The 287,159-nt window shown below is 42.9% G+C and overlaps 10 protein-coding genes and 1 pseudogene across 30 annotated transcripts; 5 read left to right on the top strand and 6 right to left on the bottom strand.

The window, feature by feature from the left end:
• Positions 1–3,712: 3,712 nt before the first annotated feature.
• On the top strand, positions 3,713–10,631 carry PRKAG3 (protein kinase AMP-activated non-catalytic subunit gamma 3; the record flags this gene model as incomplete). 2 transcript variants are annotated; one of them, XM_081096099.1, is made up of 12 exons in its annotated part: positions 3,713–3,836; positions 4,665–4,820; positions 5,184–5,536; positions 6,497–6,578; positions 6,999–7,057; positions 7,176–7,221; positions 7,433–7,487; positions 7,677–7,803; positions 7,900–8,065; positions 9,805–9,842; positions 10,025–10,171; positions 10,515–10,631. In XM_081096099.1, 12 exons carry the CDS (start codon positions 3,713–3,715, stop codon positions 10,629–10,631), a joined length of 1,470 nt encoding a protein of 489 aa, XP_080952225.1. The 2 variants fall into 2 exon arrangements, with proteins under 2 accessions (XP_080952225.1, XP_080952226.1); XM_081096100.1 differs by lacking the exon at positions 3,713–3,836 and adding an exon at positions 4,210–4,269 and having other exon boundaries at positions 4,646–4,820.
• Positions 10,632–18,969: 8,338 nt separating this feature from the next.
• Positions 18,970–49,732, bottom strand: CYP27A1 (cytochrome P450 family 27 subfamily A member 1). 2 transcript variants are annotated; one of them, XM_081095959.1, is made up of 10 exons: positions 49,183–49,732; positions 24,341–24,445; positions 22,411–22,601; positions 21,511–21,710; positions 21,186–21,383; positions 20,848–21,020; positions 20,089–20,255; positions 19,800–19,881; positions 19,507–19,719; positions 18,970–19,352 (listed from the first exon to the last, which is right to left on the bottom strand). In XM_081095959.1, exons 3-10 carry the CDS (start codon positions 22,572–22,574, stop codon positions 19,233–19,235), a joined length of 1,317 nt encoding a protein of 438 aa, XP_080952085.1. In that variant the 5' UTR covers positions 22,575–22,601; positions 24,341–24,445; positions 49,183–49,732; the 3' UTR covers positions 18,970–19,232. The 2 variants fall into 2 exon arrangements, with proteins under 2 accessions (XP_080952085.1, XP_080952084.1); XM_081095958.1 differs by lacking the exon at positions 24,341–24,445 and having other exon boundaries at positions 49,183–49,729.
• A 13,664-nt stretch (positions 49,733–63,396) lies between these two features.
• Positions 63,397–83,219, bottom strand: TTLL4 (tubulin tyrosine ligase like 4; the record flags this gene model as incomplete). The annotated part of the gene is given in 19 exon segments (XM_081095154.1): positions 63,397–64,614; positions 65,313–65,398; positions 66,002–66,072; positions 66,220–66,430; positions 67,313–67,415; positions 68,973–69,086; positions 69,758–69,892; positions 70,184–70,282; positions 70,578–70,700; positions 71,952–72,080; positions 72,312–72,394; positions 72,495–72,686; positions 73,426–73,502; positions 73,832–73,942; positions 74,369–74,490; positions 80,324–80,387; positions 80,747–80,856; positions 81,741–83,095; positions 83,097–83,219. Coding segments are annotated over 19 exon segments (3,471 nt in total). The 3' UTR covers positions 63,397–64,451.
• Positions 83,220–83,233: 14 nt separating this feature from the next.
• LOC308522538 (coiled-coil-helix-coiled-coil-helix domain-containing protein 5-like) lies at positions 83,234–98,724 on the top strand (annotated as a pseudogene). The gene is made up of 2 exons: positions 83,234–83,263; positions 98,412–98,724. The product of its transcript is annotated as a coiled-coil-helix-coiled-coil-helix domain-containing protein 5-like (transcript).
• A 2,151-nt stretch (positions 98,725–100,875) lies between these two features.
• On the bottom strand, positions 100,876–125,433 carry STK36 (serine/threonine kinase 36; the record flags this gene model as incomplete). Of its 3 annotated transcripts, none has more annotated exons than XM_081095152.1 (26): positions 100,876–101,622; positions 102,684–103,430; positions 103,965–104,112; positions 104,334–104,481; positions 104,706–104,886; positions 105,301–105,375; positions 107,392–107,502; positions 107,673–107,736; positions 107,996–108,084; positions 108,171–108,269; positions 108,806–108,910; positions 109,399–109,526; positions 109,715–109,865; positions 111,315–111,420; positions 112,096–112,193; positions 113,341–113,520; positions 116,712–116,855; positions 118,892–118,997; positions 119,413–119,588; positions 119,703–119,899; positions 120,175–120,268; positions 122,383–122,632; positions 122,872–123,002; positions 124,307–124,384; positions 124,494–124,634; positions 125,335–125,433. In XM_081095152.1, the coding sequence occupies 26 exons, from the start codon at positions 125,416–125,418 to the stop codon at positions 101,479–101,481; spliced, it is 3,975 nt and encodes a 1,324-aa protein (XP_080951278.1). In that variant the 3' UTR covers positions 100,876–101,478. The 3 variants fall into 3 exon arrangements, with proteins under 3 accessions (XP_080951278.1, XP_080951276.1, XP_080951277.1); XM_081095150.1 differs by having other exon boundaries at positions 119,730–119,899; XM_081095151.1 differs by having other exon boundaries at positions 112,096–112,190; positions 119,730–119,899; positions 125,335–125,418.
• Positions 125,434–126,231: 798 nt separating this feature from the next.
• RNF25 (ring finger protein 25) lies at positions 126,232–132,270 on the top strand. 7 transcript variants are annotated; one of them, XM_081095611.1, is made up of 10 exons: positions 126,232–126,296; positions 128,541–128,615; positions 128,865–128,967; positions 129,056–129,123; positions 129,221–129,290; positions 130,376–130,447; positions 130,544–130,687; positions 130,926–131,018; positions 131,301–131,435; positions 131,630–132,270. In XM_081095611.1, exons 1-10 carry the CDS (start codon positions 126,256–126,258, stop codon positions 132,206–132,208), a joined length of 1,380 nt encoding a protein of 459 aa, XP_080951737.1. In that variant the 5' UTR covers positions 126,232–126,255; the 3' UTR covers positions 132,209–132,270. The 7 variants fall into 7 exon arrangements, with proteins under 7 accessions (XP_080951737.1, XP_080951735.1, XP_080951736.1 ...); XM_081095609.1 differs by having other exon boundaries at positions 126,236–126,682; XM_081095610.1 differs by having other exon boundaries at positions 126,247–126,365.
• Positions 132,271–132,577: 307 nt separating this feature from the next.
• On the bottom strand, positions 132,578–136,894 carry BCS1L (BCS1 homolog, ubiquinol-cytochrome c reductase complex chaperone). Of its 9 annotated transcripts, none has more exons than XM_081095619.1 (9): positions 136,761–136,810; positions 135,558–135,585; positions 135,217–135,237; positions 134,986–135,125; positions 134,600–134,794; positions 134,271–134,334; positions 133,868–134,037; positions 133,295–133,412; positions 132,838–133,144 (listed from the first exon to the last, which is right to left on the bottom strand). In XM_081095619.1, the coding sequence occupies exons 4-9, from the start codon at positions 135,083–135,085 to the stop codon at positions 132,895–132,897; spliced, it is 897 nt and encodes a 298-aa protein (XP_080951745.1). In that variant the 5' UTR covers positions 135,086–135,125; positions 135,217–135,237; positions 135,558–135,585; positions 136,761–136,810; the 3' UTR covers positions 132,838–132,894. The 9 variants fall into 9 exon arrangements, with proteins under 9 accessions (XP_080951738.1, XP_080951745.1, XP_080951746.1 ...); XM_081095620.1 differs by having other exon boundaries at positions 136,704–136,766; XM_081095612.1 differs by having other exon boundaries at positions 132,578–133,144; positions 135,217–135,585; positions 136,761–136,826.
• Positions 136,895–138,517: 1,623 nt separating this feature from the next.
• ZNF142 (zinc finger protein 142) lies at positions 138,518–154,016 on the top strand. The gene is made up of 8 exons (XM_081095425.1): positions 138,518–138,831; positions 141,903–142,502; positions 143,554–143,685; positions 144,586–145,410; positions 147,122–147,299; positions 148,591–151,486; positions 152,107–152,212; positions 153,145–154,016. Exons 1-8 carry the CDS (start codon positions 138,552–138,554, stop codon positions 153,612–153,614), a joined length of 5,487 nt encoding a protein of 1,828 aa, XP_080951551.1. The 5' UTR covers positions 138,518–138,551; the 3' UTR covers positions 153,615–154,016.
• A 514-nt stretch (positions 154,017–154,530) lies between these two features.
• On the bottom strand, positions 154,531–182,685 carry PLCD4 (phospholipase C delta 4). The gene is made up of 17 exons (XM_081095432.1): positions 182,547–182,685; positions 177,215–177,270; positions 176,922–177,080; positions 175,519–175,747; positions 174,278–174,407; positions 173,491–173,722; positions 168,249–168,450; positions 167,073–167,217; positions 164,022–164,174; positions 159,734–159,910; positions 158,169–158,264; positions 157,869–158,025; positions 157,491–157,607; positions 157,087–157,259; positions 156,162–156,297; positions 155,650–155,799; positions 154,531–155,571 (listed from the first exon to the last, which is right to left on the bottom strand). Exons 2-17 carry the CDS (start codon positions 177,234–177,236, stop codon positions 155,465–155,467), a joined length of 2,385 nt encoding a protein of 794 aa, XP_080951558.1. The 5' UTR covers positions 177,237–177,270; positions 182,547–182,685; the 3' UTR covers positions 154,531–155,464.
• A 7,160-nt stretch (positions 182,686–189,845) lies between these two features.
• CNOT9 (CCR4-NOT transcription complex subunit 9) lies at positions 189,846–214,393 on the bottom strand. Of its 2 annotated transcripts, none has more exons than XM_081095423.1 (8): positions 214,102–214,393; positions 202,594–202,773; positions 201,356–201,471; positions 199,866–199,975; positions 196,148–196,257; positions 193,979–194,077; positions 193,687–193,778; positions 189,846–192,133 (listed from the first exon to the last, which is right to left on the bottom strand). In XM_081095423.1, the coding sequence occupies exons 1-8, from the start codon at positions 214,123–214,125 to the stop codon at positions 191,965–191,967; spliced, it is 900 nt and encodes a 299-aa protein (XP_080951549.1). In that variant the 5' UTR covers positions 214,126–214,393; the 3' UTR covers positions 189,846–191,964. The 2 variants fall into 2 exon arrangements, with proteins under 2 accessions (XP_080951549.1, XP_080951550.1); XM_081095424.1 differs by lacking the exon at positions 189,846–192,133 and adding an exon at positions 192,386–192,795 and having other exon boundaries at positions 214,102–214,255.
• A 267-nt stretch (positions 214,394–214,660) lies between these two features.
• Positions 214,661–286,708, top strand: USP37 (ubiquitin specific peptidase 37). Its single transcript, XM_081095370.1, has 25 exons — positions 214,661–214,849; positions 218,523–218,663; positions 224,936–225,159; positions 230,108–230,279; positions 231,982–232,082; positions 235,300–235,478; positions 235,832–235,906; positions 241,649–241,746; positions 243,312–243,396; positions 249,473–249,631; positions 251,915–252,046; positions 252,209–252,332; positions 252,835–253,025; positions 258,641–258,758; positions 260,031–260,110; positions 263,196–263,360; positions 265,757–265,822; positions 268,544–268,685; positions 273,466–273,721; positions 274,591–274,757; positions 279,318–279,378; positions 282,450–282,565; positions 284,260–284,329; positions 284,641–284,779; positions 285,308–286,708. Exons 3-25 carry the CDS (start codon positions 225,004–225,006, stop codon positions 285,393–285,395), a joined length of 2,940 nt encoding a protein of 979 aa, XP_080951496.1. The 5' UTR covers positions 214,661–214,849; positions 218,523–218,663; positions 224,936–225,003; the 3' UTR covers positions 285,396–286,708.
• The last annotated feature ends 451 nt before the right edge of the window (positions 286,709–287,159 follow it).

The raw sequence follows: 287,159 nt of genomic DNA, 5'->3' as shown, positions 1-287,159 counted from the left end.
GTGGTAATTAATTTCCTTTCAAGGTGCACGAATCCGTGCACTGGGCCACTAGTAATGCAATAACTACGTATGGTGCCAGTTGGGTACTTGAAATATCAGGGGGGATACTTTGTAAATTATATGATTGTCTAACTACTTTGCTATACACATGAAACTAATACAAAGTAATACTGAATGTAAACTGTAATTGGAAAAAATTCTAATTATAATAACAAACAATTACATCCACTCAACAAGAAAGAACAGCAAACACCCAGCAGCCACTGGATCTTAACGTTACTAAATCCAGTCGGGTAGGAACCACAAAGCTGCCTCCTAGCCATGGAGTAAGTTGGGCAGTGCCTCTGGCCGCTCCTCTTCTGCTGTCTGGGAGGAGTTCCCCTGTCTACTCTCCCCTGTGGCCTCTGGCATTACCTCCTGGGAAGTTTTCTTTACCCAAGATCCTCTGCAGCTGCATCAAAGAACATATCTGCCTTCTTACAGACCTTACAACTTTCACAGCCCTCCTCCTGCTGGTACAGATTTGGTGGGAGTGGGCATTACTGGGGGTGGGGGTGTCAAACCAGGGTTTGCTGACCAGATTGTGGTTTCTTTGTGAAAACAATATCTTTAAAATCTTAGAAGTCTTCTGACTGGTTCCATATTTGAGTAACCACAGCCAATGAGCTCATATAGAGATAACTTTTATGCTTGAATACGCTGGACTTGGTGTACTTCCTAATCTTTCTCTCACTGCTGGTGGCTATCTGGAGGCCAGCTGAAACAAATATGCTTGGCTCTGAAGGGGACTTCCTTATTCTGCCCACTGAGCCGGCTTGCACTGTTTGCTGAACAGGGTGAGCTTGAGAAAGATTTGGGACCACAGATGCAGCCCTTGCCAGGCCTGCCTGCTCCAAACTACCTCTTAGAGCTAGCCTGAGTGCGTCTGTCTTGTAGGACTTTGCCTGTAGCAGCAAGCAGCAGCCAACAACCACCTCAGTGTTTCTGCTCAGTTTCCATGAGTGTTTACATATGCTTTGCCTTCCAAGGGATCATAGATGACAGACATGTCCTATGTTTGGCTGTAACATAACAGTGGTCACCAGCTTACGTGCATACAATATTTTTCTTTGCTTTCTTCTGTCCATTCTCTAAATCAATGACACTTGTCTTAGGCTTTTAAAGCAGTGCTGCTTCCAGAAACCAAATTTTGCATTAGTTAATGTACATGTTTGGTTGTTGTAACAAAGATCCTTTTTATTTATTTATTTTTTTAAGTGTGGGGAACCCCTAGGACTGGGCCCCCAGGAGTTCTTTTTCATTTTAAAAAGATATATTTTATTGATTTTTTACTGAAAGGGAGAGGGATAGAGAGTTAGAAACATCGATGAGAGAGAAACATCCATCAACTACCTCCTGCACATCTCCTTCTGGGGATGTGCCTGCAACCAAGGTACATGCCCTTGACCGGAATCGAACCTGGGACCTTTCAGTCCACAGGCTGACACTCTATCCACTGAGCCAAACCGGTTAGGGCTTCATTTTTATTTTAATTGATTTCAAAGAGGAAAGGAGAGGGAAAGAGAGATAGAAACATCAATGATGAGAGAGAATCATTGATTGGTTGCCTCCTTCATGCCTCCTACTGGGGACTGAGCCTACAACCGGGGATGTGCCCTTGACCGAAATTAAACCTGGGACCCTTCAGTCCGCAGGTCGACACTCTATCCACTGAGCCAAACTGGCTAGGGCTCAAAGACCCCAATTCAAATGACTTAAGAAAGTTTATATTTCTCTTTTATAAGAGTCTATAGACAATCCAAACCTGGTAGGGTGACTATGAAACCCTTAATAAACATCTTTCATCATTGGTGTAAGATAGCTGTTTTAGCTCCTGCCATCACATTAGCATTCCAGTCGGCAGAGGGTGAAAAGGAGAACTCATGTTCCTTTCTTTTAAGGCCTGACCTGGAAGTTGCTCACATCACTTCCACTCATATATGTCATTGGCAAAATTTAGCCACAAGGCCATATTTAGCTGCAAGATAGATGGGAACTTGTGTTTATAACAGGCAGCCATTCCCACTAAAATTCAAGTGATTCTATTACTAAAGGAAGAAGAGGAAAATAGATTTTGGGAGGCAACTGGTAGTCTCTGCCACCTAATGCTTTTATCTTCATTTTACATTCGTGGAAACAGGCGGGAGAAAGTGAGAAATGCTTGCCAAGGTCATATGGCCAGGCCAAGGGCAGAGCATAAATTTTCATCAGGTCTGCCTGATCCCCAAACAGGCTTTGCATCACATCCAGCCAACAAATTTGATCATCAAGGTGCCCACTGTTTACTTAGAGATAAAAGATATTTGCGTGTGATTCATTATGTAAATGCCAGTCCAGTGCATGCTGAAATGCGTCCAAAGAACACTCACTGTCAGACCATTGCAGTGAGGGTGATGCAATCAGGGAAGACTGAAAGGGAGCCTACTGGCCCTGTAGGTAAACCATATCTGAGGTGGAGGGACCACAGAGTATTGCAAGAGAAGGTGATGGTGTGAGCTGATGTGTATCTGGTTTGTCTGTGAGGGTGGCCTGGGGAGCAAGAGGGGTGGGGGTTGTCCAAGTCTGATGCATCGGATACCTCCAGGGATGGTCCACTTGATCTTTCTACCATTTGAGGTGTCCCATTAGCTGTGCCTTAGAAGTCCCATCATCTGACAGGGATCCTGTGGAAGGAGAGTTGCACTCACCCCTGCACTATCCAAGGCACATGGATGGGCACAGTCTCTTCCCTGCTGTGTTCTTCCCCACCCCCATCCTTAGGCAGGACAGGGGCTTTGAGGGAGGATGGAAAATATATTCAATGAATTCAGCAAGAAATCCAGTAATCCATTACCAAGTGTCCACTCCAGGGCCAGAGACTAAGATGGAAGAGGCTGGAAGAAAAAGAGGAAGGGGAGGGGCAGAGAGAGAGGAGCTAGAGCAGCTGGGTCAGCATTCCTGATTTGGACATTGACTCAGGCCCCAGGAATGCCAAGGAAGGGGGGTGGGCAGCCACCAGAGCCAGGTTGGGATCCTGTTGGCACCAGAAGACATAGAGACAGGAGACACAGCAGGATGAGGGGGTTGGGCTGCTGCACACCTGGACTTACCTTCAAACCACAGGCAGAAACAGGTGTCTCTCACCCTGTGGACAAGTGTAGGTCCCAAGCCCTCAAGCTCATGGCACACCTTCAAGAGGATCATCACAGGTTCCCACCTGCCTGAGGCTCCTGGGTCTCAAATGGGGACGTCCGGACACATATTGGTCACTCTCCCGGAACCACCCACAAACCCCGTATCCCCAGCCTCCCAGCTAGCTGGCTGCAACTGCCCTTTCTAACTCTAACACCACCCCGACTGAAGCTGGTACAAGCAAGAAAGGTAAGCTCAACCCGCCTCTATTTTCCTTCATTTGCCATCTGACAAAGATGAGAGAGGCCCTCAGAGGAGGAACCCACTTTCTAGCCCCAATGCCCCACATTGCTCCAAGCCCCCCCCCACCCCCCCACCCCCCAACACACACAGCAGGGTCCTTCCTGTTTGTCCTCAGAGATCTAGAAGGCGGCCCAGGACCAGATATCAAGATTCCAGGTTGCCCCAGCCCTCCCCACCCTGCCCCCAGGCTGCTGGGCTGGAGCAGCTGAGCCGGTGGACCCCTCCCTCCCAGCTGCCTGACACCCAGAGAGAAACTGATATGGGAGGGCAGGGTGCCAGGAGCCAGGCCCAGAATAGTGCTGCCCAGCCACAGTGGCCAGCACTTGCTCTCCATAGGCCCGGCTGGCCCCATGGAGCCCGAGCTGGAGCACTCACTGCGCACGGTACAGGGGTCCCAGGGAGGCCGTGAGGGGGAATACACCACACTGTGTGAATGTGTGCGTGCGTGTGTGTGTGTGTGTGCGTGTGTGTGTGTGTGTGTGTGTGACCTGACCTGGATTTTCTCAGTATAGAGCATGTGGGTGTCTGTGTGTATGTATTCTTTGTGTAAGTCAGTGTACCTGGGAGTGGTTGCATTTGTTTGTTTCTAGTGTGTATTAGTATTTGGGTATGGGTGTGTGGGTTTATGTATGTTTGTGTGGTGAGTGTTTATATGTTTATATGTGTTTGTGAGGTGCATGTGTATGTGTGTTTACGTGTGCACCGTGGGAAGGGAAGGACCTGTGCTCCAGAACATGGGGCATTTTCCCACCCTTCAGACATTCTTCTCCCCACAGACCCCATCCTGGAGCAGCCTGGTGGGTTCGCAGCGTCAAGGTAGGTGGGCAGTCCCCTCCTGGTGGCCCAGTCTCCTTTCTCTGGGCCCCCAACCTCACCCACTCCTCTAGCCTGGCTTTGGTCTTCCTCCCCTTTTCTTTCTTTGTTCTTCTTTGTTTCTTCTTCTTTTTCCTCACCTGCTCCTTCCTCTTTCAAATGAAGAGAAGGTGGACCTATAGTCTGAAGACCCTGGTTCTGACTTTATCACTTACTGGCTGTGTGATTTGTGGCAAATTGTTTAACCTCTCTAATCTTGCTATGAGGTTTGGATGAGAAAATGTTGAAGAAAGGCCCTTTGAAAGCTTGCAAATATTAAACATTACTACTAATAACATTTTAATTGATTCTGTTATGTTATTTCCTATTAACCAAACAGGCCCCCTTCCCCCTTCCAGAGATGAGCCTCCTGGAGCAAGGAGAGAGCACTCCGTGGCCATCACCCGCCATGACCACCAGCTCAGAAAGAAGCCATCGGAAGCGGGGGGCCAAGGCCTCAGGATGGACAAGGCAGGAGGCTGTGGAGGAAGAGGACCTGCCAGGCCTGGGGGAAGGTGAGGCCAAGACTAGTTCTAGGGAGAATGGGAGGCGGGGTGCACGCAGTGTGAAGCCCCAGAGCCTGGGGCCTGGGTTTTGTCCTTGATTCTTCCAAAACACAGAGTTGGGCCCAACCCTCGTCTTGCAGCCTCAGTGTCCCCACATGATAGAGGAGTACCACATTGCAGAGCCAGGGACTCAACATGGGTTATTCGGGACAGCACCACTGTCTCATGTGACTCCCTGAGACTCAGCTTTCTCATCTGCAAAATGGAGCCCCCAACATCCAGGCTTCCCCAAGCTGCTCTGAGGATAAACTGAGACAGCACATAATAAGGTACTTTGGGTGATGGAATTACTGTCCTCTCCCCCTCAAACAGGTCCCCAATCCAGGCCAGCTGCTCAGTTCATCGGGCTGGAGTCCACATTCCCCAAGGCCACACCCTTGGCCCAGGCTGCTCCCTTGGACATCCTCCCCTCTGAGTGCGCAGTCTCAGCCACCGGCTCCAGCAAAGAGTTCCCAGCCACAGTAGCTTGCAGGTCTGAGCTCAGCCTGGTGGAAGAGAGGCCTGCCCCGTGCCCATCCCCACAGGCCCCATTACCCAAGCAGGGCTTGGACGATGAACTGCAGAAGCCGGGAGCCCAGGTCTACATGCACTTCATGCAGAAGCACACCTGCTATGATGCCATGGCAACCAGCTCCAAGCTGGTCATCTTCGACACCACGCTGCAGGTGAAGCCGCAACTCTGCTCACCTCCATCCTCACGGGGCTGCACCACCACTCACACACTCCAGGATACCTAGCCAGGCCAGGCCTCCCAGCAGGTCCCCTTCCAAGCTCCTTCTTAGCACCCTGGAGACCAGTGTGGGGAGGGCTGCTCCTCTCTGTGAGCAACCCCTAACTGTCATCACAGCTCTGCCACTTAGTATCTTGGGGTCTTGGGTCAGCCACGTTACCTCTCTCGTCTCTACAATGGGGTAGGAATGCAAAGGACTCCTACAACATCCCAGGATAGGTAGGAACACTTTGCAAACCCTGAACGGTGTGGAAGATATTCCAGAATGGCTTAGGGCACAGAGCAGGGGACTCTCATACCATATAAATAGGATGAGCTCTGGCCCCTGTTCTTCCTCTGGCTGAGCTACAACATGCCTATAATTCCATTCGTATCATCACGTGTAGTAAAACAGTGTTTCCCAAAGCATGGCATATGTGTCGTCCACAGTACATGATTTGATTCTAGTGACTTGTGAATAGATATATTTATATTAGTAGCTTTGTATTTATTTTAATATGTATTAGAAATACAAGCAGCATGTTTAGATAGCATTGCTTAGGTAAGGCCAAAATGAGTCAATGTAAAATTTATTTAGATAAAAGTATTTTGTAAATCAACAAAATAATTATACCTCTAGTACTTATATTAGCAAAATTATACCGTGTGTGCCTACACACATATGACTTCTGAGTGGAAACACAGTTGTTTTCACACCCTGGTGCCTGGTGAGGGGATCACCCCAGCGCCTCTGGCCACCAGCAGCCTTATCTCTGTAGCAAACATCCCCGACAGGGATTATGAGAAAGACAGGCTAGCTGGTGTGGAGGAGGACCTGTGAGAAGGGAACGCTGGTCGGGACAGGGGGCCACCGGGGGCAGTGAGAGACTCACCTCGGCTTCTCCCTGGCCCTCAGATCAAGAAGGCCTTCTTCGCCCTGGTGGCCAACGGTGTCCGGGCTGCACCTCTATGGGACAGCAAGAAGCAGAGCTTTGTGGGTGAGGAGGGCTGGGAGGCAGAGGGGTGGGGAAGGGTCCCTCAGAGGAGGGACCTTGTGTGGTGGTTCTGCATGTAATTTTCCCATCTGGGGAGGAGTGACCCCTCCAGCTCTACGATCCCACGGTCCCAGGTCACAGGTGCTCGGTAGAAAAAGGGAAAAGGGAAGGGAAGAACTTAGGAGAATAGGAGAAAGGGTGTGGGGGGAGGAGAGAAATTGGGGGAGAAAGGGAGAACCCCATTCCTCAGGCATGGGGGCGTGGCGGGGCTGCTCTACTCCCCTCCTCCCACAATTCCCATTGCTGTCTCAGTACTAGGACATTGGAGGGCCCAGAGGGGGGCGGGGGAGTCTGGCCCCTCACCCTGCCTTCCACCACAAGGCCCCAGGCTGATGCCCCAATACCCCACTCCCCACCCCACAGGGATGCTGACCATCACAGACTTCATCTTGGTGCTGCATCGCTATTACAGGTCCCCCCTGGTGAGGAATGGGCTGGGAGTCCAGCGAGCACCCATCTGGGTTGGGTGGTGGGGAGTTCAGGGAACCTGGTGCCCCAGGGCCTTGTGTCTGACTTCTGGAGGCCTGTCTATGTCTCTAGGTCCAGATCTATGAGATTGAAGAGCATAAGATTGAGACCTGGAGGGGTGAGCGGTCTGAGGGGACCCGGAAAGGGGCTGAGGGTGTGTGGGTGTGGGACCAAGGAGCGTGGGAGAGGACGGGCTGTGGGGATTTCCTGGACGAAGCAGAGGAAGGGTGACAGGGAGCCCAGGGGGCCTGAGGGAGGGGATGCACTGGTGGGCTATGGGGTAAGGCAGGTTAGCCAGTTCCCTTGGCCTGACTCGGCTTTTTCTTCAGAGATCTACCTTCAAGGCTGCATCAAGCCTCTGGTCTCCATCTCTCCCAATGACAGGTAAGCATCCCAGTCACCCACCTGAGCCTTCTTGCTCTACACGGTCCCCTTTCCCACCCCTCAGTTCTGAACACACCTCTCATCCTGGGAGGCCCACAAGGCAGCTTCAGCACCTGTCCTCCCGCCTAGGGACTGGGATGCACGGTGTCTCTCCCAGGCTGCCTTAGGCTCACTGTTCCCACCCCTCAGCCTATTTGAAGCTGTCTACACCCTCATCAAGAACCGGATACACCGCCTGCCTGTCCTGGACCCGGTATCAGGCGACGTGCTCCACATCATCACACATAAGCGGCTACTCAAGTTCCTGCACATCTTTGTGAGCCTAGGGGTGACCTGATCATTGGGAAGGGGGCAGCTGGGAGCCCTGGAGGCTGCTCACCCTGATGGCACCACCTGTCCCCAACCCAACCAGGGCGATCTGCTGCCCCGGCCCCCATTCCTCTACCGAACCATCCAAGATTTGGGCATCGGCACATTCCGAGACTTGGCTGTGGTGCTTGAGACGGCACCCATCCTGACCGCACTGGACATCTTTGTGGACCGGCATGTGTCTGCACTGCCTGTGATCAACGAAGATGGTACCCACTCCAGGATAGGACTTAGGGGTGCAGGGGGGGCTATGAGGGGCAGAGGTCTATGTGGCATCAGCTCAGGGCCCAGGGTGGAGTCTGGGTTAGAAGTCTCTGCCTGCTTTGAGCCTTGGACCAGTTACTTAGCCTCTCTGTGCCTCAGTTTCCTCATGTATAAAGTGGGCATCTTAACAACACCCACCTTCTGACTTTAAATGATGATTTTATTATTTTTTAACATATTTTTATTGATTTCAGAGAGGAAGGGAGAGGGAAGAGAAAGAAACATCAATGATGAATCATTGATCGGCTGCCTTCTGCACGCCCCTACTGGGGATCAAGCCCACAACCTGGGAATGTGCCCTTGACCGGAATAGAACCTGGGACCCTTCAGTCCACAGGCCAATGCTCTATCCACTGAGCTAAACCGACTAGGGCCAAAGGATGATTTTATTTATTTTATTTTATTTTTTATTAAATATATTTTATTGATTTTTTACAGAGAGGAAGGGAGAGGGATAGAGAGTTAGAAACATCAATGAGAGAGAAACATCAATCAGCTGCCTGCTGCACACTCCCTACTGGGGATGTGCCTGCAACCAAGGTACATGCCCTTGACCGGAATCGAACCCGGGACCCTTGAGTCCGCAGGCTGACGCTATATCCACTGAGCTAGTTAGGGCAATAACCAAAGGATGATTTTAAAGGTTTATGTGCTATCAAATGAACATAATGAGAGGAAATAGTAGATGAGGTTTTTCATTTTAATTCATCCTAAAATGGGCCATGGGACCTTGTCAGACCTCGATTTCTTACTCTGAAAAAGGGTCAGAGGAATTACAAGACCACTTCTTTGGTAAACCATGGTTATAAATGATTTAAAAGTTAAAATTGCCACAATGAAGCTACATATCAAGAAGTATTCTAATTTATTTTTTATCATGAAAAATTTCAAATGCATGAAAATGGTAGAAAACACTATATAATGAATCCCCCATATCCATTGCCTGGATTGAAAGTTAACATATTGCCATAATCAGTTATTTTTCTTTTCTTTTGCTGAAGTAATTTAAAATAAAATTATAGACATCATGTCATTTCATGCCTAAACATTTCAGTTTGCATCTCTTAAAATATTTCCTCTATCACCTAATAAACTATAATTTATTAATGTTATCTAATATCCAATTCTAAATCCCATTTCCCTATTTTCCCCAAGAACAAATACATACAGTTGGTTTGTTCAAACCAGGATCAATTAAGGCCTATATTTTGCTCCTTTTGTCCTTTAAATCTTTTAACTCAAAACTGTTCCCTCCCCCACTTAATTTTTATGATATCGGTGATGAAAAGCCTGGGTCAGTTGTCCTATAGAATGTCCCATCCACCCCCAGCTCTGCCTGTTTGCTTCCTACAGGTGGCCTTTCCCTGGTCCTCTATTCCTGTTTCCTGTAAACCAGAAATTAGATTTAAGACTCTATCAGACCCAGGCTAGAATATTTCATAGGTGACTCAGTGTGCTCATATTGTGTCAGGAGGCATGATGGCAGGTTGTCTGTCTCTGTGGTGCTGTGTGATTTGGGTTCAGATAGTGGCCACCTGATGCTTCATTATAAAGCTAGTAGTCTAAGGCTGGGAAGGGGTGGGTATCGAGGAGTTTATTCCAAAAGCCCAGCCCAAGCCCTTGCACAGCATCCTGGTTCTGATCCTCTTCCGTCTCTCTCTCTCCCCACCCACCACTCCTGCAGGTCAGGTCGTGGGCCTCTACTCCCGCTTCGATGTGATCGTAAGTGTCTGTGGGGAATGGAGGGGAGCTGGAGCTGAGGGTGCTGCAGGGAGGCTGTGGGTGTGAGAATCAGAGTCATCTGTGGGACAGGGGGACCTTTTTGAGTGTGTGGCCGATGATATCCACTGGGCTAGAGCCTGGTTGAAGGGGCGACTAAGAGCGATACTTCCCTCCCTGCCCAGCACCTGGCTGCCCAGCATACCTACAACCACCTAGACATGAGTGTGGGGGAAGCACTGAGGCAGAGGACGCTGTGTCTGGAGGGAGTCCTTTCCTGCCAGCCCAAAGAGAACTTGGGGGAAGTCATCGACCGGATTGTCCGGGAGCAGGTACCCCGTGCCCTTCATACACATTCCTAACACATATGGTCCAATCCTTCTCATGAACTGCTCCAGCTCTTCCTACACATTGGGCACCTGCCCTGTCCTCCTATTTCATGGCCAAGCTCTTGGTGTCCACACTGGTCTGCAGCTGGTCCTGTCCATTGGCCCATGTGCCATGGGCCACAATCGTCTGATCACACAGAGAGGTCAGAACCTTAACGGATTTCTAAGAGGCACCCTCTTCCTCTCCCAGTTATGGCCAACTGTTGTCCCTGATTCTTGATGCCAACCTCACTGGTGCCAGAGCTGCATGGCCCTGCCCCCTTATCCAACCTCTGTGGACCCACAGGTACACCGGTTGGTGCTAGTGGATGAGAGCCAGCATCTCCTGGGCGTGGTGTCCCTATCCGACATCCTTCAGGCACTGGTGCTCAGCCCTGCTGGCATTGAGGCTCTCAGTGCCTGAGAATATGAGTCCTCATTCCCAGACTGCCTTCCACAGCGGAGCCAATGAAGAGAGCCGGGCGTCGGCCTTCATCTTCCCCCACCCCCATTAGCTGGTTCGACTCTGGTTCAGGTAGGCTCTGCCCTGGGCTTTTGGCCTCAGCACCAGCCCCTCGGTCTTTCTGGTCTCCCAGATCTCAGATTGAGGTACCCTGAGGATGGGAGTGGCCCAGCTCATAGCTGAGCAGCCCTGTGAAAACTATGAGTGTCAGGACTCACCATGGGGCCACCACTTTGTTCCATTCTTCTTTTTAAAAAAATATATTTGTATTGATTTCAGAGAGGAAGAAAGAGGGAGAAATAGAAACATCAATGATAAGAGAATCATTGATTGGCTGCCTCCTGCATGCCCCCTACTGGGGATTGAGCACGCAATCGGACATATGCCTTGACTGGAAATTTAACTGTGATCTCCTGGTTCATAGGTCGATGCTCAACCACTGAGTCACATCAGCTGGGCCTTTTGTCCCATTCTTTAGTTGAGGTCCTAGAGCCCCTCATAAGAGGGATGCACAGGGGCCAAGGTAAAGACAAGGGCCGTGTGATGTGACTTCAGGCACTCTGGGGAGATTAACCTGCCCTCTCACAAATTAATTCCCACCTGTTTGGAATCCCACTCCTGGAAGGAAGCAAGTTAAACATTTGTTGAATGAATGGAATTTCCCCACTCAGTAAAAACTAAGGCTAAAAGGAGGGAGTTTCTAATACTCATCTCAGTAAATTCGACGTGACCTCCGACTTTTTCCTGGGAGTGTGTTTGCTAAGGGTTGGCATAAGGGTGGGGCGAAAATTCCACCTACTTGGCAGTGAGTGGCAAGACTGAGGTTCCCATATTGGAAAGGCAACCCCCTCTCAGAGGCCGTTTAGTCACCATCTTCTTCTCTTTTCCTCACAGGCTTCTCCAGCCCTCCCTAAATGCCCTTGCCCTGACTATTCTCCCAGAAGCCCTCGGGAATGCCCAGTGCTCTATGGGATGATGACATTAAGGAGAACAGCTGAGTCAAGCCTAGAGATCCCTGAATCAGAGGCACTGGGATTGCCCTAAGGCCCACTGCTCCCTGTCCATCCACATCACCTTCCCCCACCTGGGTTGTGACTGGCCCCAGTGGGGCCACGAGCCCTCAGCACATGGGTATAGTCAGGGGCTCAGGATTTTTCGAAGCTCCTAAGAGTCCCTCCCAGCTGTTCTTTCCCCTGGAGAACCTCTGACCGCCTACTCCCCCTGCATTGTCGTTTCAGGGCTGCTGGGGGCACCATGGAGCAGCAGTTATTTGTAGAACTGCCTGTTAGAGTGGCCCTCCCTCCATTCTTTTCCTCAGCTCTCACTTGCAAACAGTGTTCTCGGTTCCCAGTGATGGCCCTGTATTCAGATGACTGACGATGGACATAGAGAAAACAAAAACAAAAAGAACAACACACAAATTTAGGTTTGATACGTTTCGCTCAGAAAATGCTACAGTCATTTAATCTTGTGGCAAGACCCCTCCACTTTCTGAATTCGAAGATACAGACGGAAAATCTGTAATTAGCAAACATTGCAAGTGGCGTTACTTTTGTGCAGAGTGTTATTCCACCAAAATGTCTTTTTCATCTTTTATTTATAACAAAACCATAAAGAAAATATTACTTACATAGTAGCTGCAACTCACACCATAAACTCTATTCTGCAAGAAACATAACTTTATTTTTCTAACACTGAATGTAATTTCTATTATGAAGCCTCATTTACCAGGTGGTAGAAATGAATCTCAGTCAGTTTGGGGTTCCCCTTCCAACTTTTCCTGGGGTTAAGTTCGGTGATGGGGGGAAGGCTTTCAATAGTATGAGAATTTGTTCCTCAGTCTTCATCAACCATCCATGTCAGCTCCTGCTAAAATATCCCCATTCCATCTGGTTGTCACTTGGTTGGTCATTGGTGGGCATGGCCCCTGCTTAATGCGCCCTCACTCCCTACCATGAAGCCTCATTGGGCCTGCCTGCTCTTGGGCATAAGAACATCCTAGCTCCTGGCCCTGCACCCTCTGGGCTTCAGGAAGCTCTGTGGGGCTGTCCCAAGCCCATCTGCTGAGATGGACAGCAAGTGGCCTGTTCCACTCTGAGCCGTACAGTTTCCCCAGCCTTTACCCAGGAAATATGGGGCCCAGGGCTCTTCTACTCTTTCCCCTCCAAACTTCTCTGGGGTATTAGACATTCTTCCCCCACCTTCAGAACAGCTCCTTCCAGGGAAAACGCAGAAGGGTCAGTCTTTGGTGCCCTGGGTTGCTCAGCACGAGCAGACCTTCAGATGCCACAGCACAGGCCTTAGGGGATAAAGGGCAGCCGGAGGAAGGCAGTCTTCCCCCTTCAGAGCAGATAGGTCTGCCATCCTGGGCCCACCATCCTGAGGGCCAGAAGTTCACCCGCCTGGGGAGAACATCCTTTCAGTCAAAGGTACATTTGCTGTGCTGAGTTCATGTTTACCCTTCCTCAGTTACCCTCAATCCTATTGTTCTTTTCTTACAGTCAGGTCGGGTGGGTTATCAGGGAGCCTCACTGTGATATCCTTCCCGGTGACTTTTGGGGGCAGCCCAGAGTCTCTGAGACCTCAGATGCTGGAAGTGGGCCTCATCACTGGCCACTGATGGACTCTGTGCCAAACTTCACACCAGAGCTGGTGTTTCTCACCCTCCAGAGAGAATAGTGCAAAGTAAAGAGTTCATGCTATTACATCACATCCATCCTGTCAAAGAAACATTAGACAAGTCTTGTCTGGGCATTGTGCTGGAATTTTAACTGGCAGAGGCCATTTTCAAGCCCCCAAGATAAGCAAAAGAACTTCATGTGCACATCTGGTGTAGGTGCATTGTTCTGCAGGTATATTTCAATAAAAATCTTATAAAAATAGCCTGGCCAGTGTGCTCAGTGGTTGAGCGTCGGCCCATGAATCAGGAGGTCATGGTTCGATTCTCAGTCAGGATACATGCCTGGGTTGCGGGCTCCATCCCCAGTTAGGGGCTTGCAGGAGGCAGCCAATTCTCATCATTGTTGTTTCTATCCCTCTCTCTCTCTCTCTCTCTTCCTCTCCCTGAAATCAATAAAAACATATTAAAAAAATTTTTTTAATCTTATACAAATTAAATTTAAAAAAAGAACCTCTAGTACAAAGGGAAAACTTCTTTGGCCATGTTGTATTTTGTTTTACTCGGTTCTGGGTATAAGTTTTTGATTCTTTTCTTCCCAGAGCTATGTCTGAGGACAAGGTTTTGTAGTTGTGCTAATAGCTCTTTGGTTCTTATGTCTTGTGGGACACGATGTTCACGTGTCACTGATGGCAAGGCTTTTTGTGGGGAGCCTCTGAAGCTGTGCCTACTTCAGTAGCCTGCTTAGCTCTTGTTTCAGCTCTGCATTTCGATTTCCAATTGGAGGTTGGATTTTAGGTCCTGTAGATCCTGCACAGCAGAACAGTGCCGCCTCAGAATTTCCTGTGGTGCCTCCAGAGGTACTGCTTCCATCGGCAGCTATTTCTACCAACTCATTTCCACAGATTTCTTTCAATTGAGATACAATTCACATACCATTTAAATTCATTCTTTCAAAGTGTACAATTTAGTGGTATTTAATATATTCACAAAGTTGTGCAACCATCACCATTATCTAATTTCAGACCATATTCATCATCCAAAAGAAACTCTGTATTCATTAACAATCACCTCTCACTCTCCCTTCCCCTTGGCTTCTGGTAACTACTACACTAATCTACTTTTTGTCCCTATGGATTTGCCTATTCTGGACATTTCATGTAAATAGAATCATACAAGATGTGGTCTTTTCCAAATATATGGTGACAGAAGATGATCTGACTTTGGGTGGTGGGCACACAAGGCAATATATAGATCATGTATTATAGGTATCTACACTTGAAACCTGTATGATCTTATTAACCAATGTCACCCCAATAAATTTAATAAAAATATGTGGTCTTTTGTGTCTGGTTTCCTTCATTGACATAATGTTTTCAAGGTCTGTCCATGATGTGGCATGAATCAGTATATCATTCCTTTTTTATGGCTGAATAATATTCTATTTATGGATATACAAGATCTTCATAGATTTTAATGGGAAATTAGCCTTTATGTTCATTAGCTGAGCTGTAGATCATGAATGTTGACCCACTTGGGTAAATGCTACAAAACCCCACTTCCAAGCCACATCACACCAATATTCCCCCACCCATGTGCCAGCACTGAGGGGTTCATGTGGCTTGGACAGCTCACCTTTGGTGGTCTGAAGGAACAACACACTGGGAAAGGCAGAAGTTTGCTTTGATTGGCATTGTGACAGGGATCCTGGCACCCTCTGAGCCCAGCCCCAATCCTCTGCATTTATAAGGAGCTCTCACAGGTGAACCGCTACACAGGTAGGGTTGAGATCCACATCTTTATAATCTGGAATTCCTTCCAATTATCTCCAGGTTTCTCTTCTCAATATGGAAAATTCATATCCATCCCTGTCCTTACGTTTCCTTCCTCCAATTCCAGTCTCTGCTCATTAAATAAACATTTATTGAGACAACCAAGATGGCAGCATAGGTAAACACCTAAACTAGCTGCCGCGCACAGCCACATTAAAACTACAACTAAAAGACAAAACGAATATCATCCAGAACCACAGGAAGGCTGGCTGAGTGGAAATTCTACAACTAGAAGGAAAGAGAAAAGCGCATTGAAGTGGGTAGGAGGTACAGAGGTGCAGAAGTGCAGAGGTACAGAGGCGTGTGTGAAAGGGGCTGGCAACTGGGTACTCTGTTGTCTTTTTCAATCGGGAGGGAGATACAAGCTCCTGACTGCTCTGAACTTTAGTTACGGGTGAGAATCTGGGGACCCAGACTCATACGGAGAGAAACTGGACTGTCTGGCATTGGGCCAGAACGTGAGGGCAGCTTTCTCTCAGAGGTGCTTGCAGTGGTTATTGTTCCTGCATGGGCCACGGGACACAGAGACCCAGGGACCTATCAGGGCAGGGCTGATGGGCAACCATTGCTGTTTGCTCCACCCTGGTGATTCCCTGAGACCCCACCCCACCCAATTTACAACCCCATCCAAGCTGTGCGCATAGGTGTTTGCATATGAATGGCCTGGTCTTTTTCTGCCTAAAAACCTGTCAAACTGCATCTGGGTCAGAGAACCCCAGAGCTTCCAAAAGAAGGCCTAAGGCTTGTCAGCAGCCCGCATTGCTTCACATCTGTGCCTCATCTGGGCACCTCCAAATCCCAAACAAAGAGAAGGAATCTGAAGATCTCTCTGTAGATCCTGCTGGGTGGCCTCAGGCAGTGGCTGATTTTGCATCTCCTTGGAGATCCAAGAGCCAGTGCACCCAGTGGTCAGAGGGAGACCATCCAGATTACAACTCTTCACATTCATAAGAGACACACTCAGAGGGCAGACTCAGTGAGCACCAAAGCCCCACTGAAGCAAGTCCTGCCCCATAAGGGTGTCTCCAGCACAGAAGTTCTCCCATTGTAGACACAACGTGTCCTCATAGCCAATTGGCCTGGAGGTCAATTCCTTCCAGTGATACCAACAGCAATCAAGGCTTAACTACAACAAGATTGTGCACACAGCACACAAAGGGGTGCACCAAGAGGGTACACCTCAGGTAATTAGGAAGGCTCAGCCACTGGGCCCTATAGGACACCTACCACACAAAGTCACTCTATCAACTCAAGGAGACTTAGCAGCTACCCAATATATAGAAACAAACACAGGGAAGCAGCCAAAATGCAGAGACAAAGAAACAGGTCACAAATGAAAGAAATGGAGGAAAGCAAACTACTGGATATAGAGTTCAAAACTATGGTTATAGGCTACTCCAGAATCTTCTAGAAACCTCCGAGAAATATAGTGAGACCCTCAAGGATATGAAAAAGGACCAATTAGAAATTATGCATACACTGACTGAAATAAAGAATAATATACAGAGATCCAACAGCAGAATAGAGGATCCCAAGAATCAAGTCAAAGATTTGAAATATGAAGAAGCAAAAAACACCCAACCAGAAAAGCAAAAGGAAAAAAGAATACAAAAATATGAAGATAGCGCAAGGAGCCTCTGGGACAACTTCAAGCATACCAACATCTGAATTATAGGGGCGCCAGAAGAAGAGAGCAAGATATTGAAAACCTATTTGAAGAAATGACAGAAAACGTCCCCTACCTGGTGAAAGAAATAGACTTACAAGTCCAGGAATCGCAGAGAACCCCAAACAAAAGGAATCCAAAGAGGACCACACCAAGACACATCATCATTAAAATGCCAAGAGCAAAAGACAATGAGAGAATCTTAAAAGCAGCAAGAGAAAAAAAGTCAGCTACCTACAAGGGAGTACCCATACGACTGTCAGCTGATTTCTCAACAGAAACTATGCAGGCCAGAAGGGAGTGGCAAGAAATATTCAAAGTGATGAATAGCAAGAACCTACAACCTAGATTACTTTACCCAGCAAAGCTATCATTTAGAATTGAAGGTCAGATAAAGAGCTTCACAGATAAGAAAAAGCTAAAGGAGTTCATCACCGCCAAACCTATATTATATGAAATGCTGAAGGGTATTCTTTAAGAAGAGGAAGAAGAAGAAAAAGGTAAAGATTAAAAAAAAATTATGAACAACAAAGTGACAACAAATACATATCTATCAACAAGTGAATATAAAAATCAAGTGAATAAAAAATATGATGAACAGAATAAACTGGTGAATAGAATAGAATCAGGGGCATAGAAAGGGAGTGGACTGACAATTTCGGGGGGAATGGGTTGTGGGGGGTGTGGGAAGAGAGACTGGAAAAAAATCGTACACCTATGGACAAGGACAGTAGGGGAGGTTAAGGGCAGGGGGTGCGGTGGAAACCAGGTGGAGGGGAGCTACAGGGGGGGGGGGAAGAGGAGCAACTGTAATAATCTGAACAATAAAGATTTATTTTTAAAAAATAAAAATAAATAAAAAATAAACATTTATTTATCACCCAAGTGCTAGGCACAGAGTTAGACACTGGGATCCAAACTGAAAGGAGTTTGATCTGTGCCCTTCACGGAGTTCACAGCTGGATGGGGAGACAGTCATGTCTACAACAAGGTGAATAAACTGAGGGCTCAGTTCTGTGCTCACACTCACCAGAGAGGTCAGGGAAAGCTTTGCAGAGGCCGTGACATTTGAGGTGAGTCCTAAGGAAAAGCAAGTTGTCTGGGATTACATGATAGTTGGTGAAGACATGGTTCCAAGGAGAGGGGATATTAAGTACAAAGTATTGAGACCTGAAAGAGCATAAGGTGCTCAGGAAAATACAAAGAATTTGGGCTCAGCTGTGGCAAGAGTATCTGGGTTGGGAGGGAGAAGGGAGAGTATGGAAGGTAGGGTGCCAGGACATGAGTCTTTTAAACCCGCTAAGGAGCTTGAAATTTGCTTGAATGCTAAGGGTGTGTGTGTTGGTGGGGGGACACTAAAGGATTTTAGCCAGGACAATTATGTGTTTTTTAATGTTAAAACTCAAATCCCCACAGACATAAGAAATTTGACTCTTGTTCTCTATGACTCAGCAGACATTTACAACTGGGACTGGGACTCTATGAAGTTGGGACTCACTGACTCCTAGGGCTTGCGATATGGTACATTGGATGTCAATGCAAAACTGCTTTCCTTCTAGTTGACTTTCTATACTAAAGAGGCTTGGAAGCTAAAAACAATAATCCTCAGACTCCCTTGCAGCTAGAGTTCCAAGTGAGACTTAGGTTCCACCTCTCAGATGTATATGAGAGAGATTTGTAAGGTGGTTGTGAGGCAGAGGCCATGCTTCTGCTGCTTCTGATCTTTCTGGAGGCATTAGCAGAGGTCCAAGTCCTAGTACCAACAATTGTAGTAAGAGCTTCCCATCTCTCATCCTCCTGAGTGTGGTCAATGTGGTGCTTCCCAGGCTGGTCAGTGCTCTGGTGATGTCCTAGAAGTCCCTCCTATAGACCTAGCCTAAAGCTCTTCCCAAAATTTGTGTAGCACCTGTAGTGTCTATATCTAAGAACTTTCTGCTCAAAAGAAGGTGCTGTTCTCAGTGTGTAGGAGGATCTCTGTATCTCCTGCTCAGGTGGGGCCTCAACAAATTCCAGGTGAAACCAAGGCCTGCCTGGGAGGTCTGGGAAAGCATATGGTGTTCTCAGTTTCCATGGGAGGAGGTGGTTTTGCCTCCACCAAGATTCCTAAGTGGAGAGAGAGCATTTCCTAAACACAGAAAGGGGTTCAGATGCTGAATCATCAAAAAGAATGACCAAGGTCTCCAATTATCAATAAAAGTCCCTTTATTCTGTATTTCCCCAAGGAAAGCAATGTAACAAGGGGATGGCCTTTTATCTAAGAGGGAGCTGAGCACAATGATAAAAGTAGCAAAATCTCAGGGTTCTATAGGAAGTGCACTGAGTTTCTCCAACCTTTGGTATCTGGCAGCCCCCTTTGCTCCTCCTCATCTGAGCCACAGCAATGGCCAGGAATCACTGTGACAGGGCCGGGGTCTCTAGGGCAAGCCCCAGGATGGCAGAGGCCCAGCTCAGCAAGGTCTCTGCAGGAAGCGCAGACCCACGTTCTTATTAGGAACCAGGACAATGCGGGCCACACTCTTCACCTCCCCTGTCTCAGGGGCCAGGACCACCTGGTACTGCTGCATCAGCTGGGAGGTAAAATGCATATGGGGTGGTTAAAATCTGTGACCTTCATCCGCTGCCCTCCTCTGCATGCTCCCACTCTGTGCCTCCCTTTCTCTCTTTCCCAAGGCCTTCTTTACCCCTCCCTGGCCCACACACCTCCTGCCTCTCCCCACTCACCCTTGCCAGCAGCAGCTGCATCTCCAGCTCTGCAATCCTGCGGCCCAGGCAAGCCCGGACCCCATAGCCGAAGGGCACAGAGCCAAATGGGTGTTGGACCCTGAGGGTATCAGGCTGACTCTTCTTCAGCCAGCGATGGGGCTGGAAGCTTTCTGGCTCAGGGAAGATGCTAGGGTCCCGGGACACCACATAGTGGCACAGCACAAACTGGGTCTTTAGAGGAAGAATGGGCAGCACATCAGCTTAGGGTTGTGGGGCACCCCTGGGAACCCCAGATCTCTAGCCCCACTCACATTCTTGGGGAAGAGGAAACCACCAACTTCAATTTCTTTTTCCACGATTACCCGGGAATTTATGGGAACCACAGGGTAGAGACTGTAGGGAAAAGAAAATGCAGTAGTCCTGCTCTGGATCCAAGAAGGGGCAGGATGCTCACCCCTTCAATCCTACCTCTCTGGTCCCCCAGGCCCTTCCTCCCATCCCACCCCTGGCCCTACCCTCAGCCCACCAGGCCCCACTTCCCATTCCTGTCTCTGAGTCATCCCACTCACAGACTCTGTGCTCCCGAAAACAGCAGCTTACCGCAGGGTCTCCTTCAGCACAGCTTTGAGCAAGGGCATGTGAGCAAAGTCCTTGTGCCGGGGCGCCTGCCCAGCTGGCACCACACCTACCACTTCTTCATGCAAGGCCTGCTGGATCTCTGGGCTCTTTGAAAGATGGTACAGGGCCCACGTCAGCGTGTTGGACGTCTAGGAAATAGAGTGAGAGAGGAATTGAGGAGGGATTTCTAGAAAAGAAGCCAGTTAGGTAGTGGGAGGGTGTGTGAATGGGTGATGCAAAATGCAGGAGAAAAATGAATTTCCCATGAGTATGACAGGATGAGACAGGGTTCATGGGACCCTCTACACTAAACGTGACTCCACAGTGGGATGAGGACCAATGAAGTCGGATCACACTCTAATAACACAGGAGGCTGTAATGTAGAGAAACCCGACATGACAAAAGCACCGAAAGGAGATCCTACAAAGAAGGATCTTTGTGGACACGCTTTCAACTCTCCATTAAATTACAGCACGAGAGAGTTGAGTTAGATGTGAGATGAAACTCCCAGCTGTCAGCAAAGCTCCAAGGGGATGGGATCCCACTACTAAAGGACAATTCCCTGCCCACCTCTCCTGGGCTGAATGACACCCCCCTCCCTATTTTCCTTCTAGTTCTACATCCATGTTACAGAAAGAGAAGCAGATACCTGGAGGGACGAAGGTCAGGTTCAGGTGGGGGATAACGGGGAATTGGATCAGGATGGGAGCCCCATTCTCCTTGCTGGCCCCCCTCACGCACCGTGTCTACTCCAGCCATGAGCAGCTCAGGGAGGCTGCCCATGGCCTCCTGAGGACTGAGCTGTCCACTGGTCAACAGGAAGTGCAGGTAGCCAGATATCTGGACCCCTTCTGGCCCTTCTGCCTGCAGTTGGGCCTCTATCTCTTTGAGTTTCTGATCAATCAATTTCTTCCCTACAGGGACAATGGACAACAGGGGAGGACAAGGTCAAAAGTCATGATCTCCAGGGACCAAGCGCCACCCTGATAGCTGGCAGCATGAGGGAGAAGGTCCTGGGAGAGACTGCTAATTCCTAGACCCTGGGACCCACCCCCAACTTCATTTCCTGGGTTCCTCACCAAAAGAGAAGATGGTGTTCCAGCCATCCAGGTATCGCTTCCAGAAGGGCAGCAGGGGACGGGTCCACTTGGGGAGGAAGGTGGCATAGAGCGAGTTCTGGAACATGAGCCCGACAGATCTGACGAAGGCCGCAGTGTCCTGGGGGATGGAGCGCTCCAGGCAGCCAATACGTTTCTCAAACAGGATGTAGCAAATAGCTGGCAGTGCACAAAGGCCAACACAGGAGGCGGTTCCATGGCACACAGAACCCAGGAGGCTTTGAGGAAGGCAAGCACAACCTCCCCCTGACCCATGCCCACACAGCCCCTCTCCCAACAAAGGTACCTTCCAAGGCAAAGTAGTAGAAAAGGTGAGCCATGTCAGGCACCTGATCCCCAGAGGAACTCTCTGCCCGAATCTCATTCAGTCGAACCATGAAACTGTCAATCACTTCATTCAGAGCATCTGTGTAGAGTGCAGCCTCAGCTGGCTTCAGCATCCGCTGGTTCAGAACCTGGCGCAGCTGGTACCAGTGATGTCCTTGCCTGTGGGGAACAGGGAGCAGCACCAATGTAAGCATCTAATGGGGTTTAGATTAGAAGGCATCTTCCCACCATGAGACCACTATGGAGTCTAGGAAAATCTCATTTTGAGGTTGAAAATGATAGAATCACCAAACTTTCAAATGATGGACTCTTTGAATCACAGAACTTTAGAATCTCACTACTGCCCCCGCCTGCCAGCCTGGTTGCCCTCTACTGTCTCCCTCTGCCGGCCTGGTCACCTCTAACTGCACCTTCCCTACCAGCCTGGTCACCCCTTACTGCCCTGCCCCCCCCACCCACCCCCCGCCGGCCTAGTCACCCCTTACTGGCCCCCCCCCACCCCACCCCTGTCGCTGGCCTGGTCACCGCCAACCGCCCCCTCCCCGCCCAGCCTGGTCGCCCCACGCAGCCTACTGTTCAGTCATTTGGTCGTGATGGCCCCTGGCTTTTTATATATTAGGATAAAACCAAGGAAGGGAAAATTATTCATTTGTCCAAAATCACAATATACTAGTGGAAAAGTCAGTGAATGGTCCCCAGGGTTTAGTCCATCCCAGCCACTGCTTTCTAGACTGAGTATCAGGTTCAGAGGTTGCAGGGAGAGCCTACCCTGCCCATGATCTACTGGTTGCCCAGTGCCACTATTCTTTGGGCCTGGCCCTCTGGGGCCCTGTTCCAGTCCCTTCAGGCCCCAGCTCACGTGGTAAAGGGCCCATATGCCAGGCCCTGCAGGTCCCGGTGCTCCTTCCATAGATCCATGTCATTCCGTACTGGGTACTTGCCCTCTTGCCGCATGACTTGCTCCAGGAGTGGAGCACTGGCCAGGTTCACATGGGTCTGAGGTCCTACACGGGTTACCCACATTGGACCATACTTGGCCTTGCTCAGCACCTGTAGGGTTCAACCAAAGCTGAATAACCATGCCCAACCAGGCAGGCACTTCATGGAGAGAAGGTGAGATGGGAGAGTGTCTGATGGCCACATCACAGCAAGTAGGCTGGGCAAAACCACATTATGTAGTAGGTAGGCACCAGGATGGCCTGCAGTTCCAAAAGGAGAACACTGAAAACAATGAGCACACAGGAGTTAGAATATTGAGAGAATGAGTACCTGGTGAAACTGGGGGAACTGAGGTCCTTGGAGGAATGAGATTTGGGAAAAATGGGATATGTTTTCAAACTGAGGTATAGATATTTGGGTTCCAGGGTTTTAGAGAAACTGAGCCCTTTGGTGAGATATAGTAGAATGCTTATGGCTCCTCTATAGAAGCATTTATATCTACTGCAGCTTGCTGTCAATGAGATAAAGATATATATCTCATGTAATCAACAATTAGAAACTCCAGAAAAAAACAAGAAGCTGATAAGAAGGAATACAAATATGAAGTAAACTATGCAATGTGCATTTTTTAAATAAAAAATTATTAAGCTGTGTTAATTAATGTAATTCTCAAATATTTATCTTAGAATTTCAAAAGCACTTGACAATACCCATAGCATCTATGAAATTGACATTTCTATGATGTCTTTATACCTGCTGAAAAATGAGGAAGAAACTAGATATATTTTGGTTTTGGGGGGTAACATTTTAAAAGAATCCACAAATATTGAGACTAAAATTTACTGATTAATTTACACTTGCAAAGTGAAAGCAAATGAAACAGTAGTTTCCCAGGTACTTCGTCTTTCACAATCTGTTACTAAAGAGATTTCAAGAGAATCAGAATCTGTCCAGTATTAAAATTAGACCAATGGGTTCTGCAAAAGAGGCCTCAAAATTATAGAGGTCTGCCCTGCCGGTGTGGCTCAGTAGTTGAGTGTCAACCTATGAACCACAAGGTCAGGGCACATGCCCATGTTTGGGCTCGATCCCCAGTAGGGAGTGTGCAGGAGGCAGCCAATCGATGATTGTCTCTTATCATTGATGTTTTTATCTCTCTCTCCCTCTCCCTTCCTCTCTGAAAAAGAAAAGAAAATTATTATAGAGATATATCATTCAAACTATAGAAGGAACTTCACCTAACTCATAGTCTAGAGAAACACCAGTCTTACTGGGTCTTACTATTGGCATTACAAACTGGATCCTCTTAGAACCAATGCAACATGATTGCCTCAATATATATTATCCAATTCAGAATCCACCCTGAATAACAGTTCATTCTGCCAATTCCTAGGAAGGCAGCTTTGACAAGCCCCAACATCCACTTAGGCTGTTTCCACTTCTACCTCCCAGTAATGCCTGCCAGTGTGGTATGATTTTGAACAGTTGATTGTCTGTAAACTATATGATTCTTGGAGAGAAACAGGCATGTCCTCTTGAAGAGAAACCAGTGGGAACATAAAATGACACAACCCTACGTGGAGGACAATTTGTTAATATCTATAAAAATTACAAACACATTTATAAACAAAGTAGGGGACATCTACATAATTGACTACTATATCACCTTAAAAGAGAATAAAGCAACTCCCTGTGCACTAACATAGAAAGAGATAACCAAGATAGATTGTTAAATGGAAAAGTATGATATCTTTTGTCTAAGAAAGAGGAGCTAAATAAGAATACATAGCATTTGCATTTGCTTTTATGGAGAAACATTGGATTGAGCAGAAACTAGTTAAACTGATTACCTGTGGGAGGTGGAGGGGACAGCAGTGGGAGTAAGACTGCACTGTAGATCTTGTTTTATTGTTTTGAGTTTTGAACTATGAGAACGCATTCAAATTTTTTTTAATCTAAAGGAGGAAAAAAAGAAAGTGTTTTCTGAAACAATAAGTCACCCATCAGGTAATTCAAGAAAACAGGAAAGGCTTACTGAATCTGAATTCATGTATACACTCCTGAGATTTAGATGTGGGCCCTACATATTCATTTCACTTATTTTTCTTAAAATTTCCATTAAAAATACTTTACTTACATATCTATTTTTGTCCACTAAATTCCATAGGAGAATTATCCTAAAAGTAAGCTTAATTTGTGTTTTCTATTTGGTTTATTTAAGATAAGAATAACAATAGTATTAGTAGTAATGATAATAGCAAATATTTCTACAGAGCTTAGTATAAACTAGATTCTGTTCCAAGCATTTTAATTACATTATGTCATTCAGTCTTCGCTGTATGATGTAGGCTTAACATGACCACAGTTTTGTAGATGAGAGAACGAAGGCCCAAAGAGATTACTAAGGTCACTTTATTGGTGAGTCAGAGTTCAAGCTCAGACCACCTGCTAGAGCAGCGGTTCTCAACCTGTGGGTCGCGACCCCTTTGGCGGTTGAACGACCCTTTCACAGGGGTCGCCTAAGGCCATCCTGCATATCAGATATTTACATTACGATTCATAACAGCAGCAACATTACAGTTATGAAGTAGCAACGAAAATAGTTTTATGGTTGGGCCACAACATGAGGAACTGTATTTAAAGGGCCAGAAGTTTGAGAACCACTGTGCTTAGAGGCTGTGCTCTCAACCATTTACTCCACTGGTCCCTGAGAAAACTGTCTTACTAACCAGAAACAAACTTGGGCCCTTTAAAACTGTGTGCTATTTAAAACAACTATGCAATAACCCATGGTTTCTCACAGCAATTGACACTCTGGGCTGGATAATCCTTTGCTGTGGAGTCTGCCTTGTGCATTGTAGGATGTTCAGCAGCATCCCAGGTCCCTCCCAAGTATGACAACCAAAAATGTCCCCAGAGGGGTAAAATCACCCCAACTTGAGAACCTCTGCAATAACCCCAACTTCCTAATATGTCTCTTAATTATTTAATTTTAGAGGACTCTTTTTGAGAAATAATATCTCATTTTGAAGAAATATTTATTTGAAGTTTGGTTTCTTTTCCTTCTGTTAAGTTCAAGTGAAATTACATGTCACATATTTATAAAAACACAAACACAGGTTATCTCTGAGTCAGCTTATAGTAGTTTCCTTTCTCCTTTAGACCCTGATTTTTAAAATTTTTACCATGAACTTGAAATAAGGGGGGAAATGTCATGTTTTAAAAGACTAGACCAAAAGCTATTTATGTGGGCACCAGCTTCTTCCCTGGAATCCAAAGTCTCTGGCGCCACGTCCCAGTTATCAGTTTGGAGGTTTCTGGGACATTTCCCCCTTGCCCAGGCCCTGCTTTCTTCCCTCCTCCCTCGCCGTCTTCTTCTCAGTAAGTTTACTCAGTGGAACTTAATGAGAATCTATTTATGTAAGGACTTATTTTAGAAAGACACCAGAACACTTGCTGAGAGATGTGTGCTGTGTCTGTGTGCCAACCATTAGACTGTAACCTGAGCCAGTTAGAAAGCCCCAAGTTCTCAGATAGGTTCTAACTACCACTTAGTAGAACAGAACCTCCTAAGGGATTCTCTCCAGGATGAATGGCAGGGCTGGCCTTAGCCAGGTGACAGTCCAAAGAGCGAGGGTATTGAATCCATTCATTAAAACAAAAGTGTTTACTGATATAGAAAGATATTCATATTTCTCTTTTAGTAAGTGGCAAATAATGAAAGAGAATATGAGACTATATGGTATGCTTTCATTTTTAAAAACAGGTATTTGTAGATGACACATGGGGAGAGTGTGGAAGTCTATTCACCAAGGACAAGCAAGGAGGGACAATGCTTACTTACTCTCAGGATCATGTGTGTATTTATGGGTTCATTCACAAATGCTTACTAAGCACCTATGTGTACAAGACACTCTGACATATGCAGGGTGTTAGGGTTAGGAAAGATTTGATTTTCTTCTTTTTGTGTCTGTATATTTTCTGATTTCTCGACTTCTGGAAATAATTTCAACTAAATAAAAATGATACTCTCCTCTTAAATGTGGTATGAAATCACAAATAATTAGCATGTAACTCATATTTATGTGATTTTTTTAAAAAAATAAGGGTAATTTTTATAGGGAAAAATAATGCCTGTCTCATGGCCATGTGATTCGTCTGCGCTCAGTCATCCGTGGCTGGCAGCTGTTGAGGAGTCAGGGACTACTTGGCAGTAGATTTTGTTCTAGCTCCAGCCCCAACACTAACAGCCTTTGTCACTTTGTTGGGTAATAGCTCCGCCATGGCACCCTCCCAACCTTGTGTCCATATACACAAAGGCTTGGACGCAGCCTTCTCTGGTCTTCAGGCTGAATGCCCTGCGATCCTCCAGGAATGCCAGAGCCTGGATGCCTGCTCAGAGCTGCCTTGAGGCCACCTGGCACTGAACTCCCTAAGTCCCCTAGGAGGCTGTCATGAGACAGCTTCTCCTGCTCTGTGGGTTCTGATGGAGTGTGGACTTCCTGCCTTACCCCCTAGAGAAGAGGGGGGCCCCTTAACAACGGGGTACTCCATTACTTGCATTCCACTCATCTGGCCCCTTTTGTTTCAGGGTTGTCCTTTTCTGTGGGGGACAATGATCTTGGCAAATTGGGACCGATTCTTCTTTTCACTCTCTAGGTAAGCAATAAACTGTCTAAATCTAAATATACCCCACTGTATCTTTCCCGGAAGAATCCTTAAGACTTGGCCTTGCCTTGTGTACTGTGTGAACTCGACATGTTTGGTGTCCAACATGTGGCTGATAAAGTTACAATGCTCTTTTAAGACCTGGCCAAGCAGGAGATAAATGGATTTCCCCGATCCTAGTGTATGTGGGAAGAGAAAGGGGTGGAGGCGTGGTGGAGAGGGAGTGGGAGGAGGGGGAGGCAGGGGAAGGTTATTCCCATTAGGGGATGTGCAGTTCAGGGTGGGACAAATAAGACTAACGTGCAGAGTAGGGGTCTCCCCACAGTCCTAACTATCTGTCAATAAGTGGCCACTGAAAACTGAAAGTGAGCATAAAACTGCTTTCTGGTAAGCACCCCCCAATTCCCTCCCCCACCCAGATTTCCTGAGCTTCCAGCCACTGCATAATTCCGGAAGTGCCTGTGTTAAAACCTTTAGTCCGAGTTTCTGTAAAAAGTAACTAATAGTTTGGGGCAAGAATTGCCGTGAAGAGAGAACAAACGGGAAAGTGATTCTGTGAGTGAGAAGCTTGTGAGCCCATTGCCTCCTACACTTGCAAAAATGTGAGACCAGTAACAAATGTTTAATTGTGAGGGTTCCCAAAGTGTTAGGAAAATTCCTCTGATATCCAAAGTTTTCATTGTATAATGTCTTGTTGATTGGCAAGTTGAAAGTTCCCAACCAAGGTCCATGTTGGGAGTGGTTTTCTGGAAACAATGTTGTGGAATGACAACACTGAATCCCTTGGCAATCAAAGAAAAACTGCTGTCTTTTACCAACTGAAATGCAGATGTTCCTGATATAAAAGTTGTACCTGGTGATCCTGAAGATCATCTCCAGGGTTTTGTTTTTTTTTATTTTGTTTTTAAATATATTTTATTGATTTTTTTTTTACCTAGAGAAAGGGAGAGGAATAGGGAGTTAGAAACGTCGATGAGAGATAAACATCGATCAGCTGCCTCCTGCACACCCCCTACTGGGGATGTGCCCGCAACCAAGGTACATGCCCTTGACCGGAATCGAACCTGGGACCCTTCAGTCCACAGGCCAACGCTCTATCCACTGAGCCAAACCAGTTGGGGCTCCAGGGGGTTTTAACCCCTTCCTCCTCAAAGCTGATAAGGTCACAACATATTTTTGGAAAACAGACAGAGACCCCGCAGGCTGACTAGCAAGGTATAGAACAGGATCCTGTCAGGCATTAGCAGACCTGCTGTATTTAGTGACAAGGTGATGAGGGACTTTGATCATTGTTCCTGAGAGCCCTGGTGAGTTGGTTTTGTTGGTGTTTAGAACAAAAGAGGAGAAGGCCCCATGATATTTAAAAGGCATATCATGGTTGTTCCTTACCCTGAAAGTGAGATTGCTTTGCTTGGAGAGGTAGCTGTGATTACAGATAAAATACTCCCTGGTCTTCAAGGGCAGTTAGTTCCTCAGAAATATACTGAGGTCCCTGCTTACAAAGAGCAGGAATGGAGAACTTAGAGACAAGTTTGGGCAAAAACCTAATGAAACACTAGATGTTTGGTTGCACTGGCTTGCAGAAGAGAAAGCCACAACAGTTCTGCTGAAGGAATGGAAATCAATTCATCACCTAATGACTACGCCCATGCTCCTAGTCACATTGGCCACAAACAGCTTAGCTGACGACATGAACATGGAGGATGAATAAGTAAAGACTGATCACAGCTGGTTGTGATGAGTCTTTACATCTATAATGAAACCATCTGATAAGCACCATACATGATCACAGGGGAAAATATAACCCAGCCTAGATTTATAATGGAAAACAAGAGTGCCCAGATGATGAGATAGTCACTCAGGGTTAGATTCAGTGGTGTGTTTAATGGGCACCAACAGGCCTTTGGAGACAGTTAAATCTTCTCATGCACCCCAAAGACAGACTCTGGAAAATTAGCTCTGGGCAACAAACTTCCCAGAATGCAAGCCTGGACACGGACCAAGATAAATGCCTTTCAGGCTAAGGGGGTGTAATGGGTTGAATTGTGTCTCTCCCCGCACCCGCCAATTCATATGTTTAAGTCCTAACTCCCAGTACCTCAAAATGTGGCCTTATTTTAAGATAGAATCTTTACAGAAGTGATACAGTTAAAGTGAGGTCAGTAGGGTGGGCGGAATTCAGTATGACTAATGCCCTCATAAAAGGAGGAGATTTGGATGCAGACACACATGCATACAGGGAGAATGCCACATGAGTGTGAAGACAGTCATACACGGGCAACAAAAGAGGCTCCACTCACAGCCCTCAGAAGAAACCAACCCTACCAACACCTTGATCTGGGGCTTCTGACCTCCAGAACTGTGGCACAATATATTTCTGTTGCTTAAGCCACTCAGTTTGTGGTGCTTTGTTATGGCAGCCCTGGCAAACTAATACGGGGGCAGAAGGCAGGAATACAGGCATCCAGAATGGTGACATGCCATAGGAACTGAACTCTTGTTTATATCAATTAGCCTAGGTAAAAGTGGTTGTTTTCCTTAAAGTTGCAGAACCTAGTGACATGTTAAGTGGGGACTTACTGAATATGTATATATAAAGAGATTTATTTTAAAGAACTGGCTCATGCAGTGGTGGAGGCTAGCAAGTCGGAAATTTGCAGGGTAGGCCAGAAGTCTGGAAATTCCAGCGGGAGCCGATGTTGCAGTCTTGAATCTGAAGACAGTGTAGGGGCAGAATTCCTTCCTGTTCTGGAGTCTTTTCACTGAAAGCCCTTCACTCACATTATGGAGGGTAAACTGTTTTACTCAAAGTCTACCTTGACAACATCATAGCCAAGCCAAGTTGACATATGAAAGGTTCACAGTGGATGAGACTTTTTAAACCAATACACACTCAAGTGGTGCTGAATGTATTGTGGGAATAGACATGTTCAATGCATGTAATTCTTCTCTTGATTGTAAAGCAAGTCCCCATTGAGGAACTGTCCCATTTAGAACAGTGGTAGTGGGTTGAGGGGACCATCAGGAGTCCACCTAGTTCTCCCAGCTCAGCCATGTGGTATCAAGTAATGTAGGATTTCAGGAAAGGGAAGGGGTAGAAGAGCTAGACTGACATGCTTAAGGTACTCCTAAGCACAACCTCTTAAGTGTACTCTTGGGCATTGACTGTAGTAGACACCTTTTCAAGGTATGGCACTGCCATCTCCATCCACATAGCAGGCGGATGCCCATGGAAAAGGTCTCCTTGGATGGAACATCAATGGAATCAACAAGCTGATGAGATCTGTTAAGAAAACTACCCAACGGACTGTACAGATTGTCCTTCTGCTTGGGCCAGTCAGAGCTCATGAGACTTTTGAACAACATATGCCAGTGACGAACAATTCTATAGGCTGGAGCCTGTGGCAAGATATGTAGCATTTACGTAATGGCTCCCTAGGGTTTTGGATGTGACATTTGCCTTATATCACCACCCAGAATTTCTCATTTGGGAGACAAATGAGTGTTTGTGGACACTGAAAGACTGCCAAACAAAGTGTTGCTATACCCAGATGTTCCTATCATGAAATGGGGCAGAAATGAGAAGAGCAACAAAGTGGGTATTGCCTAACAAGTCATGTGTGGAAGTGATACTTCCAGGAAAAGAAGTACACTGAGCATTAAGTGGTTGGTTGCCCTCCAGATGTGCTGATTAAGATGCAGGGTCTATGCCAACATCTCAGGTTTCTTGGGAGCTTTGCCACACTGAGGCTCTTGACAAAGCTTGGGTACGCTGAGGACTTTAGTACACTGAGGATGACTATTTCATGGATGAATCAGCTAAATTGAAGGCCACTGGGGTATACTGAACTGCTACTGCTGTGCAATACCCCCCAAAATGATTAAAACTATGCATGGAAAAGAGAACTCTGTTCAATGGGTACAACTGTAAGCTGGGTACTTGCCCTGGAAAAGACCTCCCAAATTTCACCTTGTTACATTTTCACTGGTTCATGGTGGTATGGGCTGGTGCCTGGCAGTAGAGTGCCTGGATGAGCAAATCTTAGCCTCCTGGGGGATGAGCATTATGGCAGCAGATCACCCAAGATTCACACCTTTTGTTTAAAACCCAGGTGGATGCCTGTGGAAGAGATCTCCTTGGATGAAACATCAATGGAACCAACAAGTTGATGAGATCTGTGGTGCCCATATAAAGACCACGTCCACCTGGATACACCACTTCATAAGTCATGGTAATCCATCTACAGTTCAAGACAGGGACCCAAAACAATGACTCTAGCACATGAAATCAAGGAAGCATGGCAAGTATGCCCAGACTCCCAGCTACATAGTCCAGTGATAAAGGAAACTGAGCCACATAGTGAGAGGTACCAGACTTGACCTGTCCAGGCAAACAGACTGTATAGGTCCCCTCAAGGGTACTCTTGGGCATTGACTGCAGTAGACACCTTTTCAAGGTATGGCACTGCCATCATAACAGATGTGGGGGGGGGCCCACACTATTCAAAGACCCTTCCCTAGATAACTGTACTACATATTCAAATCCCCCAAGAGCATCCAATCAGACAATGGTGCCAACTTTGTAGTAAAAAGTACTCAGCAGTGGGCAGCTCCCTGGGACATTCACTGGACCTTTCATGCCCTGGATAATCCCCAGGCAACAGGAGCCGTTGAAAGATGGAATAGGCTTTTAAAGGGGAAACTGAAAAAGACAACTTGACAACTAAGACTCAGCCCCCAGTGGAGCACACACTTTAGAAAGTTTGGACTATAAACGTGGCAATTCACCAGAAGGGCACCTCCCATTTAAACAGGATTTTTCATTATGATTTGGGGAGGTGAAAAGAGGCCCAAATAGGCTATAAGAGACCCAAGCCACATAATAAACTTTTCTCCCTCTACTACTTTTCTTCCCACACCTACCCCTGGGAAATTAGGCTACTGGAATCTGCAAGTAGCAAGAAGTGTCAGAGAATGAACCAATTGTTGCTTCTTTTGCCACTGGCTATGCTTCATGCTCTTGGAAAATCATAGATATTGATGATAATGATCACGTAAATGACATGACAAAATGCCAGGAGTGGGAGATATTCTAGAATAGTATGAGGTATACAAGGAAGAGAGGCTGAGGCACCTCAGGAGAAACCAGGGCTCACATGAGGGTAAGACACAAGTAGGACTGGGACATGGCATGAAGTAATTACTGAAGGGACTATTCACACTGATGACATGGCTGTCGAAAGGGTAACACCTCTGGCTTAGGGGATATCAGGGGTCAATCCTGATTGGTTAAGGGATAAAGAAGGGAATGTTAACCTCTCTTACTCAGCTCTTGTCTACAGGGCATATGGCCAATTTGACCCAGACTGCCACCATCTACCCTCAACTGACTGCTGGCCAAAGAGAATCTGAGCCTAAAAACTCTTAGAAACTTCCCAAGAGCCACTGGCTTCAGAAGGGATCTGTTTCCACTAAAGATGACAGAACAAGATTAATTTTCTGTTCTTTAGCCTCATTCTGTCATAGGTTGTTCTCAATTCTTCAGCCTGGGTAGTAAAAGGCAATTGTACTGACCAGGACTTCTGGGGTCAGCTGAGGCAGGTATCCATGGTTGCTGACACCTCTAGTGGCCCTCCCCATGGGGACACTGGCTGCAGCCTATACTCCAATAGGCTTTGGGTTATGATAAAAATTCTCTCTTTAACTAAATTGAAGTCAGGATCCCCTCTGCCCTCTTCTCGACTAGGCCTCAACCTTGGCCTAGAACAGCCGTGGGCAAACTACGGCCAGCGGGCCGGATCCCGCCCGTTTGAAATGAATAAAATTAAAAAAAAAAAAAGACCGTACCCTTTTATGTAATGATGTTTACTTTGAATTTATATTAGTTCACACAAACACTCCATCCATGCTTTTGTTCCGATCAAAAAGTTTGCCCACCCCTGGCCCTAGAAAAACATGAACACATTAACATAGTTTCCAACAACTCCAGATCCCATCCCTAGGATGAGCTTCACCCCTAGGATGAACCCTCCCTTAAAATGCCTGCCTGAGGAACTCAAGGCTGCTAAAAGAATTTGCTACTTGTTCCAGGCAACACCTGAAGATAGTGTCCCTGTCTCCCAGTCCCAGTGGGATCATGGGAACCTGACTTCAATAAGATAAGCACTATTTAGCAAACCCAGATGAGTTTCATGTGAACCAAGCCTCCCTTCCTGCTTTTGTAATTTTTCACTTCCTTGACTCTACTCAAGCCCCTGCTGGTCCTCCTCCCCACTCCTTCACGCTCCCTTTAAACACCCTCTGTACGATTGGAATGGAGTTCATCTCTTTCTCCTGTTGTCAGTAGTTGCTGAATAAAAGGAATTTTCACCACTTTAAGTAATACCTTTGACAGTTGCATGTACCTTGAAAACTCAAAAAGTACTACATAAGCCAAAAAGTGGAAACAACCCAAATATCCATCAACAGATCAATGAACAAATTGCGGTAAACTCCTACAATGGACTATTACCCAGCCATATAAAGGAATAAAGTAGTGATACTTGATATTGCTACCAATGGATGAACCTTGAAAACATCATGCTAAGCGAAAGAAGCCTTTCACAACAGACCACATATTAAATGAGTCCATTCATGTGAAATGTTCATAATAAACAGAAAGTAGATTAGTCGCCATGGGATGATGAGGGAGGTCAACAGCATAGGAAATGTAGTCATAAGGAGAAAAGGGGGAGTGACTGCTAAAGAGTACAAGGTTTCTTTCTGGGTGATGAAAATATTCTAAAATTGATGTGATGGTGGAAAACTTTGTCAAATTTTATGGTATGTGACTATATCTCAATAAAGCTGTTACCAAAAGAAAAATAAGAAAATTAAAATCACCTAGCTGGCCAGCTTGGCTCAGTGGTTAAGCATCGACCTATGAACCAGGAGGTCACGGTTCAATTCTCAGTCAGGGCACATGCTTGGGTTACGGGCTTGATCCCCAGTGTGGGGCGTGCAGGAAGCAGCCAATCAATGATTCTCTTTCATCATTGATGTTTCTATCTCTCTCTCCCTTTCCCTTCCTCTCTGAAATCAATTAAAAAATATAGATTTTTAAACTCACCTAAAAATTTCCCCCTGAAAAAATTGATACTGCATTGCGATGTTCTATTCTACTTGGTGGCCTGTGTAGTGTACTGATAGTGGGCTTCTTAGGGAGAGTGTCAGCACAACAAAACACTAACACAGCAAGTAAACAGCCTGAGGACAAAAGTGAGCTCACAAATACCAAGTACTGTTCTGCCAGTATCAACAAACCTGACCCTAAAAGCTGGCAGCCACCAGTTGGATAAACAGGCAGATGTAACTTTAGGCACAGGCCACTCTTTTGATGTCAGAAAAAAGGCCCACTCAGGGTCAAAGGTGAAAAGGACAGTGTTGTCAGGGGTTTTGCCTAACCCCCTCACACAAGTGAAATTCACATTTCAAAGACACAAGAGGTGTTAGATAATTAACAGCATTCTCAGGTTCTCCTTGCTCCAAACTTTGCCTTGAATGATCTCCTCCAAGATCAGACCAAGTCAGTGGCACCATTTGGACTCATGATGAGCAAAATTACTTGTATTTTTTACTATGAATATTTTAATGTGGATAATTAAATAAAATAACATTATAACCACCCATGTACCCACCCTCTAGAATTAAGATTTGTCATATTTACTTCACATCTTTTTAAAAATGAAAACATTTCAGATACAAATTCCTCATCTTATCCTTCCCTCCACAAAGCAGTTACTATCCTGAATTTGAAGTGTAGTCTTTCTGTCAATGTTTATATAATTTTACTACATATATGTATCCAATGATGGCTTATAGTATTTTTGTATTTTATAGTATTTAGTTTGTATTTTAGAAACACTATTCTACTGTACATATCATTCTATACTCAACTTTGTTTGAGTTCTATATTGATACATAAAAATCTTGTGCATTCATTCTAATTGTTGTATAGTATTCCATTGTGTGAATGTTGCAATTTATTTATCCTATTGATGGGCATTTAACTTGTTTCTGAATTTTTTATTTTACAAACAAAGCTGCAAAAAGAATTTTGTGCATGTGTGCAGCTATTACTTCAATAACAGAAAAATGTGTTTTTGTGCAACAAGGCACAACCGTCATAAGTTACCAGGTAGTTGGACAGTAAGAATTTCCTTCTGATTTTGCACTCTAGGGAAACACTAGGTTGAGGGTAGAGGAAGATCCAAGAAAAGGCCATCAGGCAAAGAGAAGCACTGCCCACCCACCATCTGCAGCCCTGACACACCCAGAAGCAAACTTCAGTACACTGAGCACACTTTGCCTAAAGGCTGGGCTGGGCTGGAGTGAAGCAATGAGAATATTTCAGTAACAAGGAGTAGATGATCAGCAACAGATGTAGAACTGAAAAGAGGATGTCAACACAGAAGTGGACATCAAAAGTAAAGACCCAAAACCAGACCTAAGTACAACAGAAAGGGCCATCAGAGGACCTCAAAATATTATGTTGGACCAGGAAGCACTTGGTTAGACATCTGTTTATCTGCTGCTCTCCATTCTTTTGCTGTTTATGCCTGGGCAGGGTAAAGCCAGAAGAAACTCCGGTGGCGGTCCATAGCAATCCTGCAATAAAAATTAAGTCTTTCTCCTAGTTCTCACCTCCAGACTCAAAGACCCCTACACAGAGGCAACCATCATTACCAATTTCTTGTGTGTCTTCCCAGAGATATTTTATGTGTATACAAACATATAAATGCATATATACCTCACACTCTTTTTTATCCACATAAGATGGCATATTATATACTTTTGCACCTTACTTTCTTTCCATCTCTTAGCAAGTGATTCATGTTAATACCCATAGATCTGCCACTATTCTTTTTAATGGTTGCATAAAATTTCATCATACAAATATATTATAACTTATTTAATTAGTCCCCTACTGGAACATGGAAGTCATTCTAATCTTTCCCAATCAGAAATATTGCTACCTTGAATATACTGGAATATTCCTTTATCTGTAAGATGAAAATTCTGGCAGTGCAGTTGATAAGTTGGTATGTTTCATATTTTTGGCCTTAACACCTAGTTTCAAATTACCCATCCCTGAGGCTTAAAGGCAGTACACCTAATTCTGCTATAGCCTCAACAGCACCTGTAAATGTCTGCCAGATGAGACTGAAAAACACTTAAGCCAAGTCAGGGTAACTGGAGGATAATCTCTGGAAGGCTTGATGGTAATGTGAGTTCTGAGGAAGAAAATCCATTAATCAATGGTATTAGCCAAACTGAAGAAAGAATGTGTTAACAAAATAGGAGTGGCCATTATAAAACCCAGAAGATGGGAGCCAAACAGCAAGAATTTGGCAGCATTTATTTCTCAAGAGAGAGATACTTTATGTAATAAACAGACACCAGAGCCCTAGCAGGTTTGGCTCAGTGGATACAGCATTGGCCTGTGGACCAAAGGATCCCGGATTCAATCTGGTTGCAGGATCCTCCCTGGCCCAGGCCTGGTCAGGGCACGTGCAGGAGGCAACCAATGGATGTGTTTCTCTCACATTGATGTTTCTCTCTGTCTTTCCCTCTCTTCTACTCTCCCTAAAAATCAATGGAAAAATATCCTTGGGTGAGGATTAAATAAATAAACAAACAAACAGACACCAGAGAAATATATTCAACCACGTTTCCCCAAGGCCTAGATGAAAGTTCCTTCATGCATTTATATTCCTTTAGTTATGGGGTCCCCTGAACGCCAGCAGTCCACTAGGGTAGTTACTAATTCTTTCCCTAAGTACCTAAATCATAGGAAGATGATGTGGTGGATTAAAGATAGCCACAGGCTGGCTGATGTGGCTCAGTTGATTGAGTGTCATCCCATGAACAAGGAGGTCACTGGTTCAATTCCCAGTCAGGGCACATGCCCAGGTTGTGGGCTTGATCCCCAGAGGGTGGCATGCAGGAGGTAGCTGATGGATGTTTCCATCAATGTTTTTACCTCTCTCTCCCTCTCCCTTCCTCTCTCTCTCAAGTCAATAAAAACATATTTTATAAAAATAAAATATAGTCACAGCTTCTTTGACATCCCTCCCATTAAGAGGTAAGGCCTACATCTTCACCTCCAGAGTTTGGATGGGCTCTGTAATAGATTTGATGGGTAGAATACAATGGAAATACTATTGTGGCAGTTTCCAGGCCCAGGCCTTAAGAAACTGGCAACTTCCACTTTCTATCTTTTGGAACATTCACTTTGGAGACAGCTAGCACTCTGGAAGAAGTTTGACTATCCAAAGACCACCATACTATGAGGAAGCCCAAGCTAGCTACATGGAAAGAAAGAAATACTCAGCTGTTCTAACTAAACCATCCCAGACGCCAAACATGAAATTTAAAAAGCCACCTTGGAAATTCCAATTCTGGCAGATGTGACATGGAAAAAAAGTGAGGAGCCAGCCAAAAGCCAGACCCTAGGTTCAGACATATGATCTCAATTAAGCCAGTCTAGTGATCAGCTATTTGAACTGAAGCCACACTCCATCGTGAAGCAGAGATGAGTCATTTCTAATGTGCACAGCCCAAATTATCGGCCCACAAAATCATACTAGTAAGTATAACAAAATGTTGTTTTAAGCCACTATGTCTTAGGATAGTTTGTGATGCAGCAATAGATAACTAGAATAGGGAGTTCATGGTTCGATTCCTAGTCAGGACACATGCCCGGGTTGTGGGCTCGATCCCCGTAGGGAGTGTGCAGGAGGCAGCCGATCAATGATTCTCTTTCTACCTCTCTCTCCTTCATTCTTCCTCTCTGAAATCAATAAAACATTTAAAAATAAATAAATAAACAAACAAATATAAAAAACACAGTCCTGATGTCAGGGAACTCTTAAAGCTAGGAGCAAAGCAAGTAGCTATCAAAACTCAAACTTATTTTTCCCCAGTGATCATCATGAGGATTATCATCATGGTTTGGGTCCTGGAGGACATAACAGAAGTTACTCTTTATTCTTTATCTCATATTAAGATACAGGCACCCTGAACTGCTGCTACCTACTGATGCTGTGATCTCTGCTTGTAAATGAGTACCTAGAATGCCCCCTCCAAAGCTCAGGGGCCATCACAGAAGAAGTGGGTGCATGAGATTGTAAGAGGAGGGTAACACGGGCACAATGGGCAGACAAATATGACTCTATATTAAAGTAAATCCTCCCTCTTAATTGAACCTGGACCCAGTTGCCCTATTTCCCTCAAGTTTGAGGAATGAGCAACAAAAAGAGGCAATTTGTAACCACAGAATCAGCTCAACATGGTCCTATCCTGTTTAATGAGATACTGAGTTGCTTTTCAGAGACAATAAACCCGAACCACAAGTCATGCAGCCAAAGCATGTGCAAAGGCGAGAACTTTGACCTGCTGGTTCCACACAATACACACATACGTGGAACCAAAGAACCTGGACATAACTAGAATTTAAATACTGGAATCTTTTCAGAAGAACCCTTTCTTGTCCAGAAAAATCCAGTGTTGATGCCCATTTACCATAAATGGCCAAGTTCCTAGGTCCACCAGTTAAAACTTGCTCCATCAGCACTTCTGCATACCCATTCCCCTTAACCCCTTAGAAACCCTTAACCTAGTCTAGCAAGCAAGATGGATTTGAGGCACTATTAGGTCTCCCATCTTCTCAATTGATAATAAATCTTTCCTTAAAAAGAAAAAAAGCAACAGAATACACATTCCTCTCAAGCACACATGGAATATTCTCCAGGACAGATCATAAATAAATTTTAAAAGATTCAAATAATATCAAGCATTTTTTTTCAATAACAAGAAGAAAACTGAAAAATTCACAAATATGTGGAGATTAAACAACATGCTACTGAACAACCACTAGGTCAAAGAAGAAATCAAAAGAGACATAAAAAGAGAACCAAGGCCTAACTGGTTTGGCTCAGTGGGTAGAGTGTCAGCCTGTGGACTGAAGGGTCCCAGGTTCGATTCCAGTCAAGGGCATGTACCTTGGTTGTGGGCACATCCCCAGTAGGGGGTGTGCAGGAGGCAGCTGCTCGATGTTTCTCTCTCATCAATGTTTCTAACTCTCTATCCCTCTCCCTTCCTCTCTGTAAAAAGTCAATAAAAATACATTTTTAAAAAAAAGAGAACCAAGATGGCAGCATAGGTAAACACCTATACTTGCTGCCTCTCACAACCACATCAAAATTACAACTAAAAGGCAGAACACTATCATCCAGAACCGTGGGAAAGCTGGCTGAGTGGAAGTTCCACAACTAGAGAGGTGAAGAAAGCGCATTGAGACTGGTAGGAGGTGCAGAGGCGTGGAAAGTGCTGGCACCCAGGTGTGCTGCTTTTTTAATCAGGAGGGAGATACAAGCTCCAGCTTGCTATGGACTCCAGTTCTGGGTGAGACTCTGGGGGACCCAGACACATACAGGGAGAAACTGGACTGTCTGGCATCAGGACAGGAACGCGAGGGCAGCTTTCTTTCAAAGGTGCTTGCAGTGATCATTGTTCCTGCGTGGGGACACGGGGACACGGGGACACGGGGACCTCTCTCCGGTGCAGGGCTGACTGGCAGCCATTGCTATTTGCTCTGCCCTGGTGATTCCCTGAGACCCTGCCCCACCCAATTTATAATCCCACCCAAGTTGTGCACAGCAGCTTTTGCATATGAATGGCCTGTCCTTTCTCAGCCTAAAATGTGTTAAACAGGCAGCAGCAGCAGCAGTCTGCCTTGCTACACAGCTGGGCCTCATCTGGGCACTTCCAAACCTGATACAAACAGGAGGAATCTGCAGACCTCTCTGTAGCTCCTCCTAGGTGGCCCCAGGCAGTGGCTGACTTTGCACCTCCTTGGAGATCTAAGAGCCAGTGTACCCAGTGGTCAGTGTGAGACCATACTGGATTACAACTCTTCACATCCATAAGGGACACACTCAAAGAGCAGACTCAGTGAGCACTAAAGCCCCACTGAAGCAAGTCCTGCCCCATAAGGGTGTCTCCTACACAACAGGTCTCCCATTATAGACACAGCTGGTCCTCACAGCCAACTGGCCTGGAGGTCAATTTCTCCCAGTGATACCAACAGCAATCAAGGCTGTGCACACAGCCCAACAAGACTGTGAAAACAGCCCACAAAGGGGTACACCAAGAGTGTCCACCTCAGGTGACTGGGGAGGCTGAGCCACTGGGCCCTATAGGACACCTACCACACAAGGCCACTCTATCAACTCAAGGAGACTTAGCAGCTATCCAACACATAGAAATAAACACAGGGAAGCAGCCAAAATATGGAGACAAAGAAACATGTCACAAATGAAAGAAATGGATGAAAGCAAAATACTGGATGTAAAGTTCAAAACCACGGTTATAAGGTTACTCAAGAATCTTCTAGAAACTTCCGAGAAACTTAGTGAGACCTTCAAGGATCTTGGTGAGAATGCCACCCCCCCAAAAAAATGGAAAAGAACCAGTCAGAAATTAAGCATACACTGACTGAAATAAAGAATAATATACAGAGATTCAACAGCAGACTAGAGGATCCCAAGAATCAAGTCAAAGGTTTGAAATACGAGGAAGCAAAAAACACCCAACCCAAAAAGCAAAAAGAAAAAAGAATCCAAAAATATGAAGATAGTGTAAGGAGCCTCTGGAACAACTTCAAGCGTAGCAACATCAGAATTATGAGGGTGCCAGAAGAAGAAAGAGAGCAAGATATTGAAAATCTATTTGAAGAAATAATGACAGAAAACTTCCCCTACCTGGTGAGGAAATAGACTTACAAGTCCAGGAAGCACAGAGAACCCCAAACAAGAGGAATCCAAAGAGGACCACACCAAGACACATCATAATTAAAATGCAAGGGCAAAAAACAAAGAGAGAATCTTAAAAGCAGCAAGAAAAAAACAGTTAGTTACCTACAAGGGAGTACCCATAGAACTGTCAGCTGATTTCTCAACAGAAACTATGCAGGCCAGAAGGGAGTGGCAAGAAATATTCAAAGTGATGAATAGCAAGAACCTACAACCAACATTACTCTACCCAGCAAAACTATCATTTAGAATTGAAGGCCAGATAAAGAGCTTCACAGACAAGAAAAAACTAAAGGAGTTCATCACCACCAAACCAGTATTATATGAAATGCTGAAGGGTATTCTTTAAGAAGAGTAAGAAGAAGAAAAGGTAAAGATTAAAAAAAAATTATGAACAACAAAGTGACAACAAATACATATCTATCAACAAGTGAATCTAAAAATCAAATGAATAAAAAATCTGATGAACAGAACAAACTGGTGAATGTAATAGAATCAGGGGCATGGAAAGGGAGCAGACTGACAATTCTTGGGGGAAGGGGTTGTTGGGGGTGTGGGAAGAGATTGGACAAAGAGCTTACACCTATGGACTAGGACAGTGGGGCTAAGGCCTGGGGTGGGGTGGGAAGCGGGTGGAGGGGAGCTATGGGGGGTAAAAAGAGGAACATTTATAATAATCTGAACAATAAAGATTAAAAAATAAAATAAAATAAAAACAACTTGCAGAAAGATTAAACATTGCTCAGAAAACAATTTCCGATCATTTACAAGCAATGGGAAAGATTTTAAAGGAAGGAAAATGGGTGCCACAGCAAATGAACAAAAGACAAATGGAAAACCAAAAAGTCATCAGTAAAATGTTGCTTCAACGGCATGAAAGAAAGTCTTTTTTGCATCGAATTGTGACTGGTGATGAAAAGTGGATTTATTTTGAGAATCCCAAACACACAAAATCATAGGTTGATCCAGGTCAACCATCAACATCAACTGCAAGGTCAAATCGCTTCGGAAAGAAGACAATGCTCTGTGTTTGGTGGGATCAGGAAGGTGTGGTGTATTATGAGCTTCTAAAACCAGGTAAAATTGTTAATACTGATCACTACAGACAACAAATAATCAATTTGAACCACGCTTTGATTGTGAACCGATCAGAAAGTGCCAGAAGACACAGCAAAGTAATTTTGCTTCATGATAATTTTGCTTCATCACACACTTCAAAACCAGTTAAAGACACGTTCAAAGATCTTGCCTGGGAAGTATTAACCTACCTGCGGTATTCACCAGGCCTTGCTCCTTCAGATTACCACTTGTTCCGATCGATGGCACACACACTTTCTAAGCAGCATTTCAAAATGTATGAAGAAGTGGAAAATTGGGTCTCTGAATGGTTTGTCTTAAAATAAGAAAAGTTCTACTGGGATGGTATCCACAAATTACCTGAAAGATGGGGGAAATGTGTAGCTAGCAATGGACATTACTTTGAATAAAGCACTTTTGATGTTTCTCTTAAAAAAAAAAAAAAAGAGAGAGACATAAAAAAATACCTAAAGACAAATGAAAATGGAAATACAACATACCAAAACATAAAGGGAGGGGTGCTTGGGAAAGGAGGCTGGGGTCTCAAATGTCCATGTGAGGAGTTTAAAGCTGATTCCCCAAGCCTGTGGAGATTCCTGAGCAGGGGAGCAATATAATCAAACATGCTCTTTGGGGCACTGATGTGGTAGTGGTGCATGAGTAGACTGCAGAGGCAGATCAAGCAGCAAGGGAGACGAAGCCCAGACACCATTTCTTCCCAGGGTCAAGATGGTGCTGTTCATGCTGTCAGCTGAGTCACAGATAAGCAAGGAAGGTGACCTAGTGGAGCTGCTGGAGCAGCTGGAGCTGGAAATAAAATCCTCTGTGGGGCAGAACAAAGTTTCCACGGTTCAGGAAGTCACAGATCATTTGGCCTTTGATGCTGATGTCCAATGGAGAGTGGGAAGGGAGGCTTTAGGTCATGGGTGGGGAACATTTTTTCTGCCAAAGGCCATTTGGATATTTATAACATCATTCTAGGGCCACACAAAATTATCAACTTAAAAATTAGCCTGCTATATTTGGTCAAACATTTAATTAACTCACCCCTAATGCCTTGGCAGGGCTAGACCAAATGACTCTGCAGGCCTTTTAAGGCCCACAGGCCGGACATTCCCCACCCCTGCTTAGGTGAAGGATGCAAAAAGTGGTAAAAGCCAAACTTCATGGGATGCAGCAAAGCATCCTAAGAGGAATGTTCATAGCAATAAATGTGTACAATAAGAAATAAGAATGATCTCAAATAAACAACCCAACTCTAGACTTCAAGGAACTAGCAAAAACGAGAACAAACTAATTCAAGAGTTAGTAGAAGGAAAGAAATAACAAAGATCACAGGGTAGACAATTGAAATTGAGACTAAAAAGATAATAGAAAAGATCAGTGAAACTAAGAGCTGTTCTTTCTTTTTTAATGCTAAACAAAATAGACAGGCCTTGGCTAGGTTCACCAAGACAAAAGGATAAAGAGGACTCAGACAATAAAATCAGAAATGAAAGAGGAGCTGTTACAATTGATACCACTAAAATACAAAGGATCATAGGAGACTACTATGAACAACAAACTGGACACCCTAAAAGAAATGGATAAATTCCTAGAAAAATATAAACTACCAGACTGAATCATGAATAAATAGAAAATTTGAACTAACCAATTACTAGTAAGAGTTAAGCAATAATCAGAAACCTCCCAACAAACAAAAGCTGAGGACCAGATGGCTTGACTGGTGAATTCTACCAAACATCTAAAGAAGAATTAATACCAATCCTCTCAAATTCTACCAAAAAGTAGAAGAGGAGGAAACACTTCCAAACTCATTTTGCAAAGCCAACATTTTCCTGATACTAAAACCAGACAAGGACACTACTAGAAAAAAAAAATTATAGGCCAATATCCCTGACAAACATAGATGCAAAAGTCCTCAACAAAATATCAGCAACCAGCCGAAACCGGTTTGGCTCAGTGGATAGAGCGTCAGCCTGTGTACTGAAGGGTCCCGGGTTCGATTCCGGTCAAGGGCATGTACCTGGGTTGTGGGCACATCCCCAGTGGATGTGCAGGAGGCAGCTGATCGATGTTTCTCTCTCATCGATGTTTCTAACTCTCTATCTCTCTCCCTTCCTCTCTGTAAAAAATCAATAAAATATATTTAAAAAAATATTAGCAACCAAATTCAACAATATATTAAAAGGATAATATACCATGATCAAGTGAAAGTGAGATTTATTCCAGGGATGCCAGAAAAGCTGAACATTTGCCAATCAATCAATGTTACACACCAAATTAACAAAATGAAGGATAAAAATCATATGATCATCTAAATAGATGCATAAAAAGCATTTGACAAAGTTTGACATCCATTTATAATATTACTCTCATAAAAGTGGGTACAGAGGGAACCTACCTCAACATAATAAAGGCCATATATGACAACCTCCCCAGCTAACATCATAGTCTACAGCAGTGGTTCTCAACCTTCCTATTGCTGCGAACCTTTAATACAGTTCTGCATGTTGTGGTGACCCCCAGCCATAAAATTATTTTCGTTGCTACTTCATAACTGTAATTTTGCTACTGTAAACAATATGTAATTATATATGTGTTTTCCGATGGTCTTAGGCGACCCCTGTGAAAGGGTCGTTTGACCCCCTAAGGCAGGGGTGGGCAAACTTTTTGACTCGAGGGCCACAATGGGTTCTTAAACTGGACCGGAGGGCCGGAACACAAGCATGGATGGAGTGTTTGCGTGAACTAATATAAATTCAAAGTAAACATCATTACATAAAAGGGTACGGTCTTTTTTTTTTTTTTTTTAGTTTTATTCATTTCAAACGGGTGGGATCCGGCCCGCGGGCCATAGTTTGCCACGACTGCCCTAAGGGGTCGCGACCCACAGATTGAGAACTGCTGGTCTACAGTGAAAAGCTGAAAGCTTTTCCTCCAACATCAGGAATAAGACAAGGGTGCCAATTCTCACCACTGGTATTCAACATAGTATTGAAAGTCCTAGCCAGAGAAATTAGGCAATAAAAAGAATAAAAAGCATACAAATCAGAAAAGAAGTAGTAAAACTGTCACTATTTGCAGATGACATGATATTATATATAGAAAACCCTAAAGACTCCACCAAAAAACTGTTAGTGCTAATAAATGAATTCAGTAAAGTTGCAGTATATAAAATCAATATACCAAAATCAGTTGTGCTTCTATACACTAATAATGAACTATCAGAAAATGAAATTAAGAAAACTATCACATTTACAATTGCATAAAATGATAAAATATCTAGAAAGAAAATTAAGGAAGTGAAAGACCTGTGCACTGAAAACTATGACATTGAAGAAAGAAATCGAAGAGATGCAAAAGAAGAGATATCCAATGTTCATGAACTGGAAGACTTAATATTGTTAAAATGTTCATACTACCCAAAGCAATCTACAGATTCAATGCAATCCCTATTAAAATTCTAATGCCATTTTTCACAGAAATAGAACAAACAATTCTAAAATTTATATGGAACTACAAAGACCCTGAATAGCCAAAGCAATCTTGAAAAAAGAAAAAGAAAAAGAAAAAAGCTGGAGGCATCATGCCTCCTTATTTCAAACTATATTACAAAGTTATAGTAATCAAAACAGTATGGTATTGACCTAAAAACAGACATGTAGATCAATGGGACAGACTAGAGAACCCAGAAATAAACCCATGCATATATGGTCAATTAATTTACAATAAAGGAGCCAAGGATAGACAATGGTGAAAGGACAGTCTCTTCAATGCATGGTGTTGGTAAAACTGGACAATCACATGCAAAAGAATAAAACTGAACCATTAGCATATCCCATATACAAAAATTAACTCAAAATGGATTAATGATCTGAACATCAGATCTGAAACCACAAAATTTGTACAAGAAAACATAAGTGGTAAGCTCTTTGATATCATTCTTGGCAATGGTTTTTTGGAATTTGACATCAAAAGCAAGGGCAACAAAAGCAAAAATAAACAAGTAGGATTACATCAAATGAAAAGACTTCTGCACAGCAAAAGAAACCATCGACAAAATGAAAAAGCAACATATTGAATGGGGAAAATATTCCAAACATATATCTGATAAAGGTTAATATCCAAAAAATATGTAAAAGTACTTATACAACTCAATAGCAAAAAAACAAACAATCTACTTTTAAAATGAGGAGAGGATCTTAATAAATATTTTTCCAAAGAAAATATACAGATGACCAATGGATACATGAAAAGGTGCTCAACATTACTAATCATCAAGGAAATACAAATCAAAACCATGATGATATCACCTCACACCTGTTAGAATGACTATCATCAAAAAGACAAGAAATAATAATTGTTGGTGAGGATGTCGAGAAAAAGGAACCCTGGTGCACTACTGGTGAGGCTATAAATGGGTACAGACACTATGAAAACAAGATGGTGGTTCCTTAAATATATTGAAAATAGAACTACCATAGGATCTAGCAATTCCATTTCTAGGTATTTATCCAAAGTCAATGACAGCACTAACTTGAAAAGATACATGTACCGCTATGTTCAATGCAGCATTTTTATAAAAGCCAAGACATGCAAGCCACCTAAGTGTCCACTGATGCAAAAGAAAATGTGATATATATGTGTGTATATATATATTTATATATATATATATGAATATTATTTAGCCATAAAAAGAAGGAAATCTTGCCATTTACAACATGGATGGACCTTGAGAACATTATGCTAACTGAAATAAGTCCCACAGAGAAAGACAAATACTGAATGATCTCACTTATATGTAGAATCTAAAACAAAACAGAATCAAACTCATAGATACAGAGAACAGATTGGTGGTTGCCAGAGGCAGGGGCTGGGAGGGTGGGCAAAAATGATTGAATGTGCTCAAAAGGTACAAACTCTCAATTATAAAATAAATAAGTCCTACGGATATAGTGTACAGCACGGTGACTATAATTAATAATACTGTATTATATTTGAAAGTTGCTAAGCAAGTAGATCTTAACAGTTCTCATCACAAGAAAAATGTTGTAACCATAAAAAAAAAAGAAGCATGAAATGACAAGTATGAGCACAGAGCATTAGAGGGGTCACCAATCCAGGAAGCCCACCATAACAGCTACAGAACAGATGACTGATCTCATCATTCCTAGGGTTGACATCTCTAAAAGAGATCAATTTACTATAAATATACATATACATTTAACATCTATTCACATTTCATTTTTCCAACACTCTGGATGGACATTATTTTGGTTAGGAAAGAGAAAGAAGCTAGCGTTTATGGACTAGCCTGATTTACACATGTCTCAATTCTCACTCTACCACCTTAAGTCCTACAATGCTTCCTTAAGCTGATTTGATTATTTTTATGCATTCATGCAATTTTTGACAACTGAGGGTACAGGAAGCATTGTGGTCAGGTGGCCCTATATTAATTCCAGTTCTCCCCCTTGTACAGTAGCCACCTGGTTTAGAGGGAAAGACCCAACCCCAGATGTAGGGATGAACCTGTTTGGGTCTAAGCTAATTAGAACATGTATGTGGCCACTATGATGTGTTCAGGGATGGACAAATTAACCCAAGCTAGTCAACTAATTTCTGCAAGACAGCTGGGCCAAGAGAACTGCAGAAAAAACAAAACTGTCGTTTTGATGATTTCATGAATTTCTAGAGCAAACTATACCTGAAGGGCACCCAACTATTAGACTTTTCAGTTATGTGAACCAATAAAGCTGCTTAATAGTTTAAGCCAGTGTGAGTAGAAACCAAATGAATTTGAACTGATACAAAGTGGGTCACTGGAATGCATCCTATTCTTCAGTAGAGTTATTAACTGGGTTTTATAGATGTACAGGACTCTGCCCTTTATTAATTCACACAGGCCACGTGTAGTCAGTGGGAAGGGCTAATATATTTCCCATGGAACATCCCAGGTTCACATGACTCCAGATCTTTGGGATATAAAGGCTAGAATTAGGGGACTCTCCTAAATCCTGGCCGTGGCCTCTCATTTAAAAGGACACACATTCCTGGCTTTCTTGTGCTTCTTCTTCCTCCTCCTAGGGTCATTTAAGATTTCTTTGGTAGTTACTGTTCTAGAGAAACTCCTGAGCAAAACCTCCTAGTAATCTTCCCCTGAGAAATGATGAGAAATTCTCAGGTGCCACCCTGGACCATTCACAGGGCCTCTCATATTTCCAGAGGTCAAATCAAGCAGAAAAAGTATACAGGATTCTGGTTTCTTGGCTTATTTAGTTCCTTGGGGCTGAGCTTAAAAGAATAATTTTTTAAGCATCTCTGAGTACCTTACGACCTGCCCACCAAGTCTCAGAAACAGGGAAGGTCCCAGAGTATATAAACCCCATGAGGGTGTTGGCTTTATCTCATTGAATTCTAACACTTGGAAAAATGCCTGGGACAGAGTGGGTGCATTAATTCAGCTCCTTTCCTAAAAAACTTCTCCAACTAAACCAATATTGAGTTTTTTAGCCTCTGTCCATTGACAGTAGGCTATCCATTCATTCCTGCCTCATATCAGGGTTCCATTAAATAAATCCTTCTTACTGAAAATTGACAAAAAAGGTGCCTTAATGTTTATGATTTCCTTCACGTCTAAAGTCCCTAAGAAATGACATCTTTTTTCCCCTAAGGGTTGATTTACCAGGTTAAGTGCTAAGCCTCTGTAATCCTCCTGAAGCCATTTCCTTTGGAAGACATCTATGGTAGCCAGTATAACCACAGAATTAAATAGTGGCTCTATAACATCTGGCAGCTTATATACTTGCATCTACCATTCTGTTACCAAGACAGTTCCCTCCTCTTTCAAGCTCTGTCCACTTTAAACCTAGCCTCTTTCTGGTGCCCTCCTGGTTCTTAACACTCCTAGACCTGTCCATTTCAGTTCCAAGGGCTGTTTGCCCTTTGCACATAACCCCTACAGGACCCCAGTCGGTGCCCAGCTAAGTTCCCATGTTCTTCACTTTTTGTCCAATGTCTCGCCATCCCCAGCTTCTGTCCCAGGGCTCACTCACCTCCCATTCCCCAGTCCCGAGGCCCTGCTCACTTACCTGGAGCTGGTGCAGGTGCAGAACGTAGCCTTGCACCAACAGCTGGAATAAGAAGCGCAGCTGCCCAGGTCCTGAAAGCTCCTCCAGGCTCCGCAGCCTCCGGTCGCCAGGCCCGCTTTCAGGAGCCTCGGCTGCGTCCGCCGCCGGGAGGGCGCTGGGGAGCGAGGCCTTGGCTCTGGCCCCGAGTGGACCAAGGCCAGGGCGGGCCACCCGCGTCCCCAGCAGCGCCCACCGCAGCCTCGTGCAGCTCACCGCAGCAATGCGATTCATAGCTCACGCAGCCGCGCCTGTGGGTCGCGAGTGCCGAGCGCCTGGAGCCCGCCCAGAGACAGATCAGGATGGGCGGGTTCAAGGGCAATGTTCACTCTACCTAGTTCAGTCCCTCCAACGGGAACACAGAAGCCGCCTTCCACAACTGCAAGCCTCCCGGCCCAGCCCGGGGGCGGGACCAGCTAACACTATGGCAGGAGACGCACAGGACCTAGGCTAGGGAGACCCGGAGAGCGCTGACCATGGCCGCCTCTTCCGTGACTCCCCACATCGCACTTCCGAGAACTCTAAAGGAGAACTTGAAGTTCGCTTGGTCCGAACTCAGAGCAATAGTGCCTGAAGTTCTCGGAAATCCCCGTGGCTTCCAGAGGGCCCGGACGGGTGGGGGTTAGGGGGGCGGGGCGGGGGGGGGGCCTCGCCTGACTTGCGGGTTCATCACCCCCTTGAACCCGCCGCTGGCCGCTGAGATTTAACGAGCTGAGAGGCTTTTCCTAAGGCATCCCCTCCACCCCCACCCCCAATTGATCCCGCAGTCCTAGCGCTGAGAGACAAGAGAACACAAAACAAAACAAAAAGGCCCAGTGTCTGAGGGCATGGGATTCCTGGATGGGGAAGCCAAACAGACCAACAAACAAATGTAAAGAGGTTTTTAAAATACAATTCTACCCGTTCCAACTCTTGCCCCTCACCCCTCACCGGCCCTAAGTTTTTTTGGTTTTTTTAAATATATTTTTTTTATTGATTAAGATATTACATATGTGTCCTTTTCCCCACGTTACCCTCTAGCCCCCCCCCCCCCGCCCCCCGCTCATGCCCTCACCCCCCGTTGTCTGTGTCCATTGGTTAGGCCTATATGCTTGCATATAAGTCCTTTGGTTGATCTTTCCCCCTTACCCCCACCCTCCCCTACCTTCCCTCCAAGGCCCAACAGTCCAATCAATGCCTCTCCGTCTCTGGATCAGTCCTTGTTCATCAGTTTATGTTGTTCATTATATTCCACAAATGAGTGAGATCCTGTGGTATTTATCCGCTCTCCAGTTCCATCCATGCTGTGGCAAATGGTAAGAGTTCCTTTTTCTTCTTCCTCTTCTTAAAGAATACCTTTCAGCATTTCATATAATGCTGGTTTGGTGGTGATGAACTCCTTTAGCTTTTTCTTATCCGTGAAGCTCTTTATCTGACCTTCTATTCTGAATGATAGTTTTGCTGGATAAAGTAATCTTGGTTGCAGGTTCTTGCTATTCATCACTTTGAATATTTCTTGCCACTCTCTTCTGGCCTGCATGGTTTCTGTTGAGAAATCAGCTGACAGTCGGATGGGTACATCCTTGTAGGTAACTGACTGTCTTTCTCTTGCTGCTTTTAAGATTCTCTCTTTATCTTTTGCTCTTGGCATTTTAATTATGATGTGTCTTGGTGTGGTCCTCTTTGGATTCCTTTTGTTTGGGGTTCTCTGCGCTTCCTGGACTTGTAAGTCCATTTCTTTCACCAGGTAGGGGAAGTTTTCTGTCATTATTTCTTCAAAAAGGTTTTCAATATCTTGCCCTCTCTCTCCTTCTGGTACCCCTATAATTCTGATGTTGGTACGCTTGAAGTTGTCCCAGAGGTTCCTTACACTATCTTCATATTTTTGGAATCTCTTTTCTTTTTTCTTTTTCGGTTGGGTATTTTTTGTTTCTTTGTATTTCAAATCTTTGACTTGATTCTTGGGATCCTCTTGTCTGCTGTTGGATCTCTGTAAATTATTCTTTATTTCAGTCAGTGTATGCTTAATTTCTAGTTGGTCCTTTTTCATGTCCTCCATGGTCTCACTATACTTATTGAGGGAATTCATTAAATTTATCGGCGGTTTTCATAAAATTCTTGAAAAACCTTATAAACGTGGCCTTGAACTCTATATCCAGTCGTTTGCTTTCCTCCATTTCTGCCATTTGTGACCTATTTCTTTGTCTCCGCATTTTGGCTGCTTCCCTGTGTTGATACAGTGGCCCTGCGCGCCAGGTGTCCTGTAGGGCCCAGTGGCTCAGCCTCCCCAGTTACCTGAGGTGGACACTCTTGGTGCACTCTTGGTGCCTTGGTTGTTGTAGGATTACTGGGAGGAATTGACCTCCAGGCCAATTGGCTGTGAGAATCAGCTGTATCTGAAGTGGGAGAACTTCTGTGCTGAAGACACCCTTCTGGGGCAAGACTTGCTTCAGTGGGACTTTGGTGCTCACTGAGTCTGCTCCCTGAGTGTGTCCCTTACGGATCTGAGGAGTTGCAATCTGGATGGTCCCCCTCTGACTACTGGGTACAGTGGCTCCTGGGTCTAAGGAGGTGCTAATTCAACCTCTGCCTGAGGCCACACAGCAGGAGCCACGAAGAGGCTCAGCTGTGAAGCAATGCAAGCCGCTGCGGGGCCTTGGGCCTTCTCTTGGAAGTTCCAGGTCTGCCTGGCTCGGCTGCAGTTAGGTACATTCACATGCAAAAGCCTCTGCCACAGCCTGGGTGGGGCAGGGTCTCAGGGAATCAAAGGGCGGAGCAAGCAACTATGGCTGATTCTCCTAAGGAGTCGCGCGTCTCAGTGACCCGGTAATTGCTGCAAGCACCTCTGAGGGAAAGCCGCACTCAAGTTCGCCCGCTGCCCGACAGTCCAGCTTCTCCCCGTATGAGTCCTGGGTCCCCAGAGACTTCCCGCAACCGGAGTTCAGAGCAGTCGGGATCTTGTGATTCAAAAAAACAGCCGCGTCCTCAGGTGCCACCCCCTTTCCGCGCGCGCGCGAGCCACCGTACCTCCGCACTTTACCTCCACAGCTCCTCTGGCTCTCAGCGTGCTTTTCTTTCCTTCTAGTTGTAGAATTTACACTCAGCCAGCCTTCCTGTTGTTCTGGATGATGTCTGCTCTGTCCTTTGCGGTATTTTTCAATTGTTGTGGGAGGCGGCAATTTCCCGGTGTTTATCTATGCCGCCATCTTAGTTTCTCCAGGCCCTAAGTTTGCTAAGGCAGTTTTTCAAACTGCAGGTTGAGATCAGATTAGTGAGTGTAAGCAGAATTACTTTTCAGTAAGGGGGGGGGGGAAATAATACAGAAAATATTGTAAGAAGAAAAAATATTGTTTCATGAATTCTTTGTTTCACATATATTCAAAAGTATACTTGTCAAGCCCTGACCGGTTTGGCTCAGTGGATAGAGCTTTGGTCTGCGGACTCAAGGGTCCCAGGTTCGATTCCTGTCAAGGGCATGTACCTTGGTTGCGGGCACATACCCAGTGGGGAGTGTGCAGGAGGCAGCTGGTTGATGTTTCTCTCTCACTGATGTTTCAAAGTTATTCACCCCATTAGTGACAGAACCAGCAAAACAGTAAAGTTTGTTCTATTAGCATTTGGAGAGTTGGTTATTTACAGGGAGCCAGAGGGGGAAAAGGGGCATATTAAGTTCAAAGGGACAATTAGACTGACAGCTGATATGGCTAGGTATGGATTTCTTTATACTTATCCTGCCTTAGGGGTCATAGAGTTTCTTGAATCTGTGACTTAATGTCTTCATCAGTTTGGGAAGTTTTTCAGGCATTAACTGTTCAAACATTGTTTCTGTTGGAGATGGGGGTGGGGTGGGGGTAGGGGGTTTGGGGGGTAGGGTGAGGTAATGGCACCAGGTCTTAGACCTGTGGGATCAGACCTGGGTTCAGCAACTTTGGTACTTGAGTTCTAGCTAAGAAAGAATTCAGAATCAAGACTCAAACTATAAGAGAACATTTCAACTGGCTGGTCCAAAAGTCATAAAACAGCCCTAGCTGGTTTGGCTCAGTGGATAGAGCATTGGCCTGTCGGCCGCAATTCCAGTCAAGGGCACGTACCTTGGTTGCAGGCTCCTCAGGCCCTGGCTCTGGTCAGGGCTCATGCAGGCGGCTACCAATCGATGTTTCTCTCACATTGATATTTCTCTGTCTTTCCCCCTCTCTTCCACTCTCTCTAAAAATCAATGGGAAAACAAACAAACAAAAACACAAAAAAGTCACACATTTTCTTTTGAAATTTCTGAAAATTGCTTCCCAAAGTGATGTCTGATTGTCCATTATCTTGGTCACCAGACCCAAGAACTTCTGTGAAAATAATAATGTATTAAAATAATTCAATCCTTCCCTGCCCGGTATGGTTCAGTTGGTTGGGTGTCATGCTGTGCAACGAAGGTCTCTGGTTCAATTCTTGGTCGGGATGCATACCAGGGGCAATGGATTGATGTTTCTCTCTTTCTCCCTCCCCCTTCCTCTTACTCTGAAATCAGTAAGATCATATTTTTAAAAGGACAATATATACCTACAGCACCTTAGTTTTCCTTTCTTTTCTTTTTTTGGGGGGAGGGGAGGAATCGCCAAAAAGAAGTATGTTGTAGAAAATGTATAATTGAAGATATCTATGAATTCAGTACAAGGACAAATAGCATGCATAAAAATTGGTGTGCAGACCGATGCTCTACCACTGAGTTAGGGTGGGGGTGTCTTTTATTTTGTTACTTTATATAAATTTTTCAAGTGGTGGAATAATGGGGGACTTTTACTTTGGGGCTGTTTTTCTGTATAGTTAAATTCTTTTTAAAGCAATTGTAAACACAAATTTTCCACTTTCAGGAGGTGTGGAACAGTTTTGTTTATTTTAATTTTCAAAGTCACAAAATGTATGTTAAAATAATCAGATCAGTTTTTATCTACTCTCATATCCCAAACCAATGGAAAAAATATCCTCAGGTGAGGATTTTTTTAAAAACACCCCTGCTCTGCTTCCCCAATTATACTCCCTCAAAATTAAGCACTGTCCATAGTTTGGTATACATTCTTTCAGATCGTTGTTCTATATTTATATAAACCGTTGTTTTTTTTACCTGTAGGTGAAAAATATCATGTTGATACCTTAATGCAGGGGTGGGGAATGTCCAGCCAATGAGCCGTATAAGGCCAGAGAAATCATTTGGTCTGGTCCTGCCAAGGCATTAGGGGTGAGTTAATTAAATGTTTGACCAAATATAGCAAGGTAATTTTTAAGTTGATAAGTTTATATCCCTCAAATGATGTTATAAATATCCAAATGGTCCTTGGCAGAAAAAAAGGTTCCCCACGTCTGCCTTCATGTGAATTCCTTTAAATATTATAAAGACTTAAGTTGTTTTTTAAAATATACTTATTGACCATTTCTTTCTTCCCTGAAGTCCTTAGTTATATCCTTTGATTATTTTTCTATTGGATTATTTTTCTTTCCTTATTATTTTGTTGCTGATATATATATATATATAATTTTAACTTTTTTTAAATTATTGATTTCAGAGAGAAAGGCAGAGGGATAGAAACATCAATGATGAGAGAGAATCATTGATCAGCTGGCTCCTGCATGCCTCCTACTGGCTCCTACTGGGGATCGAGCCTGCAACCTGGGCATGTGCCCTTGATTGGAATCAAACCTGGACACTTCAGTCCACAGGCTGATGCTCTATCTATACACTGAGCCAAACCAGCGAGGGCTACAAGTATTTTTATAAATATATATTACAAGTATCTTCTCCTGGTGGTGTGTGTTCCCTGTATCTTGACTGTATTTAGGATATCTTTTCTTAATTTCTGTGTGATTTAGTCTGACATTTCTTCCTTTTATAACATCTGTTTTTCATATCTTGCTTTGGAATGCCCCAAAATTATTGGGAGCGGGAGGGAGGGGACCTCCTATATTTTACCCTACATTTGATAGTTTCATTTTTACATGCTGTATTTTTTTTAAAGTTAACAATTCAATCCATGTGGACTTAATTTTTGGTTTTGGTGTGTCCTAGAATCTTAACATATTCTAATTATTCCAACATCATTTATTAAATAATAGCTCAGGAGATTTCTGGATGCCCTCATCTCCTATCTGGGAACAGCATTCTTTAAATTACAGAACACAGCAGAAGATTTGATCTTCCATTTCCCTCCAGGACATTCCTTTGGTGCCATGTAACTTTCAGGAGCTGGCTCTGTGTCATCCTCTTATACTGCAATGACCACCTGGAGCTCAGAGTCACAGTCTACACTAGGATGACTTCCATCTTCACTGGCGGCCTGGAGGAGGTGACAAGAACAGACACTTCCACTGCCACTCTGTCTCTTTACTGTTCACAAGACCAACATATCAGAAAGCACATGTTCTTTTAGCAAGAGATTAGGACATTTCCAGGGGGATACATAGGAGAATCAAACATGCTAAATCTAACCTACTCAAGTTCCACAAGGTAGGCAGCTGAACGCTTAGACCTTAATGACCTTGTACTTCAGAGGCTTTTCCATCAGCTTTCTAACTGGGTTCTCCAGCACAATAGTTTGTTCATTGTCCCTCTTGCATTCTCTTCTTCCAAGTCTCAAAGTGGGAAACTCCACTTTCCCTTCCTCAGGAAAGCTCCACTTCTTTCCCCCAAGGGCCCTGGATTCCTTTCTTCAGATAAGATTCTGAGTCCTAGTTTCTGAGTCCAAACCCTGGGTTTCAGCCAATGGTCCCATAGGTGCAGAGGGGGGCGGGGGTGAGAGTTCCTGGGAGACAATGAAGGAAGAACCTTCAGTTCCTGTTTTATTGACAATATTTGCACCCATGAGAATGGTGGCCAGGCAGCTGATTTGGTTCCTCTATTGGTTGACCTAAACATCTACTCCTAGATAAATTATTTTCTTCCCTTTAAGACTGTACAACCCACAATGAATCAGTGACTGCTATTTTACTGCAGAGCAAAGCAGCTACGTTCTCTTCTGTTTTTCTTGGGTGTGCATGAGATCTACTGCATCACAGGTCTGCATTCGCTCTCAATGACTATACCCAGGGAAAGGCACCTGCCTTCATTAAAGTCTTTCAAATCAACAATTATCCTCTGATTGGGATGAGAGGGTGTGGCCAACTCTTCCACACAATGCTTCCTCAGAGATTTGCAATACCATATATATCTTTTCTTCAATTCTAATACGTATTTGGATCTATTTCTGTATTCTTCATCCCAGCAGTAAAAAATTAAAACAGCCTGAAATGAAAAGTGGCAAGGTCAGTTGTAGAACTGCATGTGTGTTGAAAGAAACTGCTGCAGCCACCGTTGGGAATAAACAGTCTCCCACACTAGCTATCAGGGAAATGCAATGTAAAACTACAAGATAACCCTATGCTTCCATCAGAATGAGTAAAATTACACATATAAGTGAATAAAATGAGAAACACTGAAATTACAAATACTCAAGTGTTGCCTCTTCAACTGGAACCTTTATACACTGCTAGTAAACTGTAAGCTGCTAGCTGATCAATGATTCTCTCTCATCATCGATATTTCTATCTCTCTCCCTTCCTCTCTGAAATCAATAAAAATGTCTTTAAAAAATATCTCATCAGATGAAAAATAAATAAATAAATAAAGTGTAAGCTGCTATGAGTACTATGGAAATCTAGCCATATTTATGAAAGCTGTGCCCACCCAATGATGCTATAATTGCACTCCTAGATACAAGTCCGACAGAAATGTGTACATATATATGCTCACCAAAATGTGTCTAAGAATGTTCTTAGTAATACTATTTGTGATAGTCCCTAACTAAAAAGCACTCAAATAACTCGTGACTTTAGAATAGTAAATTGTAATATATTCATACAATGGAAGTGCATACAATGATGAGAATGAACTGCAACTACATACAAGTGAATTTCATTAGAAAAATACTGACTGATAATCGTGCAAAATATAACATATTGCATGATTTCACTTACATAAAGTTTAAAAACAGATGAAAGTAATGCGTGGTGCTGGAAGTGAAGATCATGGTTTCTCTTGAATGGGAAGGCAGTGATGAGCAATTGGAAGGGAGCACAAGGGGGCTTCTGGGTTCTGATTATAGCTGTTTATTGTTCTGAGTGTGGTTTCATGGCTTTGCAGACATCATAAAAGTTCACCAAACAAACTGTACAATTATGATTTGTACACCTTTATATATGCTATATAACAATTAAAACTTTACATTGAAAAGACAGAGAGGCCCTGCTGGTGTGGCTCAGCAGTTGCACTTCCACCCAGGAACCAAGAGATCACTGGTTTGATCCACAGTTAGGGTACATGCCCAAGTTGCGGGCTTGCTCCCCGGGTGCGTGGGGGAGCATGCAGGAGGCGGCTGATCGATGTTTCTCTATCATCAATGTTTCTAACTCTCTATCCCTCTCCCTTCCTCTCTCTCTCTCTAAAAATCAATAAAAACATATACACACACACACACACACACACACACACGCTAATAAAAGAGAAACATACAAATTGACCGTCCCTCCACTACGCCAACCAGCCAATCAGAGAGTATGCAAATTAACCCAACAAATATGGCAGTTAATTTGCATACACAGGCGTGGGGAGTGAAGACTGAAGACAGCGTAGAAAGAAGCAAAGCTGCGGAGAAGCAAGCAGGTGAGCGGAGACAGGAGGGAAGTAAGCAGGGTGGTGGAGATGGGAGGGAAGCAAGCAGGGCAATGGAGTGAAGCTCTCTTCTCTGCTTCGCTCAGGCCACAGGAAGCCCTATTCTTGTAGGAATAGGCCCAAGGAAGCCCTAGTCTTGTAGAAATCTTCCTGCAACAAGCCTCTAGTATATATATATTTAAAAAGATAGGGGATGTCAGTAAAGTGGTGGAGTAGGCAGGTCCAAATGCCCATCCCCACACAGAAACATTGGGACTGTCAGAATCAACTTTGTCAAAAGGCTGAAAGTTTACAGCAAATGCTCAATTTATTGGGACTTGTTTTGTGGTTTTGTGGCCTAATGTGCGCTATCCTAAACAATGTTCTATGTGCACTTGAGAAAGATGTCCAGCTGTTTTGGGGCAGAATGTTCTCTATATATAATTCCATCAGGTCTGTGTCTTCAAGGCTTGATTTCTTAATGTGCCATTTCAATGTTTCCTTATTTTCTGTCTGAATAATCTACCCATTGATCTAAGTGGGATGTTACTGTATTGCTGTCAATTTCTCCTTTTGGTGTCAATATTTACTATATATATATATATATATATATATATATATATATATATATATATCCCAAATTATATACACACTTTGAATAAAGGCAGTGTTTATTAAAATACATTTCATTTTCAAAATTGAGCTGTCAACTGTTAAAGTGTGTATACATTTTTGGGGGACACCCTGTATTTTGGTACTCCTATGTTGGGTGCATATATATTTATAAATGTTTTATCTTCTTGCTAGGTTGATCCCTTTGTCAAATATGGTTGCCAATTCAACACCAAAAGGAATCCCCAATTTGGGATTTGGTGAAGGAAACTTTATTCAGTGCAAACCTGCTCAACTGTGATACAGCACATCTGTGAAAACAGCATGGCTGTAGATCAGCTCTGGGGCCAGAGATATCTTTGGTGTTTCAGCTCAGCCAGGAAGACAGTCTTCCAAGGATCTGTGGGAAGGGAAGTGATGTGCTATCAGTCAAGGGGAGCTGCCTTACATGGACAGGGTCCTCACCCCTAGTCTCTGATTGGCCCATCCTCATGTAAATGAGGACTCCAAATCTTTGAAGTTTGTTTGGTCCACAAGGCACTGGTTGGTCAGAATAGAGCCACTCTGCTTGGTCAGAGCTGCATAGCTCCAACTGGACAGGGAAAGCCTCAGTCCTATTGGTTGAAGTAGGATTCTAGGAACTCCTTTATAAGAGCTGGCTCAGATGGCAGAAACACAGCACAGGCAGAACAGGTCAGTGCAGAGGCAGGCAGTTCAGCACCAGCTTGTTTTCAGTTTGAAGAAGTCCCTTGAATATTCTTGTATGGCCAACATTTTTTGTAAGGCTAGAGTTTCTTTTTATTGCTGAGTAGCATTCCAAACTAGTTTGTTTATCTGTTGAGAGGCATTGAATTGTTTCCAATTTTTTTTATTATGAATAAAGCCACAATAAATGTTTTTGGTGAACATCTGATTTCATTTGCCAGGGAGTGGGGGTAGGATACCTAAATATGGAATTGCTGAGTCATAGGTAAATATGTTAACTCATAATAAACTTCTAGTGTTCCATAGCAATTGCAACATTTTACTCTCAGCCACCAGCCATATGTAAAAGTCTCATTTACTGCACATCCTCTCCAACATTTGGTCTTGGCTGCCTTTTTAACTATTCTAGTGTTATCTCATTGTGGTTTTAATTTTCATGCGTCATGAAATGATACTTTGTCCTTTTTTAAAAGTCAAATCTATTTACCTGCATATAATAAAACTCATCCATCTTAAGTGTACAATTTAATGAGTTTGGACAAATGCACAGTCAAGATATAGAATATTTCCAATGCACCCCTTTATAGCCAATTCCCTCCCTCATATAATCCCTGGCAACCACTGATGTGCTCTTGGTCAGTTTGCCTTTTCCAGAATGTTATATAAATGGAATTACAAAATATACAATCGTGTTTCTGGATTCTTTCACTTAGCACCAGGTTCCCCAAGAAACATGCATTGCATGAGATGTGAGGGGGCAGCCCCCTTTTCTGCACAGCTGCTTTTCCGGAGGCTCTTTGCTCAGGACTCATGCCACTGCCCTATCATTCTGCCTTGGTGGATTCTGATTTAGAGATAATCCCACAGATGGTAGTACACCAAATATCTGAACCTGTGTCATTATAGTTTTAATTGCATTTCCCTGACAACAAATGTTGGGGTTCCAACCTTTCAAAGCTAATTACCTTGATTAAATCTGCAAGTTCGATATCCCATGGACAGAATCAAAATATATTTTATCAAAGTTGTGTAATAGTAACAAGCTGTTATTTCTTTATGAAGAAATGTTTTCGGTGGTACTAATTTTGTCTGTTTTAGAATATATTTTAAATATGCAATATATATCAGGCACCTCTCCTAACTACCCTATAAAGTAGGCTTTGTTCTCCCCACTTTACTAATTGAAACTTAAATATCCTTTCAAAATTGTGTGGGCTTTTGCTATACAGTCTCTAGCATTCCATGTGTCTCAATCTATTATAATAAAGGTACAAATGGGTTTTAAAAACAACTACCCTTTGCTGACACTTCGTGTATTGTTTCACCAATGAGAGATTTGCCAAGATCAACATTAAGACTGCTTGCAGCTTTCATTGCTCCAATGCTGATGAAAGGTCAATTCAAATGACCCTTGGCATCAATAGGGTGCAAACTCTTAGGGGGAGGGAAATCTAAGAGGCCAAGGGTTGTCTAAGGGCTGGATCAGAATCTCAAGTGAGATGAAATGGAGCATCCTTAGCCACACATCTGAAAATCGTCAATGTTTCTCAGCCTCAAAGAAGTTGGGGCATTGGAACAGTAGACAGCTGAGCCTTAGTCTTAAAGGACAAATCCAGAGGAAGCCAGGAGGGGAGGTCTCCTAGCTGCCTAATTCAACTGATGAGGCAGTGGAATGTACCGTGTACCCAAATTGTCAACCTCCTTCACTGGCCCACTGCTGTGTTGCCCCTGGGGCAATCAGGTATGTCCTTTGGCTCTGGTGACTAAATAGCTTGTAACCATAAGAATTAACCTGCAATGACAACTGTCCCTTGGCAGAGCTGTTGGGTAGGTGCGTCTGCTCTTTGGCGCCAGCTCCAGTTCAAGGTCTCTATTTTCTTTACTATGCTCCTCCCCTTCCCAGTCACCAGACATCCTTTGATCCCTTGCTCTCCTTCTTATCAAAGCTTATCTTGGGGTAAGATAATAATGTCATTTAATTCACATATTTCTAATGCTTAATATGCTTCTTTACCCAGAGAATTTGCATTTTGTGTACCTCGGGTGAAGGTGGGGGTGATGTGGCATCTAAACCCCGTCCTGGCCTCCTTCACCTCTAAACTGGCTCTACAGCTGCTTCACTTCCCTTGTGAAAGGGGTTTTACATTTCTTACCTGCCTTCCCTTCCCAAGACAGGGTTTGGATAGCAAATAGAAGGAGTGGCCATGAATCAAGTACCCTCTAAGCCTGTGGTTCTCAACCTTCCGGCCCTTTAAATACAGTTCCTCATGTTGTGACCCAACCATAAAATTATTTTTGTTGTTACTTCATAACTGTAATGTTGCTACTGTTATGAATCGTAATGTAAATATCTGATATGCAGGATGGTCTTAGGCGACCCCTATGAAAGGGTCATTCGACTGCCAAAGGGGTCGCGACCCACAGGTTGAGAACCGCTGCTCTAAGTCCTAAGTGCTTTTACTATATTTTACTTAGCTTTCACAACCCGGCAGTATAGGTATATTTATATTATAAAAAAACTGGGGCTTAGCCGAAACCGGTTTGGCTCAGTGGATAGAGCGTCGGCCTGCGGACTGAAAGGTCCCAGGTTTGATTCCGGTCAAGGGCATGTACCTGGGTTGCAGGCACATCCCCAGTAGGAGGTGTGCAGGAGGCAGCTGATCGATGTTTCTCTCTCATCGATGTTTCTAACTCTCTCCCACCCTTCCTCTCTGTAAAAAATCAATAAAATATATAAAAAAACAAAAACAAAACAAAAACAACAACAAAAAACTGAGACTTAAAAGAAGTGGTAGCTGAGGTCACACAGCAGAACTGAGATTTGAACCCAAGGTCAGTCTCTAATGCCCATGCTCTTTTCCTATCACAATACCACCTCTTCGTTAGTATTTATTCTAAGTCACTTAGTTTTTTATTAATCCTGAGTGAATTTGAAGTAAACAGCAATAAGCAACCCTTGTCTTCTACCCTAAATCTTTACTCCAGTGCTCCAGAAATACTCTGTACTGCACTCCCCTTTCTCCAAACAGGGTCTGGGTAAGTTAGGAAAACAACTAACATGTCCTGACATTTATCCTACTCTATCCCCAACTTTAAACTTTCTAAGAAATATCATTACTTCTCCAAAATTCCTTATTCAGCTGAACACCTTATACTGTGGGTATTCATTGCTAAGTATGTATGCTGAATGCTTAATAAGCAAGATTTAATTTTCTCCCAATGATAAAAGGGAAATACATAAAGCCCATTCCTTCTCCCACCCAGCAAAACACACCTCTCCTATATTCAAATGTGGTGAAAATTAAAAACAATGCATGTATAAACATGTTTTAAACTACTAAGAACACTCTATTTTCATCATTTAATTTCCTAAGTCCTTTACTGCCTCCCCCTGCACCCTTCCATTACCATCATGCTGCAATGCTGGTTTCCTCTCCAGTTGCAGGGATGGAAATGTACTGGTTGTACTCTCAGAAGGTAGGCCAGAGAATTGAAGCTGGATTGCAAGGAGTAAGCCAGCTCAGGCAGGCCTCTACACTGAAGCCCTTGACCAGAGGACCAACCACAACGAAACTACTTACACAGGTGGCTAGTTTTCTTAGGAAGCCTGCTTACTGTCCTTGTCACAAGGCTCACTGTGACATTTTTGCATCCAGGTAGGACAAGAAGGAGCTGGCTTCAAAGACCTCTCCTGCTGGCCTACCCCAGAACTCTGCCAAGCTTTCTTCCCAACTTGTCAACATGGCCTTCACACTGGCCAGCCCAGCCACCTACTTGTGTGGCCTTGAACCTAGTCAGACCTCGTAGTGATTTTTCCATGGCTCCATTCCAGCTTGCCATAGAACTCCAGGAGCCATAAAGCAGAGTAGTCTCCATCTTCCCAAAGCTCAGAATGATGGCAGGGCCCAGGACAGGACTGTGAGCAGAGCTCCCTGCCTGATGTGCAAAGGAGAAAACTTGGGTATCACAGATGGGCCAGTGGCTTCTTGTTGGACCCCACTGCTAAAACAACAAAGTAAAGGGATGACAGGGCAGGGGAGGGGGCAAGCAGTAACCAGGAAGTACCTTTGTATGGGTTAAGAAGGAGCACAGTTCAAGTGAAAACAACCTTTCTGATCCAAACTTCCCACCTTGGATTCCCTGGGTGCCACTTTTCCCCAGGGGAGAGATAAGTAGACCTTCTGGATCAGATACAAGTGTCTTTGGAGATCTCGGTCTGTACAGTTCATTCAAACATTTATTGAACAGTCACTGTTTTACTGAGTCTGAGGGAGGGAGGTAGATTCAGTTAAGAGTACAAGAGTTTAGGCAGCAGTGTGTGGAAGCCCATCCTTCAATGAATGATTGCTTCTGAAATCCACCTGCTATGCCACCAGACTCTGCTTGCCCTAGCGACCTGTGAGCCAGACCCCATTAATCAGAGACAGTGAAGGGAGTAAAGAGATCATGAGCCTTCCTAGGTTATGGGGAAATCACAGCTCCTTCTGCTCTCCCCCAGATTGGGTCCATTGACAGACAACAGCAAGTGGGATTATCCAGGCTCCTTCACTGAGGCCATAGGAAATTCACAATTTGGCTCTCACCCTCAGAAAGCCACAAGTTGAAGAGGAAACATCCATGACTGAGAAGGCTAGAAGGTTGACTGAGTAGTGTTATGAGGTCAGAATAGGAAGACCCAGAGCCACTGGCTGGGTGGACATATGTAAAGACAAATGGTCTACAGGTGGTGAAGCTCCCAAGACTAGCGTGATAGGACACGGTTTCACCATGTCATCGCCTCTCCCTGTCTACTGAGGAAATCTGAAGGTTTCTGAAAGTGGCTTCTCAGGATAAAAGGGAAGGGAGGGAGCGGACAGAAGACCTGAGGAAATGAGAACCTTCAGAGGAACCTCCTCAACTACAAAGGACTTCAGGCCCAAACAGGTTCACTAGGTTTTCTCCTCTTGAACTCGATTCAATCACTGCACCAAGGCCTAAAACAAACCACACACAGCTCTCTGAAGGTAGAAAGCAAACCCTGCTTTATAAGGCCGAGTAGCTGTCATTGGCTTCTCTGCTGAGATATGAGGTACCAGCCAGTGAACCTTCTTCACCTTCTCCCTGTCCCCACCACCCCACCAACCCTCCAGATAACCATCTCTGTAATTTTACTGCTTCAAAAAAATACTCTGAAGAGGGGGAAGGTGAGGGGGCAGGGGCTCAAGCTGGCCAGTTCCCATGAGGTAGCTACGCCAGTGCTCCTGGGCAGGGGCTAGTGGAAAGAGGCCAGTCATGGGCTCACAGCAGCCAGGAGGGAGTCACCGGTTGACTGGGAGGTGGGGGGAGCAGAGAGTCTCAAAGTCCGCCCAGAGTATTTGTTCACAGGTAACATCTGCTTGGAGAGGCTGGGCTCTTTGCTGGTGTCTTCACTGTCTTTTGAGGAAATGGGTTTCCTGGAGAAAGAGGAAAAAACACAAGCATAAGTCTTCTTGGACTTGGGTATAGTCCCATCTTCAAAGAGTGGTACGATTTCCTCAGAGGAGCTGTTTTTTGTTTTTGTTTTTTGTTTTTTGTTTTTTTAGACAATAAATAGGACAAAGAAATAGCTGAGACACTGTGTAGTTTAGACTTCAACTTGTGACCTGCCTTCAGAGTCTGGACCGGGAATTCACAACATTATGGTATAATAAACCATAGTTATAAAGAGGTATAAATAATTGTAAAATATACTTTATTTATTTGAAGGCTTGAGAGCTTAAGTACAAGTATAAATGTGTGTGAGCATAGGAGAGCTAAAAGATTTCTTACAGCTAATGAGTATGGCTGAAAGTGGCCATTTCTGCAGATGGTTCTGTGCTCAGCTCGGCTCAGCATCATGGGCATACCAAGAGCCAATCAATTGAAAAATGCTGATTTCATAATAGCCTGGGCATATCAAAAGCCACTAGGAAAAGGATATTATAGCTGAATATTCTGAATATCAACCAATTAAAAAATGCTGGTCTCATCATAATCTGGGAAGAGAGAAAGGAACAAAACTCTCTGAACTCATACCGTTAAGATATTGTGTATCAAATGTAAAAATAAATTTTAAATAAATTTTAAAAAGTATCTGAAGTCACACCCAACACCCTTTCCTTGCAGCACTCACCCCAGCTTGCCAGTCTCCGATTTGGAGAAAGCACTGACCATCACATCAGCCTTTGGGACAGTCAGAAGTGATGTCGGGAGAGACCACTGAAAGTAAAGGAAACAATGAGGCTAAAATATTCCAGGTCTTGGCACTCTCTCGAACCTCTGCCTCTGAGTGATGACCATGGGCTTCTCCCCTTCCCTATCCTTCATAAATGGGCCCACATGGGAAAAAGTCTTCGTTTTCTCCCTATTGAGACAAAAAGTTGAGGCTACAAAGCACTTTTTGATCCTTGAAAGAAAGGCACCCAGGGATTCCTAGAAGCAATTATTCCTTTGAAAAGGAAGGGCCATGAGACAGAAAGGGAGGGCCTAGGGCAGGGGTGGGCAAACTTTTTGACTCGAGGGCCACAATGGGTTCTTAAACTGGACCGGAGGGCTGGAACAAAAGCATGGATGGAGTGTTTGTGTGAACTAATATAAATTCAAAGTAAACATCATTACATAAAAGGGTACGGTCTTTTTTTTTTTTAGTTTTATTCATTTCAAACTGGCCGGATCCAGCCTGCGGGCAGTAGTTTGCCCATGGCTGGTCTAGGGAGAAGTGGGAGGGTCTGGACCTCCACCCAACCTACACTGCACTCTTCACACAGAGGAAGGTGGACTCTGAGATGGAGGTGACCCCTCCCTCCCAATGGTATCACTTACCACTGGAGCAGACTCAGTGATGGCTCCTGTGTGGAACCCCTTGTAGCACCAACTCCGAAGCAGATCTACTCCTAGGACAAGATGAGTAGGGGTGGGATTTAAGAGGTGGAATCAATTGGCCAATCTTCTTGCCAGGGAGGCCCATTTCTTGGTCTACAGGGATTTAATCTCTCACTACTAGTAAACATGGCCTCCTATGGGCAGGGAGGACACATCACCTTTGAGCTTGTTGCCATGGTACTTCTGTTCCCACTGGGTGGTGAGAATGTTGAAATAACGTGGCTGCTCAAAAAAGCGGAGATAGCGAGAAGAAATTCGGGAAGGAAAAATTCGTTCAAATTGACCCCGGCGGGAAAACTCGTCTTCCATCTCGACCAAAACCCGAACGTCATCTGGTGTCAGGACATCCAGCACAGATGCATAGAAATCCTATGACCCAAGGAACAGGGAGGAGGAGAGTATGACAGAAAATAGAAACAGAGAATCAAGAAGCCAGGGGTCAGGGAGAACAACTCTGGGACCCCAGGACTCTCATGGGGTCACCAAGGCAGCCTGGTGAGCCAGCTCTGGACCTCATCTGTTCCAAAGTCTACTGAGCTTAGCTGGGAGATGAATATATTCTTGGTCAGGGTGAGGGGAACCACTGGGGCACAGAGGTTAAGTGATTTGTTGGGTGGGATCAATATCAGAATCCAGCAACTCAGCAACTCAGATTTGGCAATAGCCTTATGTCTGCCACTCTTCCATCCAGCTCCCTCAACCTGCTCTGAGAAAGCCAAGCCTTCCAAGGGCTCACTGCACCTCAGGGAACGAAACCCAAAGGGTCTATAGCTCTGAGGACAAGGGTGGGCTAGGACAGAATACTGCCAAGGGCAGTGGTTCCTGAACACATGATAAAGGCCATCAACTCCCGAATGATGTAGATGTCAACATATCTCTGCACGCCCTAACCGGTTTGGCTCAGTGGATAGAGCGTCGGCCTGAGGACTGAAGGGTCCCGGGTTTGATTCCGGTCAGGGGCATGTACCTTGGTTGCGGGCACATCCCCAGTGGGGGATGTGCAGGAGGCAGCTGGTCGATGTTTCTCTCTGATCAATGTTTCTAGCTCTCTATCCCTCTCCCTTCCTCTCTGTAAGAAATCAATAAAATATATTTTTAGAAAAAGAAAAAAAAATATCTCTGCACACAAAGGAGGTTGTGGACCTAGACTAGGAAACCCTGCCCTAGACAGAATAAAAACTGGTTCCAAATGTTTGAGTAGGGAAGCATTCTGCTGGCACTGGGGTTGGGGGATGGGAGGTAATCTCCTACCTGATCAGGAATTTTCTGGGTCAGGTAATAGGCTTTCTTCAACTTCTGTGCAGTGATTTGCTCTGGGGCCATTTGACATTTGTTCCTGGGGGAGGTGGGCAGGCTAAGGCAGGGGGCAGAAAAGGAGAAAGGGTAAGGTCAGCAGCTTCACATCCTAAGGACATGTGGAGAGAGGGTCCAGCCCAGGAAGGCACCCTTTTCAAGAAAAGACAAAGAAGTACGGACAGATGTTAATTGAGTAGATTAGTCTGCAATGCACCCCATTCGAGCAGACTGTCTGAGAGTCAAAGAGCAAGTACCATGGAAAAATGTAAGGAGTATGGCCTTGCTGGTGTGGCTCAGTGAGAGCATCGGTCCATGCACCGAAGAGTCTCGGGCTTGATTTCCAGTCAAGGACATGAGCCTGGGTTGCAGCCTGAGCTGCAGATTTGATCCCCAGCTCTGGTGGGGGGCACATGGAGGAAACAACCAATTGATGTGTCTCTTGTGTCAATGTTTCTCTCTCTCTCATCCTCCCTACATTCCCTCCCTCCCACACTCTGTAAAATTTCCTCAGGTGAGGATTAACCAAAAGAAAACAAAAAAAAGTGAGGAGTACAAAGTGTCCTTTCTAGTTGTATTTCAATAGTAAAAAAAGACCCTGGAATAATTACTGTATACTCAGTTTAGTTTAATTTAGTGAACACTTACTAAATACCCAGCTCAGCCCTACTGGCTATGTGATCCTTGACAAATACTTGACCTCCCTGTACCTTGGTCTCATCACCCACATTACTACAATTACCACCGAGAGACACAAAGATGGCCTCCAAGGAGCTCACAGGATGGCAGATGTCAAATGACAACTACAGCACAGAGCCCAAGAAGAGTCTCTTAAGGTATGGTAAAGAAAGCAAGTTTTGTTACTGGCAATTTAGGAATTGAATTCCAGCTCTACCTCTTTGTAGCTGGATAACCTTAGATGGGCTACTTAATTCTGGTGATTTTCAACTTTCTCTTCTGTAAACTGAAGACACCAATACCAGCCTCATGGGGCTGCTGTGGGGATGAATTATAGTTTCTTCCTTACATAAAGCAGGTCCTGGCTAAATACTGGCTCCCTTCCCGCGAGAGTGGTTCCAAGAGCAGGCTTCATGAAGATGTTGCCCTGAGTTAGGCTTTGATGGATGGGTGAAGTTGAAACAGCGAAGTCTAGCTGAGGGGAATTTTAAGAGGAAGAAACCCTATGAGCAAAGGAGGGGACACTATGGGGAAACAGTGAGAAGCAACAAATGTTGCAGAGAGGAGACTGGATTAACTGATCTTTAAGGATCCTTCCAACCTTGAGGTTCTCTGAGTGGTCTGGTTCGACAGAACATGGAAACCAGAAGAGGAGTAAAGGGAGGGGTGCCTTGGAAACGGAGGCTGGGGCCTTGACTGCCCATGTGAGGAGTTGAAAGCTGAGTCCCCAGGCCCTATGGAGATTCCTGAACAGGTGAGCAGTATAACTAAACTTGCTTTTAGGGGCACAGACATGGCAGAGGTGTGTGGATAACTGTAGGGGCAGATCAAGCAGCAAAGGAGACCCGGCAGGTTGAACACACTGACATTATTCCTTCTCAGATTCACAGTGGGGCTGTTCATGCTGCCAGCTGAGCCGCAGACAAGCAAGGAGGCTGACCTGGTGGAGCTGGAAATGTCCTCTGCGTTGGGCAGAACAAAGCCGGCCAGGTTCAGAAGGTCACGGATCATTTGGCCTTTGATGCTGATGTCCAATGGAGAGTTAGAGTGGAGGCTTCAAGGAAAGGTTGGAAAGAGTGGTAAAGCTGTTTCCAATTGTATGTCCAGGTCAGTGCTAGCCCCATTTACTCCCTGGCTTCCCCAGGATAAAAGGACTCTGACATTCAAACTCATAAGCACAATCATAGGGGTCTTCCTGCCCCACAGATAGTGAATAACCTTAGTCAGGGAGGTTCTTGCCCATGACCTTCATTTGTAAGGGAAAAGCAAGTGGTGGGAGCAAGTTCAAAAGAACAAATTTTAACAGCCCCTGTCCTAGCCAGTTAGGCTCAGTGAGAGCGTAGGATTGAAGGGAACTGGGTTCAATTCCAGTCAAGGGCACATGCCTGGATTCTGGGCTCAATCCCCAGTTTGGGGCATACAGGAGGCAGTCAATCAATGATTTTCTCTCTCATTATTGATGTTTCCAACTCTCTCTCCCTCTTCCTTTCTCTCTGAAATCAATAAAAATATATTAAAAAAAAATTTTAACAACCCCTCTCCATCCTCAAAGAACCCTGAAATAATGGCAAAGAATGAGTAATGAGCAAACAAACAGATGCTGAAGGGAAAACACAAATTCTAATGAAGGAAAGGTCTTCCCACAGTCAGCAAGATTGGAGTGGAAATAGGATCATAAGCATAAAGAAAGGGTTCTGCTGTGAGTGCCCTGACAATACCACCTACCTTGGGGAAATGTTGACCTCCAGGACCCAGGGCTTAAGGTTCTCATCCAGCATGATGTCAAAACCAAAGAGCTCGTGGCAACTATAGGGCCGCCGCACATACATCTTCAGCAGGCTGGTCACGTAGGGTTCTGACCTGGTCATAGGGAGAAGGGAGGCCTTACCCAGAGCTGCCCTGCCAATGGAGTGGCCCAAAGACGGGAGAGCAGAAGTAAGCCAGAAAAAGCAGCTCTCAAGAGGCCTCTGATGTGGGGCCAGCTTCTGGGGATGGATTTCATAGAGGAGCAGAATTTAATTCTATCCACTCCTTCCTACTCCCTTAGAAACTAAAACAGCACAGCACAAAGTCTGGGGCACAGCAGTGTAAAACCCATGAGAAAAGAGGGGCTTTGGTGGCAGCCCCACACCAGATGACAGTGTGACTCACGAGATGATGGTTTTGACAACAACATCCTTTATCTTCTCCCATATGGCATCACTATTGACTCCTTTCTGGCTCAGGTAGTTCCACAAAGCTTTCAGTGCCCTGCAACATGGGGAAGGGAGTACAAGTATTAGGGAGTATATTCTATGAATTAAATGATAAAGAGAAAGAAAAAGGAACAAGAAGCACAACGGTATTTTCTTCCTATCTCTTCTTTTGATGTTTTGAATTAAGACAGAGTTGAGCTTGGATGCAAAGAGACCAATTCTGAATTGCCAAGTGTTTTAATATCTTGGGTCTTACATTAATCTTCCATTCATCATCTCCTTGAACCTCCCCAAACCCCAGAACCCTGTGCTCCTCTAGGTTTCCATTGACAGAGACACTGCCTCGGTACCATTTGTGGCCCTGGCAGGCCGTTTCATCTGCATTGGCCTGGTACTCAGCATTCTTTTTATTGACACTGTAGTTGGTCAGGTGCATGAACTTGTTACCAAGGCTCTTCATGGAAGAGGAATACCTGAAAGGAGGAGAAAGGCAGAGGTAAGAAGAGGAGATAGCAATCAGACAACGGCTCAAACATTTACCATATCCTGAGGAGATAAAGGACAAGTGGACAGATCTTTTCAGATGCACAAGAGCCTCAGAAGTATGTCTGGTGGTAAGGTTTCTAGAACAGCACACTAAACTCCTCTCCTTTATCCCACCTCAGTCCTGCAGGAAGACCTTCCCCAGATTCACTGAAGTAGAGAACCTCCTCATATGATATTGTGATTTATAATATTGTGATTTATAATCTTTGCCCCCAATTTTCTGACACACAATTCCTAAAACCCTTGTAAATCCTAAGTGATAAGAGCATTAAGCATCTTTTGTCCTAATATTGATCTTTGGCCCAGTTCCTGACACAGGACTCCTGAAACCTTTGTGAACTCCTAGGTGATAAAAGTGAGTTTTATTCTAATGAAGAGCTTTGGGGTGGGCTCTTGGATAAAGCTGGTGACCAGAAAGAATAAGCCATGATTAGAAGCTTGGAATTTTCAGCTTGGCGCCCCCATTCTTTTAAGATGGGAGATAGGATGAGTATGATCCATCATGCCTATGTGATAAAGCCTCCATAAAACCCCAAAAGTATAGGGTTCAGAGAGCTTTTGGGTAGGTGAACATATGGAGGAGTAGGGAGAATGGTGCCCCCAGAAGAGGAATGAAAGCTCCTAGCCTACACATCTCTTCCACCTGGATGTTCATCTATATTTTTTATCCTATTCTTTCATAAGAAACCAGTGAACATAAGTAAACTGAGTTCTGTGAGCTGCTCGACCAAATTAACAGAACCCTAGGAGAGGTCATGGGAACCTGATTTATAGCCAATGGGTCAGAAGCACATGTGGCAATGTGGAGTTGTGACTGGCATCTGAAGTGAGCAGTGGGAAGCCTTGTGAAGCTGAGCTCTTAACCTGTGGGATCTGATGCTAACATCAGGAAGATGATGTCAGAATTGAGTTACATTGCGGGACACCTAGCTGGTATTGCAGAGATTTGCTTGGTGTGGGGAAAAGCCCCCATATATTTGGTGACCAGAAGTGTCCAAAGCAGATACAGAGGAAGAAAGGAAGACTAGGTTTTCCTAAATATACCTCACATTCTCCTTTGCTAACAAAAACTACCAAAACATTTGTTATTTTTCTGTTGGGTGTCCTCCAGTTTCCCTTCCTCTCAGGAAAGCAAATCCCCAGACCTGTTAAGGTGACACTTCACCACTAGCACATACTTGCAACTGGCAAAGCGGACGAGTCCATCTGAAAAGAGGTAAATCCGTAGAGGATCATAGCAGGTGACGTAAACATAGATTCGCAGATCAAATTTGCTGCCACTGATGAGGTAGGGTTTGTGTAGATACCTACGTATAGAAAGGCCAGCTTCAGGAACATGATAGATGAAGTAGGGCTCAGTGGGTAATTGAGCCATGACAAAAGCCAGCCAACAGTCCCTGAGATAAAGACTACAACAGTTGGCTGAGGACAGTCTTTGGCTGGGAGGACAAAGGACAGAAGAACATGAAAAAAAGGGAACCTCCAAGCTGAGGAAATGAGAAAATGGGAAGGGGGATCTGAGCTGCAGGCAGACTCACCTCTGTACCAGAAGGGGCCTTCTCTTGGGGAGCTGACTCCATTTGTGAATGACCTGGATGCCAATGCCCCGAGCTGATGCTGGCTAGAAGTCAAGTGCATAGGAGATGAGATTTGCTCATGGCCAATACTCTGTTGTTCCTAATCTCAGGCCATGGCCTACTCCCCCACTGTGACCCACTCACTGGTTTAACAATCCACTTTTGGCGGCTGCTGCTCTCCCAGGCTTTGCGCAGGAGCTTGGCATCCTGGGGCAGGATGAAGGACTGGGGGAAGAAACTGAACTCCTTCTTGCCAAAGCAGTTTTGCATGCGGGATAGGTTCCGCCACAGCCGGTCCTTTCGCCCAATTTGGAATGATCCTGGGAAGTGGTTCAGCTACAGGAAGGACAAAGGGTGAGAGCAGGGAGAGGGCCCAGGTAAGATCGCGAGGAAGATGGCAGGACTCACTCTCCCATTCCAACTTCCTTAGCAACTTTTTAAGCTCCTGTTCTATCTTCTTTTCACCATCTCATGGTCCTCAAGAATTCAGCTGCCAAGCACTCACCAAAAAATGATTAAAAGACAAAACAACAAAATTTAGTGCCTTTCAGGAGTTGACAGTTCATGATATATAATAGCAATTAAGGCAGACATAATATCCACCTTAAGTGCAAAGAAAAAGTTATTAAGTCTTTTTCCATGACAGCCTATATACAAAGATAAGAAAGTACCTGGCCTTCAATAAGGGTGGGGCAAGGGACTCATTCATTTCAATATGAGACCAGAGTCCTCTTTATACATATTCAGCTTGGAGGAAGGGAGGCAAAGTGGTTACAGGGGAAACAATAAACTGAAAACAGTGGTTATAGGGGAAACATAATAAACTGAAAACAGATGTTGCATCTCTAGACACTTTAGAGAATAATGTCTTTGAGAGGCTGTGACTGCCCAAGTCACTGCAGCTGAACTGCTAAATGTGTGTGATCTGCTAGGGTCACACTGCACCCTCTCCTGTACTTTCTCCACTCCTCTATAAGCCTTCCTGACTTCTCTGTGCCATCCAACTCTTCCCCCACTACCAATCTCCTCCTGCCCAGTCCAAACGCCTGAAGAGCACCTCAGAAAAGACTCCTACCTTCTGGTGCCCCCGAAGAGATCGGAAACTAGAAGACTTCATGTGGTGACCCCAGCAGCCCAGCCAGTCATCATTTTCTATAGAAGACACATCAGGGAGTCAGTCCCTAGAGCAGAGAGAGCCCCAGAGATGCCACTGGGGCTGGGAATATAGCTCCTAGACACTACTTTCTAAGAGTTACCATGGGGCTATCCTACATGAGGCCCTGGGGTCACAGGTAGAACAATCTCTGTCTTCCAGTTTTGAGGAATAGGTTCCAGCCCAGAAGGAGTTCAAAGCTATGTCCTATGAGACTGGCAACTTCAGGACAGAATCCCCACATAGGAGGAAGTACCCAGGGCTCCCTTCTTCCCAGAGCCCATCTGTTGGGGCCGAGGACAGATTCAGAAGAAGGCAAGTGACTCACTCTTGCTGACTTTGAAGTGGGACCGTCCAATGGTCTGTTTGACAATGTTGGGGGTCACTGTGCTCATCTTCCACCGCAGCAGCTTCCTTTGTTCCCAGGGAAGTTTCTCCACTGGGAGAGAAGTGGGGGTGGGGGGATGGAGAAGAGCAGGAGAGTCATGGTTAGAAGAGGAAAGATGGTATTATTGCTCAACCTTTCCTGGGTAGGTAAGTCACGAAATACAGTTTCTGATCAGAGTTTCAGTGGGGAAGAGGGGGGACTGCACAGGAATGAGAAGCACAGAAAGGAGGAGAGGTTAAAAGGGGAAAGAAACAGGTTAAAGGGCAAGAACAATGCATGAGATCATGGGGCTGAGGATCAGCTCAAGGACAGACAAGAAAAAGGTCTGCATATTGGACCGGTGAACCAGGTGGGGGACCAAGCACCATAAGAACCATTCTGGAAAGCCCCTCCAATTCTTTTGCCACCTCCTCCCAACTTTGTTAGCACCTTTCTCCTGGGGCTCTTCTGGGCTTACACACACTTGGCCAGGTTTACCTTTCTCTTCTCGAGTGCCAAAATAGATGGTAGGAGGCACATTGGGAAAGAGACTGTAGATAAGGGCTGGCCGGACAACTTTCTCATTGGAAAGAGGTTTGGTCAGAGCCTCATTGCAGCCCCTAAGAAGAGAAACAGACATGTGGTACAGAAAGGGAAAGCCACAGCCCTGAAGTATTGTTACTACTACATATAATTTCTTTGGGAGTGCTGTCTTTTAATTGTACTTCTATAAGTGCTCAATAATTATTTTGCAAATATCAATAAGGTGCTAACCTATATATAGCCACACCTTTAAATGTCACCTGAAGACAAGGCTTTTGATACTTCATTCTGTGATACAGCTCTAAAATTTCCTGTGACAAGCTACAGGTTGGGGAAATCCCTGAAAAGTGTGGTTCTGGCCCTAGCTGGTTTGGCTCAGTGGATAGAGTGTTAGTCTGCGGGCTGAAGGACCTCGGGTTTGAGTCCGGCCAAGGGCACATGCCCAGGTTGCCAGCTTGATCCCAAGTAGAGGGCATGCAGGAGGCAGCTGATCAGTGATTCTCTCTCATCATTGATGTTTCTATCTCTTTCTCCCTTTCTCTCTCTTCCTCTCTGAAATCAATAAAAATAAAATAAATAAAAAAGAGTGGTTCTGAGAGCAGGTAATGAGTTTGGGTGGCAGCTAGTAGAGGAATAAGCTACACTAAGACAAAGAGAAATAAATGAGATAAAAAGAATGATATGGATAATTTAAAAAGGGGAAAAGCAACAAAAAGGAAAGAAATAGTGATACTTCTAACTCATTTTATATTTAGGCTTCTCTGAAGATAAACATGGTTGATTAATGCTCTCCTCCACCTGGGAAATGATTTGACACCAAATTATGTAATAAAATAGCAATGCAGGTCTGGGAATCTGGGGCAGTGGACCATGGGATCCCTATGTTTGTTCAACAATGGCTTAGCCAAGGCTATGTCAAGGGGTCTCAGAACAGTGAATATCTCAACTATCTATTAGGTACAAAGTGACAGACTCAGTCCATTTCTTTAAATAGCACTGAAAATAGACAGAATAGATTACTCTCCATACTGAGCTCATAGAATCCACAAATATTACTATTTAAGATTAATTTTTAGTTTATAAACAGCCATTCTGTTATTGTGCAGTATAACAGAAATAGGCACAATATGTAAAACATTAATCTTTTGAACCTTAAAAAATTTTAATGAGAGCCCAGAAATCGGCCCAAACCAATATGCTCAATTAATATTTGACAAAGGAGGCAAGAACATACAATGGAGTCAAGATAGTCTCGTCAATAAATGATGTTGGGAAAATTGGACAGATACATGCAAAAAAATGAAACTAGACCACCAACTTACACCATACACAAAAATAAACTCAAAATGGATAAAGGACTTAAATGTATGAGAGAAAACCATAAAAATACTAGAAGAATCCAAAGGCAACAAAATCTCAGACATATGCCGAAGCAATTTCTTCACCGATACAACTCCTAGGGCTTTGGAAACTAAAGAGAAAATAAACAAATAGGACTACATCAAAATAAAAAACTTCTGCACAGCAAAAGAAACCATCAGCAAAATAACAAGAAAGCTCACTGCATGGGAGAACATATTTGCCAATGTTATCACCGATAAGGGTTTAACCTCCAACATTTATAGGGAACTCATACAACTTAACAAAAGGAAGATAAACAATCCAAAAAATGGGCAAAGGACCTAAATAGACACTTTTCAAAAGAGGACATTCAGCAAGCCAAGAGACATATGAAAACATGCTCAAAGTCACTAATCATCTGAGAGATGCAAATCAAAACAACAATGAGGTACCATCTCACACCTGTCAGACTGGCTATCATCAACAAATCAACAAACAACAAGTGCTGGAGAAGATGTGGAGAAAAAGGAACACTCGTGCACTGCTGGTGGGAATAATGCAGACTGGTGCAGCCACTATGGAAGACAGTATGGAGTTCCCTCAAAAAACTAAAAATGGAACTCCCATTTGACCCTGTGATCCCACTTCTAGGAATATATCCCAAGAAACCAGAAACACCAATCAGAAAGGATATACGCACCCCTATGTTCATAGCAGCACAATTCACCATAGCGAAGATCTGGAAACAACCTAAGTGCCCATCAGCAAATGAATGGATTAGAAAACTATGATACATCTACATGATGGAAAACTATGCTGCCGTAAAAAAGAAGGAATTCTACCATTTGCAACAGCATGGATGGAACTGGAGAGCATTATGCTGAGTGAATGAGCCAGTCAATGAAGGAAAAATACCACATGATCTCACTCATTTATAGACAATAAAGACCATTATAAACTGATGAACAAAAATAGATACAGAGGCAGAGCAGACTCGAACAGACTATCAAACTACAGCGGGAAGTCCAGGGAAGGTTGGGGGACATGGGGTGGGGGGTAAGAGATCAACCGAAGGACTTGTAGGCATGCATATAAGCATAACCAATGGACATAAGACACTGGGGGGTAGGGGAGGCCAGGGGATTGTCAAGGGCAAGGGGAAAAAAAGGAGACATATGTAATACTCTTTGTAATACTTTAAGCAATAAAACAATTTAAAAAAATTTTTTAATGAATTTTAGTGGGTCAAGTTAAATACTAACTTCCAATTAAATAATTCCAATTAATTCAACTCTATTCCTCATTTTTAAAATATTATACTTCAAAGCCTTTTAATTTACTGAGTATCGATATTTAAGATTATTGAAAATCGAGGAAAATGAGTTAATTTAAAAACAATGACAAGTGAAACTCAGATAACATTGCATGTCAACTGCAATTGAAAAATATAATTTTTAAAAAAGCAAAGCAAGATAGGAATGTAAAATGGTATAGCCACTCCAGAAAACAATTTTGGAAGTTTCTTAAAAAAAACTATTTGCACCCTAGCTGGTTTGGCTCAGTGGATAGAGCGTTGGCCTGTGGACTGAAGGATCCCCCCAGGTTCAATTCTGGTTAAGGGCACATGCCCGAGTTGCAGGCTCAATCCCCAGTAGGGGGCATGCAGGAGGCAGCCCATTGGTGATTTTCTCTCATCACTGATGTTTCCATCTCTCTCCCCTTCTCCCTTCCTCTCTAAAATCAATTTTAAAAATACATATATATATCTACAATAATAAAAGCATAATATGCTTATTAGACCAGATGTCCTTCCAGATGACCTTCTGGATGAAGCCGGGGCTGCAAGGGAAGCCCGGGTCCCAGGTGCCTGCTGGCGGCTGGAAGGAAGCCTGAGTCCCAGGTGCCAGCGGGAAGCCGGTGCCAGCAGCTGGGGGAAGGAAGGCCTACTCTTGCACGAATTTCGTGCAACGGGCCTGTAAGCACACACTCACTCACACACACACACACACACACACACACACCACCTTTATGGCAGAACAACTGGTTGCTATGATGCGCACTGACCACCAGGGGGCAGACGCTCAATGAAGGAGCTGCCCCTGGTGCGCTCCCACAGCGGGAGCACTACTCAGCCAGAAGCAGGGCTCACGGCTGGTGAACGCAGCAGCAGCTAAGAGGCAGCGAGCCAATCGGTAAGGAAGAACAGGCAGGCAGTAAGGAGTGAGCAGGCAGAAGGGTGGTTAGGAGTGAGGGGTCCCCCACTGTGAGAGGGATTCCCGCATTGCTAGAGGGCACGGGCCAGGCTGAGGGCCCCCCCCCCCATACACACACACAAATTTTGTACATTGGGCCTCTAATATATCTATATCTATATCTATATCTATACACACACATACATACATACACATATATATACATATATATATGTATGTGTGTGTGTGTGTGTATATATGTGTATATATATATATATATATATATGTGTATATATATATATGTATATATAAATGGTGTTTGGAAAATTGGACAGATACATGCAAAAAAATGAAACTAGACCACCAACTTACACCATACACAAAAATAAACTCAAAATGGATAAAGGACTTAAATGTATGAGAGAAAACCATAAAAATACTAGAAGAATCCAAAGGCAACAAAATCTCAGACATATGCCGAAGCAATTTCTTCACCGATACAACTCCTAGGGCTTTGGAAACTAAAGAGAAAATAAACAAATAGGACTACATCAAAATAAAAAACTTCTGCACAGCAAAAGAAACCATCAGCAAAATAACAAGAAAGCTCACTGCATGGGAGAACATATTTGCCAATGTTATCACCGATAAGGGTTTAACCTCCAACATTTATAGGGAACTCATACAACTTAACAAAAGGAAGATAAACAATCCAATCAAAAAATGGGCAAAGGACCTAAATAGACACTTTTCAAAAGAGGACATTCAGCAAGCCAAGAGACATATGAAAACATGCTCAAAGTCACTAATCATCTGAGAGATGCAAATCAAAACAACAATGAGGTACCATCTCACACCTGTCAGACTGGCTATCATCAACAAATCAACAAACGACAAGTGCTGGAGAGGATGTGGAGAAAAAGGAACACTAGTGCACTGCTGGTGGGAATGCAGACTGGTGCGGCCACTATGGAAGACAGTATGGAGTTTCCTCAAAAAGTTAAAAATGGAACTCCCATTTGACCCTGTGATCCCACTTCTAGGAATATATCCCAAGAAACCAGAAACACCAATCAGAAAGGATATATGCATTCCTATGTTCATAGCAGCACAATTTACCATAGCGAAGATCTGGAAACAGCCTAAGTGCCCATTAGCAAATGAATGGATTAGAAAACTATGATACATCTACACGATGGAATACTATGCTGCTGTAAAAAAGAAGGAATTCTTACCATTTGCAACAGCATGGATGAAACTGGAGAGCATTATGCTAAGTGAAATAAGCCAGTCAATGAAAGAAAAATACCACATGATCTCACTCATTTATGGGTAATAAAGACCATTATAAACTGATGAACAAAAATAGATACAGAGGCAGAGGAGCATCGAACAGACTGTCAAACTACGGCGGGAAGGCTGGCGAGGGTTGGGGGACGGGAGTGGGGGGTAAGAGATCAACCAAAGGACTTGTATGCGTGCATATTAGCATAATCAATGGACATAAGACACTGGGGGGTAAGGGAGGCCGGGGGAATGTCAAGAGGGGCGGGGGCGGGGGGGAAGGAGACATATGTAATACTCTTTGTAATACTTTAAGCAATAAAACAAAAGTAAAAAAAACGATGTTTGAGACTCATTAAAAATATATATATATATATGCATATACACACACACACATACATGCAATTACCAGATGACCCAGAATTGCACTACTGGGTATTTATCTCAGAGAGATAAAGACCTACATTCATGCAAAAACATATATGTGATGGTTTATTCGTAATAGCCCCAAACTGGAAACAACCCACATAGCCTTCAACAGGTAAGTGGTTAAACATACTATGGCACATGCATACCATGGATACTACTCAGTAATAAAAAGGAATGAACTATTGATATGTGTAACATTCAGGGTGAATGTGCAGAGAATATGCTGAGTAAAAAAAGCCAATCCCAAATAGCTACATCATTCCATTTGTATAACATTCTTGAAATGTCAATATTATAGAACAAATCAGTGGTTGCCAAGGGTTAAAGAGGGGTTGGGAGTAGGAGGGAAGGAGGTGTGGCTCTCAGAACAGTAACAGGGGTCCTTGCAGTGATGGGAATGTATCTTGACTAATGTTAGTATCTTGGTTATACAACAATATACCATATCTTTGCAAAATGTTACTATAGGGGGAAACTGAGTAATTTTGGGGATCTCTATATATTATATATTACAACTGCATGAGAATCTATAAAAGTTTTTAAAAGTTTAATAATAAAAAGACAGAAATTTTTTGTTAACTGCCTCTCAAGAGTACTGGACTTAGCCTCTCCTAAAGAGACAGAAAATGATCATCTATCAATGATCTATACAACCAACACTCACCGAGAGATCACTGCTATCGACTCGCTGGAAGAGACAGCACGGAATGAGGAGCACTCTGAGCCTCCTGGCGGGGGGAAGCAGAGAAGTTCTGAATGGGAAAGGCTGCTACACAAACTCACCAAGCCTGGACAGCTCTTCCTTAGACAGCCTGGCTCAGCCTTCTTGCAGAGTCACCAGCACGACTCTGCTGCCTTGTACTGCCTTTCTTGAGCTCAACAGCAGCAGGGAGAGGCAAGACTGGTGGGACAGGAGGACTAGAGAACAAAGTCCCTCAAAAGCCACTACCCACCACCCTTGGACCCCCAAGGCGAATGAGTAATGCAGGTAACAAAGTGGGTCAAAGACCTGGTACACAATTGTTAGCCTCCTTCCCTAGCGGCAATAACCAATCCCTAGTTGGAGGTGAGAGGGTCCCCTACTCACCCTCCTCCTCTTCATTTCCATCATTGCTGCAGCAGTCTTCCAAACCATCTACCAGCTCTTCTTCTAGATCGTCAGCCTCAACCTGGTCTGGCTGGAGGTCAGTAGCTGAACTATAAGAAAGAACCAAAGCCCCAGCCCAGCCAATTCCATAACAGAGGTCACAGTTAAGATGCTCATTCCTTCATCATCTTCCAGTGTTTGTCTCTACCCTGGTCACCAATCTACTATCTCTTGCCCGAATCTCACAGTTTATTTCCCTTGCTCTCAGAGCTTAGTTCTAGCCATAGTTCCTCAACCCTACACCCCCTATTCTGCAGAGAGGCACTGTCTTCCATCTTCTTTGAAGTCCCTCCAAGCATGTAAGTCCAAAATTCTGCATTCAAACCACTGCCAATGAATGTCTGGTCATTGACTTCAAAGTCCCTAGACCGCTCTCTGGAAACTTAGAACAAGGAAAACCTTGGTGAATCAAATTAGTAACAAGGAGCTAAGAGAAGAAACCAAGTACATGTATGCCCTAACTCTGAAATGGCTGTCATTCCAAGAATGATTGAGAACCTGATCTGGTTTGGAATTAAATAGAAAAGTCACAGGCCCCAACTCATGTGTTTGGAATTTTTATTTCTCCCTGGTTATAACCTAAAGCAGGAGTCAGCAAACTCTTCCTCTAAAGGACCAGACAGTAAATATTTTCAGTTTTGTGAGCCAGTCAGTCTGTCACAACTACTCAACCCTACCATAGCAACAGGAAAGCAGCCATATACAGTAGTAAATGAATGATCGAGGCTGCATTTCAATAAAACTTTACAAAAGCAGACAGTGTGCAGGATTTCGCTTGCAAGCTGAAGCTTGCGGACCTTTGCCCTAAAGTGAAAACCGTAACTCTAGGGCAGCTAAAAAATAAAACCAACCTTCAGAGACACAGGGCCAGTGTCAGCGAATTTGCATATATATATTCTACTGCTCTAAATGAACCAAAATCCCTCCAACTTACCCAATATCCTTAGCAGGTGAGTCCAGCTCCCTGGCTTCTATAGGCTCCTCCTTCCCAAGCTGGTCCAAATGGATGGAAGAGAGGTGGGTGGCCACATCTGCTAGGTCACAGGGCTGAGTGGGAGAAGGCAGCACTGGTGTCTTGTCTTCTCCGGGTGGTGGGGAGTCGACCGCAGACCCACAGACAGGGCTATGGCTGAGCCCACTGGTGTGTGAGGCAATGAGGTGAATGCTGATGCGTTTGGTACAAAAGACTGTATTGTCCAACTCCAAGGTGTCTGAGGCTCCAGGGAGGATCCTATTGTCTGCTGGGGCACCCTCCTGGGGGAACTGCTGGCCTACCACAGGAGGTTTCCACTGCCTATTCCTGTTGAGGAGATCCCATTGCAAACTCGGGTTCACAAAACAAGACTGTTCAAACTGGGAGCCTTGCCTCGGCTTCTCAAAGCCTCTTGCAGTCAACTGCCTCACAGCCTCAGTGAACCGAGCCTCCTTGGTCAAAGCCTGGGAAACAGGGTCGCCATTCAGGCCACAGGGATGTGGCTTTATCCTCATGACTAAGTTACTGTGGTTGTACTGGGGGGAGGCAACACTGGTGGTAGAAGTGTCTAAGGAGCTAGGAGTAGACAGGGTGCTATGGGCAAGGGCATCATGTACAATGCCATTGCTCTTGGGTACCTTGTGTTCAATAGGCTGGAATGCACAGTCTCCAGTGCCCCCTGAATGATGCCAGGACACAAGTTGGATCTTGGGTGAGGATAATGGCTTCAGGCCCTCTGTGGCCAGTGATAAAGGCACTTTAGTGCTACTTGGCCGCGTGGAGTTATTTAGCATGGGCTTATAGAAGGGTGAAGGGGAGGAGAGTGGAGATGGGATCTTCCCTGAGATGGCAGAAGCCAGCCTCTTCCCTGAAGGGTTTTCCCCAGCTGCTCCCAGTGTGAGGTATGGATCTATGGATGAGGATGCCACAGGCTGGGCCATGGGGGAGACCGTGGAAGAAGTGGCCTGATTGGCAGTGAGTCTGTCAAGGAGGCTCGTTTGAGGGACAGAAAAAGGTCTTTTGTCTGATGGGCTTGAACGTAAGCAGAAAGACTCCAGCTGCTGATATGTTTTGTGCCTATGGTTGAAGCGGCGGTACAGCAGGGTACTGCTGAACAAGTCCGGGACAGAAGGCAGGTAACAGGTGTTGCGGTGGCCTGCAAGGGCAGCTGTGGTCCCAGAGCTACATGAAGTGCTGGGACAAAAGAAATACGCTGGCTCGTTTGGGAAACCCAAGAGGTGTAGGTCCAATCCTGCTGAAAGGGTGCCTACGTGCTTCTCCAGCTTCCAGACTGACTTCGCCTGCTGATGAACCTGAAGACCAGACTTTGCCCTCAGAGGGTTTCTCAGATGGTGGGGCAGATACTTTGCCAGAGGGACCCCTCTGCGTGAAGCTATTTCCCTGACCAATACTGTAGTATTCAGTTCCTGCTGAGGCCATGAGGGGCCCACATCATGGCAACATGGCCTCATGGCCTGGCTCAGGTAAGGTGCCACACATCTCCAGTAATAGCTGCATCCTTGAAGTCTGTCAGCCTGAAGGGGAGAGAAACAGTTGGGAATGTTATAATCCCAGGAAGACAAGTACAATGCTACAGTGGTCCTTGGGTAAACAAGAGTCCCTCTTCAGTATTTCTTGGGTGGTCAGTCTTGCTTGTCATTTAGGGCCATGAGAGAAGAACACTAGATTCCTAACGTGTTTTCAGTGATCTTCCTGCTGCCCTCATGTGATCAAACCTGGCTACAGGTTTGGAATTGATGAAGTCCCAAGGGCTGGGACTCTAAGTCTCTGCCATTGAGAATCTGCTCACATGCTTACTCAGAGAGTGCTATCCTCTCTCCAAAAAAACATCTTTCTGTCTCAACATTCACAACTTTACCTGAGTGGTTTCCCCGGAGGGGTCTCAGATTGCGAGAGGGTGGTTTTCGGGTGATGCACCCCAGATTTGGGCTCCCTCCTCTCTGGTTCTGGGGTGCGTCACCCAAGAACCGCCGCTGCCAAGTGACCACAGCTTGGCAGCTCCTGCATTGAGCAGCTTCCCCCTGGTGGTCAGTGTGCATCATACCTACCAGACAGTCAGAAGGTCACTTAGCCTTTTATATATATAGACTAGAGGCCCAGTGCACAAATTTCTTGCAGGGGGGGGGGGAGGGGTCCCTCAGCCCGGCCTGTGCCCTCTCGCAGTCCAGTACCCCTAGCTCCTTACCACCCGCCTGCTTGCTGCTCCTTATTGCTTGGCTCACTGTTCCTTAGTGTTGCCACAGAGGCAGGAGAGGCTCCCGCCACCGCCACTGCGCTCCCCAGCCATGAGCCCAGCTTCTGGCTGAGCAGCACTCCCCCTGTGGGAGCGCACTAACCACCAAGGGGCAGCTCCTGGATTGAACATCTGTCCCCTGGTGGTCAGTGTGCATCATAGCGACCAGTTGTTCTGCTGGCCGTTCTGCCATTTGGCCAATTTGCATATTAGGGTTTTCTTATATAGGATTAGTAGCCCGGTACACGAAATTTGCGCACATTAAAAGGGAATTAATTGCCCTAACTGGTTTGGCTCAGTGGATAGAGCATCAGCCTGCGGACTCAAGGGTCCCAGGTTTGATTCCAGTCAAGGGCATGTACCTTGTCTGCGGGCACATCCCCAGTAGGGAGTGTGCAGGAGGCAGCTGATTGATGTTTCTCTCTCATCGATGTTTCTAACTCTCTCTCTCTCTCTTCCTCTCTGTAAAAAATCAATAAAATATATTTCTTTTTAAAAAGGGAATTAATTAGTGGAGATATTTTAATATTTGCCCTTTCTCTATAATAGAAGTGTGAGAGATGAAAGGAAATTAGTAAAATTTATATGAAAATAATATATGTTTATTAATAAACAGTAACAAAAGGACATAACAACAGAGGCATGATATAAAAACGATAAAAACATAATATGAAAAACAACAGTGATGCAAACCAATGACTGATAAAGTGATTAAATTTATTCTAATATCTCCCTGTATACCACATTAAGAGTAAAAACACTTTCAGAGTGCTTGACTAATTTCCCTTGTGATGAAGTATTTAGAACTTTAACTGTAACGTCACATGCTCTTCAAACTTGGGAGAAAGCAAGATATAACTGACCATGTGCGAAAATGGGTTCAGGTAGGAATATGCCTACCTGTCTAGAGTTTGTCTTTGTGATTTATTAATAGTCATCACAAATGCTGGCATCATGGAAACCGTCGTCAAATCAATTTAAATGGGGGGCCAGTGTCAGATGGGGACAAATTAATTCTTGTAATCAGAACAACCTCTCCCTCTGCAGATCCTGTTAATACTTCAGCTTCAATAATGTTAGGTTGTAATCTCTTGATAATAAATCTGGTACCATTACAAAGACCCCATTTACTAATGAGATTTCTCAATAGCATGATGATTGCACCCACTTTCAATTTTAATTTATGACACGGCATTCATGAAGGAGTAATACTATTAAGAAATTTGATGGGAAAATTTTCCTTTTCAGCATCATCTGTGGAATTAATGGAATCATCACTCAAATATGTGTGAAAATCTCCATTGAGTATATCTAAAATTTCTTCATTTAATTTTTGAACATGCTCATTTTTTGGACAAAGAATTGCACGTTTAGATATATTTTAATATTATCTATAGATATAGTATATCCAAAGGTAACTTCAATAATAGATCCATTACAAATCATTTCACAGGGGATTTCAATAATATCCATTCCTAAATGAAAACTGATATCAAGTTTGCCATCTCCAAGTTTTACTAACCATCCACTATAAGCAGAATCCACTGATCTCATATTTGTTGTAAGAGACAACTTTCTGAAACATCCCCAAGCATTGCGGTACTTTAAACTCATTTGTACTATGGCCGATCACATAGCATGCGGTACAATACTGAGACATTGTCGAAAATACAACATTCAGACTCATAATTTCTCTTAGTAATCTGTCTATGGCGTTTATAGCATGACTAGATGCCATGGTGCATTCATCAATAATGAGAAGTTGGGCCTTTTTAATAGTTCTAGCAACTTCACTGTTTATATGGAATCTAGAAATTGAAGTTTCATTTAATGGAATCGGTAATTTATATTGGGAATGAAAGGTCCTTCCACCGAGAAGTAAATTTGCAGCAATTCCTGTAGACGCTGTGGGTAAAACAGTACCACCACGACCTCTAATATAATGTATTAAAACTTTATACAGGTATGCAGGCGAATAGGATTCCTAGTTGGCAGGCCCCTGACAGCAAGCTGGCCACCTGTGGATTCCGTGAGGAATGGGACTCCCTCCTCCCTCCTGTCAGGGTCTGGTTTGAAGGCTGGCCACGCCCCATTGGGCCAGACCCAGAGTTATACCACACTGTGGCCTCCGCCTCAGCAACCCAGGACTGACTGCTGCTGGGCGCTCCTGGCGCTCCGAGGGTGAGTTCTTCCCTCAGGCCTCGCGGGAAACAGCTCAGGGAGGGCGCAGCCCTTGGCAAGGCAACCCAAGACTCAGTACTTCCATGCTCCGCTCAGAGGGTGGGTTCCTGCCTGAAACCTCGCCCTGAGGGCGGGGTTCCTGCCTGAAACCTTGCCCTCCCGCAAACAGCTGGGAGAGGGAGCAGCCATTTCCAAGATGACCCCTGCAGGACTGACTTCCTTCCGGTTGGTCGCACTTCTGGCTGTGATGTTACACCCAGGGTTTTTATATAAGTAGATGGTATTACACCGATGTTAATTTCCTGATTTTGGTCATCATACATACTGTGGCAATGTAAGAGAATATCATTGTTTTAGGAAATATTTAGGAACTGTCTAGGAAATTCTGATGTAAAGGGGCATCATGTCTGGAAATTACTTTCAAACATTAAAAAAAAAGTTCACAGTTCACATAAGAGTGAATAATAAAGTGAGTGTGGAAAATATTAACATTTGATAACTCTGGGTAAAAGTAAAGAGATTTTTTGGTACTATTTACAACTTTTTGCAGGACTGAAATAATTTCAAAATAAAAGAAGTTAATTAAAAGAAAAATCTACTTCAAATTTTCTTTGAAATTAGACTGGCAAGAATGGATTTTATCACTGAATGACTCAAGCCAATATAATAAAACTCACTCCTCGTCCTATTACCTGAAGCAGGCCTGCCTGGGCGATCCACCTGAACTGAGGTCATATGCCTGGTGAAAAGCTTCACCAAAACACAAGTCTTTTCAATGTAGCCACTAGAGGCAGCCACTTTAGGATGAAGTAGCCACCCAGCACACTCCACTCTAATCTGCCAGTGAATTTGTAAACTATGGCTTAAGGGGAGTTTAAGGAAGAAGGCACACACTACACCTGGCAGATGAAGTTTAATAGCACTTTCTCTGGGGCCCATCAACACACAGTGTGGGGGGAGTCTCCGATTTTTAGAAAAGAAATGCTGTTTAAACCTGATTCTATGTGAAAACCTCACTACCCAATAAAACACAAGTCCTATCTTGCCCTCAACTGAGAGAGCAGCTGCTGTCAGCACCAACCTGAAAAACAGGAACCTAGATGCTAAAATAAGGACTTTAGGGCTAGAGTCAAGAAAACAAAGGGACAGTGTGGGAAGCTCAGCGTTCTCTATGACTGCTGTTATTCAAGGAAGGAACACATTATCTTTTAATCTTCTTTAAATTAGATGGGAATGTCAGATTTTAGTAAAAAGTCATGTTAAGGGAAGTGGGTGGAGGACTTAAAAAAACAGGAATGATCAATCGTATTCCACACATAACCTTTTAGAGTCAATTAATCTTTTGGAGTCAGAGACAAGGAAATAAGCTGTAATTGCACAAAGAAGACTTCAATACAAAAAATATATATCCAGGCAGAACGACTTAAGTCCCTAAGACAGGTGTTTATGCAACACAGAAACTCCCAACATGCCCTGTGGTAATGACTTCACCCTAATCTCAGGAGATCTTCACTTCCACTCATTCAATCAAGTCCTTCCAGCTTCAAATATATGTCCTTGAATCCATCTATTCTTCTTCATTTCCAGCTATTACTTTAGTCCAAATTACTATAATCTCTCATCTGCTGGTTTCCCTACTTCTATTCTTACCACTTCTTACAATCTACAAGAGGCCCGGTGCATGAAATTTGTGCACGGGTGCGGTCCCTAGGCCTGGCCAGCGATCGAAGCACAAGCGTCTGGAGTAGAAAAGCAGGTCTCAGCTGACCTCTGGGCCCTGGGCAGCACCCAGGCCCCTGCGCGCCCCCTCTGCCTGAGTCATCGGGCCCCTGCCTGGCTCCCTCAGCGCCTGGGAGCTGGGCAGCAGCCCCACCCCCTGCCACCGCCACTGGTTGCCATCTGCAGGGCGATCAGGGAGGCGATCGGGTCCCATTCACACCCGCCTTGGATTGGCGCTTCCTGTTCACCTGCTCCACCATCCCGCCGCAGTCCCACTCTCGTCGGGGCCCATCAGGGCTGGCAGTGCCTCCACTGCCACCCACTGCCAGCGCCATGTTCTGCGCTGTCCCCTGGTGGTCAGCACACGTCATAGCAAGCGGTCAAACTCCCAGTAGAGGGGACAATTTGCATACTAGGCTTTTATTATATAGGATAGGATTCTCCAGACAGTGGCCATGGTGCTCTTGATAAAAAGTAGCTTAAAGCCATTGGATGGCTCCAAGGCCTATGTAATCTGACCCCTGACTCTCCCTCTGACCTCATCAGCCACTTTCCCCCTCACCAGGCAAGTTCCTAGCGTCTTTGTTGTTTCCTCTACTACACCCCTAATTATTCCCTATCACATGACCTTGTCCTCATGTTTCATTTTTCCATTATCTAAGACCTTATTAATTATATTTTAAAATGAAAACTTTATTTAAACATTCCTTTGCTATTTGTCTTCTTCTCTTTCACAATGAACGCTCTATGAGAACTGGGACCTTGTTCACACAGCATATGCCCAGCCCTGAAAATGTAATCAGGGTTCCTTAAATATTTGCTGAATAAAAAAATGTGTCTACAATAGGTATGACAAAGCCACAAGATGGAACTCTTCAGATTAAACAGGTATGTGGCTCCTCTCTTACCATATCTCCTTGTTGCTACTTTATTCACTGCTTAAAACTCTGCCACAGCCACCCCCAGCACCTTCAATACCTATTCCTCCTGCTGAGGCCTCCTCCAAAATTTTCCAGTGTCTCTCTTTTATCCTTTCACATCAAACCAATCTGCTCCCACAATTTTAACTATTATCTTCAGGAAAATAGTCACTTTTCATACCTGACCTCTCTTAAGCTTCATGTTCTCATCACCAGCTATCTGCTCTACCTTCTCCATGTCCATGTCCAACCATTTCAATCCAGCTTGTCAAATTAGCTCTGTACCCTTGACTTATCTAATTTCTTTCAGTGGAACCTTCTTTATCTCAGTCTCCTTAAAGGACAACTTAAGTCACTTCTGACTTCTTCCTCTGCCAAACCAGACACAAAACTTATGAGATTCTTTCTTCATAATATGCTTCCCCTTTCATTTCCACCACCACCCACGACCTGGACTATTACAAGAGCATACAGACTGAACTGAAATCTGTATCTCTAGGGACTGCCCTTTTAACTCCATCCTCCCTCTGCTGGTCTTAACACTCAACTCCTAGAATAAACCTTTCAAAGCTGTCTGCAAGCCTTTATAAGCCTCTTCCTTTTGAATCTTACCGTTTTTTACAGGCCCAGCTCAAGCCCCTCTCTCTCCATGAATATCTGTGTCTTGATTCCTCTAATTTGACACTTTGCAAAGACTATCTTTCACCACTGTTCTCTTTTCATATATATAGATATGCCTCGTAAACTCCATGAAGGTTTTTAAGGGAAGCCCTTTGTATCTCTAACAGACAAATGCAGAACTAATCTGCTAGAAGGGAAAGATCACTGCCTTAGATTGGCTTCCTCCTCAGTAATGCTGCCCAACTCTCCTCTCCCAACTTCATGGAGGTACTAAGACTCCCTAAAACAAAGTTAAAAAAACAATTCACTTGAGAATGATGGATATGCTCCATGTCAATTATACTTCCACAAAGCTGTTAAAAGTTTGAATAAAGGGACAAGAAAGGAGGGTAAAGAACTACAGAGCATTCTAAAGTGAATAAAATGGCCTCAAACATCTCTTTCTTTGTATTTGCATGGTTGGCTCAGCTCAATCCCTAACCTCTCAGCCCTTCACCAAGTGCAGGACTGTTACAGTAGAATCCTGACAGACTTCCTTGGCTTCAGCCTCTCCCCCTCTAAAGTATCCAGTCTCAGGAATCTCAACATCCTGCTTTGTCATCTTTATACAGCATTCAGAAACTGCCTATCTCTTTCTGCCTTCCACTCTTTGTGGGGTAATTCTGCCTCAAAGTTTCTCCTTAAGTAAGAGAGAATGATGAGCAGCCTAGGCTTGAAAATCTATGGTTGCTGTCTCAAATCACCAAGTCTCCAGGGACCAGGTCCAGACCAACTTGGACAAGGTATCTATTTCTACAGAAAGCAATTATTCATTAGCCACTGATTGAATCACTCTCCTCTATTACAGGAGGGTGTGTGACTCTTGGGATCTGCAGTTTCCTTTTTCTCCTCCATCTAAGTGTTTCCTCGGTCAATAGGGGAACTCAGGACATTAGAAATGGTTCCGAGTCTACAATTCAAAAGATCTCTGATGAGATTACTTTAATTGCTCAGTAGTTGTGCTACAAGATAGAACTGACTTATGCAGAACCAGATAGAATGGGGAGGAGTACAGGAACCAGACTCATTTTATCTTATGAGATAAATCCCAAGCTATGTCTCCCTAAAGAAAGTTGGAGGAACAATGAAATTGTTATTATTATTATTATTATTATTTTTAGCAACGAACTTTTTAAAGGAAGGCGACCATCCCAGCCCTAATGAGAAGGGAAAATCAGTACCATAAGTTGAGATAGGTAGCTCTGCAGAACACAGTTGAGCACTGCAAAAGGAGTTGGCAAAACTGAGGTCAAGGCCCTGGCCAGGCAGCTCAGTTGGTTAGAGTGTTGTCCCGATATGCCAAGGCTGTGGGCTCAATCACCCGTCAGAGCACATACAAGAATCAACCAATGAGTTCATGAACGGGTGGAACAAATCTGTTTCTATCTTTCTCTCTTTCTCAAAAACAAAACAAACAAAAAAACACCTGAGGGGAAAATACAGCTCACAGCAGCTAGAGCTAAAGGAGGTAAATCTACAAATTACTGAAAAGTAAAAAAACAAACAAAACAAAAACAGAAACAGTTGAATGAATAACATAATTAGAAGACATGCTCCCCTGAAGCCTTGACCTTTATCAGCTTCAGAAAGTACCCTCTTTTCCTCCTCCTGAGGTAAGCTCTAGAGCAGTGGTCCTCAAAGTATGGTCCATAGAATCTGAGGGAACCCCTAGATCCTCTCAGGCGTTCTGCTAAGTGGAACTATATTCATAACAAAACTTAAGTGTGGTTTGTCTTTTTTTACTGTGCTGGTCTTTCCACTGATGATGCAAAAGCAATGGTGGGTCAAAACACTGGTGTCTGAGCAGGAATTGAGACAATGGCACCAAGTTGGGTCCTTTACCACCACATACTTCATCACCATACTGTGAGTGAGTAACTGCCAGCTTTACCTACGACTGTCCTTGATGACACAGTAAAAATTAAGTCTCAACCTCACGTATGCCTTTTTAATATTCTGTGTGACAAAATGAGAAGCACATATAAAACACTTATGTGCAGACAGGAGAGGATGGTTGTCTCAGCAAACATCTGACTGCAAAAACCTCCCGTGGAACCCTGTTTATTTGAAAGAATGAATGACACATACGTGATGGGTTAGTCAGACTTTGGTATTTGGCAGACATTTTCTGGGGGAGAGAACAAAACATAGTCTGTCATGTCAAGGAAAACAACTGACAGTATTTGTTGCCAATAATAAAATTTAAGCTTCCAAGAGAAAATTAGAATTTTGGCAAACTTGTACCTGCCACCATGAGCTTGACAGCTTCCCAATATGTAACCATTTTCCTAATGAGTGTGGTGACCATGTGATATGACTTTTTAAAGCTGTATAGTAAAATGTGACAACATTTGGAAGATCTGCATAACTCAATAAGTATTTTCCAAATACCTATGATACAATGTTACAGAATCGTGCCTGGGTAAAGATCTGGTCAAAGTGAAATAGACCAATGGATTTTGCTGTAACAAAGTATGAAAAGTTCACTAGTATCATTTCAGATTCTACATTGCAACTAACCTTCACAAACCACCCTTTCGTTAACTTTTGTGACTGTACCAAAGAAGAATACCCACAATTATCAGAAAAGGCTATAGAAATACTCCTTTTTCCAACTAAACATCTTGTGAGGATGAATTTTCTTCATAATTCAACCAAACAACACATCCCAACCAAATGAATGCAGAAAGATATGAAAATCCAACTGTCTTCTAAAAAGATATATGTAAAAACAATGCCATACTTCTCACTAATCTTTCGAAACAACAGCTTTTTTAATTTAAAAAATGCTATTTATATTAACCTGTAATGGACTTATTTCTAAAGAGTTAATATTTCTACTTCTAATATGGTAAATGTCAAGATATATATCCCACACTAAAATATATATATTTAAGACCTCAAAGAGCTTAAAGTGCATTAAGGAGTCCTGAGACCAAAAATCTGGGCACCTCTGGTCAAGAATACCACTATCTGCCCACGATATATCCAGGAGGGCACCTAAGGTCCTTTGTATTTCAGGGCCTAAAAGAAATTAGTACTCTCAGTATTTGTTTCAAAATGCCAAGTCTGGCTTCCCAGTTCTGCCAAAAGAGAATTTTTTTTCTCTATACTTCACTGACAGATTAAGCATCTGATCCTATGCTAAAATCCAGGGAACCTTCAATCAGAACATTCCAAGGTCATAAAGGAATCTAGTGGGAAAGCTAAACTCAAGATCACGAGTATCAGATAGATCCTGAAGTTAAGGCTGCATCTAGATAGTTTTCAGCAAGTGACTTCATTTACATACTCATTTTTTAATTGGCTATAAATTCTCTGCTTCCTTGGTGTTCCTCTGAGCTCCGTCTTCTCACTTTGCCTGGAACACAGTAAGTGCACTTAATAAATGGCAGTTGCAATTATTATCACAAACATTCCCACAGCAACCAGTTCCATCCCATGACTACAACCACCTCTTCCATTCTTAACTTTCTACCATCACCCAGACCTCTGTCATGAGCTCCAAACCTACAGACTGGTCTCCTGGGCCTTTCTATGTGGATGTGCTGCAGGGACCTCAACTCAGCATGTCCAAAGTGTAACTCCTTTATCTTTCTTCTCAAAACTAAGTTAAATAAACTGGTTAAAACTCAAGTCATGACATGTTTTTGCCAATTACAGTTAACCCTAAATTTAGTTCTTTTTATAAAACATTTATATTTTCTACTTCCTTTTTAAAAAAATAATGTAATGGGGGTTTTTTTGTTTTTTAATATAATTTTAAAAGTTATATTAAAATTATAATTTTAATTTTATTTCAGAGAGGAAGGAAGAGGGAGAAATAGAAACATCAATGATGAGAGAGAATCATTGATCAGCTGCCTCCAGCATGTCCCCTACTGGAGACCGAGCCAGAAACCAGGGCATGGGCCCTGCCCTGACCAGGAATCAAACCATAACCTTCTCCTGCTTCATAGGTCAACACTCAACCACTGAGCCACACCAGCCGGGCTTTACTTCCTCTTAACAAAGAAGAAACTTGTTTAAACTTGTGATGAAAAATTTTTGAATTCCATTTTAAGATGTGCAAGAAATTACATGGTTTTTAAAATTCTTTTGGGAATATATGAATAAAACCATTTGAAGAGTGTGTTGCAGGAAAATCACAGGTAATTAACAGGAAAATAGCATCAGATTTGTGTTTGGGAATACCATAGTGTCAGTGCATGGGTTGAATATGAAGAATTTTAGCAGGGAAGCAGGGAGCCAATGAGAAAACGTCTTTAACTTCTCTCTAAACCTTTTCCATTCCCACTGCAACCACGGTAAGTCCCTCATCTCTAGTCTGGTCTCCAGAGTGACAAAACCTGGTGGCCGAGTAGACATAGGGAGAATGAGACAAGGAGCAGCCTGGAATGATCCTAATTTTCTGATTTTAGTGACCAGGCGGGTGTCGATGAAGAAAAGTATTAGAAGGAGGGGCAGCTTGTCCATTAGCTAAATCAACAGGTGCTGTAAGAAAGATGGACCTCCGGCAGCGGTCGCCAACCGGTGGTCGGTGAGGTCCGAAAGGTTGGCGACCGCTGATTATCTGAGGGATGACTCCATAAAGGAAGGATGAAAACATTTCTTGAATCCAGAATAGGACTGTGAAGACCAGGGAATGGGAATAATGCTGTTCCAAATGAGTCTAATGCTCTACCGGAGCACACTCCACACAGTATGGCAAATGCTTGTTTAATTGATTAAAACCTCCCTAGACTACAAACTCCGTGAACACACCTGTCTCGTAGACCACCGTATCCTCCCAGCGCTTTCCATGGTGACCTGGCTCATTAAATAGTTACTGATTTTTCTTTTAAATTGTTGAATGATTAAATGAAGGGTTGGATAAATGAAGAGTTAGCTTCCACAGGACCTCAGAATCTGTTTGAATCTCTACAGTTTAGGAGCGTCTTTTTCTATAGGCACTGAAGGTGGGGAAGTAAAAAGGTGGGATCCGTGTTAAATTCAGCCTTGAGGAGCGTGGGCTCACATCCAAGGGAGAATTCAAACCGCAGAGCGGCGGGAAGAGGCGGCCAGGGGCCTAGGCTGAGGGTCGCTGCGGGGTTCGGTACCCAGAGGCGGGGCCCGCTAAACTCCCGGGCGCGGCGAAGGGGGAGGCGGGTTCCGGCAAGGCGCGAAGTCCTGGCCGGTGAAGGCCGAGGCCCCCGGCCGCCCAGGGGATGGAGAGGTGGCGGGCAGGAGCGGAAGCGGCCGGGGGGCCGGGGACCTGCGTGAAGGGACCGGGGCAGAGGAGGGCCGGCGGAGGGTCGTTCCTCCGGCTCCGCAGCCACACTCACCTAGTGGACCCGCTTCGCCCGACTCGGCGCCGGCTCCGCGCGGCTTCCTCCTTTGGCCTGCGGGACAGGCAGGAGGGCTCAGGCGCCCCTAGCAACCACGCTCCGCCGCACGACCCGCGTTCTCAGCCGCCAGCGCCGCTACCGCCTGCCACGCACTGCGCGCGCCCCCAGTGGACAGACCGAGGGCCTGGGTGGGGCGATCCCGGCCGCAGGGAGGCAAGCGCGCGAATCTCGGGGGTAGTGGGGCCGGCGAGGGCAGGGCTTCACCGGCCTCGCGCACGCGCAGTCGCTTCTGGGCGGTGGGACCCGGAGAGCGGGATTCTGGGAGGTGTAGTTCCGAGATTAAATCCCTGAAAGCCTTCCCCCAGGATTCTCCCTGCCCTGATTTTACCTAACCTGTACGGACCCTTTCATTGGCTGTGCTTTAATTCGCCCTTCTAAAATAAAAGAGCGAAGGCTTTATTAAAGAATATTCTTAGTAGGTCTTTCAAGTAAACGTATTTGACTTTGACCCCAGGAAAGGAGAGACTGCCAGATCCACTGTTTTCCTCGAACCGAACTTCCCTTAACCGCAACCCACCCACAGTTACAACTACAGCCACCTGCTTTATGGGCTTCAAGTGTGAACTGTAGGAAACACTACCTTAATTCACCTCCTCAACAAGACAGATCATGCCCCCTCGGTCTCAAAGGTCCCTAGACCTCCGGGATTTGGAGATCTAAACAGAGCTGGACTGTGAAATCTTTTCTAAACAGTCTGCTCCAGGAAAAACAGGGGAGGACGATAAAAGATTAAACTAACCTAATGAAAACAATCTGGACCAGAGCAAGAATGCTTAATAAATAATTGATTTAAGCAACAGTCATTGATGGATGCTAAAATCATTAGAAAATTAATGGAACTTTACACTGGAAGATGTCTGCCATCACCTGTATATTTTAATCAATCTTAGATGCTGAAAGGTGGGACAGCTATAAATTATGTCATCTGATGTGATGCAATTTGAACTACAGAGTAATATTTAGGTAGTGTATTTCTGTGAAGGAATTAAACAATGAATTTGAATCTAATCGAGCTTTTGGCTCCAATTTCCAGGTTATAGGAAATAAAGAGAAACAAACACAAGAGCCCTGGCCCAGTGGCTTCATTAGACCATCACCCTGTATACCAAAAGGTTGTGGGTTTGATTTCCAGTCAGGGCACATACCTCGGTTTTAGGTTCCCCAGTCCAGGCGTGTATAGGAGGCAGCCAAGTGATGTTTCTCTTACATCAATGTTTCTGCTTCTTTCTCTCACTCTCTCTCACACTCCCTCCCTTTTCCCTTCCACACTCTAAAAATCAATGTAAAAATATCCTTGGGTGTGGTTTAACAACAACAAAAAAAGAGAAACTTCTGAGAAACTGATATAGACAGAGGAACCCAAGGAGACAACTGTAACTGGGACAGAAAAGGAATATTAGATAAAAACTAAAGAAATCTAAATACATATGGGTTTTAGTTAATGATATATAGATTTTGGTTCACTGTAACAAATGTATCATGATAATGTAAGATGTTAATATAGGGGAAATTGTGTATAGGATGAGTTTAATATGCGAACTCTGTCCTACTCCTATCTGCTCAATTTTTCTGTAACCTATTTTCTAAAATATAAAATATATTTTTAAAAAGCTATAGCAACAGAAATTTGCTTAGCCTACCATAGCCAAGTGAACAATGGAAAAAATCAACATCATCAGCTTCCTGATTACATGTACTAAGGACACATCATCACTATGTAGTGTTTTCTGACCAAAATTTAAACCAGAATCAAATAAAAGACAAAGAAAGGATGAGGACTGGTTCTAGATTAGAGGCTAAAGACACACCACAACCAAACACAAATCATGATCTTTTCTGGACCAGGAAAAAAACATATAACGAACATTATTGGAATGATTGGCAATATTCAAACATGAGCTATAGATTAGTGAATAGTAGTATAACAATTTTACATTTCCTGATTTTGTTCATTATACTGTGGTTATATAAGTGAATATACTTGATCTTAAGAAAGGGCATAATATTTACAACTTCTAAGTGGTTCAGAAAAATATAAAATTGTGGTAAAATGTTAATGAATCTGGGTGAAGGAGGTATGGGAGTTATTTGTACTATTCTTACAACTTTTCTTTAAATTTAAAATTATTTCAAATAGTTTTTTTAAACTATAGCAATGACAAACTTGAAAAAGGAATTGATAGAACCAGTGTGGCAAAACGCTGATAACAGCTGAATCTATGGGATCAAGGTATGGGGGTGTTTGCTATTCTCTGTACTTGTGTATGTTTGAAAACTTTAAGCTCCCTGTCCCCCCAAGAAAGGTAAAACACATATATATACATTCATAAACACGAAAAGCCAAACACAGGCACAAATCCTCAAACCTCCCAGACATTCTCTGAATTCCAAGCACTACTCAGACCACTCACTCCAAATCCTCTCAGCACTTTGTGAAATGATTGCTAAATGCAAAATTGTTTTCATAATTCTAATCCTTTAGATTTTATGCTAATCCTTTAGGATAGGAACATATTTTCTTATTATGCCTCCTCATAAAGTGACTAGTGTTTTATGCGATAGCCTAAAAAGTTTGGATATGTATATTTAATTTCTCTATATTATATTGTTTATGTACCAAATAAGCATATTTCAAGCTAGTATTTAATGAATACTTTGGGGGAAAAAACACCTACCCAGTTTGGCTCAGTGGATAGAGCATTGGCCTGAGGACCAAAGTGTCCTGGGTTCGATTCTGGTCAAGGGCACGTACCTTGGTTGCTTGGTTCCTGTCCTCATTTTTCTAGGCCCTGGTTGGGGCTCAGGCAGGAGGCAACCAATTGATGTGTTTCTCTCACATTGATGTTTCTCTCTGACTCTCCCTCTCTCTTCCACTCTCTCTAAAAATCAATGGGAAAATATTGGGTGAGGATTTAAAAAAATAATTCTTTCATAAGGTAATTCCTCCTGGGTTATCTTTTAGGGGGAAAATTGAGACTTTAAAATACAATACTGGCCCTGGCTGGTGTGGCTCAGTTGGTCGAGCGTTGTCCTGTGCACCAAAAGGTTGCTGGTTCAATTCCCCATCAGGGCACATACCCAGGATGCGGGTTCGATCTCTGGTTGAGTGTATACAGGAGGCAACTGGTCGATGTTTCTTTCATATTGATGTTTCTCCTTTCCTCTATTTCTAAAAAAAATCAATAAAAATATATTTTTAAAAAATACAATGCTGGGCCGAACCGGTTTGGCTCAGTGGACGGAGCGTCGGCCTGCGGACTGAAGGGTCCCAGGTTTGATTCCGGTCAAGGGCATGTACCTTGGTTGCGGGCACATCCCCACTGGGGGGTGTGCAGGAGGCAGTTGATTGATCTCTCTCATCGATGTTTCTAACTCTCTATCCCTTTCCCTTCTTCTCTGTAAAAAAAAAAATCAATAAAATATATATATAAAAAAAATACAATGCTGGGACACCAGCCAAGGTGGGTGCTTCCCCAAGACTGATTCCCCTGCCACCTGCCTCAACGTGCAGGGGGCGCTAGAGGTACACTGCCTGCCACTATAGCCGGGAGGTGGACCAGTATGGATAATGTGTGGCCACCAAGCCCTGGCAGCGGGACTGTCACCACCTCAAGATGAGCATTGCTCGATGCACCTCCAACCACCCAGTTATCCATCAGATCTGCCAAGCCTGTGCGGAGCCCTTTGAGGCCTTCAAGGAGTGTCTGCCGCGGAATGAGGCAGCTACAGTGGAGCAGGTGCGCCACTTCCGGCAGTGCGCTGAGCAGGTGCAGCCCCAGAACCCACCCACAACTGTGCTGGCACAGCCACTTCCTGCCTCCTGATGACTCTGGGCCATATGAAAACTGGACAGGAGTGACTGGTCACTTAATGGCCCAGCCCTGAAGCTTGAATGACCAGCTGCTGTACTGAGGGTCCTGGATGTAGGCCTAGTTTCTGGATATCAGGACTCACAATAAAGACTGTGTACATTTAAAAAAAAAAAATTTAAACCACAATATTGTATTTGTCTAAATCCAGGCAAGTCTTGTTGAAATACTGTGGTTTTGTTAAAAACAAAAACAGAAGTTCTGATCTGTTAGAGATATATGCCAAAGTACTCATAGGTAACATGTTGCCCAGCATTTGTTTTTAAATACCTGAGTGAAAAAAGAACAGATACAATATGATAGCTGTTGAAGAAGTGAGGGTGTTCACTGGACTAATCTCTCTACTATTGTGTGTGTGTTTGCTAATTTCCAACTAATAGACTTAACATGCTCAAAATTGAACTTGAGTTTTCCCACCTACCACCACTCCACTAATAGCCTCCCCCATTTCAGTTAATGGCAATTCTATCTTTCCAATTGCTCAGACCAAAAACCTTGTAGACATCTTTGCCTGCTTTCCTTTGTTCACACCCCCACATCCAATCAGTCCAGAAATCATACTTGCTCCATGTTCAAAACAGATTCAAAATATGGCTCCTTTTCACCATTCCATTGGTACCACCCCAGTCCAGAATACCATTCTCTCACCTGGATTACTACAATAGCCTCTTAACTGCTTACCCTACTTCCCATCTCCCCGACTCCTCAGAGTCCATTTACAACACCAGAATAAAGAGCAATCCTTTTGAACATAAGGTAGATCACAGCCCTCCTCTGTTTTAAACTCTTCAATAGATCCCTACTCTATTCAAAGTACAAGATCTACAAGGCCTAGAACAGTGATGGCGAACCTATGACACGCGTGTCAGAGGTGAGACACGAACTCATTTTTTTGGTTGACTTTTCTTTCTTAAATGGCATTTAAATATATAAAATAAATATCAAAAATATAAATCTTTGTTTTACCATGGTTGCAAATATCAAAAAATTTCTATATGTGACATGGCACCAGAGTTAAGTTAGGGTTTTTCAAAATGCTGACACGCCGAGCTCAAAAGGTTCGCCACCACTGGGAACATCTGGGCCCCGTTACCTTCCTGTCCTCATTTCTCACTATTTTCACCCTTTTTCACTTCTTCCATCTAAACTGGCTCCACAAGCAGGCCAAGCCTGCTTCTATCTCAGGGCCTTTGCGGTGATCACCCTCTCTGCTTTCCCCTCAGAGAGCTGCACTGCTCATTCCCTCATGTCCTTCAAGTCTTTGCTGAAATGTCACCTTCTCAATGAGGCCTACCCTGACCATTTCTAACTCAGCACTCCTCATCCTTTTTCCTTGCTTTATTTTTCTCCCATTTTTATTACTTTCCTACGGACTATATACAGGATAATTCACTCATTTGGATTAAGTTCTGTCTCCCCCACCGGAATGGTAAGTCTGTTTCAGACAGGCACTGCTTTATCTCCAGTAATTAGAAGCTTCTGGAATACGGGACTCAGGAAATATATGCTGAATAGGAGGAAATTATGGGAAAATGTCAAAACATTTGCTAAAATAGAAACATAGACAATGAGTGGGCAATAAAGATGAGAACTAAATAAAATTCCTTGTAAAAATAAGGGAACATCTTTCATTTCTAAAACAACCGGAATTTAAGGAAGGACAAAAAGTACTCTTCCATTTTATGGATGGAGAAATGAGGGCCCTGGGAAGCTTGCTGTAGGCTATCCAATGAGTCGATGTTTAAGCTTTCCAGAATGTTTCCAGCTGGTTTATGATTCTAACTAGTGAGTCTGCCAAATACCCCTTTCTGGCACACTGCACAGTCTCTATACAGCTACCCTACCAAAGCAGCGAGGCTTCCCTATCCCTAAAACGCCACCCGATAGTAACACTAGCCACTGAGCCTGAGATTTCAAAGCCATCCAATTTACCTCTCTGGTTCATCCTGTCGTTTCCTATTTCAGCTTCACTGGCCGGGGCTTGGAATTAAGTAGGTGTCCACATGTAGGTCATTTGGGATGCTGAAGGCAGGAAAAGATATAAGCTCCCAAACCCAGGATCGTGTCTGAACAGGACACCAGTGCTTCCAGCACCACACAGAAGCTAAAGAGGAGTTGAACCTCCCTACCCCTTACTCTGACAGCTCAAAGTAGGGTGAGGCACACCTTTTATTACAAGAGTTTACAAATAGATTACAAAAAAAAAGGATACACTCCCCATCCCCTCCCACAGATGGGAATGTGGGCTACCCTCCACAACTGGTGACATTTATACCCAGAGCCTGGAGCTGAGACAGGCTGTCTTCATCAATCCTTGGGCCAGTGCGCCTAAATCCAGAACCTGCTGGGGAGATTATAGGAGCTCCAGAAAGGAAGAGATCTCTTAGGCAGGAGGTCCGGGAAGCATGTTCCTGGGGTTCAAGGCACAGTATTGGAGAAAAGACCCCTGGATGTAGAGAAGGAAGGGTCCTTCTCTGGCATCAACAGCAATGAAGTTTACTGGCTAAAATCATCCTGAATTGGGGGAGGAGGGCAGCTTATACATAAATCCCTTCTAGTTTCTCATTCTCAAATCAGGTGAGTTGGCAGCTTCTCTCTTTTTAAATCTCCTTAGCTTTCAGTTGAGTTGGTGGCTTGTATAGTAGAAAAAGGAAGAGTTGGCAATAGTAGGACAGCGAAGCTTGGAGGCTGGACCCCAGGAATCTGGGATCACGTGCTGTGGGCTGGTCTCAGGAGATGAATGAGTTTCATGCAGTGTTTGGCAGAGGCAGGCCTGGGACTGCTGTGCGGCAGTAACTGATTCCCCAGAGAGAGCAAGGCTAATTTCTCACTGGCACCCAGGGACACCAGCACCTGTGGGAGAAAGAGCAGATGACAGAACAGGACATGCAGAGGACTCTCATCTGGACTAGCAATTCCTACTCCAGAAAAGGAAAAAAAAAAAAAAAAAAAGAAAAGAAAAAAAAGAGCTCTTGGGGACTCAAAATAAACTGTGTGATAAAAGACAAACCTTGGAAGCAGAAACTTCATCAGAGGTCTATTTCCACTCTCTTTGGTTATAGACCATGAAATCAAGGCACTAAGGGATCCAAGCACTTGTCCCCAGGAAGAGGAAATGAATGCAGCAGTGATAGTAAACCAGTGATTCCCAGCTGTGGATCTGGACCAGTGGTTTTTAACCTCATTACCACCAAGAATCCTTTTTATTATGTCCCCACTTGGATTGCGAGAAAATCCTATAACATGTATCACCACTATCCTGTCAAATTTCTGTTCTGCATGAACCACCCGATGCTAGTATACTGAGCTATTATAACTTGGAGATTTAGCCTTTCATAGGTAGATGTGTGACTTCATTGGGCTATTTATATACTGAAAATTGAGCAAAAAGACAGAATAAAGCAGTGGTTAAGAGTATAGGTTCTGGACTCAGACTCTTGACTTCAAAAGTTTAACCCTATATACTAGCTTTTAATTTGGACAAGTTATTAAATTCTTTGTGCCTCAGTTTCATAGCCTGCAAAAGGAGGAATATAAAAGCTTAAACCAGGTATTACAGGTAAAATGCTTAGCATGGTGCCTTTAACATGGCAAGTGTTAAAACCACCCTGGACCTCAACATTTCCAATCTTCCCTCACCTCCCTCTCAGGTAGCCTCTAGAAAAGAGAAACAGTGGTCCTGAGATCCCAGGCATTTCTCAGCCCAATGGAGCCCTCTTCCGGGTCCCTTCCCTTCTCTGTGTTGAGAGATGGTAGATGGAAAACTCATTTCCAAGCCACTGCTCCTGAGTGTCCTACTCCCAAAGAGGGACAGAGTTGGATTTCTGGATGTTCCAATTCCTTAAAGACTACCTCAAGAAACTGTTGTGAAATACAACCCCATTGTTGTGGTTCCTAAGTCCCCTGGAGTGTACCTGATGGATACAGGGCTCCTGGCTGAGGCTCCGAAGGGCAATGAGGGCGGCCTCCTTCACATGTGGCTGGGGGTCTCCACACGCCATCTCTAGCAGCCGTTGGGGTACTTGACACTGTAACAGCTCTTCTCCCAACCCCTCAGATCCCAAGTTGCCCAGAGCTGACACAGCATGGCGCCGGATACCAGCCTGAGGATCTCCAAGCAGCTGGGTCATACAGGGTACCGCAGCTGCCAGGGCAGGTCCCAGGGGACCGGCTTGATAGGCTGCATTGCCCACAGCAAAGCTGGCACTGCGCCGCACAGCAGGGTCCTTGTCTCCAAGCCCCAGCAGCAGAAGGCTGAGCAGTCCAGCCTGGCTCTGCAGTGCCCCACGCAGGGCCATGCTGTGTTGGAGCAAATGTCCCAGGAGCCCATAAATGCGGGCCCGCACACAATTCTCTGGGTGACCCAAGAGGCTACGCAGGGGCCTATAGGATTCATCGGAGCCAGCAAGGAGTTCTTGGATAAAGGACAAGTGACTGGGAGGCAGAACCCGGGCTGTGTGGGCCAACAGAGAGAGAAGGTCAGAGGTCAGCAGCGGCTGGTCACCTAGAAGGGCAACTGAGAGGAATGAGATGATGGTTCCAGGGGAGGCAGCCACTGTGTTCACAAACTGGTTGAGAGAGGTGGGATCCCTGAGGGCCAGGTGTGTGAGGAGACTGATGGGCAGCTCCACTTGTGGCAACAGGAGATGATGACAGCAGACCTAGGAGAAGGTGGGGAGGGGAGCAGCAAGAGTAGTTCAGAGAGAGGGAGAGTACACTGTAGCTTGATAGCTAGGAGCCCAAAATATGGGAGAAAAGCCAAGCTATGGTGAGAAACACTACAGAGAGCTGAGAGCGATGACCCACGGTGCTCCATGGGAGACACAATGTGGACTCCAAGAGAATAAGTCCTCTCCTAGTTCAGTCCTTGCTCTGCTTGTCAAGGGCCCACTGTTTAATGCCAAGAACTGCCAGCAATTCCTGGCTCAGGAGCTGAGTCTCCAGCACCTAGACTGGGATGTTCTCCCCACCAAGCTCCAACGGAATTCAGATAAGGGACTGATGCAGTTACCAGCCCCAGCTCCAACCACACACCTCTGTTCAGGCCTGAATGCTTTCTCCACTCCAACTCTTACATCAAACCAGATGCTCCACTCTTACAGGGGCCAAGGAGAGCCCTGGAGCTGTTGGAAGTGAATTAGAGTGTACAAGGTCGCTGGCTATCTTCCTCTCCCACCTTCATGCCTCCAAAGTACCTGCAGCAGGTGGGCCGTGACTGCTGAGTCTGTTAGGTTAGCCAAGATACCCCCAAGGAGGTCAGCATCCACATCCAGGGCAAAGGGGAAGCAGAGGAGCTGGCAGACAGAGAGCACCACGACGGGGAGAAACTCAGACCCGTGAGGCCTAAGGAGGTGAGTGTGGAAGGATTTACTCGGCCTTGCTCAGTCACCCTTTATTATCTCCCCCTTCTCAAATTTCCTAGTCCAGCTCTCCTTGCCCAATCTCAGCATACCATTTCTTGCCTCATAGCTCAAGCTGTCAGCTATTTCTCTCTTGCCTTCCCCTCCTCACCCCCCACTGCAGATTCTGGCTCTTCGGGTCTCCCTCCTCTAGCTCAAACTCACGCCTGGCCCAGCTGCTGTAGGAAGCTGGGGGAAAGCAGATGCTTCAAGGTGGACATGAGGATACTTCCATGCTGAGACAGGTGGCTCAGGCATAACTGGGGCTCCTGGGTAAAGGTGGCCACAGCCAGGCTCAGCATGGCTGCCACACCTGGAAATACCAAGAATGAAGAACCAGTGAAGCAGACAAGAAGCCCAGATACTCCTGCTTCCCCATGTCTCCCAGAGCTACCATCTATTCAGTCCCTTCCCATCCCAGGCAGCAGCAGCAGCAGCAGCAGCAATCTCCATGACTACTCTAGTTCTAGGCTACTCCTCTTGAAGAGGGATCAATACACTGGTCCGATAAAGGAGGCCATGCAGACGAAAAGCTACCTTGGGGTGAGATCAGTGTCCAGTCTGGCTCTGAGCTTGAGCTATGTGGACTGGACAGCGTTAGCTCCTCTTCCTGTGTAGATACCTCCTTGGAGAGCCTCAGAGCCATGGAGAAGCGGTGCCACAGAACGGTCCACATTTCTGAGCTAACCATGTCCCTTATCAGGTTAGCTTTCCCCTCCTGGAGACAAAATTGAAAATAGATGGGTGGGGAGGTCAAAATCAGGAGTCAAATGCCTTTTTTCCACTCCAGTCTTTTACCTACGAGGATAGGAAGTCCCAGAAACAATCCCTTTTGTTTTCCCTGCTAGGATTTCCCTGTTATCTTAGTTCCCTTTCTTACCACATTTTAATCATGTGTACATCTTCTGGAAACCAGGAAATTACTCTTTTCTCCCCACTGACTCCTAAGGGATGCATTTGAGTAGTTCCCTTTAAAGGGTCCATACTGAAGGCAGGTGGGCCCCTTCTAAAGCCATCACAAGCATACAAGCATAGTAGTTTGTGGATTGCTTCATTCCTAATGTCCAGCTGCTCTCTGAAACACCCAGTTTCTCTCTCCTTCCTTTCCAATTGCCCTAAGCTGTAGCTGTACCTGGGTGAGGAGCTGCAACAGAAGGATGAGTAGGCCGTCGTAGAACCCACAGCCATCAGGTGGAGTCAACCGGACCTGTAGGAGAGAGGCAGGAAGAATGCAGATCTGAGAGGCATAAGGTGGCCTCACAGCCTGTGCACCAACTCCTGGTCAGGCAGAAAGAGCTCTTCCTCAGCCTGGTGTTCTGTGGAGAGCTCTTATGAACTTAGAGGAGTCTTGGTTCCTGCCTATTTGGTCAATGACTACCTCTGTCCTAAAGACACACAGTCTGGCAGGGTAAGCAGACGTGGAAACAATTATAGTTTAGGAAGATACTTCCTAAACAAGAGGCTAGGGTGGAGGTGGAAGTTCACAGCTAAGAGTACCTAACTCTGCCCTGGCTAGTTTGGCTCAATGGATGGAGCATCGGCCTGTGGACTGAAGGGTCCCAGGTCTGATTCCGGTCAAGGGCACATGCCTGGGTTGCGGACTCGATCCCCAGTGGGGGGCGTGCAGGAGGCAGCGATCAATGATTCTCTCTCATCATTGATGCTTTTGTCTCTCTCCCTTCCTCTCTGAAATCAGTAAAAATATATATTAAAAAAAAAAAAAAAAAAAGAGTACCTAACTCTGCCTCCAGGAGATAGGAAACTGATGGGATTAAACATTTAAAAGACAGATAAAAGAAAGTGGAGGTAGGGAGAACATTCCAAGTGGAAGTCACAGCACATACAAAGGCAGTCACGGAAGACCAAAGTGAATTTTGGAAATGGTAACTCTTTTGGTCTAGCAGGATTACAGAGCCTAGAGGTAACAGATGGGCTCTCAGTAGCCTGCTAAAGAATTTGGGCTTTATCCCAGAAGCAGTGGGAAGTCACTGAGGAATCACACAACCTCCACATGGGCAAAACAGATTTTTGTCTCTTTTATTCACGGCCATATTCTCAGAACCTAGAATAGTGTCTGGTACTCAATACCTATTTATGTGTTAAGTAATTACTGGTTAAACAAATGACCAAATTTTCCTTTATTGAAAGCTCACTCTAGTGGCAGTGAAGAAAATGAACTGGAAAAGAGCCTAGAAGAGAACCTTTAGAGCAGCAGTTCTCAACCTGTGGGTCGCGACCCCTTTGGGGGTCGAACGACCCTTTCACAGGGGTCGCCTAAGACCATCGGAAAACACATATATAATTACATATTGTTTTTGTGATTAATCACTATGCTTTAATTATGTTCAATTTGTAACAATGAAAATACATCCTGCAATCAGATATTTACATTGCAATTCATAACAGTAGCAAAATTACAGTATGAAGTAGCAATGAAAGTAATTTTATGGTTGGGGGTCACCACAACATGAGGAACTGTATTAAAGGGTCGCGGCATTAGGAAGGTTGAGAACCACTGCTTTAGAGGCAAGTGTCGAAGTCCCTCTTTAGAAGTCTAGAGCAGGGGTCCTCAAACTTTTTAAACAGGGGGCCAGTTCACTGTCCCTCAGACAGTTGGAGGGCCGGACTATAGTTTAAAAAAAAAACAACTATGCCGAAACCGGTTTGGCTCAGTGGATAGAGCGTCAGCTTGCGGACTGAAGGGTCCCAGGTTTGATTCCGGTCAAGGGCATGTACCTGGGTTGCGGGCATATCCCCAGTGGGAGATGTGCAGGAGGCAGCTGATGGATGTTTCTCTCTCATCCATGTTTCTAACTATCTCTCTCTCTCTCCCTTCCTCTCTGTAAAAAATCAATAAAATATATTTTTAAAAAACCAAAAAAAAAAACCAACTATGAACAAATTCCTATGCACACTGCACATACCTTATTTTGAAGTAAAAAAGCAAAATGGGAACAAATACAATATTTGTATTTGCATGTGGCCCGCGGGCCGTAGTTTGAGGACCCCTGGTCTAGAGTGTTAACAGCAGGTCTCTAAAGCCCTGACCAGTCTGGGCGCAGAGGGGTTACTTATCTGGAGGCAGAGGGGAGGAAAGATTCCTTGATTCCTTTATCACTTTTTAGTTTACTCTAGACTGGCTGGCATTTCCGTCTTTTCTCCCTAATTCCAGTCCTTGTTGGACTCAGAGAAAACATGCCTATGCATTTCCAGCAGACCTCACCTCAGCAGGGGCACACAGGGCGTGAGTGGCTGCAGGGATCCACTCCACAGGCTGGAGGTCAAAGGTCACCCCTTGCTGTCCAAGCTGTCCCAGTAAACACGCCGCTGCACTCTGGAGAGTTAAAGGAGGAGAAGAAATGGTATTCAGCACACACAGAGAGGACTTAGGTCTCTGTCCTAGACCAGAAGAACACTGCATAAGCAGCTGCAAAGGGGACAATGACTCCCCTACTCCCCAAAAGGTTGGATGATAGGGGAAAAAGATAAAGGTTGAAAACTCACCACAAGAGAGACGATGTGTGAATGGGTAAAGAGAGTAGCAGTCTCACTGCCTAGCTTCTCCATTCTGGAATAAAGAGATATAGCAAGGGATGCAGCCGTGTGAAAGGAGGCCGGTGATTGGCCTTCCCTCTTTCTTGGAAGGCACTCTCCACCTAGGCTGCATGTTCAACTCCAAGTCACAAAGCTGGTGGGAATCCAGGTCTATTCTTTGTACAGAAACCTTCACTCTCTATCGCAATCTCTCCTAAGGATAGGTTGTTCTATGCCAGCGTGAGTTCTGTAGGTAGAAAATTTCAGTGGACAGATCCTACTTTATGACTCACCCAGAAGGCAGATCTTGGAGCCGAAGGACAAGAAGGGAGAGGAGGTAGAGTGTCACTTCAGTAGACTCTTCCCAATCCACTACCTTTATCTACAAAGGAAACTTAAGGTATCAGAGCAACCTCTGGTTGAGATGGTGGGGCCACCATGAAATGCCCACCTGTGTTGCTGGCCTACCTTGCCCTGGACCAACATCAACAATGACTTCAAGGCCAGGGGCTCTTGCCCTAAACGACGGCACAGGCGTTCACTAACGTGGCAGCAGGAGTAGAGAACCTAAGGGCGTGTGGAGGAGTCTCTCAGTGAGCAGAGCAGCACCTGGGCTCCTAGGCTAGAAGGCTCAGCTAAAAGCAGGCTAGCCTCTCAACAGATCTGGCACCCACACCTGAGGAAATGAGAGAAACTTGGGCCACTCTGCCTCTTGATGTAAGACAGCGGTTCTCAACCTGTGGGTCGCGACCCCTTTGGCAGTCGAACGACCCTTTCACAGGGGTCACCTAAGACCATCCTGCATATCAGATATGTACATTACGATTCATAACAGTAGCAACATTACAGTTATGAAGTAGCAACGAAAATAATTTTATGGTTGGGTCACAACAGGAGGAACGGTGTTTAAAGGGCCAGAAGGTTGAGAACCACTGCTGTAAGATAGTAGATAGGGATACTTCTCAGTTCTGGTGAGGACTAACAGTGGGACCGTCTCAGTTGAAAAGACTTAAAAGCAAAAAGGGGTCCTGCAAGGGGTCTCTCCCTCAGTCCTGGGGGTTAAAAAGAGACCTGAAGTGCCCAGAGTTACAGGCAGGCAGTACCTTAAGAAGGTGTAGGCACAGGTTGGGATGCTGCAGACCACAGATGAGAGATGGCCTCAGTTGGTTGTTGTCTTCAGTTAGCTGATTTGCCAAATGCCGAGAGATCTATAGGGACATTCCTGAAGACTCAATCCTATTCTCATTATTCCAATCCTATATCCAACTAATCAGGACTCTCAAACCCTTGCTAGTCACTCTTCCCTAGGTTCACCAGGAACCTCAGACCCCATTCCATTCCAAGCCTTCATGGCCAATGGAGAACGAAAGGCAGGGTCTTGGTTAGCCCCAGGTACAGAGTAGTGTTGCCAGCCAAAAGGGAGCAGAAAATCTGAATCCTGAGCCCTGCGGAAGTATCACTGGCAGCTTCAGGTCAGCTACCCTACCACATGGGCAGTTTGTCACTGAGTTCTCTAATCAAGGCCTCTGGGATTTTAGCTACATCATGTCCTACAAGTGGTAGGATCATGTGTTTCTGGAACTACAGATTAAGAGGGGGCATAAAGGCTTATTTTTTCTGCCTTTCTAAGAAGCTGGAACCAGCCTTCCCCACTCTGGCAATAGGAGGGAGAGGAACAAAAAACTGCAGCTCAAACCTGTTCCTTGGCCTCCCAGCAGCCAGGCAGCCCGAGAGGAACAACGCATATGGCCGCCAGCGCAGAGGAAATGGCTCCAGGCAGATCCTCACTCTGTTCCCTCAGAGGCTGGCTCACTTGAGGGGCTCCTATGGAGAAAGGCAAATAATGCAAGGTGGGTCTAGTTGTTTTTCTCAGTTGCCGCTTCATTCTTTCAGTTATTTCTTGGGCACTCACTAAATGCCAGGCACTGTGTCCAGTGATGGCAGTAGAAAGAGCAGAGTTGGACCTATTCAATGAGTATGTCCAGAGAACCTCCCCTTCCCACACTGGTTACCTGGGGGTGTGTGGAAAGGGAGCTGTGGGACTGTCAAGCCATGAAGGAGCCCGTCCACCACGGCCCGCTGTGTAGTCAGCAGACTGGAGTAAAAGGCTTTGGAGATGGTACAGCTATTCCCATCCATGGCTTCACACAGAACAGTGAAGCACTAAGGGAGATAAGGGCAGGGTTACTATTAGGACATCAGAAAATTGACTAGGCTTAGAGTAGGGAGCAAGACTCCCCAGAGAACCTGAGAGAGGAGGAGGAAAACCTAGGGGGACTAGCTATCTAATTTTAAGTATTCTTCATACAGAAGATGCATTATAACTGTCTTCACATTTCTTTTTTAAATATATTTTATTGATTTTTTTTACAGAGAGGAAGGGAGAGAGATAGAGAGCTAGAAACATCGATGAGAGAGAAACATCGATCAGCTGCCTCCTGCACATCCCCCACTGGGGAAGTGCCTGCAACCCAGGTACATGCCCCTGACTGGAATCGAACCTGGGACCCTTCAGTCCGCAGGCCGACGCTCTATCCGCTGAGCCAAACTGGCCTTGGCAATGTCTTCACATTTCAAGGACAGGAATATTAGGTGTCAGTTGTTCTTTTCTCGGATCAGCTGCTCCCTAGATGATGTTTCTCAAAGTATCAATGTGACCATGAGTATAAAAATTGCTGGGGATTCCTGGGTCCCTCCCAAACCAGCCCTCTCAGAATTTCAGGAGGTGGGGTATCTATTCCAAACTCTCCATGCTACTCACTGCACAATGACATATGAGAAGTGCTAAGAGTGAGTCACAGCTGGCCAAAATTTACATTAGATATTAAAAGCTTCCTGACTTGAAAGGGTGAGGAATGTTAAAATAGACTCTCAGACTACTAGAAATTGAATGGACTGCTAGCTAGAGGCAGGAAAGTAGCCCAAATATGTGTTCCCAATTACCAGTTTGCACGACCAGGCAATTGTTTATTTCCTTGAAAATGTTCCTAATTATCTTCTCTGAGATTTTCTCAATCTTCCATTCCCCTGTCCCTCACTCCTGAGTCCAGGGGAGAGAACCCATATCCATATAGTTTACTAGTCCATAAGACAAATAAGGTTGGGAATACTAACTCATGTGCAAGTCTCCTCAAGAACAAATATTTCAATCTGTGGTTCCCTGAAATAGGCACACTGCTTAGTGCCTCTGGGCCTTTATATACGTTGCTCTTTCTGCCTGGAATATCCTCTCTACTTTCCTGCCTCATCTACCTGGCAAACTTCTGTGTACTCTCCAAATCCCTGCAGAGGCTTTTTCCTCCTCCAGGATTTCTTCTATGACCCGCCAAGTAGCGTTAATCTTCTTCAGTGGTGCTTCTGTGTCTTACACAAAGTTCTAGTGTACTTTTCACACTATTGTCCTTTACAACTTGGTATCTCCCCCACTAGACTACCCATGGTCCCTTGAGGACAGGAACTTTCTCTTACTCAAACTGTATATTGCACATAATCAGCATTTAACAAATATTTGATGTATTGCTTGATCTAACCCTATCTAGTCATAAGAAAGGGGATGGAAGAAACACCGAGAAAGACAGAAGAGACAGAAATCTGGAAGTGGGAACAGATTACCATAAGGCTATCCCTCTGTAAAGTCTGCTTGGAGTCATCTGGTTGGGCCAGAAGTTTCCCCAACAGGTCCAGAAAGAGGTTGGCAGCTTCTTGAAATACCTGTAGGCTGGGGGGAAATGAGCCCATGGTTTCTTCTCATCTTTCTACTAAAAGCCTAGACATGGTGAATGGGTCAGTTCTGGGCAAGTAGGAGTAGCTCAGTAAAGGAATACATCATAATGCTCCCTTCTCTCCCCTGCTCAGCACACACACAGTTTCACATATACAACCTCCAAGCCTTTCTCTTTGCCATTGCTCTATCCGTGGTCGGCAAACTGTGGCTCGCGAGCCACATGCAGCTCTTTGGCCCCTTGAGTGTGGCTCTTCCTAAGCCTTAGGAGTACCCTAATTAAGTTAATAACAATGTACCTACCTATATAGTTTAAGTTTAAAAAATTTGGCTCTCAAAAGAAATTTCAACCGTTGTACTGTTGATATTTGGCTCTGTTGACTAATGAGTTTGCCGACCACTGCTCTAGGTTATTCACATCTTGATCCTTTCATTCAGTGTATAGTGACTGCTGACCCTTAAAACCCAAAAGTCTTGGGGCAAAGTTGGAGGTATCTCAGGGTCTGTAAGAGAATTAATTAGCTGGACTTTGAGGGGGCAGTCAGCTGATCCCTAAACCTGTCACAAATCACGGCTTCTTCCTTACTTAGCCTTTTCCTAAAGGAGAAATAAGAATAGGGAGAGAAATTGAAACCAAACTGGCCAACAGAACAAAACTGTGTCTTATCCCACCTGTCACCTGTCTGGCTCCTCTCCAGGTTAAAGGTGCAGGCAAAGTAGGCCTGAATCACGGCCATCAGGTCCCGTAAGAAGGTCCCATACCAACACTGCTGCCAAGGACGAAAACAGAGTGAGGGCAATGTAGGGGATGGGGACAAATAGAAAAAGCAGTAAAGAAAGGTATCAGATATCCAGGCAGGTTAACCAGACAAAAAGGGGCAGGAAGAAGAGAGTGTTTGGACAGAGACAGGATCTAGAAGAAACCAGTGGCAGTTAATGGGCTGTAAATAGTCTGAAAATGTGCCTTGTTTGGCCTGAACAGCATTTTGGAGTTTAGAATGTTAAGTTTTTCAAAATAGCTCAAATTCTTTTTTCAACTTCTTTAAAACACTCAAGATCAATACTCATCAGCAGAGTGCAGCTTTCCAGCTGCCTGAGCCCAGATCCCATTAAACATCTCTTTTTTCTGTTCTCTCAGCTTAGCTGTGGCAGGACACAGCACGAGAAGTAGAGGTTTGCCCCAAAAACATTGAGTCTCAAGCCTAGCTCTTCCACTATCATCTCCAGGACCATTTACAAGTTAGAGCCTGTATATGAGTCAGTTACTTTCCGAATTTCAGTACCCTGCTCTGTAAAATGGGGTTAAGAAAGCCAAGAATTTAACATCTTAAAGCACAGTGCTCTAAATATTGGGAAATTATGCATAAAAATCTGGATTTCTAGCTTCTCTTGGAAAACTAAAAGGTCTGGAAACACTGGGCTGGAGCTGAGGATAGGCTATATCATTAGACTGGACATGAGATCTCCAGTTTATCTATTACCCACTATTCGCATAGTCTGACACAGTCGACTTTACTGACTGATAATATTTGCCTGGTCTCTGAAGGCATTAGAGTTTGCAATTCATGCTCTACTAACTTGAAAGAGAAGGAAGGAAAATAAAAACCAATTGGGCCAAATAGAGATGGCCGTTTGAAGAAGAGAAATCTAACAAGAAACTCCTGGAAGTCTTTAGAGCAGCGGTTCTCAACCTGTGGGTCGCAACCCCCTTGGTCGTCGAACGACCCTTTCACAGGGGTCGCCTAAGACCATCCTGCATATCAGATATTTACATTACGATTCATAACAGTAGCAACATTACAGTTATGAAGTAGCAATGAAAATAATTTTATGGTTGGGTCACAACATGAGGAACTGTATTTAAAGGGCTAGAAAGTTGAGAACCACTGCTTTAGAGGCTCCCTGCATAGAGCTTACCTGCTGAATACTGTGGCTCTCCTGGCTGTGTCTGAGTAGCCTGAGCAGCAGCCCAGGGAGCCCTGCCTCGCGGCAGAAGACATACAAGGGAACAGAGTCACTGCAGCTGGTCAGAAGATAGCTCAGGACCCGGAGTGCAGGGAGGATACAGGACGCACCCTCCAGCATGTCTTTCAGGATCTGGGTGATGTGAGAGAAGAAGTAATCAATATTACCAGAGGTAAAAGAAGAATTGTATATAGCAAGTGTCCCTAAGGAGTTGGCAAATCATACCAGATGTTCTCATTCCTTTCTCTGTGAGTCTAAAGCCCAGAAAAGAGAGAAATAGGGAAACTGTACCAGGGAAGAGGAGTATAGATACTCGGTCATCTAACTTATAATAGCAGTGACCAAGGGGGAGGGGACTGTCCCTCAGAATCTGTGTGTCAGACCCAATGCAATTCCTATTTGTTCCCTCCCTTCTCCAGCCCTTCATTTTAAAGACAAAACAAAACACACACACACACACACACACACACACACACTCACTCAAATACACTTCTGAAAATTAAAAACAATGGTCACAAAACATATTCAACTCTAGACCAGGGGTTGACAAACTACAACCCACAGACTAAATAAACTTATTTTTATAAAGCCTGCAAGCTAAGGACAATAATATATATATTATCATCACCCAAAGATATGTGTTTTTTTAATGTTTCCATTGATTTCAGAAAGAGGAAAGGAGAGAGAACATCAATGATGAGAATCATTGCTCAGCTGCTTCCTGCATGCCCCCTATTGGGGATCAAGCCAGCAATCCAGGCATGTGCCCCACCAGTAATCAAACCCTGACCTCCTGGTTCATAGGTTGATGCTCAACCACTGAGCCACACCCACCAGGGCAAGGATATGTTTTTATTGATTTAGAGAGAGGAACATCAATCAGTTGCCTCCCATACACTCCCTGACCAGAAATCAAACTTGCAATCCAGGTAGGTGCCCAGACCAGGAATTGAACCTACAACCCTTCAGTGCACAGGACAATGCTCCAACCTACTGAGCAACATTGGTCAGGGCATTATTCTACTTTTAAATGGTTATTCTTTAAAGATTCTTCTTGAAAGAAGAATAACACATCAAGTGCTTTACAGTCTGCTATTCACTGCTCTAAGTCTTTTCACTTATTTGCTTACTTAATCTTTATAATAACCCTATGAAGTAAATACAAATGCAGTTATAGATAAGGAGACTGAAGCTTCTAGGTAGGTTAAGGAAGTAGTCAATAATCACACAGCTCAAGAGTTCAGGTGGAATTCCAACTTAGGAAGTCTTACTCTGGAGGCAGAGCTTTCAACCTGCTTCCCTACCAAAAAGTTATCCAGCACAACATGTAAGGGCCAAAAGAGAGATGCAAGGTGCCAAGGCAATTCACTGGAGAAAGACGAGTCTTTTCAACAAATGGTGCTGGGACAATTGTATACCCACATTCAAAAAATAAACTTAGATCCCTCGCAATGTACACCTCACATCTCATACAAAATTTAACTCAAAATGGGTCAGAGATAAAACTAGAAAACTTTTGGAAAAAACAGAGAAGAAAAGTCTTCAAGATTTTGAGTTTGGAAAGTATTTCTTAATTCAACACCAAAAGCATAATCTACAAAGGAAAAATATGGTAATTGGTCTTCCTCAAATTTAAAACTCCTGTGCTTTAAGTCACTCATAAGAATAAAAAGATAAAGCATAGACTGGGAGAAAATATTTGCAAATCACATATCTGAAAAAGGTCTTGTATTCAGAATATACAAAGAACTCTTACAACTCAATAAGAAGACAAACAACCAAATTTAAAAATGAGCAAAAAAAATTGAAATTTCACAAATGGCTTATAAGCACATGAAAATATGCTTAAAATCAAAAATTAGAAATGCTATACTATTTCATACAAGAATGGCTATAATCAAAAGACAGACAGACAATAATACATGTTAGCAAGGATGTGAGAAAATGGGGACCCTCATTCATTGCTGTGAGAATGCAAAATGGTGTAGTCACTTTGGAAAATAATTCAGCGGTTTCTTAAAATGTTAAACATAAATTTACCATGTGATCCAGCAATTCCATTCATTCGTATCCACCCAAGAGAAATGATATGGCCACAAAGATTTCCATGTGACTGTTCATATCAGCATTATTTATAAAAGCCAAAAAGTGAAAACAACTTCAATGTCCATCAACCGGTGAGTGGATAAAATATAATATATGTCCATGTAATGGAATACTAATCAGCAATGAAAAGGAATGAAGTATAGATACATGCTACAGCATGAATGAACCTCAAAAACATTATGCTAAAGAGCCAAACATAAACATTGTATATACCATATTATTCCATTTATATAAATTGTCCAGAAAAGGCAAATCTATGAGACAGAAAGTAAATTAATGGTTGCCTGAGACTGAGGGTAGGAATGATGATTACCTGTAAATGAGTATGAGGATCTTATTGGGGAGAGGAAAATGTTCTAATACTAGATTATAGTAGGAAAAAAAAAAAGCTCTGGCCAGGTAGTTCAGTTGGTTAGAGCATCATCCCATACACCAAAAAGTTGTGGGTTCAATTCCCTGTTAAGGTACATACCTAAGTTGAGGGTTCAATCCTATGTCGGGGTATATAAGGGAGGCAACAGATCGATGTTTTGCTCTCACATTAATGTTTCTCTCCCTCTCGCTCTAAAATTAATAAACATATCATCTCAGGGGAGGAAAAATAAGTAAAATAAACCTGGATTATAGCGATGGTTTCACATCTTAATACATTTACTGAAAATCATTTAAAGGCTTTAAAGAGAAAGCAGAAAAGATGAGTTCCCAGGAAGGAAGATCACTGTGTTTCAGAGACACAAGGAAAGGCTTTGTATGAAGGAACGCTAACTATGAAAACCAATTAAGCAAAATGTTACTCCCTAAAAAAGAATCTCATTCTTCTTGTTAGCATACCTGTATTAGAAAATATTGTACACGTAATTGTTATAGCTATATTTTTCATTTTGTCAATAAAAATTTTGTAAATGTGGTTTTGCTCATTGTAGAAGTCCTTACACAATGTCCTCCATTTTGCCTCAAGGCCTACAATGCCTAAAATCTTTACCATCAGAAAGTTTGCTGATTCCTGCTCTAGATGGATGCTTTTCTCTTCAGAAAGAGAAACCTGAGGCTTGCTCTTTTTGTGTTACTAAAGCAGGTTAGCAAATCTCCTTGAATTAAGCAGGTGGACTGAAAAAGAATTGGAAAGGGACAAACTTCCTTATGCCAGCCAATGTTTTTTAATGTCTCATCTGTGAAAACAGTCCCAATCCCCTCCACAATACCCTTCTGCCCATCACCTGCCCTCCAGCCTCATGTAGCTGACTCTGGATGCGCTGGCAAAAGTCTGGATTGCACAGCAGGGTGAGAGGGGTCTTCAGCTGGATGGGCACAGGCTCGGTGGTCTCTAGCAGGTGTTGCCACTCATCATCACTGTCTGGCTCCTGAGGCATAGGGGAGAGACAGAGGACAGGAGGAGTTGTAAGGCTGAGGGTAGTGGCTCCCAATCTGGGGGATCACAAGTAACTGCAAGAAGTCAGTAACTCCTTTAGCACAGACGATTTTTCCAGCTACCAGTTTAAAAGGGTATAGCTGACCGTTTGTGAGGGGTCTTGAAAGTCTCAAGAACACTGACATGTGTGCATAAAGAGATACCTAGGAAGATGTCCATGGTCGCATGACTTATAATACAAAAAAAAAATTGGAAATGTCACACAGCCAGTCAGTAAGGGAATACTAAAGAATGGCACATCCATATTAGGAAACATTAAGAAGTTATTAAGAAAACTGTTGCTTGGCAACGTGGCTCAGTAGTTGAGCAGTGACCTATGAACCAGAAGGTCACGGTTTGATTTCTAATCAAGGCACATGCCCGGGTTGCTGGCTCGATCCCCAGTGTGGGGCATGCAAAAGGCAGCTGATCAATGATTCCCTCTCATCACTGATGTTTCTATCTCTCCCTTCCTTTCTGAAATCTATAAAAATATATTTTAAAAAAAGAAAACTGTTGTACTGAGGATGCATCACTTATGTAGTCTTCCTACCAACAACGCATAATTTGAATCTAATCAATTTGAGCAATATTCTGTAAAATAACTGGCCTGTGTACCTCAAAATTGCCAGTCATGAAAGGCAAAAAAACGACTAGGAACTGTTCCAGATTAAAGGAGACTAAAGAGACAAAACACCTAAATATAGTTCGTAACAATGGATTGGATCACGCATCAGGAAAAAAATTTTTGCTATAAAGAACATTACTGGAGTCCTGGTCAAGGGACTCAGGTAGATGGAGCATCATCCTGTACACCAAAAAGGTTGCGGGTTCAATTCCCAGTCAGGGCAACTTATCCTAAAATGATTCAGAAAGTTGATACGTTCATATATATGGAAAGAGAGAATCATAAAGCAAATTGGCAAAAGTTTAACAATTAGTGAATCTGGGTAAAGAGCATATAGGAATTTGCCCTGGCCAGTGGCTCAGGTGTTTGGAGCATCATCTCATACACCAAAAAGGTTATGCATTTGATCCCCAGTCAGGGCACATATGGGAGGCAACCAGTTGATATTTCTCTCTCACATTGATGTTCCTCTCTCCTTTTCTCTTCCCCTCTCTCTAAAATCAATAAAAACATATCCTCAGGTGAGGATTAAAAAAATAAGAACATATAGTAATTCTTTGTGGTATTCTCAGAATTTTAAGTTTGAAATTATTTCAAAATAAAAAGCGAAAACCCTAAAAAAAACACAAAAGATTGAGTAGAACTACATGTTCAGATGTAGAATGATCTCTAAAACAAATAATATGGCATGATGCAAAGCAATATATATTACTAATTACTCACTAATTACTCAGTAATGTAAAAACAGCCAAACTATATATTTCTATACTAGAAGCTCGGTGCATGAATTCATGCACAGGTGGGGTCCCTTGGCCTGGCCCACAATTGGACTGATAGGGGCTGTCTCGCACAGTCTGGGTCAGCAGGCCAGGGGCCGGGGGAGGGGGGGGGCGGGGGCGGGCAGAGGGACCACAGGAAGTTGGCTGTGAGAGCACACTGACCACTAGGGGGCAGCTCCTGCATTAAGCATCTTCCCCCTGGTGGTCAGTGTGCGTCATAGTGACTGGGCGGTTGTCTGGTCATAAGGGGTCACTTAGGCTTTTATATATATATAGATGTGCATATATATAAATGTACAGAAAGTTTGGAAGGAGACAGATGAAACTGATAGCAGAAGATACCTCTGGGACCTAGATGAGGCTTAAGAGGGACTTGCATTTTTACCTATGTATTCCAATTTTTTATAATTACACATTCAGATAACTGTGCAACTAAAACCTATTAAGTTAATAATAACAAAGCAGTTTTTAACACATGAGAGCTCATACTTGGAGCATTGGGAATCACTGTTCTAGAAAAACAAACACCCAGACCCAACATCCCATGGCAGTGACAAGGCCAAGAAGAGCCCCCAGGCTCACCTCATTTTCTAGGTCTACTGCACCAGTGCTCTGCTGGCCGGCCTGTGAATGCTCTGGCCTCAGCTCTGGGAATGCTCGTTCACTATCCTCAGTGATCCAGTTTTCCCTGCCAGAGGAAGCAGAAGTAGAATGAACTACAGACCTTTGAGGCTTGGAGTTTCTTAACTTGCCCCTCCCTCTAAGCCCAGGATAGGAATGAAGGCCATGTAGGATTGAATAGAGGAGACCTTCTACAATATGGCCAGGACAGGATAAGTTGACCACTAATTACACACACATCCTTGACTGCCCTCCCACTTCCTTATACCTTGGCAGTTTTCACCTGCTGCTCCCAACTCAATCTTCCCTTTTGTACTAAGATAATTCTTGCCCTTACAGTTAATGTACAACTGAGCCATAGAGAAAGGAAAGTTCCTATGTTTCCTGACAAATTAGGAATGTATCTGGAATTAGAATTCAAGAACCCAGGACTCACACTCCTAGGGCCCTGTCCCCATAAATCCTGGCTCAACCCTCCTCACCGAGGTGCAGGGGTGGCTTCTCCAGCCCCCCGCTCAGCCCAGCTGCTCTTCATTTCTGAGGCCATGATCCCAGCCAAGAGGCCTGGTTCCTGAGGAGGGGACACAGGGGTCGTGCCAGTAACCACCTTGATGGTCCTGTCTTCCTGTTCCAGGGTAGGTCCTGTATTCTGGTGTTTCTGTGGGAAGTGGGCAGGAGACACTGGGTGCCATAGGCCAGTACAAATCCTATTTGTGGTCCTTTCCCAACCCTAGAAAGCCATTCTCCTTCTCCAGCAACCCGAGTCACTAACCTGCATATGTCCCACACTCCCACACACCTTCTGCTTGGCCTCCTCAGCCATGAGCTTACGGGCTTGACGCAAGATGCGAGATCGATTGCCCTTGGGGGCCAGTTGATGTGCCTGTTGGTCCTTGAGGACCTGAAGTTCTGGGGGTAGACGACTGGTTAATGGGGTGCCCAAATCTGGACCTTCTGGTTCAGTTATTACTGCAGGGAGGGAAGAGGAGGAAGACATGATCATACTAGAGCTCCACCATGTCCACTTGGCCAGAGACAATTTCAGTGTCTCCAGACCACTTGATAAAGTGACAAAAATGGAAGAGGGTTGTAAGGGAGGTGGCAAAGGTTAGGCAAAAGGCTAGGAAGAAGGTTCAAGGTGGTGGGGTAAGGAATATATTTTGGATCCAGATGCTGGGGGAAGGTGGGTAAATTGGGGAGAACACTAGGGAAGTACAATAGCCCTGGGAACCCTAATGACTCACTGGTGACAAGGCCAGCAATAAAGGGGTGATGTAGAAGGTCTGGCCAGGACAGGCGCTGCCGGGGGTCTTTGGTGAGCAGTCCCTGCAGGAAGTTCTGTGGAGAGAAAGTCCCCCATCAGCCTTTCCTTCCATATAGGCTGCCCCTAACTAATCAGAGCCTGCAAACCAAGACTCCAGAGTCTAATCTTAGACCAGACCAGCTGCTCTTGATCACACCCTCTGTAGCCCTATCCTTAGGCCTCATTTCCCTGGAAGAAATCATAGAACCCACTGCCTCGTCTCCTGGGGTACCCCAATCCCTGTCCATGGGCATTCTAGAACCCCAGAAAAACAGAAATCTCAATGTCACCAGCTTTGTGACGAAGTGAGAAAAAAACTAGAAGACAGAGATGTCACCTGCATGATTATCTTCAGAAAGCAAACATACAACAGAGTCCCAAACTGCTCACTTTGCCTTCCCTTTGACTGCAATTTGTCAGAAACAGATGCATTTATGGTTGAAAGCACACACACACACACACACACACACACACACGAGTCATTGTGTAAAGATGTGTTTGGGAGCACTCAGAACCAGAAATCTCTCAGCAAGACTTCAGATGATGAGGGGTAGGAAGACTGTCTCTAAAAAGGGTACATCATTATGAGGTATCCTTGGGGAAATCCTCAATTGGGCCTGAAACAGGAATATAAAGTACTAGATTATGACCACTGTTCTAAAACAAGGTAATTAGGCCAAAACCAGTTTGGCTTAGTGGATAGAGCGTCGGCCTGCGGACTGAAAGGTCCCAGGTTCGATTCCGGTCAAGGGCATGTACCTGGGTTGCGGGCACATCCCCAGTAGGAGATGTGCAGGAGGCAGCTGATCGATGTTTCTCTCTCATCGATGTTTCTAACTCTCTATCTCTCTCCCTTCCTCTCTGTAAAAAAATCAATAAAATATATTTAAAAAAATAAAAAATAAATAAATAAATAAATAAAACAAGGTAATTAGTATGCCATGGCTCTGGCTGGAGATAACTGCATATCTGCCCCAAGGGAGAATAAATATATCCCATGTATCTCACCCACTTAAGTTTCCTTTGTTTAGATTCTCTTTATATATATATTTTTTTATTTTAGAGAGAGGAAGAGAGAGGGATAGAGAGAAAGAAACATCAATGAGAGAGAAACATGGACTGGCTGCCTCCTAATGCCCCCCACCGGGGATTGAGCCTGCTACCTGTGCATGTGCCCTGACTGGGAATTGAACTGTGACCTCCTGGTTCATGGGCCGCTGCTCAAGCATTGAGCCACACTTGCCAGGCTAGATTCTTTTTGATAATTACTTGGGCCTCCCCAAACTGAGTAGTTTAGGGGAAAACCTGTCCCCTTTCATCTTAGATAAAATGAAGAAAACTTATATGAGATTTCACTCTGGGAAAAAGCTGCATTTAAATTCCACTGAAAGTCCAAATCTTACCCTAGCTCAGTGGTTAGCAAACTGCGGCTCGAGAGCCACATGCAGCTCTTTGGCCCCTTGGGTGTGGCTCTTCCTAAGCCTTAGGAGTACCCTAATTAAGTTAATAACAATGTACCTACCTATATAGTTTCAGTTTTAAAAATTTGGCTCTCAAAAGAAATTTCAATCACTGTACTGTTGATATTTGGCTCTGTTGACTAATGAGTTTGCCGAACACTGCCCTAGCTAGATAAGAAGTAAAAAGGGTCCACTCTTTTCCTCCCCCTCTCCATACCTCCTTCCTCCAGTCTACTGAGACTTAACTGCAAGGAGCAGGAACCACCTTTCTCGTTTTCCCCTAATCACCAAGATAGCCCCACTAGCTCTGGCCATTTGGACCGCTAAAGATTCCTTCTTTCAGAAGAGGACTGAAAACTGTTTGCAAAGCTAGATATCATCTGATAGAAAATAAGTGGAATAGAGGGTATGTAAAAGGACCAGTATCTATCTCTGGTTTCTTAAAAATCCCCTTTCCATTGTGACAAAAGATAGCCTGGCCCAAGGAGGGCTGCTATTCCCAAGTATGACATACCCTCCCAGAATAAGTCCCTACAGTACAAAAGCAAGACAGGTTGGCCCAGCTCCTGTATTAATTCAGTAACTGCAAAGTCCTTCCCCACTCTGGAAAAGGATTTTGAAAAAGGGAACAGAGGCAGGGGGAGACAGGTTTCTAATGCAAAAGTAATCTCCCTCTCTATATTCATTACCTTGAAGCAAGGACTAATGGTTGGGGGCCAGCGCACAGGGTCCTTGAGAATGAGGTTGACCAGTTGAAAGATGCTTGTGGTATAGAAGGGAGGTGTGCCTACAGCCAGCTCATAAAGTATGCAGCCCACAGACCAGAGGTCTGCAGTGTGGTCGTACGGTCGCTCTTCCACCAGTTCTGGGGACATATAGAGTGGTGTGCCTTTGATGGATGTTAGCACCATTGTGTTGGTGCTCATAGCCCGGGCAAATCTGCAGGTGATGGAATGGAAATGTAAAGAGAGCAGACAGTCAATAAAACTAGACCTGGTCACTACTCCCTCTCATTGTGTGAGATATCCCAAACCCAAACAGAGAGAGCACCTTCCAAAAGACCCAGCAGGAGTCCCAGTCTGCAGCTCAGGTTCTAAAACGAGGCCCATGTACACCAAGCAAATGGCCTAGGACTCCCTGCAGAACTGGAAGTAGAGACGGAAGGTCAGGCTCCTCACCCAAAGTCACAGAGCTTGATGCCACCATCCTTGGCAAGAAGGATGTTCTGAGGCTTCATGTCTCGGTGAAGGATACGGTGGGAATGCAGATAATACAGGGCCGACACCAACTGGGCAGCAATGGCTTGAACCTAGGGATCAGCCAAGTGGGAGGAAGAAAGGATAGATAGGTCAGAGGAAGGAGCCTGATCAGGAGGCCAAACACTCCTCCCTGATACTACAGCTGATGTGACCATCTCTTCCCTTTCTTTGAGCTTCACACAGTACCTTCTATAGTTCTTGCTCCCCTATTCATTCATTGACTTGTTCATTCATTCTTTCAAAGAAAATTTATTGAGTCTCACTAGCTGCACGACCATAGACAAATTATGTTATGCCTCTCAGATTTTTCATCATTAAGATGACAATAATCAAACCCTCTACCTCATAGGATTATTATGAGGATCAATTGAGTTAAAGCATGTAAAGTAATGTAATGCTCAGAATGGTGCCTGGCATTTAATAAGCATTCGATATGCATTAGTTGTTATTAAGGCAAAATCCCTTTTTAAAAAGAAGTAATCAAAGAAATAAGACAGACAAAAGGAATAAGATGATGAATTACCAATGATGATGAGTGCTTGTAAGAAAATATAATGCTGCAACAGAAAGTCCTGAGGAGGGCCTACTTGCTAGAGTATAGGAAAACCCCTAGAATAAGTGTGGCTGGAAAATGTGTTCAACCAAATCCCACTATGAACCACTATGACTTGGTGGTGAATCTTGCCTTAACCATAACCCTCATACCTTCCTGCCCTCTCTGGTACCACCCCACTAGCCCTTCTTCCCTAATGGCACCCAACACTAATAATAGCTAACTACAATGAATATTGTGTTTCAGGAACTCTTTAACCATTTTACATGAATTAACTCATTAATCCCCACAGTAGCTTTATGACATAGACATTATTATTTCCATTTTAAAAAGAAGAAACAGCCCTGGCTGGTGTGGCTCAGCTGGTTGAAACACTGTCCCATACACCGAAAGGTTATAGGCACAAACCTATGTTGGGAGTTATATCCCCAGTTAGGGTGCATGCAGGAGGCAACCGATCAATGTTTCTCTCTCTCTCTCCCCCTCTACCCTCCTCTTTCCTTCTAAAATCAATCCATCAATTAATTAAACAGAAAGAAGAAACTGAGCACAAAGAGGTTCAAATAACTTAGCCAAGAGGATCCAGCTAGGAAGTGGCAGAGCCAACCTTTGTATTCAAAGATTTTTGGCTTCACGGTTGATATACTTCATTGCCATACCACATGTTCTCTACATACACTGATTCTTACATTTTTCTCAGGAATTTTCAAAATGCAGACTCTCAGTGCCCTCAGCTTTCCCTGCCAGTCCTTAACCTGAAGAGAGTCAGGGGTAGGGAGAAGTTTGAGCCTGGAAACATACCTGGTCTTCAGGAAGTTTTCCATCATCTTCCAGGATCTGAAAGAGCTCTCCCTCAGCATAGTCTGTCACTACCACTACCTGAAAGGCAAAGGCAAAAGACACTGATGGCTTCAGAATTATGCATTAAGGTTGGGAAGTTCCTGGGACGCTTCTTCTTGGGGAGAGGCGACCCCGAGCCAAAATACACCTCTTTATCAGTCTCAAAACTGTCGAGCATGTGCACAATGTTGGGATGCCGCAGGCCCCGCATGATTTCAATCTCTCGTTGCAGATTCCTCAGCTCTTTCTCTGAGCGTCCCAACTTTGGAATGAACTTCAGGGCCACCACCTATCAGAGGTAAGATGAAGAGTCAAGGCCTAAGCACACCACTGAAACTTTAGCCTGAGAACTCCAGAAGTGAGACTTTAGATTGAGCAATTGTCATGGCAGCTGCTGGTCTCCCACTCCACTCTCCCCATGGTACTGTGCCCTTACCCAGCCTTTCCTTCCCCTTGCCCTGGGAGGAAAGTGTCTCTGCCAGACAGAACCCTTTGGTGGATTCTGGGACAGGTGTTCTAGTCAAAGTAAAAAAAACTCAAGATTTAAAGAATTTAGAGGGAAAAAATGGAGAAGAAGAATAGAGTTCAGGTGGTTTATTTCTTCCTGCATAGGATGATCAGGATTAATAGTAGCGATAATACTTATTTATTTGTTGTCTATGAGGTGCCAGGCACTGTACTAAGTCATCCAATGTAACATTACATTTAATTCTCAAAACCCATCAATCAGATACTATACTGTGTTCCTCCATAGATGAGGAAACGGAGACAGACAGCGGTTACGGAACTCGTCCAGTTCTAAGGCTAGAAAGTGGCAGGGTGAGGATCTGAACCCAAGTATCCAATTTCAGAGCTCACACTCCCTAGGCACGAAGGAGTCAGTGTCCTAGGAATACAGGTCGGTATGAATGCTTCCCTTCTGGCCCCATTTTCCACTGGAGTTGGGGGTGTGGCATCCCAACCAAGAGATACCCCTCTTTTTTCACCACCTGAGCACTGTATTTCCTCCGACCCTTGTACACCCGCCCAAAAGAGCCTTCTCCAATCATCTCCAACACGTGGTACTTTTCCATGGCAGAGGCTTCGGGGTTCCTCAGAAGAGAGAAAGCAGAGATGGTAGCGAAGAGCTCCCGCTCCACGCAGTTCCACACATCTGGGAAGCCTGGTTGGCACATGGAAGGAAGGTTCATGTTAGCCACCTCGCTTTTTCCTCTTTTTCATAATAATCCAGGCCTCAAACCCATGGTAGAGTGGAGTGATTGGAAAGATGAAATCTTAAAACAAACAGAGCGCCTCTTGTAGTTCTCCCGCCTTTTCAGACTCCTCGGGTCCCCAACCCAACCTCGCGCCCACCCATCCCGTCTCCTTTCCCCCTCCACCAGCCTCCTCCACCAGCCCCACCCCTTTCAGCCTCCCCCAAGTTCTTGCCACCGCCAACCTCCTCAGCGACCCCTGCCGCGCCCGCGCCCACACCCACGGCGCGAGCTCCGCACGCCTGAGCTCCGCTTCACCCCAGGCCAGGAGCTTCCAGCTCCCCAGGCCGAGGGACGCCGGCTCTGGCCTCAGCCCCGCCCCCTCAGGCTGCCTGCATACTGTGCCTGACTTAAAATTCTTCCCGATCCCCGCTGCCCGTCTTCTAGAAGATTCCTATTGTTACCAACCGTGTTTGCTACAACCAGCCAGAGTCCGGAGGACAAAGGCGTTCAGAGGTGTGGGGAAGACCGTGGACCGTCCTTAGGCACTTTTTAGGGCACTTCCGAACCGCCTCTTGGCTATCAGGACCCACTAAAGACCCAGAGTCTGCGGTTGCTTAGCAACCTCCGCTTAGCCACGCAGCCGCCATTCCCTTAACTTTCTGCCTCCGAGTAACTGGAGAGTATTTCCGGTTCCGGCTGTGGGCCGGAGAAGACATGGCGACATCTTCGTCGGCAGCTGCAGGGGAGGAGGACTGGTAACTTTGGGGCATGGGCTTTGGCTGACCGCCTGGATCCGGTCCGGGGGACTAGCGGCGCCGTGGACGGTCCGTATGGCGGGCATGTGGGGCGGAGCGAGGGATGGCAGAGACGCTGACATCTTTCCCTGAGAGCTTCTGGACTGGGAGTGGGTGGGTGGAGGGGCGCTGATCTAAGCGAGAGACGACGGGATCTGCGCTGACCAGGCCAGGGCGAACCGCGCCTTATCTGGTTCGACCCTCTTTCCTCCGGCCTCATCTTATCCCCTTGTCTCTTCTTGAAGTGGATTTGCTCAGGGTCCGGGGGTATTCCTGCTCATCATATGGCCCCACGTCTCTTTAACCTCCCAGAACCTGTCCTCCGGCTCCCGTCCCCGCCCCGCTTGGTGAGCCTATTTCTGCCGAGGCTTTCCTCTCCCTTCTGCCTCCCTGACAGTACTGAGGACTGTTGTCTGAATAAAGCCTTACACTTCACAAAAACCTCTCTTAGTCCTTCTCTCAAGCATTCTAAAAGAGACCAGAACCTGAAAGGATTCTGGGATTTGGGAAGAGGATCAAAGTGGGTCCACTCCACATTTTATTAGCTGTGTGATGCCGACCAGGCCTCCTATGTTCTATGAGTCAGTGTCCTCTGCTGTGGAAAGGTGGGTGTGGCATCTACCTCACAGAGTAGTGGAGAGGATCATGAGGGGTTTGTAACATACATCGGCCTCCTTTTCATGAATAACTCTGAGATGTAGGCATCTGAGGAGACTACATGAAGCCTGACAGGTAAATGATTTGCCAAAAGGGACATAGGGAATCCAGGTTGCCTGATTCCAAATCCTGTATCCTTAGTACTAGGATATTCTACAGTCCCCTCCCCCTTTTTTTGGTCACAACTTTACCGCCATCCCACCCCATACTTCACATCAAGGCTCAAGTCCCAGCTAGACTGAGTGAAATATGGAAGGGCCTCTTGATGGAGGCTTCATTGATTCAGAAAGCTTAGACAGTGCTGGCCTTTATTGAAATCATTAAACTCATGGTTTTCAGCCTGTTCAGGGAAACATTATGATTCTGAGGAGACACTTTGATGCATGGAGAGAGCAGCAGTGATTGCACAGCTAGCCTGTGATGCTGTGAGACAAAAAAAAAAAAGTTTTGAGCCCTGGCTCGTGTGTTCAGTGGTTAGAGCATTGGGCCTTGCATGGAAGGGTCTAGGGTTCAATTCCTGGTTAAGGGCATGAACCTGGGTTGCGTGTTCGCTCCCCACCCCCAGTTGCAGGAGGCAACTATTGATGTGTCTCTCTCACATCAATCTTTCTCTCTCCCTCCCTTCCACTCTCTCTGAAAAAGTAATAGAAATGAGGATTAACAAAAAAAAAAGAAAGAAAGTTTTGAGAACCACTAATAAAAAGTCATGCTAAGAGCAGCATTGCTCTTGGTGAAGAGGGAACAATATACCTGTAAGAAAGCAAGCCAATTATGCATCTTTTAATGTATTATCAGTGTCACCTTCAGGGTCATTACGACTTCTGTTTCTGTGATTAAAAATGTGTGTCCTCTGATTTACATCAGGACCACTGGATCCTGACCTGGACAGGTTGATACAACAGTGTCATAAATACCCTGAATACTAACTATATCCTTCTTCCCTTTTAAGGGAAAAGGTTATATACAAATATAGGCTAGGTACTATGGCCAAGATGTCCCTAGATATCTTACATAAACAAAGCCCTTTCATCCTCACAATAACCCTAGAGAGTAGGGTGAGGATTTGGCATTATTTATATATGTTAGACAGGGTAACTCAGGCTTACAGAGATAAGTAACTACTCAGATCCCATGGGTAATATGTGATTGGTACCTATTGACTCTAAAGCTGATGGCTCTTCCACTACAACACAACGACACAGCTTTTATATCACCTTGGTCTGTTCAGATGGTATCTCCTTTGAGAAGGTTTAGGGTAATTAATATTGGCAGTATATGTAAATACTGCGATTCCCATGAACAGTAGTGTAGGGAAAGCCAAGAGTGGTATTGGTAACCTTGATGTTAATCAATGGACATCATATTTCTGGGTCAGAGAGATGGCCACTAGGGAACAATCAACAAAACTTAAATAGGGAGTCAGGAAACCAAGTTCTCATCTGAGTTTCGCCTGTCGGGCCTTGAGATTTGGGCTAGTAATTTCACCTTCCTGAGAACCTGTTTCCTCGTCTGTTGGCAGAAATGATCTCTAAAACTCTCTCTCTCTAGGGTCCTTCCCTCTGAAATCGAGGTGTTAGAATCTATCTATCTGGATGAACTACAAGTGATTAAAGGAAATGGCAGGTGCGTATTCCAGTAGAGGTAGACATGAGTCCCCTTAGAAATGAGATGTTTCCATGCAGAATCTGTGAGCCCTGATTCAAAAATGTTTCTCTCGTGTAAAGACTATTCCCTTTCATTCCCCCCCCACCACCAAAAACAGGGAGCCTGTTGCTTACTTCCTCTGCCCGCTTTACTACCTCACCCCCAACCTCCCCAGCCCTCCAGCCCTTGCCCAGTCACATCCCAGGTCTCCACTTCATCCACCTACAGATCTTCGCCGTGGGAGGTCTACATCACCCTGCACCCTGCCACTGCCGAAGACCAGGATTCACAGTATGTCTGCTTCACTCTGGTGCTTCAGGTCCCAGCACAGGTGAGGTCCCTACCTTATTGCAGCAAAGGGAGGAAGGGAGCAGGTCTAGGGTGGGGTGCTCTAGCAGTAATTTTTGGTTTTCTACTAGTATCCCAATGAGATGCCACAGATCTCTATCCGTAACCCCCGAGGACTCTCAGATGAACAGATCCACAAGTAAGCAGGCTGGTCAGAGCAGGGGAAACTCAGAATACAGCTCAGTCTGGGGAGGGAAGGAAGCTGGCCTAATGTTTGGTTTGCCTTCTCCCTCCAGGATTTCACAGGCACTGGGCCATGTAGCCAAGGCTGGGCTGGGCACTGCCATGCTCTATGAGCTCATCGAGGTAAGAGGTCTAGCCTGGGGAGATGTCCTTTCTTTCAAGGGAAGCCATGGCCTAGAATCATGAATATGTCTGTGATCATCCATTTAGTCCTTGTTTTGGTAAGGCCTAAATCCAGAAAGACAAGACTTTCTTCTGCTTCAAAAAAATCTCCCAACAGGACAGTTCTATAGCTTTCTCACGTTGCCTATTCCAGCATCTTAATAGAAAATTGCATTTCTTCTTTAACTTGCATTAGTCTTGCTTTAGTTTCAGTGCATTTCTTGTTTTCTTGGCACTGGCGACTGAAAGTAGCAAGAGACCGGGAGGGTCTCTGTACAAATGAACATTTGAAGGCTAGTCTGCCATTAGAGTTGACTCCAGAGTCATGGTTCTGTACAGAGTTTCTCTCCTAGTGAAGGAAACCCACAGGAAGCACCACCTAGAACTACAAGTTAACATACAAAGGTCACTTTTGCTGTTTGAGGTTAAAAAACACACAATTAAGTATAGTCTCGTTTTCTCTACTTTGAGTTTTTTAGAGAAATGTTTAGAAAAGAATAAAGTTGGGTGGTCTGGTGTCAGAGTGAGTGCATAGGTCATTGTAGCACTCCTGAGTCAGGCCTCCACAAAGCAGTGTTGAACTTTGTGGAATTCCAGAGTATTAACTATTGAAATAACAGTGCAAGTGCATATTTGATAGCTCAGCTTGATGCCTTTGAGCTCTCTGTTCCTTGATTTTCTTTCTGAAAGCCTATTCCAGAACAAACTCACTGGGGCAGTGATTTCAAAGGGGGCTAACCAAGAAAGGCCTCCTAGAAGATGTTTTTTCACTGAACACTTTTTCTCTCTAAGATACATTATTTTCATCCTTGAGCTATTAAAGGTGACTAAATGAGTGGGAAAACAAATTGGATTTTGAATCTGGCAGTTGGATGAGGGTCAGGGACTTAAAGCAGGATTGATTCCAAGCAGAGGGAGCATCACCAAGACAGAAATGTGTGCACACGAGGTAACAGACAGGTGTGGTGGGAGACCAGTTACTCCAGGTTTTGCTCACAGTTCTTGCTGCCGCCTCCCTGTTTGAACAGTGTCTTCTCTCCTCTCAGAAAGGGAAGGAAATTCTCACAGATAACAACATCCCACATGGCCAGTGCGTCATCTGCCTCTATGGTTTCCAGGTGGGTCTCTCTTGTGACTTGGGGGTCTGCTTGGGTAGGCAGTGGAGGGCTCATGAGGGAGCTCTGATGTAGCGCCCTGTATCCATATCCCTCCAGGAGAACGAGGCCTTTACCAAAACGCCCTGTTACCACTATTTCCACTGCCACTGCCTCGCTCGGTACATCCAGCACATGGAGCACGAGCTGCAGGCTCAGGGACAGGAGCAGGAACAGGAACGGCGTCATGCCGCAACCAAACAGGTCGGCCCGCCAGCCCCTGCTTACATTTGACACCGATGACTAACAACCTTTTCTCCCCGTCCAGTCCAGGGGCTGTTAACCTTCTATGGTCATGAGTGAACACTCACTTCTGTTTAGAAACAGGCATGCCTGTGCCTTCTGTCCCAGCCCTCGGCAGATTAGGCTGGCTGAGTGGTTGGGCAGCTGGTGATCATCCTGGGCCGTGAAGCAGGGGTGTGGTTTTCTCCTCTCTTTTTAGAAGGCTGTTGGTGTGCAGTGTCCAGTGTGCAGAGAGCCCCTCGTGTATGATCTTGCCTCTCTAAAAGCAGCCCCTGAACCCCAACAGCCCATGGTAAGGAACTCCCTTCCTAATATGAGGCAGGAATAATGGCATTCTCCGAGGGGGGAGGAACGGCATCTTGTTTGCCTTGAATGGGCTCTGAAATTGGCTCAATCTGAGACCTCTCTAAAGCCACAGCCCCCACTGGAGCCCAAGGCTTCATTCAGGAGCCCAAATCTGAGGGATAAAACCAACAACTGCACAGATTTCCTGAGGCAGTCCTGGAAGAGCAGGGGCTCGGGTCTACCTTGTGTCTATTCTTCCCTCCCTGCCAATCTGCGCCCTTCCTACCAGGAGCTGTACAAGCCAAATGCAGAAAGCTTGCGCCAACAAGAAGAGCTCAGGCGGCTCTACCAGAGGCAACAGGAGAGGGGGGGCATCATTGACCTAGAGGCTGAACGTAACCGGTACTTTATCAGCCTCCAGCAGGTGAGGAAGCAGTTTCCCACTCCTTCCCTAGTGACACCAAGTGTCCTGTGAACACCCCTCTGCCATGCTCAGCTTTGTTCACACAGGGTGGCTACGGGCTGATGGCGGTCAATTCATTTAGTGGGCGAGAGGCCTGTAGTTCCCTGCTTTGAGAAGCTGAATCTCCTTATCTGCATCTGCTCACTTTTTTCTAGCCGCCTGCCCATGTGGAACCTGAATCAGCTGTGGATGCCTCCAGAGGATCCCAACCACTCAGTGCCCTTGCCACGGAACTGTCCCCTTCATCAACTGCCCAGCCTACCCAGTCAGCTCCTCTGCCTGCGGCTTCCCAGTATATGTGCGAGAAGATTCCAGGGACTGGGCCAAATCAGCAAAGGTTGAGCGAGACGCAGAAAACTATCCTGGATACACCCCGGGCCAACCGAGGCCCCTGGAGACAGCCTGAACGGAGGCACCTAAAGGGAGGGGAATACAATGCCCACAAAGGTACCAATGACACCCAGGAACTGCCACTTCCTGAGGGGCCCAAGGAGTCCATGGACGTAAAGCCCGAAGAACCCCATAACCAAGGGGTTGGAGGTCCTTCCCAAGAGAATGGGCCTGGCAACTGGCAGGGTCCCCCGCCCCGCAGGACTCGGGACTATGCTCGCTGGGAGCGTTCTAAGAGTCGGACACCAGGTTCTTCCTATCCCCGCCTGCCTCGGGGTCGGGGAACCTACCCACCTGGTACTCAAAGGGAGCCCTTGAGCCTGGAATCGGAGGATGGTTCCTAGCAGTACTGTGGTGGGACAGGGAAATGGGAGTAGAAGGGGGGCAATAAAGAGATTTGGCCTTGTCTGGCTTTCTTTGCTCAGTAGCGCCAAGCCTGTGACGTATGGCTGTCTTCCTAAATTCCTAGCAAGGCTGGAGTGTGCCAGAGTAGCCTCAGCTTTGCCCTGAGGTCTGTTATCCCATGAGATTCAGGTCTAGGTCAGAAGGGGTCCGACATCACAGCTAGTGTGGTGGGTTTCAGGGAAAACTAGTGGATGCCAGCATTTAAGCAATCTGCAGGAAGCACCCTGCCCTGTAACCCACTGTGTGTGTACCCACTATTTATGTGTATGGGTCCCTCAAAAAATACATACACACTTTAACAGGTAACTCAATGTTGATAATGAAATGTATTTTAATAAACAGTGCCTTTATAATTATTCAAAGTGTGTGTATATATTTTGGGGGGACACCATATATAGATGCCTTTAGGTGGAGGACTGCACTTTTTTGTTTACTATAGTGTCTTGTCTTCCCCCTTTGTCCTTGGCTGTGCTGCTAACACTTGTATAGGTGGATGCTTAATGGCTCCTGTGATCGCAGCCCCTGATTTTTACTCAAGTACCAATACAGGGAAATCAGAGACCAGAGTAGTGTGGCAGGTGTTTATTGATCCCCTAGAGGAGAGGAGCTGAGCACAACCCAGTTGTCACCTCAGGGACTCAACATTTTGCATTGCCCCTGTAGGGTCATTTTTATACAGCATGAAGTAGCCCTGCACCTGGGCAGGACTAATCTGAGTTGTAGTTTGAAGGACACATTCTGCGAAGGCCTCCGCCAAAGAAGGTGCTTGGCCTGGATAGAACCTCTGGAACATCTGAGTCAGCTGCCAGTACGAGCAGTAGCCCACGTACTCCTTCATGTCTACTCGCCCCGGGCGTATCAGGGCAGGGTCCAGTCTAAGGAAAAGGCAGCAAAGCAGAGTCACGGGTAGTAGTACCACGGGTATCCCCCAAAATGATGCTTCCCACTGAACTTCCTGATTCTCCCAAGGTACAGAGTTGGTGAAGTCTAGCCTCACAGCCTCGGAGTGTCTCACTCCTTCCTACCTGTCAACATGGTTGGTGGTCATGAACACAATGCGGGCCTCAGTGGAAGCCACACCATCCAAGGCATTGAGCAGTCCACTGAAGGTGAGGCGACCTAGACCTTGGTACTTTATTGGGTCTAGAGGAAGGGAGAGAGAGAGAAGCATAGCTGGTCATAGTCCTACTTAACACATTGTGGGCCAGTAGTTTTATTGCTCGCTTTACCCAGTGGCCAGATAAGTTTCTATTGAACGAGTACAAAAAACATTTCACATAAATGTTAAAGGCACGCTTTAAAATTAAATACCCATTGTATTTTGAAGTTTTTACATGTTCTTACAAGCTAATGTCTTTTTAATATTGTGATTGGCCACAAGCCTTAGAACAGAAAACACGAGAATTCTTATGATCAGTCTGCAATGTGTTAAAATTGGCTCTTTTATTCCCCCACCACATTCCCTACTTACCTGAGCTACTTCTGGGCTCTTGTTGCTAACCCAGCCATCCTCCATTCAGTCGTCTGGGTTTCTTTCTTCTACTGTTCCTCATTTAAACCCTCCCCCCCCCCCTCTTTCCTCAACTCCTTTCACTTACTCTGCACAGCCAGGTCTCGACTGAGAAAAGCAGCATCCACATCCTCTAGGAGCACCAGGCTCTGCTGTGGGGCCGCACTCAGCAAGTGGTTGAGCCGGTCATCAGAGAGGCTGGAGTCTGTGAGACTCAGCAGGCAGATGCTGTGCTCCAGCTCCCCAGCCAGGGCTGTGCTATGGAGGATGGGAGGACAGGTGGTTGGCAATCTGGGAATCCATCGTTGGGCCCAACTGCTCGTTCCTCACTATACTAGGTGTGTCAGGCCTAACCCTTCCACCACCCCACCCTAATGTTCCACATGTCTTACATTTATCCTGGTTTCTGTTCTCCACATTTATTTCTCTTTCCAATTCCATCAACCCAATTTTTCTCCAGATTGAGGGTTAAGAGAAATAACTCTACTCACATAAAACTGCTCTTTCCACAACCAGGGGGCCCATAAAGGAGGTAGCCACGTCTGTAGGGAATGCCTGGGAATACAGCCAGGATAATCATTAAGACTTCAAGTCAGTCATGTACTCTGCCCCAGATACCAGCATTCATTCCCAACCCTGTTTCCAAGGACCTTGGTATTAGAAGAAATCATCCCCGTCGGCAACTTTCTTTTCCCCTTCATTTCTGGGAATTGGGCTAGTGCTGTATGTCCACCCCATCTGGCCACAGAGACTAACCTGTTTCCTCCTGCTCTACCACCACATCAAAAACAGCCTGGTCAAGACCCCAGCTGCTTCTCACCTCTGTCAATGTACCACTTGGGGTTATCGATAAATTCCCGGATGTCCTTGATAATTCGGTCAGCAAGACCCTGTTCTAGAACCACAGAATTCAGTGGCCGCCGCCGGCGTGGATATCCAAAGGGGCGCCATTCAGAGCCCACGGCTGTGTGCATCACTGTTTTCCCTTCTTCCTGTTCCAAGGCTAGTGCTCGAGCTGGGAGGGAGGAGATGAGACAAAGCCAGTATTCCTCTCTGCTGTGCAACTAAGGCAGAGCTATGCCAAAACAGCTTACCCCAGCCCTCTGATCCCATGGGCTCAGATCCTCCAAGCTTCCCTTCCTCTGATGTCAAATGCTCCCAACCCTGCAACTCCCCATAGAGCCTGCCTGTGTCATCATCACACACCTTCCTCCAAGATGTTGAAGAAAACCTTGCGGTCAGTGCCCAGAGCTGTGAAGGTGACAGATTCCCAAGGAGTGCCCGTCTGCAGGTCTATCATCTGCATCTCTCGGCTTCGTTCCACTCGGATCCATTTCCCCTGATACCTGAATAAGAATGGTCACATTGGGGTAAATTAATGGGTCAAATTCATTCTCCTTTGCTATTCTCAGAGCGCTCCCTGGCTCCCAACCTTACCAAATAAAGTGATTTCCAGGGCTGGGGACAAATTCAAACTTAGTAGAGATGCGACCACTCTCATGCTGCAGGTACGAGGTCTCGACACTGAGGTGCTGAGTACGGGCACTGTGGCGGGTGAGCCAGCTAAGCAACCAGGCATAGCTCCTGTCTCGAGCAGGGACTTCCAGTGTGATCATGTAATGGCGCCGGAATGCCACCAGGCCCAGCTGGGCACCCTTCCGGGCCAGGGCCAGGGCTGTGCCCACACCCACCAGCCCAAATCCAGCCCCAAAGTAGGGATTGTCCTTCAGGGTCAGAACAAAGTCTGAAAGGGGCATCTTGAAAGGGAAACACCAAACCTTATAGGCCCTGAGGCAATTTCCAAACCTGGAGATGCGGAGCAGTGGGAATGGGAAAAAAAACACAAGATTAGTTAAGCAACTGGACTCCTCAATCCCTCCCTCCTGCAGAAGCTGGGAACAGGAAAGGCAGGTCAGCCACTGTGCACGTCAACGTCCTCCCCTTGTGAGTTGGTGGTGTTGGAATGCAAGGGCTGAGACTCCAGGCCCCTTTTCCCATTTCATTATCCTGTTCATACTTCAGTTTCCTACCAAAGGACTGTCTGGAGAATCCTAAGAGAACAATGTAACTGCCTTCACAACAGGATAATGGACAGAATTTTTGTGGTCCCTGGGACCAGTTGAGATAGAAAGGGACCCACTGGCCAGAATCAGCAGGGATGAAGCCAATCTCTTCCATTGACTTGTCAGTAACCACCATGCCTTGTTACAATGAGTAATGTCCTTCAAATATCCTCTCCTTTACATGCTCAATTCCCAATGTCCTGCTTAGCCCTTTAATATCTCCCACCTGAGGTATTAAAAAATTTTAGTTCTTGAAATGGTATCTTGATGGGGAGTTCTCCATCTCTGCTTCACCAAACTGGTACACAGGGGTCCAGTTCTTTCTTCCTAAAGATCGGCTTCAATCATATTTCTTTCCCTACTCCCAACATCTCTCAACAGGTCCCTGAATTAGGTAAAAACTCCTCTGCCTGGTACTCAAAGCCCTCCACTTACCCCTCATGGAATAGCTCCTAAAACTACCTGTTGAACAAATAAATAAACCACCTCCCACCTCCTGGCTCAGCGGTTCTGTCGACTCAGGAGCCCATTCTAATGTATTCTCTCCAATTGAAGTCCCGCCCATTTGCTACTTCCTCCATAGAGATTTTTCACAATTCTCCACCATCAAACGTGACCGGGTCTAATTCTAGACTGTAAGATCCCGAGGGGTAAGAAGCCAGTCGGTTTCTAGTACGTTTCCCCCGCCCCTTCCACTTCGCTCTGCGCCTGGCACGCGGGGCGAAGCACTGACAGCAGTGACCTCCGGGGAGGTTCAGAGTTGGATGCAGAATTCCAAAGCACCTACGCATGGAAGCCACAGACAAAGCCCTTCCCGCCCCGGGCCCCGGGCGGACGCCCCCGCCCGCACCCTCTCCGCACCCCAGCTCGCGCCTCCAGCTGCGAGGTTGGGGGTAACCCGTCACTCCATCACCTTACCCGCATGACTCTCTGGCCCGCCCTCTCAATGGTTTCACCCCTTCGGGTTTGAGGGAAGCGCCGCTCGGCCCCACCCCCGAGCCTTCCATCTACTTCCCGCCACGCCCACCGGGAAGGCCCGGCCGCTCTGCTCCACCGCTCTCGATGGTGCCTCGGGCTTCCTGACGGGGGACGGGGGCGGGGACGCTAGAGAAAACCATAGAGTACTCCTCCCGCCGCCAAAAGGGAAGAGAGAGTGGCCTCCATACGCCCCGAAGCCCTAGAGTTCCGCTGGGCGGGAGGCGACTCCAGCTTCTGGTCTACCATAGAGATGCGGCTCCCGCCGGCCCTGCCGGGAGGTGAGTGAGCGGCTGCGGGGCGGGAACGAGTAGTGAGTGCGGATGGAGCGGGCTGGACGCAGAAGTTCCTCGTGCTCCAGGGCGGGGGTGGGCCTGGGAGGTCAGACCCCTCGGGAACAGGTGATGAGCACGGCGATTAGCGGGGCTCAGGAGCATCACATAGCCGCCCGGTGCCTCACTCGCGTCACGGCCCTGAACCTCGCCCGCTTACCCGCTACCTCTCCTCAGGGCCATAATCATGACGATTCCACGTCCCTAGCCTTGCAGGTTACAAGTCGGCCTTGCCATTCTCTGGCTCTTGTGATTCCCGTTCCGGCCCAACGAGGTGGACACTGTCATTGCCTCCACTTCACAGATAAGAAAGCTGAGGCCCAGAGAAGCGAGGTCACTATATCTGCCCAAATCCACGCGGTGAATCCGAGCCCACAGGCAGGTGGAAACTGGGCGCTTTAGTACCTGGGCCAGGTTTCATTCATTCCCGAGGCCTGCTCTCTGCCTTCATCTGTCAGGAAGCCTTCATAATGGAAGTGATATGTGTGTGTATTATTAAAGAATAGTTAGGAGTTGGTTAGCCAGACAAGAAAGATGGGGAAGGTCCATGGAGGAGAAAGACAGAGACAGTCGCCTGCATGTGTGAGAGTCTGGAAGCAGAAGAGAATGTGGTGAGTCCGGGGAATGGCACATCATTGGAGTGATGGGTTCAGACATCTGTGGAGGGGAGAAGTGGAAGACGAGTCTGGAGAGGTCAGCAGGGGCCAGGCCATGAAGGAAGGGCCATATGCCCATGCTAAGGAATAGTAAGGTCATAAAACGTTAAAAGGGAAAGTTATCTCTGAGATCCCTTGACCCCACCCAATTTTGTTGCAGATAGGAAAACAGACCCAAATCACTTAATGATTTGACCGAGCGGCGCTTCCCTCAAACCCGAAGGGGTGAAACAATCTGAAGTCTTTAGCATATTGGCCAAAATGTGCTTGTTGTCTCCTAATATTGGCCCCTATTATAATTTTTATACTTTTTGTTCCAGACATTGTTACAAAAAGAAGACTTCTAGCCCTAACCCGTTTGGCTCAGTGGATAGAGCCTGTGAACTGAAGGGTCCCGGGTTCAAATCCAGTCAAGTGCATGTGCCAGGTTTGGGGCTCAATCCCCAGTAGGGGGCGTGCAGGAGGCAGCCGATCAATGCTTCTCTCTCATCATTGATGTTTGCATCTCCCTCTTCCTTCCTCTCTGAAATCAATAAAAATATACTTTATAAATAAATAAAAAGAAAACTTCTAGGTTAACTAGTTGTGGCATGCTGCCATGCAAGGAAATGACTGAGTGGGCAGGCAATAGGTTGTGCACCCACACTAACTGGGAAGAAAGTGAGAGATCTAACTATATTTTGTTTGGTTTCTTTTCTCGTTGGTTTATCAGCACTTAAGAGACCACAGCACACAAGTTGGTGGTGATGACAGACCCTGTGTTGGACTCACAGCCAGCCAACAGCACTGCGGAGATGGATGGACTGTGCTCTGAGCTAATGCTCATCCCCCCGCCGCTCTCTAACCCTGGAATCCTGGAGCCGGTCCAGAGCCCCTGTACATCTGGGAACCCCACACCTTTGCCTGCTGATCCAGGCTGCCTGCTGGTAGAGGCCACAACAACTGAAGAGGACACAGGGAACATGGAGATCATTGTAGAAGCAGTACCTGGTAACCTGTCCTCAGGTGCTCCTGGAGAGACCCCAGGTATGAACACAGTTGCTTAGCAGGCCAGTGGGACAAACAGCCCTGAGGTTTTGTCTGTGCTATTTTTGATCCTCGTATATAGTAGTATAAGTAGGATGAGAACACAAGACAGCATCCTATTTTTATACTGAGAGATGTAATTTGATTTGGAGCTGGTAAATGTTGATTGTTGGCTGACAAGGTGGTGCACAACCTTGTACCAAGATCTTGGCAGCCTTTCACTGCAAGGGCATCGTGTATGCTGGGCAGTAATCCAGAGGGAAGACCTTTCTGATACCTCTGCCCAATCCTCACTCCAATAGTCCTTGGGGACTATTTCCCAGGAACTGCAGCCAGGGATTAGGCAAAAGTCCCAGTCTCTCCACCACCCAAGCTTGGCAGGGCTTCTCAGAGGTAATATGGTATTTCCCACCCCCTGTTTCTTGTGTATAACATACTTAACTCATCGAAGGCATGTGGTTGAGAGTTGAGCATTTACACTTATGCTGGAAGAAAGATTCTGCCTTTTATTCCTCCCGCAGCTACAACTTTTTTAAGTAACTTCACAGTTTTGTTTTTTAAAAATATATTTTTATTGATTTCAGAGAGGAAAGGAGAGGGAATGAGAGATAGAAACATCAATGATGAAAGAGAATAATTGATTGGCTGCCTCCTGCACACTCCATACTGGGAATTGAGCCTGCAACCTGGGCACGTGTCCTTGGCCAGAATTGAACTCAGGACCCTTCAGTCCACAGGCCAATGCTCTATCTACTGAGCCAGATTGGCCAGGGCAACTTTCCTGTCTTTTAACTGCCATCCTCATCTATAGTTGTCACAACTTCCTTTGATGGGTATAAAAAATTCTGGAAAAGATTAACTAATTTGGTCATGTAATATTTCTAAACTTCTTTGTGGTGAAAAAAAATAATAAAAAACAAACCTGGGAGCCCTAACTGGTTTGGCTCAGGGGATAGAGCATCGGCCTGTGGACTGAAAAGTCCCGGGTTTGATTCCAGTCAAGGGCATTACCTTGGTTGCAGGCGCATCCCCAGTAGGGGGTGTGCAGGAGGCAGCTGATGGATGTTTCTCTCTCATTGATGTTTCTAACCCTCTATTCCTTTCCCTTCCTCTCTGTAAAAAATCAATAAAAAAATTTTTTTTTTTTTAAAAAAACCTGGGAAAAACATTTGCAATGTATGAGAAAGAGTTAATATCTTTAAAATTTAAAGAGCTCCACTATAAGAAAAAGAAACAAAGGGAGAAAGAAATCTACATGAAATTCACTAAAGAAATAAAAATAGTCAATAACCATAAAGATGCTTAATCTCACTAATAGAAAAATAAATTCCAGTTAAAAATAACTATGAGATGCCATTTTTGTTTCTTGATTTTGGCAGAAGTTCAACATTTTTATAATACCTAGTGTTAGTGAGGCTGTGGGGAAGACAGACACTTTTATAGCTTATGGAAAGTATAAATTAGCTAATCTTTTGAAGGTCAGCTTATCTACATAACAAAATTTAAAATATGTGTACTCTGACGCCGTAATTCCACTTGTCAGGATCTGTCCTATAGAAAGACTCACACAGGCATACAAGGATATAGGGATAAGGATGTGTAAGCTAGCTTTATTTGTAATGGTTAGAAACAACCTAAATGTTCATCAGTGAGGGCAAAATCTCATTTTGATTTATCCATGCTCTGAAGCTTTATGAACTGGACAAAAAATATGAGGTAGATCTAAATGTACTCATAGAGAAAAATATATTTGATATATAGCAAAGGAAAAAAATGATCAAATTGCAGAAAAATGACCCAGAAAGACCTGAAAGGATATAGACCAAACTGTGTGAGGTGGGTTTTAAAAAATATATATATCTCTGTATCATTTGAACTGTTGCACTAACTTTTTATTTCAACAAAAATATAATAAAGAAAAAAATGATCACCAGAATAAATGTGAGGCAAACCTGGGCTTGAGTCATGGCTCCAACGTTAACAAACATGGTGGCATTAACCTTGCAGAATCCCAGGTCCCTCTGCTCATTGGGCAGTTGGAGGACCAAGAGAGTATTTCGTAAGCCTTTCTTTATCAAGGCCCTGCCCACTGCTTAAGAAATGGCAGTGATTATTATGAACATGATTTGGCTTTTTTCAATAGGATGTTCTCCATTTTATGAATTACCATGCTTAGGAAAATCTCTTTACAGAATATGGAAGTAATACTTTGTCATTTATATTGCAGACATTACCTCCATATTGTTGTTTTCTTGTTTTTGGAAGTTTCTAATTTTGTTATTGTTAATCCTCACCAGAGGATATTCTTTTCATTGCAGTGGAAAGGAGGGAGGGAGAGGGAGAGAGAGAGAAACATCGATGTGGGAGAAACACAATGACTGGTTGTCTACTGCACACAGCCTGACTGGTGGTGGGGAGTGAACCTGCAAACCCAGGTACGCATCCTCTACCAGGAATCGAACCCGTGACCCTTCAGTGAGCAGGCCAGTGCTCTAACCACTGATCAACACTGGCCAGAGCCTAATATTTTATTTGGGCAAAATATATTGATTTTTCTTAATGCTTTCTGTATTTGATAATGCTTGTTACATTCATTTAACAAATATTTATTAAGTGCCTACTTTGTGCCAAGTGTTGGCTAGATAATAGGAATCCAACCCATGTGCAAGATAGATTGTCCCTGCCCTCATAGAGCTTACAGTCCAGGTGCAAACCAGTCTTAAAGAACACCTCCATTCCATGAATATTAAAAGATTGACCGCCCTAACCTATTTGGCTCAGTGGATAGAGCGTCGGCCTGCGGACTGAAGGATCCCAGGTTCGATTTCGGTCAAGGGCATGTACCTTGGTTGTGTGCACATCCCCAGTAGGGGGTGTGCAGGAGGCAGCTGATCGACGTTTCTCTCTCATCGATGTTTCTAACTATCCCTCTCCCTTCCTCTCTGTAAAAAAAATCAATAAAATATATTTAAAAATAAAAAGATTCACCTATATTTTCTGCTGGTAACTAACTCCTATGAGGCTCATTCTATCTGATTCTGTGCCTTTCTCTGTTGGTCCTCTGCCTGCAGGTGTCCTGGTAAAGGTGGTGGAGTTGTACTTCTGTGAGCGCTGTGAGCAGAGCTTCGCAGAGCCCACTCTGCTGGCCCTGCACCAGTGCACTGAGACCCTTATACAGCCTGTACAGGGCCTCTCTAGCCCCCCATGCTCTGTAGAGCTGTCTCCCAACAACCTCACTCTCCCTGGCCCTGTGCAGGGCCAGAGCCCCCCCAATAGCCCCCTGCCATGCCCTGTGTGTAGACAGGAGTTTGCCCAACCCCAGGCCCTGAAGAGCCACTTCAAGATTCACCGGGGCCCTCCCAACACCTTCTCCTGCCCAGAGTCTGGCTGTGTGTTCTCTGCTGAAGATCGTAAGGGTCTGCAGCACCACCTGAGGCAGACCCACAGAGTGGTTCCTGTGCCCTGTTCTTTCCGGGGCTGCCCCCTGCTCTTTGGGAGCCAGCAGGGCATGGAGCTGCACCGACAGGCCCATTACCCTTTCCACTGCAACCATTGCAGCTTCATGGGCTCCAACGTCAAACTCTTCCGGCAGCATCGACGCAGCCATGGGGCCAGGACACAGGGAGAACTGTCGGCCGTTAAGGATCTTTCATCCAAGGAGCTGCTGCCAGGTATGAGGCCAGGGACCCAGCAGTATGCCACCTGGAGAGGCAGGTGTATCTAGTGCCATGGATATATGTCTGATACAAGAGAATCCAGAGTAAGTGACTCAGAAAGACAGAACTGACTAACATGAGAAGGCATCCAGAAAGCTTGGACCAGTCAGAATATATGGAACATAGAGACAGTCTTTGTCTATGTCAGTGAGTGAATTGGGCTTCAGCTATACTGTGGTCTTGAGGTTACTTAACCAACATTCTCTTCTGATCCATTTCAAAACTTTCAGAGAGCAAAAGCTAAAATGCCCATAGCCTCCGGTAGAATGCCTTTTGATTCCATTTTAGAGCAAGTGGGATTAGGTAGGAGAAATCTTCAAGGAGGGTGGTGCTTCACTGATTCAGACTCATCTTGGTGTCAAAAGAAAAAAAAAAAAAACGTGCATTGGTTGAGTAGAGGAGCATCAGGAAATAGAGAAATCAGGCCAGGAGAGGCCAAGATTCTGAGAGAATTTGGCTTGCTAAGACTTATTTGTGCTCTGCTCCCAAAGAGAAGACCCGTCCCCCCCGTCCCCTCCCCCCCCCCCCCCCCCCCCGGAAAACAGTTGTAAGTCTTTGCCTTACCAAGGAAGCTGCCTCTATTGAGGAATGGAAGGGAGAGATTTGAGGGGACAGGGTGTGACCTGAATTGCTGAGTTGGGTTTATCAGTAGAACAGTTTAGAGAGGTCAGGGTATGTTCACCTGCACTGAGCCAGCAGCCGTTAGCCCTGGGACCTGAGCCAGGCAAGTGCAGTCCACCCGTTCTCTACCTCTCAGTCCCCTACCCCAACTCCAATGACCTCCTAGCTCTTACCTTCGAGGGATCTGAGGATGGTGTTATCTGAGGAGTGATTTACTTTGGGCTAGAGCATTACCGATGGCTTCACTCCTGGTCTTCCCATAGAAACCCAAGATTCCCTTATGCTAAATGGGGTAGAGGTGATTCTGTCAGCCAGTAAGAGGAGAAGTATAAGCAATCAGTGCTGTCATTGCCTGTAGATTTCATCAAATTTTATGTGTCTCCAGCTCCCCAACTGCCCCCAGGAGAGGGAGAGCCTTCAGAGGAAGCTGAAGAGGAAAACATTGAGGAAGAGAATGGCACCCTGAAGGACTCCCAGAAAGCCCTGGAGAAAGGCCAGGGGGCTCAGCAATTGGAAGGTAAGGCTATGATTAGGTTTGAATTTCTTGGGGGTAGGGAGGAATGGATTGTGGGGAGCCTGGCATTGAAAGGTTCTAGGTTTGTTTTTCTGAGCTTTGGTTCAAATGCTTTCATTCTTAACAGTCCACTTTGGCATGTCTAGTGGGAAAGTGATAAATGTTAACTCTCGGGTATATAGGAATAAATTGATTATTACCAGCTCCCCGTAAGCTAGACCTCACGAGCCCATGTTTGGAAGTTGGAATACTTTACCTTCTTCTGCTCATTCCATATGTAGTTATTTTCCTTCCAACCAACTTTGCTGATCCTTCTGTCTGCCCCCATGAACCTGGGCAGGAAGAACAAGAATGTTCCATCTAGATTGTTCTTTTGAGCAACTCTAAACAGAGGCTCAGGAATAGTGAATGGGTGGCCGGGAAAAGCACTTCAAACAGGCCACAGCAAGATCTGAATTCTTGTGATTTTGTTTATCTAAATACTTGCATTTCTTGTCTCTTCTTTGAGACCACAGTATTTGAGATGCTATTGTTAGTTTCCTAAAGAGGAAGGGAAGCTGAAACCGGTTTGGCTCAGTGGATAGAGCGTCAGCCTGTGGACTGAAGGGTCCCAGTTTCGATTCCGGTCAAGGGCATGTACCTGGGTTGTGGGCACATCCCCAGTAGGAGATGTGCAGGAGGCAGCTGATCGATGTTTCTCCCTCATCGATGTTTCTAACTCTCTATCTCTCTCCCTTCCTCTCTGTAAAAAAATCAATACAATATATATTTTTTAAAAAAAGAGGAAGGGAAAAGCCATATACTGTTTGTGTCTGGGCAAATTGTGGGTCTCCCATTATCTGGCCAGCCCCAGGCCTAGCGAAGAATCTAATTCTCAACCCTCTCTTCCTCTCCTTGTCACAGGGGATGTGGCTCCTGGCACCGAGTCCCTCTTCAAGACCCACATGTGTCCAGAATGCAAGCGCTGCTTTAAGAAGCGGACCCATCTGGTAGAGCACCTACATCTCCACTTCCCAGACCCCAGCCTCCAGTGCCCCAACTGCCAGAAGTTCTTCACCAGTAAGAGCAAGCTCAAGACCCATCTGCTGCGGGAGCTGGGCCAGAAGGCCCACTGCTGCCCACTGTGCAACTACAGTGCAGTGGAGAGGAACGCACTCAACCGCCATATGGCCAGCATGCACGAGGATATTTCCAACTTCTACTCAGACACCTACGCCTGTCCTGTCTGCCGGGAAGAATTCCGCCTTAGCCAGGCCCTTAAGGAGCACCTCAAGAGCCACACAGCCGCAGCGGCAACAGAGCCACTGCCCCTTGGCTGCTTTCAGGAGGGCTGCAGCTATGCAGCGCCTGACCGCAAGGCCTTCATGAAGCACCTGAAGGAGACACATGGCATGCGAGCTGTGGAGTGCCGCCACCACTCGTGTCCCATGCTCTTCGCCACAGCTGAAGCCATGGAGGCCCACCACAAGAGCCACTATGCCTTCCACTGCCCCCACTGTGACTTCGCCTGCTCCAACAAGCACCTGTTCCGCAAACACAAGAAGCAGGGCCACCCTGGCAGTGAGGAGCTGCGCTGCTCCTTCTGTCCGTTCGCCACCTTCAACCCGGTGGCCTATCAGGATCATGTGGGCAAGATGCATGCTCATGAGAAGATCCACCAGTGCCCCGAATGCAGCTTTGCCACTGCCCACAAGAGGGTGCTCATCCGCCACATGCTGCTGCATACAGGTGAGGTGACTTCCTTCCTTACAGTTGTATAATGGTGATGATGAGGGCACATCCACACATGAAGGGCTTTGCATTCGCTGTCTCGTTTGACCTAGTATTCCTAGAGATAAATCTGGTATTTGGAATTTATGAGCCTTAAGTTGAGTGTTACTCAGCTAGAAAAGTGGTCAGACTAGGATTTGAGTCCAAGCAGCCTGATTCAGAGCCTGTGCTGTTGTGTTTTACCCATAAGGCCCTGCCCAGTTCTGCCCACCCCTAGTCAGCCTTGGGTGGGTCAACGCCCAGCCTCTTAAAAATGAAGAAACTCAGATCAGGACAGATAACCTTCCTTTGCTGTTCAAGTTTTGAGATGTGCTATGAGATGGGGCAAGGGGTCTGAGCCGTCCATACACATTATAGCTTTGGCAGCTGTCACACTGAAACACAAGCCCATTTGGTGACTTGGAAGTTGCAGATATTTCAAGTCAGATTTTTAATTAGTTACCAGCATTACTGATGCTTTAAGTGACAACCAAACCAGGCTTCCTGCTATAGCGACATCACTTTTGTGATCTCTGTGTAAGTATAGTGGGTTGATAAGACATTTAAAAATCTCATTGAAGATTGTTTAGTTTGAAAGGACAGTTGTTAGGCAGCTCGGGACAAAGCCATTGTTCCCATTGATACATGTTTTAGTCACAAAATCTCATTTTTATGAGGCCTTTTCTGAAACCTTATAAATACATAGTGCTTTATAGTGTACAGCGTTCTTTCATATATATATATAATCTCTTTCAATCCGTAGTAAGAATCCTATAAAGAAGGCAGATAAAGAGGAGAAACTCTGAAAATTGAAATGGCCTGTTTCAGAATCATACAGCTAGTAACAGAGCCAGAGCACTGTGTGGCTTGCCTTTCACAATAGGGAAAGGGGCTGAGCGTAGGCAGGGATAATAATAATGGGTCCTGAAGAAATATGGCCCCCAGCTTTTTAGTGCCATGTCCTGACCAACTCCAGGGACAGTTTGCCCTCTAGTTCCCACTAGATGCCACTGAAGACTTTGGGACATCTCATGTAATCTTCATATCAACCATGTGAGGTCAGTATTTTAGTTGCCCTCTTTTTGGAAACAAGAAAACTGAGACTTAAAGAGGTTAAATGACCTGCCCACGGCCATGTAGTAGTAAGCTGGGATTTGAGCCACCACTTAATAGCTCTGTGATGTCTCTGTGCCTCAGCTCATTCCTGTAAAATGGGATAGTCATAGCACCTGCCTCATAGGGCTGTTATGAGGATGAAGTGAGGGGAGGCATTTTTATAAAGTGCTCAGAAAGGTGTCTGGCACAGAGTGAGCACTATATACATGTTGACTATTAATATCTTTGTTATTCCTTAACCACCATGGACTCCTTAACCACTAAGTTGTTTTGCCTAATTTTTTTCTCATTCTCGTCCACAAAACTGAAAGGAATTGGGCTAAGTGGAGCAGTTGGCTGTTAGTGCTAAGCTGTATAATCAGGAGGAACCTTAAAGCTAGTTTTGCAAAGCCCAGTCTTCATTTTCTTCCCATCGTCATTGGTGTTGGAGCCAAGGAGGAATTGTCTGAGAGGGCTGCGGAGCTTTTGCTCCCGCCTGGCATCAAGACAAACTTGCTGGGGAAAATGATCTGCCTGCTTACTTGATCTGTGTGTGACCTGTGTTCTCTCCCTTCTCACCCCACCCGTACATAAGGCGAGAAACCTCACAAGTGTGAGCTGTGCGACTTCACATGCCGAGATGTGAGCTACCTATCCAAGCACATGCTGACCCACTCTAACACCAAGGATTACATGTGCACTGAGTGTGGCTATGTCACCAAGTGGAAGCACTACCTCAGTGTGCACATGCGAAAACATTTAGGGGACCTCAGGTATGAGCGTACGCATCCCTATCCCAAGAACCGTAGGCTAAGTTAGCCTCCTCTTGAATTCAGCTGTGGCCCCATGCTCTTCTGGCCCCGGGTAGAATCCTCATAGTGCCCCTCTGTGCTCCTATCATCTCAGCTCCGTTGCCTATAGCTCGCCTCTGTGCCTGTGGCCCCGTCTGCATGGTGAGAGGTCTCTGGGCTCAGAAAAGGGAGTATAGCCGAAACCGGTTTGGCTCAGTGGATAGAGCGTCGGCCTGCGGACTGAAAGGTCCCAGGTTCGATTCCGGTCAAGGGCATGTACCTGGGTTGCGGGCATATCCCCAGTGGGAGATGTGCAGGAGGCAGCTGATCGATGTTTCTCTCTCATCGATGTTTCTAACTCTCTATCTCTCTCCCTTCCTCTCTGTAGAAAATCAATAAAATATATTAAAAAAAAAAAAAAAAGGGAGTATAGACTCAGAGTATAGGTCTAGACACTAAGGTGTCGCTTGAGTTCTCAGAGACCAGTCCTGGGAAAGCAGACTACACTGTGGCCCCAAACCTGATCACTTCCCCTTTGATCTCTGGGCACAGCTGGTGGGGAGTTTCTCCTTAGCTTTCTTTTTTTTCTTTTTCTTTTTCATTTTTTATTAGTTTTTTTTCTGGTAGAGAGTACACTTGGGAATTATACTGCACCAGGCATAAGAAGTAAGATTTCTACCACAGGGACATTTTGTATTCAGAATCCAATGTAAATATTTCTAGTCAGACATTTCCATAGCTACAGATATTTGGTTGCTTGATTTATTTGCATAGAAAGAAATAGTTGTCATAACTGTAAAAAGCAGTAATTAACAAGTACTTTTAAGTGACTGGAACAGTTTTCCTTTAATATTACAGTACTGCTTATTGGATCTCCTTAACTTTCATGCCTCCATGGGAGAATGAGAACTAGACACAGAAGCCTGCCCTGTGGATCTGTGGGCATGTCAGCTCCGTAGAAGTCATGTCTTCCCTTTAGGGAGCGATATAGAGTAGGGGCTAGAACAAAAGCCCTGAAGCTAGATTGTCTCTGCCCTTCACTCTGTAACTTCAGGCAAGTTATAACTTCTATGCTTTAGTCTCCTCACTTATAAAATGGATCCCAGTTTCATAGGGTAGTGGGAAAGAACATTGGCTTATATGGTATATGTACAATACTGAGTGTAAAGCCTGCCCCATAGTAAGTAGTGACTTTTAGTTGTTATGATTAATTTATGGTTGTGATTTTGCTTCTCCTCTCCCCCCCAATGCCCTCTTCACCCCTCCTCATCAGATACCAGTGCAATCAGTGCTCCTATCGCTGCCACCGGGCTGATCAGCTGAGCAGCCACAAGCTGAGACACCAGGGCAAGTCCCTGATGTGTGAGGTGTGTGCCTTTGCTTGCAAGCGGAAGTATGAGCTGCAGAAGCACATGGCATCCCAGCACCATCCTGGCAAGCCAGCCCCACTCTACCCCTGTCGCTACTGCAGCTACCAGAGTCGCCACAAGCAGGCCCTGCTGAGCCATGAGAACTGCAAACACACCCGCCTCCGTGAGTTCTGTTGTGCCCTCTGTGACTACCGCACCTTCAGCAACACCACCCTCTTCTTCCACAAGCGCAAGGCCCATGGCTATGTGCCTGGGGACCAGGTCTGGCAGCTCCGCTATGCCAGCCAGGAGCCAGAGGAGGCCAGGCAATGCCTGACACCGCCAGACTCAGAGTCCTCAGGCCAGCTGTCAGCCCAGACTGTGGAGCAGGACCACAACCCTGGGGGCGTGGCAGACCCCAGCTTGGACCATACGCTGCCAGAGGCCAGTGAGGAGGCCAGTGCCGAGAGACAGGATGGCAGTGAGCTTCCCCGAGGGGATGACCTGGTTGGCAGCCCCAGTTCAGCGGAGGTAGATGAAGGCAGCTGCACACTACACCTAGAGGCCCTGGGAGTAGAGCTGGAACCTGTGGTCGAGCCACCTCTAGAAGAGATCACTGAAACAGCCCCTGTGGAATTCGGGCCCCAGAGACTAGAAGGGCCAGATGGGACTTTGACAGAGCTGTCTACCTTTGAAGGTGCTGGCACTTCTGGCTTGAGTGCTGAAGAAGAGCCCATTCTGGAAAAGCCAGTCCCTGAGCCCCCCAAAAATCCTCCTTCCTCAGAGGAATCCCCTAACAGCTGGGTGGGAACCTTCAAGGCAACTCCACCCACAGAGACAGCACTCCTGCCCCAGTTGCCTGAGTCAGAGTCATTACTCAAGGCCCTAAGGAGACAGGACAAAGAACAGGCAGAGGCACTGGTACTGGAGGGGCGGGTTCAGATGGTAGTGATACAGGGAGAAGGGCAGGCCTTCCGCTGCCCACACTGCCCTTTTATTACCCGGCGGGAGAAGGCCCTGAGTCTGCACTCCAGGACTGGGTGCCAGGGCCGCCAAGAGCCCCTGCTGTGCCCTGAGTGTGGGGCTAATTTCAAACAACAGCGTGGCCTTAGCACCCACCTGTTGAAAAAGTGCCCTGTTTTGTTCAAAAAGAACAAGGGATTGGCCAGAACAGATTCACCTATCCCTCTGCATCCTCTGCCCACTGGTACCCACACCTCAGAGGCTGCAGAAGGTGGGAACCCCCCACCTGCACCATTAGAAGTAGAGGTGGTGCTCCCAAAAGATGCTCCTGAGCTTCCTAGGGAACCAGAAGAAATAAAGGAGTCTCTGGCCATACTCTCTGGCTCCGCAGTACTTCCTGCAGGAAACTCCTCATCTCCAGAGGCCCCTGAGAAGTTCCACTTTGAACAAGGCAAGTTTCACTGCAACTCATGTGTGTTCCTTTGTTCTCGGCTCTCCTCCATTACCTCCCACGTGGCTGACGGCTGCCGGGGGGTACGAAGCGGAGCAGGAAAGCGAGGGGCCTCCCAGACCCAACCTATTGTGTCCCCACTGAGCATTGGGGACTCTATTCCCCTAAACAGTGGGAGTACTAAGTGTAGCCCTGGTGATGGGGACCCAGCTCTGGTTCCAAAGCAGAAGGGGGCTCGCTTTTCCTGCCCCACATGTCCCTTTAGCTGCCAGCAGGAGCGGGCTCTGAGGACTCACCAGACCAGGGGCTGCCCCCTCGAGCAATCTGGAGAGTTGCACTGTGGCCTCTGTTCCTTCACCACTCCTGTTGCCGCTGCCCTGAAGCTCCACCAAAAGCGGAGGCACCCCACTGTGGCCCCAGCCCGTGGCCCCCGCCCCCCTCTTCAGTGTGGCGACTGTGGCTTTGTCTGTAAACAGAGCAGGTGCTTACAGCAGCACCAGCGGCTCAAGCACGAAGGAGTGAAGCCACATCAGTGCCCTTTCTGTGACTTTTCCACCACTAGACGGTACCGATTGGAGGCTCACCAGTCCCGACACACAGGTGTTGGCCGCATCCCCTGCAGTTCCTGTCCTCAGACATTTGGTACTAACTCAAAACTGCGCTTGCACCGGCTGAGGGTACACGACAAAACACCCACTCACTTCTGCCAATTCTGTGACTATAGTGGCTACCTTCGCCACGACATCGCTCGCCATGTGAACAGCTGCCACCAGGGCACCCTAGCCTTTGCCTGTCCCCAGTGTGAGGCTCAGTTCAGCTCTGAGACAGCACTCAAGCAACATGCTCTGCGCCGACATCCGGAGCCTACCCCCCCAGCCCTGGGCTCCCCTGTGGAGGCCACTGAGGGCCCTCTGCATTGCTCCCGCTGTGGGTTTCTATCCTCCAGTCCTGCCAGACTGCAAGGGCACACCTGTAAACAGCACCCGCGGCTTGAGTGTGGGGCCTGCCAGCAGGCCTTTCCTAGCCGGCCAGCACTGGATGAGCACCGGAGGCAGCAGCATTTCAGCCACCGCTGCCAGCTCTGTGACTTTGCTGCCCGGGAGCGGGTGGGCCTGGTGAAGCACTACTTGGAACAGCATGAGGAGACTTCAGCAGCAGCCTCAGATGGGGATGCTGGCCAGCCCCCTCTGCGCTGCCCCTTTTGTGACTTCACATGCCGCCATCAGCTGGTGTTAGATCACCATGTGAAAGGGCATGGGGGCACCCGGCTCTACAAGTGTACTGACTGTACTTACAGCACCAAGAACCGGCAGAAGATCACCTGGCACAGCCGCATTCATACTGGGGAAAAGCCCTACCACTGTCATCTCTGTCCCTATGCCTGCGCTGACCCCTCTCGCCTCAAGGTAAGGCCAAGGACAAAGGGGGCTAGGAGTACAGTCTGTGGAGTTAAGTTGCCTGGGTTCTCTAAATCTGACTCTACCAAATATTATTTTTGTGACCTTTGTCAATTCCCTTAATTTCTCCAAGCCTTAGATTCCTCATCTGTAAAAATGGGATAATACTTCATAGAGTTGTTATAAAATTCTATAATACATGCTAGTCGTGTGATAAAGGCATGCAATAGGTTGGGGATAACCTAGATAATTACAGGTAACATTTATTGAGCACTTACTGTATGCTGGTCAATGTAATTTTAATCCTTGAAAAAATATGAGATAATAGTTACTTTTCCTATTTCTTATTTTACAGATTATTAAGATGACAATTAGGGATTAGGTCACCCAAAGATGCAGGAAATAAAGTGGCAGAGCTGAGAGTCTGGGCAGATCTAGGAGTAGGCCCAGTGGGTGAGGTTGGTGTGAAAGTGGCCAGACTGGGGAACCTGGTTGGTAACAGGAGTATAGATAGGATGGGAGCAGGGAACAGGGTTGTCTGCCAACAGTCTTTCTGCCTCCTTCCCCTATTTCCTTATCCTTGAGTACCCACATTTCCTGGGCATATTCTTTGCTCTTTCCTCCTTCAGTACCATATGCGGATTCATAAAGAAGAACGGAAGTATCTGTGCCCTGACTGTGGCTACAAGTGCAAGTGGGTCAACCAGCTCAAGTACCACATGACCAAGCACACAGGTGAGTCTGCATGGTTTTGACAAGCCCAATGGGTTCCCCCATTCCCTGGCACACACAGCCTCCCTGATTGGGTTCTTACTGATTCAGGCTGCACATTAGTTTTCACCTTGGGGGTGGTGGGTGGGTCAGATGGCTAGAATAGCTTCCCAATCCACTGAAGACTTACCAGAATCAGGAGAGAGGTGAGCCTGAGAGCCTGGGTATGTATACTTTTCAAAGGCTCCCTGGGTGATTGTGGTACCAGGTCACACATGTCCTGTTGAGAACCCCCCCAACTCAAACATGAGTGACTAAGGGAGGTCTACCTGGTTCCTATAGACCTGAGGGAACTATCATGAGTAAAGAGGAGAAAGTGGGAAGGTTTTAACTTATCCTTTTTTCTCTTGGTTATGGAGTCCACAAACTACAGGTTCTCTGAAAAGGGTTAATGGTGACATGCCTAGGATTATTGGGTATGATCTCCTCATGTAAAGGAATTGAGCAGATGCATTTCAAGGCCCTCTGCATCTATGAATGCTGCTTTTTTCACTTCTATCCCCTTCCCTCTTAACCATTTTTTTCGACTTCTTGAATTGAACAAGGAGTTGTATTTAAATGCATCCCCAACTTCCATGAGTACCTACTCCATGGCCAAAAGGTTAGAATTTCCTATTTGGAAACCCTATCATATCTGAGTATCCATTGCTATCAGGTGGCTATTTAGAGGTCCAGTTAATTATCAGCACTTATTGAGCATCCATTGTGTACAAGGGGCTGTGTTGGGAGAAGGGCACAGAAATGTCAGACAAGACTGGAATATTCCAATGATATGGTATTAGCTTACTGCTTTGAGTTTTTTATGTCCCAGGATCACAGTGACTCTTATGGTTCACTGAACCCTGTTTCATCCTCTTCAGTGGTGATTTGTTACCTATCTTTGCCATGTCCTATAGGACTGAAGCCATATCAGTGTCCCGAATGTGAGTACTGCACCAACCGAGCCGATGCCCTGCGGGTGCACCAGGAGACCAGGCACCGGGAAGCTCGGGCCTTCATGTGTGAGCAGTGTGGCAAGGCCTTCAAGACACGGTTCCTGCTGCGCACCCACCTCCGCAAGCACAGCGAGGCCAAACCCTATGTGTGTAACGTGTGCCATCGTGCTTTCCGCTGGGCTGCTGGCCTGCGCCATCATGCCCTCACCCACACCGACCGCCACCCCTTCTTCTGCCGTCTCTGCAGCTACAAAGCCAAACAGAAGTTCCAGGTTGTCAAGCATGTGCGCAGACACCACCCTGACCAGGCTGACCCAAACCAAGGTGTGGGCAAAGACCCCACCACCCCCACGGTGCACCTGCATGATGTGCAGTTAGAGGATCCCAGTCCTCCTGCTCTTTCTGCTCCCCCAACTGGACCTGAGGGCTGAGAGCCCATCCCACCTCCCAGACAAGAAGAAAGTGTGGTCCAAGATGTGCAGACTGGAACCAGAGCTAGCCTGAGAAGCTCAGAGAGTAAGGAAGGACTGGCTTCGGGATGTCAGGTTGGCTGGAACCCTCCTGGGACTCCGGCTATAGTACTTCGATGTTGATGGCTACATAAAAGAGAGATATGAACTATAGATTGATTTTTGTGTTGAGAACCACTGTGTTTTTAACCTGTGAGGTCTTAGTTTCTCCACCATTACTCTACCAAAGTCTCTGACTATAAGATACTGATTTCATCCATTCCATCTTCTCTTTGCTTCTTTTAAAACAATTGTACTGAACTGCATGTGCTGTTGTGCCTAACGCTCTGTAAAGCATGTTAAATAGAATGCTTATTAGCTTATAGACTCGTCCATGTCCCTGTTTTAACATTTTCAGTCTGTCATCTCCATCTACCCCAACTCCTCTTAGACCTCTGCCTCCTTTTCTCCTTCCATCTTCACTGAGTGAGTGATTCTCAAACAGGCCCAAATCTGCCTTCTCTCTGTTCTAGAGTCTGTCTTGGCCCTTGCTCTTCTCCCTATTTCTGAACAACTTTGACTACCTGTAGAGCAAGGGTGGGGAACCTTTTTTCTGCCAAGGGCAATTTGGATTATTTATAACATTCACAGGCCATACAAAATTATCAACTTAAAACTAGCCTGCTATATTTGGTCAAACATTTAATTAACTGACCCCTAATGCCTTGGCAGAGCAAGACCAAATGATTTTGTGGGCCTTATACTGACCATGGGCCAGACGTTCCCCACCCATGCTGTAGAGGGAGGACTGCCACTCACTAAGCTTCCTCATGGAAACATCATTCCTCCGACTACACTAGAATTAAAGCATAAAGATAGTATGAAAGGCAAATGATTGCAGGGTTGGAGGTAAATCTCTAATGCAGAATTCTATAAATGTCTTACAGTGACTAATTAATCATCTAAACTAAGGCACACTAGGGAAATTAAAGAAGGTACTATTAATAATTGTGCTGGGACAGCAGTCATAAACCAGGACTGTTGCAGGCGAACTTTGCAGGAGGACTTGGATCACATAACCCTTTTCTGCTCCTTTTGCCCTGACCCCTAGAAGCTGTACTTCTGTACCATTCTTATGTAGCACATGCAGAGGGACTCCTGGAAACTTTTGTTTTTCTGTCTACCCAAATGTCCCCCAACCCTCATTCTTCCCCTTATTGCCCAATAATGACAGATCATACTCAAGCCAAATTAGGGAGAGCAGCTCTATTAACACTGGTGGGACCAGGAAGGAGCAGACCAGTGTGGACTCAGAGCTGTGCAGTGTTTTCTTGAGAGTCACAGTACAGTCTTAGGGTCAGTTCTCTCCCCAGCCTTTGCTTGGGGAGGCTTGAGGCTTGGTTTTTCCTTTCCTTGGCTCTGGCCTTTGAGGAAGTTGTTGGGGAGGGGATAATGCCTCTGGGTTTCTTTGCCCCAAACCCCTCTGGATTTGTAGTTGCAATCTGCCTTGGAGCCAGAGTTGATAAGAGAGATTAGTCCTAGGTCTGGGTAGGGACTAAACCTACAGCAAAGGAAGGAAGGAACTCCAGGATAGAGTACGCAAAAGGGAAGGGCAGGAAAGATACCAAAAGTTTGTGAAAATGAAGAAAGGGAAGAGAAAGCAGGTGAAAAATCAGGCCCTAGATTTGCTTGTTAGGAAGGGTGAGGTAACTTTATGCTTAGGAACGCACAACCATGCTTGGTTGTCACCACCTCTGCTTTCTGGAGCATCCTTCCAGGGTTATCTTACCATCTGAAGCAAGTACACCCACCCTTCCCATGAAGTGTCCACCTTAAGATTCAACCTCCCTCAGCCCTTCCAGCATGCAGATGTGCACGAAGAGGGATGCTGGGTGGAGGCTGGTGCCATCCTTGGAGAGCAGGTGTATATGGCGGTAACCTGGAAAGGCATAGGAGGACAGCATTAGGAAGGCAGCCAGAGTAAGGGGTTTGGCCAGGGGTGGAAGGACACGCTCACCTTGTTGCATGCAGGTCCAAGGCAAGGTGTACTGACCGATAAAGTCATTTCGGGATGTCCAGTTGTAATCCTTTACCAAAAAACGCAGCATGGCCAGCTCAGGTACCAGCAACTGGAAGCATAGTGTCTGCCCCCAGTACGGATTAAAACCTGGGTGGAAGAGGGGTGAATGTGGGAGGGAATGAAGGAACAGACATTGTTGACTTTTGGGGGGGACCTGCATTCTAGGTTACTTTCCCTGTGTGCTTTCACTTAATTTTCATAGCAATCAGGTGAGGAAATTGAGGCTCTGAGTGGTAAGCAATTTGCTCTGGTTACTAGACCTTATAATTGAGAGGCCAGGATTCAGACGGAAGATGTCCAAGCCCTGATTCTTTGTCCTGTTCCACTCTGCCTCCAATGGAGGTGGGAGCAGGATGGTGGTGACATGGACTATACTGAATGAAGGGCAGGAAGTTAGGAAAGTAACAGTCAAGCTCCTCCTACCTCCCCCCAGCACTGCCCAGTCTCACCATTATTCTCCACATAGCTGGTCTCCTGCCGGGTTGTGTCTGGGCGAACACCAAAGATTTCCACTCTCACCAGTGGATCCACAATGGATCCCTCTTTGGTCTTGTCCACTTTGGGGAGTTGTTGACCACTGATCACCTGCAATAGTTTCTGCTCAGCCAGCCCCATTCCAGCTCTCACCCCAGGGGAAGGGGGAAAACTAAGGGAAGAAAGAAATGCAGGACTTTGTGCTCTAGCTTTGGGTTTGCAAAGCCAATCCTCCATGGGTAATAGATTTTCTTCTAGTAATCTATGTGCAATTTAAAATGCATCCAAGTAGAAGCTGAACAAGGTTTGAAAGGTATGTTAGTGACAGCAACCCCTTCTATAGCATTTACTGTGCACCAAGCATAGTTGTAAGCACTTCGTTTTAACTAATCACCACAACCCTGTGAGGTAGCTAGTAGTATTACCCCTATTTTGCAGGTGAGGAAACTAAGGTTAAGAAATTTGCCCAAGCCCTGACCAGTTTGGCTCAGTGGCTAGAGCATCGGCCTGTGGACTGAAGGGTCCCGGGTTCAATTCCAGTCAAGGGCATGTACCTTAGTTGCGGGCACATCCCTAGTAGGGGGTGTGCAGGAGGCAGCTGATGGATGTTTCTCTCTCATGGATGTTTCTAACTCTCTATCCCTCTCCCTTCCTCTCTGTAAAAAATCAATAAAATATATTTTTTTAAAAAAGAAAGAAACTTGCCCAACAGTTTCACAGCTAGTAGGATTTGAACTAGGCAATTGGCTCCAAAGTCCATGCTGTTAACAATCAGGCTAGCCTGCATCTCACAAGGAACTTTCCACCCATTACACTCCTGTCAGGCCTAGCCACCTTTTCCCCCTGCTTCTATCCCAGCTATCCCAAATTTCTTCCCATCATTTTTACTTCCCATTATACCTGGATTTGGAGGGTCTGGGCTTTGAAAGGGCTGATGGGCCTCTCCGGGTGGAAGGAGCTCTGGGTGTCACGAAGGAAGTCTGGCTTCAGCACGTAGCCACAGCCACCATTCTGGCGGAAAAGGCCATCATAGATGTCCATCTCAAGCCCCGCAGTCTGCACATTCATAGCCACTGAGGGCCCCAGAAGAAAAGAAGGGAAGAATTCACCTTGGAGGCCATCTAGCCTCTCAGGGAGTTATAAAAGATATATTCAGTATAAAAGAGCCTGCTGGGAATACCTCCATAGATATCTTTCTCAGCCTAGCACTCTTGGAACATTCCCTGGACCTACAGCCACCCAGGATCTTGTTGCCAACTTATTGCTCTCCCACTCCCCCTTCACTGGGCCTACTGCCCCCTCACCCATCTGGCAGCCTGCATTCCAGAATTCCTGGGGGTTGTAGTTAGATGAATCTGTTCTCAGACCACTAGGATACACACGGCTCAACTGCCAGGCGTTATGCTGCACAAACTGATTGCCTGTAAAAAGGGTGTAGGTAGAGAGTTGGAAGTGGAATGGATTCTCCCCCTCCCCTGGTCCCACCAACTTCAGTCTTCTCCCCAGCTTCTCCCTAGAGCGTTGAGTCCACTATAACTCCTGTCCCCATGCCTACTCTGAGAAGTTTCTTAGCTCCCTGATCCCTCCTCAGCTCCCTTGTCTTCTTGGAACTCATCTGCTTGCCCATCAGGCCCGACCTTACTCATCCCATTTCTTCCCTGTCCCTCCCTTTTGGTCCTGACCAGTCTCCTTGATGAGGTTCTTGGCCTTTGTTTCAGAGAAAGATGATAACTCATAGAAGCGGTAGTGCTCCCTCGAATGAGTGAAGTTATAGAATGAAACAGTCTTTGTATAGATAACCAGGGCAGAGAGGGATGGACACAAGATGGCCTTGGATTTCTGGAAAAGGAGAAAGAAAGGACGATGGAATCAAACCATTAGCAATCTGAGAGGAAAGAAGCCAATAACCAAGATCTGAACTTCCCCACCCAACCTAAACCTCTGCCCACTACCTCCCCACTGCATTATCCCTCCTGCCTCACCTGCTTGAAAAAGAGAGGGAACCCAGGCTTGGGAAGAGGAGCCTGGACCGTAATCTGACAACAGATAGATGAACAAAGCAGCGGACACATCACAACCTGGGGATGGGAATGGGAATAAAAGCAGTCTACATATACTGATGGGATTAGTTTCCTCTGGACTTGAAGAATCTGTTCTATATTACTTTCTGGGTAACAGGTTTTAAATTTTATTATTATTCTTAAACAGGTATCATCCTCCCTGTCTTTTGTCTTTTAAAACAATTATTCTTGGTCAGAATGTACATGAACCCAGATAGATATGTCAAGGTGTGCAAATGGTCATGTAAGTCACATCTGGGAGGATGTGAGGGTACCAGAGTACTACCTTTAGATTTATCTCCTGAATTCCCATTTCCATCCCTGGGCATGGCAGCAGGTTAGACACCAGAGCCCCAGAGGGAATAGTATAAGCTAGGAGTCAGTCGCTGAGCCAAGCAAGTGCACAGAAGAAATGCAGACTTCAAACCAGGATTTTGACGGTCCCACAAATGACACTCCTCCCCCACAGGGAGCTGGGCCACTCAGGTACAGCCTTCTCACAGTCTTCACTGTCTCTACCTCTTCCTGCTCCTTCTCTTTGGCTATTTTTGGCCCTGCCTCAGATTCACCTTTTCCAATAGCTTTCTCTAACTAAGCTCACTTTAGTTGAGGTCACAGCAGTCACTCCAAAAAGCCCTACTTACTCAATATAATAATGCTGCACACACACCCACCAGTCACTTTCAAACTTGCCTCTGAGGAGACTGAGAAGTACAACGATGTCTCAGGAGTTACCTGGGAGACCCAGGATAGAGCCAAATGGGCATATCAATTAAGATGGCTCTGCATTTATCTATTTTATGTACTAAGATTCCAGATAAGATTTCATTAAAAAAGATTTCATGGCCCTAGCTCAGTGGCGGCAAACTGCGGCTTGCGAGCCACATGTGGCTCTTTGGCCCCTTGAGTGTGACTCTTCCACAAAGTACCACCTGCAGACGCGCACGTACAGTGCGATTGAAACTTCGTGGCCCATGTGCAGAAGTCAGTATTTTGTGGAAGAGCCACACTCAAGGGGCCAGAGAGCCACATGTGGCTCGCAAGCCGCAGTTTGCCGACCACTGCCTTAGCTGGTTTGGCTCAATGGATAGAGCATTGACCTGAAGACTGAAGGTCCAGGTTCTATTCCAGTCAAGGGCACATGCCCAGATTGTGAGCTCGATCCCCAGTAGGGGGCGTGCAGGAGGCAGCCAATCAATGATTCTCAGCATTGATGTTTCTATCTCTCTCCCTTTCTCTCTGAAATCAATAAAAATGTTTTTTAAAATAAAAGATTTCATGGCCCACAGAAGTTGGACAGCCATTGCAATATATCTACTAGTATATATGGCAATATATACTGATGCCAAGTATGCCTCTTTCATTGGGGCAAGGGGCATTTTGCTCCTTGGCTCTCTACCCTCCTGGCTCTAGTCTCTTCACACATGGACTCCCAGCTTGTGATAGTCAAACCAAATGCCAGAGCAAAGACCAATCCCCTGGCCTACCTTCTCATTTTTGTCCTTGCTGCGAGGGCTCAGCTCCTGGGTCTCAGACTCAAACTGGGATTCCAGCTCAGGCTCCTGCTCCCCTTCTAGTTCAGTCTCTAGCTCTTCCTCTTCTTCAAGATCCTCCTCAAGCGTACTTAACTTCTTCCCCTTCACCAGGATCTTCTTCTGAAGCTCCTAGGGGACAAAAATGAAGGGGCTTGGCTACTTGTCTGCTTTGGGACCCTTCTGGGGACTATGCAGATCCTATTACTCTCACAGGGCCACGTCAAAGGCAACAGAAGTGAGTGAGTGAGTAGTCAGAAGTTCCCACAGGAAGATTGCTTGATACATACAGTAGGAATTTGTATTGGTTTTTTTTTTTTAATATATTGTATTGATTTTTCACAGAGAGGAAGGGAGAGGAATAGAGAGTCAGAAACATGGATGAGAGAGAAACATCGATCAGCTGCCTCCCACACACCCCCCACTGGGGATGTGCCCGAAACCAAGGTACATGCCCTTAACCAGAATCGAACCCAGGACCCCTCAGTCCACAGGCTGACGCTCTATCCACCGATCCAAACCGGCTAGGGCGGAATTTGTATTGTTAAAAGCAAACTGGTAACATCTCTATCCATGTGGAAAAAATAAATGGGGGCCCTATCTGGTTTGACTCAGTGGAGAGAGTGTTAGCCTGAAGACTGAAGGGTCCCAGGTTCAATTCTGGTCAAGGGCCTTGATTGGGGCTCATGTGGGAGGCAACCAATCTCACATTGATGTTTCTCTCTCTCTGTCTCTTTCCCTCCCTTCCACTCTCTCTAAAAATCAATGGAGCCCTAGCCGGTTTGGCTCAGTAGATAGAGCGCCGGCTTGTGGACTGAAGGGTCCTGGGTTTGATTCCAGTCTAGGGCGTGTACCTCGGTTACAGGCTCCTCCCTGGCCCAGGCCCTGGTCGGGGCATGTGCAGGAGGCAACCAATCATGTTTCTCTCACAGCAATATTGCTCTCTGTCTTTCCCTCTCTCATTCTCTCTAAAAATCAATGGAAAAATATCCTCGGGTGAGGATTAACAATAAATAAATAAAGAGATAAATATCCCTGCCTCACATTTGACACATAAAGATTCCTCATTGATTTAAGATTTACATGAAAATATAAAGAATATTACAAAAAAATATGGAATCTTTTTGAATAATCTTAAGGTGGGAAAGCCTTTACAATATGAGATGAAAACTCAGAAGACATAAAAATCATTGGCATCTTTGACTGCATAAAGCTTAAAAACCCCTGTGAGGCAGAAGGTAAGAAAAATAGACTGAAAAATATATTGTCCAGAGCATTAATATTTTTTCTTTCAAAATTATTTTATTTTTTTATTTATTGTCTAAAGTTTTACATGTCTCCTTTTTCCCTGATTGACCCCCCCCCAGCCATTCCCACCCCAATATTTTTAACATTTAAAAATTTTTATCCTATATAATAAAAGGCTAATATGAAATTGACCGAACAGTGAAACAACCGGTCGCTATGATGCACACTGACCACCAGGGGTTAGATGCTCAATGCAGGAGTTGCCCCCTGGTGGTCAGTGTGCTCCCACAGGGGGAGCACCGCTCAGCCAGAGCACAGTGGCGGTGGCAGGAGCCTCTCCAGCCTCTCACGCAGTGTTAAGGATGTCGGACTGATGGCTTAGGCCTGCTTGTGGGGAGCGGGCCTAAGCCATCAGTCAGACATCCCCCCAGGGCTCCTGGACTACGGACTACGAAAGAGTGCAGGCTGGGCTGAGGGACGCCCCCCCAACACACACACCCACAGTGCACAAATTTCGTGCACTGGGCCTCTAGTATGTTAATAAAAATTATAAACCTTCAAAGTGGGTAAATAATATTAAGTCAAAAAAAAATAGACCTTTTTAAATTTTTATTCACACTTGCCTTTATGAATCATCTCACTACTGGAGTTATTTGTAGTCCCTCTCTTATATTGTTAGTGGGAATGCAATTTGGTATTTTTTCCAGAGGACTCCTTGGCAATAATAACCAAAATGTCAATATGCAAACTCTTCAACCCAGAAATTTTGCTTCTAGGAATTCATCTCAAGGAAAGAATAAGTGGGCAAAGCCGTACGTACAAGTGAAAAATTATAAACCGCCTAAATATTGATCACTTAGTGGTTACCTTTACTATCTACTAGTTGAATAAATTATGATCCATACATAAAATGGAATACCATAGAGCTGTTAAAAAGGAAAAACATTATATATGAAAAGACATCCATGATATATATTACTAGGTGTACCAGTTAATAATGCGGATTTTTTTCAATAGATGGAGTTACACATATGCTGATATATATGCAATATGATATATATGCTATTTTGTTGTATTGACAACAAGCTTCAAAACTTCATATGTAAAATTTTCTGAAGGTGTTAACATCATAGATATTTTTATGCTTAAAAATGTTGAATTTTGTGCCCCAAAAAAGAGCATTTGCGGGAAGTTTTAATTCATTACTTTATTTTGAAAAGTGCTGTTGAAAGTTATTGTCTACTTCGGGAAGCTTATGGTGAACATGCTCCATCTCAAGATACCTGTGAACACTGGTGTAAACGCTTTAAAAGTGATGATTTTGATGTGAAAGACAAAGAATATCCAGGTCAACCGAAAAAGTTTGAAGACCAACAATTACAAGCATTATTGGATGAAGATGCATGTCAAATGCAAAAACAACTTGCAGAAAGATTAAACGTTGCTCAGCAAACAATTGCCTATCATTTACAAGCAATGGGAAAGATTTTGAAGGAAGGAAAATTGGTGCCACATCAACTGAACAAAAGACAAATGGAAAACCAAAAAGTCATCAGTAAAATGTTGCTTCAATGGCACTCAAGAAAGTCTTTTTTGCATCGAACTGTGACTGGCAATGAAAAGTGGACTTATTTTGAGAATCCCAAACGCACAAAATCATGGGTTGATCCAGGTCAACCATCAATCAACATCAACTGCGAGGCCAAATCGCTTTGGAAAGAAGACAATGCTCTGCGTTTGGTGGGATCAGGAAGGTGTGGTGTATTATGAGCTTCTAAAACCAGGGGAAACCGTTAATACTGATCACTACAGACAACAAATAAATCAATTTGAACCACGCTTTGATAGTGAAACGACCAGAATATGCCAGAAAACACGGCAAAGTAATTTTGTTTCATGATAACGAACCATCACACACTTCAAAACCAGTTAAAAACATGTTAAAAGATCTTGCCTGGGAAGTATTAACCCACCCGCCAGACCTCGCTCCTTCAGATTACCACTTGTTCTGATCGATGGCACACGCACTTTCTGAGCAGCACTTCAAGTGGAAAATTGGGTCTCTGAATGGTTTGCCTCAAAACAAGAAAAGTTCTATTGGGACAGTATCCACAAATTACCTGAAAGATGGGGGAAATGGACAAAGCAATGGACATTACTTTGAATAAAGCACTTAAAAAAAAATATATATATATATATATATATATATTATATATATATTATTTATATATATATTATTGATTTTTTTTACAGAGAGGGAGAGGGATAGAGAGTTAGAAACATCAATGAGAGAGAAACATCAATCAGCTGCCTCCCACACATCCCCAAATGGAGATATGCCCACAACCAAGGTACATGCCCTTGACCAGAATCAAACCTGGGACCCTTCAGTCTTCAGGCCAACACTCTATCCATTGACCCAAACCAGTTAGGGCTGAATAAAGCACTTTTGATGTTTCTCCTGAAATTATCGTGTTTTCTTTGATTACAAAATCCACATTATTAATTGGTACACCTAGTATATGTGTATAAAGGAATATAGAGGATAATTCCCATTCACTTTTTTACAGGTGAAGTACAATATTATATTATTATTAACTTTTTAAAAATATGAATACACACACACACACATATATATACACACATATATGTTTATAGAAGTATTTAAAATCTATTAATAGCAGTTATTAGGAAAGTCATTATGGTGGGGGATTTCCCTTTCTCTTTATTGTTGGCATAGTCTACAACAATTATGAACTTTCAGGAAAAATTAAGATACTCTCAATGAAAAACTAAATATAAAGTAAAACTGATTTAAAATTTAGAGAACTCTGTGTTCAATTAGATTTTTTAAAAATTAAAGTTGTCTCCAAGGATATGAAGAGCAAAATGGTCCATCTGAGGGTGAGAAGGCACCAACATGGAGGAAGGAGCCAAAGCGGGGGGGGACACGGAAGCCACAGAAGAGTTTGGGCTGGGGGAGCAGGGCCCCTACCTCAGGTGAGGGCAGCTGAGTGGGCAACTGCCCATCCAAGGTGGTGCTCAGCAGCTGATCCCCCAGGATCTCGGTTAGATGGTGTGCTATGATCTCCTGCTGTTCCCAGCTGCAGTGGTTCTCCAGAGACAAGATGACTGGATAGTCTGATGTCTGAAGGGAGGGAAGAGGACTCTGAAGCCAGAGTTCTAACACTTATAACCTCCTTGCTTCTCCAGACTCACCTAGTTGCTCACTCAACTGAGTACCCTGATTGCTAAACTCCTCCAACCCCATTCCAGGCCTCAAGGAGGTCTTGCTGGGTCTGAAGCCCACCTCACATCTAAAAGTCACTCTTGGTGCAGCCACTGTGCAAAGCAGTATGGAGTTATCTCAAAAAATTAGAAGTGGAACTGCCTTATGACTCAGCAATTCCATTTATGGGACTATAACCAAAGAAACCCGAAACACTGATCAAAAGAATATATGCACCCCTTTGTTCATTGCAGCATTATTTACAATAGCCAAGATTTGGAAGCAGCTCAAGTATACATCAGTAGATGAGACCATAAAAAAGCTGTGGTACATTTACACAATGGAATACTACTTGGTTGTATAAAAGAAGAAAATCTTATCCTTTGCAATAGCATGGATAGGCTTGAAGAGCATTATGCTAAATGAAATAAGCCAGTCAGAGAAAGACAATACCATATTATTTCACTCACATATGGAATCCAATGAACAAAATAAAACTAACAAAATAGAAACAGGTTCATAGATAGAAAACAGACTGACAACAGTCAGAGGGGAGGGAGGTTGGGAAACTGGATGAAAAAGGTGAAGGCATTAAGCAAAAAAGAAAAAAACACCTCATAGACACAGACAACAGTATGATGATTACCAGAGAGAAAGGGGAGTTGGGGGAGGTAGAGGAGGGTATAGGGGGATAAATGGTGATGGAAGGAGACTTGACTTAGGGTGGTGAGTGCACAACACAATGTACTGTAGAACTGTACACCTGAAACCTATATAATTTTATTAACCAATGTCTCCCAATAAATTTAATTAAAAATTAAAAAATTAAGGGACAATTAAATGATGAGCATAATAAAAATTTTAAGTGTAAAAAATAATCCTATATAATAAAAGGATAATATGCAAATTGACCCTAATGGCAGAACAACCAGGACGACCACTCGACCAGTCACTATGAGGCACACTGACCACCTCTCAGTCCCTTTCCCTGGCCGGCAGGCTTCGATCACACAATGGTGAATGGGGAACCGGGGGTGGGTGGCAGGGGATGCAGGTGGCGCCAGGCCAAGGCCCTGTCCCCACCAATCATCTCACACACACAGAGGGTGACCCACGGTAGGGCAGGGCTGGCAAGCAGGCGGAAACGGCCAACCTCTCGGTCCCTTCCCCCAGCCGTCGGGCTCTGATCACCCGATGGCAAACACAGAAATGGGGGTGGGTGGCAGTGGGGGGTGGGGCCAGCTGCAGGCAGCCAGGGAAGGTGGCCCTGATTGCAGGCCAGGCCTAGGGACCGTACCGGCACACGAATTTTGGGCGCTGGGCCTCTAGTAAATAAATAAAAGTCACTTTTGGGCCAGGCCTGCATTGCTCAGTGGTTGAGCATTGACTTATGAACCAGGAGGTCATGGTTCAATTCCCAGTCAGGGCACATGACCAGGTTGCAGGCTTGATTCCTAGTGTGGGGCATGCAGGAGGCAGCTGATCAATGATTCTCTCCCATCATTGATGTTTCTATTTCTCCCTCCCCTTTCTTCTCTGAAATCAATATATATATATATATATTTTTTTTTTTTTTAAAAAAGATGGAAAAACCAATTAAAAAAAAAACACAAGTCATTCTTGGGACCCCAAATCTCAGACAAGTGCCAGATCCAACCCATATTCCTTTGGGATATTAGGGTTTTCAGGCTCAGGGGTGGGGGTAGGCCAGGCCACTCCCCTTGTTACATGCTCATGTTACACTCTCAGGCTTTAATCTCCAGGTTCCTATCATCCCCCAGTCCTACTCACTGCTTTGTCTATTTCCTTATCCACAGCCTCACTCAGATAGGTAATGAAGTTGTTAGAAATGATTAATCTCTAGTAATTACCTCTATGACAACTAAGTACTAGTAACACAGTTAACACTTACTCATAATAACCCCTTAATATTTGCCTGATGCTGCCCTGGCTGGGTAGCTCAGTTGGTTAGAGTGTCGTCCCAATATACTAAAGTTGTGGGTCTGATCCCAGGTCAGGGCACATACAAGAATCAACCAATGGCCCTAACCGGTTTGGCTCAATGGATAGAGCATCGGCCTGTGGACTCAAGGGTCCCAGGTTCGATTCCAGTCAAGAGCATGTACCTTGGTTGCAGGTACATACCCAGTAGGGAGTATGCAGGAGGCAGCTGGTCAATGTTTCTAATTCTCTATCCCTCTCCCTTCCTCTCTGTAAAAACTCAATAAAATAAAATTTAAAAAAAGAATCAACCAATGAATGAATGGATAAATAAGTGAAACAAAAAATAGATGTCTCTCTTCTCTGGTAGTTGAATGCAAGGGGGATGGTAGAATAAATGTAATAGATGTATACTGGGTCCTGCACTGGGAATAGAAGGTTCTATTTCTTAACCCTGTGACATTCCTCTTCTATGTGGTTTTCTGAAATGACTAGAGGCCCGATGCATGAAATTCGTGCAAAAGTAGGCCTTCCTTCCCCCAGCTGCCGGCACCGGCTTCTCTCTGGCACCCGGAACCCGGGCTTTCCTTGCAGCCCCAGTTTCGTCCGGAAGGACGTCCAGTCTAGTTAGCATATTACACTTTTATTTTTATAGATTGTTTCAGCCCCCTTTCTTCTCTGAGCACCCACTCTCTAAAATCAATAAAATTTTAATATATGCCTGATCCTTCATGGTTAAAATCTCTTTTACCAAATGCCATTTGATCTAACCTCCCCTGTCCCTTTACCCTCTCCAGACCCAGCCCCAGACCCAGCCCCAGCCACTTTTTCCTCAGATCCTCTTGCCTCACAGTATTTCCATCCTGGGGCTCCTACCTGGAAGGCATACTGTGCTAGAGTGGCCACGACTTCTTTGAACAGGATACGGGAGGTCAGGGTATGTCCATGGTAAACAACAGGCTCCCCACTGGGTCCATCCCATACATCCACCTCCACACAGCGGCACCCCCGCTTCAGGGCCCTGCAAGAACCCCAAGCCCCCAGGTATAGGAGAGGTCAAGGTCTGGTCTTCCACCTAGGGACCTTCTTCCCACTATGGAGAGAACAGTGCACTTACCTCTTAAGATCCCTGTTCAAGTTACATCTCCACAGACCATTCCACTGGAACACTGCTGTAGCTCACACTGATCTCCAATACCTCCCCTCACTCCCAACCAACTCACAATCTTTCCTTAGCAAGTCATCATATACTACCTCATGATGCTCTGATGTTCTGGTTGTATTTCATTATATAACACCTGAGTTATTTATTTTCTCTATTGGACTTCCTAGGACAGAAACTATATGTTCCATTCATCTTTGTATCCCCTGAAGCTACTAGATCAGTAGTAAGTGCAAAGATATATTGACTTTCTATCTAATGCATGATTGGTCACAATAAAAGTAGTTACCATTTATTAGGTATTGACACAGATTATATCATTGAATCCTCACAACAACCTAGACAGAATAGACACTGTTATCATTTCTGTTTCACAAATGGGGAAAGTGAGGCATAGGGAGGTGAAATATTTAGCTCCAGAGTAACAGTGAGATAGTTAGGGTTTGACTTCAAATGGTCTGACTCCAGAACCTATGTTTTTAACTCCTATGCTCTACTGCAAGCATGTCAAACTCACGGCCAGAGGGCCGCATGCTCAATGAACGAGGTGTGCGGCCCACCAGCTGTGAGTATGACATGCTTGTACTGCCTTCCATTTAACACTTAGTTTACTTATTTATTTAAAATAAATCTGTCAGGGCCTGAGTTCAAAAAGAGTTTCATAGCTTACGAAAGAGACAAGCTCCATTCACCCCTAGGTTTTAATGCCTCTCCCACCCGTCTTCAGGATCTCCTCCACGTCTCTCAGGTACTCAAGGATCCTCAGCCCCCAAACTCACCCCCCCCAACAACATATTTTTGATTCTTGTTACCATTAACAGTGTCCTAAATTTCCCACAGATGTTCCCTTCTCATGAGCTTGATTCCTCCCCCCTTCCTCCCCACTGCACCGTATATATCCCTCGACGCTGCTCTGGCCACAAAGCTGGTCCCCCACCAGGTAGGTGTTGTGAGAGGAATTGATGTAGTAGTGGTTCAGGGGTTGAGTCATATCCTGGTAGATGGGGAGGCAGGAAGGATTGAAGATGTCTCCGTCCTTTGAGTAGAGGTAATTGAGGAAGCCATCCATGCTCAGCACATGCCGCAGCTTGCCTGAGATGTGGAGTAGGGGAACACTAGAATGAGAGAACTCTGAATGGGAGCACTCCAGCACACCCACAGCCAGTCCACCCTACACCTCTCCAGGGTCCTGCCTGTCAGATGGTGTCCACTCCCAGCCTCCAGACCCCAAACTTGACCCCGTCCAGTTTCTGTCATTTCAATCATCCCCACCCTCAGAGAATGTTAAAGCTACAAGGGGAATCATTACAAACATTCTGGTTTGATGCTGTCCAATAGAACTTTTTACAATGATGGAAACTGCACTGTTCAATATGATAGCCTAGACACATAAGGCTGCTGAGCACTTAAAATGTAGCTGTGTAACTGAGGAACTGAATTTTTAAATATATGTTTTTATTTATTTGAGAGAGAGAAGGGGGGGGGAGGAGGGGGGGAGAGAGAGGAAAAAAAGAGAGAGAGAAACATCATTCATTTGCCTCCTGCATGCCCTTGCTGAGGATCAAGCCCTCAACCTGGGCATGTGCCCTGCCTGACTAGGAATCGAACCAGCAAACTTTTTAAAATTTACCCTCACCCAAGGATATTTTTTCCATTGAATTTTAGAGAGAGTGAAAGGGAGGGAGGAGGAAGAAAAGAGAGAGAGAGAAACATCAATGTGAGAGAGACACATAGACTGGATGTCTTCTGCATGCACCCCAACTAGGAATAGGGTGCAAACCCACAACGGAGATACATGCCCTTGACTGGGAATCGAACCCAAGACCCTTCAATCCTCAGCTGATGCTCTAACCAATGAGCAATCTGGCCAGGAAAGAACCAGCAACCTTTTGGTGCAAGGGAGGACACCCAACCAACTGAGCCATACCCGCCAGGACAGGAACTGAATTTAAAATTTTGATTTTAGTTCATTTAAATTTAAACAGTCATAAGGTGCTCATGGCTACCATAATGGGCAGCACAATATTCATTTTGAAGGGGTAATTTTATAGATAGGGAAACTGAGGCCCAGAGAGAATCAAAGTCAAAGGCTTGTTAGCAACACAACCAAGGTATCTTTGTTTTATTCCCTGGGCTGTGTAGCTGCTGCCAACTATGATCTAAGGTGTTTTTTTCCTATTGTCAATTCCCACATGGTATTTTGCCTTGGACCACTCTTTCTTCAAGGGCCAGGTCCTGTCACCCTTCCATAGCCCTCACCCATTTCAGCATGGGCTTCTATATTTACAACAATGACTAACAGTTATTGAGCACTTGCTCTATACAAAGGATGTTACATTCAACATCCCTCTTAATGCTCTCACCAACATGATGAGGTAGATGTAATATAATCTGTCTTGAGCGGTTGGGTAACTCATCTCATGTACATAACCAGTAAGTGCAGGGACTTGAACCCAGGCAGCCAGGTGTCAGAGCCACACCCTACACCACTGGGCTGTGCAGTTTCACTGAGGGAAACATTGCTGCAGGGGGGCTCCCTTGGAAGGCAGACTAATTAGATTCTTATGCCCAGCTTCTTGTTCCAGATTTGATAAGGCCTGAAGATGCTGGAGAATGGCAGCAACTTTCATTCTTTATAGTAATACATCAGATCAACAGGTTAAGTCCACACCTGCCAGGTACTTTCATATGCATTATTACATTTGATCACCAATTATTTTAAAAATGAGAAAATCGAGTCTCAGATTAAGCAACTTGACCAAGGTTACTCAGTAAGAAGCAGAGTGGAAACTTGAGCCCAGGTCTCTTGACTTATACTACCCGGCAGGCAGAGTATAGCATCTGATAGTTGAGTGCAAGGGGAGGGTAGAATAAATGTAATGGATGTAATAAATGTAATAGAAGATCCTATTTCTTAACTCTGTGACATTCCTCTTCTATGTGGTTTTCTGAAATGATTGCTTTCAGTCCCCTTTCTTCTCTGAGTACCCACATGAATCAACACTTTCTATTTGACTCTAAGTTCCATGAATACATTGCCCTTGTCTTGACCTACTACTATATCTCTGGTGCCTAGCACATAAGTCCTGCCACATTTAGGTATTCAATAAGCACTAGCAGAAGTATAGTGTGAGTGAATGAATGAATGAATGGAAGGAAGGAAGGAAGGAAGGAAGGAAGGAAGGAAGGAAGGGGGAATTGAGACTTAGGAAACCTGGGTCACTTGTCCAGCTCTCATTCATCTCATCTCTAATCCTTATTCTCAAGAAAGGCACCAAGTAAGAATCAAATGACCTGGATTTGAATTCCAATTCCTCCTCTCATTAGCTGTTGGCTTTCAGCAAGTAATTTAATTGTTCTAAACCTCAGTTTTTCTCTCTTGCACAACTGACTCAATAATAAAAACTATTTCAACAGGTCATTGTAAGGATTAGAAGAGAAAAGGCATGTAGAGATATTGGCACATTATGGAATACTTGGCAAACGCCCAATCTTGATTTACAAGATCGTAGTAAGAACTAAATGAAGTAAGGCATGTGAAAGTGCCTTGTAAATAATTTCTACATATATAAAAGGCTAATATGCAGTGTCCCCTCGGGAGTTCACCTGGGAGACCAGGAGTTCGATTGCGCACTATGACGTGCGCTGACCACTAGGGGGTGGTGTGGAACATGGGGGGCAACCAGCAGCAGCTGGGGCGTTGAGGGAGCAAGGGAAGGAGGAGGTGGGGAGGTGAGGAACCTGATCAGTCCTGATTACCAGCCAGGACTAGGGACCCTACCCATCCATGAATTTTGTGCACCAGGCCTGTAGTCTAATCTAATAAAAGAGAAACATGCAAATTGACCGCACCTCCACCACACCCACCAGCCATGCCCACCAGCCAATCAGGAGGGAATATGCAAATTAACTCAACTAAGATGGCAGCGGCCATGGAGCTGGAGTGAGCAGGAGGTTTTGGTTGCCCCTAGCAATGGAGGAAGCCAAGCTTCCCACCTGCCCTGCCGGCCCTGAGCTCCGCTCAAGGCTATAAAGTTTCAATTATAGAAGATAAATAAATCCCAGATACTTGCTTCCAGCCCGTGGCCATGGCCAGCCTGAAAACGGCCCTCAGACCCTCATCCAGGCTGGCCACACCCCCATGGGGTGACGGTCCCCACTGGGGGGATTGGCCAACCTGCAAACAGCCATCAGCCCCTCGTCCAGGCTGGCCAGGCACCCCAGCGAGACCCCGACACCCTGAAGGTGGTGTGGCCAGTCTGAAAACAGCCCTCAGCCCCTCACCCAGGCTGGCCAGGCACCCCAGCGGGACCCCTATCCTGATCCGGGACACCCTTCAGGGCAAACCAGCTGGCCACCACCCATGCACCAGGCCTCTATCCTATATAATAAAAAGGTAACATGCACATTGACCCTAACAGCAGAACGACTGGGAATGACTGGTCACTATGACACACACTGACCACCAGGGGGCAGATGCTCAATGCAGGAGCTGCCCCCTGGTGGTCAGTGCGCTCCCACAGGGGTTGCTCTGCCAAGCCACAAGCCAGGCTGACGGCTGCCAGCACAGCGGTGATGGCAGGAGCCTCTCCCACCTCCTCAGCAGTGCTAAGGATGTCTGACTGCAGCTTAGGCCTGGTCCCCACTGGCAAGTGAACATCCTCCGAGGGCTCCCGGGCTGCCAGAGGGATGTCTGACTGCCAGCATAGGCCCGATACCCCAGGGAGCGGGCCTAAGCCAGCATGTGGACATCCCCCGAGGGATGTCAGACTGGGAGAGGGCACAGTCTATGCCCCCAGACTGCGAGAGGGCACAGGCCGGGCTGAGGGACCCCCCTGAGTGCACAAATTTTTGTGCACCGGGCCTCTAGTATTATTAATAACTAGAGGCCCAGTCCACGAAATCCATGCAGGTGGGGGGGGGGGGTGTCCCTCAACCCGGCCTGCACCCTCTCCAATCTGGGACCCCTCAGGGGATGTCCGACTGCCGGTTTAGGCCTGCAGGGATCAGGCCTAAACCGGCAGTTGGACATCCCTCTCACAATCCAGGACTGCTGGCCCCTAACGGCTAGCCTGCCTGCCTGCCTGGTTACCCGTAACCGCTTCTGCCTGCTGGCCTGATAACCCCCTAACCGCTCCCCTGCCAGCCTGATTGACACCTAACTGCTCCCTTGCCAGCCCAATCATCCCCAACTGCCCTCCCCTGCCGCGACCTGCCTCCTCCGCCAGGACCTGCTTCCTCCACACAAGGTGGCAGAGACGCTGGGACCGGCCTCCTCCGTGCCATGCAGAGCCGTGGGACCCCCCAGGCCTCACCACATGGAGCAGCCACCAGACCCCGCCTCCACTGTGCACGTGGCCATCTTGTGGCGGCCATCTTGTAACAACATTGTGCGAGGGCATGGCACAACGCCACCTAGGCTTTTATTATATAGGATGTACTGGTAAATTCCTCACATTCTGAAAGGAATGGAGAGCAGGAAGATATCTACTAAAAGGGCAAGGAGAAAAATTTGAGGGCATAGAGGGCATATTTTAGTTGTGTTTGATAATGCTGATCGATTGACCTTATCATCATCCCCCTCAGCCAGGGGCTGACTAGCTTCCTAGGACTTTAAGGGAGTCAGAGACTTCAAGAACCATCTGGTAAACTTGGAGAAAGCCAAGGAAAGGGCAGAGAGCCAGCACTTAAAGTGATAGCAAACAGGAACCATGAAGGGAACTAGAGGAAAATGAATCATATGCACTAGAGGAGAAGAGACCAAAGCAAGAGGACCAGGTATTTTATACTATATCTCCACTGAGGCCAAAAGCTGATATAAGGCAGAACTTTCAGCAAGTGAAGGATGTGCAACTTGAGCATGGTGGAGGAAAGGGGTCATGTGGAATGTTTTTCCTCTGAGAGATCTAGCATTGCAGAGGAGACTTCTCTCTTATCTGGGCAAGAAATGGAAATGGCTGCACTCCTTCGGGAAGTGGCTGAATGAGATGAAGATGATTGGGTAGGGGACTGAGGTAGGGGTGGACTCAGCCTTCCTTGAGTTAGACAGAAAGCTGCTGATCTCTGGACCTTTCTGGTCATTGTTCCCCTCCCTGACCCCTGTCTGGTGCCTCTCTGCTCTGGTCCTCTTACCACTTTCTGAAGGCTCATGACGGTCAATGAGTTCCAGAGCAAGGTCAGAAGCATGGTCTCCTTCTTTCTGCTCCTCTTGGAGGAAATCCACAAATTCCAACAGGGTCAGCTTCTGCCCATCAGCCGAAAAGTTTCCAAACAGTTCCAGCACCTCAACACGCTTAGTCAATGCCTTATAGAACTCTATAAATTCTTGTCCCTCCAGAGTCTCAGATTGGGATGTGTCTGCTGCCTGAAAGAGGGTTTAGAGGAGATTGGACAAACCCTTTAACAGCAACTTTTATGGCCTTGGCTTGTCTTATAAGGACAGTCTTACTGACAGATGGATCCAAGTATGCTTCCACAGAATACATGATACTTGGTGTTCATAGAAGAAGTCACTTCAGTAAGAAGCAAAATTTCAGCCATACCATTTGCTACCAAAAAATTTTTTCAACTAGAAAGAATTGAAATCCCTAAAGGTAAAAATATCCCTTCTATTTATTCATATTCCAGTTGGAGTTTTCTATTGTTCTAAGCACCTGTGAAAGTCTGGCCATGGACAGAGGTTCTTGGGGTCTGATGTAATAACATATTATTAGTTACCTTTTATAAGATTATAAATCATCTTTCCAACAAGACTGGAGAGTAAGAAGCATGGCCTACACTTCCCATTGAGCCTGGCATAGTGCTAAGGGCACGTAATAGAGTCAATAAATGAATGTTGTTCGAAAGGATCAGAGTACTTACGGTCAAGTGAGAATGTGGCCTTGTTTGGCTTCTGCAAATACTTTCCTGAAAGACTCACCTGGAAAAGCTGAAAGGCATGTTCTTGTTCCATTTCCACATTCATCAGGCGTAGTAACCGCTGCACTTCGTGGAAACTCATCCGGCCATCCTGGTTTTTGTCTCCACGCTGGAACCAGTCACTCAGCCATCCAGGTCCGAGTCAAGGCAAAAGTACTGTGTGTGTTTGTATGTGCAGATGTGTGTGCATGTTCATCCACTGACATCTCTTCCTATCTTTGCTGCCTGTCTATCTCCCACACCAATTAATTTTCCACTTAGCTTCTAGAATACCCGCCCCCCCAAAGTACCTATCTATCTTATCCCTGCATGGCTCAGATGCCAGCAGGTACCTCTTTTTTTCAGAAAGTACAGATTCCTTAACATAGAAGTTAAGATCTCCTGTGCCCCCATAATCTGGCCCCAACCCAGTCTTCTCAACACATCTCTGTCCTTTCTTCATTTTAGCCAGAACCCCAAGTTCCCACTCTGTGAGGTCCCAGCTCTCCAGCCTTCAATTTCCTATCTCTGGACCTTTACTCATGCTGTTCCTTCAGGCAGGGGTGTTTTTACCTCCTCTCTTAATGTTCAAATTATACTAATATCCAAGGCTTCGCTAAAATACTGCCTAAAGCTTTCTCAGAATCTTCTCAGCTAGAATTAAATATTTCTCCTTTCTTTGAACAGCCTCAAATAATCTAAGTACCATAACAGTTCCATGGTCCTTAGATTATTTACACAATCCCATCCTCTCCACTGAGGAAAACAATATTTTTGTACTCCTAAAACCTGGCATATAGTGCCTGATACATTCTGCTTAATAGCTGGTGAACGAATGGATGAATGAATGAAAGAACTAGCACAGAAGGTGAATACAATCTAGGAAACTTGAAGTGAGTTGATACCACTAAGTCTTTGAAGGGATTGCTTCCCACTCCTGTGGTAGTTAATGCCACTAGGATCTTCTGTTCAGCTCTCAGGATCAGCATCTTGTTTGGCCCTTGACCTCTTGCTGTCCCTTCCCCCAAACCTAGGAGGCCTGATGCATGCCCAAACTCTGCCTGGCTATGCTTTTTCCATCTCAAACCTTGATTCCTCCTTCAGCATTCTCAGCCTCACATCGGTCTAAACTGCCCCTACCCACCCCATCTGGACTCTTGGGATTCCCTAGCCCTATACCACCCCCCTCACCTGTCTCTAGCCCTGCAGCATCTGCCCCTTCAGTGACTCTGGCCCCCATTCTGACTCCATCCTGCCCGATACTGGTCCAGCCTCTCCTGTTGATCCATGTTGGTGACAAAGTCCACCAATAGCTGGAGCCCCTTCATCCAGATCTGGGCCTCTTCCACACTGTTGGCCACCAGGTCCAAGTTGGAGCGGCGGCCATGGAAGACGATGGTAAAGCCCTGCTCCAGGGGGAACTCCTCTGCCAGGCTGCGCAACAACTCAGATTCATGGCCATTACGCACTGTCTCCACGTCAGAGATCGAGACTGCCAGAGAAGAAGCAAGTGAGGAGACTGAGGAAGACAGTTCACCAAATTGCAGGAGCTAATGATCAAGGACCATTAATTACTCCCTTCTTCTCTGTGAAGCCATAGAGAGGAGGAACCCCAGCCTTTTGGGGCTAAAACCCCAAAAGCTTTAGTATAGGGAGATGCAGAGCCCTGGGTTCAGGATTCCACATGAATCACTGCTGTGTTCATAGGCAGCATGGCAAGGGGCCTGTGCTGGGAATGGCAGGACTGGCTCCCAGCTTTCAGCTGGCAGTATGACACAGACAAAAGACCTTAATCCTCAGTGTCCTCATCTTCAATAAGGGATGGTTCCTTACATGGCCAGTGTACATGGTGATCACAAAAGGACTGGTGGGGCTGACAAATGGAAGCAGAGTTACAGGGTAGAAGCAGTTACACCAAAGCATAATATGCCCAATTTCAGTTCTTCCATTTCAGGTTTGAGAGCTTCCTCTTTCCAGATAGGAGGGAGCCAGAGAAATGCTCCCACCCTCTTTCCTCAGCTGGGAGTGGTGTGGAACGTGAGCTTTGATATGTCTCTAAAGCAGACTCCCTTAGATGCATCCTGTGATCAAATTTTTAGAGGGATCATAAAGTGTTCAGCCAATAGAATGTATACTTATGATGCATTTATGACATTTTAAAATATTCACCATAATGGCTCATATTTATTAAATGCATCTGGTTTCAGGTCCCATGCTTTAAACATTAATTTATTGAGTCCCTATAACCTACTAGGCAGGTACTGTTTAACATCCATTTTACAGATGAGGAAACTAAAGCTTAGTTTAAGTAACTTGTCCAAAGCCACTCAGCTAGAAAGTGTCAGGGCTTTAATCCAGCCAGTCAGATGCCTGAGATCATGCTCTTATTATAATAAAAGTAACAAGATATATAATGTATGATTTATTGAGCCTTTTTATGTTCCAGGACTCTTCTAAGCCCTTTACATGCAATAATTGATTTTATCCTAATAACAGCCTTAAGAGGCGAATACCGTTATAATTTTCATTTTATAGGCTCAGACATAGATACAAGTGGGACAGCATAAGGCAACATCATAGGACCCTGGTCCCTCTCCTGCTATCAGATGCTGTTCTCAGGATTCTATCCACCCATATGCCCACCCCTAGCTATCCATGTTACTTACAGCTGGCCTTGGCTCTGGCTCCGACCTGCCGGGCATGCCAGACGGTCATGCCATCTTCCTGAAGTCTGAAGTATCTTAGCTTCTTCCAGTTTTTGGATCTTACCTTGCGCATCATTGTACCTTTCTGCATCAGCAGCACATCTTGACTGATGGGCAGCCCTGGGCCAGGAGAAGCAGGGGCTGGATAGCCAACCAGGGATGTGGAGGGCCCAGGAGGAGCTCTTGAATAGGGGTTCAGTATCCTCCCCGTCCCTGGGCTGTCTCCCCAAGCCCTCTTCTGCAGGGGTACTCACGGCCTTGCAGCAGGGATGCCATCACCCACTGCTCCACCAGCTGGCACCAGAGTCACCTAAAGGGGTAAGGAGGAGCAAAAGACTGGTTAATCTTGGTGATTTTAGAATAACAGAACAAGGGAGGAAGAGAAGGAAACCAATGTTTCCTGACTGCCCACTATGTGTCAGGCATTCCATCTACATAGTCTGTAGCTCTTTTTACTTCTAATTTGAATTTGGTAACTACAAGGCTTAGAAAGGCTAAGAGACCTGCCTCAAATCACATAGGGATTCAGAATTGAAGCCAAGTATGTCTGATTCTAGAACCTTTGCTGCTTCCCATAGTCATCTCCAGAGAGGGCTAAACCAGGTCTTTCTGCCAAATACTCCTCTCTTTCCCAATAACTTGTATTCCACAAGATAACCTCATGTCACACTGCTCAGCTCCTCATTATTAAAAACCACTATCTTGCCCTGACCAGTTTGGCTCAGTGGATAGAGCATCGGCCTGCAGACTCAAGGGTCCCAGGTTTGATTCTGGTCAAGGGCATGTACCTTAGTTACGGGCACATCCCCAGTCGGGGGTACGCAGGGGGCAGCTGATCGATGTTTCTCTCTCATCAATGTTTCTAACTCTCTATCCCTCTCCCTTCCTCTCTGTAAAAAATCAATAAAATATATAAAAAAAACAAACAAAAAACCACTATCTTGCTGGCAGCCCTTGCAGAATCTAGAATCTCTACATCCCAGTCTTCTCTTCTCCAGATAAAATCATCTTAATCATCCTAACTTCCCTTTCTGGAAGCCCTCTCCATGCTCCCATGTAGACCATCCAGCTTTGAAGTCTTTATTTTTAATTTATTTTATTTTTAAAAAATTTTTTGTTAATCCTCCCTGAGGATATCTTTCCATTGATTTTTAGAGAGAGTGGGAGGAAGAGAGAGAGAAGGAGAGAAACACTGGTTGCCTCCTGCACGGAGCCGTGGGGCCGGGGATTGAGCCTGCAACTGAGGTATGTGCCCTTGATCGGAATTGACCTGGGACCCTTCGTTACGCAGGCCCATACTCTACCCACTAAGCCAAACCGGCTAGGGCTTTTTCTTTTCTTTATTTTTTTAAAATTGATTTTTAGAGAGGGAGAGGAAAGCAGAGAGAGAGGTTTATTGTTCCAGTTATTTGTGCATTCATTGGTTGATTCTCTTTTTAAAAAATATATTTTATTGATTTTTTACAGAGAGGAAGGGAGAGGGACAGAGAGTTAGAAACATCGATGAGAGAGAAACATCGATCAGCAGCCTCCCGCACACCTCCTACTGGGGATGTGCCTGCAACCAAGGTACATGCCCTTGACCAGAATCGAACCTGGGACCCTTGAATCCGCAGGCCGACGCTCTATCTGCTGAGCCAAACTGGTCAGGGCAGAATTGCATTTTTAAGTTTTCTCTACCTACTAAAAAAAGAGTGCCTCCTTTATGATATATGCTAATTCAGGACCTGGTTCATTTGTCCTAGTAAGTAACAACAAACTTCCCTTGAAAAAGACTAGAAGATTTTATATATGGCCACTTGATTCTAGCTTTGCCCCTATAAGAAATGCTCAATTCTTTTTTTTTTTTTTTAATATACTTTATTGATTCTACAGAGAGGAAGGGAGAAGGATAGAGAGTTAGAAACATCGATGGGAGCGAAACATTGATCAGCTGCCTCCTGCACATCTCCTACTGGGGATGTGCCCGCAACCAAGGTACATGCCCTTGACCGGAATCGAACCTGGGACCTTTCAGTCCGCAGGCTGATGCTCTATCCACTGAGCCAAACCGGTTAGGGCGGAAATGCTCAATTCTTGACCAAATCATTCTGAAACTGGCAAAGCCCATGAAACATAAACCTCTATGCTTTTGTATAAGAAAAGTATCTACACTTGAATAGAAATGTTGTGCTTTCTAATTAATAAGTTTAAAATGTTGACATTGGTGAACGTCTAAAAAACTAAAAGAATCTCTGAAACAATCATTTGATTAATGCTCTATGAAAACATCATGCAGCCCTGACCAGTGTGGCTCACTTGGTTGAGCATTGCTCCATGCACCGAAGGGTGGCCTATTGAATTCCCAGTCTGAGCATGTGCCCAGGTTGTGGGTTTGGTCTCTGGTCAGGGTGCATGCAGGAGGCAACTGATGTTTCTCTCTCACATCAATGTTTTTCTCTCTCTCTCCCTCTCTCTTCCTCTCTTTCTAAAAAAAAAAAAATCAATAAAAACATATTTTTAAAAAAACATCATGCAGCTCAACTCTCTATATCTTACAAACGAAAAAGCAGAAGTCTAGAAATGTGATGTGACTTGTCTGAGGCCACAAAGCATATTAGTACCCTGTGTCTCCAGTGGGAAGAGACGATAAAGTCACCTGGGGATAACTAAGTCTTTGGAAAGAAGGTAGAGGTCGCTGAAAATACAGCTTCCCTGACTGGAGCACCTAGAAAAGGCTTTCTAAATGAGCAGCAATGTGCAGGTGTCAGAGGGAATAGAGAAAGTTGGTAATCAGTCTGTACCTAAGTGGGAAAGAGAATTCAAGGCTTCTCTCAAGAGAGAAAGATCCCTGCAATGGTTCCAAAAAAAGAAAAGGTTTTGCTGGCTGAGAATGAATAGGAGAGCCTGGGTGAGAAACCCCTGAACGGAAGAAGGGCTGCAGAGTGCTTCCTGGGAGAGAGAAGTGCATCTCTACTTTTCTGGGTGGAGATACACAGCTTGGAACCTGAGGCTTGCAAAAGCTATATTAAGACTGAAGTAGAAAGTAACAAACAGGTCCCTCTTAAATATCTCAGGTCCTCAGACTCTGGGGTGGGGTGGGGATGGGGGTCAGCCTGGAGCTGAAATTGAAACCCCCTTGCCAACATCCTATAACATCTTCTCTCAGAACTTCAGCTCCCACGTCTGGGGCATAGGGACTCTGGGATGGGGTGGACCTTGGCCCTGGGAGAAGGCAGAATTACCTGATCTTACGCCTGGGTCCAGGAGCCACAGAATAATGTCCTAAAACATGGGAAGCCTGAAAACAGAGCCCAAGTACCAGGATGCCCCTATTTTGGAGCTTCTCAGACCAGCTTTAGAAAGTTCTTTTATCCTCTTTTGTCAAACACTTCCAACCCCAGAACTTGGCATGCTCTTCAAATCCTGCTCCCATTCCGGAATCACTATTTCAAATCTGTATCTAGGTGACATGTGGCCATGCATAAGATGGCCAGTTTCAACACAAGGAGCTACAGAATGTCAGAGCTGGACTTCATTTTATAGAGAAAAGGAGTTAGCACTAGAAAAATTAGCTCAACTGCCAGAGTCACCTAAAATTAAGTGGCAGAACTAGGATAACAACCAAGATCTCCACATGACCAGCTCAGAGATTTCACCAAGACTCTGCCCTTAGAAAGGGCTTTCACTAGGAAGCAGGTTAAAGCAGGGCTAAGAATCAATGAAGAATATCAAAGTTTTGTCTCTCCCTTCCATCATTTCTGTTTCCTCCATATCCCACAAAACAGCTTTTCTTTCTTATTTTCTCTCTTTTCCCCATCCTCTACCTGACCCATACCTTTTCTTTTCCCCCCAACTCACTCTTTTCTCTCCTGTCCTATCTGCCTCTCTACTTGCTCACTTGTCAGCTTCTCTTTGTTCTCTTGTCATCCTTCTCCCCATCATTTCATCCTCTCTCTTTTCTGGTTCTCAACCCATGAGGATTTTGAAACTGTGGTCCAATAGTACATCCCTCCTCTACTCAACCTCACTTTCCCCCGTATCCCAGGAGACTAACTAAACAAACTGCCCAGAGAATGCAACTTAGAACCCAAGTGTTCTAGGTCTCGGTGTTTCCTCTGGTGTCTGAAGGTAAATTGGGAAGGATGCTCACAGCTGGTGCAAGTGTGGTTAGAAAAGACACAAAAGATTTGGGAGTAGGAACAAGAGGCTGGGAGCAGAGGATGAAGACTGTGAGTAAGAGAGACTGGTCTTAACTGTTCCCTCGTGGACACACATGTGGAGATCCTCAAGGGTACAAATAATTTCCTCTATAATACAGATGAGAAAACAGAGGGGGGAAAATGAGGTGGGAAGTGGACAGGTCTTCCAAGCAAGATTGGGTCTTCAACTTCCAGGTAACTTATGGGAGACATGGCAGAATTGTCAACGGCATTACAGTGGGATTCAGGGTGTCTCCGGTCTCCCTGAGGAACAGGAAGGAAGAGGACCATTCTGTCTACTCTTTTTTTCTAAGTTGTTACATTTTGTCTACTCTTTTGCTTCTGAGCAGGATTATGTCTGGTTCATGTAGAGAGGACAGAATGCCCCTAGACATAGGTCCTAGCCCTCAGAATGTCAGAGTTTGAAGACTTTTTATAACATATAATCCAGAGGTTCTTGGCTACATCAATATTCCCTGGAGAGGGTCTTATAACAGAGATTCCTTAGCCCACAATCTACCAGATCAGAAATTCCGAGAATGGGGCTTAGGTAGATTTATTTTTATCAAGCACCTCTGACACACAGGCAAGTCTGGGAAACCCTAAACTCCCTCTTATCACAGATCAAGAAGTTGGGGACCAAAGTCACCTACCTGATTGATGGCAGTCAGGACTAGAAGCAAGTTCTCTTCCCAGAACAGCACTTGGGCATGCCAACAAACGGTCTTGGTCCAGTGAGCAGGCGAAGAACGAGGTATAGAATTCAAACCCTGGCTCTTTCCAAGGAAGTCTCATAACTCTCTATTACCAGGGGTTCCTATACTCCACCTGGGCCATGGCCAACCCTCATTTGATAATCCTCAACAATCCATTAATGAATCCATGCTAAAGCACAGTTATTCCAATTCTCTCTCTCCTTACTATGATGGGGCTACCTCTAAGTGGCAGCCCTGGGTGGCTAAGGAGTCCCATATAAAGAGGTGATTGACCCGAGCCAGCAGGAAAACTGTAAGTCAAAGAGGATAAGCTAGAGAGAACCAGAAGGCCAGAGCCTTGTTCTGGCAAAGGAGTCCAGGGTGATACATATATTATCCTCGCCTGAGGATATGTTTATTGATTTTAGAGAAAGAGGAAAGGGGAGAGAAACATCGATGTGAGAAACATCAGTCAGTTGCCTCCCGTATGCGCCCCGACTGGGGATCAAACCCACAACCGAGGCAGATGCCTGGACTGGGAATCGAACCCACACTTTTCGTGTACTTGTGTACGGGGTAATTCTCCAACCAACTGAGCCACCCGGCCAGGGTGAGACTGCAATTTAATCAAGGCATGTAGAAGGCAGACCTAGGGACTCAGGCAGGACAGAACATGGAAGAGAGGCTGGTTAGAGCCTCCAGGCCCTTACCGTGTGCAGGATAGCAGTCCTGTGTCTGTGAGCTCTGCAGTGCTTGCTCTCCACTGTGGGATGAGGAAACCCAGCCGGCACCTTTTCTCCTTTTCTCCTTTGCTCCTCTTGCACTCGCTGGCTTTCTCCCCTCCTCTACTGCAGTTTGCTGCTGTGACTGGCAGAGTTACAGCCAGAAGGAAGGAGTGGGGTGGGGGGAAGTGTGAGCTATCTTCAGTCCAGCCCACCCAACTCTTAAAGGCCCAGGACACTGGTCAGTGAGGGAGTCGTGGGGATAGAGTGGGTAGAAAAGGATTAAGGGGAGGGATTGGAGCACCACATCTCCAGGGAGGAGGAGCCTGACTGCCCTTCATCTTGGTGCCAGCCCTCGCTGACCCCAATCCAGACTCAGCTCTCAAAGTGAAATCCAAGGAGTGTCTGAGTTGCAGTGCTCCATGAATCACGGCTTTTCATTCTGGTTGGTTTCTCTGCATGTTATACAGCTGTCTTTGCCCTTATTTCCTCTGGCTTCTTTCCATGGTGTCCGTTTCCACCAGCCTGCCTGCTTCTGTATGTCTGCATGCTGCCTTGCAGGGCACTCAGTCTAGCTTCGCGGTGCAGTGAAAGAAAAAAAGGAATAAGATGGAAAAGGAAGATGAGGAGAAAGGGAGGAGAGGAATGATCTTTAGAGTGTAGGGAGACAGGTTTGTATCTTTGTATATATAATAGGCACTCGCTAAATACTTAAGGAATGTATACAGGAATTCATTTGTTCTTCCTTTACATTCATTCATTCTATGACCATTTGCTCAGCACCTCCAATGTGCAAGAACATACATGCATGTTTATAAAGATGTGTGTGAAGCACACTTACCGTGTGTAAGAATCAAGGGCAAAAAGAGAAGCACAAGACTGGAAAGACCCAGCTGGGAAAGGAAGATAATGAGCTTCTTATATAAGGGTGAATGAATAGGCAGCTGAAACAGACACCAAGATTGAGGAAAGAGGGCTAAGTTAGGAGAGGAATGGGTGATTGTAAAGGGCTTTATTGTGGCCCCATACTTCACAGTGAGAAACTGAGGCCCAGGGAAGTTTAGGCAATGTCCTGGACTCATATATCATTAGCAAAGACAACTAGTCCCTTGCACTCTCACAAGCACTGTGAGCTGGGACCTACTTTTGCTCTGCCTTGGAAAGACTGCAGGGTATGGCTCTTTCTGGACCAGTAGATGACAGTAAAATAGCTGAGGGCATAGGGCACAGCCCGGTACTTGCTTGGACTTCTGTGGGATCCTTTTCCAGTGAGGTCTGTCTTAATTATGGGCACAGAGCAAACTAACTGTATAAAATGATGTGATTTTAAGTGTGCTGAGATCTGGCTGTCTCTGATGGCTCCCCCACATACCTCTCAACCGCCTAATATTCTACCATTAGTGATTATTTATAGCTAAACTTTAGTCCCATTAAAATAAAATCCTTCTAAGTGATTACCATAAATGTCAGGATAGTGGTTACTTTTGGGAGGAGGTGGGAGTTGTGATGGAAAAGGCAGAGATATGGCTTCTGAAACAGCTGGCCAAGTTCTATTTCCAGTTCTGGGTGCTAAAAAGGGTCTTCACTTTATAATAAACGAGAGGCCCGGTGCACAAAAATTTGTGCACTGGCAGGGGAGGGGGGGTGGGGGGTGTCCCTCAGCCCCACTTGTGCCCTCTCACAGTCTGGGACCCCTTGGGAGATAACCACCTGCTGGCTTAGGCTCGCTCCCTGGGTGGCAGATGGCAGGCCCGATCCCTCGGTGCCTACTCCGCCTCCCCAGGTCGTGCACATGGCAGGGCTGATCCAGGGGCTGGGGTGCTACCCCGGGTTGGGTTGCACACGGGACACCCCGGGGGGGGGGGGGTCGCACACGGGATGCCTGGATGGAGGCCGGGCAGGCTGGCCGATTGCTGCTGCACCCCCCGGCCGCCCGGGGTCAGGTCGCACATGGACGCCCGCCGCCCTGGGTCGCAGATAGCAGGTCCGGATGGCGGCAGGGCAGGCAGGATGGCGCTGTCCCACCCTTCTGCCCAGGGCCGCAAATAGCAGGCCCAGATGGCGGCAGGGCAGGCAGGATGGCACTGTCCCACCCTGCCTGCAGTATGCAAATTAGCCACCATCTTTGTTGGAGGCTAGTTTGCATATTGCGCTGATTAGCCCATGGGAGGCGTAGTGAAGGTATGGTCAATTACCATGTTTGTCTATTATTAGATAGGATTATTAAGCTATATGTTTTCTTTATGTAGTTTGCTATATCTGTGTTATATTTTATAATAAGAAGGTTTCAAATTTTTGCACCTGATAATTTCTAAAGCCTTACTGGTTTTTCACAATTTATACCTAGGTTATGTTACCATCCTTTAGTGAGAGCCGGTTTTGATAAAGGAAGAGGAGTGTACAGAGAGGGGAGGCAGAATGAGGCCATTATTGGGAACAGGAAGATTATGGGGGTATCAATATTTAAACTGTGATCTCAGATTTTAATTAATAGAGGCCATGTCTCGCATGCTTGTTGCACTCTCCCATTTCTACTTCCTCAACATCATCATGTTCTTATTTTTCTATGCTTCCCCTTCACATTCCCACTCCTCCAGGATTATATATGGTTTGCCTCTTCCTAAGTGATTATTGGCTTCACATTATTTCTGCCCAATCTTCTTCTCTTCAGGAATACTCTCATTCAATCTGGATTTTCTGGGAGAGTCCAGATCTCAAATATTCTCGTTCAGTGTCCTCATAAACAGTGCTCCCAGATCATATGTTCTGATTTTGGGGGCAGGCACTTGGAGACCTTCAAAGGTTAGAATAGCTTCAAAGAGTGGCTTAGAAAACATGCTCATTGCAGGATGCTCTTTAGATTAGGGAGCAGATAGATGGCTCCAGGCACAGGAACTGTCCACCTGGTTTGGTTATTCCTATTCCCATAATGATCCTGGCCCTTCCTCCACTGTTGGCTATTATTAACAGATCCAGAAACCTGATCACAGCAGCAGCAGCACAGAGACTTTCTGGGAACCATGCCCAGGAAAGGACCAGAAGCCCTAAATTGAAGTGAAGGTTCAGCTGGCAGAGGAAGACCTAAACTCTACACTCTCACACTGCCATCCAGACAAGCCTAGACCCTCCTCCTGACATGGAGTGACACCCTAAACATTTTTTCTTTTGGGAACAGTCAGGCTAGGGAGTCAGATACCAGTTTCCCAGCTCATCCAGCCAAACTACTCACACTTCTGAATTAAAACCCATCTTCTTGATGGTCCAAAAAGTAACACAAAATATTAAATTTCACTTAAAAAAATCATCAGTGAGAGTACATGTAGAATTAAAAGAATATATAACTTCAAAAGGCCAGAGAATATATAGCCATCCCTTCATTCCAACAAAATTAAAAACAAACAAGAACACCCAGGGGAGGAGGAACAGGAAGGCATAAAATAAATGAGAGACTGAAATGATAGAAGCTAGAGTAAAAAAATACAAATAGTATATTCCATAAGAAACCTTTCAGAAAAGGTCATATAACAAAATACAAGTGTGTGCTATTAAGACTCGTATCTACAAAAAGGTATTACTAAGAAGTTGAAATTTAAAGGACCACAACTGGGAATGGGAGGACTCCAATTTTCTTACTCAAGATTGCTTGGCTGTTTTGGCACTCTGCATTTCCATACAAATTTTAGAATCAGCTTGTCAGTTTTCACAAAAATAAATCTGCTGGGAATTTAGTTAGAAGTGAGTTTAATCAGATCAATTTGAGAAAATTGGCTTTTTACACTATTGTTTTCCAATTCATGAAGATATATGTATCTCTCTATTAATGTAGGTTTAAGAATGTTCCATTGTTTTCAATGTAAAAGTTCTGCATGTCTTTTGATATATTTTTAGCTCTTTGATTTCTTATGCTATTATAAATGGTATTTTGAAACTTTATTTTCTATTGTATTTAGAAACAGTTGATATTTTCGTATATTGACTTTGCTGCAAAATTCATTTAATTCTAATAGCTTGTAGATTCTTTTAGATTTGTGTATATAATCATGTTGTCAGCATTTTTTCCTCCTTTGTAGTTTTATCACACTGTTATCACACTGGCCATAACCAGTATAGCAAGTGGAGGTGTGTTATGAACATCTTTATCTTGTCCCTCATCTCATGGAGAATGATTTCAATACTTTATCAATAATGATTTCAATATGAGAGGTTTATGGTAGGGTTTTTGGGATACTTAAAACTATATTTTTTTTATTGATTTCAGAGAGGAAGAAAGATAGAAACATCAATGATGACAATCATTGATTGGCTGCCTCCTGCATGCCCCCTACTGGGAATCAAGCCTGCAACTTGGGCATGTGCCCTCACCTGGAATATAACAGTGACCTCTTGGTTCATAGGCTGACACTCAACCACTGAGCCACACTGGCCAGGCTATCATCTTTATATAATGCTAGATTTGATTTGTCTAGAAATTTTGTCTATACTCATGGGATTTTGGCCCTTTTCTTAATATCCTTGATAGGTTTTGGTGGCTGAGTTAATACTACTTTAAAAGTGAATTGGATGTTCCCTTTTTTCTAGTCTCTGGCAGTTAATGAGATTGGTGACTGTAAAATATGAAAATGTCCCTTTTTCTATTTCTAACATTGTTGATGTTATTTTTTCCTGATTAGTCTAAGGGTTTATCAATTTTATTATTTTCAAGGGAATAATATTTGGCTTTGTTGATTTTCTTTATTGAACATTAGTTTTCTAATTTACTGATGTGCTTTTTTGGGTATCTTTCTGTTCTTTGAATTTGCTATTCCTTTCCAGTTTCTTGACATGAAAACCTAGACCACTGACTTCAGCCTTTCTTTTATAACGTGTGAATTTAAAGTCATGTATCTCTTTTAGCCGAACCGGTTTGGCTCAGTGGATAGAGCGTCGGCCTGTGGACTAAAGGGTCCCGGGTTCGATTCCGGTCAAGGGCATGTACCTTGGTTGCGGGCACATCCCCAGTGGGGAGCGTGCAGGAGGCAGCTGATTGATCTCTCTCATCGATGTTTCTGGCTCTCTATCCCTCTCCCATCTTCTCTGTAAAAAAATCAATAAAATATTTAAAAAAGATTAAAAAAAATAAAATAAAGTCATGTATCTCTTTTAAGTTCTGCTTTACCTGTATGCCACAAGTTTTGATATGGCATATCTTCATTATCATCTAATTACAATTTTTTCCTAATTTCCTTTTGTGATTTCTTCTCTGACCCAGGGGTTATTTAGAATTGTATTACTGGTTTTTAATTTATTATTTAAGTTTTCAAAAAAATATATTTTATTGATTTTTTACAGAGAGGGAGATGGATAGTTAGAAACAGCCATGAGAGAGAAACATCCATCAGCTGCCTCCTGCACACCCCCTACTGGGGATGTGCCCACAACCAAGGTACATGCCCTTGACCAGAATTGAACCTGGGACTCTTCAGTCCACAGGCTGATACTCTAGCCACTGAGCCAAACTAGTCAGGACTATTATTTAAGTTTTTAACAATTGAATTTAATGGGGGTGACACTGGTTAATGAAGTTATATAGGTTTCAGGTGTATAATTCTGTAGTACATCATCTGTATATTGTATTGTGTTCACCACCCAAATCTCTATCACCATTTATTCCCTGTATACCCTCTCCCCACCTGCCCTTCCCCTCTGGTATAAATTTTAATTTTTCAAATTATAGTTTATATTTAACACTAGGGGCCCCATGTATGAAATTCATGCATGGGTAGGGTCCCTAGGCCTGGCTGGCGATCAGGGCTGATCTGTGGGGGACCAGTGGAGCAACTGGGGGCCTCCTGCCTTGGCTGGCGTGGGGCCTGTGGGCAGCTTCTGTTGAGCATCTGCCCCCTGGTGGTCAGTGCACGTCATAGTGACTGTTCTGCCACTCGGTCAATTTGCATATTAGGCTTTTATTATATAAGATTATTCTGTGCTAGTTCCAGATGTACAGCAAAGTGATTAGAAAAGCATGTAATTTATAGAGTGGTCCCCTGCTGCTTCAAGTACCTACCGGGCCCCATACCTATCATATTACTGACTATATCTCCTATGCTGTAATCTACAACTCTGTGGCTATTCTGTAACTACTAATTTGTACTGCTTAATCCCTTTCACCTTTTTCACCCAGGCCCCAAACCCCCACCCCTGACAATTGTGTCTGTTCTCTGTATCTGAGTCTGTTTCTAGTTTATTTTGTTCATTAGATTCTACATACAAGTGAAACCATATGGTATTTGTCTTTCTCTGATTTATTTTGTACTACCCGATCTTAAACAGTTAGGGATTTTCCAGTTTTCTTTTTCCTAGCTTAATCGCATGTATTCATTTCTGAGAACATTCTATTAATTAAAAATAATTTTTTTGAGACTTGCTTGATGGTCTAATTATGATCAATTTTGGTAAAATACTTCAGTCTAATTAAAAACTATGCATACTGTTGGTTTGGAGGATAGCATTCTATTTGTCAGTTAAACTAGGTTTCTTGTGTTGTTCAACTTATGCTATATCTGCTTTTGAAATAAATATATTAAAATATTTTTTAAAATTAATCTACAACTCAGGAAAGAAATCTCATTTCATACTATGGTTTCCTATTCCACTTGTTTTTCTTACGTTTTTGATAGCAATAATTTTGTATATCTCCTCTTTCACAGACACTGAGTAGCAGGAATAGTGAGCAGGAAATCATATATATGGATAGTAAGGAAGGCATGCTGTGAAGGCTACCAATGTCTCTCCTTGCCCTGTTGCACCACTGAAACAGTCAAAGGCCCTCTAAAACCTTGGGGGGCGGGGGGTGGAGAGAAAGCTGGAAGCAGAGGTTGGCTCTATCCCACTGAGAGCCATGACCAGGCATGGAAACAACTCTGGAGATGAGCTCTAAGTCCTGAATCTCAAGAAGAAAATTAATATTAAAGTCAGTGATAAAATCTTTCAAGTGTTACCTCTTTACATATAGAAGTCTCTCTCATACCAGTACTAAGTACTGGCCACTACAGCCAGGAGTGAGGTTCTGTCCCAGTAAAGAGATACTTTATCAGATAAAGGGCACCACCCCTGTCTCCCAAACAGCTTTTATACATCAGCAAGACTCTCCCAAATGACTTATCCACAAAGGAACTATCAATGCTCTCTTGGCAGGTCAGTGTGTTTGTTCAGGTAGACACAGGGTAGACAGGGGTGACAAGGATCATCTGACTAAAGTGCCTAGATACCTCTATACTGACAAAATAGTTTAAAGGAAAAATTATTTTTATAAAAACAGAAGCATGTTTTTATTTCAATCCTGTTGAAGAAATGCAAGGGATGAAAAACACAGAATGAGGGGAGGGATCTTTTTATACACACGACATCAGGATCAACTACAAGGAATAATACCCATTTCCATCCCTCCCCTGCAACTCTTATATGGGGTCCAAGGACAGCTGAGAATAGATGTAAAAAGAATTAAGACACTATTGGCACAGTAATATGGCCAATGCACCGAAAGATGGAGAAACAATTTCTCAGGGAGCAAGGGCCTGAGCCTCAGCTGCTTCCCAGTGGAGGGGGATGAGAACACTTTGGCTCAGTAGGAAGATGTTTGGCAAAAATTAGTGTTACCCTAGCTGGACTCTTCAGATATAAACTATGGGCTGAAGGGAGTCAAGATGTCTATCCAGTCCATTCTTCTTCTCTGTTCCTCCAAGACCTCTTCTCTTCAGGCTTGAGATTATTGAGAGCTAGTTTGGTCCTCCTCTTCAGTTTGGAAGGCAGGGGATTAAGTGCTTATCCTACTCTTCCTACATCTAGGCCAGTCAATTACAACTTTCTTGGCTCTAAAGAGACAGAAGTCAACTAACAAGTCTGGCTCCCTTTTGTGAAAGTCGGTTTGAAAGAGCCCTTGTGTTGGCAGAACTGTCTCTGCAAAGATTTCTCTGAATTTGCCTCTTATGGACTAAACTTGTTCAGACACCTTCAATTGTGTGAGATGTGAACAGAATATACTTGGTCTCTCTCTAGAGTTGGATTAACAATCCCATCTTTCAATGGAGATGGAGATGAGAGCAAGAGCAGGTTTTGGTAGGAGGAAGGATTGGGATAAAGCAAGGCAGATTACACTGGATTGTGAGTAGAGTTACCTAAAGCTCCACAGAAGGAAGCGGGGTTCTCTAACACAATATGAACAGTGAAAAAAATTTTAGTGGCAACCCTGTAATTCCCATAGATCAAAAGGGAATGTGTAAAAAAGAAAGGACTGAATGGACTAAGATAGTGGACTCAGTCATCTATCTTAAATCTGAATAAAATGAACTCAATTTGGCTAATACTGTTTCAAGTACAATCATGAAGACAGATGGAGCTGCAGAAATTCACACTAAAACAAAGAAAGAATGGGATCAAGTAGCCTATCATCTTAATTCCAGGCATCTCCCTTTAAAAAAGTCTTTCAGGAAAGATCTTTGAGGACTTGAATAGGTGAGAACCACTGCCTCCCTCAATATAATAACCTTCCAGGACAGCCTGATGAATTAAGATGTCTAACTTTAATTGGAGGAAAATGAGATTTGATATAGTTAGCAGCTGAAGCCAAAAATGAGGTTAAGGTCCTGGTGGCATCCAGAACTGAGGGTAGAAGACTGGGAAAGGGAAGGGAAATAGGTGGTTGGGTTCCTGCTGTCCTTTGGCATTATCTCTTTCCCCTGCCTCCCATTCTTCCCAATAGTTCATGCAGCTATTGGCCTGCTGGAGGGGATGTTATGCCCAGACCAACTTTTTATTGAGCTTATGCAGCTAACAGATTGTAAACACTGCCAAATGACAAAGTTTTGCTGAATATTACAGCTTGTGTCCACAAACACACCTCTCTCTCTCTGAGATTTAAACAAACAAAAAAACAAACAAATACCAAAGTAAACAAATACTGAGAGAGGGAATGAAGGGACACATCTTGAGTCTTCCAGGAAGACAAAATGAAAAAACAAAACAAAAAACGAACACCGCATGGCTTGGTCCCAGGCGTTCCCATGCCTAGAGTTCCGCTGCTATCACCATCATCTCCTCTCCCTGCCAGTGGCTAGGTAGAGGTGGGGGAGAAGGATCTTGGGCATGCTGCAAATACAGCATTTGCTGGTGTTGACTCCCTCCTGGGGCTGTGGTGGCAGACTTCTGTCAGGAGCCCATTTTCTGGGAGTAGCAGAGGAAGCCCATGTCGTCAAAGCAGCCTGAGATGGCAGCTCATATACCTCAGCTGGAGTACCTTGCCCTTTTTCTCCAGTGCAGTTCAGCATTGAGGTTGTCTATTCCCAGTCAGCAATAAAACCTGAGCTGTTTTCTTCGAAGGTTCTCCCTCCCTTCCCAACTTGTGGGAGTAGTGGGAGGGGACAGGAGAGGATTACTGAGGGGGGAGGGGGATACCCCGGGGATCGGTGACCTGGCCTTCTTGCAGGTTCTTCACCAGCTGTGCAAGCCAGCGTTTCGTGGTGGTGTCATCTTTTAGCACCTGGGCAAAGGTTGTGTCCTTCAGTTGGTCAGGGAGGCACTGCCTGAGTGCTTCACGTGCCCTACATCAGAAACAAACAAACCAACCAGGGAGACCAACAAATAAAGCCACATTTGAGGGACAGGAAAGAGCCCCTTACTTAGACATAAATATACAGAATTCTGAACCTATGGCTTTGTCAAGTTACTTTTTAGAAGCCATTAACATTCTTTAAAGCTTATATGAGGTATAAACTTAGAGACATCTTCAGAATCTGTAGCCTGCAGATTTTCACAATGATGCCCCCATATAGAACTTCATGACAAAGGAAAATGGAATGAAATGGTATAATAGTTTACTTCAATTCAAACTGCTTTCTGATTTATTACAGTAAATATTGCCAATATGCTCATATCAGAAATATATGGGTTATAATAAATGAAACATTTCCAAAATCAGTACGCTAACAAGGAATATGGCCCGACTCATAGTATTACAATAAACTTTAATTCTAAATTAATATAAATTTGTTTCTTTCCAAAAATTGCTTCAGTTTTATAGTTAAAATCCTTAGTAAGAGATGAGCAATAAAAACAAAACTATGGTAGCAAAATTATCAGATGAACTTTTACATGCTTTATTTTTTTTTTTAAAGTTGACCAGCAGAAAGTCAAATCTGAAAACCTCAAAAAGGTTTAACTATAGCGGTGGGCAAAAGCAGGTTAAATTACCAGACATCATTACCTAAAAGATAAATCATAAGTCAGGATACAAAATAACAATAAGAAGACAAATAATACAAATAAATAACAATACAAAGAATAAACTATTTTGCATATTCACAACTGTAAACCTATTTTTGCCCACCCCTGTATAAGGCAGTTTCGTTTTAAGCAAAGTTACAGCTCTGTACAAGTAGAATTTCAAATAAATATAGTCAAACTTTGGTGAAAATAGGAACCACTAAGGAGCAGGACAAAATGGTCAAATAAATAGTTAGGGCTTGAATAACCTCAGTGGCAAGAGTTCACATTAAATCAAGTAATTCCCATTCCTAGGAACACAGAAATCACTCCATTATGTGGTTTAGCAGAATCTGAGAAAGTGGCTTTCAGCATGAATTATGGATTTATAAAGCAAAAGGTCAAATATTTCTAAAATGCATTATACCTACAATATATGATTTCTGGCTGAAAGATTTTATAAACATAGGGAGATGAAATAATTAGCTAAAGAACTTTACAGGAATCAAGGAGAGAAATGAAAATACATCACGAGCCCTCTAAGTCCTGTTCCTTTCTTAAGATCTTTGAAAATATTATCTTTTTGACCACCTAGAGTAGCAATTGAAAGCTCAAATCACAGGAGTAATGTATTCTAAGGTTCCCAGGGAACTATTTGAACTCTTTGGAATTTTAGAGTAGGGTACAGTTATAATGGAGAAATAAAATTCTGATGGATTTTAAAAATTTATCACTTCAGATTTTAAAAGGAATTAATCAAGTTCTGTCTCAGATAAACTAAATATAGTTATATCCCTTACCTGCCCTAAAGATATAGAAGCTATGCCATGAGATGAAGCAACCATTGACCAGAGTATTTCCCCGAAGTTCTATAAATTCTGTAAATGTTTACCTGGGATTATCTGAGAGTCGAAGGTAACATCTTACTACATGCTTCAGCAGACGGGCGGAAGGTTCTTTGGATAGCTGCAGGACCATCTTACCCTGTTTCTCCCCAAAATGGGGTGGGTAGGAAAAAACCCACAAAACACAAAATAATCAAAAGATGAGATATCGCAAGAATGATTATACAAGGTTCCAGGGTTATTTCTAGTTGGAATACTGAAGTTGTTCAGTATCAACTGCAAAGGGACTAAGCTGTGTGGTCAGAAGTAGTTGCAAAGAGGGTGGATAAAGGAACTCACCAAGATCATGGCAACATGGGAGAAACGCTCATATGTCTGACATATATAAGCTAAACCAGTGTCATCTAAGAGGATCTTCTGAAGGATGAATGTGGCAACCTGGAGTAAAACAAAATGAAGGAGTCCAAAACATTACTCAGATTTGTCTTCCAACAGTCTATACAATCTCCCAGAAATAACCATGAATCAGAAAATGAAGCAGAGACCCTTGCATTACATACATCTTACTTGATGAGATATACATAGTAAAAAAACAAAAACAAACAACTTTTACAATACTGAACAGTTACTATCTGTTAGAATTTTTCCTAAAGATATAAAACATGCCTTATTTTATTTTCACAATATACCTATGAGGTAGGTACCATTGTTGTTCTCATTTTACATACACAAAAAAATAGATTCTGGATAATTATCAGATTCTTAAAAAAGTCGAAACTTTCTGTTACTGAAAACCTACTATGTATCAGGTATAACTGATAATCAATAACTTGCCAGGTTTTGGTCCCAAGTGACAAAGCTATTAAGTTGCAGAACTGAGATCCAAAACTAGTTTGAATACAGAGCCTATTCTGTTTTCCATGGGACAAGATGATTTTAGAGATGCAGCTATGCCTCATCTTTTCCAAATGAAGGCTTTTCCTATTCTTAAAAGATCCTTAAAAAAATAAGATTTTTAAGCCTCCCTTCGAATACCCCCAACTTAAGCTCATTAACTCTTACATAGAATTTAAAAAAATACTAGTTTAATTCAAGTCAGTTATTATAATGATTCTCTTCTTTGCCTGCTTATCAGAATCAACTGTGGGAATTAGTTAATTTTACTGGGATACAACATTGTGGTTAGCTCATAATGGCTCCCAAAGATATCCAGGTCCTAATCAGCAAACCCTGTGAATGCTACATAATATGGCAAAAGGAACTTTATAGATGTGATTAAGGATCTTGGGGGAGGGCAGGGGAGATTACTCATCCTGGATTATCCAGGTATGTCCTAAATGTAATCACAAGTGTTTTGTTTTTTTTTGTTTGTTTGTTTTTGGTAGTTTTTTTTAAGGGAGAGGGGGAGAGAAAAAGAAACATCCATGTGAGAGCAACCCATAGATCAGCTGCCTCCTGCTTGCCCCTTACCAGGGATTGAGCCTGCAACTGGGACAATGTGTTGTGCCCTGACCAGGAATCAAACTGGCAACCTTTCAGTTCATGGGATGACACCCAACCAACTGAGCCACACTGGCCAGGGCATCACAGTGCTGTTACAAGAGGGAGGCAGAGGGAGATTCAACCACAGGGGAGAAGGCAGTGTGATAGAAGCAGAGAGAGATTTTAACATGCTACACTGCTGGCTTTGAAGATGGAGGAAGGGTGCATGAGTCAAGGCATGCAATTCTTGAAGATGGAAAAGGTAAAGAAAGGGACTCTCCCCTAAAGCTTCCAGAAAGAACGTTGCCCTGCTGACACCCTGACTTTCACTTGGTGAAACTGACTGACTATTTCTGGCTTCCAGACCTATAAGAGAATAAATTTCGTGTTATTTTAAGCCACCAAGCTTGTAGCAATTTGTTATGGCATCAATAGCAAAGTAATACAAACATATAAAATAAAAGTGTAGCCGAAACCGGTTTGGCTCAGTGGATAGAGCGTCAGCCTGCGGACTGAAAGGTCCCAGGTTCGATTCCGGTCGGGGGCATGTACCTGGGTTGCGGGCACATCCCCGGTAGGAGATGTGCAGGAGGCGGCTGATCGATGTTTCTCTCTCGTCGATGTTTCTAACTCTCTGTCTCTCTCCCTTCCTCTCTGTAAAAAATCAATAAAATATATTTAAAAAAAAATAAAAAAAAAAAATAAAAGTGTAAAGTGTACAAAGTGCACTAATCTTAAGTGCATGGGCCAGGGCTAATTACTATACCGTTTATTTTGTGACTATAATACAATTTATCCTTTATAAGTAAAACTGCTATAAACATTCTTGTACATGTGTTGATGTATATGAGAGCTCATTTCTTTTGTGTATATTCCTAAGAGTGGGACTGCTGGATCATGAAAAAGGCTTATGTTTATAGTGGATACTACCACCAAATAGCTTTCCAAAATAGTTATCCTATACACCATAAAGAAGTAGCTCAAGAGCCAACACAATGTAGAATCCATTAAGTTAAAAGCACATACTGTTTTAGAAAGTTCACTTCCAGATTCCATAATGCGTAAACACAAAGGGATAATTTCTGTTGTCAATAAAAAATTGATTACTTCCTGCTCGTCTGTTTTCACCAGAGCCCCTAAAGAAAATATGGACAAACAAAAGTATTTCAGTTGTTAGGATTTCCAATTAAAATGAACTTTGTATTGTTCATCCAAGCTAGTTGTGGAACTGAAATAACACAGAACACAAACTGTAGTTTATATGTCAGAACATCAGCTGTACCCATGGTTTTTTTTTAAAAAAAAAGGGGGAGGAAGAGAAGCACAGATTGACTGCTATCAGTCAGCTCTAAAAGATCAGGAACCAAGTTTGGTCGATCACAGAGTTTGCAACAGTGTAGCCACCTAAATCATTTTTTTAATCACTTTTGGTAGACAATCATATAATATCACCATCTATTCTTCATTTATTTTAGGTAAGAGAGAATTCTACATCAGTATTAAAGCACATTCCCAGGTAGCAGTGTCAGTCTGAATCCTACTTCACAATGCACATAAACATTACTTCCTGATTATTAATTGCCCCTCTTTCCTCAAAGAGCACAAACATTTGGATATCTAAACAAGAAACACACATACACCTAGATTCTAATCCTGGTTCTACAATAGTTTACTTAAGTTTGATAATGGTACCTTCCCTTTGTAGGCCTGTTTCTTTATCTAAAAATAATAGTTGAAACAAATGATTTCTAAAATACTATTATTCTGTTGGTCTCTAAACTAAGACCATTGACCAAGTGACTGACACAGTTCAGTGGTATTATCTCCGTTCTGTACACAGGGAAGCAGAACCCCATGAAACAACTGAGTTTTGTATACTTGGTTCACCAGCAGCATGATGTTCCTCTTTAGCTTCTACCAGTTGAAATTTCAAGCCTTTCCCCGACCCCGACTTATTTGTGGAGTTCCACTTCTTGCCTTTTGCATTTTCCATCTCAAAAAAGAAGACGAGGTTGATAGAGAGAAAATCTTACTCTCTTGCTCCTTTTTCTTGTTTCTTAAAGTGCTTGCTTAAGATATTTAATTAAAGACCTCTCTCCTTTTCTAGTATAAGAATTTAATGCTACAAATTTCCTTCTAAGCCCTGCTTCAGTTGCATTGTACAAATTTTGATATGTTTTAATTTTTATTCAGTTTCAAGTGTTTCCTAATTTCTTTTATGTATCATTTCATTTATATTCAGACTTGCCTGATGACTCTTGAACTACGCTACAGTAAAACCTTGATTTTGCAGACCTCAATTTAACGAATTTGGGATTTAATGGACAAAATTTCTGGTACGTATGTCATATGTGAAAATTAACATCCTGTTAATTTTAAAATGCTTTTAACCAAAATTTGCTTATAATTAAATTAACAGGTTACTTTTTGTTATTAGTTCACTGTTATTTTGTTGTCGTTGTTGTTAATCCTCACCAGAGGATATTTTTCCCACTGGGGAGAGGGAGAGGGAGAGAGGGAGGGGAAGGGGGAAAGAGAGGGGAAGAGAGAAAGAGAGAGAGAGAGAGAGAGAGAGAGAGAGAGAGAGAGAGAGAGAGAGAGAGAGGAACATTGATGTGAGAGAGACATTTTGACTGGTTGCTTCCCATATACACCCTGACAGGGGGTGGGGAGCAAACCTGAAACCCAGGTACGTGCTCTTGACCAAGAATCAAACCCAAGACCTTTGGGAGGGCAGGCCAATGCTGTAACTACACACTGGCCAAGGCAATTCACCATTATTTATTTCCTTTTTGTTTTTATTGATTTCAGAGAGGAAGGGAGAGGGAGAGAAAGACATAGAAACATCAATGGTGAGAGAAAATCATCGATTGGCTGCCTCCTACACGACCCTCACTGGGGATTGAGCCCACAACCTGGGCATGTGCCCTGACCGGAAACAAACAGTGACCTCCTGGTTCATAGGTTAACATTCAACCACTGATCGATACCGGCTGGGCAATTCACTGTTATTTTTGACAAATTTTAGGGAATAGGCCATATGTTAGAAAAAACACTATAGTAATTTCGCCGACATAAATAAATACTACATCTACAATTATAGTCTACATATTTAAATTTAAGAGTTACCCCATGTAAACAATGTTCAATGAATGACTAGTATGTGATCATAATACATCATGCTTGGTAATTGGTTCTTTGTTGTGTGACATGACTTTCTGCAGCAGTTTTAACTCGTGTGGATGTGTGCTAAGCCATGCTCCAGCCATGTGCATTTGTTTACTTATAGTGACTGGTGAATGCATGCATTTACTAGACTAATTCAGTATAAATTTAAAATTACCATTATACATCTAGAAATGTTTTTTGTAAAATTAAACTTCTCAAACATACTTAATTACATAAACATGTCTACATAAGTAAAAACAGGTAAACTATTTGTCAACTTTTTAACATACATTTGGAAAACCTACTTTATTATATAACAAACTTTCAGCTTTAATGGACACCACCTCACTCAAATTAGTCCGTTATACCAAGGTTTTACTGTATAAGCAAAAAATTTAGGTCCAAATGTTCACCTTCAATTGACTTGGAGAAACTGAGTTTCAGAAAAGATACGCAACCGTGAACAATTGGCTTAATGTTGTCCAAGTATTTTATTCATCCTCCACTGTTATCTTTATCTTACCATCTCATAAATATACCATCCAACATCAACAGTAAAAAAAGCACACAATAGAAATAGGATGATTTAAATCAGATTTAAAATATAAATGTTTTCTTTTGGCTGAAATCATGTTATCTTAAATCCTACATACAAATTTATATAGCAATTTATGTAGCTTTAAAGCAGAAAAGAATATATTGGGAAAAAAGTTACTAATTAGAGTGCCACCCAGAAGATGTAAAAAACAATAACATTCATCTGGAGTAAATGAAGTAATAGTTACTCCTTAAAAGCATAATAAAATGTCAGAAATATGTCTTAGAAATATCAAACTTTTAAATTATACTTCCTGATTTATGGTTTATAACCATAGGCATGTGAACACAGGTTGAACATAAAAATAACCTAATAAAACAAAATTTGAATAATCAATGTCCTTATGGTTTGATTGGTATGTAAGCAAAAACTATAAGAAGACACTAAAAACAGAAAGGGTAATTGAGAAAGAAACTTTCTTGAGTGTGTTTACATTTCCCAAACCCAAAAGTAGTTCTTTACTACCCAGGAGGCTGAGATCTGAAATAGCTATCTGAAATAGCTATATATTATAGGAGTTATATTATTTTCTTGAATAAAATGTATTTTAGATACATTTCCCAGAGTAAATGTATATGGAAGCATTAGCTCAAGCATGCAAAAATTGAACTAGGTGAAATAGAAGGTAAACTCTTCGAGTTAAAGGAGAACAGGTTAGAAGTGAGAAAGACAAACAACAAACTCAGATTCTTATTCCTAGAATTATACTTTTTATTTGTTGACTGAAGTACTTTACTCTCCCAATTCTAGCAAATGTTTCTACATATACACTGAATTTAATCCCAAATGTTGGGCCTTATTAACACCCCGAATGGTACTTGAGAAGAGCCATCATGGTCGATACTCATTAGTAAAAACATTCTAAATCTCAAAGACAGAAACAATTAGTGAACTAGAAAACAGCAGACAAAGCACTCAAGTTAAGACCACTATTATAAATCAGGTCTTCAGGCTTGCAGAACAACCCTTATGACTCACCAATAACTCCAAGACTGGTTAGCCGAAGATATTCAAAAGGACGCGTTTTGCTGACAGTATGTAAAAAGGGGTACAAAAAAAGTGGAATGTGTGCTGCAAGAAATGCTGACCTGGAAGAAATAATCATAAGGAGCCCAGAATTAATTTCTAAGGATTCTAAACATTCAAATTTCCAGATGGTTAATTCTGTAAGGTCTTTAACATTGACTGACCGAGATATCTTTAGGAAAGACTGTTATTAGACCAGTGGTTCTCAGTGGGGTGATTTTGCACCCCCAGGGACATGTGGCAACATCTGAAGATATTTTTGGTTGTCACAACTGAGGTAGTGCTGTTGGCATCCAGTAGACAGAGGCCAGGGATGCTGCTGAACATCCTACAATACACAGGACAGCCCTCTCCCCTCCCCATCCCCTCTCCTCCCACCACAGACACTTATCCAGTTCAAAACATCAATGGTGTCAAGATTTAAAAACCCCAGTCTAGGCCAATGGTTAAGAGAATACATGATTTTCCCTCGTATCAGTACCAAGTACTTAAGAAATATCTAACTGCAGATTTTAAAATACTAGACCATAAAATGCAATCAAGTGCCCAAGAGATTCTCCTAGATGCCTTCTCTCACCTAAGTTATGGCTGAATAACAATATTCACAGGTATAGTCAGACAAAACCTTATAAACGAAGACAACAAAGCAGCCATTTCAGGTTTATTTGCTATGCTTAAACGCATACTCTTCTCTTTTTATTAGAGAAATTCCAGATACACTAAATATTCTAAAAACATTTTAATTTGCAGCTTTTGTCAGGCAACTAATACGGAATCAATCTATTACTGTACAGTATTTATAGTTAAACCTTGTAGGAGAGCTAACACACAAAACTTTAAAAAATTTATTATAATTTATTTTTATTGATTTCAGACAGGGAGAGGGAGATAGAAACATCAATGGTGAGAGAAAATCATCAATTGGCTGCCTCCTGCATGCCCCCTACTGGGGATTGAGCCCGCAACCCAGGCATGTGCCCTGACCGGGAATCGAACCAGTGACTTATTGATGCATGGCTTGACCCTCAATAGCTGAGCCACACCAGCCAGGCTAGCGTTTTAGCTTTAAAAGATGAAGAATTATGGAGATGGATGGTAGTGATGGTTGAACATTATAAGTATATTTAATATTAATGAACTATACACTTAAAAGTGGTTAAAATGGTAAATTTTATGTATATTTTACCACACTAAAAAGAGGTTAAAAAAAGTTAATTATAAAAGAACATGTTAAGTAATACTATAACTGTCATCACACTAAAATTTAGTGAATAAGATACCAGAAATTCTTCAGGATAAAATTAAAAAGTGAATGTGGATCCTGAATATCCATGCCCACGTACATGCACCCTACTGCATGCCCCTCCTTGTCATCATTCAGAAAAAGTTAAAGATCACATTCAGTACAAACCTTCCCAAATAGACTCATTCAAAGCATTTACCTGGTTTCTGGGTGTGATGCCACACACTGCAGTAATGCCAGAGCATTGCAAACTCTGTTAGATTGGTGTGCTGTTAAGGTGGGTGGGTTGATAGACGGATAAATATTTACGATTTCCTAAAAAATGGAAACCACCAGATGAACAAAGTATAACTTGTTATAAAATTAATTCCCATGATATTAAAGCAAAGAACTTAAATATGCTCCTATCCTTTCATCAGAAATATACTTGACTGAGACTACCTGATATTTCTACATGTCTCTAGGAAGACAGCTATGGAGGCAGCTGTGGTCACTGACACTTTCTTTATATCCTGCATCTGTTGAAGCTTTCACTTGTGTGAAATTCTTACATTTATAATCCCTTTTTTGTCAACACCCTGCTTTAAGTTACAGTGATGAGGAACCTGGCCAGAAAATGTTAGTAAATCAACCACAGTGACCCATAAAGGAGCTTGAGTTTGGCCAGATAGCAACTGCAAAAAGAGGAAGATAAGAACATGGGTATATGCAGTGAATATATGTACTCTCCCTCAAAAGATGATGATTTGTTGAATACAATTTCATTTATTTTAATTGTAAAACTTTTACATAAAAAATATTCCAATAAGAAAGATTAGATTCTTGGCTACATGCAATAGGGACAGAATGTGAACTGACTTAACAGATCTGAAAAATTAACATAAATATTAGGTATTTCATACAGTACTTTAAAGGATGATCATTCCTAGACTATAGCATATCAATTTATTCCCTACCAATGACCATTTTGGTCAGAAACAAATTTCAGTTATTTAATCTTTAATGTACAATTGTTCCCACCTTTAATCTTACAACTGTCATATCTTTAACATTTTCTTTCCCCAGTATATACCTTGCAGTCTTTACACCTGACTTTCCACCTTCTCGCCACTGTCATGTAGAACTGTCCTGTAGTATTCCTAAAGCTGTGTTTCTCAAAGTGTAGTTGTTAGACCACCTGCATCAGAATCACCTGAGAGCAGGGGAGGTGCTTATTAAAAATACAGATTTTAATCTCAGACTAAATAAACCAAATATCTTGGGTAGGATCCAAAAATCTGCATTTTAACAAGCACCTTAAACTTTTCTACAAGATTCTTGCAAATGCCCACATTTAGAGACTCACCCTACTAATGTCTTCAAAATCATTTGGGCAAAGGGAGAGTTACAAGTGTAATAAACAGGGCTGAACTACAGCTCATGTATATATATACTCACCTGTAAAAGTGCTGCAATAGTACCAAACGAATGCCACAGCATGGGTGCAAGGTCAGGAACAGATTCTCGCTTCTTACTTAGCTCCAGCAAAGCATTTTCCCTTGTCTCAGGACTGGACAGCTCATTGATCCACTGATAGATTTTTTCTCTATCTACTTGAGCCAGTGCAGTAGGCACAGGCTTCAAGTGAAAACAAGAAAGTAAACAAGTGCGTTTCATTAGAATCAAACGAAATCTTACTCTGCAGTAGTGCTTTAGAGTGAATATACTTTTCATAAATATCCGGAGAGCTTTTCTAAATATACACACTTGATATAAACTAATTGAATTTATAAAATCTAAATTGCACATACACTTTAATAATTCCATGTTTAGGAATTTATCCCATAGATATACTTGGGCTGTACTGAAGACATACCAAGATATTTACTGTTGCACTGTTTTAAAAGCAGAAAACTTAAAATAACAAATATCTATCCTTAAGGAACTGGTTTAAAATGTATGGGTACATTTTTATACAGAACTAGAGGCCCGATGCATGAAATTCATGCAAGGAGTGGCTCTTGCAGCCCTGGCTTCGTCCAGAAGGTCGTCTGGAAGGACATCCTGAAGTTCGTTCAGCTGTCCGGTCTAATTAGCATATTATGTTTTCATTATTATAGATACTATGCAGTCTTTTAAAAAAGAGACACTGTACCTCTGTATCTGTTGATACTAAATAAAAAGCCAAAAACAACAAAAAAGAGTGCAGAATGGCATATATGCTTCCATTAACATACACATATATTCTTACATATTTACATGTAACATTTCTAAAAGAACACATAAGAAATTGTTAACAGTAGTTACCTCTAACTTTGGAATCCATATGGGAGACTTACTTTTCATTGTATACAATAAAACCTTTTACATAGTTTAAACTTTTTTTTATCATGTACCTATAATAGTTTTTTGTTTTTATTGTTTTTTGTTTTTTTTGAGAAAGAGGAAAGGAGAGGGATAGAGATAGAAATACTGATGAGAGATAAACATCATTGATTGGCTGCCTCCTGAACGCCCTCTATGGGGATTTGAGCCCACAACCTGAGCATGTGCCCTGACCTGTTGGTTCCTGGGTCGACGCTCAACCACTGAGCACACTGGCCTGGCTATAAGTTTTTGAAAGAAAAAAGTTACACCCATGCCATCTATTGCTGTTCTTCTCTAATAATTCCAGCATCCCTTTCTCTTTTTTTTTTAAATTTTATTTTATCAGCATCCCCTTCTGTGAAGAAGAAAACGGATGTAATTTAGAAAAGCTCTTCCTTCTAATGATTCTCCCCTTTGAGAATCATGATAGATACTCATGTAGGAATTATATAAAGACTTAATAGAACATGCTTTCATTATTGTGCTAAAGAACCACAATATTCCCCTCAAATTGAGGATATCTGTAATTCTTCACACTTGTCAAATAGCCTTATGACCTAGTTAAGTCTCTTAATTGCTCTTATCTGGAAAATAAGATGGTAGACTAGAAAAATGATTACTGTTGCTGTTTTTTTTTATATATATATATATTTTATTGATTTTTCACAGAGAGGAAAGGAGAGGGATAGAGAGTTAGAAATATCGATGAGAGAGAAACATCGATCAGCTGCCTCCTGCACACCTACTGGGGATGTGTCCGCGACCAAGGTACATGCCCTTGGCCGGAATCGAACCTGGGACCTTTCAGTCCGCAGGCCGACCCTCTATCCACTGAGCCAAACCGGTTAGGGGAACTGTTGCTGTTTTGAAAGTCCTATCAAATTTATGTTGATTTCTGTCCCTATGTCCAATATTTTCTCATTTAATTCCTCCCAAACCATGACAAAGAAAAAGTTGGGTAGCTAGAAAGAAGGGCTCTGCACTTGCAGATGAGATCATTATGCTCAAAGGAATAAACCTGCTCAATTTACCCAAGTATGAAGGTGCATATTCCAATGCTTTCTTGAATGGTATTACATGGCTTCTCATAGTATTTACTAGTACATGTTCCCACTGTACCTTAATGTGATAGAATGTTGATTTACCCATCACACAGATGGAAAGATGAGGAACAAAAAGGACAACTGTTTTTGTTGAAGAATAGACTGAAGTCTCAGATGAACTTTGAGGCGTATTCACTTTACTCTACCCAAGCTAAACAATCGCCTTCTATAAATGGAAGCTTGATTGTAAGTTTTTAGCTTAATGTTTATCATTTCACTTGCTTGACAGAATGTACCACAAGGTGTTCTGCTAAATGAAATGAAATACCATGCAGCTTAAGTCTTCCTTAAATGCCTTAGAGCAGTGATTTTCAACCTTTTTCATCTCATTGCACACATAAGTAATTACTAAAATTCTGTGGCACACCAAAAAATATATGTATTTGTTGATCTGACAAAAAAAAAAGGTATAATTTTGATTCATTCACACCTGACGACTATTGTTGTGTTGGCTGTTGTCATTTTTTAAACTTAACAATCTAAGGGAAAAGAGGTTAGTGCCCTTGACTAAATAGTGAGGTATTGCATGTTTTAAAATTTCTTGCGGCATACCAGGTGAAAATTGTTGCCTTAGAGTAATCTGTTAAACGCTGTTTTTTGACTCCCAGCAGTGATACTCCTCAAGGAAACAAAGGCTCCTAAAGTAACAATATGATGTAGAAAGAATAGGGTAGTTTCTCCCCTCTCTACAGCAAAAACAGAATTGTCCAAGCGCTTGTCCTTTCTATTCTACTATAGACAGGCCCTCAACTTAAAAAGTTATTTTTGGAAATGCAATTCCCATCAGAAGATAAGATATGCTTAGAGTATTACATCACCTTAAAAGCTCAGTGGAAACAAGGGCTAAAATTTTAGCTTTGGGTTTCCTGCCCAGTCTCTTGAATGACCCATAATCCAGTAATTCAAGGGGGCTTCACAGATGCTGCTCTAGCAATATAGTATCTACCCTGATTAGTCATTGCTCATTCTGGTCAACTCTCCCCAAAGTCCTGTCACCCAGACACTACCGTCAATAAACTCCATTACCCCAACTAAACCCAGCCTGTGACTTATACCCAGCACCCCTGTACCCCAATCCACCCTGGGGCACCCTAGGTGAACAACACCAGTCAGCATATTATGGCTTCTGAACACCATGCCCTATCTCCACATATTAATTTATATTTCCAGAGCTGACTTGACTCCAATTAGATGAATGGTGCTGGCACTCTGGGAGGCCAATGCCTTGTGTCTGTCTGCTTGGGTCCCTAGGGCTATGACCACCCACTACCAGCAAAACTCCAACTTTTGAGACTATTCGTGGGTACCTGCAGCCTCCCTGAGAATTTGGTTCTAAGAGAGCTAGGGATGTCAGGTTGGGATCTCAGACATTAATTTGGAGCTGTGGATTCTGTAGACCATTCTAGCAATGGGAAGGCAGTGAAGGCAGTTTGATACCAGGAAATATCTGGTGCAGGGTCCCTCCTTTTCATCATGCCTATTGAATTCTGCCTCCAGCTTAATTGGAGGCATTAGTTTAAATCCCACAACCTATTTGTTATGGGATGAATATAATCATTTCTTAAAATATAAAGGGAGCTAACATATACAGTACTTACTCTGACAGGCACTGTCCTAAATAAATATGTATCATCACCACCTGCATTTTACAGATGAGAAATCTGAGGAGCACTGACTTAAAAGTTAAGTGACAAGCCAGGATTTGAATCCAAGTGGTCTGGCAACAGACTCTTAATTGCTTTGCTAATGCTGCTTCTCACCTGCCTGAAAGATTAGGTCTGATCTAAAGACGACTTTCTAAAAAACTATTTCCTGTGTCTATTTCCTAGACAATAGAGATAGGGAATATATAAAAATCTCAAACTAAAATTAAAAAGTTATTGCTATTAGTTCAGTAGAATCTGAAAACAATCAGAACCATGAACAGTGTCACTTATGTTAAGAGAAATTCTCTACTTGTTGAGATTACAAGGCACTTAATAACCATCATTTTAATGGCAGTCAGTGAAATCATTTGATATAGACCGTCAACCCTCGGACTGAAGGGTCCTGAGTTCATCGTACTTCAGTTGCAGACTCAATCCCTGGCCCCGGTCCAGGGGTGTGCAGGAGGCAACCATCAATGTTTCTCTCTCTGTCTCTTCCTCCTCCCCTCCACTCTCTCTAAAAATCAATGGAAAAATATCTTTGGGTGTGGATTAACAAAATAAAAAATAAAGAGTAGCATTATAACAGGTACGATGTGATACCTCATTGTGGGTTTGATTTGCATTTCCCTAATATTAATGATTTTGAACATCTTTTCATGTGTCTGTTGGCCCTCTGTATGGCTTCCTTGAACAATGTCTATTCAGTTCATCTACCTATTTTTATTTATTTATGAGGATATTTTTCCATCGATTTTCAGAGAGAGTAGAAGGGAGAGGGAGAGAGAGACACATCGATTGGTTGCCTCATGCACGCACCCAGACCAGGGATGGGAACCTGCAACCAAGGTAAGTGCTCTTAACCTGAAATGAACCCAGGGCCCTTCAGTCCATGGGCTGACACTTTATCCTCTGAGCCAAAATGCCTAGGGCCATCTACCCAATTTTTAAATCAGTTGTTTCTGTTGTTGAGTTCTTTATGTATTTTGGATATTAACCCCTTATCATAAATATCATTTGCAAATAATATCTTCTCCCATTCAGTTGGTTGCCTTTTTGTTCTGTTCATGGTTCCTTTGCTGTGCAGAGGCTTTTTAGTTTTTTGTTTTGCTTCCCTTGCCTTTCCAGTCAAATTCACAAAAACCGATGTCCAAAAGCTTAATGCCTATGTTTTCTTCTATGTATTTTATTGTTTCAGATCTTACATTTAAATCTTTAATCCACTTTGAGTTAATTTTTTGAATGGTGTAAAATAATGATCTAGTTTCATTCTTTGATCTTGATAGTAAAACCCAAAATGTATCTTACTCTCTTTCTGAATCCCAAAGATCATTTAGGCATACCTCTTACAAAATTTTTAAAATCTGAAAATTGATGTCTTCTTAAAAGGGAGTGGGAAGTGAAAGAGGGGGATGAGGGAAGAGAGGGAATTGTATTGTACTTTTTTAAAAACATAGTTTCACTTAGTAATCACAACAATGTGGTTATTATCCTCGTTTTACAACTATGAGTAAATGATGGTGGGCAGATTTCCTCCTCTTCCCATTCTCTATTTAAAGATCACCTCTAAAGATTCCTAATTCCATTGATACAATCTTTTAATTTATAAGTTACTAATTATATTTCTGAGGCTGTGGGTGATATGGAATTCAGCCTAGTAGCACACACTGTCCAGCAGCAGATAAGCAAAATAATCTATGACTTACCTAACTTAAACACATTAACAATGATAGGACACTACCACAAACACAGAGATGAACATTTCTTGAATCCACAGGAATCTATGGATCTTTACCTTAGAAAAAAACATAACTGCAAATTGTTTTGCACATAATTTGATTTTCACAAAATTTACACATAATTTCAGAGAACTCATGGATAGCACCCCAACCCATCCATTAACCCAGGATTAAGAACCTGTTTATCAAGTTAAAGAATAGACTTTAGTCCATCATATATCTAAGCTGACTAGCTTTACTCAGAGCACCATGGGATGGGTTGGTTGTCCATTAGTGCCTTCTGATTTTTGCAGAGTCAAACAATTAAAAAAAAAAAAAAGAAGAAGAATAGAAAAGACCTTGATTTGCAAGTAACTACACAAGTACAAAACTGGAATGCACACTGGACTAGAAGCCAGAACTGTCTTCAAAATACTTTTTTGCCGCCGAAACCGGTTTGGCTCAGTGGATAGAGCGTCGGCCTGCGGACTGAGAGGTCCCAGGTTCGATTCCGGTCAAGGGCATGTACCTGGGTTGTGGGCACATCCCCAGTGGGAGATGTGCAGGAGGCAGCTGATCGATGTTTCTCTCTCATCGATGTTTCTAGCTCTCTATCTCTCTCCCTTCCTCTCTGTAAAAATCAATAAAATATATTAAAAAAAAATACTTTTTTGCCATTTCTAGAATTGTGTCCTTTACTTTTCCAAGCTTCAGTTTTATCATTGGTAAAATGAGGAAACCATATTCAACTAGAGGCCTGGTGCACTGGGTGGAGTGGGAGGCCCTCGGGGATGTCCGACTGACGGACATCCTTAGTGCTGCCATGGAGTGGGGAGAGGCTCTCACCACCACCGTTGCACTCACCAGCCGTGAGCCTGGCTTCTGGTTGAGCTGCGCTCCCGCTGTGGGAGCACACTGACTACCAGGAGGCAGCTCCTGCACTGAGTGTCTGCCCCCTGGTGGTCAGTGAGCATCATAGCAACCACTCATTCTGCAGTTCGGTTGATTTGCAAATTAGCCTTTTATTACATAGGATTATTCCCAAAGTCTCAGTCAGTTATAAAATCTTAGAAATTATTTAGTTTAGTTATAAGTGAGAACCTAATCTAAGTGGCCCTTTAAAAATAATAATTTTTAAGTTATAATTTGCACACAATAAAACGTTTCAGTATTTGAGAAATCTATACACCAGTGTAACCATCACCACAATCAAGACATAGACCACTTCTGCCGAAACCGGTTTGGCTCAGTGGATAGAGCGTCGGCCTGCGGACTGAGAGGTCCCAGGCTCGATTCCGGTCAAGGGCATGTACCTGGGTTGCGGGCATATCCCCAGTAGGAGATGTGCAGGAGGCAGCTGATCGATGATTCTCTCTCATCGATGTTTCTAACTCTCTATCTCTCTCCCTTCCTCTCTGTAAAAAATCAATAAAATATATTTATAAAAAAAAAAAAAAAAAGACATGGACCACTTCAATTACCACCCCTCAAAGTTTTCTAGTACTCCTTTTAATAAACCCCACCACATTCAGCCCTAGGTAACCAGAAAGCAGAAAGATATGCTTTCTGTTGCTATATATTAGGCCTGCCTTTTCTAGAAACTATTTATAGGAGGTAAATTTATTGAACATACTATGTGCCAGCCAGTCACTGTGGATCACCTCCCTTTATTCTCAAAATTCTAACAGGAAACGGTTTCAGGGAGGTTTAACATATTCAAAATTGCAAAGTGAGTGTATGGCAGAATTAGTCTACTTCTCTCAAAAATCAGTGAACCCTAACTGGTTTATAGAACTGCAATCACAAATATCCTTCCAAATTGAAGAAATAGTTTCTTAAGAACACAATATAGAACTTTAATGTTCTATTATGTAAATACAGCTCACTAACAGTTGGATTTGGCTAAATAGTAAGTTCAATTACATATCTAGAAACAAAGTCAGGAGAGTCTGATTTGGACTGTTATCTTCCTCAACAATGTCTGCTAAGATTAGAAACAGAATCTATTGGATATAACTGTGTCTTTAGTTATATACTCATTTAATGTCCGTGGTTCTTTCCTTTTAATATATGTGTGAAAAATATTTGTATTGTCAACATGTACAAGGGAATCACTCTCCTCTTTTCTGTTTAACGATTTGTATAAGGAAAAAGTATTTCAAATAATTTTCTTTCTTTCAACAAAGCTTAACACAGGCAAGAGATTCACCAAAGTGAGTCACCAATGGTTAACGCCAAGTGTCACAAACACAGGTTATTGACAGTTGATTCTCTATCTATGGAAATCTTAACACCTAATATGAAAAGGAAAAACATATCTAGAACCTAAATCAAAAGACTCTCATTTACCCATAAATAAAAATATGATTTAGCCCCTATGATTAAAATTAAAAATTGACATTGATGGCTTTCTTAAACAGAAAATAGACAAACCTATCAATACAATTTTATGTTTAAAGGCCAAAATAACTGCTGGTTTTCCTACCAATGAATATGTAACAGAATGGAATTGGACTGAAACAGGTATTTTCCCAATTCTGGAGATGACTCAACATGTGGTTTTTGATGTCTACATAATGACATTCAAAAAACCTACACTTCTTAAATAATGCCAAGGGGAAATAATGAATTAGCTTAATTATCCTATCTTTATAAAATAAGGGCCAGAATGTTCTTTAAAATACCTTTTTAAAAATGGAAGTGAATAAGCAGAGAAATTAGGCAATCTGCTTAAATTTCAACAGGAGACATGGGAGGGAGGAGATAGTGTTTGAATTAGATCCTTCAGAGTGCACAATGTTCTTTTTATCTGACAAAGGGGAGAGTGTCTGGGAGTCTAGCACAGCTTCAACAAAAAGATATAAAGTAACTAATGATGTTGCCGCTTAGGTGGAAAGTGATGGAAAAAAAGGGTTTATGGATGTTAGAATTGCCAATGGATATCAGTGAGAAAAATTTTAAAAAATGCATACCCAATGCATCTCCTAAAGGCTTACCTTTGGCTGTTTTAAATCACTAGCATAACATTCATTACAGAAGACCCACAGTATGTGAAGTTTGTAGTTCTACTATTCTAAAGCAACCTGTGAGGTCCATAACAAAGTGATTTGTTACTCTGTGGAGGCAGGAATTGAGTCCCAAGGTTGAATCTGGGAGCGAGTCATTTCACCAGTGAGTGAACCTAGCCAACCACTGAGCACTTTGTTATTCTTATTTAATCTTTAGGTAATCCTGTGTGGTATGTGTGTCCTTATTTAATAGACTAGAGGCCTGGTGCACGAAATCTACGCACAGGTAGGGTCCTTAGGCCTGGCCGGAGAACAGGGCTGATCTGCAGGGCGACCGGGGGTCCCCACTGGCACCTGCCTTGGCTGGCCTGGGGCCTGCGGGCTGGGGGCAGCTCCCGCGTTGAGCATCTGCCCCCGGTGGTCAGTGCACATCATAGCAACCAGTCGTTCAGCCATTCGGTCAATTTTCATATTAGGCTTTTATATATAGGATGTGAGACAGAAATTACTTTCTATGGTGGCAATAATGAAGATGTTAGGATGTATTTTGTAAAGAATGACAAGTCTAGCCCTAGCTGGTTTGGCTCAGTGAATAAAGCATTGGCCTAAGGACTGAAGAGTTCCAGGTTTGATTACAACCAAGGGCACATGCCTGGGTTGTGGGCTCGATCTCCTGTAGGGGGCATGCAGGAAGCAGTCGATCAATGATTCTCTCTCATCATTGATGTTTCTCTCTCTCTCTGAAATCAATAACAATATATTAAAAAAAAGATAAGGTTCCAATTTCATTCTTTTAAAAAAAAAAATACAGTGACAAATCTACTACACCATACATTTTTAGCGTAATAAAATACCACTCAAGAGTGAAAATTTAAGATACTTCCAAAATTATCTCAAATTCTCTCTTTTGTGAATGACATTCTGCATTCATGTGACTACATTCTCCTTTGATAGTAATGTCTCCCCAACTGAGTGATGATTTACCTGTTACATTAAAAAGAGATAAAGGTTAACACAAATGCAAATTTTCATCATTAGGCACAAAGCATTTTCTCAAGTGGCTTTAGATTATTGCAAGCACTATTGCATGTACTACAGTAGCTAGTGACAAACACCATTACTGTTCCTTTACCCAGAGCAAAATAATCAGAATAACAAGCAGCTTGTCTAATGGAAGGCATAGAGAATTGGGAAAGAGGCCACTCAACTTTTCTATGCTTCCACCTCCTGACTAACCAAATATTCTAGTGAATGAGTGGTACAAAGGAACTTGTCAGCACTTTTGTGTGGTCTAACAGCATAACAAGTGAAACTGTACCTAAAAGTTCAAATTTTAAAAAAATGCAAGGTATTGTAAATTTAATTGGAAAACCATTAATTCAGTACTTATTTTAAGTAATGAAATACAGCTTTAATGGCTGTTCAAAAGAAGCATTAGGGAGCAAATAAAAATAAAAGTGAATAGGTATAGAGTTTGGGGAGGGACAGGGAAAAGAGCAGCTTGGTATCAAAGTGTGGAGAAGACACAATCAGATTTTGAGAGATGGACAGACAAGCCAACCTTATCAGAATCCCTTATTTAACTTGCCCCTCCCCTACCAGCAGCAACCTCATCTTGACTTGCTTCTTCTAAATTATACATGCAATTTGGAAGAAGAAAAAAATTGGGAAACTGCAAATACCAATTGAGACATATAAAAGGTACCTCTCCACTTTGAATAGTTACACTTAGACACATGGTGTCTGGAGGCAGAGATGCCACTGGCTCTGGAAATGACAGTTTTCTACAGCCCAATCACACTTAAGCTCACTTTTTATATTTAAAGTTAAGGTGATTTTTTTAGTTCTCTATTTGGTACTTGTCATTTTGCCGAATAATGCAGTTTCCATATGTTACCCTCTCCTAAATCACTTCACCTTGGTGAAACCGAAAAAGTGGGATGGGCATTTAGAAGAGCGTGCTCAGATCATATGGCCCTGTGTTCCCATCCTGGCTAAGCGCTCTCAGCAGCCACCTCCCTCATTCAGGAAAGTATCTGAGCCCTTACTTTATGCCAGGAACAAGGGTAACCATGTACACAGGGCCCACCCTACACCTGTCTCTGTCCTCAAGAGGGAGACCGACAAAACAAGGGAATGAATACAAAAATTACAAAGTGGAATCCATGCTGTAAAGGTCCTTTAATAAAGTCGAGGGTTACAGAACTACTTTAAAAAGAATGGTAAGGGAAGGCCAGTTCTAGGGAGGTTTAGGCAGAGACCGGAGGGAAGAGGAGCCGCGTTAGCCCACATGGGGTGTGTGTGTACATAAGGGATGGGAGCAGGACGAGCGTTCCAAGAACAGAGATCAGAAAGCGCCCCTTCGATGGAAAAGCGCACTGGGAGGGAGAGTAGAAGGGATGCAACGGCGGCCAGTGGAGCCTACCGAGCAAGTGACATAAACGAGACTGCAAACGTGGTTGTAAAGACAAGGGAGGGCTTTGTATGTCACGGCAAGGAGTCTGGATTTTATCTTACTGCAATCGGAAGCCAAAGGATTACTTCAGACAGGGGAACTGCAGGCCCCGTTTTTGTCAAAAAACTGCACTGATAAAATGAGATGTGTGGGAAAAGGTTCTAAGCGCAGGGAACCGTAAGTCACACATGAGCCCGGGTCTGAGCGTTGCTTCGGTAAAGCACGTTGTTTGGGTCAGAAGCCCTTTCTTTCCCGCTGCGTTGTGCCTCGGCAGGGAGTCCCGAGGCCCCGGGCCCTGTCAGGTTGCTCACGGAATTCTCCTCATCCCCACCGGCGCCCAGCGCGCAAACGGCACCCCAAACTGTCGGTCAGCGCAATGAATGGCCGGTCCCGGCCGCGAGACCGGCGCTGCGGGCGCGGGACCAGGCCCCGAGGCCGGAGAAGAACGCGAAACGCCACGCAAGAGGCCACGAGAGCCGGCCGCCGAGCAAAGTGAGGGCGGGCTCCCCCACGGCCAAGGCGCGGCGAGGAGGGGGGCCGGGGCCTCGGGGGGAGAGGGCAGTAGGAGCTGGACTCCGGGCTCGACACAGGGACCTAGGAGGAGGCCGAAACGCAGGGCTAGAGAGAGAGAGGGGTTCTGGGCCTAGGCCGGGCGGCCCAGTCACTTACCGCAGCCGTCGCCAGACTGTGCATGTTGGGAGTGGCAGCCGCTCTACGCCCACCGCCGAACGCTCCCGACCCACGTCCCCACTTCAGCACTGAAGCCGCCAAAGATGATGAACCGCCGCGGCAGCCATCCGCTTTTGGCTCGCTCCGCCCCTTCGCAGCCCTATGACCTTTCACCCCTGACCCCTTCTGAACAACTTGTTCCCACCTCCTAACTCTCAGCAAAGTATGTCCTTTGCCTCTCAAGATTCAGGACCTTAAGGACATCTGCCACCTACTTGTCCCCGCATCCCCTGGGAGGTACCCCGAGAGAGGGGCGTGAACTCCCACCCTATTCCGGAGGCCAGTGAAGGGCGGGAAAAAGTCCCGGGAGGACAAGTAGTGCGCATGCCCCACCAGGCCGACTAAGACGAAACGAGGGGAAGTCGAAAGTGAGTGAAGTGAAAATGCGCATGCGTGCTACTATGGGGCGGAGCTACCTCCGCGGACTCCGCTCGGTGCTGGGGCGGAACGAGGGCGTGGAGGGGCGGTGTTTTCAGGCTTGCGCGCACGCGCCCTGTCCGGTCGCGTCGAGTGTGCGTGCGTGCGTTGCGTGTTTGCGTGTGGTCACAGTTCCCGCCATCAGCCACTCTCCCTGACTTGGGGGAGCGAGCTGTATACCTCCGTTTGGGTTCGGCGTCCCTTCCTTCCTTAACCTCCATTCTTCCCCCTCCGCGCGGACTCGGTGCGAGCCCCGGACTCACAGGCACAGGTAAGACGGGCCCAGCGAGCTTCTCCACTGAGCCGTTTTCCAGACCCCCCTCGCCCCGTGCGGTCCGCCCACTCGGCGTTCACTCTTCTGGAGTTCGCCCTGCTGCCGCTCAGCCTGCCCCCAGCCCCTCGCGGCTCCCCGGGCCTCACACGTACTCCACTAGGGTCTATCCCTAAGCTTTCCTTCTTTGACCTGGTCCTAACTGTCGCTCGCTTCCTCCGCAGCCCGAACCTGCCCCATTTCGCTGGGGGCTGTCGCCGTCCGCCACTCGCCCCTTAACGAGGCCTGCTGTCTCTAAAGGGAACTTAGGTTGCGGTAGCCGCACATCCGTCAGGCCTTGGACAGGGTACTCTTTCACGCTTGACAATTCTTCACCTTCCTCTCCTAATCATCTCTAACCAAAAGGCATGGATTGTATTTTCGTCAAGCATTTGGTTGCTCCCCAGCTCTAGACATCAGATCACGTTGTCAAGTTTACATATTTTAGGGCATGGTCCACGAAAGGAAATGATAATCGGTGACAAAATCCTGTGTTTCGGAAAGTTGGCCTGTACTGGTTTTGTGGTAGCTCTTTCAAAAATTTGGCTCTGCCTAGGGATAGGCCCTTTTTTGGGGATGGCAGTATCTGAAAAGTATCTACCTGGAGATGTCTAAGAGAGGATGTCAAGTAGACAGTTGTATATATTGGGTTGGTGCTCAGAGGAGAGTTCTGAGCTGGACATACAAGTAAGTGTATATATGTCATCTGCCACCATGATGGTAAAGCTATGGATGTGGATGGAATTGCCGGAGGAGCGTACAGTGCTAGAAAAGAAAGGGGCCTAGGATGGAGCACTGAGGGATTCTTGGCATTTAATAACTGAATTTATTTCTGTACATCTTCAGTATCACTTTTCTAGTTGAAGCCACAATCCTCATTCACCTGGACTTAATGTCACTGATACCCTGTTTTCTCATCTGTAAAATGGGAATAAACATCACCTTATTGGATTGTTATGAGGATTAAACGCAGTAACCATAGCATGCACATGGCCTTCCGTCAATAGCCAGTAAACATTAATTGTTATTGTAAGTGTTGTTATACGTTGAATCACTCAATACTTTCCTGTCCGGTTGCCCAGTTTTCTTTCATTCTTGCTGCTTTCACTCTCCTCCTGAAACCCAAACAAAGCACATCACTTGTCCATTCAGCAGTAACATGTCATTTCTCCGCTTAAAACTCTTCAGTGGATTGCCCATCACTAAGTGTTTATTACATTTAGGGTAAAATTCGAAATCCTTACAGTGGTCTACAAGATTCTTCATAATCTGATTCTTTCCTGCTTTACTAGCTTCATCTTGCACATCCTCCCTTCCCTCTCTGAACTCCAGACACACTGCTTTTCATTTCTCAGTCACACCAAATTATTTTCTATCGCAGGGCTTTTACACATTTTGTTCTGTTTGCCTGGATTGACCCAGCATGACCATCCTTCACTTAACTCATTCTTCAGTTTTCAGCTTAAGTGGTACTTTCTAACCCCTGACTCCCAAGTCTTAAGTCAGGTACCGTATTATAATCTCTCATCAAGCCCTGCATTTTATATCATTTTTCAGAACTTCTAATTATATCTTTATTTGTGTGATTATTTAAAGTCTGACCCTATTAGAATATAAGCTAGTAATTATTTTATGTCTCTTTCTTAAAAATTTGTTAAGTGAATAAGTAAACTGGAGCTTGCTGTAAGAACCATCATGTCTTTTGGAAACACCAGCTTACTGATATTTTTGTCATTTGAATATTCACTCTGCAAACAAAGAACACAAAAGAAAAAAACAACGGGTTTTCCATGGCTTTGGATGATTTTTACATTCTTATGTCATAAAACCATTCAGATTTTAGACACTTTAAGTGGAGATAAAGTTTATCTAGGTCAACTTCTCTCTTTCAGCCATAACACTAATTTTATCTCTGTGCATTTGTTTTATGGATCTTTTTAAGAAAGAAAGCCCTTAAAATCAGAATAGTGGTTTATATATCTTAACAACAGGTTAAACTATGAGACCAGTGAGTATGATGTTTTCATAAACAGATAAAGGAAAATGTCATATTTAAGTTGTTGGTGGTGGATGTGAAAGAAAGTATTAAAATTCAGTAATTTGTTTGTATATAGAACAACATTTTTTGTTGAGAAGTAGAAAATAAAACATAGGAAATGTATGAATGTCAAACAAAGAGGCATTTGGATTTATTTTATAGGTAGTGAGTGATGAGCTGTTAAAAACGTTTAGGAGGAAGTTTCATTTAATCAAGTTGAGTAAGTTCTAGAGATATGCTGTGGAACATTGTACCTATAGTTAACAGTACTGTATTGTACAATTAAAAATGTGTTGAGAGCAGATCTTGTGTTAGGTATTCTTTGTGTGTGTGTGTTAAGTATTCTTAACACAGAATTTAAAAATGTTTGGGAGGAAATTGGCATCAATGGCAAGTATTTAGCACTTACAAAGTGCCTGTTATTTTGCAGGAGTACAAAAGAAGATAGGACAGGTCCTCCTTCCTCTCTCCCCCTCCTTCAGGGAGAAAGTTAAGAAGACAGTTAGTGCATATTGTACTTTCTTTGGTAGGAGATAATAAAAGTAGTTTTTTAGAAAGGGTAAAGGATTCATTGCTGGAATCACTTTCATTGATGAGGATGCATTATGGTAGTGGTTAAAAACGTAGATTCTGATGTTAGACTTATTTTTGTCACTTACTGACTATAATCATGGATAAATTACTTGATCTCTCTTAGCTTTAGTTTCCTCATCTATAAATAGGTATTAATATCCGTCCTTTAGGGTTATTGTGAAAATAAATGCATGTATGGTGCCTAGCACTGTGCTTAATAAATGTTGTGTAAAAAATATTAGATTGGAGTGGTAGCAAAGTGATGTGTTTCTGAATTAAGGTAGTAGTTACAAAAAGATGGGGGTTTTGATAAATGAGAATGAGGTTAAAGCTGATACTAAGATTTTTTGCCTCAATGATGGTGGGAGGACAAGTATAGGGAAGCCTTCTGAGGGCATGGACTGTATAATTTTCACATTTGTATCCCTACCACAGTGTATCAAATTAGAGTAGCTCAATAAATGATTTTTTTAGAAGTGAACAAATCAGTTTAAAGTTGTTTTAGTTTTCAAAAGGCAATGAGAGATTTAGAGATGCTTCAATTCGAGAAAGAAACCTGTAAAGCTGGTTTTGAAAAAAGTAAAAACTAAGTTTATCAGTTTTTTTAAATTTGTAACAGCACCTGGTGGAAGTGGTGTTTTAAGACATAAAACATCCTTATGTGACAATGTTTATAAAGTCAACAAAGGATGTATTCTTTTTCACTGCCTTCATAGTTTCAAAATGTAGCAGGGATAAACCAAGATACAAATGGATCAAGGTACAGCTCCTCCTGGAGTCCCTCAGTTTGCACACAGATCCCTAAAGTTCTGTTGTATGCGTGCGTGTGTGTGTGTGTGTGTGTGTGTGTGTGTGTGTGTGTGTATCCTGAGCATTATGTTTTAAATTTTTTCAATAAGGTTAAATTTGTGGTTTTTAAATAATGAAAAGGTTAATCTTTGTTGTACAAATGATCACTTTTAACAATCATTTTAATTTTGTGAATTGGATTATTTTTAAAAGGCACACTTATATTTCTTGTAGCTGAGTTGATGGCTTCCGAAGAACTGGGATAGCTGCAGAATATGAGTAGTTCCCCAAGAAGATTGCATTGCCTTTGGCACAAGCATCAGAATAAAGGTGAATCGTTATTACATAGGGTTTTTCAGTAAAAGTCACTGAAAAGTAAGTAATGTTTTTATTTTAGATATGTTTCCAAGAGTATGCATAGTGGCAAGAATTGACCATTTTCTTTCTTCTGTTTTTAGTAACAGTTTTCATGCTTTAGCATGTTTTTTGTGTGTGTGTGTGTATTTTTTGAACCATAGAATGCCCTTCTAGATAAGGATATTTTCAAAGCAATACCTTAAATAAGAACATTTATTTAATTATTTATTTTTAAGCTGTAGGTTTTTATTTTTTGTTAATCCTCACCCAAGGATATTTTTCCCATTGCTTTTTAGAGTGAGTGGAAGGAACTGTTGAAGGGAGGGAGGACGGGAGGGGGGGAGAGAGAAATATCGATGTGCAGAGAGACACATTGATTGGTTGCCTCCTACACACTGCCCACATGAAGTCGGGGATTAAACCTGCAACTTAGATATGTGCCCTTGACTGGGAATGGAACCATGACCTTCAGTGTAGGGGCTGACACTCTGACCACTGAGCAATACCAGCCGGGGCTAAAATAGGAGTATTTAAATATCTGTCCAGGGTATAGAAACATTTTTGGCAATGTTATTGAGCTTTCATAGAATGCTCAAGGCTGAATGGTAGTTTTTGTTTTTGTTTTTGTTTTTTATATATATTTTATTGATTTTTTGCAGAGAGGAAGGGAGAGAGATGAGAGTTAGAAACATCTATGAGAGAGAAACATCGATCAGCTGCCTCCCGCACATCTCCCACTGGGGATGTGCCCGCAACCAAGGTACATGCCCTTGACCAGAATCAAACCTGGGACCTTTCGGTCCGCAGGCTGACGCTCTATCCACTGAGCCAAACCGGTTTCGGCTGAATGGTAGTTTTAATAATTGTGAAGAAATTTAGGGAAAGGAGAATCTGAATGGTGTACTTAAAGAGTGAGTTTTCGCCGAAACCGGTTTGGCTCAGTGGATAGAGCGTCGGCCTGCGGACTGAGAGGTCCCAGGTTCGATTCCAGTCAAGGGCATGTACCTGGGTCGCAGGCATATCCCCGGTGGGAGATGTGCAGGAGGCAGCTGATTGATGTTTCTAACTCTCTATCTCTCTCTCTTCCTCTCTGTGAAAAATCAATAAAATATATTTTAAAAAAAAAAAAGAGTGAGTTTTTATTATATTTTGTCTTCCTGGTATCACTTTGGTAGTGAATTAGCATTACAGAATTCAGAGAAATCTTATCTTGGTTCTAGGTTCATAGAAAGTTTAACAGTTACTGAATTATGCTGAATACTGAAAAAGAAAGTTATTTTCTCTTTAAGTAAGGTAAACCCTGAAAATATGATGATTATACAAAAATAGATATAGTTAATGCATTTAGTACAAGAGCAGGTGATGGACTAAATTGAGGCATTAGAAGTTTTATTTTATTGGTTCTGCCAGTTTTATGTCCTGCACCTTTCAGGGTTTCTTCTTTCAAAGAAAGAGAGGTTGCTAGTAGAAAAGGTTTAGAAAATATTAAATATCTGAAGTAAAATTTTATATGTGTAATCAAAATTGCATCAAATATTTGAAAATTATATATAGAGAAACAGAAGTAACAAGTTTTTATTTTTTATTAACTTTAGTGAACATTGAAATCTTCATCTCAAATTTTTGTTAAATGCAATTTTTAAAAACAAGTTTTTGTTGGAGGAATTCAAGGTTAATAACCTTTATTTACTTTTGGTCTGTAAGGAAAACACTAAGATAATGTGGTTTTATTTTAATTCATTTTAATTTGGCACCATGACCCATAGTGACATTTTTTTAAAGTGAAGTAATCTGACATACTCTTAAAATGAAGTTTCTTTATTGAGTCGTGAATAAAATGAATCCCAGTTTAGGCAAGTTTATTAATGTTTTTGTTTTAATGCATTCTGTAACTGCATATTCTTTTTCTTCATAAATGATCTTTCTCTCATTGAATTTAAGATGTGAGAACAGCTGTATATTTAGTGTAAAAGTTCAGGTCCACATAGAAAAAGCTTAAGTGTTCAAAAGATAAGTCATATGTAATACAGGGCATAGTGATACTCTTCTAAAGAACTTAGTAAATATAACCCTATATTGGTCACATAAAAGGAATTTATGGTTCCAGTATCTACTGTTATATATATATATATTTTTTTTAAATATATTTTATTGATTTTTTACAGAGAGAAAGGGAGAGAGATAGAGAGTTAGAAACATCGATGAGAGAGAAACGTCGATCAGCTGCCTCCTGCACACCCCCTACTGGGAATGTGCCCGCAACCAAGGTATATGCCCTTGACCGGAATCGAACCTGGGACCCTTCAGTCCGCAGGCCGATGCTCTATCCACTGAGCCAAACCGGTTAGGGCTACTGTTGTATATTTTAACAATAAATTGATAATACTGATTTGTTCATTATTTTGTTGTTATTTATTCTTAAGCTAGAGGCCTGGTGCATGAAATTTGTGCACAAGTAGGATCCCTAGGCCTAGCTGGCAATCAGGGCTCTTCTGGGCATTCCAGCTGCTGGCCAGGGCCTTCCTTTGTTCCACGCCATCGCCTGGTGGTCAGCGCACATCATAGCGAGCAATAGAACTCTCGGTTTCCTGGTTGAACCCCCGTGGGGACATTTGCATATTAGCCTTTTATATATATAGATTGTTGTTTCATGTATGTCAGACACTGTTCTAATGGAGATGTAAAGATTAAAGGACATATTCCCTGTCTTTAAATAACAGAATCTAGGTAGAGACAAAGAGGTGAACAGTTTATATAAAGTAAACAGTTTATATAATGTGATAAATGCTCTACTAACAGTGAGCACAGAGTATAATAGGAGAATAGAGAAACCTTAAACAATGTCAGTGTGAATATGGAGTGAGAGTAAAGTAAAAGGTATCTAGGAAAAGCTTCTTAAAGAAGGTAATATCTAAGTTGAGCCTTGATTTTATAGACAGGAGAAGAAATTATGGAGGATGGGGAAAGTACATAAAAATCCTATAAACATTGACTACCATGTACACATGGCATGAAAGTATGTGGCTTTTTTAGGGAAATTATAAGTAGTTCAAATGGCTGGATTTGGAGAGCTTGTTGGGAATAGAGAGGTAAGGAGGTCCTGGATCATGAAGGGGGTTTATGTCATATTAATGAGTCTAGATTTTATTATGAGGGCAATTGGGAGTCATTGGATAATATTAAGGAGGAAAATGATGTGATTTTATCTGAAGCTCATTATAGAAATGTCTGGAAGGTGTATGGAGGTAGAATTGACAGTACTCTACCTTGACCTTCCATCCCCAATCCAATATCAATAATCAGTAAGAAAAAAGTCAAAGATAACTCCCATGTTTCTGGCATAGGCATCTGGGTTAGGAGGGGGCCACATATTATTGGCAGTGCTAAAGGACAGAGTAGGAAAAAAATCTCAAAGGACATATCCAAACAATGAAGCACCAAATTATTAATTGCCAAAGAAAAGTATTACAAACACACATTGCTGGCCCAAAATTCTGTAATTACTGGTTGAGCAAACTGTCTTACTAACAGACTGGATATAAACAGTAGTGGACTCGATTACTTTGATGGATTCATATACCCAGCCAATTATACTATCTAAATCTGACCACAGTAGGAACCAAAAAAAATTGATGAGGCCTAACTGGTTTGGCTCAGTGGATAGAGCGTCGGCCTGCAGACTCAAGGGTCCCATGTTCGATTCTGGTCAAGGGCATGTACCTTGGTTGCAGGCACATACCCAGTAGGGAGTGTGCAGGAGCAGCTGATCAAAGTTTCTCTCTCATCGAAGTTTCTAAATCTCTATCCCTCTCCCTTTCTCTCTGTAAAAAATCAATAAAATATATTTTAAAAAAAATTTGATGAGATGAGTGAATAACAATAAAGGACTCATAATGCGCAACACCTTTTAACTATTCAAAGTGTTTTCATGTCTCTTTTTAAATTTCATTCCCACTTATTTGATGTATACTATCTAGAGACCTCAAACTAGTGGTCCCTAGGCTGTATCCTGCCTACAGATGGGTTTTGTTTGATTTGTGGCTTTTATTTTATTTGTTTACTTTTAATATTTTTTATTGATTTCAGAGAGAAAGGGAGAAGAAGAGAGAGATAGAAACATCAATGATGAGAGAGAATCATTGATTAGCTGCCTCCTGCACTCCCCCTACTGGAGACTGAGCCCGCAACCCAGGCATGTGTCCTTGACCGGAATCCAAGCTGGGACCCTTCAGTCCACAGGCTGACGCTCTGTCCACTGAGCCAAACCTGCTAGGGCTGATTGGTAGCTTTTAAAAATAACTTTGAATTCACTGACCACAATTAAAAATGGGCAGGTTTACATGAAAATTGGGATGTCATTTTCTTGAAAAATTAGATGATCTGGCAATGCTAGGTTCACTTATTTTCACATGATAAAATTGACTAAATTTGAATAGCAGTTTTCTTTTGTTTAATCCTCACCTAAGGACATAGGTAGAGAAAGGGAGTTAGAGACAGACAGATCAATGTGAGTGAGAAATATCAATTGATTGTCTTCCTTACGCTCCCCGAGGGTCAAACCTGAAACTCAGGTGTGCTCCGTGACCAAGAACCTCACCTGCACTTTCAGGACACTGAACAGTGCTCAACCAACTCAACCACTCTGGGTGGGGTGATTGGTGGTTTTCATATTTTGCCTGCCTAAGTCATCTATGTGATTTGCCAGGCCTTATAGGCAGTTGGATTGGTAATCCCTGTTAACTTATTTATCTGGTATCTTTGGAGAAGGGTATTATAGACCAGGAATAAATTCAGAAAGTGGACACTAATTTCATATTAAGAGCTGGGGTCTATTTAATGCCTAATGTGTGTTGTTTAACTGCAACACTATAACATTTGCTCTACCTATTTTACACTTGAGAAAACAAATGGTTAGAAAAGATAAGTTATAAATTATATCAGAGCGGGTTCCTGATATCTAGACCTAGTCTGTTTTGATGACTACTTTATTAAAGCTTTTCTAGGTTAGCTGTTTTTGCAGATGCAAAATTTAATGAATTTTTTAAAATTTATTAAATTCGCCGAAACCGGTTTGGCTCAGTGGATAGAGCGTCGGCCTGCGTACTGAAGGGTCCCAGGTTCGATTCCGGTCAAGGGCATGTACCTGTGTTGTGGGCACATCCCCAGTGGGAGATGTGCAGGAGGCAGCTAATCGATGTTTCTCTCTCATCGATGTTTCTAACTCTCTATCTCTCGCCCTTCCTCTCTGTAAAAAATCAATAAAATATATATTAAAAAAAATTTATTAAATTGTAAGCAAGAATCTGTATTAGAGCAGTGTTTCTAAAGATTTGAAGTGTATAAATAAAATTTGTTTTAACATTGTGTGTGATGTAATTTGATCTGAAATTCATTGTAAAGATACCTGGAAGGTATATGGACATAGAATTGTATAATACACACACTATTTGATAGCATTCTGTGCTATTACTAGAATTGTATTTATGTATTGACATTTGGTAAACTAATTTGAAGAGTTTTAGAAATTCTATTGTAAGCCATTTTTAAGTTATTAGAAGTTTATTTGGGAAATTTGAATATTTGTCATGGATAAAATTGATAGTCTTTCTGGGATGATAATATTAAATATAAATAATAGGTGGTTCTTAGGAAGAGAGATTATATTGTTAGTTTGTTTTCCCTAGAAAATAAATGGTTTTCTCAAATAATTCTGGAGGTTAAACTAATTTGATTTTTCTTATAGTTTGTATTCATTTAATGTCTTCTAAACGTGGATATGCTTAGACTACTTGGTGATATGATTTGATATTTTGGAAGGAGCTCCATTCTAAGAAATGAAGTCAGTTGACTGAAAATATTTTTTTACATATATTTGAAGTTCAAGATGCATTATTATTCATGAAGGAATGTAAAAATTGGCCACATTGAGAATGGAATTTTTAGTATTATCCATTGGCACGCCTTTAGAGGCAGCACTTTGACTTGTTAATGGTGCAAAATGCAAAATTTAGGCACTAATAGACACAGGTGCAAGACACATGGCAAAGAAAAGAATGTGTATAGAAGAACTAAATGTTGGTTAGATTCAGACACTTAACATGAGTGACTGCTTTAGTTGTTTTTCTTATCTGTGCCATCCAGCTAATCAAGGCCTTTAAGGATGCTTAATAAAATGTGGTTTATGGAAATGGAGAAAAAGACATATAAGATGGTTCACTAACTGTTCTCTTTCATACACTTATTTTAATCACTAGTAAATTGTAACTTTTAATTTTATTTTTCTTTCTTAGAATCTGTTGGGTGAAGTTATATTTTTGTTTTATAATTTTGCTAGAAGCAATTTATTTTTAAAGAAAGTATGTCTCCTCTGAAGATACATGGTCCTATCAGAATTCGAAGTATGCAAACTGGGATTACAAAATGGAAAGAAGGATCCTTTGAAATTGTGGAAAAGGATAATAAAGTCAGCCTAGTGGTTCACTACAATACTGGAGGAATTCCAAGGATATTTCAGGTATTACCAACTTTTGATTTGGAATAGATCTTCCATCACATCCTTTAGTGAATAGCTGTTCTGTGCCATATTGAGAATCATGGTAGCCCTTCTACTAGATTAATATTTCTTGTTTTTTATTTCCAGGACACTAATACTGTTATGTTCTTATTTTATAAACTAGAGGCCCGGTGCACGAAATTCGTGCATGGGGAGGGTCCCCTCAGCCCAGCCTGCACCCTCTCCAATCAGGGACCCCTCGGGGGACATCCCTCTCACAGTCCTCCTGCCACCCCCACTGGCCTGGTCACCTCTTACTGCCCCTGCTGCCGGCCTGGTCACCCCTCACAGCCCCCCCGCCGGCCTGGTTGCCCCATGCAGCCTGCTGTTCAGTCGTTTGGTCGTCCCTCACTAATCCCCCTGCTGTCCTGGTCGCCCCACGCAGCCTGCTTGTTCAGTCGTTTGGTTGTCCCTCACTAACCCCCCCTGCCGGCCTGGTTGTAGGCAGCCATCTTATGAGGGCATGAGGGTTAATTTGCATATTATATTATATCCTTTATTGTATAGTATTATTCAGCAGCATTATAGATAAGCCTATCTAATAAAAGAGAAACATGGTAATTGGCGTACGACCGCTACCCTTCCCATTGGCTAATCAGGGCGATATGCAAATTAACTGCCAGCCAAGATTGGCGGCCGGCAGCCAGGCAGCATAAACTGAACATGAGGCTTGCTTGCTTCAGTGACGGAGGACTCCAACATTCCCCGCCTGCCTTGCTAGCCTCTGAGCCTGCAGTTTGAACATTGTAACAAATATAGAAGCTAAACAAAACCCCAGAAACTTGCTTTCAGCGAGCCGGGATCTCAGAGCTGGAGTTGATACAGAGTTTCGATTATAGAACCTAAACAAACCAGATACCTACTCTCAGCAGCTGAGGCCTCAGAGCTGGAGCCAAGCCTCAAAGCTAAAGCTGGCCCAGAATAAAAAAGAAAAAAAGAAAAAAGGAGCGGTTGGGAGCTTCAGTCCCAGCCTGAAAACAGCCCTCAGCCCCTCACCCAGACTGGCCAGGCACCCCAGTGGGGAGCCCCACCCTGATCCAGGACACCCTTCAGGGCAAACCAGCCAGCCCCCACCCATGCACCAGGCCTCTATCCTATATAGTAAAAGGGTAATATGCCTCCCAGCACCGGGATCAGCAGAGCCGAGAGGCCTCCGGGCACTGGGATCAGCATGACAGGGGGCAGCGCCCAAACCCCCTGATCGCCCTGCGGCTCTGTGTGTGACAGGGGGCGGGGCCACAACCTCCCTATCCGCCCTGCTCTGTTCTGTTCGTGACAGGGTATGGAGCCCCAATCCCCTGATGGGCCCTGCTCTGTGCATGACAGGGTACAGAGCCCCAACCCCCCTGATGGGCCATGCTCTGTGCGTGACGGGGGGCAGCGCCCCAACCCCCTGATTGGCCCTGCTCTGTGCGTGACAGGGGGTGGCGCCGCAACCTCCCCAACGACCCTGCCTTGAGTGTGGCAGGGAGCGGTGCCCCAACCCCCCCAATCGGCCCTACCCTAAGCGTGACTGAGGCTGGCATCGCAACCTCCCAATCCACCCTGCTCTGTGCATGACAGGGGAAGGCGCCCCAACTCCCCAATCGCCCCTGCTCTGAGCCCGACCAGGGGCTGCACCTAGGGATTGGGCCTGCCCTCTGCCACCCGGGAACAGGCCTGAGCCAGCAGGTCGTTATCTCCTGAGGGGTCCCAGACTTCGAGAGGGCACTGGCCAAGCTGAAGGACCCCCCCCTCCCCTCCGAGTGCACAAATTTTTGTGCACTGGGCCTCTAGTATATAATAAAGAGCAGGAAGTAGTCACCATTATTGAAAAGAAAGCTAGTGGAAGATGAAACTATTGAAGCTATTTTAAAAACCACATTAGAATAACTTTATTCTTTTTTTTTCTTAATATATATGATAGATTCATTATTTAGTGTTAGCTTTTAATGGGATTGATTAGTGTTATCTTAATGTTTACTTTCAAAATAATCCTGCCAGAATGGTGTATGCACTGTTCAAGGATGATAATTCAAGGTCATCCGTCCTTACAGCTATTTTCTTCTAATAGTAAACTTTAAAAACAATACTATGTTTTTATTAATTTTAGAGAAAGAGGGAGGGGAAGAAAGAGAGAGAGAAACATTGATGTGAGAGAGAAACATGGATCATCTATTAGCTGCCTCCTGCATGCCTCCTACCTGGGGGGATCAAGCTTGCAACCTAGGCATGTACCCTAATTACTGAGAATCAAACTGGCGATCTTTGGTGCATGGGATGACACTCAACCAACTGAGCCACACCAGCCAGGGCTATTTGCACACTTAAAGGGTCTCATTTTATCACTGCAAAAAATAATTAACTTTGTTTTCACTTCTATGCTATTTATCTTGCGCAGCGAAGAACTGCTCATTTTGATATGAGTTGAAATTAAGAAAAAAATGTTTTACTTATATTTTCCTGTACTTTAAAGTTCTATTTGTTAAATTATACAAAATATATTTATTCTAAATGTAAAGTACCCTATAGAAGAACAATTTATAAAACTTTATGCTTGAGAACCTGAGCTGAGGTAAAATTGCCATTTATCTTTGCTTTTCAACTATGAAAATAAATTGCTTATGATTTTGTGTATCAAAGATATACATAGTTTTTGTGGGGATATACTGGTGAGCATTGGAAGACCTACTAGATAAATTTAAGAAGAACTTTTAGCTGAAAAGATATTCTTAAATAGATTAGAAGAAAGACATGGTGACATGGGTAATAGAAACAATAGTAATTTCTGCCATATATGTATACCAAAGTGCCCATTTCAATGAAAGATTGTTTTCCAAATAGAGATTTGATTTTTCAGTCCTCAGCCCAAATTAGCACTAAATATTTAAAGCTAACATAGATCTTCGGGAGCATATGATTCTACATGTGTTTCCACCCTCATCTCAGTTTTACATCAGGTTGCATTCAGCATTCATTAACCACCTACAAATTGCTGTGGTGGGTACTGTCGTAAGGGCTAAGAATATAGAGCTGAATAATACACTATTCCTCTCGAACTTAGAATCAAATGCATTCGCAGCTGTAAAAATATTTCAAAGATATGTGGTATTAAAAAAAAAAAGATATGTGGTGTGTATATATATACAATGGAATATTACTCAGCCATTAAAAAGAATGAAATCTTCCTATTTGCAACTATATGGATGGGACCTAAAGGGTATTGTGCTAAGTAAAATAAGTTAAACAGAGAAAGACAATTTTTATTGTTTTATTGATTTTAAATAGAGAGAGGAGGGGGAGAGAGAGAGAAACATCTATGTGCTGTTCCATTTATTTATGCATTTATTGGTTGGTTCTTGTATGTGCCTTGTTTGTGGATCAAACCCGCAACCTTGGTGTATCTGGACGATACTAACTAACTGAGCTACCCGGCCAAGACTTAACTTTCATTTTTTAAAAGAGGCATATTGATTGATGTTATCTACTTTTCTATTGATATTAAAGTGTTCATTTATACTTCAGAGTTAAAGCATCTAAAACTAGTTACTGTGTTTTGTGAAAAAATTTCTACTCAAGGACATGGAACTTAAGACCTATCACTTAAAATTTAAATGTAAATTAAGTCTGACTGGTAAAATTATTTTTTTCATTCTTATCTGAATATTGGTAAAGGTCTATTTTTCCTAATCAAGAAATGAAATTCGATTACTTCCTTTTTTATGCTGTTAAGAGAGTATGTCTTCATGAAAAGCTAGCTTTAGAAACTTTTGTATACGCCTGCTGAGGGAGAATGTTAAAGAACAAGTTTGCCTGATTGGCAGGAATTATTTAGGTAATAAACTACAAAATATATTAATTCTAGGAAAAATTTCAGCCAAGAGAATAGAAAAGTTATCACTTGAAAGCACATGTCCAGAGTCTGGAAGAGTATAAGACAAGTTACCGAACCAGTTCTAGGGAGTGGGAGAAGTAAGCTAAGATAGTTCTAGGGTGCTCATGTTCTTTGTGATTGAATAAATGTTAAATGAGCCTGCTTAAACAATTAAAAAAGAAAAAAAAGATGTTCTTATACTGGTAATGTTTTGTTTCAATGTGTGAGAGTGGAATTCTTTTGAGGATTATAATTTGAATTAATATGTCCTATTTACATTACAGCTATTTACACCATTTGCCAGGTATTTTATAAGCTTTTGTTGAAAAGAAAAAGAAAGCCTCTAATCCACTATGGCAGCAGTCGCCAACTGGTGGTCCTGGTCCGTGAGGTCCGAAAGGTTGGCAGCCGCTGGTTTAAGGAGACCTTTGGAGCAGTGGTCACCAACCAGTGCTCTGCGAGGTCCGAAGGTTGGCGACTGCTGCACTATGGGGTTTTCTAAACCGATGATGGTATAAAAACCATCCAAACTCTGAAAATTAACTCCCTCAGTTTTTTTGTTGTGCTGTTTTGTAAAAAATTAATTTATTTTTAAAGTTTTATTAAATTGATTAGGGTCACATTGGTCAACATGAACATACAGGTTTTATGTGTGGGTTTCTATGTTACAAGATCTGTTTATTGCACTGTTTGCCCACCTCCCAAAGTCAAATATCTTCTGTCACTTTATATTAAGATCCCCTTCTAACTCACTAGTTTTTATAACTTTGTAACTATACCTGCAAATATGCAATTTCCTGCCATAAAAACAAGACTGCTAGGATTACAATGTAAAATAAAATTTAATACTATGTGTTTGCCTCTTCTAAAAGTGAAATCTTTGATTTGAATGTGTCAAGAAGTGGGAACTATTTTTGGTTGGGGGGAAAAAACCTAATGTGGGGAAGAGTAAGAAATGTAACTTAGAAAGTATAAAGTTTAGTATTCATTATACAACTTATATACTTCATTATCATGTTTTTAATGATAAGATCATTTCCCTTTTGTGTTAATCAGCTAAGTCATAACATTAAAAACGTGGTGCTTCGACCCAGTGGAGCAAAACAAAGCCGCCTAATGTTAACGCTACAGGATAACAGCTTCTTGTCTATTGACAAAGTACCAAGTAAGGATGCAGAGGAAATGAGATTGTTTCTAGATGCAGTCCATCAAAACAGACTCAATGCAGGTGAGCACTAATTATCCCAAGGTCTGACATTAGTAGTTATAAAAGAATATTACTAGGCTGTAGACCAGTATCCCTGGTAAACATTTATGCAAAAATCCTCAACAAAATATTAGCAGACGAAATTCAACAGCACATTAAAAGGATTACACTATGACCAACTGAGTTTTATTTCTGTAATGCAAGGATGGTTTAAGATATGAAAAAAATCAATGTAATACACCAAATTAATAGAATAAAGGGCAAAAACCAACGTGATCATCTCAATGCAAAAAAAATATTTGATAAAATTCAGCACCCTTTCATGATAAAAAATACTCAATAAAATACTCAGTAGGAGTAGAAGGAAACTACCTCAGCATAATAAAGGCTATATGTGAAAGCCCACAACTAAAATCACAATGATGAAGACTAAAAGATTTTCCTCTAGGATGAGGAGCAAGCCAAGGATGCCCTCTCACCACTTCTTTTTTTTTTTTTTTTTTTTTTATCCTCACTCAAGGATATTTTTCCATTGGTTTTTAGAGAGAGTGGAAGAGAGAAATATTGATGTGAGAGAAATGCATGGATTGGTTGCCTCCTGCATGCACCCTGACCAGGGCCTAGGCTGCAGAAGAGCCTGCAACTGAGGTACATGTCCTTGACGGGAATTGAACCCGGGACCCTTCGTGTCCGCAGGCCAACGCTTCTACCCACTTAGTCAAACCAGCTACGGCCCCTCTTTCACCACTTCTATTCAGCATAGTACTGTAAGTCCTAGTCAGAGCATCCTTTATTTTACCCCAGCAGTTAGTATTTTGAGTTTATCCTATAAAAATCGTACCATTAGTGCAAGGGATCTGAAAGGATGTTCAGCATTGTTTTCAATTTTTAAAAATTAAAACATTCCAAATGATCATCAGTGGGAATTGACTAAATTAAGTATAAAATATTTTTTAAAGTATATACAGTACTCTGCGTGTTCTTTTATTGTTGATTTCTTTGAAATACAAGCCATTTCACTTGCTGAACTTACAGAGAATGTTTTGAAGTATACATTATTAGAAATATATCTACCACTGGTTCTGACATGTCTTCTTGGCATTCATCCATTGTCAGTGTTCATGCCATAGACACATGGCGACTAACTTTTCTATAGTGTTAATTACCAAATATCGATATAGGAGAATTTCTAGCATTTAAAATTTTGTCCTAGCCCTAGCCAGTTTGGCTTAGTGGATAGAGCGTCGGCCTGCAGACTGAAGGGTCCCAGATTCGATTCCGGTCAAGGGCAGATGCCCAGGTTGCAAGCTCGATCCCCAGTAGGGGGCGTGCAGGAGGCAGCCAATCAATGATTCTCTCTCATCATTGATGTTTCTATCTCTCTTTCCCTCTCTCTTCCTCTCTATAATAAATAAAAATACATTTTTAAAAAATATTTAATCCTTATATTATAAGGCTTATAACAACCCTATGAGATACTTTAAAAAATAAAATCTTATCCTATTATGTTTCCAAATTTTTGCCTGTTATTTCATTTTTTGCTTGAGACTAGCTCTAAATTTTAATTACAGTTTATATCAGATGTGCTTTCTATTCAGAAAGAATTGGTTAATAAGCACTTTAATTTATTTCTGCTTCTACTTCTGCAATGTTATATACTAATAATGGAAAATCTCTATATTAAAATGAGTGATTTGGGATTTTTTTTTTTCTTTTGCACTAGCCATGAAACCTTCTCAGGGGTCTGGTAGTTTTGGAGCTATTCTGGGCAGTAGAACCTCACAGAAGGAAACCAACAGGCAGCTTTCTTACTCAGACAATCAGGTATGTTCTTTTGAATCTAAAAGCTTTTTAAAAAAACGATAGACATTCTATATAAGGCAGGGGTCCTCAAACTACGGCCCGCGGGCCACATGCAAATACAAATATTGTATTTGTTCCCGTTTTGTTTTTTTACTTCAAAATAAGAAATGTGCAGTGTGCATAGGAATTTGTTCATAGTTTTTTTTAAAACTATAGTCCCGCTCTCCAACGGTCTGAGGGACAGTGAACTGGCCCCTTGTTTAAAAAGTTTGAGGACCCCTGCTATAAGGTAATTGCAAGAATTAGAATTTAGACTGTAATACCTAATAATTCTGGCTTTGTCATAAGGGTCTTTTCAACATACCTGAAATTTACCATTTTGGCTATTTCAGTCTCCAACTATTTTTTATCAACGTCTTTCTAAAACTTATCACCTCCCTTCTTACATACAGTTTTACAGAATACAATTTAATCTTTGCTCAGTGTCTCATGTCTTATGAACTGCAGTAAAGTACAGTATGGTTTTTAAAAGCATAGCTTTGGAGTTGTATGTGAACTTGAGATTTGGTGCTGACACTTACTAGCTGTGAGTCATCAGAGGGATTCTTTAAGTATCCTAAGCCTTAGCACCTATCCGTAAAATTGAGACAGCAATGATATTTTAAGGGTTGCTGTGAGATAATGCATGTGAATACCATATACTAACAACCTGATCAGAGTCTGCTGCTACTATTTTTATGATGCCATTTGTGTCTGTTCTACATTATGAACTTTGCCCCCACACTATATGATACCAGACTCTTTGGTTAAAGTCTTCTGTTTGCTTTTTAAATAGTTTTTCTTTCATAAATATTCAGCCAGCCTGAGATTTGCTATGCACTGTTGCAATTAAACAGTCCTATATCTCTTCATTTTTTTTTTTTTAATATATTTATTCTGGACTTTTGAAAAAATTTTTATTGTTGGAAGTATTACATAGGTCCTTCTTTTTCCCCCATTAATCTCTTCCAGTACCCCTTTGCTCCCCCTGTATTTTGATTATTGAATCTTGAGTATGTATCACCCATTTGAAAATAAGTGTAACTTTTTAAATTGTTCATGCAGAGAGCCTCACATTTTTTTCTTCCCTATCCTAAGATTGTAATTCACATAGCTCTTAATATAGTTATAAAATTTCAATCTGGCAGAATGCTGGTAGAAACCACTATTTCCCAAGGTGTGGCAAAAGTTGTCAGTACAGGAAACAGTTTATTCTTATATTATTTATAATTATTGTGTTATTTTCTATACAAACAGCTGTAAGTGTACTTTTGCCCCACCCCGTATTTTTTTATTACTGTTTTCTCTCCAAATTTTTTTGCTGTGTCTTGGGAGTAGTAGAGTATTTGACTTAGCTTCTGCAATGAGCTCTATGTCACTATCATTTTCTCCATCATTACATATATTTGTTTCATTTTTCCAAACTGGAACCCCTTCAAAAGTCATAATGATGTACATGTGACTTGGCATTTGAGTTGTGGCAACCAAATGTCATTGTTGCTCCTTTTTGTCACATCTAAGTCATTTTTAAGACAGTCATACTGGGAAAAATAGAAGGCAGCAAAAAAAGAGGAAGACAAAAACTAAGATGGATTGACACCATAAAAGAAGCCACAAGCATGTTTCCTCAGAAGCTGAACAGGGCAGTTGAGGACAGGACATTGTGGACATCACTTATTCCTAGGGTTGCCAGGAGTTGGATACTACTCATCGGCACATCACACACACATCACTTTAATTTATCATAATTATAATTGGATTTTTCTCTAAAGATTTATTTTCATCCTGGTTACTAGCACCATGTCTTTATATGTGAACCTTCCCCCCCCCCCTTTTTTTTTTAATATATTTTATTGATTTTTTACAGAGAGGAAGGGAAAGAGATAGAGAGAGTTAGAAACATCGATGAGAGAGAAACATCGATCAGCTGCCTCCTGCACATCCCCCACTGGGGATGTGCCTGCAACCCAGGTACATGCCCTTGACCGGAATCGAACCTGGGACCTTCCAGTCCGCAGGCCGACGCTCTATCCACTGAGCCAAACCGGTTTTGGCACCCCCCCCCCTTTTTTTTTTAAATAAATAATTCACAGTATTTTTCTTCTGCCTCTAGGTATGTTTTGGAATTTTTAAGTTTATAAGAATATTACAGGGGCTAGATGTCAAGGGAACAGGAGAGCAGGCAGTTCAGAAGAATTAATTCGGTCAAACTACTTGTAGTTAGGGGGCAGTACAATCCCCTAACTGATGAAGATGAGTCCATGATTTGGCTCATGTACATAAAACCAGTGGGGAATGAAGTATGGTAGCAGTCATCTCAGGTAGAAACTGTAGTTTAACTTTAACCATGCTGTTTGACTTCTGTACTTACTTGCTTTGTTTAACAATAGAAAAGTTATTTTGATTTTCTGAATTATATAAATCACCCCATTTGATTAATACCCTATTGATTGTAATGTGAAATCCCATTTGTAGTGGTCATACTGGTCTTAGAAAGCACATCTTCCTTTACCCGGGAAGGACAGCACCGTTATCCCAAGGTCAGAGGCTCCAGTTAACATGTCCCTGTTGACTCAGTGTTCCGGAGACCCCAAAACTGTAATTTAGATCACATGCTTAAGTCTGACCAGGTTCCTCATTCCAGACCCGAGGGCCCTAGGTAATGTGTTCCTGACAACTCAGTGGTCTCAAGACCCGAGGGCTCTAGATCATGTGTTCCTGGCAACTCTGTGATCCAGAGACCCAAAACTATAATTAACAGGCTGCTTCTGCTTCTGTAAAGTGCTTTTTTGCAAACCAGGTTCCTCATTCCAAACCTTGAGATGTAATCAATACCTTTGTGATCTTTGCCTATATAAGTCTGGTTTTGCCACCATCTTATCACTATGAGATTTAGGGAATGGCCCCTCATAGTCCCAGATTGCAATAAATGTGATTCTTTAGTTCAAGAAAAAAAAAAAAAGAATACCACAGGGGGGAAAAATGTTGCTCAATTTATGACACTGATCATAATTAGAATCACCTAGGGTGCTTAAAAAAATATACTGATGAATGAACCTCATTCCCACACCAATTAGGTTAGACTCTCTGGTGATGGGTCTCTAGTTGTATGTATTTTTTCATACTTCCTCACTTGAGAATCACTGGTATAAAAGTTTGCCAATTTGACAATTTACTATTTCATACTTTATTCTTACAGGCCTCTTCAAAAAGAGTAAGTTTGGAAACTAAAGATGATACTCCATTTCGAAAAGTTCTTGGTAATCCAGGTAGAGGATCGATTAAGACTGCAGCAGGAAATGGAATAACTGTCACCCGAACGATTCCGTCTTTGACATCTACATCAACACCTCTTAGATCAGGTTTATTAGAAAATAGGTATGAAAGACATTTTTTCTTTCTTAGTCATTAGCTGTGCCTGTTTAGAAATGTCTTTTAAGCTTTATAGAAAGACCTGTAGTTTGAGAAAAAGAGTGAGATTTTCCATTTAGTCAAATGTGTTAGAAGAAAGTATAGAGTGCATCTTTGGTAGATAATTAGTATTTGTTTTATGTGGTTTATGTCAGTGACACATATCGAGTGTGCAGATATATGGTATGTTATTTTACATGTGGTATAGAGAATTAGATAGCAGTAGTCACAGTATCTGTCCTTGAGTGTGTTGTTTAATACTTTTTAATGGTATGAATTCTGACTTTTTCAAGTAAGGTCCTTTTCTCTGTTCTCTATAGAACTGAAAAGAGGAAAAGAATGCTGTCTGGCTCAGAGTTGAATGAAGATTACCCTAAGGAAAATGATTCATCATCGTAAGTTGCTTTAAGAGCTTTTAAGGCCCTAGATCAGTATTTGTTATAGTGGTAATTACAACTGTGAGGGAAGATTATTCAATTTATGGGAATTTCAAAGATAGAAAAGCAGAATTTAAAGTATTTTAGTGATAGATTGACCATTACTATTGCTTTGATCATTTGATTGCACTTCTTCCATTATAGATTTTTTTAAAAAATCTGCGGTACTTAGAGCAGTGATGGCGAACTTTTTGAGCTCGGCATGTCAGCATTTTGAAAAACCCTAACTTAACTCTGGTGCCGTGTCACATATAGAAATTTTTTGATCTTTGCAACCGTAGTAAAACAAAGATTTATATTTTTGATATTTATTTTATATATTTAAATGCCATTTAACAAAGAAAAATCAACCAAAAAAATGAGTTCGCGTGTCACCTCTGACACGTGTGTCATAGGTTCACCATCACTGACTTAGAGGAAGAGTAGAGTTGAAGAACTCTAATAAATGTTTCTTGCTGTCTGCTCTTTTAGAGTGAACTCCTTCTTTTCCTCTTCCCTTTACCTACAAAAATTTCTTTTTACCTTATTCATGTGAAAAGTTAGCTTAGGGGTAAAAAAAATGTAAACCATATATAGGTTCTAGGCATTGAGTATCAATCTTTTAGAGTTATTTTCTGGGTTGAACAAAAAGGTATCCACCTATAACAAGACAGTCACCAGCTCACATCCTCTTTTTCTTCATGGGAGGGTCTTTTTTGTCTTCTAGGGGGAGAAAACTTATTCGACACAGTTCTTAGTTAATACCTCAGTTAACACCTTAACAAAAATTGGTAGTTAACTGGTATTTGAGGTTAAGAGATCACCATAAAAGAACTGGGAAAAAGGTGAAGGAACTTTAGAAGCCCAGTGCATGAAATTTGTGCACTGCTGCAGGGCAGGGGAGGGGTGTCCCTCAGCCCAGCCTGCACCCTCTTCAATCCGGGACCCCTTGGGGGATGTCCGATTCACAATCTGGGACCGCTGGCTCCTAACTGCTTGCCTGCCTGCCTACCCCTAACCACCTCTGCCTGCCTGCCTGATGCCCCTAACCACTCTCCCCTGCTGGCCTGATCACCCCTAACCACTCTCTCCTGCCAGCCCGATCACCCCCAACCACTCTCCTCTGCCAGCCTTATCGCCCCTAACTGCTCTCCCCTGCCGGCCTGATCACTCCTAACTGCTCTGCCTGCCTGCCTGATTGCCCCTAACCGCCTCTGCCTCGGCCCTGCCACCATGGCTTTGTCTGGAATGATGTCCAGAAGGACGTCCGATCTACCTGGTCTAATTAGCATATTACCCTTTTATTAGTATAGATTAGGATCTTGGTTCTGCTGCTGAAATAAATGTAAAAATCTGGGTAGGTAATAGTGTGGTATCTGAAACCACAATCACCAAGGTCTCAGACTCCTTTTATCTTGTTTGTTCACTGTCCTTAATAAGCTTCCATTTTGCTTCAGTCTTCGCTCTCATGTCTGCATTCCTATCAGAGGGAAGAAAGAAAGAGGAGCAAAGGGAGGGCATACTGCTTTCCTTTAGGTTGGAAATTGTACACACAACTTTTATGTATGTCACATTGACCAGAACTTAGTCATATGGTTATATCAAGTTATAAGGAAGACCAGTAAATATGCCTAGCCCAAATTTTATAATGGCAGAAGGGTACAATGGTTATTTGGGGACAACTAACAGGCTGTTATAGTTTACCCCTGTATCCACAGAAATAGCCCTGTTTACTAACACTCTTTCCCTCAGCCTAATAGAGACAGCCTCCAACTCTCATTTAGTCCTTGTATCCAGCTCCAAGTCCAGGATCGCTTAGTGATGTGCAGTCCTCTCCATAAGGTCCAGGTGTGCTCTTTTGGACCAGGTGCCTTATGGTCTGGTTCCTAAAAACTAAAAGGCAAGTTAGTCTGCATTCCCTATGCCCATCTCCATACACATATCATTATACAGGCATATCTCAGAGATATTGTGAGTTTGGTTTCAAATCACTACAGTGAAGGAAATATTGCAATAAGATTACACAAGTTTTTTGGTTTCCCACTGCAGCCTGGTAAGTATACAATAGCATTATGTCTTTTAAAAAAAACAAACAGCCGAACCAGTTTGGCTCAGTGGATAGAGCGTCGGCCTGCAGACTCAAGGGTCCCAGGTTCGATTCTGGTCAAGGGCATATACCTTGGTTGCGAGCACATCCCCACTGGGGGGCGTGCAGGAGGCAGCTGGTCGATGTTTCTCTCTCATCGATGTTTCTAACTCTCTATCCCTCTCCCTTCTCTGTAGAAAATCAATAAAATATATTTAAAAAAAAAAACAAAAAACAAAACAAACAAACAAAAAAAAGTGTATACCTTAATTTTAAATACATTATTGCTAAAAAAAATTGCTAACCATTATCTGAACTTTTAGTGGTCATAATCTTTTTGCTGGTAGAGGATCTTGCCTTCAATTTGTAATAAACTGCTGTGCGAAGTGCAATAAAATGAGGTATGCCTGTACATTGCTGGAGTAGGCACAGAAGATTCACAATAAAAATTTACGTTTAGAATAGACAGAATAGGAAACTGGAAGAGTCACTGGTCTGTGGCAGCAATAAAATCTTGCTAAGCAGAAATTGTGAAGGCAGGGGAGTAAGTTCTTTTTTTATTTTTTATTGATTTGAGAGAGAGTGAAGGAGAGAGAGAAAACATCAGTGATGGGAGAGAATCATTGATCGGCTGCCTCCTGCATGCCCCCCCAGTGGGGATTGAGCCTGCAACCTGGAATCAAACTGGGGACCCTTCAGTCTGCAGGACACACTCTATCCACTGAGCAAAACCAGCCAGGGCAGGGGAGTAAATTCTTGATTAGCACATGTAGCAATCTCTGTTCTTTCCTCTGAGAGAAATCCTTGTGCATTGTATTCCATATGACTCCTGGCTTTGTCCTTTGGTGGGTTTCCTTTGTTATCTTTCAAGGCTATAGCTGAAGGTTTTGAAAACTGTTCTTTGTAGCCTGTTTCATGCTGATGCTGTTTTGGAAGAAGCGTCAATAGAAATCTAGAAGTTCCTTTAAAGGCACAACAAGTAGGCTTTTATAGGGTCCAGAAAGAATTAAATTTTGGAATAATTTTAGATTTATAGAAAAGTTACAGAGATGAAATGGAATGTTCCTATATATCCCTCACCCAGTTTCCCCTAATGCTAATATCCAAGTTTTCACAAACTACTTTTCCATTTACCTCTTATCATTGCCTCAGTTTGAGAGTTAGAAGCAATTGCATTTCTTGGGGTGGAGGTGTTGAATATTAGGAGGGGAATAATTTGGGACTTTCTTTTTTAATCCTTTTCTGAGGATATTTTTTCCATTAATTTTTAGAGAGAGTGAAAGGGAAGGAGAGAGAAAATATTAATGTGAGAGAGACACATAGACTGACTGCCTCCCCGTACAAGCGCCACTTCGGGGGTCGGGGATTGAACTTGCAAAGGAGGTACATGCCCTTGACCGAGAATTGAACCAAACCAGTTAGGGCAATTTGGGACATTTTTAAACAACTTTATTGAGGTACATTTTATAGTCCATAAAATTCACCTGTTTTGAATCTGCAATTCAATAATTTTTTGGTAAATTTATTGAGTTGTGCAATCATTACCAAATTCAGTTTTTGAACATTTCAATAAATCCACCAAGATTCATTGTGCACTCTACCACATTTCCATGAATGCTAGAGATACTTCATGAGCCATATTTCTTTCACTTTATCCCATTCCAATTCAGTACAGATACACTGTGGATCACAGAGGTATTATCAGCAATGGGATTTCTCTTCCCATTGCCAAACAAGTGATCCAATTCCAGAATCCTGTCCTTAGAGTGTGCTTCTTAGTTCCAGCTGTTACAGATCAAGTTTCCCAGAAAGCAAACCCTGAAATGGAGATTAAGTGTGCAAGTAATTTATTAAGGAAGTATTCCCAGGGGTTACTAGGAAGGGAATCGGGTGGGCAAGACAGTGAAGTACAGAAAACAAATCCCTTAAGAAAACCAAAATAACAGTAATAGAATATTATTAGGGATAGTCCTAAGTACTGCTATGGAAAACATACCTAAATTGGTGTGGAAGAGAGGATACAAAAATGGGGTCAGAGGGAATTTGGGTGGAGCATCTAATTTGTTTACTATAGGCTTTATTCATAATGGTCCTCTTAAAGTAAACACTTTTAATTAAAGCATGAGCATTATCTGAATATCAGTTTAGGAATGATAGTGGGGGAAATGGGGCTTAAGAAACTTTACCTTTGTGTTCATGAAATTAAAATAATTTAGGATGGGGGTTAATGGGGGGATGAAGACACAGTTGTAATACCTTAACTAATAAAGAATTTAAAGATATAAAAATAATTTAATTACTATAAATGTTACTCGTAAGTGATGTTGACACAGTAAATAGTATTTCAAATCTATAGATAAGAACATTTAAGGGTTTTTTTTTCTTTGCTTTACTTTTTTCTTTGCTTTACTTTTTTTCTTTGCTTTATAAATAAACTTCACAAGTTTATTTGGCAAACATTTGTTTTAAAAATCCATTTTTCATATTCATAAATATATGTATATATTTTGGCCAAACAATATTGCCACCATGTGATATTGCTTACATTGTTGTACATCTTCCTCTTGCTAATAATGTGTTCTATTTCTTGTGAGGTTTTTTTTAAATCCTCACCTAAGGATATGTTTATTGATTTTTATTTTTTTAATTTTTTTAGAGAAAATGGGAAAGAGAGAGAAACATCTATGTGAGAGAGAAACATTGGTTGCCTCCTGTATGCTCTCCAATTGGGGATTGAACTTAGAACCTAAATATGTGCCCTGATGGGTAATTGAACCCACAGCTTTTTTGGTGTATGAGATGATGTTCCAACCAATTGAGCCACCTGGCCAGGGCTGGATTTTTTTTTTTCCTCCATAAGTAAACTATAAGCAATTTGAGGACAAGGTTAATATTCCCATATGGTCTAAAAATGTCTACAATATATTAGCTATATGACAACATTTTCTGATTTTATTTTAAGAATGTGAATATTCTTATATTAAACATGTCAAAAGTAAAAAAAAAAAAAAAAAAGCATCAGTGAGCAATTATATTAACTGATACCTGTTGAGTACCAATTATGTGCTTGGGGTTATTCAGTGATAAACAAACTGCCGAAAAACTGTGCCTTACTCTGAAATAGAATCACACTAAGATAAGATTATTAATCAATCCAATTCCTCTTCTGTACACAGGTCTTTGAATATTTGACACATCCTCACTCATTCATTCCTTCAACAAACCGTTATGTTTACTTTTTAAACCTATTTAGTATCAAACTCGAATAGTTTACTTCTTGATTCTTTTGGTCTTTTAGTAGCTAAATCATTTCATCTGCCCTTGCTTTTGACTAAGAAAACCTGTATAATCTTGCTGTCTCTGGTTTGAGTTTTGTAAAAAATAAAATGCTCCTTCATTTTTGCTTAATCAATAGGGTTATGGATTGGTTGGTTTTTGACTTGGTAATGAAACCTTATTTTCATGATTCTCATTTGCTTAAGTCTCTGACCTTTTGAGGCTTTAACACTTTGTAGCATAACTTCCATGCAAATCCATGAATTTAGCACTTGAAATGTAAATTTTTAATGACAACTATTTAAAATTAAGAATTATACTTTACACACATATATATTGAATTAAATTATTGATTATAGGAACAACAAAGCTATGACAGATCCCTCAAGAAAGTATTTAACCAGCAGTAGAGAGAAGCAGCTGAGTTTGAAACAGTCGGAAGAGAATAGGACTTCAGGTAGGTATTTGGTCTTTATATAAGATAGTCATTTATTATATAACTAGAGGCCCAGTGCACAACATTCATGCACTGCAGGGGTGGAGTCCCTCAGCCTGGCCTGCGCCCTCTCGCAGTCCGGGACCTCTTGGGAGATGTCCAACTGCCGGCTTATCTAAGGGGTCCTTAGTGCTGCTGCGGAGGCAGGAGAGACTCCTGTCACCACTGCTGCACTTGCCAGCCGTGAGCCCGGCTTCCCACAGGGGGAGCACACTGACCTCCAGGGGGCAGCTCCTGTGTTGAGTGTCTGCCCTCTGGTGGTCAGTGTGTGTCATAGCGACCAGTTGTTCCGCCATTCGGTCAATTTGCATGTTAGCCTTTTATTATATAGGATATACTGTATAGACTAGAAATAAAACCCTAAATTGGGACATACCTCTCTGTTATTCAGGAATACTCCATAATTCAGTACTAGTTATTGGGCACCAATTTGTATCCAGTACTCTGCTAAAATACTTTTAAAGTATAGAAATATAAGGGACCTTTTATTCTATTTATAAAGAGTCTAGACTTTACCTTCTTCCCTATTTAACTGCCTAGAATTAAACTCTCATTATCAAGGTACCTTAAAGTGAATTCAAGGAGTTAAAGTGATTGAAATTAAAGTTCATCAGTGTTGCCATTTACTATAAGTTCTATAAGATCTTGAAGTTATTGCCTAAAGCAATTGCTTAATCTCACCTTGTACCCTGTTTTTACAAAATCTAAAAGTTAAATTGTCTATTAAGTTTCGTTAATATTTCCTACACTTAACCAATCTCTATGATCCTCTGAACTATGTAGATTTGAATATTATGTCAACTTGAAATTAAATTGAAGCAAACTAAAATATGGCATGATTTTGATAAATTGAGAGTTTAAGGGAATTAATTCGATTAAGACTCTAGAAATCATCTCCTTTTAGCCTTTCAGAGTTGTGATTTTAGACTCCTACAGAAAGAAGTATCTTGAATATACTTCTTATCTCTGAAATAATAATACATTATATAATCTCCATTTACTAGTTTTAAGCTTTTATAATCAACCTATAGTTAGAAAATACTTGAAGGTGTAATAAGCCTTAACAATGTTGAAGTTAAGATACACATTACAAAAGTTAAGGTGGAAGAGGAGAGAGAAGGAAGATAAGAAGGTTCGTGGAACAAAATGTAGAAGTTCTAAGTGTGTTAAAGTTACAAAGTTAATCAGTAGAACTAAAATAACGCTACTAATAATTGGTCGGAAGGAAGTACATAAGAGTAGGGGTGATGTAAATGAGAAATTTCAAGTTTTTCCTAATAGGGAGTCAGTTGATACCGTTCAAAATGAATAAATTAAAAAGTTTTTGGAGCTTTAGGGCAGGAGAGTATTTTTAGCTATTATAACCTTTTACACAGTATAGATCTTTTAACATTTATCCAACTTTGATGAAAAGAAAGGGGGAAAAGAGTTAAATATAAATAGGCCCAATGCATAATTTTATTATTAATTGGACTTCAGTGGTTGATTTAGGAATAAAATTGTTCCTGTGTTTCTTCGTTTTATAGGACTTTTACCTTTGCAGTCATCATCCTTTTATGGTAGCAGATCTGGATCCAAGGACTACTCTTCTGGCAATACTAATCTAGACAGGTATGCATTGGTTATATGCTCTGTAAAGAACTTAAAGAGCTCTCTTCTTCAGAATATTTTTAAAAAATATATTTTTATTCATTTTAGAGAGGAAGGGAGAGAGAGAAACATCAGTGATGAGAGAGAAAAATCATTGATTGGCTGCCTCCTGCACGCCCCCTGCTGGGGATCAAACCCACAACCCGGACATGTGCTCTTGACCAAAATCGAACCTGGGACTCTCCAGTCCAGTGGTCGCCAACCTTTCAGACCTCACGGACCACCAGTGGTCTGCGGGCCACCATTTGGCAACTGCTGCTCCAGTCCGTAGGCTGATCCTCTATCCACTGAGTCCAACCAGCTAGGGCTTCTTCAGATATTGAATGAAGGGATAGATTATGCATGAATACCCTTTACCCCCTCTCTTTCACATCAACTTTGTAAGATGTACCTTAATTTCAACATTAATGTTTATTACATCTTTAAGTATATTCTAAGTGAATACACTAATTTAAAATAACAAATTTGATGAAAATCATAGACTCCTGACATTTTAGTTAGAAAGTACCTACAAATATTTTCATTAAAGCTCTTCTTTTTTACATTTTTTAGTAAATGAATAAACTAAATTCTAGGAAAATTTGTACTGAGGCCACAGGTTGTGACTGGCAATATGATCAGATCCTGGATCAGTGAATTCTCCATCATCCCAAATTATGAAAATATTAAGATCTCAACAGATTGCCTTTGTTGCCTGTGTATTTTTTAAGGTACCTATCAAAAGTTAAGGCATTTTCTTTTTAAAAAACAAGTTTCACATTATTGGAAAAGGCTAGTCAAAAATTTAATTGTGGTCTATAGCTGTAGATTACATTTTTTGAGATTTATTGGATATAAGTATATAAGACAACTGCTAAACACTTGTTAGGAAGGTGTGATTACAGATTGTAGCACAGAGGAGCAATGGTAAATGTAAAAAGTGATGGTAATGGTGTTGTATAATAAATATGGTATATAATGAATGACCTATTAAGTCATATTTTGGTTTTTACTGGAAATTCAGAGTGGTAAAAAACATCTTGATTATTTATAGAAAATGATTAAGGTGAAGTAAAGAATTTGATAATGTATATTTAGGTATATAAGACTTTGGGTGGTATCTGTCAAGCACTTTATGAGTGCAGTGGTAACTATAGGTCATTTGAATTTAAGAGAGAGAAAGCTTGGCTTATTTCTGTTTATTAGAGGGATCGTAAAGAAATCTTTAGTGTTAAAAAAACACATTTGGTTTATAAATGATTTATTAGTACAATACAGATTTCTTCTCAAAGTAATAGAATAATCATTTCATTGCACAAAGCAATGATTGAGGGGAGTGATTTTTCAAAATGCAAAGCTACATTCAAAAAATAAGGTAGAAATTTTCAGATAAGTGAGAAAACTAATATTGAGTAAAGGCTGAGTCCATAAGACACATGGAAAACATAGACAGGAGTCAAGTATTTACGGTTGGGTCTTCAAAATTAACATGAGGTTGGAAACTGAACAAGACCCCAGACCAGAACCTGGTTTCTTATATGAAGCTACATGAAGGTGGGTATCTACAACTGCTCTCTCTATGCTAATAAGCTAAAACAAAACCATAAATGTGCTGCTTGCCTGATGCTCGTTGAGCAAGAAAAAATACAAAGAAATGGGAATTGCGGTGATTTGGTATCTGCTTTAGTGTTACCTTCATAGGGCAAGAATTCTGAACCCCTAACATAAAGTCCTATGCAGATTAGAGGTCCAGACCGCGGCAACTACTAAGTACGTCAGGCATGATCATGGAATGCACCAGAGAAGAGATGATGAATGTAAATGAAATTGAGAGACTTATGTTGGTCTCCATGGTCTATCTTCCATGTCTTAATAGCATTCTGGGGGGAAAGACTAAGAAGAATAAAAGTAAGGAATTTGTCAAAGACATGATAGATGAAAATGATGAAAGTCCACACATGGAAAAATTACCTCAACAAGTGCTAACAGCAAATATTAAAAAAATAAAAATTCACATTGTAGAATATGATGGATAAAGAAATTTTAAAAGCTACCAGAAGAAAATGTCATCTATGAAGGTAAAACAGACTGACATTAGCAACATAGGAACAGAAGACACTGAAGTAATAGCATCAAATAATTCTACCAGTATACCCAGCTAAATTCTAATTGAAGAATGCAGACAATGCTATTTTTAGATAATACAAGAATGTATTCAGCAAAAAGAAAACTGAACAGGAGTGAAAGTAAGAAATACTGTTGAGCAAAATAATTTTAAAGGTGAATTTTAACATCAAAATACTTTTAAAATTTATTCTTTTATATAACTAATAAATACATATAGTAGAAACTTCAAAAGTTACAGAGTGGATACAGTGAATAGTAAATAGTAAATCTCCCTTTGTTTCTTAACTTCTAGTTGTACATTTCCTCTTTCCAGAGGACAAGTTTAAATTCCTTTTCTTATTTAAGAGGAGGCCACAGTTAAGTTAGACATATTAAACAGTTAAAGATGATTTCCTTTTCTGGCCAAGGTGGAGTAACAGGGACCAGACTGTCCTCCTTCATGAAACAATTATGAACCAGAGCAAATCATATGAAACAATGGATCTTAAGACATTGGAAATGAGGCAGTGAAGTATATTGATCCTAGAGAGATGGGAAACAAATAAAATTAGCCTTATGACTGCTCCAGCTTGCTTTCTAGAGAAAGTTCTCATGCTGCCACACAGAGGGGGAATTAGGCAGAGCCCTGTGCTCTTCCTGAGTTCAGGAAATGGAGCTAAGAATCCAGAGAGGCCAAAGCACCTAGAATTCACAGGGTACCAGAGGGCAGAGCTGTACAGAGAAAGAATTGCAGAGATCTGCAGAGGGTCCACCTTGAGTATTCAGTTGGCTGCCAATCATCTTATGTAGGTGAGAAATCTAGGCAAGGCTAGAGAAAGAACTACCCAAGAGGATCTAAGGGAATAATACTAGGGAGTTCACATAAACCCAGGCATAGTTCCTATTCTGAATAGCAGTTTGAATACTAAGAAAGGTCTTACCTTATTAGTGATGAAAACTATCCCTAGACTAATTGCTGCTTTGGTCCCTCATAACAAACCTTAAAAGCAAGGCCCCAAAAGATCAAACTGTTTCCAGGTAACCTAACCACATCCCACAACGAAATTCAAGAATGTTTATAGTCCTGGACACTGAAGTGTTGCTGGTTCAATTTCTGGTGAAGGACACATACCTGGGTTGCAGGTTCAATCCCCTGCACTGGTTGGGGTGCGTGCAGGAGGCAACCAATGTCTGTATCACATTGATGTTTTTCTTCCCCTCTCCCTCCCACTCTCCCTCCCCTTCCCTCTCTGTCTTCCTAAAAATCAATGCAAAAAATATCCTTTGATAAAGATTAACAACACCAACAAAAAGAATGTTTGTAGAAGTCTAAAATACCCAGCACCCACCAAGGTAAAGTTCACAATGTCTGCCACCTGAGAAAAACATTACTAGGCATACTAATAAGCAGGAAAACACAACTCATAAGGAAGAGAAAAATTAATAAGTACTGACTCAAATTATACAGATGATAGAATTAGTAGGCAAGGATATTAAAACAGTTATTAACGCAAATCATTAAGTATATTATATATAAATATACTAAATGCTTCAATTAAAGAGAAAGATAAACTGGATTTTTTTTTTTTAATCCTCACCTAAGGATACTTTTTTCATTGACTTCTAGAGACGGGGGAAGGAGGGGGAGGAAGGGGGAGAAGAAGCATCAACTGGGAATCAAACCCAAGACACTGGTCCACGGGCCATTGTGCTAACCACTAAACACCAGCCAGGGCAATAAATTGTATTTTTTTTTAATGTATCTTTATTGATTTCAGAAAAAAAGAGAGACGGGCAGAGAGATAGATACATCAATGATGAGAGAGAATCACTGTTGACTGCCTCCTGCACGCCCCCACTGGGGATCAAGCCTGCAACTGGGGGCATATGCCCTTGACTGGAATCGAACCCGGGACCCTTCAGTCTGCAGGCCGACACTCATTCCACTGAGCCAAACCAGCGAGGGCTAAACTGGATTTTTAAGGAGGAATAATCTATTTGCTATTTTAAAAAGAAACAACTGCAATGAAAGATGCAGAAAGGTTGAGAGAGAAAGAATGGAAACAGATATACCTTGCATTGTCCAAACTACAGTATTTAGCAGTGCATTGAAAGGATAAACCTGAAATAGTTAGTGATAACTTTTAGGGTAGAGGAATAGGGTTGTGTTTGGGAGGAGGCATTTAGGGTTTTTTGACATGAATGATTGTTACATAGGTATTCACTTTATAAAGATTGCTAAGTTGCCCAGGGGCGTGGCTTAATGGTTGAACGTTGACCTATGAACTAGAAGGTCATGGTTCGATTCCCTGTGAGGAGGGCTGCAGCGTTGTGGGGTTTATCCCAGTGTGGAGTATGCAGGAGGCAGCCTATCAATGATTCTCTCTCATCATTGATGTTCCCATCTTCCTCCCCCTTTCCTTTCCTCTCTGAAATCAGTAAAATTTTAAGTTGTTGAGCTCTACATTTCACTTTTTAAAAAATTAATAAACCTTATTTTTTTAGAGTAGTTTTAGATTCATAATAAAATTGAGCAAAAAGTGCAGAGAGTTCTTGTGAACCTCCTGTCCCCACACACATGCAGCTTCCCTCGCAATTGACACAGTGGTACACATTTCATTTTTATATACTTTTTTGTAAAGTATTCTACTTCACATTTTGTTTTTTAATCCTCACCCAAGGATATTTTTCCTTTGCTTTTTAGAAAGAGTGGAAGAAGGAGGGAACGACAGAGAAATATCGATGTGAGAGAAACACATCGATTGGTTGCCTCCTGCACACGCCCTGACCAGGGCCCTGGGCAGGGGTCAGGAGCCTGCAACTGAGGTACATGACTTTGATGGGAATCGAGCCCAGAACCTTTCGGTCCTCAGGCTCTATCCACTGAGCCAAACCGACTAAGGCACACATTGTTTTTTGTTTTTGTTTTTTTTTTTACAATAAAACCAAACAGTGGCTAATAGATGGCCTAGCCAGACAATAAGTCATTTGGAGACAGTTTTTCCTTATAAAAAAAGCAAATCATATTCCTACTTCACAACATACAAGCAAATAAACATTCAAGCAGATTAAAGACCTAAATAGGAGGGAAAACAGGTGTTAAAACTTTTAAGGAAGACATTTCTATGACCTTATGCTACAGAATGAGTCTTAAACAAGACACATAATTTGAAACTATAAAAGAAAAATGATAAATTTGACTATGCAAAAACCTGAAACTTAGGATATCTAATAGACAAAGGACTAGAATATAGAATGTGTAAAAAACTACAAATCTTTAAGAATCCGATATAAAACCTCAGGGTGCACAAAAAGAAATTTAGAGAAGAGTAAACAATTATAAGAATATATTCGACTTCAGTAGTAATCAGGAAAATAAAATAACAATGAGGGATCATGTGTCACTCATTAAATTAGTAATATTGTAATGGAGACCATATGAAGAAATGGAAATCACTACTGTTGGAATCTGTAAATTGGTACAGTCTTTTTGGAAAAAATCACACTATCTAGGAAAATTAAAAGATACTAATATTTTCCCTTCTCAGCATATAAACTGAAAGTTGTTCTCAAGTAGGTTGGGTAAGAATATTGGTTGTGTCATTTAATAGTGGAAAAAGTTAACTGTCCAAATGTTTTCAAACTAGGCAAACTAATGTATGATATCCATTAAGTGGTAAAAGTGAATAAAAATGTAAAACTATATTTATACTGTTTCTTAAGCCATTGACTTAGATTATTTTGATTGTAGGTTAAGTATTATATGCTTCTTCAGCTCTCTATCAGACTTGGAATTTGTGGATTTTTTCCTCAAGTGATCATTATTACTGGTATTTCCCCAAATTTAGATTTTTCTCTCTCAGATATGACTTCTCTGAATCTACTTACGGGGGTGAGAGGGGAGTATTTTAAAAACTGTTTTGCTTCTTTATATTTTTATTCTTTTTTATAGGACTAACATCTCAAGCCAAACTCCCTCTGCCAAAAGAAGTTTGGGATTTCTTCCTCAGCCAGCTCCTCTATCTGTTAAAAAATTGAGGTGTAATCAAGATTATACTGGCTGGAATAAACCAAGAGTGCCCCTTTCCTCTCACCAACAGCAACTGCAGGGGTAGGTAAATTCTTTCATTTTGCTTTCTTTTTATAAAGTGATTCAACTGAAGTATGTTTTTGTTCTTAGGAAATGCATCTTGAAGTATTTAGAGCTAAAGGGGTATGATTTCTGCAACTTTCAAATGGTTCAGGAAAATAAAACTCACAGAGGTATGAAATGATAGAGCATATAGTGCAAAAGATTAACAATTGGTGAATCTAGATAAAGAATATTCTTGTGCAACTTTACTAAAAGTTTGAGAATATTTCTAAATAAAGGTTTTTTAAAAATAGGTACTTTGGGAAAGGGTTTGGTAGTAATCATTGAAGCTAAACACAACATATACAGAGTGGGTCAAAAGTAGGTTTACAGTTCATATGGAAAATAATACAGTGATTAATAATACAATGATAAGCTTTTGTTTACTCACAACTGTAAACCTACTTTTGCCCTACTTTTGTATTCTATGACCCAGTGGTCCTACTAAGAACAAATAGCAATTTGCATAAGTCCCCAGCCTCTGTTAGCTTTTATTTGAAAGTATATGTTGTTATCCTATTTACTAAAAGACAAGAAGGGTAATTGACCGTACCTTTGCTACGCTTCCCATAGTCTAATCAGGGTGATATGCAAATTAACCGCCAATCAAGATGGCAGCTGGCAGCCACGCAGCTGAAGCGAGCAGGAGGCTTGCTTGCTCCAGTGATGGAGGAAGCCAAGGTTCTCCTCCTGCTGCAGCCCGGCTCTAAGCTTCGAAAGCAACAAAGTTTCAATTATAGAAGCTAAACAAACCCCAGATACCTGCTTTCAGCTGGTGGTGGCGCTGGAGCCGGCTCTCAGCTCCAGTGACAGCAACAAAGTTTCAATTATAGAAGCTAAACAAACCCCAAATACCTGCTTTCAGCAGGCCATGGCCTCAGAGCTGGTGCTGGCTCTCAGCTCCAGTGACAGCAACGAAGTTTCAATTATAGAAGCTAAATAAATCCCAGAATTTAAAAAAAAAAAATGAAAAAAGGAGAGGCTGGGAGCTTCAGTCGCCGGCCAGACTGAAAACGGCCCTCAGCCCCTCACTCAGGCTGGCCAGGCATCCCAGTTGGGACCCCCACCCTGAAGGGGGTGTGACCGGCTGCAAACAGCCATCATCCCCTCACCCAGGCTGGCCAGGCACCCAAGCGGGACCCCCACCCTGATCCGGGACACCCTTCAGGGCAAACCAGCCAGCCCCCACCCATGCACCAGGCCTCTATCCTATATAGTAAAAGGGTAATATGCAAACTGACCCTAACAGCAAAAAGACTGGGAATGACTGGTCACTATGATACGCACTGACCACCAGGGGGCAGACGCTCAATGCAGCAGCTGCCCTCTGGTGGTCAGTGCACTCCCACATGGGTGAGCTCTGCTCAGCCACAAGCCAGGCTGATGGCTGCCAGCGGTGGTGGTGGGAGCCTCTCCTGTCTCCTCAGCAGCGCTAAGGATGTCTGACTGCAGCTTAGGTCTGCTCCCCGCTGGCAAGTGGACATCCCCCGAGGGCTTCCGGACTGCCAGAGGGTTGTCTGATTGCCATCTTAGGCCCAATCCCTTGGGGAGCAGGCCTAAGCCAGCAGGTGAACATCCCCTGAGGGGTCCCAGACTGTGAGAGGGCACAGGCTGGGCTGAGGGACCCCCCCCCCCCAGTGCACAAATTTTTGTGCACCGGGCCTCTAGTCTTATAAACTGTAATGTGCAAATTGACCGATGGCAGAACGACCGGTCGGCTATGATGCGAACTGACCACCAGTGGGCAGACGGCAGATGCTCAACGCAGAAGCTGCCCCCAGCCCACAGGCCCCAATCGCCCAATGGTGAACTGGGAACCGGGGGTGAGTGGTGGCGGACGTGGGCAGTGCCAGGGCCCCAATCGCCCCATTGGTCGCCCCACACACAGAGGGCAACCGGTGGCAGTGGGGATGGGGCCAGCTGCCAGCAGCGAGGAAAGATCAGCCCTGATCGCGGGCCAGGCCTAGGGACCCTACCTGTGCACGATTTAGTGCGCTGGGCCTCTAGTAATGTTATAATGCAGTGGTTCTCATAGTGTGGTCCCAGACAAGCAGCATTACATCAGTTGATCCTATTAGAGATGCATATTTTTGCACCTTCTTTTTCCAGAATCAGAAACTATGGAGATGGGGCCCAGCAATATGTATTTTAATAAGCCCTCTAGGTGATTCTGATGCATGCTTTTCTGGAGAACCCATGCTCTAATGAACATACTTCAGGAACTACCAATGTCTTCAAAAGTATTTTTTCTTTACTTTTCAGTTTCTCCAACTTGGGAAATACTTGCTATATGAATGCTATTTTACAGTCCCTATTTTCACTCCAGTCATTTGCAAATGACCTGCTTAAGCAAGGTATCCCATGGAAGAAAATTCCACACAATGCACTTATCAGGTAACTGTTACGTACTTACTGAGTAAACTTTTACCTTATTGATTATAGAATAATGAAGTTTTAGACACTTAAAATTCTATGTGCTATGTTAATAGTCTTTAAAATATCATACCATTCAGTGTTTTGTAAAACATGCTAAACTAGTCTCTTTTGTTTTACCAGACGCTTTGCACACTTGCTTGTAAAAAAAGATACCTGTAATTCAGAGACCAAAAAGGATTTACTCAAGAAGGTTAAAAATGCCATTTCTGCTACAGCAGAGAGATTCTCTGGTTATATGCAGAATGTGAGTACCAGTTGTTTTTAGCCACTTTAAAGGTAGTGGAAATTGAAATGATCTTAGTGTGTTACCTGATTTTTACTTTAAAGTGAGATTTATACATATATGTTGTGTTCATCACAGGTTGGAGAACCTAAGAACTTCTGGTAAGGTTCAATGTGACTCTTTTGTGGTTTATTATATTTTAATAATACAGATGTGTTCTGTCAGTGAAGGAACTTGGGGTATTTTACCTACAAAGGCTTTTTTTTTAATTTTTTTTAAAAAAATGAAGTAAGAAGTGATTCCATTATTCTTGCTAATCTCACTGATAGTAAAGAATATATAATTCATCATTTGTTCTTATTCAGAAAATATGTAGAGTAAATCATTAGAGTAAATCTCTATGTTACTTTTTAATATAGTGTTATTGACTCCCAAGTGCTTAGTTTTATAAATCATAATGTTGATAAGCTATTATTGTGATAAAAAATGTTTTGATCTGATTAAAGATGTTATACCTTCTTAGGATGCTCATGAATTTCTAAGTCAGTGCTTAGACCAGCTAAAAGAGGATATGGAAAAATTAAATAAAACTTGGAAGACTGAACCTGTTCCTGGAGAAGAAAATTCACCAGATATTTCAGCCACTAGAGTATACACTTGCCCTGTTATTACTAATTTGGAGTTTGAGGTTCAACACTCCATTATCTGTAAAGCGTAAGTAGTCTCCAAGAAATCTGTTTTTCCTTTTAATTCTTTTTTTTTTTTAAATATGTTTTTATTGATTTCAGAGAAGAAGGGAGAGGGAGAGAGAGATAGAAACATCAATGATGGGAGAGAATCACTGATCAGCTGCCTCCTGCATGCCCCCTACTAAGGATCGAGCCTGCAACCCGGGCATGTGCCCTTGACCAGAATCAAACCTGGAATCCTTTAGTCCTCAAGCCAATGCTCTATCCATTGAGCAAAACTGGCTAGGGCTCCTTTTAATTTTAATGGCAAGTGATTGAAACTCTTTTGAAGGGTTTTAATTCTTACCACATTTTCCTTCCCATGTCATGGGAAAAACAGAAATACAGACATCTTTTTTTAGTGTTACTATTTTCTGTAAAAATGCTTGTTGGGGCGAGAACTAAAAAGTACTTAAATATTTTGCCATATGCTTTAGTGATAACAGTTCATTTTGATCTACTGTGTGTGTGCTTTTTTTGTTTGTTTTTCATATATTTTTATTGATTTCAGAGAGGAAGGGAGAGGGGAAGAGAGATAGAAACATCAGTGATGAGAGAAAAATCATTGATTGGCTGCCTCCTGCAAGTCCCCTGCTGGGGATCGAGCCCACAACCAGGGCATATGCCCTTAACTAGAATTGAATTTGGGGCCTTTCACTCTGCAGGCTGACACTCTATCCACTGAGCCAACCGGCTAGGGCTGTGTGGAATATCAAGTTATCTGGGAATACTTGTTCTTTTTATCCTGAAAAAACTTGCTATTGCTTATTTTATTGAACCAAATTGATTTTATTAAAAATGGGTTTTTATAAAATAGATCAAAATTTGAATTATTTTTAACTTCTGCAATGCTTTTTAACCATATTTACATTAGTTACTCAAATTTACTTTCTAAATTTAATTTCCATGTTCATTGTATCACATCAAAAGGTTCTGTTTTGATTAATTTTCCAGTTATTGGTAGCACATATCTGAATACAATTTTTCAGCGAGAGTAGAATTCTTCACAGCCCCTGTATTAGTGAGAATTAATTTTGTGACTTTAATACATGACTTAATACAGGATTATTCAGTCACATATAGCCTTATCCTTCAACATATTATGCAAACTGTTTCATTGTATCTTTTTAAATTTTTTTAATTGATTTCAGAGAAGAAGGGAGAGGGTGAGATAAAAACATCAATGATGAGAGCGAGTCATTGATTGGTTGCCTCCTGCACACATCCCCTACTTGGGATCGAGCCCGAAAACTAGGCATATGCCCTGACTGGAAATTGAACTGTGACCTCCTGGTTCATAGGTCGATGCTCAACCACTGAGCCACGTAGACTGGGCTGTTTCATTGTATCTTGTTACTAGATGTAACTTGGGAGAAACCTGATTTTCTGGATAATCTTTTTCTTCCTGAAAATCTTCCTTATTTATTGGAAATTAGCATTTTTCACTAGTTTACATCTAGATCTAGACACTTTTTGTTAATTTTGCTTTTAACATGATGGAGCTTTTTCATCTGAAGATTTGGAGTTTTCTTCAGTTCAAGGAAACTAGTCTCTAAATACTACTTTTCTTTTATTCTGAAATTTTTTTTTAGAAATACTCAATACCCATATATTGGCTCTCCATTCTTTGGCTTCCATATTTGTCTGTTTTTCTTGGTTTGCTCAAAATGTAGTGTTCACTGAGGTCTCTCAGCTAGAACATTCTAGTATTTTTTACTAGAATTTTGAATAACCATGTGAAATGTGGACACTAAAGATGGTAGTTTTGTATTACTAGTCCGTGACTTTTTTTAACTTTTAAAAATTTATTGTTGAAAATATTACAGATGTCCCCTTTTTTCCCCCCATTAACGCCCTCCACCCCACACCTCACACCCTAGGCCTTTACCACACTATTGTCTGTGTCCATTGATTATGCATATAAGTTCTTTGGTTAATCTCTCCCCATCAACTCCCCTACCCCGCCTTCCCTCTGAGAGCCATCAGTCTGTTTTATGCTTCTATATCTCTGGATCTATTCTTTTCATCAGTCTGTTTTGTTCATTAGATTCCACATATGAGTGAGATCATGTGATATTTGTCTTTCTTTGACTGGCTTATTTTGCTTAGCATAATACTCTCCAGATCTCTTTATGTGGCCTCAAAGGGTAAGAGGTTCTTTTTTTTTTTTTTTTTTTTTTTTTTTTACTGCTGCACAGTATGGTGTAAATGTACCACGGCTTTTTTATCCATTCATCTACTGATGGGCACCTGGGCTGTTTCCAGTTCTTAGCTATTGTAAATTGCGCTATGTCACCAGTCTGTGACATTTGTTGCCTTCATGCTTTCTTTAGCCTTTTTTCCTCCAGTGGATAAATTATTTTTTAAAAGAAAAAGCCCAGGTCTTACAAATTCAGCTCATCTTCTTGTAAAAGCTGGAAAACCCATCAGCAGTTAATAATATGATAGACTGCCATCCTTCCCTTCTAATGCACTTTTTTTATTAATCCTCACCTGAAGATATTTATTTTAGAGAGCGATGGTTAGGGAGGAGAAACATTGATCTGAGAAACATCGATGTGAGAGAGAAACAGCAACTAGTTGCCTCCCATATGTGCCCCAACCAGGGGTCAAACCCGCAACCCAGGTATGTGCCTTGGCCAGGAATCGAACCTGCCACTTTTTGGTGTACAGAATGACACTTAACCAACTGAGCCATCCAGCCAGGACCCAGTGCACTTTCCAAACAAAATTTGTTCAAGTCAGAAAGAGAAACAAAGGTTTAAAAAATATTATTTTTATTGATTTTTTTAGAGAGAGGAAGAAAGAAAAAGAACCATGGATGTGGGAGAGGAACATTGATCAGCTGCCTTCTGCACGCCCCTCACCGGGATCGAGCCCACAATCTGGGCATGTGCCATGACTGAGAATCGAACCAGCAACCTCTTGGTGCATGTCTTTATTGGTTTGAAAGAGAGGAAGGGAGAGGGGGAAGAGAGGAACATCAATCTGTTTCCTCCCATATGTGCCCAACTGAGCATTGTATCCACAACCTGGGTATGTGCCCTGACCGGGGATCAAACCAGTGACCTTTTGGTGCACAGGATAATGCTCAGCCAACTGAGCCATACTGGCTAGGGCAGCCGTGGGCAAACTACGGCCCCCGGGCCGGATCCGGCCCGTTTGAAATGAATAAAACTATTGAAAAAAAAGACCGTACCCTTTTATGTAATGATGTTTACTTTGAATTTATATTAGTTCACACAAACACTCCATCCATGCTTTTGTTCCGGCCCTCCGGTCTAGTTTAAGAACCCATTGTGGCCCTCGAGTCAAAAAGTTTGCCCATCCCTGGGCTAGGGCAACCAAATTTATTTTTATAGAAAAATTTCAGTTGCCTCTGATAGAAATGGCCACAGGCAGCACAGGAAGAAAGAAGATGATATCAAAGAGGTGGCTCCAGTGCTGTGCCAACAGCATCTGTCAGGCGCAGCACCCAAATGTCAGGTGTTTAGTTGAGGTGTGTGCATCAGTGCATGAAACTACGTGACTCACAGAATGTAGGCACGCCAGGCTGAACAGTGGCCCAGGAGTTTGCCAAGTCTGTAGTCAACAAGTTTCTGTGGGGCCACAGCCACTGTGGTACAACTATCTCCTCAAAGACCATGACTTAGTTGCTTTATTAATAATTTTCTTTAAGACAGTTCTTTAGCCCTAGCCTGTTTGGTTCAGTGGATAGAACAGGGGTGGGCAAACTTTTTGACTCGAGGGCCACAATGGGTTCTTAAACTGGACCGGAGGGCCGGAACAAAAGCATGGATGGAGTGTTTGTGTGAACTAATATAAATTCAAAGTAAACATCATTACATAAAAGGGTACGTTCTTTTTTTTTTTTTAGTTTTATTCATTTCAAACGGGCCGGATCCAGCCCGCGGGCCGTAGTTTGCCCACGGCTGGGATAGAGTGTCAGACTGTGAACTGAAGGGTCCTGGGTTCCATTCCAGTCAAGGGTACATGCCCGGGTTGTGGGCAGATCCCCAGTAGAGGGCGTGCAGGAGAGAGCCAGTCACTGAATCTCTCTCATCATTGATGTTTCTCCTCCCTTCTCTGAATCAATAAAAATATATTTTTTAAAAAAGAAAAAAAAACACAGTTCTTTAACCACAAAGTAGTTTCTGGCTGAAGGAAGATATTATATACCTTATTCCTCATATTGTAATTTTTTATTTTTAGCTTCTGTCTCTTCTGACTATAAGTTAGTTTGGCCAGTTTGCCAAATGTACCTAATTTTTAAAGTATTATAGTTTAAATCTACCAGTTTTCAATTATTACATGGCATTTCAATATGTTCATGTATTCTTGAATATGAAGAATTATGAATTCTTGCCCAAACCGGTTTGGCTTAGTGGATAGAGCGTCAGCCTGCAGACTCAAGGGTCCCAGGTTCAATTCCCGTCAAGGGCATGTACCTTGGTTGCGGGCACATCCCCAGTAGGGAGTGTGCAGGAGGCAGCTGATCGATGTTTCTCTCTCATCGATGTTTCTGGCTCTCTATCCCTCTCCCTTCCTCTCTGTAAAAAATCAATAAAATATATTTTTTTTAAAAAGAATTATGAATTTTTCATTTGAAGAACTTAAAATATCTAAAATTAAGTACTTAATATTCCTCATAAAACTTCCTTCTGCAGTCTGTCTCAGTAATGACAGTTCCAGAAATGTGGTGTATATCTTAATTCTTTTCTTTCTCTTGCACCCCTACATCTAATTCTCAGCACATCCTTTCAATTCTTCACAGTACATCCAGAATCTGACCCCTTCTTACCACCTCTATTGCCACTACTTTGGACTAAGCTGCTATCATCTCTTGCCTGGATTGTTGCAGTTCCTTCTAAACTGGTGTCTTTCTGTTCTTGTCTCTCTGTGGTCTATTTTAAACACATTAGTCAAAGTGATAAATTTTTAATGGAAATTAGTTCATGTCAACCCTCTGCTTGTAACCCTTAAAATAAAAGCTGAAATCCTTACTATGATCTACAAAACTTCTTAGGATTTGCCTTTGATTAACCCCTCTCCCCCAGTTTACTCTCTAGCTTCATCTCCTATTACTCTTCCCCTTGTTCATTCTGTTCTAACCTTTTTTTAAAAAATGCCAGAATCTTGGTACCTCAGGGCCTTTTCACATTTCAAGAAAGTACTTAAATACTTGCCAGGATTACCCTTTGTGTTGATTTTTTTGGATATATATATTTTTTTTGAATTTAGAAATAGAGGGGAAGGGAGAGAGCTAGAAACATCGATGAGAGAGAAACATCAACATCGATCGGCTGCCTCCTGCATGCCCCTTACTGGGTTTTGAGCCCACAGCCCTGGGCATGTGCCCTGACCAGGCATCAAACCAAGTGACCTCTTGGTGCATGGGTCAATGCTCAGCCACTGACCAACACCGGTCGGATACCTGTGATTTAATAAGGGTTAAAGTAATGTGTCTTAAATGTGTATATTTCTTATGCTTAATCATAGCCTGTTTATACACTGTGGGGGAGCAGTGTTCCTGAAGTATATTTGTATTTATTTTGTATTGCAGTTAGGTTTCTGAATGCTTAGATTTGTCTTCTTTTACAGATGTGGAGAGATTATTCCCAAAAGAGAACAGTTTAATGACCTCTCCATCGACCTTCCTCGAAGGAAAAAGCCACTCCCTCTGCGTTCAGTTCAAGATTCTCTTGATCTTTTCTTTAGGGTAAGTAATATATTTTGGTATTTTTCCATAACTAAATTTTATATATCATATATAATTATATTTGAAGTTGGTTTCTTTAAGGCAGAATTTGGACAAAATTACTTGAGGGAAAACAAATGAGAAATATTTATAAATATTTTTAAAAGCTTGATAAATCTAATTGTTAACTCATTGAAGAAGATTGATTGCTTAAATAGATTATACATCTGACTCAACAGGAAGTGTTTTAAACCTTAGAAGCAGTTATTTGTAAACAAATATTAATTTGAAGCCTAGGAAGTGACACATGCTAAAATTTGGTAATGTGGATTAAAATTGGAGACACTATATAAGTGAGTATACTAAGATCTGAGGAATAAAAAATGCTCTTTGCTTTTCTTAGGTTGTATGTACTCTTAGAAACAACACAGAAGTCATGTTTACCTAATGCTGTAAATAAATATTTGTGTCTGTGAAATACTGTTACAGATAATCTGAGGCATAATTGGTCCTGTTGTGTAGCAGTCCTTATAACTTAAGGAAATTTGCCAGGATTACCCTTTGTCTTTAAAATAGTGTTTCTTGTTTTGTTGTAGCAAATGGGCAGAATTGTCTTCCTAAGGTTAAAAAACTTCTTTTCTTTAAATGAGTAATATTTAGCTCCACCCAATGATAAATACTCTGCTTTTCTTTTTGCTTTAATCATTCCTTGCTATTCCTACTATTATCATAGAATTTGAAGCTTTTCCTGTGTATCTTTACCCCCATTTTTTAAGGATTTCTTGTTTCAGTTTTCTCTAGGTAATGCTATCCACCCCAAACTTTGGTCCTTTAGAGCAGTTGTTCTTAGTGGGCTGTTACCAGAAGATTGAGTTCCATTATAAGAAAGGGGTAGAGTTACACCTAACAGACCAGGAACTCCGCCTAACCTGAAGGTGATCTTATCTCTGCTATGGCCAAATGTTAGATATACTCTTGGCAGTGGTTCTTGTGTATGTATTCATGGGGAAAAGGTTGAGAATCTGCTACCGTAGAATCTATCATAAATTGAGTTACTATCATAAATTGAGATGTTTCCTTTGTAAAAAAGGGAATTAGGAATTCTGAAATAGGGCATGTTATTATAACTATATTTTGAGCATTAGGTCTTAATTTAGTTAGGTTTGTGGATACAAACTGGTCGGAGCTGTCAAGCCACTGAAGTAGTATGACTAAAGAAAATTAGTAGCATTTAATGGGATAATACTAATTCAACTTTATGCTTCTTTATTTTTCCTTCTTGTCTTTTTACAGGCAGAAGAAATTGAGTATTCCTGTGAGAAGTGTAGTGGGAAGTGTGCTCTTGTCAGGCACAAATTTAACAGGCTACCCAGGTAAAATTAATTGCTCTTTCATTTTTCTTTTTTAAAGTACTTACAAATATTACTGAATAAGTGAGGTTTACCAGAGTGGATTGGTAAAGAAGGTCAGTAGAGCTGAGATATGAAGAGGGTAGAGGATAGAAAGCTAGAATGGAGAAGACAGGAGGAGGGTTTGGAATGTTGAAGGAACTTCAGAGTCCCAAGTGATGGCAACGAGAGGACTTGACTGGTGAAACTTGGGAATAATGATAGTGAATACTAGTAGTTTTTTAATTAAATAATGTATAACATTCAATTATAATTTTTTTTCTTGTGTTGTGCTGTAGCCCCTCCCTCTCTTATCCCAAACTTTCAGTAAAAATCTGCTACAGACACATATATCTGAGTGTGAAAATAAAATAGGAAGAGTACTTTTCTGCAATTTGTGTATTTCTTTATTCAAAGGCTCTTATAAGTTGGTAAGTTTTCTGTAACAATAAGAATTAACTAAGTGCCCTAACCGGTTTGATTCAGTGAATAGAGCGTCGGCCTGCGGACTCAAGGGTTCCGGGTTCGATTCCGGTCAAGGGCATGTACCTTGGTTGCGGGCACGTCCCCAGTGGGGTGTGTGCAGGAGGCAGCTGATTGATGTTTCTCTCTCATCGATGTTTCTAACTCTCTGTCCCTCTCCCTTCCTCTCTGTAAAAAATCAATAAAATATATTAAAAAAAAAAAATTAAGTATGGAGTTTCTGGAACCTAGCCCCTAGAGCAGTGATGGCGAACCTTTTGAGCTCGGCATATCAGTATTTTGAAAAACCCTAACTTAACTCTGGTGCCGTGTCACATATAGAAATTTTTTGATATTTGCAACCATAGTAAAACAAAGACTTATATTTTTGGTATTTATGTATATATTTAAATGCCATTTAACAAAGAAAAATCAACCAAAATAATGAGTTTGCGTGTCATCTCTGACATGCATGCCATAGGTTCTCCATCACTGCTCTAGAGCCTAGTTCTTTTGCTCCTTTCTAGAAAATGAAATATTTTTTAAAGAAATGACTTTCTAAATCATAACAAAGAATTTGTTCTTTGCTATTTGTGAGTGTCTTAAGGCAGGAGGGTGGGAGGGGACAAATATTAAGGCAAAAGATTATTACCAGCTGTCATTAGTGAATGAAACCGGTGTACAATTAAAAATACTTGTTTCACCTGGCCAGCTGAATGTATTCCCTTTCTAGCTGTCTAGCTATATGGTCTTTCAATTGGTAGGAAAAAATACTGAGGGGAATTTATCTTCTTAGTTTTTTTTCTTTCTGGTAGGTCACATATGTTAAAGGTTAATTTATTCCAAACTTACATGAAATAGAAGCCTTTGTATCATAAGTCTTAATATTGTACTTTTTTTGTTTTTGTTCATTTTACTATTAAAGCCAATCAACTACTATTTTTGAAGGGTCTGGTATCTTTATCAAATCTACCTGGCTGGTGTGGTTCAGTAGTTGAGCATCAACCTATGAACCAGGAGGTCACAGTTCGATCCCCAGTCAGGGCACATGCCCGGGTTGTAGGCTCAATCCTTGGTGGGTGGCATGCAGGAGGCAGCTGATCAGTGGTTCTCTCTCATCATTGATGATCTCTCCCTCCCTTCCTCTCTGAAATCAATAAAAATATCTTTCTAATGTACTTAAAAATTTTTTTAGAAATCTGTTCATTTCTAGTCTACCTCATCTTTGTAAATCAGTGATTTTTAACTGTATCATCTGTCTTTCATATTGCCTTTTATTTTGGTATGATTATTTGAAGAGTTAGTCAAAATATTTGACATCTCATAATAGTTTTGTATTGCAGTTAGACTTCTGAATGCTTACATTTCTAATTATCAGCAAATTAGACAATTTCTTCACATCAGTTGTATCCTTGTGTTTTCTCAAGTTGTGAATGTGAAGGTTAGGAATTCTAGCATACTTTTAAAAGAAAAATACAGTTGATAACTTTAATTTACAGATTTTTCAGTTCGTGACTTCTGTGATGAAGGTATATGTATATGGTAAGAAATGAAACTGTTTTCCATAAATCAGACATTATTTTTGCAGAATTGAGGTTTATTCCCATAAAGTTCTGAAATTCACTTGTTAAAGTGTTCTTGTACACTATGAACTATATCTAGTCCATCAAGCAAAGATTATGTTCTGTATTAGAGATGAAAGGTTGCCACAGTAGCAATTAAGAAGAAGTGTTTTTATAGATCTAAAAGCCTTTTCAGACCCACAAACCAGATGTGCCATGAAATTTTGTAGAACTTTTAAGTAGAGAAAATTTTTTTCTGTTTGCCTTAGCTTTTTTCACAGAAAGTTCTAATGAAATAAGCCTACTTCTTATCAAAAATTATCTTGTTACCCTGGCCGGTTGCACAATGGTTAGAGCATAAGCCTGTGGACTTGAGGGTCCTGGACTCAATTCTGGTCAAGGGCACATATCTTAGTTGCAGGCTCGATCCCCCGCCCCTGTCAGGGTGTGTGTGGGAGGCAACCAGTCAGTGTGTCTCTCTCACATCAGTGTTTCTCTCTTTCTCTGTCTCTCATCTTCCTTTCCACTCTTTCTAAAAATCAATGGAAAAAATATCCTCAGGTAAGGATGAACAAGGAAAAAAAATCAGCTTGTCAAAAACCAGTGTTTACCATCCAACATAGGGCTGTTTAATGCTTTAATTAAAATTATCAGTGTTTATATAACACCTATTTTTTAAAACTATATAACATTAAATTTAAGAATTTAACCCAGTTATCAATATTAGCATTTAAAAATATAGCGTTCTTGCCTGATGTGGGGTTTTTTTGTGTGTATTTTGTTTTTCTAGGAACATTGTAAGTATTTTACCTAAATCCACCCAATGCCACTGTTTTATTTTTATTTCTATTCTTACTACTTAACACACTGCCTAGCACATAGCAGATATGCAGTAAATGTTCTTTGGCCAAATCTTTAGTTTGATCAAATGTATTCTTTAAATCAAGAGCTATTTAACATGGCTAGTTGCTGTGATCTTTTTTCACGAATGACAGAGCTACCTTTATTATGTACAAACTAGTGACGTCATCGTCTCCTGTTTTTAGGATCCTCATTCTTCATTTGAAGCGGTATAGCTTCAATATTACTCTCTCACTTAACAACAAGATTGGGCAGCAAGTCATCATTCCAAGATACCTGACCCTGTCATCTCATTGCACTGAAAGTACAAAACCACCCTTCACTCTCGGTTGGAGTGCGCATATGGCAATGTAAGTCCTTAAGAGAGAATTTCTTTGCCTTTGCTTTTAAAGTAGAAAGGCTTAAAATAATAATAATAATAATAATAATGTGGAAAGCCTGTAGTGTCTGATCAAAAGAATGACTAAGCTAGATAACACAGCTCCCAGGTAAAATCAGACCAAGAAGGAAATTTTAATTTTGCTTTATTTGGAGATTTTGTGTTAAATTACTGCCTGATTGAAGTAATTGTAATCAATTGAAGTAATAAAGTGCTTATTCAAAAATTTTCCAAGTACATTAGTTGCCTTTCATAAAAAGTTACCTCTTTAGGTAATAACTCTTAACGATTTTAGATCACTAGAACACAGTGTGATATATGTTAGGAATATAAACTTAATTTGCATGCTCATATGCATTATCTGAACATAAAATACTGACTCCTGTGTTCCTTAGAAGTTCTGTTTCATTAGTTCTAAGATAGGACTTGGGAATCAATATTTTTACCAAAAGCCTTTCTGGCTCTTTGGGGTATGGAAATTTGGGAAACACTATATTGAATGTTATGCTGGGGCCCCAAAAATAGATTTTGTCTTCATAAATGTATTATTACCAGTGGGAGTAAAGAACTTCAGTGGCTCCTAGAAATTTTTACATGAGAAAAGAAGTAACCTTTAATTTTGCTTCATCGTAAAATGCAAGAAAAACCTTAGGACTTTCTGAATACTGCTCTTTCTTCTGCATACTTGTATTACTTTGGAACCATATAATGTAGTTCCTTTTTATACTTGGACTCTAGTTTGAGAGAGTCATAAAGTTTAGGACTTTAGAGTTGAAAAGGACTTTAGAGATTTTGTCTAAACTCTTAATTTTACAGAGGAGACCCAAGGAGATTAAGTAATTTTCTTAAAGTCATATGGTTAGTACACCGGAAAAGCCAGATTTCTTGGCTAAAGTGGAATAAAAGACATTTCAGAAAGTGGATGAACATTTGCTAACGTGAATTGATACTGTTTCGTAAAAATGTCTTTCTCCTTGGTTTAATAATTGAAATGTATACTACATCTTATAAGTATATATTAAAGACCTTAACGGATATACTAATAAAACCTGTTCCAGAGATTCTTAATGTTTCTGGATTTTGTCTTACGGCCTTTCTTTGGAGTAGATGTGGGTTTTGTGGGTGTGTTTTTTGTTTGTTTTTGTTCGTTGTTTTTTTACTTGGTGCAACTGCCTTCTGCTGGTAGAGTTGTTACTCTTTCTGGCTGGCAGTAGCACTATATCAGCCTATCAATGTAGGCTCTTTATGAATCATACCAGGCCTGAAAACAGGCTCTCTGACTCTGTAATTTAATAGCTTTAAGACTTTGGACAAATTCCTTGACTTAGCTGTAGGGAAAATAATCGGGTGGTTGTCAACGTTAAATGCTGTGAAACACACGCATTCTTACTCCAGTGGCTGACGTCTAGTAAGTCCTCAAAAAATGAGAGCTATTACTATTTTATTGCTTAAAAGTAAAGAACTGGGACAAGATAATTTTTCCCAAGTTGTTCATATGCGTTACATTCGACTTCATTTACATTTGACTTTGTTTCCAATGCTGTTTATTTAGGTCATTAGATCAAGGAAAGGCCAGAGATAGTATTTTATTTATATATATATCCTATATAATAAAAGGCTAATATGCAAATCGACTGAATGGCGGAAAGACCGGTCACTATGACGCGCACTGACCAGATGCTCAATGCAGGAGCTGCCCCTTGGTGGTCAGTGTGCTCCCACAGGGGAAGCATCACTCAGCCAGAAGCTGGGCTCGCCAGCGGGCTCATGGATGGTGAGCACAGTGGCTGCGGCAGGAGCCTGTCCCGCCTCCGCAAGGCTCCTGCTTCCCTAGCAGTGCTAAGGACCCCTCAGAGGATGTCCAACTACGAGAGGGTGCAGGCCTGGCTGAGAGACGCCCCACCCCACAAGTGCATGAATGTCATGCACCGGGCCTCTAATACATATGTGTGTGTGTGTGTGTGGGTGTGTGTGTGTGTAATCTCCCCTACCTCCCCCCCCCCCCGCCCCCAGAGGAAGGGAGAGGGAGAGAGAGAAACATCAGTAATGAGAATCATTGATCAGCTGCCTCCTGCACACCCCCTACTGTGGATCGAGCCTAAAACCTGGGCATGTACCCTGACTAGGAATCAAACAATGATCTCCTGATTCATAGGTTGATGCTCAAACCCTGAGCCACACCAGCTGGGCCAGAGATAGTATTTTGTTTTCTCCTTTGGCCTCTATTGCTAGTAAAAGTAGTATAATTATTTGCTTTTCAAGAGGATAGATATGGGTCTATAGTTCAGAATAATTCATTTTGTAAATTAAATATATATTTTTAATAATATAATTGTATACATTGTATATTTTCTAATTTTCTGATAGTTCTAGACCATTGAAAGCCTCTCAAATGGTGAATTCCTGCATCACCAGCCCTTCTACACCTTCAAAGTGAGTTATATGTCTTGTGTACCCAAAATTTGTATTTTTAAGGATTTGGCTTACCCTAATTTCCAAAATTATTCCCTCCCCTTTATTGTTTCTCTTTTTGCATGATGACTGCTCTGTATTACTATACTTTGGAATTTTCTTGATTCTGCTTTAAACTATAATCTGGGGTAAAACAAGTTTTTAACAGTGAAGCAATTTGAGATGATCGTCTCAGGATTTTGTTCTAAAACATTTAAAATCATCTGTTAATATGTAATATTTTCATCCTATTTCTCTAGAAATTGACTGATGATGAGGAATGTTGAGGATTGAAGGGCTGAAATAACCCATGTTGGTGTAAAGCACCATCCCTCAAGGATAACATGGGAGATATCAAAAATATCTTTTTACTTGTTGCTAGCCAATCTGGGACTTCTTGTCTTAGACACTGAACTGAAGCTATTCTGAAAGGAGACAGAAAACAAACACACATTGGAATGTACCTGCTTTACAAATGTTTCATTTTTTTATTTTTTGCTTAAGTCCAAAAGTTTGTCCAAGATGAGACACAAATACTTTTTTTAAATATACCTCCTCTATGATTAAACTAGAACCACAGTTTCTTGATTAGACAATTTTAAATGTCTAAATGCTTGTCATTGGTCTTTAAAATTAGTTTTTCTAAAAATTTGATGTCCCAACATACTTTTAGAAAAGAGACATTTTTGTTGTTTAAGGGCTTTGGGGGGGCTTATATAACCATAAAATGACATTTGGGAATTGCTATCTTCTTTTCCTCCTGTTAATTATTTTTCAGTGCAATTAAAACCAGATGACTAACATGACTAGAAATGGTACCGATATGAATACTCTTGCCCGTTCTCAAGATACAAATGAGCAATACCACTTGGCTGCTTAGAAAGTGAGCAAGTGATGCATTTACAGGATGAATATTTTTCATTACTACAGGCAAGCTGCCTTCTGTGAATATAGTAACTATTAAATGGAATGCACTCTTTATGTACCAGATCACTGTAGTTTCAAGAAAGAGATGGTTTCATTGAGCATCATTATACTTGGCATGGTCATCTGTTCTCCAGGGTCTATTGGTATGAGAATTTGAGAATTGGTCAATAAAGGATGATTAGGCCCTAGAAGACCTGTCATGCCGATCAAACTTAAAAGAGGCTGAGTTATGAAGCAGAACACCATTGGATTGTCTACAGTGTCCTTTGTCATCACATTTGACCCTGGTATATTGATAGCCAGGTGTCAGCCTCATTCAGCCAAGTATTCATGTGGATAAACAAATTTAACATGTTCAGTTTTGCTTGGTGAGCATTAAATCAGAAATGAGAAGTAAAGATGGTTAATTGGCTATTTCTCAGTTATTTTTAAAAACTCTTTTGAAAACATAATGGGAGACTATTCAAGTGTTCCGGCTGAAATGCAGGGATATCCTGGCTGCTCTCAGCCAAAGACTATGTTTGGGATTATCACTGACCACTTGCCTCTTTTCTTTGATCTACATTGCTAAACAGTTCTCCTGGTTTCCACTGTGGCCTCTTATTTCTTGGTACCATCATTCTATATGTGTATGTACAGTTTTCACTTTAAATTAAATGCCTTTTTTCCAATTTCCATTTTACATATTTTACATAGTATAGCATATGAATTTATGTTAACCTCCATCAAAGAAAGTTTGTGCTCTTTGACCTTTACCACTTTTTCCTTTAATTCATTTTCAGCTCACTTGGAAGCCAACACAGTAACACCTTACTTATCTAGTATCATTGAAGAATATTTGATATTCCACATAAATGAATTTTTATATAACTAAAGTTTGTCTTTTTGAGCATTAATCTTAAAAAAATTTTAACCATTTTAGGTGGTTATATAGTCTGTAACTTTACAGAATTCTTTATATTCTTAAGTAAAATATATTGAAGATAATTTAAATATATTGTAATGACTTAGAATCAACATTATGAGTATCAGTTATTGCACTGTGTTTTAATATAATAATGCCCTCAGATGGCATTATTCTACAAGACGGTTTACCTTTACATTAAATGACTTATAGGTCTTTATTGCCCTATTTGTGGTTATTCTCTCTCATTTCTTAGCTCTCATTTCTTGATGAACTTGCTACATTATTTTATACATCATTTCCTGGGAAAGACGGGTCCCTGTCTAAAGAGTAAAGTATATGGGCTTTGAAATGCTGCCTTCCTCAGAAGCCTTTTTTCTTACTTTTGAATCCCTGTATTCTGGAAGGTAGAGGTTGCCAGATGTCTGACCTACATATAAGTGGATAAGTGGAATGTTACTGTTAATTTTAAAGTACATGGATCATAAATTAAAAGTTCAAAAATTAGTTCTCATACTCTATTGTCCAAAACATTTATTCATTGCTATCTTTGCATGCATTCAGTACTGTACTTGCTTTATAAAGACAATAACAAACTTCTTTGGGGCTGATCATTAAAAGAAAAAAGGCACAAAGTGATTGGTTTATTGACATATAATATTATAAAAGCTGTCTAATTTTCAAAGCATGACTCTTTTGAAGTGGGGCAAAGGTAATAATGTTTAAGTATACTTTTTGATATATCTTTATTTATGTTACATTATTTTCCATATAGGAAAAGCTTTTGTTTTATTTTGGACTTGAGTTTCAAAAAAATAATGACAGTGTTTATCAGTCTTATATAGGTTTTTTTATTTTCCCTTGAATTACAGGAATTTCCCCTTCAAATCCAAGAGCTCATTGGCTTTGAGCCTTGATTCAGACAGTGAGGATGAACTAAAACGCTCTGTGGCCCTTAGCCAGAGATTCTGTGAATTAACAGGTTGTGAACAACAGCAGGAAGATGTGGAAAAGGTAAGTAATTTCTTATCAGAATATATGACAAAGATTTGTATAGCTCTTAGTAGCCAAACAAATAATGCCTTTTATAACCAGCATCAGCAAACTTAATACACAAGATAGATCATAAACTTAATGGGTCTGTTCAAACACCAGTTGTTATGGTTTTTAATCATTTTCTTTATTTTTCAGTTACAGTTGATGTGCATTATTATATTAGTTTCAGGTGTACACCCCAGTGATTAGACATTACATAACTTACTACTAGTAAGCGATCATCCCAATAAATCTCGCACCCACCTGACCCCATACATAGTTATTAGAGTATTATTGACTATATTCTCTATGCTGTAGTTTATATCCCCATGACTGTTCTGTAACAACCAATTTGTATTTCTTAATCCCTTTACCTTTTTCATCCATCCTCTTAACCCTCCTCCCTTCTGGTAATCATCAAAATGTTCTGTGTATGTATGAATCTGTTTCTGTTCTGCTTGTTTATTTTTATTTTAGACTCAATTACTGATAGATAGGTATTTATATCTACAGATATATATTCATAGTGCTGGTCCTAGATCCACTTAGTGAGAGATATAGGGCACCCTGAGACCAGATGTTGTAGATTTGAGAGATTTTAGGAAAATCTGAAGCATGAGCCAAGACAGGCCACTCATATAGAAAAGCCACTGGAAACAGGTTGGGTGGGCCTGCAAGTTGGTGGAGCAGGGTCTCAGGGAATAACCAGGGCAGGGCAAACTGTGTAAGCCAGGTTGATGGAGTCTCAGTTATGCTGCCTGCCTGCCTGCTCTGTGTGGGGAGGGCTCATTAAAGGAACAATGGACGCTGCCAGCATTTCTGTCTTGGAGAAAGCTTCCCTTTCCTTCCCCCCATCCCCTCCAGCTTTCATCATGATGCTAGACAATGCAGTTCCCCCTGTATGTCTCTGGTGTTTTTCAGGCTGCTACCAAGTGGGAGTGAATCTGAGTAAGTCTACATGTGGGCCCTTTAAGAGAAACTGCCTGGGACTCCAGCAGCCCTCCCTCTCCTTCAGCCTCAATCCCAGCTGATTTTTATAGCCAGAAGTCATGGCAACTTCTCTTCCTGGCACTGGAACCATTGAGTTGGGGGGCCTGGTGTGGGGCTAGGACCCCTCACTCCTCAGGGGGCACCTCTGCAGCTGAGATATCCCTCCCGATTTTTATCTGTCGTGTTTGGGTGTGGGACCAGCCCATTCCACATCTCCAATCCTATCAGTCTATGTGACTTGTTCTTTAATTCCCTAGTTGTAGCACTTCCATTCATTCAGATTTCACGTGGTTCTGATGGTTGTTCTGTAGTTTAGTTGTTACTTCAGTGTGGTTGTGGAAGAATGCAAATACAGAGTTTACTTACACTGCCATCTTGACTGAAAGTCTCCAACACTAATTTTAGAATGTGCTTTCTATAGCTACAAAACCAGTCTGTTTAAAGTTGGATTGAGACTTTTTTAATTGAGATGTAATCCTCCTATCTAATAAAAAAGAAACATGGTAATTAGCCGTACCTCCGCTACCCTTCCCATTGGCTAATCGGGGTGATATGCAAATTAACTACCAGCCAAGATGGCAGCCGGCAGCCAGGCAGCCTGAAGCGAACATGAGGCTTGCTTGCTTCAGTGACAGAGGACTCCTACGTTCCCCGCCTGCCACTGCCGGCCTCTGAGCTTGCAGTTTGAAACATTGTTACAAATATAGAAGCTAAACAAAACCCCAGAAACCTGCTTTCAGCCAACTGGGATCTCAGAGCTAGAGTTGAAACAGTATTTCGATTATAGAACCCAAACAAACCAGATACCTGCTTTCAGCAGCCGAGGCCTAAGAGCTGGAGCCAAGCCTCAGAGCTAAAGCTGGCCCAGAATAAAAAAGAAAAAAGGGAGCGGTTGGGAGCAGTTGGGTCACACGCCAGCCTGAAAACAGCCCTCAGCCCCTCACCCAGACTGGCCAGGCACCCCAGTGGGGACCCCCACCCTGAAGGGTGTGTGACCAGCTGCAAACAGCCATCATCCCCTCATCCAGGCTGGCCAGGCACCCCAGTGGGGACCCCCACCCTGATCCAGGACACCCTTCAGGGCAAACCAGCCGGCCCCCACCCGTGCACCAGGCCTCTATCCTATATAGTAAAGGGGTAATATGCCTCCCAGCACCAGGATCAGCGGAGCCGCGAGGCCTCCGGCACCGGGATCAGCATGACGGGGCAGCGCCCAAACCCCCTGATCGCCCTGCGGCTCTGTGTGTGACAGAGTGCGGTGCCCCCAACCCCCCACCCCCCACGGGCCCTGTTCTGTGACGGGATAGAGCCATAACCTCCCCATCGGCCCTGCCCTGAGTGTGAGAGTGGCGGCGCCCCAACCCCCTGATCGGCCCTGCTCTGTGGGTGATAGAGGGCGGCGCCCCAACCGCCTCCCACGGGCCCTGCTGTGTGTGTGACGGGGTAGAGCCATAACCTCCCCATCGGCCCTGCCCTGAGTTTGACAGGGTGCGGCGCCCCTACCCCCTGATCTACCCTGCTCTGTGTGTGACAGGGGGCGGTGCCCCAACTCCCCTATCGGCCCTACTCTGTGAGTGACAGGGGGGAGCTCCTCAACCCCCTTATGGCCCCTGCTCTGTGCGTGACAGGGGTGAGCTCCCCAACCCCCTGATCGGCCCTGCTCTGTGCGTGACAGGGGGTGGTGCCGCAACCTCCCATCGACGCTGCCTTGAGTGTGACAGGGGGCGGTGCCCCAACCCCCCAATAGGCCCTACCCTGAGCGTGACTGAGGGTGGCATCGCAACCTCCCAATCCGCCCTGCTCTGTGCATGACGGGGCAGCGCCCCAACTCCCCAATCAGCTCTGCTCTGAGCCCGACCAGGAGCTGCACCTAGGTATTGGGCCTGCCCTCTGCCACCCGGGAGCAGGCCTAAGCCAGCAGGTCGTTATCTCCCGAGGGGTCCCAGACTGCAAGAGGGCACAGGCCGGGCTGAGGGACACCTCCCCCCCCTACCCCCCTCCCCCAGTGCACAAATTTTTGTGCACCGGGCCTCTAATTACAAATAATATTGTATTACATTTCAGGTGTACAATATAAGGACTTGATATTTGTACATATTGTGAAATGATTACCACAATAAGTCTAGCTAACATTCATCACTATACATAATTACCAAAATAATTTTTTATATATTTTTTATTGATTTCACAGACGAGGGGAGAGGGAGTGAAAGATAGAAACATCAATGATGAGAAAGAATCACCGATTGGCTGCCTCCTGCATGCCCCCTCTGGGGAGAGAGCCTGCCACCCGGGCATGTGCCCTTAACCGGAATTGAACCCGGGACCCTTCAGTCCTCAGGCTGACGCTCTATCCACCAAGCCAAACCAGCTAAGGCTCAAACGAATTTTTTTCTTGTGATGAGAACTTTTAACATTGACTGTCTTCACAACTTTCAAATATTCAGTACAGCCCATCTGGTATGGCTCAGTGGTTGATCGTCGAACAATGAACCAGGAGGTCATGGGTTTGATTCCTGGTCAGGACACATGCCCAGGTTGCAAGCTCAATCCCCAGTAGTGGGCATGAAGGAGGCAGCTGATCAATGATTCTGTCTCATCATTGATGTTTCTATATCTCTTTCCCTCTCCCTACCTCTCTGAAATCAATAAAAATATATATTTTTTAAATATGCAATACAAGATTATTAACTGTAGTCACCATGCTGTACATTACATCCCAGGACATATTTATTTTATAACTGGAAGTTTGTACCTTTTGACCCCCTTCACCCATTTTATATATATCACACACACATACACCACCCTCATCTAGCAATCACCAATCTTCTCTATATCTATGAGCTTGGGTTTTTTTGTTTATTTTTTTAGATTCCACATATATTAGTAAGTGAGACCCTGTGGTATTTGTCTTTCTCTGTCTGACTTGTTTCACTTAGCATAATGCCTTCAGGGTCCATCCATGTTGTTGAAAATGTCAAGATTTTCTTCTTTTTTATGGTTGAATAAGATATATGTATATTACATCTTCTTTACTCATTCATCCATTGATAGGCACTTTGGTTGTTTACAGGACTTTTAAGAAATGAAGTTTTAGATAAAATACTTTCTCCTGTAAACCTTCAAAGCTACTTTTATTTTTAAATTTTTATTTATTGATTTTTTTTTTTTTTAGAGAGAGAGAGAGGAAGGGAGAGAAAAAACATCGATTTGTTGTTCCACTTATTTGTGCATTCACTGGTTGATTCCTGTATGTGCCCTGACCAGAGATTGACCCCCGCAACCTTCACATATTGGGACAATGCTCTAACTGAACTACCGGGGCAGGGCTTCCTTCAAAGCTTTTACATATTGGTCCTCAAATAATTACTTGCTTTATTTTGATACTAATCGCTAATATGATGAAACCAGAGTAAATGTTTTACAACAGACTAACCACAAAAACTAAAAGTTTAAATAATGTGTGTGAAAGCATAACTACATTATTTCCTATCTTGACACATAATGATAGTTAATACTTTGAAGATACAAACTTTTCTAGGAGTTTGCATCATCTCATGCAACTGTTTAATTTTATATATGTGTGTGTATTTATTTTTTAATATACTTGTATTTTTATTTTATTCATTTATTCAAAGAATAAGAACTGAACCCAAAGCATCAAAGAAAGGAAGCTTTTTAGAAATAAAATTAACTTCTCACTTTAAACTCTAAGATTGCTATATTTGTAGTCATTCAGGTTTTCTCTAAAAGTAACTCTCTACTTCAGGATTCAAAATCATGCAGAATAGAACCTGATAAGTCTGAATTAGAAAACTCAGGATTTGATGGAATGAGCGAAGAAGAGCTCCTAGCAGCTGTTTTAGAGATAAGTAAGAGAGAAGCTTCACCATCCCTGAGTCATGAAGATGATGATAAACCAACCAGCAGCCCAGATACTGGATTTGCAGAGGATGATATTCAAGAAATACCTGAAAATCCAGACTCTATGGAAATTGAGAAACCTAAAACAGTCACAGAACCAGGTAGGTTTAATGAATATAGCTGTTAAGGCACAACTGTGTTCAAAATCATTATAGTGACAAATGGCTTCTAAATAATGGGAAGTGTGAGATGGATCTATAAAATGTATAAGAGTTATGTGGCCCACAGGCCAGAATTTCCCCACCCCTGGACTACATGAACAGAAAGAAGTTGATGGTTAATTTTTTATCTCCCTGGGCAATGTTCTAAACATATATGTTGTTATATACTTGTGCAATACATGAGATGTTTATTACATATTTTATGGAACTCTTTTTTTAATGTGATTTTACAGATTTTTGAAGGGAGAGGAGGAGAGAGAGAGAAACATCCATCAGCTGTGCCTCCTGCATGCTCCCTACAAGGGATCGAGCTTACAACCTAAGCATGTGCCATGACTGGGAATCATACTGGCGACTTCTCAGTGCATGGGATAATGCTCAACCAACTGAGCCACACCGCCAGTACTATGGAACTCTTGATTCAGAATATGTATAAGGCTTATTTGATTATTAATTCTAAAACACTCATTTAACATACATTATAATAAATGGGGAAAGCTCATTATTAGCTATTTTTGGTTGTCACAACTAGAGAGAGGGGTGTTACTGGCATCTAGTAAGTGGATACCAGGGATGTAGGCACAGGACAGCCACCCCCCAACAACAACAAAATTGTCCCACCCAAAATATCAATCGTTTTGAGATAGAGAAACGCTAGTGTACATGTAGTAAGATGAAATTGTATATCCCAAGCAAGCTATGTGTGAGGTTGAGGTAAATTACTCTCTGAACAGTAGATGTCACTCTAGTCCAGAGATTTCAGTTTATTAGAGAGGATTTCCCAGTTATGTTTTGTTCTGCTTCCTCAGATCCAGCCAGTTTTACTGAGATAACTAAAGACTGTGATGAGAATAAAGAAAACAAAACCCCAGAAGGACCTCAAGGAGAGGTTGATTGGCTTCAGCAGTATGATGTGGACCGCGAAAGGGAAGAGCAAGAGCTTCAGCAGGCCTTGGCTCAGAGCCTCCAGGAGCAAGTAAGATTTATATTGCTACTTTCTCCATCCTTTATCTTCCCCAAGAAATGGAATAGTAGTAGTAGTAGTAGTAGTAGTAGTAGTAGTAATCTACATATATAAAAGGCTAAGCGACTGTCTAACCAGTAGCTATGATGTGCAATGACCTCCAGGGGGAAGATGCTCAACATAGGAGCTGCCAAGCTGCGGTGACTTGGCAGCTGCGGTCCTCAGGTGACACACCCCGATTCCAGGGTGTATCAGCCAAGAACCGCCCTTTCGTAATCCAGGACCCCTCAGGGGATGTCAGAGAGCTGGTTGCAGCCCAATCCCTGCAGGCCAGGCCAAGGGACCCCACCTGCTGGAGGTACCCCACTCACTCCACAGATGCCCTTCTTGCCACGGCACCGCCCCAGGTGCAGCCTGCCAGGGAGGGGAAGGGAGGGACCACAGGAGGTTGGCTTCAGGGTGAGTCTCACCCAGTCCTGCCCCTCAGGCCACCTTCTAATTAATTTCCTTTCAATGTGCATGAATCTGTGCACTGGGGCACTAGTAATCTAATCAAATAATAGACAAACATGGTAATTGACCGTACTTTCGCTACGCTTCCCATTGGCTAATCAAGGCGATATGCACATTAACTGCCAACAAAGATGGTGGTTAATTTGCATACATAGGCGCAATGCTGGGAGGCGAAAGGGGAAGGACAGAAGAAGCCGCCTGCCGCTGACGGTGATCCGAAACCCAGGCGGCAGGCAAGAGCCAGGTGGCATGGCAAAAGTGGAGAACCCGGGCCGCCTTTGCCTGGCACGAACTATGCAGCTGGGAGAGGAACGTCGGGCTGCTGGGAGCAGGGCGAGAACTTCCCGGGGTGGGCGTTCAGGCAGCTGGGAGTGGGGCCGGGACTTCTGCCGCGTTGCCATAGCAACGCGGCAGAAGTTCCCGCCCCGTAGCTGCTTGCTCATTCACTTATTTGCTCATTCATTCACTCATTCACTCACTCATTCACTCACTCACTCAGCAAACCCTCTCAGGTCACTGGCACCAGGCCAGGCACTGAAGTTGAAGCAGGATAAGACAGAGCTATGTCCTCAGGATGTTAGTAATTCAGTAGGGCGAAGCAGGCGAGGCAGTTGTACGCACAGATGCAGTGTACTGGGTTCGGTGAGGGCTGTAATTAACGCCGACTTTATTCTCTTGATAAATTGGGGCCTCGGGAGCCAGGCTACCCCAAGCCTGTAGGCCTGTGCCTAGGCCAGGAGCGGCTGGGGTCCCAGAACATGACAGAGGATGCAGGTCGGGCTGAGGGGTCTGACCCCACCCCTCACCCCCCCCACCCCCAAGTGCACAAAATTTTGTGCACCAGGCTACTAGTAATAATAATAAAAACCAACATGTTTTAAACATTTATGAAGTGTCAGGCATTGTTCCAGGTGATTTGAATACAATGTCATTGATCCACCAAAACAAAATAAAAACTTTGGGGCTTTGCATTGGTTTTGAAACAGAAACTTTGGTAATTTTTCTGTTTTTGAAAATCCAAATGCAGCAAAATATATTGTTGGTTACCTTCCATTACAATAATTCATTGCATGCTAAAGCAAGATGGGTTACTAGAGATTATCCCAATGCAACCTTATTTTGCAAGATGTGGAAACAGCCAGTATAACACTATGATTTTATCATTAATATTTTAAGGCAAAGTATTTGTTTTGGCCATTTTCTCACAATATGAGTCCTTTCCTATAAATTGTTTGACATAAAATTCTTAGGAATATTATCTGAAATTTAGATTTTAGTCATAGACTAACATTTATCTGCTCTTTATATATAGTAGAGGCCCGATACACAAAATTTGTGCAAGAGTAGGCCTTCCCCTGGCTGCCAGCACCAGCTTCCCTCTGGCACCCGGGACCCGGGCTTCCCTCACAGCCCCAGCTTCGTCTGGAAGGTCATCTGGTCTAATTAGCATATTACGCTTTTATTATTATAGATTCTGTTCTTTAATTTTTAGTTCTTTATATTTGCCAAAGCTGTCTGATTTGCACTGTGGCAGTAATCAAGGTATCTGACTAAAAAGTGTTGTTTTCATGCTTTTGTAACCCTATGCAATCCAAGTCATGTGATTAATAAAAATTTACCAATGCTCCCTAGAATGAGTGAACAGTTTTAGTATTTACAAACAGTCAGATTAAGAAATCTAATTTCGCCTGGCTGGTGTGACTCAGTGGTTGATTGTCAATCCATAAACCAAGAGGTCACCGGTTCGATTCTGGTCAGGGCACGTGCCCGGGTTGTGGACTCGGATCTCCGATATAGGGCATGCAGGAGGTAGTCAATACATGTTTTTTTCTTTTTTTTTTTTTTTCTCCGCCCGTCCCCATGTTTTTTTCTTATTGATGTTTCTATCTCTCTATCCCTCTCTTTTCCTCTCTCTCTAAAATCAAAAACATATTTTAAGAAATTATTAAATAAGAAATCTAATTTCTCTAAAACAGTGGATCTTAAGCTTAACTGCACAGGTAATATTAACCTGGGAGTTTTAAAAAATACTGATGCCTAGGTTATTCTGCCTTTCAAATTCTGAAGTAATTGATCTGGGCTGTGGTCTGGGCATCTAGATTTCTTAGTTTTCTTTTTTAAAAAAAATAATAAGAATTTTTTTCTTTTAGCTGCATCCCTTGATTCTACTGTGCAGCCAAGGTTGAGGACTGCTATTTTAAAACCCTTTCAAAACCAGCTGTTCTGTATTCTTTTATTTATAAATAGTTCCTCACTAGCTACCTTGTCATCAAGATGTATACATGTCAAACTATTTTACAAATAATATAGATCATTTGTTTTAGAAAACTTATTTTTAATGTAAAAGACCAAGGCCTGATTTCTTTCTTTCTTTTCTTTATCTTCATCTAAGGATATATTTATGGATTTTTTAGAGAGAGACAAACATAGATTGGTTGCCTCCCGTACACACCCCAATGGTACGATACTCCAGCTGACTGAGCCTCCCAGCCAGGGCAAGGTCTGATTTCTTAATAGTAGTACCTTGTAGTATTTCTTATCAGCTGAGCTCATTAAAACTGACTTACAGGACGGGGCAAAAGAAGTTTATGGTTGTTCATATGAAAAATAATACAATAACTAATAAATACTAGTACAAGAATAACTCTGTTTCACGTACTCACAACTATAAACCTACTTTTGCCCCACCCTGTGTTTTTTTCAGGTGTGAGGGTAGGATTATAAGATGAAGTTTCTTTAGTTTAGTCTACTTGCATTATTCTATTTAAGAACTAAAAGATTCTCTTTCTGGTTTCAGCATAGACTTTATGTATTTGGATAATTTTAAGTAATCTTATTTTCTCTTAGGAAATATTTATTGCTTTCTTGAATACAGTATTTATTGCTACAAGTACTATAATGCAGAATAGTTCATTCTGAGCTTCTCATATACTTTAGTAACTTTAAAAACAAGTTCAGATTTGAGGAAAGTATAAAATAATTCTGTTTAAATTATATTTTTTATTCATTCATTGTTTATAAATTATCTTTTCTCTAAAGATGAGAGGGAAATTTTTTTATAGTCAGCGTTTCACTATTTCTTTTTATAATTAGTCCCCTAATTGAGACATTTTCAGAGGTACTAATTGTTCTCTAAGAGAACCTTAGATTTGCCGAAACCGGTTTGGCTCAGTGGATAGAGCGTCGGCCTGCGGACTGAAAGGTCCCGGGTTCGATTCCGATCAAGGGCATGTACCTGGGTTGTGGGCACTTCCCCAGTGGGGGATGTGCAGGAGGCAGCTGATCGATGTTTCTCTCTCATCGATGTTTCTAACTCTCTATCTCTCTCCCTTCCTCTCTGTAAAAAACCAATAAAATATATTTAAAAAAAAAAAAAAGAGAGAGAGAGAGAGAACCTTAGATTTTATTAGAAAAGTAACAGTCAACAGTATTCATTTAGTACTTACCGAGCGTCTATTATGTGTCTTGGTTTCTTCAGCAAGAACAAAAATAGAAATCTATGAATAATATCATGTGGAAATACTGTTTATCCTGCTGTCATAGATTTCTGGTCAGTGGTGTGCCACAGCCAACTCACTCTTAGCTCAGGAAAGCCAACTTGTACACACCTCTTTCCAACACTGCATTCAGTCTCATGTTGGTAGCTTAAAATTGGCCATTGTGGGAGCACTTATACCAGGAAATGAACTGTAAATCAGGGGAGAGTAAAGAGAGCAATTTGCTAAGTATCTGCTGTATGCCAGGTATCTCGTACATGTAAGAAGAAAGGGGATTATATCAAAATGTCACTTTGAATGGCTTTTGGTTAGCAAACCAAATTTCACTGACAAGAAGAGATAGCATTTAAGCTTTTTTAATCCCCCAGGTTTTGTTTTAGGAGGATAGTGTAGGAAAAAGTAAAGAACTTTTCCACATCCTTCAATAGGTCATGTTCCAAACATCTATGAAATCATGTAATATATTATTAACAATATTTCTAGAGCAACTGATTTTTATCATCACTAAATAAGTTTAATCAGTACCTCTTTAAGTGCCTTAGTTTTATTCTTGTCTTTTTAGGAGGCTTGGGAACAGAAAGAAGATGATGACCTCAAAAGAGCTACAGAGTTAAGTCTTCAAGGTATGGAGATTATTTTAATTACTTTTTTTTAATGGTGAAATGAATCACACAGAGAAAAGCATGTAAAATTTATTTTTAATAACAATAACAAATTTGAACACCTCCCAGGTAAAGAAATAGAATCTTAGAAGATACCTGGATTCCCCTTCTTTCCTCCTCCCTCTAAAAGAAACCACGATTCTAACATTTGTATTCATTAGTAGTTTGCTTTTTAAAAAAAAAAAACAACAACAGTATTTACTGTATCCATATTCCTAAACAATATACATTTTTTAATTTTGAAAAAATTAAATAGCAGGGACAGTCTATCTGTAATCCATTTATATGAAGAGCAGTACTCCCACTGTTAAGACTCCTGGGAGAAAATAAGGTGGCTTCAGTTTCCCCATGAATTTACAAGAGCTCACTCTGTGAAAATCAGTGGGCAGTTAGAGCGAGTATTCAAAAGAGTAAGGTTCGCCGTAGTTATGGCATTTGGCAGAACTAATATATGAACCAGGTGCTGCAAGGCCACAGGGACATGTAACCACAGGAAGTGAGCTAAGTCTGTATTTTCTGTTTCTAAGATTATTGAGGTCTTCCTCCAACTCTCAGAAATAGATCAAAGCAAAACATTTTGATAGTATAAAATGAGAAAGACTGGTCTAGACACCATGACATGCAGGAAAGAGCAAGAATTTGGGACATGGTTGAGACTATTAAAATCAGAATTCAAGCTAAGCTCACCCAGGCATTCTACTCTCAAATTAAAAAGATGGTATTATGGTGATGGTGATGTCCGTGTCGAATCCTATTGCTCCAGTCTGGACTGGTTTCCCTCTACATCCATGCACAACCATCCTAAGATCACCCTAATCATTCTCCTTTCTTGACTTATTTGTACTTTGATAGAGAGCACCCCCAAGTAGTTTTCTTGAAATAGAGGGGATATGACTTATGTTTTTTTTTTTTGAAACCTTGCAAGTTTTATTCTACCGTAGTATTTTATTAGTAGTCTGGCTAAATATAGAATTCCAGGTTTGCAGTCATTGTGAAAACATTGTTTTCCACCAACTTCATGCTGCTGGGCAATGGGAGAAGTCTTGTTTGCAGGGTCGCTGTGTGAAAAATCTAAAGCTGTTCTTTCATTATCCTGATGTGACCTCTTTTTCTCTGAAAGCTAGTAGTATATTCTCTTTGTTTTTGCTGTAATGAAGTTTCACAGTGATGTGCCTTGATGTGGGTCTGTTTCATCCGTTTTGCAAGGCACTTGATGAATCATTTTAATCTAGAAATGTATCCTTGAATTCTAAGAAATTTTCACTGATTTCCTCCCTTCCACTCTTTCTCTTCTCTTTTGAAAGTCATATTATCCAGACTTTCTAGTATAGTCCTTTTAATTTTCTTATCTCTTGTTTTGATCTTGTCATTTTACTCTACCTCTAGAAAGTTTTTCCAACCTTATCTCCAACTCCAAAACTTCTTTTGAGTGTTTTATTTCTATACTTATTTTTTTAAAAACTGATTTGTTTTGTGAATGTTCCTTTTTTGTAATTTTTTGTTTGTTTTGGTTTGGAAACAATACCATCTCAATTCTCTGAGAATATTAAATATAGTTCATTTGTTTGTTTATTTCAAGTTTACTATAGCTGAATAGATTCCATCTCTTTCAGATTGCTCTGTACTATGTTTATTATGGTTTTTATATTTCTTATTAGAGGCTTTCCTCGGATATCTAGTAATACTTGATTGTCAGCTTATGGTTAAGAATAGGGGACTAAATAAATGATTGGACACTCTGAACACATGAATCACTGGGCTAGTCAACTTTTGAATTTTACAGGATAGGACTGTATGGGGATGATGTTAATATTTTATCCTGTCTTTTGGCTGGTCAGATTCCTAAAGGATTTTCTAATCTCTTTCCTTTGCCTAGAGATAAAAGATATGGCTGCCAGAGTTCTGAAAGGCAAGTATAAGAATAGGACTGAGGAGGAGGATATGCACATCCTTCAGTATGCAGGCTGTTACCTACTCCTATTTTCAGTGTGGTACTCATAGCCTCCCCTTTGCCTGGCACACTCTATCCAGAAACTATTTTACCCTCTTCACAGAATAAAGTTCCAGACTTTAGTTATTCTAGCAGCATCAAGTGGGGTAAAGTGGATCCTAGGAGTCTGTTTCTCAAATAACTTTCATCTAATCATTATTTTTATCCCCTACTTAGCCTCTAGTTTCAGAGGTACCTGGTATTTCCAAGTTGTATGTCTTTTGAAATTTTGGTGATATAAATTGGATGGTTCTCAATTTTTCCATTATGGCTTAGGATTTGACTTTGGCTTTCTCAGGTCTGTCACCCATCTACTTTCAAATTCCAGGATTTTGAGGCCATAGTCTTTTTTCCTATTCTTCCCATTCTTAGGTGTTCATGTCCTTTAAACCATCCGTCACCAACCGGTGGTCCGTGAGGTCCAAAAGGTTCGCGACCGCTGCTTTAAACAGCTCTATTCTGTGATTTTAGTGGAATTAAATATCAGAGCAAAGAGCCATTTATGCAAAAATGCTCCTGTGATTATTTAAAGATAGACTTATTTAAAGAAAAAAAAATGGGTCTTGGATTTGTTTGTGTAATGTATTTAAGTTGAAATTTAAGAGTTAAAGGTTAAATTTCCTTTATTTTTGTTAAATTTCAAGAAAATGATTTAATATTAAAGAGAATGAAAGGATAGTGACCTTTTTATGGTCTCTTTTCTGTGAGGTAATTTATATTTGCTGGTGTTGCCTACATTATGCACCATGTACTTAAAAATTGTTTCTATAATATAGGATTTAATACACTTGGATTATCTTTAAAATTAAATTCTCCTCTTCAGTTTTATTCTTTGTGTGAGTTATATACCTTTCATATAGATATATTTAAAAGGAAACGGAGCATTTCTTTTACAGATATCAGCTACCTGAGTTGTTGGTCCCCAGAATTGGCTGGGTGAATTGGATGATAACATGTGTACCCAAGCTGTTCTTTTCTTCCTAATCATCTCTTTGTGTCTATTCCAAGAAATTTTACAAGACTCTGTCTTTGTGTTCTTCAGAGTTTAACAACTCTTTTCTGGATTCATTGGGTTCTGATGAAGACTCTGGGAATGAGGATGTTTTAGATATGGAGTACACAGAAGCTGAAGCTGAGGAACTGAAGAGAAATGCTGAGGTAGGTGACTTTCCGTTCCCTGAGTAGCACTGGTCAGTCGGTCAGTATTGCTTCTGCTCTTCATCTTCATGGGCCCCACTGTCAGTTTCCATTGAGTTGCATTTCTGCCCCTTTGGTAGCCGTCAAGTTGTCTTCACTTTCTCTTGTCCTTTGCTTCTCATTTCTTACAAGATTCAAAACAAAATGGAACAAAAACAGAAATATTTCCTGACTACCTTACGTACAGTTAGGTAAAACCAAGTGACATGACTCTCAAAGTCACATGTATATTAAATTTCTTTTAGTTCTACTGAAACTATAAAAACGGTTAAAAGTAATAATGTTACTAGAACGCATTGGAATCTTTCATTTTTTTTTACTGTATTTTTAACATTGAGCATTTATGTTGTTTCTGTTTTTTCACTGTAAAAAATAATACATTAAGGAACTGTATTATTCTAACATTTTCTATATTTAGGATTTTTTCTCTAAATCCCTAGAAGTAAATTACTACATCAAAGTTTATGACTATTTTAATGATTTCTGGTTTCCATATAGCTGTATTTGTTCCCAAAATTATACCTAATAGTGCTGCCTCGGTGCAGAAATATCTTTTCAGTTTTTGTTTTATTTTTTTTACTAACAATATTTTAATAGCATTTTTAGAAATATTTAAAATGTAAATGTTCACCCATAACCCCTACACCAACTCTCTCTATATATATATATATATGTGTGTGTGTGTGTGTGTGTGTGTGTATATTTTTTTTTAATTGATTTCAGAGAGGAAGGGAGAGGAAGAGAGAGAGAGAAACATCAATGATGAGAGGGAATCATTGATTGGCTGCCTCCTGCACGTTGGACTGAGTCCACAACCCAGGCATGTGCCCTTGACCGGAATAGAACCTGGGATCCTTCAGTCTGTAGGCTGACGCTCTATCCATTGAGCCAAACCAGCTAGGGCAACTCTTCATTTTTTTATTCTGTTATTGAGTACTTAACTATTGACATACTATTTTTATAGAACTATGGTTATTATGTGCGTTTTTGTAGGTTTAGAAAACAGGATAATATGTTGGTAACCCACGTGATTTTTTAAAATAGCTGAATAGTATGGTATTGAGTTGCTGTACCACTAATGGTTTAGCTATTATTGGGCCTATTGTTAGTTTCAACTTTTTTTATTAAAGATAATCTCTCCCTCTCCCTTCTACTCTGAAATCAATAAAAAAAAATATATAAAAAAGAAAGATAATGCTACAATAAAATAATTTATACATGTACTCTTCTTTTGAATTATTTTTTAAAACACATTTTTATTGATTTCAGAGATAGAGAGAGAGAGAAAAACATCAATATTGAAAGAGAATCATCGATCAGCTTGCCTCCTGTATGCCTGACACTGGGGATTGAGCCCACAACCTGGGCATACCCTGACCTGGAATCAAACTGTGACCCCCTGGTTCATAGTTGAACGCTCAGCCATTGTGCCACACCAACTGGGCTTGAATTATTTTTTAGGATACATTCTTGTTGAGAGTAGAATTCTTGGATCAAAGAATATGAACAATACCAACCACTGGATATTTTATTGTATCTGACTTTACACACACACTAAAACTTAGCCATGTCACCTTTGATAATAAATTTAAAATTAGTGTTTTGCTTTTTATTCAAATGAGGAGTTTAAAGTCATGCCCACTTCTGTTTTCCAGACAGGATATCTTCCTCATTCCTATCGGCTCATCAGTGTTGTCAGTCACATTGGTAGCACTTCTTCTTCAGGTAAATGGACAAAATGATTTTAGCATTTTATAAATAAGCAGCCAACATTTACTCCTTATTAGGTTGTTTTGTGCCTTGCTTTGTGAGGTGTAAGTTGAATGCATCAAGAAAAACATTGAAGTCTTTTGTCAAAAAGTTGTCTGGTGTAGTATATTTCTATCTTAAATGTTTCTGCTTGTATTTTGAGTGGTTTTTAGAAACTTCTGTAGGAGTAAGGTAGAGGGGGTGGCTGTTTTTCTGAAACTTCCTATACCTGAGAGACATGCAAAAAAATTTTACAGACCTCAATTTTCAGATTTTCTTTATTTCAGGTCATTACATTAGTGATGTGTATGACATTAAGAAGCAAGCGTGGTTTACTTATAATGACCTAGAGGTATCTAAAATCCAAGAGGCTTCCGTGCAGAGTGATCGGGATCGGAGTGGTTACATCTTCTTTTACATGCACAAGTAAGAAACTCCCAGATCAGAAGACATGGGCTAAAAATTACCCAACTCTTTTTTCTTCCTTAAGAATAAAATGTTCCCATTATTTAATTGGTTGATAATTTTTTGTTTTGTTATCTTTGCTTAGGGCTCATGTTTTATTTCCTTATAAGTCCAGAATATTTTCTCTCTTAATTCAGCATTAAGTACTCATCACACAGTAGCATCTAGGTATGGAACCTAAGATTTTTTTATGATAGAAGCTGTCTTATCATAAACCTTTTTGGTCTTCTAGTTGTATCAGCTAGAAGATCTGAGTTATATCTGTGGAAACTACATAACATTTTTATGAAAGCTGGCTCTTGCCAGCCTCCTCCCTCCTAATGTTTTCAAAAATCAGCACTTGGGGTTAAGATGGTTATCAAATGAATGAGCTGCTTATGTAATAAAATTTAGGTACCAAATGGGATTATGCAGGCTTTATCATTATCTATTTTCTGTATATTCTTTGGCTTTGCTCATTGAATGCTTATTTTTTTGTTTTATTTTAAGGGAGGTTTTTGATGAGCTGCTGGAAACAGAAAAGAACCCTCAGGCATTCAGCATGGAAGTGGGGAAGACCACTCGTCAGGCCTCGTGAAGAACAAACAAACTGCTGGGTTGGCAGTGTGCACTGCATATTCTCCCTTACTGTCACCCACCTCACTTTCCTCCACCTGAGGAGAAGTTAGAACTCTATTTGATGCGGGAGCAACAAACAGCTCAGGGCCAAACCAAAAGATGAAAGTTGCAGTTATGTGGAATGCTCCATGCTAATTGTTTTATGGAAACTTTGGTCTCACCTCTATAGCTGATTATCTTCTTTTTCTCCTACAAGAGTAGCACTTCCTTTTGTCTTGGAAATACTTGTTGTAAATATATATATGTACATACAAACATATATGTGGAATGAATGGAGCCTTAAAGAGTTAGGATGAGCCACCAGAGTATACCTGCTCAAAATTAATAGCACAGCAGTTTGGAGAAGAAATTAAGTTGTCAAAGAATCCATTCACCTGAGAAATGTGTACAGATATACATATCAGTTGACATTTGGCTTTTATGTTCCTTGAGTAGTTTCACTCAAGTCTGTAATCTTTCATGTGTGTTTCTTATTAGTAAAGGTCACTGGAAAATAAGCTCTCCATGTTACACTAATGACAGTTTGTCCTCCTTACAAAGGAGGGGCATTTCTGCCACCTGACTTGGGGGGCTATTTTTTAAAAATTCATGGATTCGTAATGCTTTTGCTGTTTACATGTAGTCCCAAGAAATGGATTGTTGTTGGTGCTTGGAATATGTTTTGGTCCCACATTTGGTATTTATTATACACTTTGTATTTCCTTTAAAGAGATTCCTTCACACAGTATATTCATTGTATATCATCTATATTACAGTGGTGAAGATAGAATAATTATTTTATGGAGCAAGCATTATCCTAACAGAGTTCAACCAGAACTTTAAAAGGTAGGGAAATAATATTGTCCCAATTGGGACTCCCCAGCAAGGATACTTAGGGATAAGGAGGAATACTAGAATCTCTGTCTCTCCAAGAGGTCAAGAGGAGTATTCTTGTGTTAAAAGTTAAAATTCTGGACCACTAAAGCTAAAAGCCCTACTATAGTGTGAAATAAGTGCATGAGCTGTAGGATAAAGCTTGAACATTTAACCTTCCACTGTCTGGCTTTGCCCTTAAAACAGAATGGGAATTAAAAGTGTGATTGGTTTAATAATCCCAAGAACTAATATATAAAGGTGCATAATGTATTTGTTCTACTTTTTAGGTGCTTCAAGTTGAGGTTAAATGGGGGTACAGCATTAATTGCTGCATTAATCACTCAGCTGACATAATCAGCTTGGTTCAGCAGCTTGTGAAACTATATAAAGAATGAGTTTGAAAGTAGAATTCTGTCCAAAAAATAATTTTGTAAGCCCAGGGATCATTAGGATCATACAGAGTTAAGTATAGCAATATGAAACCTTCAATATTGTTTCTTTTTGCTTTTTTATTGTAAACAAATTACTCTTCTGAGGTAGGGAAAAAACTGTTAGCAGGTTTTCAAGTGTAAAGTTCATTGTCACAGAAGATGCAACACCTTTTCTGGAAAATTGCCATAAGAGAGTTCCAGCCCCACTCTTAAAACTTGGATGTGTTCTGACATAGTAACCTCTTCTAAAATTTTGAATTTTTGGATTGTAAACAGCCCCAACACTCTTGCTTAACTACTGATAAAAGCTTTGCTTCCTACCACTTACTTAGATATTACTCCAGTAAACGTTCCAAATGGTATGGTGGTACAATACGCAAGAGTAGTATAGAGCAGAGGGAAATATTTGTTTTAAAAACTTGCTTTTTATGTTTTAT

Source organism: Myotis nattereri (genome assembly GCF_964212035.1).
Source record: "Myotis nattereri genome assembly, chromosome: 7".
In the NCBI taxonomy this organism is placed as follows: Eukaryota; Metazoa; Chordata; class Mammalia; order Chiroptera; family Vespertilionidae; genus Myotis; species Myotis nattereri.
The sequence above is the reverse complement of the archived record's forward strand: the minus strand, read 5'-3'. Positions and strand labels throughout refer to the sequence as shown.

What these genes read in the sequence shown, in the direction of transcription:
- CYP27A1 (XM_081095958.1), bottom strand. Translation starts at nt 49,452, where the DNA reads ATGAATCGCATTGCTGCGGTGAGCTGCACGAGGCTGCGGTGGGCGCTG. An exon ending in TCATGGCTGGAGTAGACACG is followed by an intron (nt 20,256 to 20,847) that starts GTGCGTGAGGGG and finishes TCTATTTCCTAG; the next exon opens with ACGTCCAACACGCTGACGTG. An exon ending in GTTTCCTCTTCCCCAAGAAT is followed by an intron (nt 19,720 to 19,799) that starts GTGAGTGGGGCT and finishes CTTCCTCTAAAG; the next exon opens with ACCCAGTTTGTGCTGTGCCA.
- RNF25 (XM_081095605.1), top strand. Translation starts at nt 126,256, where the DNA reads ATGGCGACATCTTCGTCGGCAGCTGCAGGGGAGGAGGACTG. An exon ending in TCTGCCTCTATGGTTTCCAG is followed by an intron (nt 130,448 to 130,519) that starts GTGGGTCTCTCT and finishes GCTCTGATGTAG; the next exon opens with CGCCCTGTATCCATATCCCT. An exon ending in CTGAACCCCAACAGCCCATG is followed by an intron (nt 131,019 to 131,300) that starts GTAAGGAACTCC and finishes CCTTCCTACCAG; the next exon opens with GAGCTGTACAAGCCAAATGC.
- BCS1L (XM_081095612.1), bottom strand. Translation starts at nt 135,536, where the DNA reads ATGCCCCTTTCAGACTTTGTTCTGACCCTGAAGGACAATCCCTACTTT. An exon ending in CTTCAACATCTTGGAGGAAG is followed by an intron (nt 134,795 to 134,985) that starts GTGTGTGATGAT and finishes CCTCCCTCCCAG; the next exon opens with CTCGAGCACTAGCCTTGGAA. An exon ending in TGTGGAAAGAGCAGTTTTAT is followed by an intron (nt 134,038 to 134,270) that starts GTGAGTAGAGTT and finishes CATCCTCCATAG; the next exon opens with CACAGCCCTGGCTGGGGAGC.
- ZNF142 (XM_081095425.1), top strand. Translation starts at nt 138,552, where the DNA reads ATGACAGACCCTGTGTTGGACTCACAGCCAGCCAACAGCACTGCGGAG. An exon ending in TGCTCCTGGAGAGACCCCAG is followed by an intron (nt 138,832 to 141,902) that starts GTATGAACACAG and finishes CTCTGCCTGCAG; the next exon opens with GTGTCCTGGTAAAGGTGGTG. An exon ending in AAACATTTAGGGGACCTCAG is followed by an intron (nt 147,300 to 148,590) that starts GTATGAGCGTAC and finishes CCTCCTCATCAG; the next exon opens with ATACCAGTGCAATCAGTGCT.
- PLCD4 (XM_081095432.1), bottom strand. Translation starts at nt 177,236, where the DNA reads ATGGCATCCCTGCTGCAAGGCC. An exon ending in TCATGAGCCTTCAGAAAGTG is followed by an intron (nt 168,451 to 173,490) that starts GTAAGAGGACCA and finishes TCCACATCTCAG; the next exon opens with GCAAGCTGCGGCATGTGCTG. An exon ending in TCCCTCTCTTTTTCAAGCAG is followed by an intron (nt 158,026 to 158,168) that starts GTGAGGCAGGAG and finishes CTCCTTTTCCAG; the next exon opens with AAATCCAAGGCCATCTTGTG.
- CNOT9 (XM_081095423.1), bottom strand. Translation starts at nt 214,125, where the DNA reads ATGCACAGTCTGGCGACGGCTGCG. An exon ending in GAAGTGAACTTTCTAAAACA is followed by an intron (nt 194,078 to 196,147) that starts GTATGTGCTTTT and finishes GTTTTACTCCAG; the next exon opens with GTTGCCACATTCATCCTTCA. An exon ending in CCCATGTTGCCATGATCTTG is followed by an intron (nt 193,779 to 193,978) that starts GTGAGTTCCTTT and finishes GGGGAGAAACAG; the next exon opens with GGTAAGATGGTCCTGCAGCT.
- USP37 (XM_081095370.1), top strand. Translation starts at nt 225,004, where the DNA reads ATGTCTCCTCTGAAGATACATGGTCCTATCAGAATTCGAAGTATGCAA. An exon ending in TCAAAACAGACTCAATGCAG is followed by an intron (nt 230,280 to 231,981) that starts GTGAGCACTAAT and finishes CTTTTGCACTAG; the next exon opens with CCATGAAACCTTCTCAGGGG. An exon ending in AGCCCTTCTACACCTTCAAA is followed by an intron (nt 265,823 to 268,543) that starts GTGAGTTATATG and finishes CTTGAATTACAG; the next exon opens with GAATTTCCCCTTCAAATCCA.